This window comes from Rana temporaria, chromosome 2 (genome assembly GCF_905171775.1).
Source record: "Rana temporaria chromosome 2, aRanTem1.1, whole genome shotgun sequence".
NCBI classification, from domain to species: domain Eukaryota; kingdom Metazoa; phylum Chordata; class Amphibia; order Anura; family Ranidae; genus Rana; species Rana temporaria.
The window spans coordinates 30,404,191-30,692,548 of record NC_053490.1 but is presented as its reverse complement, the minus strand read 5'-3'; the positions used below and the strand labels follow the sequence as shown (position 1 = coordinate 30,692,548).

General features: G+C 45.6%; 3 protein-coding genes and 2 long non-coding RNA genes across 17 annotated transcripts; 3 read left to right on the top strand and 2 right to left on the bottom strand.

Annotated features, from left to right (window-relative positions):
* Window positions 1-1,308: 1,308 nt before the first annotated feature.
* On the bottom strand, window positions 1,309-36,711 carry THAP12 (THAP domain containing 12). Its single transcript, XM_040340018.1, has 5 exons — window positions 36,501-36,711; window positions 33,651-33,771; window positions 10,091-10,195; window positions 7,070-7,106; window positions 1,309-3,311 (listed from the first exon to the last, which is right to left on the bottom strand). Exons 1-5 carry the CDS (start codon window positions 36,692-36,694, stop codon window positions 1,399-1,401), a joined length of 2,370 nt encoding a protein of 789 aa, XP_040195952.1. The 5' UTR covers window positions 36,695-36,711; the 3' UTR covers window positions 1,309-1,398.
* Window positions 36,712-55,261: 18,550 nt separating this feature from the next.
* Window positions 55,262-57,385, top strand: LOC120928922 (E3 ubiquitin-protein ligase TRIM11-like). The gene is made up of 2 exons (XM_040340017.1): window positions 55,262-55,562; window positions 55,668-57,385. Exon 2 carries the CDS (start codon window positions 55,674-55,676, stop codon window positions 57,219-57,221), a length of 1,548 nt encoding a protein of 515 aa, XP_040195951.1. The 5' UTR covers window positions 55,262-55,562; window positions 55,668-55,673; the 3' UTR covers window positions 57,222-57,385.
* Window positions 57,386-97,421: 40,036 nt separating this feature from the next.
* EMSY (EMSY transcriptional repressor, BRCA2 interacting) lies at window positions 97,422-207,887 on the top strand. 13 transcript variants are annotated; one of them, XM_040340003.1, is made up of 21 exons: window positions 97,422-97,776; window positions 105,515-105,614; window positions 107,953-108,027; window positions 108,981-109,156; window positions 111,396-111,548; window positions 112,809-113,068; window positions 113,190-113,460; window positions 115,473-115,724; window positions 116,488-116,565; window positions 120,873-121,022; window positions 124,560-124,730; window positions 131,650-131,786; window positions 134,911-135,084; window positions 137,604-137,790; window positions 148,744-148,908; window positions 152,058-152,210; window positions 162,164-162,247; window positions 190,534-190,763; window positions 193,745-194,290; window positions 204,884-205,420; window positions 207,144-207,887. In XM_040340003.1, the coding sequence occupies exons 1-21, from the start codon at window positions 97,707-97,709 to the stop codon at window positions 207,333-207,335; spliced, it is 4,161 nt and encodes a 1,386-aa protein (XP_040195937.1). In that variant the 5' UTR covers window positions 97,422-97,706; the 3' UTR covers window positions 207,336-207,887. The 13 variants fall into 13 exon arrangements, with proteins under 13 accessions (XP_040195937.1, XP_040195936.1, XP_040195944.1 ...); XM_040340002.1 differs by having other exon boundaries at window positions 108,981-109,165; XM_040340010.1 differs by having other exon boundaries at window positions 108,981-109,168; window positions 190,534-190,604.
* Window positions 207,888-246,733: 38,846 nt separating this feature from the next.
* LOC120928515 lies at window positions 246,734-247,468 on the bottom strand. The gene is made up of 3 exons (XR_005747198.1): window positions 247,338-247,468; window positions 247,052-247,191; window positions 246,734-246,887 (listed from the first exon to the last, which is right to left on the bottom strand). It is a non-coding gene; the product is annotated as an uncharacterized LOC120928515 (long non-coding RNA).
* Window positions 247,469-249,110: 1,642 nt separating this feature from the next.
* Window positions 249,111-249,767, top strand: LOC120928513. The gene is made up of 3 exons (XR_005747197.1): window positions 249,111-249,217; window positions 249,374-249,513; window positions 249,677-249,767. It is a non-coding gene; the product is annotated as an uncharacterized LOC120928513 (long non-coding RNA).
* Window positions 249,768-288,358: the final 38,591 nt, after the last annotated feature.

Genomic DNA, 288,358 nt, shown 5'->3' with positions numbered 1-288,358 from the left:
CCTTTAAAATCACTTTAAAAGACAAGGTTCATGGGAGCTGGCATTGTTATATTGCAGTTAAAATGATACTAAAGGTTCCCTTTTTTTTTTTTTTTAAACAACATGTCTCACTTACCCCCACTGTGCAGCTCGTTTTGCAGAGTGGCCCCGAACATCCTCCCTATGGGGTCCCTCAGCGGCTCCTCCCAACATTAGATAATCCCCTTGGAGAAGAGCAAGAGCTCTCCCGAGGGGGTTACCTTGCAGGTGCACTCCTGAGTCATACACTTGGCATCCATAGACGTCAAGTGTATGACTCGGCCCCGCCCCCCACGTCATTGGATTAGATTGACAGCAGTGGGAGCCAATGGCTGCGCTGCCATCAATCTATCTAAGCAAAGCCAGGACTCCGTGGAGACGAATGGGCTCAGGTAAGTAAAACGAGGGGCTGGGGGGACCGGTCACTTGCAGGTGTTTTTTCACCTGAATGCAAAGGATGCATTAAAGCGGAGGTTCACCCTAAAAACATGTACATAACATTACATTCTGCATACTTCCAACATTTACAGTATGCGTTTTTTTTTTTGCTGTACATACCGTATTATTGCTATTTTCCACCCGGCTTCCAGGTACTCACTCCCACGGGAGTAGGCGTTCCTATGCAGAGGCGCAGTGTCGTGTGGGACTTCGCCCAGATGATTGACGTCTTAAGAAAAACTTCCACTCAGCGGATAAGGCGCGTTACGAGTTTCCGAAAGTAGCCGAACTGCGAGTCGGCTCTATACGGCACCTGCGCAGTCAGCTCTATACGGCTCCTAGTCGGTGCGCAGGCGCCGTATAGAGCCGACTCCCAGTTTCCGGGAACTCGTCACGCGCCTAATCTGCCAGGGGGAAGTTTTTCTCAAGACGTCAATCATCTGGGCGAAGTCCCACATGACACTGCGCCTTTGCATAGGAATGCCTACTCCCGCGGGAGTGAGCACCCGGAAGCCGGGTGGAAAGTAGCAATAATACGGTATGTACAGCAAAAAGAAACAACATACTGTAAATGTTGGAAGTATGCAGAATGTATTGTTATATACATGTTTTTAGGGTAAACCTCCGCTTTAAGGTGAAAAAACACAAACCTTTACAACCCCTTTAAGTGTGTGGAGTTAGGGACCGCCATCCTTGTCTCTTGCCTCACCACTCCGTGTTATTACCTGGACCAAAAATGCAGCCAGTGAAATCTGAGTATAACCTCCCATCCTACATGCTTCCAACGAAGACATGAAGAAAGAAACAGAAAACTGCCCTGGAGCCAGCCCCCCTTAAAAAAACACAACTTAACATCAGGTCCCGCATGTTTAACCTCAAAAGTTTCTCTTTAAAAACAGATCAATATTAACAAAGAAAAAGTACGAAAACAGTCTATTGACATCAAACTTCCTCTGCAATATCTGTGTCCTGTGGGATGGAATCAAGTTTGTCTTTACTCTCCACCGCCTTCAAATATGTGTCCACCATTAAATCCAAGTCATGTTTTGTGTCATAGTTTACATTTAGAAATGCCAGGTGGCTCGAACGCTGTTCTCTTGGTGTTTTCTCTATGTAGAAACTCAAGCGTTTCCTGCTTGTATCGCATTTGTTTTCAATTTTGAAGATGGGTAGAGCACTTAAGACTTTTAAAACGGCTTGAACGTTCGGGAAAAACTTGATATCAGGCAGCTGAAGAGACTCAAAGAGGTTGGAAGGAAGTTCAACGTCTTTGCCCCGATGTTTCCATTTGACTCGCCAACAGTGAAGTTCCGCAGAAAGGGTGTCTGGGTTGGGAAGGTCCCTTTTGTATTTATCAGCATTGTGTTCCTCGCTGGTGCTGAATTTCAGTTGGCCCATCACGGCGGGAACCAACGATAGACATTTAAGGGCCTTAAGGTGGTGTTCTGAAAAAAGGTCCTTCAGCCCCTGAATGATGTGCTGGACTGTGGGTATGCTAAGGGCATCTTTGTAAAAGTTTTCAGAAGTCAAGTCATCCTGCATGTTGCATTCCCGGAATTGGCCTGGGAGTCTTACTGGGATATGTAGTTTGCGAGCCAGATCAGTGGCCTCCTCAAACCAGAACTCATGGTAAACTTCAATGTTGTCCATCACCTCATTTAAAGCATGCAACACCGCCGTTAAGCTGTTGGCGGCAGAGAAAACATCCGACGATGAGCCCTGCAAGTTCTTTCCGAAAGCTCGAGTGAAAGAGAGAGCATTTTTCAAAATCACAATGGTAACCACAAAATCAAAATCAGTCATGGCACTTGAGAGGATAAATGCATGGCTGCTGATCCTGGCATCCCACCGACAGCTGTTATCACAAGACACTTTGTCCAAGCAGACAATCAGTGAATGAAGGAGAGTCACTATCATCTCAAAAGCATCATGTCTACTTGCCCAGTCTGATTTTAAGAGCTCTATAAGTTCAGAACCCTTCTCTACATTGTCCTGAAAAAATGAATTGATAGTATTTTTCAGCTCTTCCTGCAGTTGGGCAGAGCTTTGAAAAAATAAAGAAATATCATCTAGGATGCCCAGTACTACAGAAACTCCAGGGACAGGTGTGGATTTTGACAGCCACAAATTCAAGGCACAATTAGAACTAAGAGAATAAGTGGCTTCTGGGTACTTCTGTAGCAACCGAGAAGCCACAACTTTCAATTTAGCAGAATATTTGCGTGAGGAATTGCAAGACATTCCACGACAGAATTCCATATTCAAGCCCCATTTCTCTGTAAGAGTCAAAAGGAAGTTGATAGCCAAGACTTCGGCATCTGCAACGCAAGGGATGAACCCAATAAACTCTTCTCGTAGGCTGTAGGTGTTATCAATATGTCTTATGAATACAGGAATTTGTTCCTCCCCTGCTAAATCAACAGCATCTTCGCACATTATGGAGAAGAACTGGGAGCTCCATACTTCACGGAGAACTTCTTCCCTTATGCAGCTCTCACATACTTCCAAGATCTGCTCCTGTTGGAGCCGAGAACAATATTCCTGGTTTACAGCAAGCATTTCAAATCGCCTTCTGAGTACATCATCCCCAGAATTTATACGGTACTCAAGAAGAGCCTGGAAGTTATCAGGGGTATAAATCCCCTCGGCAACTTTGCAATTGCGACCCTCCAAAGTTACGTTCTGCTTGCCCATAAGCAGCACAGTCTCAAACAATGATCTAATGTAGTCTTTATGCTCCCTTTCCTCCGTCGTTAATGCCATGTTCCCATCAGCCTGGTTTACTTCCACAATTTGTACTTCCATGTCATTGTTGTTTGTTTGATGGTTCTCTCGTTCAGGTACAACTGCATCCACTAGAAATTTGAAAAAATAAAAAAATAAAAAAATCAGCGTTTGAAAGTTTCACTTTTAATTAGTGTACTGTTTGGTCTAATTTAAAAAAAAAAAAAAAAAAAAAAAAAGATTATATTTGCCCCTTATTTATGTTTAAAGTGGAAGGCAAGTCAAAGCAACTAAAGGAAGGCAACTAAGCTTAAACCTGTTCCCACTCCCATTGTAAGCCTATTCTAACTACCATACTCAATACTTACCTCTTCTGAAGTAATTCCGGTTCGATCACGTGATTTCTCCAGCAGCAGCTTCAGTGGGAAGGATTGAATAAGGAATGGATTTTGGACCCCAAACCAAAAACCAGACAAAAAAGGGGGGGGGGTTAGGGTTATCCATCCACACACATGTCCCCCCTGGTTGCCACACAAGACCTCACCTGGTAACTCCTGCTCCCGCGGACTGTGGGGGTCTTAGGTAAGCAGCTCAACCCTTGTCCCCCCTTCCCCATATACTATATCATTATGTCAGGCTTGACTGTATCTCTATGCCTGTCTGTTTATTCATTGACTGTTTGTAAATTCATTGCAGATTGTTCTCCTGACGAAGTGGCAATGGCCGCAAAACTAGTAGAGACTCCCTTAGTGACCCCTATTCCCATTGTTGACCACTGTGGTGATACACATGGATCGTCACTATTTTAATTTATATTCTTGCCTGTATATTTTTTTTGTCTTTGTGTTAATAAAATGTATACTCTCCTTTACACTTGCAATTTTTATAATTGTTTATCGTACCGCAATAGTCCAACTGCCCTAACTCCCCCCCCCCCCTTTTTTGTCTGGTTTTTGGTTTGGGGTCCAAAAACCATTCCTTATTCAATTCTGATTTCTGGATGATGGTACTTTTAATCAACTTTACACTACATGTATATTTTTCTAGTGGCCAATTCTATATCATATTGGATTAGGTGGATAACACACCTGGGCCCCTGCACGGCGATCTGCGGTAACTACCATGGGTGGGAGCTGTGTGGTCCAGCTCCCCAATGGGTCTCCGCACTTTGCCTTGCAACTCTACTACCTCCCCACCTTGATTGGGGAGGAGCCTCTTTCTAGAAAGTTCTTATTTCTATATTTTTTATCCGTCTGATCTACGAGCAATTATACATCTACGGTTGTTGTGGTTATAGCCTAAAGAGGCTCGACGATTAATATATATACTACCTACCTTATTCACCCCTACGGTGTCTAGGCTGATGGCAAGTCTCTGCTCTTACCTGCACTTTGTTATATTCAGACGTAGAAATAATGCTTGTGATCCCAGTGGCATTTAGTATAGATTCATGCCAATACTTATATTACATATTTTTGCATTTCATTTTTATCCGTTTGTATATTATCTTTACCAAATGTTTATCTTCAACTGCACCCATACTGTCGGAATTGCATCAGTATTCGGCCGCTATCAGTGCAGTATTAAACCCCGCTAGCGGCCGAAAAAGGGTTAATACCGCCCGCATTACCACTGTGTCCCATTGTTTTCAATGGGAAGGAGCGGTACACACACCGTTCCTCTCACCGCTCCAAAGATGCTGCTTGCAGGAGATTTTTTTTCTCTCGCCAGCGCATCACCTCGGTGTGAAAGCCCTTGGGCTTTCACATTGAGAATGCTGGGGCAGGAGTATTTCAGGCGTTATTTATGCACTATTTTTAGAGCTAAAACGCCTGTAATACTCTTCAGTGTGAAAGGGGCCTAAAAGCATGGATACCGGAGACCTGAATTAGACCTTTAATCTCTTTGGGACTTGAAAAGCAAGCTTATTCCTTTGTTTAGCCACAGAGAGCCCACTCTACCTGTTTGATTCTCTGAAATACAAAATAAAAATCCACAACAGGCAGATAGATTATTCATCATGGTGGCCAAAGAAAGGGACAATGCTGAAATTCAAGTGCACTTGTTGATGGGAGCCCCGAAAATAGTTTTTAAATGCGTATCCTTTTAAGGTTGCTTTCAGACTGGGGCGTGTGTTGACGGTAAAACCCTGCTAGTTTTAGCAGAGCTATTTAGCCGCTAGTGGGGTGCTTTTAATCCCTGCTAGTGGTCGAATAAAGGGTTAAATGCACCCGTGTATCGCCACTGCTGATGCGCTTTGGCAACGGCGTCCATTAATTTCAATGGGCAGGGGCGGTGTACACACCACTCCTCTACCACCCCAAAGATGTTTTTTTTTTTTTAACGCTATATTTGTCTGGTATGAATATTAAAAGCATAATAACTTTTTTTTTGTTTAAAAAGCTTTTTTTTGTTTTGCTTTTTAAGCTGTTAGTATCCTTTATATGTGTATTGTGTTGTGTGAGTATAGTACAAGTTTCAATTGTATTGGTATAGGACACCAATGAAGTCATGGTTGGAACTGGGTGTAAAAAGGAGAGAGTCAGGCAAGTTGGAATGGATAAAAAAAATTGTAAATTTACACACAGACAGTACACATGTATAATATAAATCTGCAAGCAAGTGCATACTTTCTCCAGCACTTTACAAAAGGAAAAAAATGCAGTTTAAGGCTTCATTTCCACTGACGTTTTTACAGCCACTTTTCTGAGCGTTTACAGCTTAAAAACGCCTGTCCATGTTATTCTATGGCATCATGCCCACATAGGCATTTTTGAGCTGCAAATGGCATAGGCGTTTTTTGAGCTGTAAAAAAAACGCAGGACCAGCGTTCTGAAGCTCCAGAGTAGAGCTGTAAAAACGCCAGACATTAAAAAACGCCCAAAAACGCGCGAAACCGCTCAAAAACGCTGCGTTAGCGGTTTTGCACGTTTTTTTATGTCCAGCTCACAAAAAAAAATATTTTTTTTTTTTTTTTTTACAAAATAAACATGGACAGGCGTTTTTAAGCTGTAAAAAAGGCTAACAAAAGTGGCTGTAAAAACGCCAGTGGAAATGAAGCCTTAGTATAGTGTGACCTTAAAGTGATATTACATTTTTTAACAGGTCCCCTTCCCCACTTCCGGGAGACGGGGCTGTGGCGCCTTCTCTCTGAAGTTCAGTCCCCCCATCTCCGCTGCCGTGCCAATTAGAAAGCATGCGCAGTAGGGAACCGGCTGTGACAGGCCCAAAAAAAAAAAAAAACACAACAACTCAGGACTGCCTGGGAGGTAAAAGAGCCAACTGATGGATCTTACACCTAAAGCTAAAAAGAAGTTGAGGCCGAAACATCCAGGGGGTAGAACCTGGACAATGTGTGAGCAGATAACCAGGCGACAACCTTTCAAATCCGGTTGTTTGATGTTGAAAAGCCCAAGAAGACTTCTAGCATAGAGTGCCTTGATAGGAAAGGGTATAGAACTGCATGTGAATCACACACACTGCGTTCCTATGTGATTTCTAGTGTGAACTGCCCCAATCCTGTAAAAGACAATATAATAGTTGTAACCTTTTCGAGACAGTTTGTGCTATATTACATTTAGATGGAAGTCTAGCTAGACCCATCTTCATTAGACTGATGTCAACTTTGCATTCTAAATGCACAAAAAAAAAAAAATTAACAGTTACCTGGTTTGTTTAATCAAGCAATTAAAGTGAGGTGTAATATACTAACACACTAAAAGTAACCAGTTTTCACTAATGGGTCATTGAAGGAAGAACTGGACGGGCTGATTGGTAGTGTAATTGCATTTTACCATCTTCCTTGGTAAGCAAGTCTTTCTATGCTGCCTCTGGGAGCAAATGTCACTATGATGTCATCAGTTAAATCTATAGGTTTAAGACAACTTACGTTTTCTCTCTTTTATTGCCCTTATTTCGTCTTCACTCTATTAAGAGAAAAAAAATAAAAAACAGTTAAGTGTATGTCAAGGCACAGAGGAAAAAAAAAAAGTAAAACATTAAAAAATAAGTGTCCACACTGTTTAAAATCCAGCAATACACTGTTTCACTCCACTTTGCACATGCTCAGTAGCGCTCCATTTTCTGGCACTGCTGAGTTTGTAGAGGCCGATCTGCTGACAGCCTTTAATTTAACGCCTTTCCAAATCATGTCCGATCAACTGAATTTACCACAGGTGGACTCCAATTAAAGCGGGGTTCCACCCGCAATTATTTTTTTAAAGTCAGCAGCTACAAACACTGTAGCTGCTGACTTTTAATAAAGGACACATACCTGTCCTAGGCGCCCACGATGTCGCCCCCCCCCCCCCCCCCCGAGGCCGATCCCGCAATAGTAGAAGGTCCCGGCGCCACCCTCCATACTATGGGAAACAGGCAATGGAGCCTTGCTTCTTCACTGCCTGTTTCCAACTGCGCATGCGCGAGTCTCTCTGCGCTGTATGAATGGGCGGCTGCTCTTACACACAGTTCCCAGAAGGCAGCACGCCACGTTCCCCAGAAGACAACGCAAGGATGAAGACCAGCCGTGGACTATGAAGAGGCAGAGTAGATAGATCCGCATAGCAACTGGAATTTCTGGCAAGTAAAATTTTTGGTGAAATTTTTTTTTCTCTTTCTTCTAGGGTGGATCTCCACTTTAAGTTGCAGAAACACCCCAAGGATGATCAGTAGAAACAGGATGCACCTGAGCCCAATTTTGAGTGTCATGGCAAAGTCTGTGAATACTTATGTACATGGGATTTTTTATAAAATATTTGCAAAGATTTCACACAAACTTCATTCACGTTGTCATTATGGGGTATTGTTTGTAGAATTTTGAGGAAAATAATGAATTTAATGCATTCTGGATTAAGGCTGTAACATAAAATGTGGAGAAAGCGAAGTGATGTGAATACTTTCCGGATGCACTATACATGACAGCCAAGGCTTTCCCACAACCCAGAGGAATACGAGTATTAAAGGGGTTGTAAAGGTAAAAAAAAAAAAAAAATCCCTATATAGCTTCCTTTACCTTAGTGCAGTCCTCCTCCACTTACCTCATCCTTCGATTTTGCTTTTAAATGTCCTTATTTCTTCTGAGAAATCCTCACTTCCTGTTCTTCTGTCTGTAACTCCACACAGTAATGTGAGGCTTTCTCCCTGGTGTGGAGAAAGCTTCTTGAGGGGGCGAGTGTCAGGACGCCCACTAACACAGCTCCTTTCTCTATCTGCAAAGTAGAGAGTGTCCTGACTCTCCTGCTCGCCCCCTCACCCTTCAAGAGGCTTTCTCCACACCAGGGAGAAAGCCTTGCATTACTGTGTGGAGTTACAGACAGAAGACCAGGAAGTGAGGATTTCTCAGAAGAAATAAGGACACTTAAAAGCAAAATGGAAGGATGAGGTAAGTGAAGGAGGACTGCACTGAGGTAAAGGAAGCTATTTAGGGTAAAAAAATATAAAAAAATTACCTTTACAAACCCTATAACCACTTAAGGACCGGACCAATATGCTGCTAAATGACCCAAGGGTTTTTTACAATTCGGCACCTGGTCGCTTTAACTGACAATTGCGCGCTCGTGCGACGTGGCTCCCAAACAAAATTTGCGTCCTTTTTTCCCCACAAATAGAGCTTTCTTTTGGTGGTATTTGATCACCTCTGCGATTTTTATTTTTTGCGCTATAAACAAAAATAGAGCGACAATTTTGAAAAAAAATCTATATTTTTTACTTTTTGCTATAATAAATATCCCCCAAAAACATATATAAAATGTATTTTTTTCCTCAGTTTAGGCCGCTACGTATTCTTCTACCTATTTTTGGTAAAAAAAATAAAAATAAAAAAAAAAAAAAATCGCAATAAGCGTTTATCGATTGGTTTGCGCAAAATTTATAGCGTAGGGGATATTTTTATTGCATTTTGATAAAAAATTTTTACTACTAATGGCGGCGATCAGCGATTTTTTTCGTGATTGCGACATTATGGCGGACACTTCGGACAATTTTGACACATTTTTGGGACCATTGTCATTTTCACAGCAAAAAATGCATTTAAATTGCATTCTTTATTGTGAAAATGACAGTTGCAGTTTGGGAGTTAACCACAGGGGGCGCTGAACGTTTTAGGCTTCACCTAGTGTGTGTTTACAACAGTAGGGGGGTGTGGCTGTAGGTCTGACGTCATCGATTGTGTCTCCCCTATAAAGGGGATGAAACGATCGATGCGCCGCCACAGTGAAGCACGGGGAAGCCGTGTTTACATACGGCTCTCCCCGTTCTTCAGCTCCGGGGAGCGATCGCGACTATAAACGAATAGCTGCGCCGTCGTCCCGGATCGCTCCCCGAGGAAATCCGCCCTCCGCACGCAGCAGGGGGGGTCCCGATCGGACCCCCGACCCGCGCAAAGGCAAGGACGTATATATACGTCCTTCTGCCTGTCCGTGCCATTGTGCGGACGTAAATAGTCGTGTGGCGGGCGTTAAGGGGTTAAAGCATATTTCTCCACCCCTAGACTTAATGAGCAGTTACCCTTGCAGGACAGGGAGGCCCACTTCAAGAGTATGTTTCAAGAATAAATCCCGGAGTTCAGCTTTAAAGTGCGTTCTGTCAGGATGAACTGGTAGTTTTTGCAATTATCATACACATGACAAAATTATTTTTTAAATTTCAATGGCTTATTTGACAGAGCAAAAAAGGAGAATATAAGAGCATGCCTCTGTCTACATGAGCGGAAGGGCAAGAATGAAAAAAAGAAAAAGGAGTGCAGGTTTGGAATTCAGCTACAGATGAGTTTGGAGGACCCCCCCCCCCAGCTCATCTCTAGCCATTAGTTGCAGATACATACACAGCCTTTCCATTCATACAAACCTTGATTCTGCCACAGTGCACTTCTAAAAATCAAACTTGTAATGGACAATGAAAACAAAATACCCACCAGTTCTTTTATCCTCTTCCTTTGTCTCCCTGGGTTTCCCAGATGACTTGTCAGATCAAAAATCGTTGGGATGGCATTATCTCGCAGTACCGTCCTGTATGGGCTCTGAAGAGAAACATAAATATCAGCACATTGCCCAAAGACAATTACACTTTGTATGCAGCTGTATATGACAAAAAGAGAACAGTTATCACTCTGGATTCATGCAGTTCAAACCCGAGTGCCAAACCGTCTACAACAGATGACCTGAAAGGGATCTGCATTGTAGAAACTGAACCCAAAGATGACAAGCAGAGGATTTACTAAAGCTAGAGAGGGCAAAATTAGTCACAGTTCTGCAGAGAAACCAATCAGATTCTAATCTCAGCTTGTTCAATTAAGCTTTAGCAATAAAACCTGGAATCGGATTGGTTTCTCTACAGAACTGTGATTATTTTTGCCCTCTCTAGCTTTAGTAAATAAACCCTCAAGAGAGAATCATTAGCGCCTGTAGGCTTCTTGCAATAGGTCTTTTCCACTCTCTTCATACTTTGTATGCCTTGTTCCATACGCTTCTCATGTCAGCCGGACAGGTCCACAAAATGAACGAAGCAGAAAAATACTTGTACCGCAGGTCCTCAAGTACAGCTTTCTTTCCAGCAAAGAGAACAGGAAGATACTAGAACAGGGTTTTTGCTTGGAATCTAGGAGCCAGCTAAAAAAGTTAGGAGCCAGAAAACGCGCCCCGACGCGCAGGAGCGAACACATACGCGAGTAGCGCCCGCATATGTAAACGGTATTCAGACCACACGTGAGGTATCGCCGCGATCGTTAGAGTGAGAGCAATCATTCTAGCCCTAGACCTCCTCTTTTAACTCAAAACATGCAACCTGTAGATTTTTTTTAAACGTCGCCTATGGAGGTTTTAAAGGGTAAAAGTTTGTGAGCATTCCACGAGCGGACGCAATTTTGAAGCGTGACATGTTGGGTATCAATTTACTCGGCGTAACATTATCTTTCACAATATAAAAAAAAAAAATTGGGATAACTTTACTGTTATCTTATTTTTTAATAAGACCGCTGCGCTAATACGGCGTGACAGAAAGTATTGCAATGACCGCCATTTTATTCTCTAGGGTTTTAGAATAAAAAATATATATAATGTTTGGGGGTTCTAATTAGAGGGAAGGAGATGGCAGTGAAAATAGTGAATGATTACACATTAGAACAGCTGTTTAACTTGTAATGCCAACGGCCAAAACCAGATGGCTCCAGCTCACAGAAAGAAGAGCTTGGGACTTCACAAGGCCGCAAAGCAGCGGCGGGGGAGGTGGGGGCGCACGGAGACACAGGATCCTGTGCCTCCGTGCGCCCCCAACTCCCCCGCCGCACGATCGCGGCGGCCAGTAATTGAGGCCGCGGCTTTGTAGACCGCGGCCTCAATTACCGGCCGCCAGGTCACAATTTCTTGTCGCAATTACGACCTGGCGCCCGGATTTTGTCGACCCCTGTACTAGAATGACAACACCCAATCTGATGAGACAAGTAGTCCCAGGCAGGAGCGTCTTGGATCTCACACTGAAGGTAGAGAGCTATAAAGGCAACACAATAGGAATGCCTAGGCACAGGAAAGTACACTTTTAGGATGTATTCAAGAACATACTTAGATATTCTCTACAGGACAGCAAGCTTTCACGTTCTGAATTTAGGTCCACTTTAAAAGGGGTTGTAAAGGTAAATTCTATGCATTAAGGTGAAAAAACTTCAGACTATACTGCCCCCCCCACCCCCGTTATACTTACCTGCCCCCTCGAAAGTCCCGCGCAGTTGCCGCTCAGTCTGGCCGTTGATTGGCCAGAGCGGATGGATTGAAAGTAAATCACATCCAATGACGTGGCGCGCCGAGGGGCGGGGCCGAGTGATACAGTGAGCGACTATGGCCGCTCGCTGTATCGCGGGAGAACGCCCGCAAGGACTCCACACAAAGCAAGGGAGCTCGCATGACTGTGTGGAGTTCTTGCAGGGAGGACCAGAGACAGCCGCCTAGGGACCCCAGAAGACGTGGATCGGGGACACTGTGTGCAAAACGATCTGCACAGTGGAGGTAAGTATAACATGTTTGTTATAAAAATAAAACCTTTTTTATTTACAACCCCTTTAAAGCGGAGTTTGATTTAACTTTAAATAGGAGCAAGCTGATCCAAATAATTTCCTTAACATACTGTCTGTATTCTGGGCCATGCACTCGTACGGATGTCAAATTGGGGGCAGCAGCTACATTCGTGCAGCTGCTGTGTCCCAATAAACATCAATGGAACTGCCTACATGGGGATGCACAGGAACATATATGCGTTCCCATGCAAGTAAACAAGACCCTCACATGGGATACGCATTTATACACCCCATGTGAATGACTTCCTTCCTTCATAGGGTTGTAAGAAAAGGCTTAAGCCAGCCATAGACTGTTCGAATCTCGGCCGGTCCCTGCATGTAAAGGCAGGCCGAATATACCCAAGTTAATCAATTGATTATTATAGCCACTAGTAGTAATCACTGTGTTCTCCTGGTGGGAATGCTCCCCCCGCAGGGAGAACACAATGGCTCTGCCGGAGGGATTCCCCCCGTCAACACTGCCTTTGTTTATGGGGGAATTGAGAGATTTTCTTCATAGCAACACAAGAAAACCGGTCCATCTGAGGCCAGCCTTAAAATAAGGGTGGGAGTAAGTTTAGGCTTAGTTAGCATTTGACTGGAAATACACTTTAACCACTTAAGACCCGGACCAAAAGGACCTTGCCCTTTTTTGCGATTCGGCACTGCGTCGTTTTAAACTGACAATTGCGCGGTGGTGCGACGTGGCTCCCAAACAAAATTGGCGTCCTATTTTTCCCACAAATAGAGCTGTCTTTTGGTGGTATTTGATCACCTCTGCGGTTTTTATTTTTGCGCTATAAACAAAAATATAGCGACAATTTAAAAAAAAGTGCAATATTTTTTACTTTTTGCTATAATAAATATCCCCCAAAAATATATATAAAAATGTTTTTCCTCAGTTTAGGCCGATACGTATTCTTCTACGTATTCTTGGTTAAAAAAAAAAAAAAAAAAAAAAAAAAAAAAAAAAAATCGCAATAAGCGTTTATCGGTTGGTTTGCGCAAAATTTATAGCGTTTACAAAATAGGGGATAGTTTTATTGCATTTTTATTATTTTTTTTTTTTTTACTACCAATGGCGGCGATCAGCAATTTTTTTCGTGACTGCGACATTATGGCGGACACTTCGGACAATTTTGACACATTTTTGGGACCATTGTCATTTTCACAGCAAAAAATGCATTTAAATTGCATTGTTTATTGTGAAAATGACAGTTGCAGTTTGGAAGTTAACCACAGGGGGCGCTGTTGGGGTTACGTGTTCCCTGAAGTGTGTTTACAACTGTAGGGGGGTGTGGCTGTAGGAGTGACGTCATCAATTGTGTCCCCCTATAAAAGGGATCACACGATCGATGCGCCGCCACAGTGAAGTACGGGGAAGCTGTGTTTACACACGGCTCTCCCCGTTCTTCAGCTCCGGGGACGAATCGCGGGACTCCAGCGGCAATCGGGTCCGCGGGTCCCGAGACCCACGGCTGGGTACTAGTACAGGACGTACCTGTACGTACATGTGCCCAGCTGTGCCATTCTGCCGACGTAAAATTGCAGGAGGCGGTCCTTAAGTGGTTAAAGCGGAGGTCAAGCTGTGTAAAGTTTTAAAAGTTTTTTTTAAAAGTCACTGTAGCTGCTGACTTATAATAAGCACACTTACCTGTCCAGGGTGCCCACGATGTCGGCCGCCCGAGGCGATATGTCCTTCGGATCGTGTGCCGGCGCCTCCATCCTCACTATGGGAAAAAGGCAGTGGAGCCTTGCGGCTTCACTGCCAATTTCCTACTGCGCATGCGTGAGTCGTGTGGCGTTTTGTGAATGTCCGGCTGTCTTCTGGGATACACACAGGTTCCCGAAAACAGCGCGCTCAAATGTCCCAGAAGTCAACGCGAGGAGGAGAAGATTACCGTGGAATAGGAAGTGGCAGATTAGGACAATCTGCCTAGCAACAGCCATTTCTGGCAAGTATAAATTTTTTTTTTTTTTTTTGAGCCTTTTTATCAATTTTTTTTTTTTAAGCAACATTATGGAAGAAACCTGGCAAAGAGCCTTATGACCAACTCAAAAGGTATATCAGACCCCACAAAAACTGTTCCCATGCCATCGGATAGCACATGCTATGAAAGCGCCTCAGGCTGTAGCGATGTTGGAGGTCAGTTATAGACACCTTTAATAAAACCTCCTGTCTCTGAGGCCCCGTACACACGACAGAGGAACTCGACGTGCTTGGCACGTCGAGTTCCTCGTCTCGTTTTGGGATGAAGCCGCCGAGGAGCTCGGCGGGCCGCCTTCTCCTATAGAACAACGCGGCCAACGAGAAAATAGAGAACATGTTCTCTATTTTCTCGTCGAGCTCCTCGGCGGCTCCATCGAGCCAAAACTGTACAGACGACAGAGATTCTCGGCAGAATCCGGGTTTTGACCGAGTTTCTCGGCGAATTCTGCCGAGAATCTCTGTCGTGTGTACGAGGCCTAAGACTTATTTTCGACCTGAAAACTGATAGCCCTAAAGAGATTATTCTCCCCCCCCCCCCCCCACACCCAATCCTACTTTTGAAGAACAAAGACACCAAATCACTACCATTCTAGAAAGGGAAAAGTTAATTGTCCAACATAGGGGAAATCTAAATAAATGTAATGAATTACGGGACCCACGGCGATCCACACCTGGGCCCTTACTACACAACCGTTCCAATAAAGTCCAACCAAAAACGTGTTATGAGTACGCAACTCCAAGTCTTATTACTGGCAGTAGTTCGGAAGGCTTTTAACCACTTAAGCTCCGGACCAATACGCTGTCTAAAGACCAGAGGTGTTTTTACAATTTGGCAATGCGCTGCTTTAACTGGTAATTGCGCGGTCATGCAATGTTGTACCGAAACGAAACTTGCGTCCTTTTCTTCCCACAAATAGAGCTTTATTTTGATGGTATTTGATCGCCTCTGCGATTTTTATTTTTTGCGATATAAACGCAAAAAGACCGTAAATTTTGAAAAAAAATGATTTTTCTTATAACAAAAAGTAAAAAAAATCGAATAAACTAAATTTTAGTCAAACATTTAGGCCAAAATGTATTCAGCCACATGTCTTTAGTAAAAAAAATCGCAATAAGCGTATATTTATTGGTTTTCGCAAAAGTTATAGCGTCTACAAACTAGGGTACATTTTCTGGAATTTACACAGCTTTTATTTTATGACTGCCTATCTCATTTCTTGAGGTGCTAAAATGGCAAGGCAGTACAAAACCCCCCCAAATGACCCCATTTTGGAAAGTAGACACCCCAAGGAAACTGCTGAGAGGCATGTTGAGTCCATTGAATATTTAATTTTTTTGTCCCAAGTGATTGAATAATGACGAAAAAAAAAAAAAAAAAAAATGTTTACAAAAAGTTGTCACTAAATGATATATTTCTCACACATGCCATGGTTATATGTGGAATTGCACCCCAAAATACATTCTGCTGCTTCTCCTGAGTACGGGGATACCACATGTGTGGGACTTTTTGGGAGCCTAGCCGCATACGGGGCCCCAAAACCCAAGCACCGCCTTCAGCATTTCTAAGGGCACAAATTTTTGATTTCACTCCTCACTACCTATCAAGGTTTCGAAGGCCATAAAATGCCAAAATAGCAAAAAAAAAAACCAAATGACCCCATTTTGGAAAGTAGACACCCTAAGCTATTTGCTGAGAGGCATGTCGAGTCCATGGAATATTTTATATTTTGACACAAGTTGCGGGAATATGACAAACTGATTTTTTTTTGCACAAAGTTGTCACTAAATGATATATTGCTCACACATGCCATAGTTATATGTGGAATTGCACCCCAAAAGACATTCTGCTGCTTCTCCCGAGTACGGGGATACCACATATGTGGGACTTTTTGTGAGCCTAGCCACGTACGGGGCCCCGAAAACAAAGCACCGCCTTCAAGATTTCTAAGGGCATACATTTTTGATTTCACTCCTCACTACCTATCACTACCTATCACAGTTTTGAAGGCCATAAAATGCCAAGATGTCACACAACCCCCCCAAATGACCCCATTTTGGAAAGAAGACACCCCAAGCTATTTGCTGAGAGGCATGTTGAGTCCATGGAATATTTAATTTTATGGCCCCAAGTGATTGAATAATGACCAAAAAAAAAAAAAAAAAAATTTTTTACAAAACGTTGTCACTAAATGATATATTTCTCACATATGCCATGGGCATATGTGGAATTGCACCCCAAAATACATTCTGCTGCTTCTCCTGAGTACGGGGATACCACATGTGTGGGACTTTTTGGGAGCCTAGCCGCGTACGGGACCCCGAAAACCAATCACCGCCTTCAGGATTTCTAAGGGCATAAATTTTTGATTTCACTCCTCACTACCTATCACAGTTTCGAAGGCAATAAAATGCCAAAACAGCACAAAACCCCCCCAAATGACCCCATTTTGGAAAGTAGACACCCCAAGCTATTTGCTGAGAGGCATGTTGAGTCCATGGAATATTTAATTTTTTTGCCCCAAGTCACTGAATAATGACCAAAAAAAAAAAAATACAAAACGTTGTCACTAAATGATATATTTCTCACACATGCCACGGTTATATGTGGAATTGCACCCCAAAATACATTCTGCTGCTTCTCCTGAGTACGGGGATACCACATGTGTGGGACTTTTTGGGAGCCTAGCCGCGTACGGGACCCCGAAAACCAATCACCGCCTTCAGGATTTCTAAGGGCATAAATTTTTGATTTCACTCCTCACTACCTATCACAGTTTCGAAGGCAATAAAATGCCAAAACAGCACAAAACCCCCCCAAATGACCCCATTTTGGAAAGTAGACACCCCAAGCTATTTGCTGAGAGGCATGTTGAGTCCATGGAATATTTAATTTTTTTGCCCCAAGTCACTGAATAATGACCAAAAAAAAAAAAATACAAAACGTTGTCACTAAATGATATATTTCTCACACATGCCACGGTTATATGTGGAATTGCACCCCAAAATACATTCTGCTGCTTCTCCTGAGTACGGGGATACCACATGTGTGGGACTTTTTGGGAGCCTAGCCGCGTACGGGGCCCCGAAAACCAAGCACTGCCTTCAAGATTTGTGTGAGTGAAATCAAAAATTTATGTCCTTAGAAATCTTGAAGGCGGTGCTTGGTTTTCGGGGTCTCATACGCGGCTAGGCTCCCAAAAAGTCCCACACATGTGGTATCCCCGTACTCAGGAGAAGTAGCAGAATGTATTTTGGGGTGCAATTCCACATATAACCATGGCATGTGTGAGAAATATATCATTTAGTGACAATGTTTTGTACATTTTTTTATTTTAATTTTTTTTGGTCATGATTCAATCACTTGGGGCAAAAAAATTAAATATTCCATGGACTCAACATGCCTCTCAGCAAATAGCTTGGGGTGTCTACTTTCCAAAATGGGGTCATTTGGGGGTTTTTTGTGCTATTTTGGCATTTTATGGCCTTCGAAACTGTGATAGGTAGTGAGGAGTGAAATCAAAAATTTGCGCCCTTAGAAATGCTGAAGGCGGTGCTTGGTTTTCGGGGTCCCGTACGCGGCTAGGCTCCCAAAAAGTCCCAAACATGTGGTATCCCCGTACTCAGGAGAAGCAGCAGAATGTATTTTAGGGTGCAACTCCACATATAACCATGGCATGTTTGAGCAATATATCATTTAGTGACAACTTTGCGCAAAAAAAAAAATATATATATATATATATTTATATTTCCCGCAACTTGGGTCAAAATCTAAAATATTCCATGGACTTAAGATGCCTCTCAGCAAATAGCTTGGGGTGTCTACTTTCCAAAATGGGGTCATTTGGGGGGGTTTTCAATTGTCCTGGCATTTTATGCACAACAATTAGAAGCTTATGTCACACATCACCCACTCTTCTAACCACTTGAAGAAAAAGCCCTTTCTGACACTGTTTGTTTACATAAAAACATATTATTTTTTTGCAAGAAAGTAAAGTTGAACCCCCAAACATTATATATTTTTTTAAAGCAAAGGCCCTACAGATTAAAATGGTAGGTGTTGCAAAAAAAATTTCCACACAGTATTTGCGCAGCGTTTTTTCAAACGCATTTTTTGGGGAAAAAATACACTTTTTTTTATTTTAAAGCACTAAAACACACTATATTGCCCAAATTATTGATGAAATAAAAATTATGATCTTAGGCCGAGTACATGGATACCAAACACGACATACTTTAAAATTGCGCACAAACGCGCAGTGGCGACAAACTACATACATTTTTAAAAGCCTTTAAAAGCCTTTACAGGTTACCACATTAGATTTACAGAGTAGGTCTACTGCTAAAATGACTGCCCTCGATCTGCCCTTCGCGGTGATACCTCACATGCATGGTGCAATTGCTGTTTACATATGACTCCAGACCGACGCTTGCGTTCGTCTTTGCGCAAGAGCAGGGGGGGACAGGGATGCTTTTTTTTATTTTTTTATTTTTTTATATATTTATTTCGCTTTTTTTATTTTATTTGTTAACTGTTCCTTCCATTTATTTATTTTTTTACCATTTTTATTGTTATCTCAGGGAATGTAAATATCCCTTATGATAGCAATAGTTAGTGACAGGTACTCTTTTTTTTTTTTAAATGGGGTCTATTAGACCCTAGATCTTTCCTCTGCCCTCAAAGCATCTGACCACACCAAGATCGGTGTGATAAAATGCTTTCCCATATTCTCAATGGCGCCGTTTATATCTGGGGGGGGGGACATTCCCTCCCACTGAATGTAAAAGCAGTCTAGAGGCTAATTAGCCGCTAGGACTGCTTTTACATGAAAGCCGACCGCTGGCTGAAAAGAATGATACCAAGATGATGCCTAAACCCGCAGGCATCATTCTGGTATAACCATTCAAAGTCCTGCAACATACCAGTACGTTGATGGTTCTTGTTGGACATGTATTGTAATCTTTTTTTTTTTCATGCAGTCTGTTGGCTGAACAAAAAAAAGATTGATCGGTGGGTATGCCCACCATTAGAATACCTCCCTTCATCCACCCACTTCTAATGATGGGCATACATGCACCATTTATATATGCCGAAGCATGGGGGCATCCTCCCGCAAAAAAGTTATGCCGCGTACGGTCGGACTTTTCTATGCCGCGTACACACGGTCGGACTTTTCTATGCCGTGTACACATGGTCAGACTTTTCCACAGGAAAGCCTCCGTAGGAATGTCAACCGTATGTACGCGGCATTAGGAGCAAAATCGCTCCTCCGCCCCTAATGCCCCCATGCTCCGGCATATATGCTCTTTTTTGAACTGTAGTGGTGAAATCACCTCCTACAGCATTGGAGTCGCGGCTTTATATATCGTGGGAGCAAACGCTGTTGCTGTCACGCTAAATAAATCCGCACTGCAACTGAATGGCGTACCTGCTAAGCAAATGATGGTTAACATTAAAACAAAGTAACATTCCAGTATAACAGTAAGATCATACCATACCTGCAAAGCAAATACCTATAAAAAAACATAGTAAAAAATAAAACATTTTTTAACGCAACCTGTGCCTAAAATATATATATATGCCAAAGCATGGGGGCATCCTCCCGCAAAAAAGTTATGCCGCGTACGGTCGGACTTTTCTATGCCGCGTACACACGGTCGGACTTTTCTATGCCGTGTACACATGGTCAGACTTTTCCACGGGAAAGCCTCCGTAGGAATGTCAACCGTATGTACGCGGCATTAGGAGCAAAATCGCTCCTCCGCCCCTGCTGCCCGCATGCTTCGGCATATATGCTCTTTTTTTTAACTGTGGTGGTGAAATCACCTCCTACAGCACTGGAGTCGCGGCTTTATATATCGTGGGAGCAAACGCTGTTGCTGTCAAGATAAATAAGTCCGCGCAACAGCTGAATGGCGTACCTGAAAACAGTAAAATAAATTACATACCTGAAAAGCAAGCATGAAAAAACATAACAACAATAAAACTTTGCAGAATAGAATACAGTAAAAAAGAGCAGAACAATAGAGAGAGAATAGAGAGGGAGAGAACAATAAAACGACAACTATTTTTGGTTTTTTTATTTTATATTTTTTTGTGTGTTTTTATTTTTTACTTTTTTTTTTTTTTTTTTTAACACTTTTTTTTGTAACTGTGAACTGTAACTTCAACTTTTCGGTTCCAGGTTTGGGTCTCTCAAAATGCGATGGCATCTTGGGAGACCCTGTGTGAGTGTGCCTAGCCTGTGAAATGTTTCACCCTACACTAATAATTAACGTGTGTGTGGAAGCGTTCAAAACATTCACCAATACAAAGACCAGGATTGCCAGGACATTTGGGACAAAAATAACGGGTGTCACGCCTAAATCCGCGCTTGGTACAGACACGACATTTTCTTTGGGGGGCTCGTTGGGTAGGGGTACTCGGGAGGACATAAGAAAAATGCCTCTCATGCAGTCGGCTTACTGCATTTGGTAGGAGATGGTGAGGTACAATACCGCCTGGATACAGGAGTTCTGTGATGATATCCCTCTGGAATTGAAGGAAGGATTCATTCCGTCCTGAAGCTCTGTATACGACATGAGCATTCAGTAGAGCCAATTGAAATAAATGTAGAGACACTTTTTTGTACCAGCGTCTCGTCTTACGGGCAATATGATACGGCGCCATCAACTGGTCGTTGAGGTCCACCCCTCCCATATTAAGGTTATATTCGTGGACACAGAGGGGTTTCTCCACAACACCAGTCGCCGTACGAATTTGGACTGTCGTGTCTGCGTGAAGGGTGGTAAGAACGAAAACATTCCTATTGTCCCGCCACTTCACAGCGAGCAAATTTTTACATCTGCAGCAGGCTCTCGCCCCCGGCCTAACACGGGCATCTACAAGCCGCTGGGGGAAGCCCCGGCGATTAGGTCGCACGGTGCCACATGCTCCAATCTGTTGATCAAATAAGTGGCTAAAAAGTGGCACGCTGCTGTAAAAATTGTCCACATACAAATGGTACCCCTTTCCGAATAAGGGTGACACCAAGTCCCAAACAATCTTGCCAGCGCTCCCCATGTAATCTGGGCATCCTTCCGGCTCTACCTGACTATCTTTTCCCTCGTAAACCCTAAAGCTCCATGTGTAGCCTGTGGCCCTGTCACAGAGCTTATAGAGCTTGACCCCGTATCTGGCACGCTTGCTGGGAAGGTACTGTTTGAAAGACAAGCGGCCAGCAAATTTAATCAGGGACTCATCAACGCATACAACCTGCTGGGGATTAAACAAGGCTGCAAAACGTTCGTTGAAATGGTTTACGAGGGGCCGAATTTTGTAGAGCCGGTCAAATTCAGGGTCTCCACGTGGACGACAAAGTGCATTGTCACTGAAATGCAGGAACCGCAGGATCGCCTCGTATCGTCTCCTGGCCATGTGAGCAGAGAAAATGTACATATGGTCAATGGGATGTGTGGACCAATACATCCGCAATGACGGAAATTTGTGTATGCCCATGTTGAGGGTAAGGCCCAGAAAGGTCTTAAATTCGGAAACCTCGAGAGGTTTCCATTCTTTGGCAAGGCGAGACTGGGGGTTAGCGGCGATGTAAGTACCAGCATATAAATTGGTCTGGTCCACAATAGATCTATAGAGATCTTCCGTGAAATACAGCGAATAAAAATCAAGTGACATAAAGTTCGCTGTATCCACCTGAATACCGGGTTGGCCAGTGAATGGGGGAAGTACAGGTGCTGTAGAAGTGGTGGGGACCCAATCAGGATAGGCAAATTCTACAGGAAGGGCACTATGGGCACGACGGGCCTGTCTCTGTCTTTTTCTTGGTGGCAGCGGGACACTACTTGTGCTTGCCACATCGCCAGCTTCAACTGCACTTATGGGACTCGCCACGTCACCAAGTGTTACTGCAGTGCTGGATAAACGACCAGGGTGTACTAGGCCGCTGGTGCTTGCCAATTCACCAGAAGGAATAGCGGCGCTAGTACTGGATCTCTGCTCCATACGAGGGTCCTGCGGTTCTTGCTGCTCAACAACATCAGAATGGGATCGGGTACGCCTGGCCTTAGCAGGGACCTCAACTTCGTCGTGCGAGCTATCTGACATGGAGCCGCTGTCGTAAATGGGTTCATATTCTGAGCCAGAATCTGTCAGATGCGTGACCTCCTCCTCTTCACTATCTGACATGCACATGAACTCAAAGGCCTGCTTATCATTGTACCTTCGGTTTGCCATTTTGGACTCTAAATTTAGTGGTACAATGGTAAGGATTCACAGGTAAAAAAAGCACCTGACTATAGAAAAGCAAATGTAGAAAACGCTTCAAAAAAAACTGTAAGCGATCGCAGGGATCAGGCCTGTCTCTGCGAACGCTGCAGTTATGTGTCTTGTGTTTTGTAAGTGACAGTGATCGATCGATACTGCACTTGGGTGGGTTGGGCTGGGCAGAGGGGGAAAACGCAGGTGCTAGCGGGTATCTGGGCTGATTCCGCTAACAATGCGTTTTTGGGTACCCTAAACTGCTGGGTACGCTAGTATAGATCTGATCAGATCAGGTATCGATCCGTTCAGATCCTATACCACTAAGGGGGGTGTATGCTTAGCGAGTGGGTGTAAGCGGTACTGGCTCTAACCTAACGCTGCCTGGGGTGACGCAGACCCTGACTGGCGCTAAAATTAAATTTATATCACCCGCCGGGTGATCAGGGGGTTAAACCTATTGGGTTATATACGGCGGGTGCTCTGATGCTATAAACAGCAAACTAACCAACCAGCGTCAACCGTAACACTTATACGGTGATCACTGGTGAAAGGGTTAACTAGGGGGCAATCAGGGGGTTAAAACCTTTATTCGGTAATATATGGGGGTACCTAACGCTTTCTAAAAACCTGGTGGCGAACCTAAAATAACTAAATAACTAACTGGCTAACCACGTCACCAGTGACACTTATACAGTGATCAGTGGTGAAAGGGTTAACTCTAGGGGCAATCAGGGGTTAAAACCTTTATTTATGGGGGTACCTAACGCTATATAAACCTGGCGGCGAACCTCAAAAAAAACTAACTGCCTAGCGGCAACAGTGACACTAATACAGCGATCAGAAACCGATCGCTTAGTGACACTGGCAATAGGGGTGAAAGGGTTAACTCTAGGGGCAATCAGGGGTTAAAACCTTTATTTATGGGGGTACCTAACGCTATATAAACCTGGCGGCGAACCTCAAAAAAAACTAACTGCCTAGCGGCAACAGTGACACTAATACAGCGATCAGAAACCGATCGCTTAGTGACACTGGCAATAGGGGTGAAAGGGTTAACTCTAGGGGCAATCAGGGGTTAAAACCTTTATTTATGGGGGTACCTAACGCTATATAAACCTGGCGGCGAACCTCAAAAAAAACTAACTGCCTAGCGGCAACAGTGACACTAATGCAGCGATCAGAAACCGATCGCTTAGTGACACTGGCAATAGGGGTGAAAGGGTTAACTTTAGGGGCAATCAGGGGTTAAACCTTTATTGGGGGGGGGGGTAGGGGGCTACCCTGGACCTAAAGGGGCCTAAACCTAACTGCCCTGACACTTTTTTCTGTCACACTGACACTAAAAGCAGTGATCAGAAAATAAATGATCACTGCAATCAGTGACACTGTGACAGGGGGTGATCTGGGGGTGCTGGGGGGGTGATCGGGGGGGGTTATGTGCCTATGTGTGCTGTGTCAGTGTGCTGTTGGTGCAACTCACAGTACTGACGTCTTCTCTCCTCTGGAATCAAACGAAAAGACCGCCAGAGGGGAGAAAACGTCACTTCCTCCCTGCCTGTGTTTACAGTTACACAGGCAGGGAGGGCTCTGCTGCATTCTCATTCGCTGAGGGAGATCGAGAGGGGACGGCTGGAAACCAATAGCCGCCCCCTCCTCCCGGACCTCCCGTACACCGTTCCCGGCCGCCGCATGTACCGGAGGGGGTCCCGATCGGACCCCCGAACCGAGGTAAGGCGGGGACGTACCTATACGCCCATGTGCCTGTACGTGCCATATTGTGGACGTATATGTACATGCGGTGGTCGGGAACTGGTTAAGAAAAATAAGTAAATATACTCGTATGAGGAAAAGCTTATTCTATCGTGAATCTTTAACCACTTAACCCCCGGACCAATATGCAGCTAAATGCCCAGAGGTGTTTTTACAATTTGGCACTGCGCTGCTTTAACTGGTAATTGCGCGGTCATGCAATGTTGTACCGAAACAAAATGTGCGTCCTTTTCTTCCTACAAATAGAGCTTTCTTTTGGTGGTATTTGATCACCTCTGCGGTTTTTATTTTTTTGCGCTATAAACAAAAATAGAGCGACAATTTTGAAAAAAATGCAATATTTTTTACTTTTTTCTATAATAAATATCCCCCAAAAATATATAAAAAAAACATTTTTTTTCCTCAGTTTAGGCCGATACGTATTCTTCTACATATTTTTGGTAAAAAAAAAAAAAAAAAAAATCGCAATGAGCGTTTATCGGTTGGTTTGCGCAAAATTTATAGCGTTTACAAAATATGGGATAGTTTTATTGCATTTTTATCAAAAAAATTTTTTTACTACTAATGGCGGAGATCAGCGATTTTTTTCGTGACTGCGACATTATGGCGGACACTTCGGACAATTTTGACACATTTTTGGGACCATTGTCATTTTCACAGCAAAAAATGCATTTAAATTGCATTGTTTATTGTGAAAATGACAGTTGCAGTTTGGGAGTTAACCACAGGGGGCGCTGTAGGAGTTAGTGTTCACCTAGTGTGTGTTTACAACTGTAGGGGGGTGTGGCTGTAGGTTTGACGTCATCGATCGAGTCTCCCTATAAAAAGGGATCACACGATCGATGCAGCCGCCACAGTGAAGCACGGGGAAGCAGTGTTTACATACGGCTCTCCCTGTTCTTCAGCTCCGGAGAGCGATCGCGAGGGGGCGGCTAGAAACGAATAGCCGTGCCCTCATCCCGGATCGCTACCTGAGGCTTACCGACCGCCGTATGTACTGGGGGGGTCGCGATCGGACCCCCAAACCACATCTAGGCAGCGACGTGCGGGCACGTCGTTCTGCCTGTCTGTGCCATTCTGCCGACGTATATGTACATGCGGCGGTCGTTAAACGGTTAAAGTGATCTCGCGCTAAAGAAATTTTATACAAAAGTGCAAGCTGCAATAAATATAGGGCTACAACTAACGATTATTTTCATAGCCGATTATTGTTTTGATTAATCGGATAAAAGCCTTTTAAAAAAGATTTGGGCCAATTTGTTGTTGGGCAGATTACAAAACACAAATTGCCGCAAAAACACATTACACACTTTTCTGCAGCTTCTCCATTGAAGTATATTGAACCAAATAACACAAAACAGCACCGTTTTGCGTTAAAAGTGCTTGCCCTTTCCAAATACGCAGCAGTCGGAAAAAAAAACATGGATGTGAACGTGTCCCATAGGAAAACATGTAAATGAACTGTATAGTGTGTTTCTGCAAAAAGCACCAAAACACAGAGGTGTGACACAGGCCTGAGATGTTTAGTAACATAATGGGGGTTAAAAAAACAAAAATAAGTTCAAAAAGAGCAAATAATCGCTACTGTAAGGGGTTCATTTTTTTTACTGGGGAACAGTGAAATATTTACAGTAGCGATTTGCTTTTTGTACTATAAAAGGCTAATTTTAGTTTTTTTAACCCCATTATGTTACTGGCTGATTAATCGACTATGAAAATTGTAATCGATTTCATAATCAAATTAGTTGTCGATTAATCGGTTCATTGTTTCGGCCCTAAATAAATATAAAGTGCTTAAAAAAAAGAAAAGAAAAGCCCTGCTATCATACTTTGTATGTTGAATATTGAAGCATACTGTGTATATGGAATATGAAATAATAGAAACTAGAACTCACAGAAGATGCAATAAGCTGCTTTACCTCGCATTGACTACCTCAAAACTATATGATGTGACATTGCACTTAAACAGAAGTTACAATTACAAAGTGTGTGCCGGCCACCCACGCTTGCGACACAGAGAAGGCAGAACGGGAATCTGCCTTGTTTACATAGTTCTGACAGGAAAAATGGAGATCTGCTGTTCCTCGTAATCAGAAACAGCGAATTCTGTGTTGTTCCGGGAAACACACTGAGGGAAACACACTTAACCCTATGATAGCCCCTGTCCTTAACCTAGGGTGACCAGACATCCCCGGTTTCAGGGGACAGTCCCCGGATTGAGGACACTGTCCCCGGACTAAGTCTGTCCCCAGATTGAATTTGAACAGGGGCTGGGCAATTTCAAAGACAGTCAGTGCAGAAAAAAAAAAAAAAAAAATCTGAATTACACACCTCCACTTCGCTGCTCCTACTAGCTTAGGGGAGTGTATTTGTTTCCATTACCTGTGCCCCTTTCTGATGATCATGTGCTGTCGGAGCAGGGGGAATATTTCTTCAGTTTCGGGTGCATGCCCATTCAGCTCCGCTCACATGTTCTTCTGCCTTGGCTCAAGTCCTGGCCAGCCCCCTTCCTGCCTATCTCCTTGCCTTCCCTGGCGAAGTGATCTTCCTCCGCTCCCCACCCAGTAGTAGCCGGGGCCCGGAGAGTAAGACTTGAGAAGCTGTGAAGCGGGCGGAGGTGGTGACGGGCAGAGTCTCTTATTGCCACCATTACTAGTAAAAAAAAAAATATGTCCCCAGATTTCATTTTAAAAATCTGGTCACCTTACCTTAACGCAGTGTTTCTCAATTCCAGTCCTCAGGCCCCCCCAACAGGTCAGGTTTTCAGGATTTCCCTCAGATGAAAAGGCTGTGGTGATTACTAAGGCAGTGAAACTGATCAAATCACCTGTGCAAAATAATGGAAATCCTGAAAACCTGACCTGTTGGGGGGGCCTGAGGACTGGAATTGAGAAACACTGCCTTAACCTCTTCCCTGCCAGTGACATTTATACAGTAATCAGTGCATTTTTTTTTAGCTCTGATCTCTGTATTGGTGTCACTGGTCCCTAAAAAGTGTTACTTGGGGTCAGATTTGTCCGCCGCAATCCAAAAAAAATAAAAAATAAATAGCAGCTCGCAACCATTACTAGAAAAAAATAAAATAAAAATAAAAGTCCATAAATCTATCCCCTATTTTGTAGACATTATACCTTGTGTGCAAACCAATCAATATACCACTTATTGTGATTTTTTTAATGAAAAATATGTGGAAAAATACATATTGGCCTAAATTTTCCAAGGATGAGGGCTGCTCTCCAGGACTTGGACTGGGAGGGACTATTGGCACAGATGAACACAGAACAGAAATGGGAATTCTTCAAAAAGACTGTGTGGAACCTCACTGGAAAGTATATTCCCATGGGCAATAAGTTTAAAAGGCTAAAAATAAAACCTATGTGGCTCACGGTCAAAGTTAAAAAAGCTATAAACAATAAGAAAGTAGCTTTTAAAAAATATAAAAATGAAGGAACACTAGTGTTGTTTAAATGTTACAAAGAATATAACAGGATATGTAAAAAGGAAATCAAGGACGCAAAAATTCAAAATGAACGACAGATTGCAAAAGATAGGACAAACCCCAAACAATTCTTTAAATATATTAATAGTAAAAAGGTGAAGTCCGAGCATGTAGGCCCCTTACAAAATAATCTAGAGTGGGTGACTGGGGACAAAGAGAAGGCAAATTTATTAAATGTTTTCTTCAGCTCTGTGTATACAATGGAGCATGGGGGAGCTCATGTCCAAAATGGGGGTGGGAGTGACACAGCCTCAAATCCACAATGGCTCAAAAGTGATATGGTCCAGAAATATTTAGACAGAATAAAGGTGGATAAAGCACCTGGACCTGATGGCATCCATCCACGGATCCTAGGTGAGTTGAGCTCTGTCATTTCAAAGCCACTGTATCCATATTTAAAAAGGGAACAAAGTCTTTACCAAGTAACTATAGACCCGTTAGTCTAACTTCTATAGTTGGGAAGATACTGGAACGTTTAATAAAAGACCACATGGATGAGTTCTTGCTGGAAAAAAACTATTTAAGCAGCAGACAGCATGGATTCATGAAAGACAGAAGTTGTCAGACAAACCTGATTTCCTTTTATGAAGAGGTAAGTAAAACCCTGGACAGAGGCGTGGCTGTGGACGTGATATATTTGGATTTTGCAAAAGCGTTCGATACAGTTCCGCACACACGGCTCATGTGTAAGGTAAGGTCTACAGGATTGGATATATCAGTTTGTAAATGGATAGAAAACTGGCTGAAAGACAGAATTCAGAGAGTCATGGTTAATGATTCTTACTCTGAATGGTCTAAGGTTATCAGTGGTGTACCCCAAGGTTCAGTGTTGGGACCCTTACTTTTCAATATATTTATAAATGATATTGGGTCTGAGATCAAAAGTAACATTTCTGTCTTTGCAGATGACACCAAGCTATGCAGTGGAATAACGTCCTTGCAGGATGTCTCCAATTTACAAGCCGACCTCAATGCTCTGTCTAATTGGGCGACTAAGTGGCAGATGAGGTTTAATGTTGATAAATGTAAAGTTATGCACTTAGGGACTAAGAATATGCATGCATCATACATACTAGGGGGAGTACAACTGGGGGGATCTGTAGTGGAGAAGGATCTGGGGGTTTTAGTTGATCATAAGCTCAATAATAACATGCAATGCCAAGCTGCGGTTTCCAAAGCGAGCAAAGTCCTTTCTTGTATTGAGAGGTATGGACTCCAGAGACAGAGATATAATTTTGCCCCCCCCCCTGTACAAATCATTAGTAAGACCTCATCTGGAATATGCAGTTCAGTTTTGGGCACCAGTTCTCAAAAAGGATATCGGATAACTGGAGAAAGTGCAGAGAAGGGCAACCAAACTGATAAGAGGCATGGAGGAGCTCAGCTATGAGAAAAGATTAGAAGAACTAGATCTATTCACTCTTGAGAAGAGGAGAATAAGGGGGGATATGATCAACATGTACAAATATATAAGGAGTCCATATAGTGAACTTGGTGTTGAGTTATTCACTTTACGGTCAACACTGAGGACAAGGGGGCGCTCTTTACGTCTAGAGGAAAAGAGATTTCATCTCCAAATACGGAAAGGTTTTTTCACAGCAAGAGCTGTGAAAATGTGGAATAGACTCCCTCCAGAGGTGGTTCTGGCCAGCTCAGTAGATTGCTTTAAGAAAGGCCTGGATACTTTCCTAAATGTACATAAAATAACTGAGTACTAAGATTTGCAGGTAAAGTTGATCCAGGGTAAATCCGGTTGCCTCTCGGGGGGTCAGGAAGGAATTTTTTTCCCCTGCTGTAGCAAATTGGATCATGCTCCGCTGGGGTTTTTTTGCCTTCCTCTGGATCAACTGTGGGTATGAAGTTGGGTGTATGGGATTGTACTGTGTTTTTTATTTTGTTTTTTTTATTTTTTGTGGTTGAACTGGATGGACTTGTGTCTTTTTTCAACCTGACTAACTATGTAACTATGTAAACTGATGAATACATTTTTTTTATATTTTTTGGGAGATTTTATAGCAGAAAGTAAAAAATATATTTTTTTCCCCCAAAATTGCCTTTTTTGTTTATAGCGCAATTAAAAAAAAAAGTGGAGGTGACCAAATACCACCTAATTAAAGCTATATTTGTTTGAAAAAAAAAAAAAAAAAGGACATCAATTTTGTTTGGGTACAACGTCACACGACCACGCAATTGTCAGTTAAAGCAATGCAGCGACGTATAGCAAAAAGTGGCCTGGCCATGAAGGGTAAATTCTTCCGGGGCTGAAGTGGACTGCACTTGGACATCATCCTGGGATCAACACATTCATTTTTCGAGAGAGCATTTTGCACACCTACATTTTTCTTTTTGCTAGACTCAAACAAACTGTACTCTGGCAAGTCTGTTTAAAGAAAGCATAGTGTACTCTGGAATTCTCAATTAATCAAATATAACAATTACTCTGTAATATTAATAAACGGCCACATTTGTCTTTACATGAATCCAACGCCAACATATGGATCTGGAAGCATCCATGCAATATGCTAGGAGACATCTGCTCCAGATCACTGCTGACCTCCCCGATGTGTCAATCAATCAAAGCAGTCAGGGAGGATACATTTGGCCTCAATGATGTTAATTAAAAGTGTCTGCCGATGATCCCTGCAATTATTAATTGAAACAAAGATGTATTATTTTCTTAAATTAAAAGAAGAGGAGCAGATGTCTTGTTCCTCTCATGTTGACTCCCAATGACCTAAATGAAAAATGCCCAATTCGTTGATTCCTTTCAAATCTTCAAAGATGGAATCTGGACAGCCCGGGAGAGAAAACCAGAGGAAGCCTGGCCTCACAATATATAGGGTATTATCTCGGGAAGATGAGACGTTTGAAATGATCTGTTAAATGAGAACATTACATCTCTGAAAAAGTCAATAAGGGAACCTGTCAACAACTTGCAGCGACAGTAATAAACATTAAAGTGAACCTGTACTTCAGCACATACAAGGCAAAGGAACAGGTTTGCTTTAAAGTAGGGTTGTCCCGATACCGATACCTAGCATCGGGACCGATACCTAGCATCGGGACCGATACCTAGCATTTGTGCAAGTACTTGTTTGCGGCGGACCTAGAGGGGCGGGCGTAATAGTGTTACAATTGGCGGTTTTAGGCAACACAGTGTACATATGTATGCAACATATCTGCAGGGACAGCTACTACAGTGACCTCTACAACTTCCAGCACAACTTCCTGTAATAGGGTGACAACAACCACCCTTTTTTTCAAGGTCTGTATGAAGCAGCACCATTTTACAGATATTCACAACATGCCAATGTATAGCATGCCGTCATGTCCAGCCTCAGCCTATTAGAAGAAAGAACTTTTTTAACACCACCGCAATGATTGACAGTAGCTGCTTCTCTCTACTTGCAAGCATATTGTGGTGGATTTATTAATGTTGGTTTATCCTGTACAATTTTACTATACTTTATAACACGACATTAAAACAAAGTATCGGTATTCGGTATCAGCGAGTACATGAAAAAAAGTATCGGTACTTGGTCCTAAAAAAGTGGTATCGGGACAACCCTACTTTAAAGGCTTAGGACATTTTTTGGACCAGGATGAATTTTACATTTATTTTTGGGGTCTATCCAGTACATCTGAATACATTTATACTTATAGTACGCAGGTGGCGGTAGAAGGAATGGAACAATAAAGTCCAGTCCTTGATTTATTCAGATTAGTCCCTAGATTATTTTAAAACTACAACTGTTGACACAGTCCATTAACCACTTGCCATCCTGCGGCTGACTATTTACGGCCGCAAGGTGGCTCTGATCTGCCAGGAGGCCGTAAATATACGGCCTCCGGCCAAGCGCCACTGAGGGGCCGGAGATACTGTTGTGTAATTCTTTTCATTTCAAGAAGGAACTTGCTATCTGTGGAGCAACGTTCGATTTGTGAGAACACTGGTGGAATCGATTATCTCGTGTGGAGATTTATTCAGCTTTTGTACCAAGCATGCGAGTGCAAGGCATATCTTATTGGTAAGCGCAATTCCTGTGGGTGTGGAGTCACTGAGAACTATGGTGTGGTGAAAGGTCACAATCAAGATTTTCTAAGAAGATTTTTTCTTTGGACACTTTAAACGTATTCACTTGGAGTTTAACTACTTATGAACATGTCTTGTTAAAAAAAAAAATTCACTGTATGGACGTTTTATTAGAACACTTTATCAAATGTTTTTTTCTTTTTAGATATATGTGTGTATATATTTTCACTCCTTATATTACTTATAGTTTAAACACGTGTATATTTTGTCACAGATTTATTTGCACATTTATTTCGAATTGTTCAAAATATTTTTTGCACATAGCGCTACTATTTTGTTTATTCAGAATTATATTACCTATTTTTTAAGTAGCTGCCTTTTGGGGTTTGTATATTGATTGGCGCAGTGGGGTGGAAGAAGGTAGAAGGGCGCACATATTGTTCCTTTTTTCGCCATTTGTTATTTCGCCAACTTATTATGCAGTCCTCTCTGTAAGGGTGTGCAGCCCTACCTGCGGGGGAGCAGCGGTTTCTCCGTAGAGGTGCAGCCCTCTCTGCGGGGGAGCAGCGGGTTCCTCCGTAGAGGTACAGCCCTCTCTGCGGGGGAGCAGCGGGTTCTCCGTAGAAGTGCAGCCCTCTCTGCGGGGGAGCAGCGGGTTCCTCCGTAGAGGTGCAGCCCTCTCTGCGGGGGAGCAGCGGGTTCCTCCGTAGAGGTGCAGCCCTCTCTGCGGGGGAGCAGCGGGTTCCTCCGTAGAGGTGCAGCCCTCTCTGCGGGGGAGCAGCGGGTTCCTCCGTAGAGGTGCAGCCCTCTCTGCCGGGGAGCAGCGGGTTCCTCCGTAGAGGTGCAGCCCTCTCTGCCGGGGAGCAGCGGGTTCCTCCGTAGAGGTGCAGCCCTCTCTGCCGGGGAGCAGCGGGTTCCTCCGTAGAGGTGCAGCCCTCTCTGCCGGGAACAGCGGGTTCCTCCGTAGAGGTGCAGCCCTCTCTGCCGGGGAGCAGCGGGTTCCTCCGTAGAGGTGCAGCGGGTTCCTCCGTAGAGGTGCAGCCCTCTCTGCCGGGGAGCAGCGGGTTCCTCCGTAGAGGTGCAGCCCTCTCTGCGGGGGAGCAGCAATTCCTCCGTAGAGGTGAAGCCCTCTCTGCGGGGGAGCAGCGGTTCCTCCATAGAGGTGAAGCCCTCTCTGCGGGGGAGCAGCGGTTCCTCCATAGAGGTGAAGCCCTCTCTGCGGGGGAGCAGCGGGTCCTCCGTAGAGGTGAAGCCCTCTCTGCGGGGGAGCAGCGGTTCCTCTGTAGAGGTGAAGCCCTCTCTGCGGGGGAGCAGTGGGTTCCCCGTAGAGGTGCAGGCCTCTCTGTGGGGGGCCCTCTCTATGGGGTAGCAGTGATATGTTTGTAGAGTCGCAGCATTCTGTGGGGGAACAGTGATTTCTCTGTAGAGGTGCAACACCCCCCCCCACCACCGCTGAGTCAGAGCCTGAGCTCTCCAAAGAAAAGGGATCCTGAGCTTTGCAGAGCTGCTGGCAAGGGACAGGTATAACTACTCAGGCTGTGGCTGATTTTTAAAGAAACCAAAATGTATGACTCTGCACACCTTTTGTTATGATGCCCCTGGAATGTATTTAGCAGATTAAAACTGAAGGTTCAACTGGGCTTTACAATCTGTCTTGAGTGGCAAAGCGAATGTCAATGAACCTGAAGTGCAGCATGCATTTCCCACACACTGATATCCCTGCCTTGGTGGGAACAGATCCTACTGAAAGCAATAGATTTGCTCATGCATTTTATTAGGGGTGGGAAATGGGAGTAGGAATGGATAACAGTGCATATGAGAAGAACAAGCCCTGAGCGATACAGATGATTAGAAGAATTATCATCCTGTCCATGTACTTACACTGCGGCAGATCATGCAGTCTTCAAAGTGCTGAGCACATAGTCTGTAGTGCTTGTTGAGCTGATCGGGGGTTTTATCTTCTAAATCAGACCGGCGGCAGTTCTCAACCCACTTTCGGCACCTAAAGTCACATGGAAGATGGTGACATTAGACTACGAGGAGAAAGTGACGAAACGCGTACAGCACATAGTAAACACAATACATACGTCCAGTGTGGGTTGGGGGGACATCACAGAAGACTCCCCAACAGTCACCCTTACCAGACTTACTACCCACACCGCCTTCATTCAGTACATTCAGGATGCCCGCCAACTCCACTGCCCTGCACAAGGTAGCTACATGTCCTATTGACCTTCATCCCACCAGCCTCCCTTCCATAACCAGGATGCCCACAAGCTGCCATTCAAACGGGACGCCAGCTTCCGTCCCGCATCCAGGACACCCACCAGCCCCCGTCGCCTTGCATCCATGATGCCTGCTGCTTAGTACCCAGAATGCCCGCCAACCTGCACCCCACACCTGGGAAACCTGCCAGCCTCTGCCCCACATCCAGAATGCCCGTCAACTCCATCAGCCTGCATCCAAGATGCCCACCAGCAAGTCCCGTTTACCCTCATCCAGGATACCCACCAGCCTCCATCCAGCACCCTGGACACCTGTGAGCTGCCGTTCAGCAACAGATGTGACCGAGCGGCTACCTCCTGATAGAAAATGTCCACCTAAAACATCGGGCACTCTTCCATGAAAAGGTCTCCACATCCTCCATAAACAACCAGAAAAAAAAAAAAGGGAAAAGGCGAGCGCCACTGGATCAGCTTAAAAATGCATGAATCTTCATTAAACACGGGTGAAAAATAGCCACAAATAGGCCAACGCGTTTCAGTCATCTGTACATAAGGCTGAAACGCGTTGGAGTTTTTGTGGCCATCTTTCACAGCTGCCGTTCAGGATCCTGGTCAAGCAACAGCCTCCATCCTACACCCAGGACATCCACCAACCACACACAAGATGCCCCCCAGCTGCCATTCAGCACTTAGGATGTCCGCCAGCCTCTGTCCCGCACCCAGGACGCCTGCCAGCTCCGTCCGCCTGCACCCAGGACGCCTGCCAGCTCCGTCGGCCTGCAAGTAAACTGCTGTTCAACACACAGGATGTCCACAAGCCTTCGGCCTGCATCAAGAATGCCCACCAGCTGCCATTCAGCACCCTGGATACATTTCCACCTCCACCCCGCACCCAGGTTGTCCCTCAGCTGACGATAAGACACTTGCCAGTTCCATCAGCCTGCACCAAGGATGCCCGCCAGCCCTGTTGAACTGCATCCAGGACACCCACCAGCCTCTATCCAGCATGGAGAATGTCCGCCAGCTTTTGTCCTGCACCCAGGATGCCCATCAACACCATAGTCACGTACCTGCCTCCATCCAGCACCCAAGATGCCAACTGTGCCTGTTGTTCAGCACTTAGGATGTCAGCCAGCCTCCATCCAACAGCGTCCATCCCACACCCAGGATGCTCATCAGCTGCTGTTTAGCACTCAGCATACCCTCCATCCCCTACCCAGGATGCCCACTAGCTGCTGTTCAGCACCCAGGTCACCCACCAGCCTTCATCCAGCACCCAGGTCACCCACCAGCCTCTGCCCACGCCAAGTCACCCACCAGCCTCTGCCCACGCCAAGTCACCCACCAGCCTCTGCCCACCCAAAGTCACCCACCAGCCTCTGCCCACCCAAAGTCACCCACCAGCCTCTGCCCACCCAAAGTCACCCACCAGCCTCTGCCCACCCAAAGTCACCCACCAGCCTCTGCCCACCCAAAGTCACCCACCAGCCTCTGCCCACCCAAAGTCACCCACCAGCCTCTGCCCACCCAAAGTCACCCACCAGCCTCTGCCCACCCAAAGTCACCCACCAGCCTCTGCCCACCCAAAGTCACCCACCAGCCTCTGCCCACGCAAAGTCACCCACCAGCCTCTGCCCACGCAAAGTCACCCACCAGCCTCTGCCCACGCCAGGTCACCCACCAGCCTCTACTCACGCCAGGTCACCCACCAGCCTCTACTCACGCCAGGTCACCCACCAGCCTCTACTCACGCCAGGTCACCCACCAGCCTCTACTCACTCCTAGGGTGCCCGCGTGTCCCGGATTGCCCCGCAATTGACATGTCTGTCCCTGGTCCCGGGCACCTTCATTCCGGGACAATACAATGTCCCGGAATGAAATACAGGACACAGCCACCCCCTACTAACTAATAGCTAAATTTCTGGAACTGGTTGCTAGGGCCGGCGCTGCCTGGCGTCTTGCAACCAGTGACAATTTACTCTCAGACAGTGAGGCCGGGAGCGAGGCCTGCGCCTAGTGCAGCAATGCTGTCCCCACCCACCTCGGCACCTCCTCCTTCTCCGGCACCCAGCGGCAAAAAGGCAGGGACTGGTGTGATCTTTACTCTCCAGATAGTGACGCCGCTCCTTTCCACGTGGCTCGTGCAGAGGGAGTGACAGCAGCACTGCATCTGGTGGCAGGCTATGGGTGGCAAGTGGCACATTCACCTGACAAATAACCCGCCGCCAAATTCCCCATCAACTTTTTTTGGGAAAGATGAGAGAGGTGGGTGTCCCTGAATGGCAGTTTGGAAATGTGGTCACCCTACTCACGCCAGGTCACCCACCAGCCTCTGCCCACCCCAGGTCACCCACCAGTCTCTGCACGAGCTAGGTTACCCACCAGCCTCCATCCAGCACCCACCACCTGTCACTCCACATTCAGGACACTATACACTGGACCATGCATAATGCAGGTTATCCTCATGTGCCCCCATGAGGTGGTGACCTCCCCTCCCCCTCCTCACCTGTCGGGGTCCCGGGGAAAGCGGAAGAAGGCCAGGTCAGACTGCGTGCTCTTGCGGGTGCAGTTGGGGGCGGCGCAGAAATTCGGCATTATGGACCTATATCGGGTCACCCTCCGCCTTCCTCCTGACAGAGCGGCCCACCGGCTCCACAGTGCTGTGCGCGGCCTGGAGGATTCACACACCCTCACCAGCATGCACCGCGCCCGGGCCCCGCCTCCCCACCTAACACTCTATGGTACTGGAATCGCAAGCCGTGCCACGACCATAGAGACGTGCGGGAGTCGGCCAGAGCGGCCCTTCATTGGAGGACCCGAGTGTGCTGTGTGGCCTGGTCTCTCTATAGAATGTCAGTGGGCACGTTGTCAGCACTCAGTGGCTCTAACAATCTGCTAGTAATAAAATGATATAATACTAAAAAATAGTATGAATAATAATATAATAGCCCTGTGATAGTTGTGATAATGCTCACTATAACCACTTGCTGACCCAGGCTTTTTCTGACATTTGTTGTTTACATGTAAATAACAGTATTTTTGCTATAAAAAAAAAACAGACCCCCCCAACATTTTTTATATATATGTTTTTAGCAGAGACCCTAGAAAATAAAAAATGGCGGTTGTTGCCAATTTTCATGTCACACAGTTTTTGTGCAGCAGTTTTTCAAATGCATTTTTTTGTAAAAAATACACTTTAACCACTTCCTGCCCGGCCTATAGCAGAATGACAGCTGGGAAGTGGTTCATTTATCCTTACTTAGCGTCATATGATGTCCAGCAGGATAAAACACGATCGCGCACCTATGGGAGTGTGCAGCGATCATGGTGTGTCAGTCTGACAAACCACATCTCCTATCTAGGTAAAGAGCCTCTGATGGAGGCCGTTTATCAGGTGATCAGCTGTGTCCAATCACAGTTGATCGCAGTGTATCGGCTGTTCCTCTACTCACGCTGACAGACGCGAGTAGAGATGAGACGATCAGGTGCTCTCCTGACAGGGAGGGGGGGGGGTCTGCACTGATTATCAGTGCAGGCTAAGGTTGCCACCTTTTCTTCCGGCCAAACCCGAACACTTTATTTGCCTGGCACACCCTGGGTGCCCCAAGGAGAGTGGTAATGCAGTATGCATAGCGTGCCGCAGCAAACAGTGGGTGCGGCTAAATTGCTCTTGCTGACATCATCTGCCCCCAGATAGTCGTCCAAAGCTCCCGGATGGCAACAAATTTGTGTGTGACTATCTTAATTCAAAACCAGGACTTTCCGGGTCAATCACGGACAGGTGGCAACCCTAAATACTGTATATTGTGCTGTATGCTTCATTCTGTGCAGTCAGTTGCAGTTTTATCAGTTCACCCAAATCTAATAGTAAAGCGTTTGGCATTTCCTGCAGCGTTTAAGTTCATGTTATTTTTTTATCCTTCTCAGGAATTGAAAGTGGTTGTAAACCCTGCTATGTTATTTTTACCTACAGGTAAGCCGATGAGGCTCGGTTCACTTGGGTGCGATGCGGGAACACTGCAAATCCACTGCAGAGTTCCCAACTCGCAAGGCAGTTCACACTGTCATATACGAACTGCTGGGAGTGTCAAGACATTGTTAATGACACCCCATTTCAGTTTGCATATCGCAGTGCGAACGAACAGTTTGGATAGGAATCGGATCAGATCAATACGATTCTGGTGCAGACCAAAAAAAGGGTCCTGTTCGAATTTGGTCCGAATGCAATGCGATTTTAGCCATACTATCTGTATGATAAGGTGACCAGATTTTTTTAATGAAATCCGGGGACATATTTTTTCTTTACTAGTAATGGCAACAATCAGCGACTCTCTGCCCGTCGCCGCCCACCTCACAGCCTCTCAAGTCTTACTCTTCGGGGCGCCGGCTACTACTGGATGGGGAGCGGAGAAAGATCACTCCGCCAGGGAAGGCAAGGAGATCCCCTGAAACTGGGGATGTCTGGTCACCCTACTGTATGACTGAAATCGCATCGCACAGACATCGCATGTGATTTGCGGTGCAAATCACATGCAATCTCGCACAGCGCACTGATGTGAACCTAATGAGGCTTACCTGTAGGTAAAATTAATATCTCCTAAACCTTTAACCCTAAACCCCCTTCCTGCATACACTGCCCCCTTTAACTCTACACCCCCCCTTCCTGTGTACACCTCACCCCTTTAACCCTACACCACCCTTCCTGTATACACACACATTGCCCCCTTTAACCCCACACCCCACTTTCCTATACACAATGCCCCCTTTAAGCTACACCACCCTTCCTTTACACACTGCCCCCCTTTACCCTACAACTTTCAGGCAGTCTGAAAACCAGGCAGATGATTCTGAACCTGGACTGTTCAGATAAATCCTGTACAGGTGGCAACCCTATACACCACCCTTCCTGTATACACTGCCCCCTTTAACCCTACACCACCCTTCCTGTATACACTGCCCCCCTTTAACCCTACACCACCCTTCCTGTATACACTGCCCCCTTTAACGCTACACCACCCTTCCTGTATACACTGCCCCCTTTAACCCTACACCACCCTTCCTGTATACACTGCCCCCCCTTTAACCCTACACCACCTTTCCTGTACACACTGCCCCCCTTCACCCCACCCCCCCTTCCTATAAACACTGCCCCCCTTTAACCCTATACCCCCTTTCCACGCAAACTGCCCCATCTTCCTGCACACACTGCCCTGTATAGACTTTACCCCCTGCCTTGCTCAACACAGCAAGCAGCACATGCTTGGAGTACCTGGTCTGTCAGTCCCGCCACCCAGCTCATTGCTTCCATGGTTCCACCTGACAGCAGCCTTCGGCTCTCATACTGCAGGTCAGTGATGGGAGAGGGGCCTTGCCAGGCACAGTACATCCTCCAGCTGCCTCTCCACTCTGCGCCTGAACTCCTTCATCTCGGCTTGCAGCCCGTACATGGTCCCCCATAGCGTACATTTCCCCTCCTCCTCTGGTACAATCCTGCAGACCAGCCACACCGACATCTCCACCCCAAGCTCCATGCTGGCTGGCGATGACAGGCAGTGATCAGGGCTTTGGGCTGACTTCAACTGCAGCGAGCAGCGATTGCCATCATCCAGCAAATGACCTTGTCCGGTGCCAGGATCTCAGCTCACTTCCGCTGTGTGCAGACGAGAGACGGCAGTAGTGTATTTAGGTTTTGTGCTGCCCTAGGCCTAACTAAACTGACTGCACCTCCTGATTTAACTAAAACCCACCCCTTTTTGTCAAGGCCACACCCCTTTCTAAGACCCGCCCTGTAAATTTCAAGTGGGGACACTAGTTCTGAGGGCCTGGGGTGGGGCAATGGATTACCTAATTTGCATAGATTTCCTCTCACTTCCTGTTTGGCTATGGGGCAGGAAGTGAAGGGAAATCTCTGCAATGGGACAGGGATGGTAAAAAATAAACTGACCGGGGCTAAGTGTTGCCTACGGTTTAACTTTAAGCTCAAATTTCTGATAATTTCATGGAGAGGACTAAGAGGATATAATTATACCAATGGTGCAGCAGAAAACATATAACACAGTGAGGAAGGTTTGTGGTCCAGAATGGTAGGACAGTCAAAATTAGAAACGAGATGGGCACAAGGGACACCTATTGTGATGGAAGTGAAATAAAATTAATATTTTATTCTATGCTATTTTGTGTTAAGCTAATTCTTTTATTAGAACCACTGAAATGTTTTCTCTTCTTATATTCTTTCAATTTCTTTTATATTCTTATATTACAAAAAACAACAAGAAACCGCGCTGGTGTCCCCCCCAACCCTCCAACCCCAGGCAGCAGCCGACGTGCGAAAACACAAGACAAAATGGACAAAAGAAAAGCCGCGCCACAAACAGTCTATTGAGTCACAATCAATAAAGGTGTAGTTTGGTCCGTAGTTGATTAGATGGCACTTGTATGGTCACAGGTTTATTCGGATACAATCCTTGCAATGGCAACTCCTACGTTCCACACCACCCAGTGACACATATGCATGAAGTGACCCTCCACCGGAAAAAGGAAAGCCGCTTACCAGAAGGCAAGCGGTTAGGGCAGATGGCTATAACCCAGCCTAGGCCTTTAATCCTCGGATGTTCCCACCAGGAAGCCCTCCGTCCCCTGAGCGTGATGTAACTCAGCTCCACCGTTTAAATGTAAATAAGAAAAGAGGCGCACATAGCGTGACTCTGTGACATACACTTTTATTTAAAAAAAGGGTAAAATATACTCACAAACGAGCGTTTAAAATCTGCATAACAATAATTTGCCAGCCGGCATACAGGAGCCCTACTCCTTGTCATGGTGACGTCACTGCATGATCCTTCCCAGACGCGTTTCGTCGCTATTGGACGTTGTCAACGTCCAATAGCGACGAAACGCGTCTGGGAAGGATCACGCAGTGACGTCACCACGACAAGGAGTAGGGCTCCTGTATGCCGGCCGGAAAATTATTGTTATGCAGATTTTAAACGCTCGTTTGTGAGTATATTTTACCCTTTTTTTAAATAAAAGTGTATGTCACAGAGTCACGCTATGTGCGCCTCTTTTCTTATTTACATTTAAACGGTGGAGCTGAGTTACATCACGCTCAGGGGACGGAGGGCTTCCTGGTGGGAACATCCGAGGATTAAAGGCCTAGGCTGGGTTATAGCCATCTGCCCTAACTGCTTGCCTTCTGGTAAGCGGCTTTCCTTTTTCCGGTGGAGGGTCACTTCATGCATATGTGTCACTGGGTGGTGTGGAACGTAGGAGTTGCCATTGCAAGCATTGTATCCGAATAAACCTGTGACCATACAAGTGCCATCTAATCAACTACGGACCAAACTACACCTTTATTGATTGTGACTCAATAGACTGTTTGTGGCGCGGCTTTTCTTTTGTCCATATTCTTATATTGTTTTTATATTCATTATCTATATATGCAAGTGTGAAAAATTTATATCACAATAGTGTTTATTTTCCTTGAGAAGTTATGTCAGATATTAAGTTTTAAAAGTTACAACTCAGCATTGGAGAAGAGACAAAGAAGAGCTTGTCCTCGTTTCACTAAAGGAACCATATATGGAGAAACCCTTGCAGAGCTGACCAAGGACCCCTGTACATGGACATTCCACAATGGACTCTCATGACTGTACGACACAAGGCTGTTTGTGCTATGAGAGCCCCCATATCATATATGGACTTCCAAGGAGAATGTGTGCAGTGTGCAAAGATCAGACGTCATAAGGGGCTGAATTATATGAGCTGACCAATGTGAATGCTTATGTTTGTGATGTCATATTGTTAATAAAGGAGCCGCACAGGCTCCACCTCTTCCTCTTGAGGTTGGACACTGGAAAGGTGAAGATGTCGATTTTTTCTCTCTGGTCTGCATGTTCCCTATTATGATTTGGGTCAAACGGCAGAAATGGGTTTCGCCCTGAGAATTGTGTCAGGGGTCTCATCCTTATCAATATCAGCAAATGTATGTAGGCAGAGGACGCACCCCCTGCCACACCCCCTTAAAGTAAAAGTATACAAAAAAAAGATTAGTTAAACCCACCAGTGCTTTTTTTTTTACCACTACTATTCCTTTATATTGGCTTTTGACATTTACAAATGCAGCTAATTAGAAATTGGATGAAAGGTTTTACACTGTGAAACACTGTTGATAAAAAACGTGCATTTTAAGAGGAAAGAGAGACAAAGGGACTTTGTTCCAAATCCGGGACAGTCCCTCCAAATCCGGGACAGTTGGGAGCTATGCTAATGTGTTCTGTCATGTTATTACAGAGGTGATGGGCCATTTTTAATTGTAAAAATAAAATGTAGTTCTATGTGATTGCTGTTTTTTCATATATTTGTATGTAGTGAGTACCCGTCACATACACACAGCGAGTTCAGACGTATAGGGGGCTGTGCCAACATGGTCAGAGCAGGTAGCAGGAATTAGCAAGTTAAAGCGGTTCTCCACCCTAAAGTGGAGTCCCGCTGATCGGAACCCTCCCCCCCTCCGGTGTCACATTTGACACCTTTCAGGGGGGAGGGGGGTGCAGATACCTGTCTAAAGACAGGTATTTGCACCCACTTCCGGCCCGGCATTCACGGGCAAAAGACGGGCATTCCGTCACATCCCGTCACCCCCCCGTTGTGTGCTGGGAACACTCGGCTCCCAGCACACAGCGGGAGCCAATCGGCGGGCGCGGCGCGACTCGCGCATGCGCCGTAGGGAACCGGGCAGTGAAGCCGCAGCGCTTCACTTCCTGGTTCCCTCAGCGTGGATGGCGGGGGGAGCAGCAGAGAGACGAGCGATCGCTCGTCCTCTGCTGCGATCGGCGCTGGACTCCAGGACAGGTAAGTGTCCTAATATTAAAAGTCAGCAGCTGCAGTATTTGTAGCTGCTGGCTTTTAATATTTTTTTCCCATGGCACATCCGCTTTAAGAGCTACTTAACAAACTGTATGCTAGTTAACCTCCTCCCACCCAGTCTATTGTAAAATGATAGCTGGGCAGGAGCTCTGTTGTTCTGGGAGGACCTCATATGACGTCCTCCCAGGATCGCGCCTCCCATGCTCCCCACGGGCCGTACTTAGGATGCCACCTTTTCTTCAAGCCACTGCAAAAAAATTTTTTTAAGGGGGGACGCTGTGGACTCTGGTGTAAAGGGGAACTCTGATGTAAGGGGGGTTCTAAGGAAGGTATTCTGTGGTATCTGGCACCAAGCAGGACTTGTTTTTTTCAGCAGATGCTCCATTGGATTGAGATCTGGAGAATTTGAAGGCCAAGTCAACATCTCAAATTCGTTGTGTTCCTCAAACCGTTCTTGAGCCATTTTTGCAGTGGCGCATTATACTGCTGAAAGAGGCCACTGCCATCGGGGAATACTGTTTCCATGAAGGGGTGTACTTAGTCACCAACAATGTTTAGGTAGGCTGTACATGTCAAAGTAACATCCTCATGAATGGCCGGATCCAAGGTTTCCCAGCAGAACATTGCCCAAATCATCACTCTGCCGGCTTGCCTTCTTCCCATACTGCATCCTGGTGCCATCTCTTCTCCAAGTAAGTGACGCACACGCACCCGTCCATACACATGATGTAAAAGAAAATGCGATTCCTCAGACCAGGCCACGCTCTTCCATTGCTCTGTGGTGCAGTTCTGATGCTAATGTGCCCACTGTAGGTGTTTTGGGCTATGGACACACATGGGCACCCTGACCGGTCTGCTACCACACAGCTCCATACACAACACACTGCGATGCTCTGTTTTGTATTACTAAAACTAGAGAGCGCAAAATCTGGCGCAGCTCTGCATGGTAGTCAATCAGCTTTTAACCACTTGACAACTGGGCACTTAAACACCCTTAATAACCAGACCAATTTTCAGCTTTCGGTGCTCTCACATTTTGAATGACAATAACTCAGTCATACAACACTGTAACCAAATGAAATTTTTGTCCTTTTTTTCCCACAAATAGAGCTTTCTTTTGGTGGTATTTGATCACCTCTGCGGTTTTTATTTTTCCCGCTAATAATGAAAAAAGAACGAAAATTTTGTAAAAAAATTATTTTTTTTTCATTTCTATTATAAAATTTTGCAAAAAATGAATTTTTCTTCATAAATTTGGCCTAAAATGTATACTGCTACATATCTTTGGTAAAAAAAAAAAAAAAAAAATTTGGATATTATTTAGTCTGGGTGAAAGTTATAGGGTCTACAAGCTATGGTACCAATTACTGAAAATTGATCAATTTGATCACACCCGATGTACTGACAGCCTCTCTCATTTCTTGAGACCCTAACATGCCAGAAAAGTACAAATACCCCCCAAATGACCCCTTTTTGGAAAGAAGACATTCCAAGGTATTTAGAAAGAGGCATGGTGAGTTTTTAGAAGTTGTAATTTTTTCCCACAATTCTTTGCAAAATCAAGATTTTTTTTTTTTTTTTCACAAAATGTTCATATTCGCCGGTTATTTCTCACACACAGCATATGCATAACACTAATTACACCCCAAAACACATTCTGCTATTCCTCCCGAGTATGCCGATACCAAATGTGTGAGACTTTTACACAGCGTGGCCACATACAGAGGCCCAACATGCAGGGAGCACCATCAGGCGTTCTGGAGCACCCAGACCAATTCTGACATTTCTCTCCTACATGGAAAAATCATAATTTATTTGCTAGAAAATTGCATAGAACCCCAAAACATTATATATGCTTTTTTAGCAAAAACCCTAGAGAATACAATGGCGGTCGTTGCAACTTTTTATCGCGCACGTTATTTTCGCAGCAATTGTTCGAATGCGTTTTTTTGGAAATAAAACGGTTTTGTGCTTTTAAAAAAAAAAAAACATTAAAGTTAGCCCAATGTTTTTGCATAATATGAAAGATGAAGTTACGCCGAGTCAATAGATACCCAACATGTCACCCTTCAATATTGCACACGCTTGTGGAATGGCGCCAAACTTCGCTACTTAAAAATCCCCATAGGCGACGCTTTAAATATTTTTACTGGTTACATATTTTTAGTTGGAGAAGAGCTCTAGGGCCAAAAGTATTGCTCTTGCTCCAACGTTCGCAGCGATACCTCACATGTGTGGTTTGAACACCGTTTTCATATGTGGGCGGGACTTACGTGTGCGGTCGCTTCTGTATACGAGCACGCAGGAACAGGGGCGCTTTAAAAAAAAAAAATATTTTTATTGTTCATTTCACTTTATTTATTTTAGTTTGATACATTTTTTCCCCAAAAATAAATGTTTTGATCACTTTTATTCCTATTACAAGGAATGTAAACATCCCTTGTAATAGGAATATAGCATGACAGGTCCTCTTTACAGTGAGATGTGGGGTCAATAAGACCCCACATCTCACCTCTAGGCTGGGAAGCCTGAAAAAAATTTAAAAAAAATAAAACGATCCTGGTTTCGATCGTAGCGGTGAGTCAGAAGGGGCACCAGAGGGAGAAGGGAGGGGAGACGTCCCCTTTCGCCTCCCGTAAGAACGATCAAGAGGCGGAACAGCCGACATGATTGTTCTTACGGTGTAGGGAATCGCCGGCTGAAAATAATGATATCTGAATGATGTCTGTAGCTGCAGGCATCATTTAGATATCCCTGCACAAAGTCAAGGACGTCATGACGGCCGGCGGGCGGGAAGTGGTTGAAACGCATTTTTTTCCCAGAGTATTTTCTGGGTACTGCAGAGTATTAGCCGGGGTATTGCAGAGTATTGGTGTTGGGGAATTGCAGAGTATTGGTGTTGGGGTATTGCAGAGTATTGGTGTTGGGGTATTGCAGAGTATTGGTGTTGGGGTATTGCAGAGTATTGGTGTTGGGGAATTGCAGAGTATTGGTGCGGGGGTATTGCCGAGTATTGGTGCGGGGGTATTGCAGAGTATTGGTGCGGGGGTATTGCAGAGTATTGGTGCGGGGGTATTGCAGAGTATTGGTGCGGGGGTATTGCAGAGTATTGGTGCGGGGGTATTGCAGAGTATTGGTGCGGGGGTATTGCAGAGTATTGGTGTTGGGGTATTGCAGAGTATTGGTGCGGGGGTATTGCAGAGTATTGGTGCGGGGGTATTGCAGAGTATTGGTGCGGGGGTATTGCAGAGTATTGGTGCGGGGGTATTGCAGAGTATTGGTGCGGGGGTATTGCAGAGTAATTGCGCAGAGTAATTGTGCAGGGGTATTGCAGAGTATTGCCGGGGAGCAATGCAGAGTATTGCCGGGGAGCAATGCAGAGTATTGCCGGGGAGCAATGCAGAGTATTGCCGGGGAGCAATGCAGAGTATTGCCGGGGAGTAATGCAGAGTATTGTGCAGGGGTATGCAGAGTATTGCGCAGGGGGTATGCAGAGTATTGCGCAGGGGGGTATGCAGAGTATTGCGCAGGGGGGTATGCAGAGTATTGCGCAGGGGGTGGTATGCAGAGTATTTCGCAGGGGGGTATGCAGAGTATTTCGCAGGGGGGTATGCAGAGTATTTCGCAGGGGGGTATGCAGAGTATTTCGCAGGGGGGTATGCAGAGTATTGCGAAGGGGGGTATGCAGAGTATTGCGCAGGGGAGGTATGCAGAGTATTGCGCAGGGGGGGTATGCAGAGTATTTCGCAGGTGGGGGGTATGCAGAGTATTTCGCAGGTGGGGGGTATGCAGAGTATTTCGTAGGGGGGGTATGCAGAGTATTGCGCAGGGGGATATGCAGAGTATTGCGCAGGGGGGGTATGCAGAGTATTGCGCAGGGGGGGTATGCAGAGTATTGCGCAGGGGGGTATGCAGAGTATTGCGCAGGGGGGTATGCAGAGTATTGCGCAGGGGGGTATGCAGAGTATTGCCGGGGGTATGCAGAGTATTGTAGGGGGGGTATTGCAGAGTGTATTGCACAGTATTGCAGAGTATTGTAGGGGGTATGCAGAGTATTGCAGAGTATTGTAGGGGGTATGCAGAGTATTGCAGAGTATTGTAGGGGGTATGCAGAGTATTGCAGAGTATTGTAGGGGGTATGCAGAGTATTGCAGAGTATTGTAGGGGGTATGCAGAGTATTGTAGGGGGTATGCAGAGTATTGTAGGGGGTATGCAGAGTATTGTAAGGGGGGGTATTGCAGGGGGTTTCAGGGATGGCTGAGCAGGGATGGATGGATCTGTGACTGCAATAGTCACAGATCCATCCACAGCGCTGCTGACACCCGCGCTCCCCCCTCTCACACTGTACCGCTCGGTACAGAGAGAGGAGCGAGGAACCCGGCGTCATCAAAAGACGCCGGTTTGTTTACATGTGATCGCTCCGTCATTGGACGGAGCGATCACATGGTAAACGGCCGCTATCAGCGGCCGTTTACCGCGATTCGTGATCGGCCGGGTCCTCTGGACCCGGCGGTCACGGATGTTCCCGTGTGCGCGTCCCAGGGGACGCGCGGGAGACGGACTCTGGGAGGACGTACATTGACGCCCTCCTAGAGTTAACCACCCGCCCTGTAGACGTATATTGTCTATAGGGCGGTTACCAAGTGGTTAACTTCAGCCTTTTCTCAATTAAGTTTTGCCAATAAAACCTGGAAGCTGATTGGTTTCTATGCAGAGCTGCACAGGATTTTGCAGAAAATCAACCCCATTGTGTCCTGACTTCTTCCTATCAGAACCAGCATTAACTTTTTAGCAATTCTAACTCCAGTAGCTCTTCTATTGGATCGTACTAAACAGACCAGCCTTCGCTCCCCATGTACATCAATTAGCCTTGACCACCCATGACCCTGTCACCTATTCACTGTCTTTCCTCCCTTGGACCGCTTTTGGGGGGTCCTGATCACTGCAAACCCGGAATATCCCACAAGAGCTGCAGTTTGGCGCTTTTCAAAGTTGCTCCAATCCTTGCACTCTCCCATTTATTCTTCTTTCAACACATCAACTTCAGGGAGAACACTTGCTGCCTAATATATCCCACCCATTTTCAGATGCCGCTGCAATATTATTCAAACGTACCGAAATGTGTCTGGTTCCTGCTTAAAGGGTTAGTAAAGGTTCCCGTTTTTTTTTTTAACCACTTCCCGCCTGGCCTATAGCCGATTTACGTCCGGGAAGTGGTTATGAAATCCTGACAGGACGTTCCAGAACGTCCTGCAGGATTTCATGCCGCGCGCGCCCTTGGGGGCGCGCATCGCGGCGATCGGTGATGCGAGGTGTCAGTCTGACACCCTGCATCTCCGATCTCGGTAAAGAGCCTCCGGCGGAGACTCTTTACCACGTGATCAGCCGTGTCCAATCACGGCTGATCACGATGTAAACAGGAAGAGCCGTTGATGGCTCTTCCTCACTAGCGTCTGACAGACGCGAGTAGAGGAGAGCCGATCGGCGGCTCTCCTGACAGGGGGGGTTCGCGCTGAACGGCTCTGATGAAGTCACGTGCCGTGACGCAACGCGTAAGGCATTTTAGACGTAACCGGAAGTGACGCGGCATCTCGTTTGAAACATCGCTGCTTGTCACTACATGTTGCTGGATTTTGATTTTCAATTTTCCATGTTTGGACTATCTTTTTATCTATTGTTTGAATATAAATAAATCCCTTTTGGGAAATTCTTCACTATGGGAGCTTTTTTCTGTTGATATCCCTGGCAATTATATGGATACGGCGCGGCCATCTTTGTGAAGCCTAGGAACCTGTATTCAGTGGGAAGGACACGTCTCTGGAGAGAGTGCTTGGACACCGCAGACCATCCATTGGGAGAGGAGATCGAACTGCAGGCTTTCCATTTGAGGATTTCTAAGGCTGATTACCCATTATGGGGGAGGTAAGCGCATTGTGAGCCCACCTGTCGTGTGGATGTTTTCATCATTCTATAAGAGATACAGCACATCGCTTTCATATTTCACATAGGAATCACTGCAATTGTTTTGCCATTTTGGGACATTATATTTATCAAGATTTTCATTATCACTTACTGGACACTGTTCATTATTACCCTTGATTGCACACCCCAGCCACCACTAGTTTAATGGCGTTTGTGTGTTTATGTCAGGCCCTCTACCTAGGAGGATCACATTCACTGTTTAAATTGTCACTTATCATTCACATTTTGATGTGGTATTTGCACCATTTATTTATATTTTTGCGCTCATCATTTCCTTTATTCATTTAACAAACGTGTTATACTTACCTCCACTGTGCAGTTTGTTTTGTACAGAGTGGCCCCGATCCTCGTCTTATGGGGTCTCTCGGCAGCTGTCTCGGATCCTCCCCGCAAGAGCTAACCCCCATTCTGGAAAGCTCTTTCCCAAGGGGCTTAGCTAGCGGGTGCGCTCCCATGATACAATCCACGACCATATCCGCCGTCTGTATCACTCGGCCCTGCCCCCCGGTGCGCCGCGTCGTTGATTTGATTGACAGCAGCGGGAGCAAAAGGCTGTGCTGCTATCAATCATCCAATGAATGAGCTGAGAAGCCCAGCCGAGAAGCCAGTTCACGTCGCGGGACTTCCGGCGGCTCAGGTAAGTAAACTGGGGGGCTGAGGGGCTTGTAAATATCGTATGTTTTTTCACCTTAATGCAGTGGTTCTCAACCTTTTAGTGCCGTGACCCCTTGATAAAATTTCCCAAGTTGTGGGGACCCCTAACAGTAAAATTATTTTCGTAGCGTGGGTTGTCAGCACCCAAGGAAAGACAAGTAATTTGCGCTCCTAACCCACGGAAATTTAGCGCTCCCTGAGTCCCCTCCACTCGTACAGTATTAAAACCTCATATGGTACATTTTAGGATGTACCACTCTCTTTGTTCTCTTTTCCCCCTTATCTCTCGCTATCCTAATTTATTGTTTATTTAGCAGTGACACCTATGCTGAAATCAGCCCCTCCCACCTCACAATCCTCACCAGTCAGCGGACCTCTAGTCTCTGCCCCAACCCATGCCGTGAACTGAATGGGCGGCTGAGAGGAGGCCAAGTGGGCAGCTGTGTGCTCCAGGAACAGCGCAGCTGGGTGGGCACCGGCTCCAGAGACAGCCCTGCTGAGTAGCCACAAGAAGACTGGGAGAGTGGTGCAGGCTTCAGGAACAGCCCAGGATTTGGTGACCCCCTGGAAAATCATCATTTGACCCCCGAGGGGGTCCCGACCCCCAGGTTGAGAACCACTGCCTTAATGCATAGGATGCAATAAGGTGAAAAAACGCAAAGCTTTACAACCCCTTTAACTGGCCAAATTTTGGTACAGCCCCTTTCACTTTTCTTGCAATCTCTGCTCCCCTTTAGGCTCTCTAGGCACATGGGGCTGTCTAGCTCAGTCATTCTCAACCAATGTTCCTCCAGAGGTTGCTCTAGGGATTCCTTGATCTGTGTCTGATCTCCCATTTGATGGTGGGTCAGTGCCATCTACATGACCCCAATGATCTTACCACTGACCACCCACAGGGCTGGACTGGGACAAAAATTTGTCCCTGGACTTCTACCAGACCGGCCCACTTTGACAGGTCTCTCCCATGGCGGCCGGACAAACCAGCCCCCACCCCCCGGCCGGCCAACCCCGATGGCCACCCAAGCCTCCTCCCCCTTCACTAGCCATTCTACTTTATTACATGATGCGCTGGTCCCCCATGCCCATCTATCCCCCAATGATGCTCTGGTCCCCCATGCGCCTCTATCCCCCCCCATGATGCTCTGGTCCCCCATGCGCCTCTATCCCCCCCCCCACGATGCTCTGGTCCCCATGCACCTCTATCCTCCCCCCATGATGCTCTGATCCCCCATGCGCCTCTATTTCCCCCCCCCCCATGATGCTCTGGTCCCCCGCAGCGCTCACCTCCTCTCCCTGGCTAGTTAACTTTAGCGTGACTGAATACAGACATGCTCCTCGGGAGTCGCACTGAGAGGTTCATCATACGATCCGGTAGGACGGCGGCTACACACAGCTGTGACATAAGCTTCCTTGGCACTTGTTATCCTAGTCTTTCCTTTCCCCGCTCTCCAACCTGCCGCGGAGAATCTATATGGAGAGTGGGGGAAGGAAAGACAAGAAGAACGAGTGCCGAGAAAGCTTATGTCACAGCTATGTGTGGCCACTGTCCTTCCGGTTCATGTGATGAACTTATCAGTGCGACTCCCGAGGAGCATGTCTGTATTCAGTCACGCTGAAGTTAACTAGCTGCGGGGAGGGAGAGGAGGTGAGCGCTGCGGGGAGGGAGAGGAGGTGAGCGCTGCGGGGAGGGAGAGGAGGTGCGCGCTGTGGGGAGGGAGAGACAGAGGAGCGGAGGGGGCGGCGGTCCGCTGTCACTGAAGCAGGCCCACTGAGCCATCGGCTCACCAGGAAACTCCCTGTAGTCCCAATGGCCAGTCCATCCCTGACCACCCATGTAAAGGGCTATTTTTCTTACTGACTGGTTTTAGCAGTGGTTCCCCAAGACCCAAAAATTATTTTAGGGTTCTTTTGGGGTACAAAGTTTGAGAAAGGCTGGTCAGAAAACGAACCAAACCTTTTCCATTTCTTTCTTTAGACATGAATGGACTCGGATGTAAGCAGATGGCCCACTCAATCACTTCTACCACTTTCCCCTCCACGTCCTCGCACTAAAATGTCATGTATGGCCGCTTAATTGTAGTCACCTTTCCTTTTCCTAGTCACGTTAGTCAGGCATTAGCACCCAGTGAGACCCTTTCAAGTGAATGGGGCCGAGCTGCAACTTCCCTTGGGGGTGTTCCGTCAGATATGGCGACCCGTCAGAATTGGTAATGGAAGTGACGTTCCGTTGCCACCATTTTGCTACACCTTTTTGGGCCTTGTTTACACTTACAGTCAGGGGGCAGTAAAAACAGATGGTTGAGCCACAGTTTTATTATCCCATAATCTACCTTGGCTGCCAGAAGGAGTTGTACACATGTAAAGCATTTGCAGGTATGGCAAAAATTATACTTTGTGTCCTGTTCTGTCACACCTCAACCACCCTGTTACCAGTGGTGGCTGGTGCGCAACATTTTTTTCGGTGGGGGGGGGGGGGGGCGCAAACAAACTGAAAAATTCTGAAAAAAAAACATCAATTGCAGCCACTGTGCCCATCAATTGCAGCCACTGTGCCCATCAAATGCTGCCACTGTGCCATCAAATGCTGCCACTTTGCCCATCAAATGCCACCACTGTGCCATCAAATGCTGCCACTGTGCCCATCAAGTGCTGCCACTGTGCCCATCGAATGCCGCCACTGTTCCATTGAATGCCACCACTGTGACACCACCCCCTCGCCCGCTCACCGTCTGCCCGGCACTTACCCTGTCTTGGTGGGGCAGTGGGTGATGGCTTTTCTAACACACCTGGGTGGGCTGGGAGTTCACTATGGCTCTAATCAGGTGCTTCAAAAACACACCCGTCGCTGTAATTCAGGTTCAGGTGCTATGCATAAATCTATCCATTGGTCATAGAGGGGGTGGCTGGAATGAATGCACCGCCACTGCCTGCAACCATGTGCAATGCATGAAGTTGTGGCACGATGGGCTAGCTTTACAAGTTTGGCACTTTTTCACCGCAGTGTTACTATTAACCCCGCCTCCTGCACCACTGGGGAAGGGGGGTGCCATTTGGCATCTTCGCACCAGGCACTGGATGTGTCTTAGCACTGGGGGTAATGAAGGTGGACCGTCAATAAATGGGCTTGTTTTATTGCACAGCGCATATGTAGCGCTACCCCCGATGGAGCCACTGATTTGTTGCTGGGATCGGCGTATTAAGTTACCCGGCAATGGCCCAGATTCAGGTACATTTGCGCGATATTTGCGGGGGAGCAGGGCAACGATTTTGCCCTGCACCCCCGCAAATATTTTGCGCTGCCCTCGATTCACGGAGCAGTAGCTCCGTAAATTGTGAGGGCGCGCCGGCAAAATTGCCCGGCGTAAGCGCGGGAATCATTTAAATTAGGCGCGCTCCTGCGCCGAGCGTACAGCGCATGCTCCGAAACTTTCCTGACGTGCATTGCGGCAAATGACGTCGCAAGGACGTCATTTGCTTCAAAGTGAACGTGAATGGCGTCCAGCGCCATTCACAAATCACTTACGCAAACGCCGTGAAATTCAAATTTCACGTCGCGGGAGCAGCGGCTATACTTTAGCATTGGCTGCCCCTACTATTAGAAGCGGCAGCCTTGCGCTAAAGTTGCCATACGGAAACTCCGTACCTGGCTTGCGGGGCCCGCGCAAGTTTGTGAATCAGTTGGTAGTATGCAATTTGCATACTACACGCTGATCACAATGGGAGCGCCCCCTATCGGCACACGCAAGAATGCAGCCTAAAATCTGCGAGGCGTAAGAGCCTTATGCCGCGCAGATTTTAGGCTGCAGTCGGTGTAACGAGGTTCCTGAATCAGGAGCACTCGTTACACAGGAGCAAGTAAGCAATTGCGCCGTGTAACTTATGGTTACACGGGCGCAATTGCTTCTTGAATCTGGGCCAATGTGTCTAAGGGTGATAGCGGTGAGTCAAAACAGTGAGCGAATGTCCAGACAGTGAATAAAGGTTTTTCCAATGCTTTATTTCCAGGCCAACACGGCCAATATCAACAATAGCGGGAAGAACAGGTTGATGAAGGAAAAGAAGAACCTTGCAGTATCAGGCCTGGATATTAGTTGAGCAGCCCTTGCTCAATAGAGTATCAAATTATAACTCTTAGCTGAAGTGGGTAAGTGCCCCCGGACAGACCCCTCTCACAGGCCTGGCAGTCGAAGTGTCACTTAGGACTTTCTGGGAGGAACAGATCTCTCTCACAGACCTGGCTCTAGGGCCTCTGCCACAGGCCAATTACTTTAAATGAACTAATGGATGAGCAGAGCGGATCCTCCCAGTAGATTTTTAAGATAGGTCATCGGGTGACAGCAAAGCATACCTGTCAGCATTCCGGTAACCAGATCCCCGATTGGTTTGTTCAAGCCCTGTTGGACAACCTGCCTCCGGGTTCTCCTCAAGCCGACCCCCCAATCGAACGGCACCCAGCCTGGGATCTTCTCAATAGAACCGGGAAACCAGCGAGTCACTGGGGTCCCCTTTTACCTCCGGATGAGGGTTTGTGTAGTCTGCAATTCTGGCCAGGAGGGCCGCGCTGGCGGGGTCCATGGATGCGCGCACCCTGAAGGTGGATGCCGCACCTGGAACGGGACCCCGCGAAGATTTTAGAACACATGACACCTGTCACAGATATACCCTTCCCCAGCATGCCTTGCAAGGGAAAAACCGCCTATAAATTGGCTGCTGAGGAAAACTTGCTCTGCCAGAACCCCACTGGTGCCAACTGCTGCCCAGGGATGGTAACACATCCCTGGATCACAGACTGACCCAGTGGACCTTTCTGGAATGACAGAAGTCACAATTTAAATAAAATTGTGAATGGGAGCAAAATAACTCTCCCATTCCCCACTAACTTTAGTGTAGTGCCCATACTGAAAGTAAGGGGGCGCTACACATATAAACACAAAACTTCAGTTTGTTTTCCATAAAGAGCTCCATCAGTGTAATGTTCTGTTCTATACATTCCTTCAGCAGGGAGAAGCATTAAACTGGCCGTAGGGCCAGTTCACACCACATGCAGGCAAGTTCGTTTTTTTTCTGTATCAAAAACGCATGAAAAGTAAGTTATATGGTTTCCAATGGCATCGTTTGTACCAGTATTGTCAGTTCCAGGGCTTTCCCATTCCAGAAAAAAAAGTAGAACATGCTGCATTTTTCCTGCACTGGACAGTACTGGAACGCGGGAAAACGCATCAAAAATGCACTGGAACGCATCAAAAACACACCGGACCTCAGTACAGTGAAAAAGAAACAGGAAAAAATAAGGAAAAAGCATCTGGAATGCATCAAAAACGAAGCAGAAGGCACCAAAAACCCTGCAGAAACGCATTCGGAACAATTCTGGAGTTCGTTTCTGTGGTGTCAACCAGTCCGTAAACAGTTTAAATTTCTCTCGCTCAGAATGCAGACCACTCGATAGGCCCTTCCACAATGGGGATAAATCTCCTGCTACCGACTGCAATCACCGCTTAGGCGACTTAATTTTTCTAATAAATATTTCCTTCACATTTCATATTGTCAGTAAAATTTTGTTCAGTCAGTAAATTTTCCACGTATTGTCGGTACAAAAAGTTTCTTTTGTAACTCTGATCTGGATCATATTGGACGTGTGCAAATCTTTGCCTGACGGACATACCTCCTATACAGCAGTTTTATATCACGACAGATATTTACATCCTCTTTTCTTACCGTGTCACTTTATTTCCTAGACGTTGCTCTGTCCCTTTAAGGACCTATGTGGGTGGGGCAGTGGTGAGATGACGAGGAAGTCGAAGTGTTTCTGACTGCAGAGCGGAGGGGAAAGCCGGAACAGAATCTCTGAGAAAAGAGAGAGATCTGAAGAAGACCCCAAAGAGCAGTGAGATCAATATTCAAACTGATGCAAAGGAAGTTATTATTTGGGGTACTTGCAACATTGGAATGTGATAAATCCATCCAGAGCTGCTACGAGGTAGAAAAAATCTGAGATCCCCCAAACTGTGTTTACAATCTTCAAATATCTGAGATCTTGGAGTGTGTGCCTGGACTGGTCTTTGAAAGGTGAGCTGGACAAGTGAATCTCCGGTGACTCTTCCTGTATATTATTTTACACGTCTTGTTTAGCAAAAGTTGAACAAACTTTCACTTTCATTTCTCCTCCTGCAGGCTACAATGGCGTCTGCTGATCTGAGAGACGATCTGAGCTGCTCCATCTGTCTGAACATTTATACAGATCCGGTAACCCTGAGATGTGGACACAACTTCTGCCGGGAATGTATTGACCGTGTGCTGGACACTCAGGAGGTGTCTGGACTTTATACCTGTCCGGAGTGCAGAGAGGAGTTCCAGGAGCGACCTGTATTGTCTAGCGCTAGAGCTCTACGGAACATAGCGGAGAAGTTCCTAATTTCTCAGCCCGATCAGGAAGATACCGGAATCTATTGTACTTACTGTTTAGATTCTCCTGTACCAGCTATAAAATCCTGCCTGAACTGTGAAACTTCTCTATGTGGCAGACATTTGAGTGTCCATGCCAAGTCACCAGAACACGTCTTATATGATCCCACCAACTCCCCGGGGAACAGAAAATGCTCCATCCATAAAAAGATTGTGGAGTATTATTGCACCGAGGAAAGGGTTTGTATCTGTGTTTACTGTATTGCCGAGGGAGAACACAAAGGACACCCGGTGGAGAAACTGGATGAGGCCTCTGAGAAGAAGAAGGAGAAGCTGAGGAAAGATCTGGAGATGATGACCTCAAAGAAAGCATGGGCTGAGAAAGAAGTCCGGAGTCTGGAGGAACGGAGGACAAACGTACAAAAAAAGGCAGCCGGTGTAACAGAGAGAGTCGCTGTCCTGTTCAGAGATGTCAGGAGAGAGCTGGAAGAAGTCGAGAAGAGAGTCCTGAGTGAGGTCTCCATGGAGGAGAAGAAGATCTTACAATCTGTGTCCAATCTAATCCAACAGCTGGAGATACAGAAGGATGAGTTGTCCAGGAAGATGAGTCACATTGAGGAATTGTGTAAAACCTCCGACCCAATGACTGTCCTGAAGGATACGAACTCAGACAGAGAGGAGATCTGTCATACCGAGCAGGAGGACAATATGGAGACAATGATTCCGAGTGAAGGTGATTTTTACGAGGATTCCATCACAGAGAGATTACACAAATTATCCGACTTTATAAAAGATTTTCCCGTCAGTATACAGAAACCAGAAGGAGTTTTACTTGATGAGGAAACGGCCGCTAATAATATAAAGATTTCAGAGGATTTGAAAACTGCGTCCAGGTCAGCAGTGACACTGAATCGTCCAGAAAGTCCCAGAAGATTTAAGACCTCCCAGGTTCTAAGCAGGAGAAGTTTTTCCTCAGGGCTGCATTCCTGGGAGGTGGATACCAGTAATTCTACTAGCTGGAGAGTCGGGTTGTGTTATCCCAGTATGGACAGGAAATCCCATATTGGGGATAATAAGTATTCCTGGTGTTTGCAAAGGGATAATCATGAGTATAATAAGATGCATGAAAATAAATTTATGCCACTTCTTCAAAAGCCTACCAGCCATAAATTTAGAATTTTGCTGGATTATGAGGCCGGGAAGATCTCCTTTTATGAGCTGAGCGACTCCATCAGAGACCTCCACACCTTCACCACCACCTTCACCGAGCCGCTCCATCTTGGGATCGCTGTTTGGCAAGGATCAATGACAATTACCAACTAGGAAAATATATTGTGCTGTTTGGTTCATTCTGTACAATTGCAGTTTTCTCAGTTCACCCAAATCTCATCCGTATTTGGCAGATGATGGATAGTTTAAAGGGTCACTAAAGGAAACATTTTTTTTTGCTGAAATGACTGTTTACAGGGTATAGAGACATAGAAGTTAACTGATTCCTTTTAAAAATGATTAAAAATAGATAAAAACCAATCATATAATGTGCCTCTAGTTTCACTTTCGGTTTTAAACTGGTTTCATGTTTCTGTGAAGTAAAGAGACCCACAGAACAAAAACAAACAAATCCAGGGCAGTGTTTTGTTTTTAAAATGAATCTGATTGGTTCTGAGGAGTTTTAGACACACAGCTTGGACCACAGTGAGAAGCTCCCATGAGTTTTTTCATAAGGGGCCCCATACTCACGACCAAACATGTCTGCTGAAACTGGCCCGCGGACCAGTTTCAGCAGACATGTTTGGTCGTGTGTAGTTACGAGCGTACAGAATTTCACCGTACATTTGCCCGCCGGGCCGTTTTTCAGCAGACATTTATTTGCAAACTTGTTTTAAAACCGTCCGCTCAAATCCTGTCCGAACGGACATGTTTGGTGGTGAGTACACAAAACCAACGTACAAAAACCCCGCGCATGCTCAGACTAAATGAGGCCACGGGAGCGCTCGTTCAGGTAAAACTCACGTTTGTTTGGGATATGGCACATTCGTCAATAGAAAGATTAATTCTAGCAATAGAACACTGAAGCAAACCACACAATAAACAACGTTTGATGCCGTCGTTTTATTCATTCTTCTCTTGCTATAAATAATCAGTTATTTAGCTCATGTTATTTCAACTGAGTTGTTCCATACTGAAAAGTGACATTTGTTAGCTGTGAAGTAGTAAGATTTTAGCAATCTTTTATTGGCCCGACGTATCATATTTTTAGTGGTCCTCCACATGTCTAATTTTTTGCTTTTAATGTTTAATGTTTATCTTTCCCACTTTATTTATGTGTTTATAGTTATGTCACCATTTAGAATATTTTAATAGGAAATAGTTTTGATTTTGCTTTTGTTTGTATATTTAACTGGATTATTTTGAAGGTTGTTTAAATTGTCTACCATGTTGGCACACCAAATGCCCCCCCCCCCCCCCCATGAGTTAGTGAATATTTTAGATTAAACATTTTATTTGTTTGTAATGTTTGATGCCTAAAATAATACCCACAGTATTACAAACAATAGGCACGTTTTTCAAATCAACAAAAAGGCTTTTATTTTAGCAAATGATAAAAAGGAACAAAAACAGAATGGCAGCACTTGAACAGCTAGCAAAATACATGCAAACTTGCATTTCAAACATGGTGAAGGCTAAACTAGCCAACCTCAGGAGGCACACAAACTAAAATCTGAAGCAGCAGCACATAACCAAAGGAACCCAAGCTGTGGTAGTCCAAACAAGATGCCATTTGTGGGGGATCAAATGGAAGGCAGGGCATCAACGTCTCCTCTTCCTTGCAACCTTCCTTCCAGGCTGCCTTACAGCGGGTCTTCCCTGGGCCCTTGCAGGTGGGGATGATGTGGCAGCAGGAGTATGATGTTCAGCAAGCCGGGCCGGGTCACATAGCCCAGTGTCTGGGGTCAGCAGCTCCCTCTGCATCCACCAAAGGGCCTGATTGATGATGCCCTTGGCCAATTGCCTCTGCTCCTCCGTGCCTTTATTGAGATCATGTGCCACGGAGGCACTGTAGGCCTCAGTGGGGTTGAGGGGGGCCCTCATGATGGCACTCGCCTCCCTAATCATTTGGAGGCTGGCTTCCTCCACTGCCCCCAATTTCTTCTTACGGCCTGGTGGCCTAATATAAAGGGGAGGAGCCTGGCTGGTGGTGCTTGTCCTGGGGAGCTGCTCAACGCCACTGGGCCCGGCCTCCTCCTGGCTGCCACTGACCCCTTCGGCCTGGCTGTCAGTGAGGAGAGGATCTGCCACCTCCTGGCTGGTCTCTTCTTCCTGTGTAAAAAAAAGGGACATGTTGTAATATATTTAGGAATATAATCACTCACATTTTCATGCTTGAATCTTATTTTTTGCCTTGAATTTAAACTTGAAAACAGACTCACCCTCTGACCCCTGCAGTTGTCATCCCTGACACCTATTTGTTTGCCCACGACTTTAGATTTGTACTTCCCAGCTTGTATTTTATTAACCAATATCAAGTCAAGAATCAAACAATAATTAATATTATTACATAAATAGTTATGAAACTACTATACCTCATCATCGTAGAGGCGCAGATCTGCCTCTCTGTCAGCCAGGCCCTCTTCATCCGACTCTGCAGGGCTGTGGTGATCTGGGGAAGTCCCGCTGGGAGGTAGCGTGGAGGGAAGGTTGGGATTCAGACTTGACATTGATGGCCTGCCTTCCAGTTGATCCCGCAAAAATGACATCTGGTTGTAATACCACAGCTTTGGTTCCTTTGGTGGTCTTGCTGCTGCTCCAGATCTTAGCTGCTTTTGGTGAGCTTTGTACGCTCTCCTATATGTGCCCCTGAGGTTGGCAAGTTTATCCTTCACCATGTTGGCACTGCATTCTGGCACCCATGTCCTCATGTATGCTGCTAGCTGTTCAAGTGCTGCCGCTCGTACGTCCTTATTGTGGTAGGTGGGCTGCTTTGAATCCCACAGGATGGGCATTTCCCTAAATTTATCCAGCAAGTGCTGGATAATCTCTTGGGTCTGCAGGAGATCCATTGGGAAATTATGATTTACTTTTTTATTCTAGATTGAAAAAATAAAAAGAAACCAAAAACACAATTAAAAAAAGCCTCAGCATTTACATTGATAGAATATGTTGTTTAAAAAGTAGTACCTATATAGAAATACAAACACAGTGTCTCTTGTTTAGAAAATGCTGGCCAGCTCTGCCCCATTGGTTGGTTTTAGCTAACATTTTTTTTATACATGCCGCCCCTTTGGTTACATTGCAGGAAATAATAGAAATCTACAACCATACACAATTATTACAAATGACAGCATTCATCAAGGCACTATTGCATGTGTAGATATCCTGCCCCTCAGCATTGATTACATGAAAGAAACTTCCTAATGACCTCTGTCCAACCAACACAGAACAATACTTGGCCTGATCTGAATACACCCTACATAATTGATAATGAGTCACAGCATTTTTGACCTCTCTATTTTGTGATGTCTACAAAAGCATTTGGGTACGAAAATCACATTCTGGTATCCAAGAGACATAATAGCTTAATAAAACTGTGCAACCAACAGACCAAACCCCCATCCCATGGCTCTACATTTTAGAGCCCGCTGCTGATCCCATGTTAAAATTTCTTACCTGCCTCTCTCAAAATCCTCGTTTGTTACGCTCGCTGAATTAACACGTAACCTACGTAATCACGTCAAGCGCCTTTTATCCACTCCGCGTATGTATGAAACGCCGCCCTCGTCACCTTTGCCATGCCCCTAATCAATTGAAAATGTAAATATGGCGTTAACTGTGTAGGTTCTGGAATTGCGCGAATATTCTCCGCGTAACCTACGTCAATACGTTGTTGGCATTCGCGACACTCCGCATATGCAAGAATCCCCGCCCTCATCTCCGCCCCTGACGGGACATTTCCTCGTTTCCACGCCCCTAATCTCTGTGGGAAGGAAAGATGGCGATGTCACACGAGCGGGCACGGAGCTCTCATGGCGCAAGTGAAGGGACAGAGGCAGGACCGTCCCGATCCAGGCCTAAAAGATATAAAGCCACTAATATGGCGTTCGAAGAAATGGTGGAGTTGGTTTACATCATGAGGAGGAAGGATTATGATGGTGAATGTGGGCCCTACAAAACACCGAACCGTAGAAAGTCACACATAATGGACAAGGTGGCAAGGAGAATGAGGAGAATGTTTGGTGTCACCAGGTCAAAGGAGCAACTCCGGAAGCGTTGGTCCGATTTAAAATTGAGGGAGCCACATCACATGAAGAAGATACTCAAAATTCTGCGTAAAAGTAAGTCCATATTATTTAAGGGGGGGGGGGAATGTCTACAATAATGTGTTGACATGTATTTTTTCACATCTGCCTCCTTGGCCTGCTTGTACTTTTGAACACGTGTAGATACTGTATTGTGTTTATGTCAAATAACAACCCTTACCAAATTTCGTGAAATAGTAAACACGCGTAATATGACATTGTTTTGCAAAAATGCGACGTTACTCCAGGAACAACACTCCTGGACATGGCTGACTGGCCCCAAACTTGGTTTTCCAACATTGTTGAATAGCAAAATCACAGAAATTAAATTGAGTGCATGTGACAGGCAAACAAGATTCATTCTCCAAAATGCAAATAAAGCTGATGTTTTAACATCTGGAAATGCAAAGCACCTGTGTCTCAATAATCAAAGTATATTTATTTGGAGGGTCGACGAGAATTAATGTTTTGGGGGGACATCCATGTGTGTCACTTCTTTGCAAAAAAGGGGCAGGATCAGAGCTTGGCCTAGAACTACGCCAAAAATGAAGGATTGCTGAAAGAATAAACAAACAAAAATCATCATAAATGTATCGTCTATGCAATGTGTGCGATTTATGATATCCAATATCTGTGTGCTGATGAGTATACCTTTTGTTTTTCCTTATTTCTTATAGGGGAAAGAAGACGCCAGCAATTGGAGGAGGCAGAGAGGGCCAGACACCCCCAAAATCAAACACCTCCACATGTTGAGGAGGAGGAGGCTGTGGAAGGAAGAGAGGAGGATGTGGAAGGAGAAGAGGATGTGGAAGGAGAAGAGGATGTGGAAGGAGAAGAGGATGTGGAAGGAGAAGAGGATGTGGAAGGAGAAGAGGAAGGAAGAAAGGAGGAAGGAAGAGAGGAGGAAGAAGTAATTTTGGACTTAGAATTTATAGCAGATGAAGGGCAAGTGGCGGAAGAACAATTTGGCGAATTGAAAGAAGGTGGATTGATGGATGAAGGAGGAGTCGAAGATGATGGGGAGGTGGTGGAAGAAGGAGGAGTGATAGAAGATGATGGGGAGGTGGTGGAAGAAGGAGGAGTGATAGAAGATGAAGAAATTGGGGATGTGGAAATTATCAGGCCATCAGGTCAGTGTCACCCCTATATTAATAGGGCCAAACATATGCAGATAGGCTGGAAACTATTTACATATTTTGAATGCCAATTTGTTTCTTTTTAGGGGATGAAGATGGTGTATCACATTTTTCACGTGCAAGTGCTTCTATAATTGTACAGCAAGTAATGGAGTGCAGCACGGAAATGGACAATATGCGGGAAAGGATGCTAGTCATGGAGCAGAATGTGCGAAATGTCATTTCAGAGTGTAGCACGGAAATGGACAACATGCGCCAAAGGATGCTAGTCATCGAACAGAATTACAAAAATATCATTGACATGATGGGCCGTGTCAAAGACTGAACCACAGAAGCCCATCCCCCGCCCATCCCCCGCCCACAAAACCCTTTTTAATTTTTGTACTTTATAATACGCCAAAATTTCTAAATGCACACACAGTGTGCCAATATGTGCTAGCTGCCATCACAGACTATCTATTGTCTGTGCTTTGTGGGTACAAACCCCTCCTCGATCCTCAAGTAGTTGAGAGGAAGAAGGGTTTGCTCCCACAAAACACAGACATTGATCACCCATGATGTCAGATAGCACATGTGGCCATTTGTCTGTTTAACCAATGACATTTGGCGATTTTTCACTGAATGTGTGCATTTAGAAATTTTGGCGTGTTCCAGTGTGAAAGCACACCATCCATGACTGACTGCTGTTCTTTTTTTAAATTTTTGTTTGGTGTTGATCTTTTTTGGTTTGTAAATGTTTACAGTTTCAGATCACAAAACGAACAAGAAATATCACCTAAAGAAATAAGTTAACGAATTTTCTAAAAAAAATAAAAAATCTTTTTGTTGTGTTAAAATCTTGTTGAAAAAATTATACACAAACAAATACAAAGCCAAAAAATGTTTTGTATAAAAACAATACCCAAACATTTCTAAATGTAAATAAATGTCTTCGAAACAAATACAAAAAAAAAAAAAAAAAAACAGTAAAAAATAACCCAAAATAATTCTACATAAATTATTCTGGGTTATTGAAAACCAAACTAAATAATAACTTTAATTTTGAACCAAAGTCTAAAAAAATTATGTTTAGAAGTGTGTATATATATATATATATATATATATATATATATATATATCTATATCTATCTCTAGAGATAGATATATAGGAGACAAGCCCAAAAATTCTGGCGTATAGTTTCAGTGAAATTATTCTTACATTGTGTTTCGATCAGTATTATTGCTAATCACTGTCAATAAAGACAAAAAACTAAATAATTCAAAGCCAATATTTTGTACCAAAAAATTGCAGGAAATTTTTTCAGCAAAAAAATACACATTTGTTGTTGAAAAATGACTAAAATAAAAAATAATAATTGTGACATCAAAAGCAGAAAAATGAGTGGCTTCTTATTTCTAGACTGAATACCCAGTTAGTAGATGAGTGAATAATGTGCAAATGTGGTTAGTTAATACATCTGAGTAAGTAAATTTGGCACTAGAAGTGCACTATTTTTGGAGAGAACCTGGAAGACAGAAAAATAGAGAAAAAGCAGTAATGACAAACAACTGTATAAAGTCCAATGGTCTAATTATTTATTAGTTGTGAGAATATTCCTTTCTTTGGGGGGCCGAATTAGAAAGAAATATGATCTGGCATAGCAATGGCCCCCCGACCCATGAAGTACTCAACATATTTGTCGCGTACCTCACGAGCAGATTGGGGGGCCAAGCCAGCGCGACCAGTGTCCAGTAGGGGTGTTGAATATAATCGATGCAACGATGCATCGCGATTCGGGGCCCCCCGATTCGGCATCGATGCATGTGACCCCAATAATCGATGTCGGGTGACGTCATCCCGACTTGCCCCGCCCCTCCCGGGAGATCGCTCCGAGCAGGTCTTTTAAAATGTTTTTTTTTTTATAAATGCGGTTTGTAATCCATTAAGTGGCAATCGCTGTGTGTGCTTTTTTTAAAAATGTATGCAGATTCATACCTCGTAGCTCCGTAGTAACTGTACATGCGATCATGTGATCCATGGTCCGGCCCGCCTCTCTCTTCCTCTGTCCTCTCACATCCCTCGTCTCAAAGTCTCTTCTGATCTCAGCCCCGCCTGCCTCTCTTGTGATCTGTTACTTTAGCTATAGACGATGGGCGGGGCTGAGAACGGACATCAGGGGAGATGAGAGGCAGGTCCGAGCATGGAGTCACATGAGGGGAAAGTAATATACACACGGAGACATGAGGTATGATGATTCTGCATATGTTGTAAAAAGCATATTACAGCCCTGGCTATAACAGCATTTGTTATCACAGGTATTTTATCAGCAGTCTGATTCCTACACATGCTCTGCCTGTGCTGACATTTCTCTGACTCTCTGCACATTCCACTGTGTTAACTCCTAGTGTGCTGGAATGTGCAAAGAGTCAGAGAAATTTCAGCAGACAGTGCAGTGCAGTGAAACTCACAGGGCTCTGTCAGTTGTGGAATGTAATCCCTGAGTCCTGCCCCCCAGCAGCCATGTGTATTCCTGTGCACTTTTTAAAGGGGAGTTTCACCCTATTTACACCCTTTAAAAATGCACAGATGACAATGAACCCTCAATAAAAAATGTCAGTACAGCGAGGACTTGGGAATGTGTTAATTTTAATAGAAAATAAATAACACGGTAGTCCTCGCTGTACTGATATTTTCATTGAGGGTTCATTGTCATCTGTGCATTTTTAAAGGGCGTATTGATGACAATGTCAGCACATAAAAACACACTGAAAATGCACAGGCAAAATCATGTATTTTTCCTCATTGTTCCCTCCAATCATCCTGTGTGCGCACTGCGCAGAACAGCATGTAAGTACTGAGGAGGAGGGGGTGCTGTTATCCGGGGACACAGGGGGGGGTACGGGCATGTAGTGGAATCTGATGTGTCACCTGTGATAAGTCATTGTCACTGCAGGGACTGGGCTGTATGGAGGAGAAATATAGACCATCTCCTGTACTATGTCCACAATCTCTGAATCTCTGATCATCTCCTGTACTATGTCCGCAGTCTCTGATCATCTCCTGTACTATGTCCGCAGTCTCTGATCATCTCATGTACTATGTCCGCAGTCTCTGATCATCTCATGTACTATGTCCGCAGTCTCTGATCATCTCCTGTACTATGTCCGCAGTCTTTGATCATCTCCTGTACTATGTCTGCAGTCTCTGATCATCTCCTGTACTATGTCTGCAGTCTCTGATCATCTCCTGTAGCATGTCTGCAGTCTCTGATCATCTCCTGTAGCATGTCTGCAGTCTCTGATCATCTCCTGTAGCATGTCTGCAGTCTCTGATCATCTCCTGTAGCATGTCTGCAGTCTCTGATCATCTCCTGAAGCATGTCTGCAGTCTCTGATCATCTCCTGAAGCATGTCTGCAGTCACTGATCATCTCCTGTAGCATGTCTGCAGTCTCTGATCATCTCCTGTAGCATGTCTGCAGTCTCTGATCATCTCCTGTAGCATGTCTGCAGTCTCTGATCATCTCCTGTAGCATGTCTGCAGTCTCTGATCATCTCCTGAAGCATGTCTGCAGTCTCTGATCATCTCCTGAAGCATGTCTGCAGTCACTGATCATCTCCTGTAGCATGTCTGCAGTCTCTGATCATCTCCTGTAGCATGTCTGCAGTCTCTGATCATCTCCTCTAGCATGTCTGCAGTCTCTGATCATCTCCTCTAGCATGTCTGCAGTCTCTGATCATCTCCTGTAGCATGTCTGCAGTCTCTAATCATCTCCTGTAGCATGTCTGCAGTCTCTGATCATCTCCTTTAGTATTTTGGGGGGAGAGCCATGCGCACTTGCGCTGCAATCGTGATGCATCGTGATGCATCGCCGAATCGAATCGAATCGAATCGTGGACTTGATAATCGTAATCGCATCGAATCGTGAGACCGGTGAAGATGCGCAGCCCTAGTGTCCAGGCCAGGAATGTTCTCTGAGGGTAGTCCTGCCTCAGAGCCCATGGAGGCTAGGTACGTCTGGGAGTGCCTGCGTAGAAAATTGTGCAAAATGCAGCAGGCAAATATAATGGTGTTCAATTTATATTCCGCCAAATGTATCGATGTCAGGAACAGGCGGAACCGGTTGCTGAGGATCCCAAAGGCATTCTCGACTACCCTCCGAGCCCTGGACAACCGAAAATTGAACACCTTCCTCTCTAAGGTGAGGGTCCTCTGGGGAAAAGGCCGCATTAGGTGAGGTCCAAGGCCGAAAGCCTCGTCCGCTAGGAACACAAACGGAAGTCCTTCCACATTATCTTCATCTGGTGGCAATGCCAGACCACCAGTTTGGAGACGATCATAGAAATCAGTCCGTGCGAACACTCCCCCATCTGACATCCGGCCGTTCTTCCCCACGTCCACATATAGAAACTCATACTGTGCCGACACCACCGCCATCAACACAATACTATGATAACCCTTGTAATTATAATAGTAGGACCCCGAGTGGGGTGGGGGCACAATGCGGACGTGTTTCCCATCTATTGCTCCACCGCAGTTAGGAAAATCCCACCGCTCGGCAAATTGGGAAGCCACAGACTGCCATTCCTGTGGTGTGGAGGGTAGCTGTGGGGACAAACAAAAAAAGAGATTTAGTACTTTGGCACATAAACATTGCAAACATAATCCTACAAGCATCCTTGTGCAACTTTACATTTTTTAAATAGCATTTGCAAATTATGAAGGGAGAATTTCGGGGCACAAATATATAGGCCCACTTAATTAATAAGAGACTCCACAGCCCTCTGATGGGGACAAAAACACTTTGAAGGGGGGGTGGGGGGTGTTTAAACTGTTTTTAGAAAACCAAAAAAAAAAAAAAAAAAAAGTGGCAAGGTGGGGGTTGGCCCGAAGATAGCATGCTGGACAGGTTAATATTGGGTTAAATCAAAATATGCAGGTAGGCCAAAATAAAAAGAACATGTAAAAGCTGATATCAACATGCATAGGGAGAAAAGGGAACGTTAGTTAAACACACAGCATATCTGGGAAATAAAATAAAAAGTTAGTTTGCCACATTATTAAAGACACATTGTGAGGTTAAAATGAGGAAACTTACCTTCATATACTCCTCGTGCATAACTTTAATGATGGCAGCACACGTGTCCGGTATGATGACCCCAAGCGCCTGCGGAGAGATGCCTGTCGAGAACTTGAGGTCCTGCAGGCTCCTCCCAGTCGCCAGGTACCGCAACGTGGCAATAAGCCTCTGCTCGGCCGTGATGGCTTGGCGCATCACAGTGTCCTGCCTCGTGATATAGGGGGACAGAAGATCCAGCAGACTGTTGAATACGGGGTCCGTCATGCGGAGAAAATTCCTATAGTCATTAGGATTATTCTCCTGGATTTCCCTAAGCAGAGGCATATGAGAGAACTGGTCACGCTGGCGCAACCAATTCTTGGTCCAGAAACGCCTCCGCCCCCTGTTTCTGGCCAAAGTACTGGAATAATGAACATATCCAGCAGCCATCCCATAAACAGCACCAACTCGCGAAAATTGACGCTGCTGCTCCATCATGGCTTCAAACCGGCCGGCTGGTCAGTCAAGAACACACTCCAACAGAAAGCACAATCAAATCCAGCGGGACCTGCAAAGAACGCACGACACACAGATACGAACGCACAGTACGAATCTGCAAAGCAGAACGAACTGCACGCCTGTACCCGAATGCCAACTACGTACCCACAAGCACACGCACTGAACGAGAAAATACTACCTGCTAAAGCCTGGAGACCGAGAAGCGCGAATCAGCTCTAACCAAACCTTCACTAACACGAGCAAAGCCGTAACTAGCAAAAGCGGAACAGAGGGCGTCGCCATTGACTTTGGCCTTTCCCTTTATAGTGACGTCAAACGTGGATTACGTGCACGCGTTCAGGTCCGCAGGGAAATATGGTCCGCTGGTGTGTACAAGCCAGCGGGCCAAATGAAAAAACAGCCTTGTACGCCGGAAACAGCCCGTCGGACATTTCGAGCGAACATGTTTGGTCGTGAGTACTCGGCCGTCCTCTTTACAGTGAGATATGGGGTCAGTAAAGGCCCGTACACACGGTCGGACTTTTGGCCAACAAACTTCAAAACCAACAAGTTTTCTAATTTGTCCGATCCTGTGTACGCTCCATTGGACCAACTTTTTCGGGTTTCATCGGACAGTGCGGTCTGCAAACGGACAATCTTTACGACAACAAATATCCGATGGTGCCTAGTCCGACCATGTGTACAGCAAGCCATCGGACTTTTGTACAAAGTGCAAATACGCATGCTCAGAACCAATGTTAAAATCAACCAACAATAGCAGAAGTTAACCAAAGGGTGGCGGTAAAGAGCAGAAAAGAGCAAAAAAAACACGTGATGTTGGGAAATTTTTAGAAAAGTTTACAGAAAAGTCCGAACGTGTGTATGCTGTGGGTGTGACCGGACAAATCACTTCGGACGAAAATCCAAGGGAAAGTTTGTCGGATGTCCGACTGTGTGTACGGGCCTTTAGACCCCACATCTCACCTCTAGGCTGGGAAGCCTGAAATAATAATAAAAAAAAAACGATACTGGCTTCCCAGCCAAAGCAGCGCCATTTTTTTGAATGCAGAGGCCGGGGCGTGACGTCATAACATCGCGCCCGGCCTCCGACGATCATAGAGACTCCAGCCACCATTTGGTCCACCAGAAATCTCTATGACAAACATCCGGGGCTGGCAGATCCAGGTTTTTGCTGCCTCGCGTCCTTCTCTTGCTAGGATGGAGGTGGCTTCTAAATGACACCACCTGGTGTTCTTCTGTTGCTAGGACGCAGGTAGCATCTGTTGCTAGGATGCAGGTAGCATCTGTCTAGGTTGCTAGGATACACTAATAATAAATCCTGTATAATAATAATAATAATAATAATAATAAGGCTTACCTGTAAGTACTGTAAATATCTCCTAAACTTGCACTGTTTAGGAGATATTTACTATATACACCGACGTCATCGGTGCATGCGCACTGAAGGAACGGCCGATTGTGCCATTTCTTCAGAGCCCTGTGCCGTGACTGGCGGCATCCGAATGCATGCGTCATTGCGGCCCGTGAACCCGGAAGAAACTCTGGGGAAATTGACAGCCATCTCATCGCTGCAACAGCTTCATTCCAAGGTAAGTATTTAATATTCTGCTAGTATGAGCTAGTATTAAGCCAGTCGTCATAACACAATTGACATCCTAAAATCAAAGCGTGTGTACAGGCCATTAGTATGACATGTTTTTTATTTTTGGGGGAGAAAAAACAAAATTTGCTTAGCATTCTACGCTAGTAGGGTGCCACACACACGAGGGTGGATGGAGAAACCCTGCCCGCTTGAACTCACTGATCAGTGTCTGTAGCCGCTGACTGACAAAAAAATTCCAGCATTCCCGCTCAGCAGAAGTCAATCTAATGTTCGACTTCTGTCAAACGGCATTACCATACATGGATTGAAATTCTGCTGGTCTCTGCCAAAGCAGCTGAATGACGTAAGGTCCCTGAACTAATAAACATTGCAGAAGTAACAGGTTGTCTCTGATGTAGCTGAATGACGATACTCCTCTGTTATAATGTCTAATTAATCCTTTTCTTTTCCACAGCCCTGTTCTTGTAGGTACTGTTACTTTACCGAAAAGTTGTGAACCACGGTGGAATCCCCAAAGACAGCCTTGGGGCTAGATTCAGATAGGTTAGCGGATCTTTAGATCCGCGTAACCTATCTGATTTACGTTACCCCGCCGCAATTTTTTGAGGCAAGTGCTTTATTCAGAAAGCACTTGCCTCTAAAGTTGCGGCGGCGTATCGTAAATCCCACGGCGGAATTCAAATTCCGTGGCTAGGGGGCGTGTACTATTTAAATCAGGCGCGTCCCCGCGCCGATCGAACAGCGCATGAGCAAATTTTCCCAGCGTGCATTGCTCCAAATGACGTCGCAAGGATGTCATTGTTTTCGACGTTAACGTAAATTACGTCCGGCCGTATTCGCGAACGACTTACACAAACGACGTAAAAAATTCAAAATTCGGCGCGGGAACGACGGCCATACTTAACATAGTATACGCCACACTTACCCCTGCTATAGCAGGGGTAACTTTCCGCCGGAAAAAGCCGAACGCAAACAACAGAAAAAAAAAGCGCCGGGCAGTCGTTCGATTCTGAATCGGCGTAAATGCTCATTTGCATATTCGACGCGTAAAAGATATGGAAGCGCCACCTAGCGGCCGGCCTGGAACTGCGGCCTAAGATCCGACGATGTAAGTCACTTACACCTGTCGGATCTTAGGCATATCTATGCGTAACCTGATTCTATGAATCAGGCGCAAAGATACGACGGCCGGACATCAGGAGATACGCCGTCATATCTTCTTTCTGAATCCGGCCCACAGAGTTTATAAAGGCTATTTTTTGTCTGCTTTAGAGCTGGGAGAGTCAAATGATCAGCCTAAATATTTATCCTACCTTAGCCAATCCCTGGAGGGAAGAGTTCAGAGGGCGGCTGGGGAGGTGATAAATAGTTTGGAGCCCTATAGAGATTGTCCTTTGAAAAAATAAAAAATAAAACTAGTTTTGGGCTCTAAACCAAACCCTCACAGAACTAGTTCTCTGTAAATTATACAATAAAATTTGGACCAATGCACCTGTCAGGGAACAGGCCGGAGGAGACTTGTCCAGAGAGCTGGCATGCTGGCCAATACCCAACATGGCTGCACAGAAATGCACATTCGTAATGGAAACAGACGGGTGCATGCTTGTCACGCCACCCACACTAGATTCTGCCACCTTCAAAAGAATGACTGATGCTCACAGACACCGCTGACTGGTCTTCAGTTTTCTGCTACCCTGTGTGCTTATTCTTCCAAACTACCCATTACCGACCCGGCTTGCTTTTGGATACCTCTTGCCTTGCTCCTGGCTCTGACCTCGGCTTCTTCACGGATCTGCATATGACCTTGGCTCGTCTGACCACATCTCTGATCTTCTGTCTAGTGACCACCAGCTCTCTGACCTTTGCTACGATCCCTAAATATGCCTCCTGTCCTGCCCTGTCTGCTGTGATCCACCCTAGGTGCCTACCTGCTGTACCTGCCTGCAGTATTGTGGGCAGTCAGCACAATCACCAGGTCTCCTGGGTCCTGCTGCACCTCTCATCTGGTATCCTCCTGCAGGCAGTTCTCCACACCAACATCCCTCACCTGTGGCACAGCCGGAAAACCCTGCTTCTCTAGGCTTAGTGATCCCTGTTTTCAGGGATACCGAGCACTCAACTACAAGGAGATATAGCCCTCTCAGCATTTCAGCTTCAGGGCCAGGTATGCAGGGCAGCTATCAGATTTTTTGGAGCCCCTTACACAGCTTTAGGCCTGGGCCCCCCAGGCCTGACCACCGACAGTCCCCAGGGCCCAATCCCCTTCACAGCCCCCTTCCTTGCACTCCGGTCATATTTACAGCCCCCCTTCCTTGCACTCTGGTCATTTTTACAGCCCCTCTTCCTTGCACTCCGGTCATATTTACAGCCCCCCTTCCTTGCACCTCCATCTCTTTCACATTCCCCTCTTCTTTGAACCTCTGTCCCCTTCACAGTCCCCCTTTGTTTGCACCTCAGTCCCCTTCCTTGGACCTCCATCCCTTTCACAACCCCCCCCCCCCCTTCCTTGCACCTCAGTCCTCTTCACAGCCGCCCTTCCTTGCACCTCAGTCCCCTTCACAGTCCCCCTTCTTTGCACCTCAGGATAATACAACCCAGGCGGCTAAGTGGTGGAGCTGTGGTCCAAAGAGGACTGTCATTAATGGACCGCGGCCCATCATTCATGGAAGTCGGCAGAAAAAGTAGCAGTGAAGTCCATGAACAGGAGCCTCTCATGCGGCCCCCGAGCAGTGCAGGAATGAGCCTGGGCCCCATGCATGTGTATGGGCTGTCCCCCCCTCCTGATGGCGGCCCTGCAGGTACGTGACAGCATCATAAAAAAATTCAACTTTATTGTACAAATTTCACATAGACTAGCATAAAACCAAACATAACCCCAATAACACTCTGTCCATATTGCACAAATAATATAAAATATTCTCATTCATTCCTATATCTGAGGTCTCAAATGTGGCAGAGCTGAGAGCCTAAAGCAATCTATTTGATGTAAACAGAAGATCGTAATCTGCTTTTTTTTTTTTCCCCCTCACGCTGACAGCGTGAAAAGAGCCGACCTGCCGCAGTATAATGACGGCGGCTGGTCGGCATATGGTTAAAGTAGTGCAGTGCTGAATAGCAAATAATGGCCTGGTCATGAAGGGGGTAAAACCTTCTGGAGATCAAGGCCCAGATTCTCAAAGGAGATACGAAGGCGTATCTCCAGATACGCCATCGTATTTCTGAGTCTGAGCGGTCGTATCTATGCGCCTGATTCTTAGAATCAGTTACGCATAGATTTGTATTAGATCCGACCGGCGTAAGTCTCTTACGCCGTTGGATCTTAACTGCATATTTACGCTGGCCGCTAGGGGCGTGTACCCTGATTTACGCCTAGAAATATGTAAATCAGCTAGATACGCAAATTCACGAACGTACGCCCGGCCGACGCAGTACAGATACGCCGTTTACGTTAGGCTTTTCCCGGCGTAAAGTTACCCCTGCTATATGAGGCGTACATGCGGTGTAACAATGTTAAGTATGGACGTCGTTCCCGCGTCGAATTTTGAAAATTTTACGTCGTTTGCGTAAGCCGTTCGCGAATAGGGCTGGGCGTCAATTACGTTCACGTCGAAAGCATTGGCTTCTTGCGGGTTAATTTGGAGCATGCGCACTTGGATACTTTCACGGACGGCGCATGACCCGGTCGTAAAAAGCATCATTTACGTGGGGTCACATAAAATTAACATAACACACGCCCACATCTACCACATTTGAATTAGGTGGGCTTACGCCGGCCTATTTACGCTACGCCGCCGCAACTTTCGTTTGAGAATACAGCACTTGCCTGTAAAAGTTGCGGAGGCGTAACATAAATAGGATACGTTACGCCCGCACAAAGATATACGCCATTCTACGTGAATTCGGGCCCAAGTAGTTAAGTTGTGTCCTTTATATCTGCCTGGAGTTGGGCCTTAACGTGCAGGGAGATCAGAGTACCTTACTTTGATATTTTTAAGAGAAAGATTGCAATCTGGATTCATTTTAATAAGTTCCCCTTCCAGCACACCTGCACGTCTTTCACCCTCCGCAGCTACGTGATGTTTTTCCTGCTGTTAACAATTCCGGCGCGCGGTTTAAGCTACGGTTTAAACTTTCGCAAAAACGAGCCAAGGGATTTACACTGCCACTCAATTCCTCGCTCCGATCCAGCTTCTCACCAAACCGCGTGTTTCCAGCGACAACTTCAAGATGGTAATTTCCTCCGGTATGTTGGAAAACAATCGCGAGACAGGAGGGCTGTCATCATGGCTGCCGCGTCAGGAAACGGGCCGTCATCTCTGACAGCTGCTTAGTTGCCGGGGTAAGGGGATGAAATTGATAGAGGCGGTTTAGCATCTGGGGCACAGATCAGATATGGAGAGAGAGGGAAGACATTGTGCAGCAAAGGTTATGCAACATTATGCGCCTTTAAAGGTGAACCTGTCATAATGGCAGAAGGCCCCCGAACCTGAGAGTTTGTAAAAAATGTAACTGTGAGCCAGGTCATATGCAGCCCCCTCTACCACAAAGCAACACATCAAGACATGTTTGACTCTCAGCATTGGGAAGCTGATCATGTGGTAAGCATACCCCACCAACTGTCCCTGATTTGGAGCAATGTCCCTCTGTCCCTCATTCCTCCTCATTTTGGTCTGATCTATATAGTTGTATATAAAATGCACTTTTTATCTATCAAAGAGTGTTTTCCAGCGCTAAACCTTTCATCTGGTTTCTAAATTGTGGGTTTAACCAATCATATTTTTAGTACAATTCTCCTTTAAGGGGGCGTGGCAAAAGGTGTGTCCTATGCCTGCATACTTTTGCTGATAGGTGTCCCTCATTCCCATCTCAGAAAGTTAGGTGGTATGGGTAAGGGGCCGGGATTGGCTCCTTACTCTGATCTCTGATCAGCCGAGTCTTATTGACTCAGTGATCACACAGCGAGCGCGCGGCACCCACCCAGCAGGGGGCACGCAGGCAGCTCATGCACGGGAGGTTGTCTATTGACAGACTCCCGGCACTTAAAGCGGAGTTCCACCCAAAAATGTTACTTCCGCTTTTCGGATTCCTCCCCCCTCCGGTGTCACATTTGGCACCTTTCAGGGGGAGGGGGGAGCAGATACCTGTCTAATACAGGTATTTTGCTCCTACCACCCGCGGGTATCTACGCCACTTTCGGTGCCTTTTCCGCCCCCCCCCCCGCTGTCTTCTGGGAGACACACAGGTCCCAAAAGACAGCAGAGACAAGTGGGATAGAGCAGCGCGAGTCGCACAGGGCAGCCATCACAAATTTTGGGGCCCCTCACACAGCTTCAGGCATGGCCCCCCTGGGGCAGAGAGCCGAGGGGGGGGGTGCTGCCGCCAATTGAGAACCGGGGGGTGCTGCCGCCAATTGAGAACCGGGGGGTGCTGCCGCCAATTGAGATCCGGGGTGCTGGCCGCAAAAATTCAGAACTGGGGGGGGGGTCTGTTGGCGAATTGAGAACCGGGGGGGGGGGGAGCTCTGGCATCTCACTCATCTCTTCCTCCGGCCCGCAAACTGGAAGTGAAAGTTTTTTCTCTCCTCTCGCCGCAACATGAGACGGGGAGGGGGGACTACAGAAATTAAAGTTTTCGCCTCTCATCTCAGCCGCGAGCTGAGAAGGGGGGCGGCCAGGCCCCTGGGAACATTCGGGCCCCTTACAGGTATAATGCTTGTACCCCCCTGATGGCAGCCCTGCATGCGCATTAGGGAACCAGGAAGTAAAACCACAAGGCTTCACTTCCTGATTCCCTTACCGAAGATGGCGGCGGCAGCAACCGAGAGCCGAGGGACAGATTCGTTTCGGGTGCCGACATCGCGGGCGCCCTGGACAGGTAAGTGTCATATATTAACCCTCCTGGCGGTATCCCCAAGCGTGACTCGGGGTGGATTTTTTCTGCTATAATCGGTATCCCAGAGTCACGCTCGGGGTAGATATGCAGAGCCTGCAGCGTGCGCTGGCTTACCTTGTCCCTGGATCCAGCGATGCCACCGCGCTGTGTGAGCGAGCGGGACCTCGCTCGATTCACACATCGTCCTCCTGTGCCGCCGATCTCCGTTCCCTGCGACGTTACGACGCACGGGGGCGGAGAACGGCGCCAAATTCAAAAACGTAAACAAACACTATACATACAGTATACTGTAATCCTATAGATTACAGTACTGTACAGTATGTAAAAAATACACACCCCCCTTGTCCCTAGTGGTCTGCCCAGTGTCCTACATGTTCTTTTATATAATAAAAACGGTTCTTTCTTTCTGCAAACTGTAGATTGTCCATAGCAACCAAAAGTGTCCCTTTATGTCAAAAATTGTTTTAGATCAGCTAGAAAACAGCGATAATAAATGATAATCACTTGCAGAAATGTGCGATAGCGATTTGTGGGGAAATTCGTCATAAAAAAAATAAAATAATGACAGCGACAATTTTGCAACTGAGAAAATTTCAGTGATTTTGATTTGATTACATTATTGAATCATTTTTATTATAATTATATTATTATTTGTTATAATTATTTATAATTATTTATTATATTATAATTTATAATTTGGTTTTTAAAAAATTGTCATACCCGGGATGCCTACTAGACTCTTGTTTGGTCAGATTTAAGTGAGTTATTCCTAAGAATTACAGGCCTACAGTATAAAACGCCAAATTTCCTTGCAAATAATTGTACCGCTTTTGGTACGTAATTCCAGACAGAATCATACCGCCAGGGAGGTTTAAAGTCATCAGCTGCAGTGTTTATAGCTGCTTTAAGGTCCGCGCTGTAGCTGTCATTCGGCTATAGCACGGGCGTGAGAGGGTTAATTGAATGGATTGTTTGGGATTGTCCTCATACTGTATTACTTTGATAAATGGAAAGGGGATTTTACAGTGATTGTACAATCAGATTGTATAGTGTGTGATCGGTCTAAGAATGCCACTTTATACATCTGTACCGGTATTCAGACAGAATTACGCCAGCAGTGTGTTACTGCATTTTAGCGGTGCCTACATTACATGGTACTTGGCTGTACCATTATAAAACAGCCGAAAAGGTCCATTTCTCCATTTCCCTTTTGATTTATGACTTCTACCGGGCTGCTGCTGTGAATAGATCTGTGAAATATGAAGCATTTTCCATGGTCTCACCTCTGCACTGCCCTGATCCCACTTTCCCTCAATCCATAAAGCTATAACTCAGATCTCGCTGAGAGGCCGGAGCCCTGTGCCACCAGCTTAAGAGCTTGAAATGCAATAAACACTGTGCAATGTCTTCTATCCCAGCTTGGTCTTTGTCCAGGAATATAAAGCACCCTCTTCCACCATCGCTTATCCCAGCCCTCCCACGCAAGTCTGCGTGTATAGATTGGATTCCCATGTTACCTATAAATCGGTCCACAGTTTTGATTTATTTATTAATATTATTTCCTCTTGTTAATTTATTTGTTATTATTATTTCCTCTTGTTAATTTATTTGTTATTATTATTTCCTCTTGTTAATTTATTTGTTATTATTATTTCCTCTTGTTAATTTATTTGTTATTATTATTTCCTCTTGTTAATTTGTTTATTTTTTTTATAAATTCTTTATTTTTTATAATTTTCATATTCACATTTTTATATTATCTCAATTTACCATTCTAAATATAGTCATCTTCTACGCTCTTATATCCTATTCGGTTCCTTAACCACTTGCTTACTGGGCACATATACCCCCCTCCTGCCCAGGTGAAATTTCAGCTTTCGGCACTGCGTCGCTTTAACTAACAATTGCGCGGTCGTGCGACGTGGCTCCCAAACAAAATTGACGTCCTTTTTTCCCCACAAATAGAGCTTTCTTTTGGTGGTATTTGATTGCCTGTGCGGTTTTTATTTTTTACGCTATAAAAAAAAGAGCGACAATTTTGAAAAAAATACAATATTTTTTACTTGTTGCTATAATAAATATCCCAATTAAAAAAAAAAAAAAAACATTTTTTTTCCTCAGTTTAGGCCGATACGTATTCTTCTACATATTTTTGGTAAAAATAAAAAAAAATCGCAATAAGCGACTGGTTTGCGCAAAAGTTATAGCGCCTACAAAATAGGGGACAGAATTATTATTTTTTATTATTTATATTTTTTACTAGAAATGGCGGCGATCTGCAATTTTTATCGGGACTGCGACATTATGGCGGACACATGGGACACTTTTGACACATTTTTGGAACCATTGGCATTTATACTGTACAACGATCAGTGCTATAAAATTGGAAAAAGAGGAGGTATTCACTGACTCATATCAAACAGTTGTATTGGCCACATTCCTAGGACAATAGACAAAAAAGAGAGAGTATCTCCCCCTGGGTGGGACTTTTAAGGCCAGACTAAGGCCCCTTTCACATTGAGGAGTTTTTCAGGCGGTACAGCGCTAAAAATAGCGCTGCTATCGCGCCTGAAAAACTCCTTCACTGCAGACTCAATGTGAAAGCCCGAGGGCTTTCACACTGAGGCGATGCGCTGGCGGGAGACAAAAAAATCTCCTGTCAGCAGCATCTTTGGAGCGGTGAGAGGAGCGGCATGTATACCGCTCCTTCACCGCTCCTTCCCATTGAAAACAATGGGAAACCGCGGCTATACCGCCCGCAATTAGTGATGTCGCGAACCTAAAATTTTGCGTTCGCGAACGCCTATTGCAAACTTGCGCATATGTTCGCGCATGCGCGAACCGCCATAGACTTCAATGGGCAGGCGAATTTTAAAACGCACAGGGACTCTTTCCGGCCACAATAATGATGGAAAAGTTGTTTCAAGGGGACTAACACCTGGACTGTGGCATGCCGGAGGGGGATCCATGGCAAAACTCCAATGGAAAATTACGTAGTTGTCGCAGAGTCCGTTTTTAATCCATAAGGGGTATAAATCACCTAACATTCATAAATTGTTTGGAATAACGTGCTCTAAAACATCAAGTATGATGTTATATCGATCAGGTAGTGTAAGGGTTAGGGTTAGGGTTAGGATAACAGATAGCGTTAGGGTTACAGATAGGGTTAGGGTTAGGGTAACAGATAGGGTTACAGTTAGGGTTAGGGTTAGAGATAGGGTTAGGGTTACAGATAGCGTTAGGGTTAGGGTTAGGGTAGGGTTAGGGTTACAGATAGGGTTAGGGTTACAGTCTGTAACCCTAACCCTATCTGTAACCCTAACCCTTTCTTTAACCATAACCCTTTCTTTAACCCTAACCCTATCTGTAACCCTAACCCTATCTGTAACCCTAACCCTAATCCTATCTGTAACCCTAACCCTATCTGTAACCCTAACCCTAACCCTATCTGTAACCCTAACCCTATCTGTAACCCTAACCCTAACCCTATCTGTAACCCTAACCCTATCTGTAACCCTATCTTTTTAAATGTTATGTACTGTGCCACCAAGACAGATGGGTGGTGGGTGGCACTGGGCACAGTGTACGCTGTACCCTGACACACGCTGGCAGACAGGCAACTGACTGCAATTAAATTGCAGTAATAATTTTTTATTTTTTTAAAATGTTATCTACTGTGCCACCAAGACAGATGGGTGGTGGGTGGCACTGGGCACAGTGTACGCTGTACTCTGACACGCTGGCAGACAGGCAACTGACTGCAATTATATTGCAGTAATAATTTTTTTTTTTTTTTATGTTATCGACTGTGCCACCAAGACAGATGGGTGGTGGGTGGCACTGGGCACAGTGTACGCTGTACCCTGACACACGCTGGCAGACAGGCAACTGACTGCAATTATATTGCAGTAATAATTTTTTTTTTTTTTAATGTTATCGACTGTGCCACCAAGACAGAAGGGTGGTGGGTGGCACTGGGCACAGTGTACGCTGTACCCTGACACACGCTGGCAGACAGGCAACTGACTGCAATTATATTGCAGTAATAATTTTTTTTTTTTTTTAAATGTTATCTACTGTGCCAAGAAAGATAGATGAGTGGTGTATGGCACTGGGCACAGTTTACGCTGTGATCCTGACACACACAGGCTGCCTTCCTAGCAGGCAACTGCAATGAGTTTACAGGAAAAAAAAAGCCACCAAGATAGATGAGTGGTGGATGGCACTGGGCACAGTTTACGCTGTGATCCTGACACACACAGGCTGCCTTCCTAGCAGGCAACTGCAATGAGATTACAGAGAAAAAAAAGCCACCAAGATAGATGAGTGGTGGATGGCACTGGGCAGTGTACGCTGTGATCCTGACACACACACAGGCTGCCTTCCTAGCAGGCAACTGCAATGAGATTACAGAGAAAAAAAAGCCACCAAGATAGATGAGTGGTGGATGGATGGCACTGGGCAGTGTACGCTGTGATCCTGACACACACACAGGCTGCCTTCCTAGCAGGCAACTGCAATGAGATTACAGAGAAAAAAAAGCCACCAAGATAGATGAGTGGTGGATGGCACTGGGCAGTGTACGCTGTGATCCTGACACACACAGGCTGCCTTCCTAGCAGGCAACTGCAATGAGATTACAGAGAAAAAAAAGCCACCAAGATAGATGAGTGGTGGATGGCACTGGGCACAGTGTACGCTGTGATCCTGACACACACACGCTGCCTTCCTAGCAGGCAACTGCAATGAGATTACAGAGAAAAAAAAGCCACCAAGATAGATGAGTGGTGGATGGCACTGGGCAGTGTACGCTGTGATCCTGACACACACACAGGCTGCCTTCCTAGCAGGCAACTGCAATGAGATAAGATTACAGAGAAAAAAAAGCAGACTGATATACCAGCCCTAAAAAGGGCTTTTTGGGGTTACCAGCCCTAAAAAGGGCTTTTTGGGGTGCTGTCCTTACAGCAGAGATCGGATGAGTCGTTCAGGACACTGAAAACACTACTCTAGCTATTCTTTCCCTATCAATTCAGCAGCAGCAGCACTATCCCTCCTCTCACTAAGAATGCAGGTTCGGAATGAATCTAAAATGGATGCTGCCCTAGAGGTGGGAGGGTCAGGGAGGGAGGGTATGCTGCTGATTGGCTGGAATGTGTCTGCTGACTGTGACATTGAGGGTCAAAGTTTGCTCAATGAAAAATAATAGGAGGCGGATCGAACATCGCATATGTTCGCGCGCATCGGCGAACGCGAACACGCAAAAATCGCCGCGATTTATTCGCCGGCGAACAGTTCTGTACATCTCTACCCGCAATGCGCCTCTATAGAGGCGCATTGCGGGCGGTATTAACTCTTTATCGGCCGCTAGCGGGGGTTAATACCGCACCGCTAGCGGCTGATACCCGTGGCAATTCCGGCGGTATAGCGCCGCTATTTTTAGCGGCGTTATACCGCCACCGCAGCTCCCGCCCCAGTCTGAAAGGGGCCAAAGTGTTGAAGTAAAAAATGGTTTAATAGAAATAGGTACATACAATGGCACTTACTAATAATCGTGGTTCTTTGAGGCACCTGGACACTGGGGGAAACGCCATTCCTTGATCTTCTGATTTTGGATCTGGAGAGCCAGTGGGTCTATTAAGACTCCCACAGGGATTTAGGGCATTTGAATTTGGACTTGGGCAGGACGTGATCTGGTATCAACACACCGGAAGGCCCTGGGCCCACCCATTCCCTATCCCTCTGGGCTCGAGGAACGCTCAGACATAAACCCTATCTTTATATATTCATATAGCCAGGAAGGGTCTATATCCATGAAATAACTTGGTTCGTGTAAAAAAGAACCACGATTGTACTACTCTTCATCCGTGGCCCCTGATGACGGTCTATTTCCAGAAACGCGTCTGGCATTTATGAATCATCAACTAGGAGAGTTTTGTATCTATCTGCCACTTCTTGTGGCATATGTGCTGTTTTATTTTTTTGTATTTGTATATTTGTTTTTTTATATGCACATTGGGTGCTTGCTGCGTGTATCATTAGTAGGTGGCATTGTATGTACCCATTTCTATTAAACCATTTTTTACTTCAACACTTTGGCCCAGATTCACAGAGTGTGGGCGCACATTACGCCGCCATAGCGCAAATGCCGTACGCCACGCCGGCGTAGCGCGGAGAGGCAAGCATTGAATTCAGCAAGCCAGTGCTCCCAACGCTGTGCCAGCGTGGCGTAGGATTCGAAGGCGTAGGTGGAAGTGGGCGTGACCCATGCAAATGAGGCGTGACCCCATGCAAATGATGGGCCGAGCGCCAGACAGATACGTATTATGAACTGCGCATGCGCCGTGACGTGGACGCATCCCCCTGCGCCTGCTCACAACCAGGTCGAAACAACTGCCTAAACTACGCCGGATCACTTCGTACGGCGTGAATGTAACCTACGCCCAGCCAGACACACGTCCAACGTAAAATACGCCGGCTTTTGTTCCCTGGTGCAGACCTTTGCATGTCTGCTGCTGGGTTGCACCTCCTTTATGGGAAAAAACTTTACGCCGACGTACAACTTACGCGCACCTCGCGTAGCCTACGTCGGGCGCACACAGGTTCGTGAATCGCCGTATTTCCCTCATTTGCATGTTTGAATGGCTAATCAATGGGAGCGGCACCATGCACCCAGCCTAAATGTGCGCCCACCCTACGCTGGCGTAAGCAAGATACGTCGGCGGGGTGTAGCCTGGCTTTAGGCGCATATCTGTTTGTGGGTCTGGCGCACAGATACGACGGCGCACATTTGTGCTTACGTCAGCGTAACTTGTTATACGTCGGCGTAAGCGCTTTGTGAATCTGGGCCTTTGTCTGGCCTTAAAAGTCCCACCCAGGGGGAGATACTCTCTTTTTTGTCTAGTGCTATAAAAATGCACTGATTACTGTATAAATGTCACTGGCAGGGAAGGGTTTAACACTAGGGGTGATCAAGGGGTTAAATGTGTTCCCTAATTTGTGTTCTAGCTGTGAGGGGGATAGGACTGACTACTGAAAGAGACTGATCGGTGTTCGTACATTGTATGAACACACGATCAGCCTCCTCGTCCCTGAGAGAACCGGGATGTGTGTGTTTACACACACATCACCGTTCTCGCTCTGTAATGAGCAATCGCGGGTGCCCAGCGATCATCGCGACCGCCAGGCACTCGCATCAAGTCCGGAGGCAAGCTTCGTAGCTGACTTTTCATTTTTTTTTTAATACATTCTGGAACTCTGTTAAAAGTTGCAGCAACTTCAAAGTAGTTCATGCATTACTGTGGTCCGACTTTCATGCAACTTGAAGACCATAGACTGCAATGTTAACCCTCAAAATTTGTATAAAAGTCATACCTGGGTGAAAGTTATGTGAATCTTGTGTGTAAATATTTATAAAAAAACTCCAATGGGACAGATTCTCGTACATCCGCGTAAAACTGTGCGGGCGTAACGTATCTGATTTATGTTACGCCTCCGCAACTTACACGGGCAAGTGCATAGGGGGTTATCCACAAAAGAGGTTCCACCCGCGTATCCCTGTTTCTATCTATGGAACTGATCCACAGAATCAGTTTACCATAGATAGGCAGAAGATCCGACATGTGTAATTGAATTACACTGTCGGATCTTAAGGATGCAATTCTAGGCCGGCCGCTAGGTGGCGAGGCCATTGCGGCCGGCCTAGAATATGCAAATGAACACTTACGGCGATCCACGAACGTTCCGACGGGCCCCGTCGCGCTAAATCTACGGCGTTTACGTCGAGTTACGCCGTGTAAAACTAGGGCTAAGTCCTATTTGACTAAGCCCTAATAAGTATGGCCATCGTTCCCGCGTCGAAATTTAAAACTCTACGTCGTTTGCGTAAGACGTCCGTGAATGGCGCTGGACGCCATTTACGTTAACGTCTAAGCAAATGACGTCGGAGCGACGTCTGTTAGCGCAATGCACGTCGGGTAAGTTACCCGACGGAGCATGCGCAGTACGTCCGGCGCAGGAGCGCGCCTAATTTAAATGGGACTCGCCCCATTAGATTCGGCATGCCTTGCGCCGGACACATTTAAGTTACACCGCCGCAAATTTCAAGGTAAGTGCTTTGTGGATCGGGCACTTAGGTAGAAATTTTGCGGCGGTGTAACTTAAATCGGAAGATTTAAGTTACGCAGGATATTTGTGGATCTGGCCCTATATTCTCAAAGCACTTGCTCCGTAAGTTGCGTGGGCGTAGCGTAAATCGGCCGGCGTAAGCCCGCCTAATTCAAATTTGGATCGGGGGGGCGTGTTTTATGTAAATGTACTGTGACCCGACGTGATTGACGTTTTTCCCGAACGGCGCATGCGCCCTCCGTGGAATTTCCCAGTGTGCATTGCTCCAAAGTACGCCGCAAGGACGTCATTGGTTTCGATGTGAACGTAAATGACGTCCAGCCCCATTCACGGACGACTTACGCAAACGACGTGACTTTCTCAAATTTCGACGCGGGAACGACATCCATACTTAACATTGGTACGCCGCAGTTATGCCTCATATAGCAGGGGCAACATTACGCCGGGAAAAGACTAACGTAAACGGCGTATCTTTACTGCGTCGGCCGCGCGTACATTCGGGAATTCGCGCATCTTGCTGGTTTACATATTTTGACGCGTAAATCAGCTTACACGCCCCTAGCGCCCAGCTTAAAAATGCAGTTAGGCTCCGACGGCGTAAGAGACTTACGCCAGTCGGATGCAATAGAAATCTATGCGTAACTGATTCTAAGAATCAGGCGCATAGATACGACGGCTCGGATTCGGACTTACGAAGGCGTACATGGCGCTACGCCGTCGTAAGTCCTCTGAGAATCCAGGCCAATATGTTTAATTCTGCTTTATATACCATATACAGTTCCTACTAATATATCTTTGTTGAATAACGTTCTTTTTCAGGTGGCAACCAGTGAATGTCAGGAACAGCTGGGCAATTCAGTACCTGCAGACAAGCGGAAAAGTGTTGCATGAAATTTACGACATTCCAGCCTGCCTGGTGACATTGCCGGAACGGTATGATGTTTATGGTCCAGGAAAAAAGATTCTTATTGGATCTTACCGCAAGGGATGGTAAATAATTACCAGACAGATTTCCATCTGGGAGATCCATATTTTATTCTTTGTTTTACGGAGAAAAAGTTTGAAAAAAAGTTAAAAAAAAAATTAGCTTTGGCAGGACACACAATACTAAGGCCCAGATTCTCGTATATGGGCGTAAAACTGTGCGGGCGTAACGTATCTGATTTACGTTACGCCGCCGCAAGTTTTACTGGCAAGTGCTTTATTCACAAAGAACTTGCCTGTAAAGTTGCGGCGGCGTAGCGTAAATCACCCGGCGCAAGCCGCCTAATTCAAATTAGCCGGGTAGGGGGCGTGAAGCATTTAAATTAAGCGCGTTCCCGCGCCGAACGTACTGCGCATGCGCCGTCCGAAAAATATCCCAGGGTGCATTGCTCCAAATGACATCGCAAGGACGTCATTGGTTTCGACGTGAACGTAAATGGCGTCCAGCCCCATTCACGGACGACTTACGCAAATGGCGTAATTTTTAAATTTCGACACGGGAACGACGGCCATACTTAACATTGGTTGCTCCTCATATAGCAGGGGCAACTTTACACCGCGCAAAACTAACGTAAACGTCGTAACTTCACTGCGTCGACCGCGCGTACACTCGGGAATTCACGTATTTAGCTAGTTTGCATACTCGACAGGGAAAACGACGGAGGCGACACCTAGCGGAAAAAAAAAATTGCATTTAAAGCGGAGTTCCACCCAAAAATTGAACTTACGCTTATCCCACTCCTCACCCCCTTACATGCCAAATAATTTTTTTTGGGGGGGAGTGGGGGCTTCAGGAGAAGGGGACTTCCTGTCCCACTTCCTCCTTCCGCCGAGGGGCTGCAAAGGCGATTAAGCTTAATCGCCTTTTGGCAGCCCCTCCCTGTAGGTGATCGCCTAGGACACGTGACAGGTCCTAGGCGATCGCCTGTCCAATCAAACAGCGCAGCGCCAGGCTGCGCCGCGCACGCATGCGCAGTGCCGCTCGTGCATGCACAGTGGGTGCCCGGCCGTGAAGCCGAAAGCTGTCACGGCCGGGTGCCCACAGTGACAATGAAGACGCCGGCCGGAGAGGGGGGGGGAGAGGAGCTGAGCCCCGGCCGGCGCGTCGCTGGAACGCTGGAGCAGGTAAGTGCCTGTTTATTAAAAGCCAGCAGCTACACTTTTTGTAGCTGCTGACTTTTAATAAACATAAATATTGGCTGGAACTCCCCTTTAAGATCCTTACGCCTGTCAGGTCTTATGGATATCTATGCGTAACTGATTCTAAGAATCAGTCGCATAGATACGACGGCCCAGATTAGGACTTACGACGGCGTACATTGCTTTGCGCCGTCGTAAGCCCTTTGAGAATCTGGGCCAAAAAGTTCAGGTCACTTTCTTTTTTATTAATTTAGCACTGCAAAAAAAAAAAAAATGGTTTTGCACTGTGATGCTCACAATTTGGTAATGAATCTGTCAAAATGGATTTTTGAATTTTGGGAAGAAGTTGGCCAATTGGGATTTCACTTTAGTGAAACTCAAGGGTTCAGCCATAATTCTGCATCTGTGGTTTCATTGATACATCCATCATGATGTGTTGCAGTTTATTGATAGTGCATCTTGCACAGGCATCCATGTTACTGCATGTATAAAATCTCTATGAGGTTGATTTACTAAAACTGGAGAGTTCAAAATCTGGTGCAGCTTTGCATGGTAGCCAATCAGCTTCTAACATCAGCTTGTTCAATTAGGCATTGGCAATAAATCCTGGAGCCCAGGCAGGGCCTTCTTTACCACAGGGCAAATGGGGCAGCTGCCCAGGACCCAAACCATATTAAAGACGGCCCTGAGCCCAGGTTCACACTGGGTACGATTTGGTATGATTTGAGATGCCATTTCACATGTCAAATCGCATCTCAAATTGGTGGCAAATTTCGGCAATGGCACTGTCCTAATCGGTGCGACGCCGCATCTGCGGCGCTGCACCGATTTCAAAAAGTAGTTCCTGTACTACTTTTTGCGATTTCAGGCCACGATTTACATTGAACCCTGCACAGATGTCTCTTAAATCGCGGCCGAAATCGTGGCAAAATCGCAGCCGCGAAATCGCGGTAAAATCGCGGTTTTGCCGTGATTTTGAATTCGCAGCAGTGTGAACCTAGCCTGAAGCTGATTGATTTTCATGCAGAGTTGTACCAGATTATGCACTCTCCAGTTTTAGTAAGTAACCCCTATGAGTCTGTTTTATTAGGGATTAAAGTGGTTGTAAAGGCACATGTTTATTTACCCTGAGCCCAGGTTCACACTGGGTACGATCTCCTTCGATTTGAGATGCGATTTCACATGTGAAATCGCATCTCAAATCGGCGGCATTTGCCGGCAATTGTCGGCAATGACACTGTCCTAATCGGTGCGACGCCGCATCTGCGGCGCTGCACCGATTTCAAAAAGTAGTTCCTGTACTACTTTTTTGCGATTTCGGGCGGCGATTTACATAGACATCTGTGCAGAAACCTGCACAGATGTCTCTTAAATCGCTGCCGAAATCGGGACTGCCAGCGGGAGTGAAATCGTGCGAGTTCAGCTGAACTCGCACGGCTTCACTCCCGCAGCCCAGTGTGAACCAGGGCTTATTCATTCTATGCATGAAGATAAAGAACCTCCTGTGTGCAACAGCCACCACAGCCCCCCTAGTACTTACCCGAGCTCCCTCTCCCTTTTTCACTAATTATTGATTTTATTTTCACTAATTAAAGTGGAGGTTCACCCAAAAAAATCTATTTTTAATATTAGATTGAGGCAAATTACAGGAAGCATAATCAGGTGTTTTTTTTAAAATCAATGCAGTACTTACCGTTTTAGAGATAGATGTTCTCCGCATCTTCCGGGTATGGTCTGCGGGACTGGGCGTTCCTATTTGATTGACAGGCTTCCGACCGTCGCATACAGCGCGTCACGAGTTTCCGAAAGTAGCCGAACGTCGGTGCGCAGGCGCCGTATAGAGCCGCACCGACGTTTGGCAACTCGTGACGCGCTGTATGCGACCGTCGGAAGGCTGTCAATCAAATAGGAACGCCCATTCCCGCAGACCATACCCGGAAGCGGCGGAGAAGATCTATCTCTAAAACGGTATGCACCTCTCATTTGACTATGTATAAAACTTGGATTGCTTTCAATAAAGATTCATTCCTGCTTGACCCTCAAAACAGAGGTTTGTCTCGTATTTGGGGGATTATTATTCGTATGGGTTTCTTGTTCGGCTGGTTGGAGTGTTTGGTAGCTGCCTTTGTGTTCGGGAATGGAATGTCCTAAACGACTTTAACCCACTTTCATACTCGTGTCATTACATATATCATAATCAATCAGTTTAGAATTGCATATCATGATGGATACTGCACAGTGGTGGCTGGTGCTCCAAATTTTTTGGGTGGGCGCAAACAAACGAAAAAATAAAAACAAGCAGCCTCACTGTGCCCATAAAACGCAGCTACTGTGCCCATCAAACGCAGCCACTGTGCCCATCAAACGCAGCCACTGTGCCATCAATTGTCGCCATTGTGCCATGCCATCAATTGTCGCCACTGTGCCATCAATTGTCGCCACTGTGCCATGCCATCAATTGTCGCCACTGTGCCATCAATTGTCGCCACTGTGCCATGCCAAATGCAGCCACTGTGCCATGCCATCAAACGCAGCCACTGTGCCATCATTTATCGCCACTGTGCCCATCAATTGTCACCACTGTGCCATGCCATCAAATGCAGCCACTGTGCCATAAATTGTTGCCACTGTGCCCATTAATTGTCACCACTGTGCCATGCCATCAAACGCAGCCACTGTGCCATCAGTTGTTGCCACTGTCCCATCAGTTGTCACCACTGTGCCATCAATTGTCGCCACTGTGCCCATCAATTGTCAACACTGTGCCATGCCAAATGCAGCCACTGTGCCATCAATTGTTACCACTGTCCCATCAATTGTCACCACTGTGCCATCAATTGTTGCCACTGTGCCCATCAATTGTCACCACTGTGCCATGCCAAATGCAGCCACTGTGCCATGCCAAATGCAGCCACTGTGCCATCAATTGTTACCACTGTGCCATCAATTGTCACCACTGTGCCCATCAATTTTTGCCACTGTCTCCTTTAATTTTTGCCACTGTGCCCATCAATTGTCACCACAGTGCCCTGTAAAATGCTGCCAGATTGCCCCCCCCCCCAACCCGGCACTTACCTTTCTGGGGTCAGCCATCCTCCTTCCACAGTCCCTCGATGACACTTCAGCCAATCAGGTTACCGGTAACCAGAACCGGTGAACCTGATTGGCTGAGACGCCTGTCAGTGTTAGTCAGGGAACGCACCCCCCGTGGAAATCGGAAAGCCTATCAGAGCTGCTGGCTCTGATAGGCACTTCCAAAGCCAACCATCTGCCGTTATTCAGATGGCCGGCGCTCATCAGGGGGCCGGTCATCTGAATAGTGGGCGGCAGCAACAATACATAGATTCATGCAATGCATGAATCTATGTATTGTTGATCAGTGGCGGTGCAGGAGAGAGAGGGGGCGGTGCTCCTGCGCCCTCTATGGACACTGATACTGCAGTTCTGGAATGGCAGGAAGGCCCCAGACGATGTTTCTTTGCCCATCTTATTTTTTTTCGGAGTAATACAAATAGGTTAGGTGAAAGTCTGAAGGAAGTTGTGGCTTGAAGATAGTGTCTTATAGCTAGATTCAGAGAGACTTAGGCTGGCGTATCAGTAGATACGCCAGCCTAAGTCAGAATTTCCGTTGGCGCTAATTTAAGCGTATTCTGGTAACCAGATACGCTTAAATTAGGCTCAGATACGAGCGGCGTAAGTGTCTTACACCCTCGTATCCTAAAGTGTAATTTTTAGGCTGACCGCTAGGTGGTGCTTCCATTGCGGTCGGCGTACAATATGTAAATCAGTAGATACGCCTATTCACGAACGTACGCCCGGCCGACGCAGTACAGATACGCTGTTTACGCAACGCATTAGCAGGCCTAAAGTTATTCCATCAAATAGATGGAATAGTAATGTTAAGTATGGCCGCCGTTCCCACGTCGAAATTCGAAAATTTTACGTTGTTTGCGTAAGTCGTTCGTGAATAGGGATTTACGTCGTTTACGTCCACGTCGAAATCAATAGGACCGTGCGGCGGACTTAGCCGCAATGCACACTGGGAAATGTAGGCACACGGCGCATGCGCAGTTCCAAAAAAACGTCAATCACGTCTGGTCAAGCCTAATTATCATAAAACACGCCCCCTCAGCCTAATTTGAATTAGGCGCCCTTACGCCCGCCCGCTTTAGGCTACGCCGCCGTAACTTAGCAGGCAAGTACATTGTGAATCATGTACTTGCCTCGCTAACTTACGGCGGCGTAGCCTAAATGCCATAAGCTATGCCGCCGCAAGTATACGCTCGCCATCCTGAATCTATCTATTAGTACCGAAGTAATATCGTCTTCGTGAAGAAGGTAAAAATTGGATCTGAAAAGAATGCTGGGAGTGAACTAATCCTTTTCTTTTATAATATTCACTGGTCCTGAGGGAGGAGCCAAGGCGGAGCTTGTCATAGGTATGCTGCCATGGATAGGCACCAGGAAAAAGATACTTTTAAGTAGAAAAATAAATAGATAAATAAAAAAAAATGGATTTTAGAAACGGATGAGCTAAGAGGATACAATAGGGAGAAAGTTCAGAAAATGGGTGGAACTCCGCTTTAAAAAAAGTATTTTTAAGCATTATTCCCAGAAAATAAGTCCATGCTTTTCTGACCCAATCAAAATGCTTTTCCCCATGTGGTTTGATGTTGAACATTCTCGGAAATATGCGCAGCGGGGGTAAGATGTCATGGGTTGGGTAGTCTTGCGGTCTGTAAAACATAACCCGTAGATGTCTCATGAAATATAACACAAGTCAGTCTATTAACACGTCATAGTGGAATCCTATTATGCACTGCTAGAACTATTGTTAGACTCGGCTGTATCTATATAAGTTTTATATTGTATACGTTCCCCCTCTTAGAAGAGAAATTCTGCAAACCTTGTCCCCTTTACTGTTAGTCATCACAACTGTTTCCTTTCAAGCCAAGCAGGTGTTTCTGGAGGGGAAACGTACATTTTTGGCAGCGCTCTTTACAGACACAAATGTGATTTGTTCATTTCATTTTGATATCCTGTACGGTTAGATAATGTTTAACAGATGTGGATCCGTTTCTGGTGTTCCGGTTTGATAAGATTATTAGCTGGCAAATCATTGTAATCTGAACCAAGACGGGGCTTTGACTGCAGTATTTTATTTTTTAAATATCATTTAAGATTGAAAGGAAAACTCATAAAATAAATCAGATTAATGTGAATATCCTTATTGGTGTTGGTGGAAGCAGACTTCCAGTCAAAATGATTAAATAATAAATAACCTAAAAAAACAGTAGTAAACTGCAAAAAAAAAAAAAAAAAGCAACACATACTAGCACATTATGGGCCAGATCCACAAAGAACTTACGGCGGCGTATCTATTGATACGCCGCGTAAGTTCTACGATGCGCAGTCGTATGTTTGTTTTGTATCCACAAAACAAGATACGACTGAATGTGGGCTCGATCCGACTGACGTAGGTCTTAGTACGCCGTCGGATCTAAGGTGCATATTTACGCTGGCCGCTAGGTGGCGCTTCCGCGTCGAGTATGCAAATTAGCTAGATACGCCGATCCTCAAACGTACGTCCGCCCGGCGCATATTTTTACGTCGTTTACGTAAGGCTTTTTTCGGCGTAACGTTACCCCTGCCTCTATGAGGCGTACGCAATGTTAAGTATGGACACCGGGACAGCGTCGAATTTCCCGTCGTTTAGGTCTTTTGCGTAAATCGTTCGCGAATAGGGCTTTGCGTAAGTTACATTCACGTCGAAAGCATTGACTATTTGCGAAGTGATTTCGCACATGCGCACTGGGATACCCCACGGACGGCGCATGCGCCGTTCGTTCAAAACGTCAATCACGTCGGGTTCTGAGTCATTAGCATAAAACACGCCCAGCTATTCACAATTTGAATTAGGCGCACTTACGCCGGCACATTTACGCTACGCCGCCGTAACTTAGGACGCAAGTGCTTTGAGAATACAGCTCTTGCCTCTCTAAGTTGCGGTGGCGTAGCGTAAATGAGATGTGCTACGCCCGCCTAGATATGCGCGGAGGTACGTGGATCTGGCTCTATGCTAGACATACCTTAGAACGAGACATGTGCACTGCTGAAAAAAATTGATTGTTTTTGTTTAAAAAAAAAATTCTCTGGTCATCATTTATGATCGCAATTTGTAAATTCGAAAATTCGTAAATTTTAAAATACATAAATAAAAAAATACGTAATTTCGTAAATTAGAAAATTCGTAATTTCGACAATCTGTAAATCTGAAAATAATAAAGAAAATCCTAAAATTTGAAAGAACGAAAATCTGAAAATTCTAAATAATAACAAACTAACTGACAATTACTAAGACATATGCACTGCCGAAAAATGTGTTTGTTTTATTCATTTTTTTTTTTGGGGTCATTCGTTCGCAATTCGTAAATTAAAAAATTTGTAAATTCAAAAATACATAAATTAAATACATAAAAGAAAATCCGAAAATTTGAAAATCCCAAAATTCTAAATAATAACTAACTAACTAATTACTAAGACATGTGCACTGCCCAAAAAATTGTTTGTTTTCGTTTAATTTGTTATGATCACAGGCCCAGATTCTCAAAGGCGTTACGACGGCGCAACACCATTTGCGCCATCGTAAGTCCTAATCTGGCCCCGGGTATCTATGCGACTGATTCTTAGAATCAGTTACGCATAGATACCCATTAGATCTGACAGGCGTAAGGCTCTTACGCTGTCAGATCTTTAATGCAAATTTTTTTCCCGCCGCTAGGTGTCGCCGACGTCGTTTTCCCCATCGCTTATGTAAATTAGCAAATTACGACGATTCCCGAACGTACGTGCGCTCGACGCAGAGAATTTACGACGTTTCCGTAGCCTTTGCGACGCGTAAAGTTGCCCCTGGGTCTATGAGGCGCAGCCAATGTAAGTATGGCCGTCGTTCCCGCGTCGAAATTTAAAAAATCTACGTCGTTTGCGTAAGACGTCCGTGAATGGAGCTGGACGCTATTTACGTTAACGTCTAAGCAAATGACGTCGGTGCGACGTCATTTAGCGCAATGCACGTCGGGTAATTTACCCGACGGAGCATGCGCAGTACGCTCGGCGCGGGAACGCGCCTAATTTAAATGGTGCCCGCCCCATTTGAATTGGGCGGGCTTGCGCCGAGCGCTTTTAAGATACACCGCTGCAAGTTTACAGGTAAGTGTTCTGAGAATCAGACATTAACGCTGTAAACCTGCGGCGGTGTAACGTAAATCACATACGTTACGCTGCCCAGGAGCAACGTAAATGTATGAGAATCTGGGCCACAGCTTGTAAGTTCGAAAATTCGTAAATTAAAAAATGTGTAATTTTGTAAATTTAAAAAACGTAGGGCACTGATCCCAGTATGAGGGTGGAAGGTAGGGTACTGGTCCCAGGATGGGGATGGAAGGTAGGGCACTGATCCCAGTATAGGGATGGAAGGTAGGGCACTGGCCCCAGTATGTGGATGGAAGGTAAGGTACTGGCCCCAGTATGGGGATGGAAGGTAGGGCACTGATCCCAGTATAGGGATGGAAGGTAGGGTACTGGCCCCAGTATGTGGATGGAAGGTAGGGCACTGATTACAGTATAGGGATGGAAGGTAAGGCACTGGCCCCATTATGTGGATGGAAGGTAGGGTACTGGCCCCAGGATGGGGATGGAAGGTAGGGCACTGATTACAGTATAGGGATGGAAGGTAGGTGTACTGGCCCCAGTATAGGGATGGAAGGAAGGGTACTGGCCTCAGTATGGGGATGGAAGGTAGGGCACTGATCCCAGTATAGGGATGGAAGCAGGGCCATCTTTTCCATTGGGCACGCTGGGCAGTTGCCCAGGGGCCCCGCTTGCCTGGGGGGCCCCACCGTCTGCCCAGCAACCCCAGTAAAAAATTGTGGAGGCTGACGGGTTAGAACTGCCCATGCTCAGTTTGCGGAAATCACAGAGAAGATCCGGTCCTCCACGAGTGCGGGAGGTTGCTGATGTAAGGGGGGAGTGAATGAAAAAATGTAAGGGGGCACTGATATAAAGGTTCCCCCTCCTATATTAGTGACCCCCCTTACCTTAGTGTATTTACTCTACGGAAGGTGGTCTCTGGTCACCAGAGTGCCCCCCACATCAGAGTTCCCCTTTACATCAGAGTCTGCAGGATTCCCCCTTACAATGCAAGGGGGAACTCAGTCTGCGGACCCTGATGTAAGTGGGAAAGAGAAAGCAGTGGACTCTGATATAAGGTGGTCTCTGGTCACCAGAGTCCCCCTCCACATCAGAGTTCCCCCCTTAGATCATGATCTGCAGCGTTCCCCTTTACATAAGAGTTCCCTGTCAATGTAAGGGGGAATCCTGCAGACTCTGATGTAAGAGGAAACTCTGTGCTGGCTGGCTTATAGTAACCTGACCTTCATGTCAACGAAGACATTTTTTTTTTTACTTTTGTTTAACTTAAACACATTGCTAATATCACTAGCTATATGTTTATAGTTTAAATACTGACATTTGCATTGTTCGGCACTGAAAACTGTAATTTTAGGTACTTTTTTTGCAGTGGCAGTAAAAAATGTGGTTCTGCCAGTAAATTTTATGATTTTTGTCAGTAAATTCTTGTGCGTGATTGTGTAGACAGGGCCCCAGTGCACTGTATTGCCCGGGGGCCTATAATGCTCTTAAGATGACACTGGATGGAAGGTAGGGTACTGGCCCCAGTATGTAGATGGAAGGTACGGTACTGGCCCCAGTTAGACAATGTGGTTCGTTTCATACGAATCGAAAATTCGTACGAATTTCTGAAAATTCGTACATTCGGAAGCATCTGAAATTCGAATTGCTATGCTTCCAAACTTTACGAAATAAAAAAATTTGTTGACGAATTTCGGATCCGAATTTCTTAAAGAACAGGTCGAATGTTCGTGAACTTTTCGTAACAATTATGGACATTCGTTTTGATGAATAAGCAAACCCAGGAAGCCAGCACAGCACAGGGATGGTGGGAGCCCCTCATAATGAGCACAGCAGGGGTACAGCCCCAGGAGGAAGTCAGCACAGCACAGGGATGGTGGGAGCCCCTCATAATGAGGGGATGACTGCCATATTGAGAAAGGCATTTTTTGCTTTTTAAATTCATCATAACAAATGTTGTACTGGCCCCAGTATGGGGATAGAAGGTAGGGTACTGGTCCCAGTATAGGGATGGAAGTCAGGGCACTGGCCCCAGTATGGGGATGGAAGGTAGGGTACTGGTCCCAGTATAGGGATGGAAGGTAGGGCACTGGCCCCAGTATGAGGATGGAAGGTAGGGTACTGGCCCCATTATGGGGATGGAAGGTTGGGCACTGATTCCAGTATGTGGATGGAAGGTAGGGCACTGGCCCCAGTATGAGGGTGGAAGGTAGGGCACTGGTCCCAGTATAGGGATGGAAGGTAGGGCACTGGTCCCAGTATAGGGATGGAAGGTAGGGCACTGGCCCCAGTATAGGGATGTAAGATAGGGTACTGGCCCCAGTATGGGGATGGAAGGTTGGGCACTGATTCCAGTATGTGGATGGAAGGTAGAGCACTGGCCCCAGTATGAGGGTGGAAGGTAGGGCACTGGTTCCAGTATAGGGTTGGAAGGTAGGGCACTGGTCCCAGTATAGGGATGGAAGGTAGGGCACTGGCCCCAGTATAGGGATGTAAGATAGGGTACTGGCCCCAGTATAGGGATGTAAGATAGGGTACTGGCCCCAGTATAGGGATGGAAGGTAGGGTACTGGCCCCAGTAAAGGAATGGAAGGATGGGCACTGGCTCCAGTATAGGGATGGAAGGAAGGGCACTGGCCCCAGTATAGGGATGGAAGGAAGGGCACTGGCCCCAGTATAGGGATGGAAGGATGGGCACTGGCTCCAGTATAGGGATGGAAGGTAGGGCACTGGCCCCAGTATAGGGATGGAAGGAAGGGCACTGGCCCCAGTATGAGGACTTTGTTTTATTTATAATAGACATGTATTATTGGAATGTATTGGGGTGTATGTGGACAGATCATAGCTGACATCCATCATCGTCACCTCCTACATAACGGACACAGTATACTCAGGTATAAGAAAAAGATATAGTGGAGTACCAAGCTACATGAGATAATAGAAGTCAGATTATACACAGCAGAAACTTACCGCCATGTACCCAATAAAGAAACCATACCTCCCAACCGTCCCGGATATTGAGGGGCTGTCCCTGATTTGGAGCAATGTCCCTCATTTGTCCCTCATTTTGGTCTGATCTATATAGTTTTTATATAAAATGTACTATTTATCTTTCAGAAAGTTTTCCCCTGCACTAAACCTTTCATCAAATTTCTAAATTGTTGCATTTGTAAATTTCAAAAGCCAATACAAAGGAATAGAAGTGGTAAAAAAAAAGACACGTGTGGGTCTATCTAATCTTTATTTTTTTTTTCTTTATAATTCTCCTTTAAAGCGGAGGTTAACCCTCAAACTGAACTTCCTAGCTATGCTATCTGCAGCCTTAATAAAGGCTTGTAGCGTTGTCTTTTTTTAAATCTGTACACTTAGCTGTCTTCAGCCTCACTTCGGGGTCTTCTTCCTTGCGGGAAATGGGCGTGTCGCTCCTTTTCCCCGACGGGGAGCTCTGCGCAATGTCTCCTGGGAGTGAGTGTTGATCCTCCCAGGAGACACGCTGTGCGCGTCATGCCTTCCCAAAATAGACGACGTGAGACTCGGCTGTTTACGGCGCTACAAGGCGCCTGCCGTGTAGAGCTGACTGCGCAGGCGCCGTAAAAAGCCGAGTCCCACTGTGTGTATTTTCGGAAGGCGTGACGCGCTTTAGCAGCACGTCAATCATCTTTGACTTGTCTTAGGAATGCCTACTCCCCGGGGCAGAGAGAACCCGGAAGCCGGGTGAAAACTACGATAATACGGTAAGTACAGCATAAACCCCAGGATACTGCAGATGTCAGCAGTATGCTGGACCTAATGGTATTTATAGATTTTTTAGGGTAAACCCCCGCTTTAAAGTGGATGTCCGGCCCAAAAAAAATATTAAAAGCCAGCAGCTACAAATACTGCAGCTGCTGACTTTTAATATTAGTCACTCTGCTGCCCCCCCGCCATCCACTGTGAGGGAACCAGGAAGTGAAGCGCTCCGGCTTCACTGCCTGGTTCCCTACGGCGAATGCGCGAGTCGCGCTGCGCCCGCCGATTGGCTCCCGCTGTGTGCTGGGAGCCGAGTGTTCCCAGCACACACCGGGGGGGCGACGGGGTGTGATGCAATGCCGTCTTTTGCCCGTGAATGCTGGGCCGGAAGTGGGTGCAAATACCTGTCTTTAGACAGGTATCTGCACCCCCCTCCCCCCTGAAAGGTGTCAAATGTGACACCGGAGGGGGGGGGGGGGGGGGTTCCAATCAGCGCGAGTTCCACTTTAGGGTGGAGCTCCGCTTTAAGGAATTGTGTTCTATGGCTACATGCTTTTGCCAATAGGTGTCCCTCATTCCCATCTCAAAAGTTTGTGAGGTATGAAGGAAGTATAATAATAATTATATTATCATTAATAATTCTAATTGATGAAAGTCTACCTAACTATCCCGTAACGCAACCGCCGAGTCCTCCTGCGTTGCAGTACCACCTAGAGGGCGATATAACGTTCCCTCACAATGTCCCTCGCCGGCCTCCGTCCTTGAGTCTCAACGCTCCGTCCCCGCCCACTTCAGTTCTCTATTTGCCCCAATCAGGTTTAGAGAACGGCTTTTCCGGCGAGACCCGCGCATGCGCAATGTCACCGGCGCGCCATCTTGACAGAGGGAGCCGCAATCAAACCCGCTGGATCTGTGCTGGCAAGAGACTTCTCCCTCAGTGGGGCGGGGAGGCTTTCATCGCTGTCCGCCGCGAGTGTCTCAGCAGGACTCTCCGGGTGTCCCGCCATTGGTCCGCCCCTGTCAGGGCGGGGTGTGGTCTCCCGCTGTCACAAGGGTCCCCCTCAGTACAGTGACAGGGGCTGCTGGGAGTGATGCCTTCCAGGCCTGAGTGACCGCAGAGGACGCCGGGACAGGATGCCTGTGGTGTGGCCCACCCTGCTGGACTTCAGCCGGGATGAGTGTAAGAGGATCCTCCGCAAGCTGGGTAACTATTCCCTCCATTCTTCTCACTTCTATGCCCTACTCACTGCGCGTGCGCGGCCGGTCTGTGTATAAAATGATGGAGGGCACGCCCCCCTTGGAGTGACGTCCGCGCGCTGCCTGGCTGATTGTAAACACTGGAAGTGTGTGCGGGGCTCCGCCGGCAGGTGGCGCTGTGCGCTCTTCTCTTCTGTGAATACAAGTCATTGCAGGGAGGGAATCAAAGAGAACCTGTCAGTGGAGCAATAACCAAGGAGGTCAGTCCTGGAGCAGGAAAGCGAAGGTCTGCTGGGGTCGTACTGCACTTTTATCAATTGAGTAGCACATGGCTTCATTTCTATTTATAGTACACAAAGTCATCGGCTTCATAAATGTGGTTTGTGATTCAGTACACTAAAGCAGTCATTAGAAGTGTGAAAAGTCACAAAGCACCCCGGTCTGTAATGTAAATGATAGAGATTGATGGGAAACCTGAGCCTGGGGCAATGTACACAATCAGCTTAATGACATTACCTTCCCATTAGAGTTCCCCTTTATGTTGGAGGACTCCCCCCCCCCCCCCCTCCCCCTCCCATTACGTCGTAGGATCCCACCCCCTTTTACACCGTAGGATTTGACTTATTTTTACGTTTTTTTTTAATATATATATATATATATATATATATATATATATATATATATATATATATATATATATATATATATATATATATATATATTTCTCTCCTCCTCCTCCCCCCCCCCCCCATCTGCCCTTTGCGGGACTCCCCCTTCAGGTTATGCCACGGGACTCTCCCCCTCCCCCCTTTTCTTACATACACTTTTACCCCTCGTTCTTTTTGCTGCTTTTTCCTTTTACAGTTTTAGGACGCCCCCTCTTTAAAGCGCTGGACACCCTGTCCTTATACATCATGACTCCCCCCTCCCATTGTGCCGTGGAACTCCCAACCCTCCCCTTTATGCCGCTTGACCCTTTGCCACCTTTACCCCCTTCTCTTTTCACCGCTGGACACCCCCCCTCATTTTTACATCGTATGACCCCCCTCCTCCTTTTACGCCACTGGACACTAGGGCTGCACGATTCTGGTCAAAATGAGAATCACGATTCTTTTGCTTAGACAAAAAATCACGATTCTCTCACCATTCTCAAAAATGTAATGCCAGAACCCCCCCCCCCCCCCCCCCCAAAAAAAAAATTAATTAATAAATAAACCTGTGATTTATCTGAAAATATGAATATATAAAAAAAGAGACCAGTGATATGTCTATAATCTTAAAGATCATATAACTGCAATGAAAAAAGCAGAATCAAACTTTGATTCAGATTTTTTTCATAGGAGTTATATGATCTTTAACATTATAGACATATCACTGGTCTCTTTTTTTATACATCCGAAGCAGTACCGCCAGCAACCATTGGGTGGCGCATGGATACACACAGTTGTACAGAACTGTGAGAAGGTTTAATACATCAGGAGCAGTACCGCCGGCAACCGCTGGGTGGCGCATGGATACAAACTACTGTTGTGAGAGAAGCTCGGGCATCTATCCAGCGGCGCAGGCTGCTGACGTCGGTTTCAAAATCGGCGGCATTTGCGTTCCACGCTGGTTACGTGGAACCAGCGGTGAACACAGAAGAATCGCGGGTCATCCCACGGGGAGATCGCAGGCGGGGAGAATCGAGATTGCGATTCTCTCCACGATTAATCGTGCAGCTCTACTGGACACCCCCATCTTTTTACATCATGTCTCCCCCCTCCTCCTTTTACGCTGCTGGACCCCCCCTCTCCTTTCACATACCCCTTCCCCATTTTCATTTTGCTGCTGTACTTTTACGCCATGGGACGACGACTCTTTCTCCCCTGTCTTTATGTTGCTGGACACCCCCTCCTTTTACATTGTGTGACTCCCCCCTCCTATTATGCCACGGTACTTCCACCCCCTCCTTTTATATACTCCACCCCCTCTTTTTTTTTTTTTTGCTGCTGGACTCCCCCACCTTTCATGTGTCTCCCCTCCTCCTTTTACACTGCTGGACTCCTCCCCCCCCCTCCTTTCACATACCCCCTTCCCCCATTTTCTTTTTGCTGCTGTACTTTTACGCCATAGGACGATAACTCCCGCCCCCCCCTCTTTATGTTGCTGCTGGACACCCCTCCCCCCCCCCCCCAGTGGTATGCTTGAGGCCTCCAGTGATATTTAAAAAGGGTTGTAACGGTACAATTTTTTTATTTATTTTTTTCCCTAAATGGCTTCCTTTACCTTGGTGTAGGGCAGGGATCCTCAAACTATGGCCCTCCAGCTGTTGCGGAACTACACATCCCATGAGGCATTGTAACACACTGACATTCACAGACATGACTAGGCATGATGGGAATTGTAGTTCCTGAACAACTGGAGGGCCGTAGTTTGAAGACCCATGGTGTAGGGCATGCAATAGTAGGAGGAGTCTGCGCTGTGTTTACACTAGTGACAAACAATATTATATTTTATGGACGAGGAAATGGTGATAGTGGAGGGAGGGGGGTGAATGATGGAATGAAAGAAATAAACGTGTGTAAATGCAGCAACAATATCTTACACAGGGGTGAGACTCATCCTATTTGGACCAAGTGATAAACCACAAAAGGGGAATAGGTCAGTGCCCCCCTCCCCCAATCAAGGCACCCTGCACTCACAGTACAGACTACATCAATCAGGACTATTCAAAACTGGGAAAAAGCAAAAAAGAACCCATCACTTCATTTGTCCAAACAAAAGAGATTAGTTAAAAAAAAATTTAATAAAAAAAGGGGGGGGGGGACATTAAAGGGGTTGTAAAGATAAAACATTTTTTTCCTAAATAGCTTCCTTTACCTTAGTGCAGTCCTCCTTCACTTACCTCATCCTTCCATTTTGCTTTTAAATGTCCTTATTTCTTCTGAGAAATCCTCACTTCCTGTTCTTCTGTCTGTAACTACACACAGTAATGCGAGGCTTTCTCCCTGGTGTGGAGTGTCGTGCTCACCCCCTCCCTTGGACTACTGGAGAGTCAGAACGCTCTCTACATTGCAGATAAAGGAGCTGTGTGTTAGTGGGCGTTCTAACTCTCCTATAGTCCAAGGGAGGGGGCGAGCACGACACTCCACACCAGGGAGAAAGCCTTGCATTCCTGTGTGTAGTTACAGACAGAAGAACAGGAAGTGAGGATTTCTCAGAAGAAAAAAGGACATTTAAAAGCAAAATGGAAGGATGAGGTAAGTGAAGGAGGACTGCACTAAGGTAAAGGAAGCTATTTAGAAAAAACAATTGTACCTTTACAACCCCTTTATGTGACGGTATCGGTATGATATCCCCGTCAACGTTCCCTTCTTCCCATAACGAAAATCACCCCAATATTCCACGAGGAGGGATATCCCTGGAATCGCCCAGAAAGCCACACATGAGACCAGCTTACTGCTTGAACAACACAGACTTTAATGTTATAACACACAGCTTATATGTCATTTCCAAAACTGTTACAATGACAAATCTCCGCCCCCCTCACACTGGGGCTTCCATACAGATTATAGGTAGACACGACGGGGGCCGATGCTGAAACACATTTTCTTTAGACAATGACATCAATGACGCTGAGCACTAGCTGTACTGAATACATCAACCAGACCGCTCGACCCCGCATATAGAGACATAATTACCACAATGAAGCAATCAGAATAATTAACACAAGCCACTTAAACCCAGCTCTCCTTCACACAACACAATAGATCAATTAACCTTTAGAAATAGTGAGGGGACATTAGCACATCAATAACCTGGCTAGCAGGGAGCAGTAAACTGAGACATATAGGCAAATGTATCACAATGGCCCCCCTTTTGCTCCCTGCTCCGGCAAACCCGGTTGGACCTTCCCTGGTCCAGTAGGGTTGACGGGTTCAGAGCTATTAGTCAGAGGTTAACTCCGTTTGGCATGACTGACCTCCCTTGGCAACTGCTTCAGACTCAGGTATGTCACCGGGTCGTCAGATCACACGCCGGTCAGTCCCCAAGTCTTTGTGCGATCTGCAAAGTCACCAGAAGTCAGTGTGAAGACAGCGAATGGGTCTGTGCGCCGCCGTCTAGGTGTCCCGCTATGGGAGGGGGCAGGTTATGGCTCTGAAGTGACAATCCCAGGAGATTCATAAAAAGAAAAAGTTATATTTGTTGAAATGCTGTAGCACTGGTGCTCAGAGTCCGGGGGGGGGGGGGAGGGGAATCAGAGCCCCATAAGGTCAGCCACCCCCTGCTCCCTCCGCAGCCGCCGGTTCTCCTCTTGGAGCTTCTCCAGCTCCATCTCCAGTTCATGCTGCTGTGACCTCAGGTGGTTGTTCTCCTCCTCCCTGCGGCTTATGCACTCCTCCAGCTCTATGTACTCACGGATCAGCTCCTGCTTGCTCATGTCCTGCAGGCTCTCCACGTGGTCCTTCATCATCAGGAACTGGGTGGTGGTGTAAGGGGCCACCGGTGGGCCCTTGGCGAACATCTCGGCACGCATCTGGGACGCCCGCTGCGACTCCCTCTCCTCCAGTCGCTTCTTCTCCTCCCAGGTCAGCTTGTTATACGGCTTCCAGGACCTCTTCTTCTTGAAGGGTGGCCGGCGGTGCCTCTTTCTGCCCAGCTCCCTCCAGGGCCCCTCCGGCTCAGGGCTGTCGCCCATGACCAGCTGACAATGGTGTTCCCTGTTGTCCGTAATAACAGATTGTACCATGAGGGCTTCGTAAGGGGTGCCCAATGGTTCTTCCTGACCCAGCTCCTTTGGATCCCAAGCCGAGTCTACACAATGGGCTGCTGCTGGTGGGCGGTACCCAGGTTGAGACCAATTTGACCTGGTGTTGTCATTCATGGGGCAATTCTGCTTGAAGTGACCCAGCTGTTTGCACCGGAAGCAGCGTTGTTCGTTGCCCTCCTGGCGATGATAGCGAGGGCTAGATGTCACCGGTCTGTTAGGAGGTTGGTATCTAGCGGTTGGTGGGTGTGAGGGCACCGTTTGTGGTGGAGGTTGTTCCTGTGGTGTGACCTGGTTCGTCTTGCGAGTATCTGCATATTCATCCGCCAACTTCGCGGCATCTGGTAGAGTCATGGGCCTGCGATCTCTCACCCAATCCTTGACGTCCGTCTGGATGTGATTGTAAAATTGCTCCAGGAGCATTAGTTGCAAAATGTCCTCTGCGGTGGTGGCCTGGCTGCTGTTAGCCCAGTTAGAGGCCGACCGGGACAACTGGCATGCCCATTCCGCATAAGAGTCTTTCGTGGTTTTGCGTGAGTCCCTGAACTTCTGTCGGTGGGACTCTGGGGTTACTGCATAACGAGCCAGGAGCACTTCTTTAACCCGGGCGTAGCTATGGATATCCTGATCTGGCACGGTCCGGAAAGCATCAGAAGCTTTGCCTGACAGTTTGCCTGACCATATTGAAACCCAGTCTCCTCTAGCTATTCGGTGCAGGTTACATTGTCGCTCAAAATCCGCCAGGAAGTTATCAATCTCACAGTCCTTTTCATCAAAAGCTTTAAAAGCGCTAAACGGAATCTTCCTTGCGTCTGCTGTGCTGTACTCACTGTTCGTAGAAGGTGCGGCTGCTTGTTGGACTGCTGCCAGTTTTAACTGTAGCTCTGCGTCCCTTATTTCTTTAGCCTCCTGTAGCTCTGCGTCCCTTATTTGTTTATCCTTCTGTAGTTCTGCGTCCCTTATTTCTTTATCCTCCTGTAGCTCTGCGTCTCTTATTTGTTTATCCTTCTGTAGTTCTGCGTTTGCTAACATGTCCATCACTTTCAGTACCACATCTGGCGTTGGGTTCGGGCCGAACCACGCTAGCTTCTCTCTCATTAGCTTGTTGGTTGGTGACTCTTCCTGAATCACTGGTGTCTCCATCTCTTGTACTGCTGGCGTTGCTGCAATCCCGTCCTCCTGGTCTAGCTCCATTGATTCTGCTATGATGACCCGCTTGGTTTTGTTGCTAGCAATCCTTCCACGAACTTCCAGTAGTTCTTCCAGTGTCTGCTTGGAATCCGGGTGTGAAGGGGAATAGAAGGGAAAAATCCCACTGCTACCAACCAATTGTGACGGTATGGGTATGATATCCCCGTCAACGTTCCCTTCTTCCCATAACGAAAATCACCCCAATATTCCACGAGGAGGGATATCCCTGGAATCGCCCAGAAAGCCACACATGAGACCAGCTTACTGCTTGAACAACACAGACTTTAATGTTATAACACACAGCTTATATGTCATTTCCAAAACTGTTACAATGACAAATCTCCGCCCCCCTCACACTGGGGCTTCTATACAGATGAGTAGGTAGACACGACGGGGCCGATGCTGAAACACATTTTCTTTAGACAATGACATCAATGACGCTGAGCACTAGCTGTACTGAATACATCAACCAGACCGCTCGACCCCGCATATAGAGACATAATTACCACAATGAAGCAAATCAGAATAATTAACACAAGCCACTTAAACCCAGCTCTCCTTCACACAACACAATAGATCAATTAACCTTTAGAAATAGTGAGGGGACATTAGCACATCAATAACCTGGCTAGCAGGGAGCAGTAAACTGAGACATATAGGCAAATGTATCACAGGGGGGTTAATTTCGTAAATGAGGTAAGGCTTCTCTTTGCAATGAATGCACAATTGCATGCAAGGAAAATGACAAAATATACAGTTTTGCTTGCGCATGATTGGACGATTTAAAGCGGAGTTCCGGCCACAATTTCACTTTTAAATATAAATACCCCTGTAATGCACAAGCTTAATGTATTCTAGTAAAGTTAGTCTGTAAACTAAGGTCCGTTTTGTTAGGTTGTTACAGCATTTAGACACTTTATAAAATAGAAAATTGACTGGGGGCCATCTTAAGTGTGGGCATCATGAAGCCAGACTGTATGACTTCCTGGATTTCAGCCTTTGCAGATCTCGCACATGCTCAGTGCTGCAACAAGCAGTGTCAGATCAGGTTTCAGCACCTGTGCTGTCCAAGTCACGTGATTCTTTGAGACTGGGGAGTGCACAGACTCCTGGAAAGTTACACCCACTACATTCCCAGGAGTCTGTGCGGTGTAGGGTTAGGAAGCATTAATCACCTAGGTGCAGGAAGTGAAGATAACTATTCTGCCTAGCAACAACACTTTGAAGGCATCTAAAAAAAATGTTTTTTTCTGAAGGACTAATGCCATTTTTTTAAAACTACTGATGTAATGTTATATTTATGGGGGAACTCCACTTTAAATCTGCAGATCTTCTGCTCATTTACTAAGCTCTGGAGCAACTGCCAAATGCTCAGCCTATTTGCCTTTAGTAAATCAACCCCCCTGGGTGTCATTCAGTCCGGTAGACTGAGGGCATCTTGTGGCAAAAAAAAGGTACTGCAGGGGACCGCTCTGCATTAAATGTGAGAATTGCATATATTATAGGGGGCTTTGGATACATTTTAAAAAGAGGAAAAAAAAAAAAGTCTTGCCGTTCGGTTTTATTACAGCTCTGGCAGAGATCCCATGTGAAATTCTATAGTGACACAAACCCAATCATGCTTTTATTGTACTGCCAGCCTAATACTTCCAGGGACGGAGTGGGGGAGGTGTTCAGGAAATTTTCAAAGGGAGGCTGTGAGCGGTGTGATGACAGGGAGGAGGCACAGGAAGCTGCAGGAGAGCACCGTTGAGTATTTTTAATGGGTGTGTGATCTACAACATTGATTTGTGTTTTGTTTTGCCAGAGCTGGAGGCGTATGCGGGCGTTATCAGCGCCCTCCGTGCACAGGGCGATCTAAGCAAAGAGAAGAAGGATCTTCTGGGAGAACTTTCCAAAGTCCTGAGGTAGCTTTCTATGAACTGTTACAGCTGAAGTGTATTATATGCATGTATTGTCTAGAGGTCGACCGATATTCGGCCATTTTGGAGAAATCGGCATAGGCCTATTTATTATCTAAATCAGATATTTGACACTGCCCGAATCTGGGTCAGCAGAGTGTGGAGAAGGAACGTGGGGTTCCTCCTCCCTTCTCCACACTCTGTCTGTAGGGCAGCCGCGGTGTGTGAAACATGGAGAGAGAAGGGAGCTGTCATTAGCGAGGTCTGATGTCAGGGTGGGCGGGACCTGGGGTGGGTGGGATCCAGCTATCCAACATCAGCCAATTGGCTGAGATCTGGGCGGACCGCTACATATATGGCTGGCTAGCTGCTGGGTCCCGTCGACCTCGGGTCCCGTCGACCTCGGGTCCCGTCGACCTCGGGTCCCGTCGACCTCGGGTCCCGTCGACCTCGGGTCCCGTCGACCTCGGGTCCCGTCGACCTCCGACGTCACGCTGAATCTGTGGCTCCCTCTGTGGCTCTCTCTGTCTTTATCTCTCGTTTCAGGGCGCTGCAGAGAGCAGTTTCATTATCGGCTGTAAAGCCTGCCAGTGCCATCTGCCAGTGTCACCCATTAGTGCCACCTGCCAATCAGTGACATCTGCCAGTGTCAATTGGTGCCACCTGCCAATCAGTGCCAACCAGTACCACTTGCCAGTGGCACCTGTTAGTGCCTGCCAGTGCCACCTGCCAATCAGTGCCATCTTCCAGTGCAACCTGCCAGTGCCAATTAGTGCCACCTGCCAATCAGTGACACTTGCCAGTGTCACCTGTAAGTGCCAAGAGCCAGTGCCACCTGCCAAAAGAAAAAAAAAAATCGGCCGCAAAAATCGACATCATATATCGGCCGCCCTGATTTCTAAATATTGCCATTGGCCAGAGAAAAACCCATATCGGTCGGCCTCTAGTATTGTCTTCCCTTGCCCCCCCCGATCAACATGACATTGAAGTGGTTGTAAAGGCAGAAGAATTGTTTATATTAATGCATTCTATACATTAATATAAAAAGCCTTCTGTGTGCAGCAGCCCCCCTCATACTTACCTGAGGTCCCTTTCTGTCCAGCGATGTCTACAAGTGTCTCAGCCATCCGAGATTCTCCCTCCTGATTGGCTGCCGCTGCTGTCAATCAGTCGGCTAGCCAATCGGGAGACAGGGACCGGGTCGGGCTCCGTGCCTGAATGGACACGGGGGGCAGTGACTCGGGTGCCCCATATCAAGCCGCTTGCTGTGGGGGCATTCAATAGGAGGGAGGGCCCAGGAGCAGCGAAGAGGGAACAGAGAAGAGGAAGATCTGGGCTGCTCTGTGCAAATCCACTACACAGAGGAGGCAAGTACAACATATTTGTTGTTTTTATTGAAAAAGAAAACATGACTTTACAATCACTTGCATTTTTTTTAATTGGATCACTGTGTTTTCAAGTGTCTTTTTAAATCAAGTGACATCATTACTGGGTCTGGCTCTGAGTTTGGTGGCAAGGACTGGCAGGCTCCTATAAACTTGCAGCACCCTGCCTCTTTTCTGAAGAGCATTACATGAAAGAACAAATCCTTGGCATCCCTTTTTAGATGTGCATGCTCCTACCTGCTGAGCACGAAGTTCTGCAGACTTTTAGTTGTACGTTCTGCTCATCGGTTGCCTGATTTGTAATTCCCAGTGCACCACCCAGGAAGTCTGCATATGGAAAGGGAGCTGGGAATGTGTTCTCTTTTTTTTTTTTTTTTTTTCTATAATGATTGACAGAAGAGAAAACTGATAGCTTTGAGAGGTGGGCAGTGACAGTACAGATCAGAAGAGGTGAGATGATAGAAGGTATTCTCAGGCTAGATGCTGAAGATTGCGCGGTTGTGCGGCGCTGTACCCAAACAAAATTTACGTCCTTTTTTATTTTTTGTGTGTGTGTGTATATATATATATATATATATATATATATATATATATATATATATATATATATATATATATATATATATATATATATATATATATATATATATATATATATATATATATATATATATATATATATATATACACACAAATGGTGGAAGGGATATGTAAATCTTTTATATTAAAGTAGTACTAAAAGCTGAGACTTTTTTATTTGGTTTACAGCGTCACACGACTGCGCAATTGTCAATTGTGTGTGTGTGTGTGTTTTTTAGCTGGGGTTATTTCATTTAAATGGTTTGTGATGTGTTTTTGTCAGTTGGGGTTTGTTTGCTTTGCCTGATCATGAAGACAATTAAGATGTTCTAGTTCGGCTTATCCTCTTCAAGCTGAGTGTATAATGTTTTTTTATTTAGTATTTCTACAGAGCGACATCGCGCGGAGGTGCGCAGAGCGGTGAACGATGAGCGCCTTACCACCATCGCTCATAAGTAAGACTTGGTTCAAATATCAAAACTCTTGATTTTTATATTTACATTGCTGTTATTTTATGCTTCATTTTTACCGTGAACTGCAATATATAAATCCCCTATCCTCCCCAACAAATCTCCCCATCAGGCTGGAGGTAAAATAAAGGCAACAAAAGAATGGCATTCGCCAGCTGACCACAGAGATCGAGGACCCAGAGGTCCCCATCGTATAGGAAACCAGAAGTGACAGCATTTTCATCGCTTCCGGTTTTCTGGATGTAAACGGCACCATTTTTTAAAATTTGGTGAAGCATCTGATCACACTGATCTTGTAGGTCAGAGGAGACATCTGGGGTCTAATGGACTCCAGATCTCTCTATAAAAGAGTACCTCCCTCTGTCTATTGCTGTCAGGAGGGATGTTTACATTCTTTGTGACAGCAATGAAAGTGATTTAAAATAAAATGTAAACATACTGTGTAAATAAAAAAATAGTTTTTTTTTTTTTTTATATGCACCCCCGTCTCCCTGTACTAATGCACAAAGGCGAATGCATACGTAGACCGCACACACACACGTGCAGTGTTTGCACCACACATGTCAGGTATCGCCACAAAACTTGAAAACATTTCTAACACCCACAATTTTATTCTCTAGGAGTGCCTCTACTTTACCTTTCTTATTTTTTTTTTTTTTATATATATAATATACTATAGTTTATTTTTTTTCGTGTATGTGAGAGGTGTCAGTTGGCACGGTAGGGAAGTGGTTAATTTACACCCAGTGATATCGTCACTAGGTCTCTGTGCAATACTTTTTGTTTTACCAGACAAGAAGCGAGGGAAAAATCTAACATTTAAACGTACAATAATAAAAAGCTGATGGAACTTTTAGCATTACTGTACTTACCTGGACAATAAATGGCTATAGATACAGCTATAGACTTGACTTCCTCTCCTTTTGTGTTTTTTCCAGCATGTTTGGTCCAAACAGTTCTTCTGAATGGTCCATCGAAGGTCGAAGATTGGTACCACTGATGCCGCGTCTGGTTCCACAGACTGCTTTTACAGCCACTGCCAACGCCATAGCCAATGTTGCTGGACAGCACAACGCTTCGCTTCCAGATCCTGCTGAGACCGGGAACAAGGAAGGTGAGGAAGGTGGTATGTCCTTTTTTTTATTCTTTGATATTATTATAATGTTTTTGTATGTGACATTGTTCAGTAGTATTTGTAGTTGGGAAAGAGGTAGAAGAATGAGTGTCAAAATTTACAGTATATTACATTCAGTAATTGTTTACAGTCTTTAAAAAAAAAAAAAAAAAAAAGAAAGTGTAGACACAAATCTCTGTCACGGTGTCTACAGACACTGGGCCAGATCCTCAGACGAATTGCTCCGGCGTATCTATGGATACGCCGCGTAATTTCAAAGTTCCCCCGTCGTATCTCAGTTTTGTATCCACAAAACAAGATACGATGGAATCTGGGCTCGATCCGACAGGCGTATGTCTTGGTACGCCGTCGGATCGTGGGTGCATATTTACGCTGGCCGCTAGGTGGCGTTTCCGTCGAATTCCGCGTCGAGTATGCAAATTAGCTAGATACGGGGAACCACGAACGTACGTCCGGCCGGCGCATTTTTTTACGTCGTTTGCGGTTGGCTTTTTCCGGCGTATAGTTACCCCTGCTATATGAGGCGTATCCTATGTTAAGTATGGCCATCGTTCCCGCGTCGAATTTTGAAAATGTTACGTCGTTTGCGTAAGTCGTTCGCGAATAGGGCTTTACGTAGAATGACGTCACCGTCGTAAGCATTGGCTTGTTCCGGTTTAATTTCGAGCATGCGCACTGGGATACCCCCACGGACGGCGCATGCGCCGCTTAAAAAAAAAAAACGTCATTAACGTTCTGTCCTAACAGGCAGGGCTGTGTCATCAGGTAGAGCTGTGTAAATCTAAAGACAGATAGCCGGATTCAGGTACAGTTACGACCGCGTATCAGTAGATATGCCGTCGTAACTCCGAATCCGTGCCGTCGTAACATTAAGCGTATGCTCAAACTGAGATACGCCTAAATGTTGCTAAGATACGACCGGCGTAAGTCTCCTACGCCGTCGTATCTTAGCTGCCTATTAACGCTGGCCGCTAGGGGCGTGTACGCTGATTTACGCATAGAATATGTAAATCAGCGAGATACGCCTATTCACGAACGTACGCACGCCCGTCGCAGTAAAGATACGCCATTTACGTAAGGCGTTTTCAGGCGTAAAAGATAAACCACCAAAAATATGGCGCAGCCAATGTTAAAGCGGTGGTTCACCCTCCTTAACAGTCTAGCATTAAATTCGGCATAGTAGCGCGAGCTACAGTATGCATGTCTGTATTTTTTTTATCCCCGTACTCACTGTGCAATTGTATATTGAAGATTCCGACTCCCGCGGGGAATGGGCGTGCCTATGGAAAGGGAGGATGATTGACGGCCGGCTCTGGCACGTCACGCTCCCCGAAGACAGCCGGAGTAGGTCTCGGCTCTTCACGGCGCCTGCGCACAGGCTATGCGCAGGCGCCGTGAAGAGCCAAGCCTATTTCGGCTATTTCCGGAGAAGCGTGACGTGCCAGGGCCGGCCGTCAATCACCTTCCCTCTCCATAGGAACGCCCATTCCCCGGAATCTTCAATATACAATTGCACAGTGAGTACGGGGATAAAAAAATAGACAGGCATACTGTAGCTCACGCTACTATGCCGAATTTAATGCTAGAGGGGGAAATTTTTTTTTTTTTTTTTTTTTAATATAGGGTGAACCCCCGCTTTAAGTGTGGACGTCGGAACCACGTCGAATTTTTCAAGTTTTACGTCGTTTGCGTAAGTTGTCCGTGAATGGGGCTAGACGGAATTTACGTTCACGTCGATAGCATGGATTATTTGCGGCGTAATTTTGAGCATGCGCACTGGGATACTTTCACGGACGGCGCATGCGCCGTTCGTTAGAAACGTCAAATACGTGGGGTCACGAGTATTTAGCATAGAACACGCCCCCAACCAGCCTATTTTGAATTGGGTGGGCTTATGCCGGCCCAGTTACACTACGCCGCCGTAAGTTGGAGCGCAACTTTGTGAATACAGGACCTGCCGCTCTAACTTTCGGCGGCGTAGTGTATCTGAGATACGCTATGCCCGCCTATAGATAGGCACATCTCTGTGAATCTAGCTAATTATGTTCAGAAATACAAATCCTTTTGCAGGCAAAACAGCCCCCCTTGTTTGTGATTTTTTTTTTTTTTTTTTTTTTTATTTAGCAGTTTGACTTTTATTGAAAAATGTTTGCGGTGAAAATATCAGTTTTTAGTTGGGAAGACATCAACTAATGCCCAGTGTCTTTCCTCTCTGTAGTGGTTGTGTGTTATTCTTACACAAGTACAACATCCACTCCCACATCCACCCCGGTCCCCAGCGGAAGTGTGGCCACTGTCAAGTCTCCTCGACCTGCGAGTCCAGCCTCCAACGTGGTAGTCCTTCCCAGTGGCAGCACCGTCTATGTGAAAAGTAAGTGAAGGCTTGCAGTACCTGTCGCCCATACTAACTGGAGGGGGCTTCTGACGCAGACATAAACCGCATTGGGGATTAATATCTTCATCTTCTCCATGTTCAGTGCATGTATGCTTAATGACATCTGTGTGTGTTTGTTTTCTTTTTTTTTTGCACCACTGTTGTGAAAAAAAAATCCCACTCTGGGTGATCTATGTACATTGCAAAGATTTTAACGAACTTTGTTGCAGATTCCTACTTATTTTTTATTTCTATTTTTTTTATGAAAATTGGCTGTCTGTCTATGTGCAATGTGTTTGCGAATGGGAGTGACTTGATCATTATTGATCAGCTGCTGCACTTACACAGTTCTAATGTGGGAAGTTGTAGAAAGATACTTGTATTATCTTAAAGAGGATGTCCAGCCTGGGTGAAAACAATTTAAAGTCAGCAGCTACAAATACTGTAGCTGCTGACTTTTAATATTGGGGCACTTACCTGTCCAGGGAGCCCGCGATGTCTGCCCCCCCCAGCTGATCTTTGGATCGACTCCCAGGTGTAAAATTGCCCGGCAGCGGGGGCAGGAGGAAGAGGCCGAACTTCCAGAAGATCGGGCCTTGGCCTGTCTCCAAAAGTGGGGAAGGGGAGGAAGCCTATAAGCAAGAGTTCCACATGCACAAAATCCAGACCAGGGTTGTGGGGAAGAGGCCCTTTTACCCATCAACCCCTCCACCTTTCCTGATCTGCAGGGCTGCATGCTCAGATGACTGAGGTCTGGTATTGATTTTGAGGGGGGGGGGGCCCTCAGACTTTTTTTTTTTTTTTTTGGCATCTGGGTTCCCCTCAAAATCCATACCAGACTCGAAGGGATTGGCGGGGGCTTGACACCACACAGTTTTTTTTTTTTTAATCCATTTTATTTTTTTCTTTTAATGCCAGCAATTTGTTTCTTTTCATTACCCGCTGACAGCTGATTCATCGGTTGTTAAGGACTTGGGGGGGAGGTTGGGCTGCCCACTCCTTACCATTTAAAATCTTACACATTCTTTTAAATACCGCATACCTGGACCGCTACTTAATTGCCGCATTTTAATTATTTCCTTTTGTGAATTGGGTTTAGCGCCTGTTCATGGTATTTACCGAGCGCTTTGTGGTGAATACTGCAAAATTGTGTAAAACGCCTAAATACCGCATTTGAGGTGCTTTTTGTGAATGAAGTCCATTGTCATTTTGGATTCATGAGTTTATATATTAGGAGTTTTAATTTTGCCCCTTCAGGTGTCAACTGTTCAGATGACGACGAGAAGCCTCGCAAGCGGCGTCGCACAAACTCCAGCAGCTCGTCCCCCGTTGTCCTGAAAGATGTCCCCAAGCCAACAACGCCAGTCTCGAAAACCATTACCGTGCCGGTCTCTGGGAGCCCCAAAATGAGCAACATCATGCAGAGCATCGCCAACTCCTTACCGCCACACATGTCACCGGTGAAGATCACTTTTACCAAACCCACCACCCAGACAACAAACACTTCCACCCAGAAGGTAGACCTCTCTAGCCGTGTCTTGCACGGTTTCCAGAGCTGAGATAAATTGCATTGATCAGTCGCTGCTTTACTGTTTTTAACTTTGTTTTTTTTTTTCTGCTTATTTTATTTTCTAACAGGTAATAATTGTAACAACTTCTCCAAGTTCTACATTTGTCCCGAACATTTTATCAAAGTCTCACAACTACGCTGCAGTCACTAAACTGGTTCCCACATCTGTCATAACTTCCACCACTCAGAAGCCGCCAGTGATGGTTAGCTCTGCCCATACCCCTGCCATTAGCAGCACCATCGGCAATGCCCCATCCGCTTCTCTGTCTACAGGGTGCGTTGCTGTCACCGCAGTCGTCTCTTCGACACCATCCTTGGTCATGTCCACAATGGCACAAGGTAAGCAAGTCCTCTGTAGCAGGGGAATTGAATTAAAATTCAAAGAGATCTGGTTACTAAAATGTTCTTCCGGCCGAGGTCCGAATCTCAAGTCTGTGCTATGAAAGATTGTATGCATCTACTTTTCCTTTTTTGCACAAGCCACGCTCTTGTTACGGTTTCCTCCACACACTCTGGTAATACTCTGTAAATGTAAATATCCCCATTAGTGTTCCATCTTACATTTGGGTGCCCCTACCAGAGTAATTAATTACATTGGGCGCTCCCATCAGACTACCCCCATATATCAGTTCCCATCTTCGGAGTACCCCCTTTATATCAGGTGCCCGCTTAAGTAATGGTGTTCCTCATCAGAGGGCCCCCCTTAAGTAATGTGTGCCCTCTTGGCATCAGATTGACTAGGGGGCAAGGGGAAAAAAAAAGCTTAAAACAAGAAAATATGATTAAAAATGTTGATTAGGAGAGAGACTTTCCACTTTTTAATATAACAGTTACGTTGAATAGGTTTGGGGTGTAACCTCGCCTTGCTTTTTTGAAGAATAAGGGGTAGATTCACATAGATTTTGGCCAGCGTAGCGTATCTCAGATACACTACGCCGCTGTAAGTTTGAGCAGCAGGTCCTGTATTCACAAATAACTTGCGCTGTAACTTACGGCGGCGCAGTGTAACTGGGCCGGCGTAAGCCCGCCTAATTCAAAATAGGCTGGTTGGGGGCGTGTTCTATGTAAAATACTAGTGACCCCACATATTTGACGTTTTTAACGAACGGCGCATGCGCCGTCCGTGGACGTATCCCAGTGCGCATGTACCAAATGACGTCGGCAAATCGTCATGCTTTCGACGTGAACGTAAATTATGGCCAGCCCCATGCACGGACGAGTTGCACAAACGACGTAAAATTTGAAAAATTTGACGCGGTTCCGACGTCCATACTTAACATTGGCTGCGCCATGTTTTTGGTGCTTTATCTTTATGCCTGAAAACACCTTACGTAAACGGCGTATCTTTACTGCGAAGGCCGGGCGTACGTTCGTGAATAGGCGTATCTAGCTGATTTACATATTCTAGGCGTAAATCAGCGTACACGCCCCTAGCGGCCAGCGTAAATATGCAGTTAAGATACAACGGCGTAGGAGACTTACGCCGGTCGTATCTTAGCAACATTTAAGCGTATTTCAGTTTGAGCATACGCTTAAAGTTGCGACGGCGGGGATTCGGACTTACGACGCCGTATCTACTGATACGCCTGTCGTAAGTCTTTGTGAATCTACCCCTAAGTGTCCTGTAGTAGTATGGTCATTCTGCTTTTTTCAGACAAGATCTCCCAGGTTACAAAGCTGAGTATGTGGTTTGTGGAGAGAATAAACTCACCCAGTGTACACTGGACTTAAAGCGGAGGTCCGCCAAATTTATATATTTTTTTTTTTTTTTTTTCTTTTAAGTCAGCAGCTACTGACTTTTAAAATAAGGACACTTATTTGTCCAGGGCACCCATGATGTCGGCACCCAAAGCTGATCTGTCCCTCGGCTCTCGTGTGCTGCCTCTGCCATCTTCGTAAGGGAATCAGGAAGTGAGGCCGCAAGGCTTCACTTCCTGGTTTCCTACTGCGCATGCGCGACTCTGCGCATGCGCTATCCCACTGGTCCCTGCTGTCATCTGGGACCTGTGTGTCTCCCAGAAGGCGGTGGCGGGTACAAGGAAGTGGCATAGATGCCCACGGGTGGCTAGGGTATCTATGCCGGGAAGTGGGAGCAAATACCTGTATTACACAGGTATCTGCCCCCCCCCCCAAAAGGTGCCAAATGTGACACCGGAAGGGGGGATTCCGAAAAGCTGAAGTTCCATTTTTGGCTGCTTTAAGCAGACCCATGGAATTCTTTACCCTTTCAGAAAACGTTATTTCTCCTGGTGTGAATGCATAGTGTACAGATTACTCGATGGAATGAGGTAGATGTGAATGCTGTCATGTGTGGTGCGTTTTTTGACATTCGCTTTTATTTTTTTATCCAGGTGCCTCGACGTCAACAGTGAAAGTTGCCTCCAATAGACTTCCTTCTCCCAAGAACCTGATCGGTTCCCCCGGCCAGATCCTGGCACAGTTCCCCAAGCATTACCAGCAGTTGCCAAAACATCAAATCCATCAAATGTCAACACAGGCTCCCCCAATGTCGCAGCCGTCTACTATTACCCAGCCAGCACCAACTCCGCCTCCTCAGGTGCCCCCAGGGATCAAACCCACTATACAGATCAAGCAGGAATCTGGTGAGTACACTTCATGTTGTGGATAAAATGGAAACAGCCCAGAGTTCTTTTTAGAATAACACCTTCATGACCAAGGGTCATTCACACCTAGAAGCTCCAGACACGTTTTACAGCATCAGCATGTGTCAATTAACCACTTTAAGATGGAGAACTATAGATAGATATATGTATATTCTATATTTATTATGGCGGCTTTTAAGTGGTTTATGGGAATTATGGCTGAAGATATCAGCCATAACCCCAATATCTTTTTTTTCTTCAGGAGGGAGTTTCTCATGAAAGCGTATGGAGCCAGAGGCGATCAGAGTAGATTAATCTTTGACTATCTCTATGGTAGAGCTGCACGATTAAAGAATCGAGATCGCGATTTTAACCCCCGCGATCTTATCACAGCATTTCCCTGATTTCAGTGCAGAGAGTTCTCTGCTCAAGCTGACCAGCTGTTAAAGATTAAGCTTTTTTCTGACCCTTGTTTACAAATTAAAAATCTGTATTTTGTGCTAGAAAATTACTTGCAACCCCTAAACATTATATATGTTGTGTGTTTTTTTTTTTTTTTAATGCCGGTTGGTGCAATATTTAATGTCGCACTGTATTTGTGCAGCTGTCTTTCAAACGCAATATTTTTGAAAAAAATACACTTTAATGATTGAAAAAAAAAAATGTAAAGTTAGGCCAATTTTTTTTGTATAATGTGAAAGATGTTACGCCAAGAGAATCGTGATCTTTATTCTAAGCAAAAAAAACGTGAATCTCATTTCAGCCAGAATCGTGCAGCTCTACTCTATGGCCTTCAAGGACCGGAGCAACGCCATGATGTCACTTCCAAGCGAGGCTGGAAGTAAACAACAATTTTTCTTTTCTTTTTTTTTCTTTTATTGTCTTTTGCTTTTATAGGTAGTGGAGAGATTTGGTTTTTCTTCTTTCCTCCCCTTTTTTATTTTTTATTACCTCCAGATCACTATAGACGACCTGTCATCTTTATTCCTATTACAAGGGATGTTTACATTCCTTGTAACAGGAATAAATAAAGGGACAGAGTAAAAATAAAGCGCGCGCAGAAGCGAACGCATACGTAAGTCATACATGCATATGTAAACGGTTTTCGCACCACACGTGAGGTATCACCGCAAACGTTAAAACGAGAGGAATAATTCTCCTGCTAGACCTCGTCTGTAACGCTAAACAGATGACCTGTAAGAATTTTGAAAGCTTCGCCTGTGGAGATTTTTTAAGTGGTTGTTAAGCCATTATCTCATATTTTATAATCCTAAGCATAGGCACTAGGACGCAGCTTTTCATCTGAAAGAGGGGATAATACAGGGGTCGACAATATCCGGGCGCCAGGTCGCATTGGCGACAAATTGTGAACTGGCGCCCGCCGGTAATTGAGGCCGGGCCCGCGCGGCGGGGGAGGTGGGGGCGCACGGAGGCACAGAACCCCCAAACATTATATATATTTTTTATTCTCACACCCTAGAGAATAAAATGCCGATCGTTGCAATACTTTCTGTCACGCTGTATTTGCGCAGCGGTCTTACAAGCACACTTTTTTGGGAAAAAAATACTTTTTTTTTTTTTAAATTAAAAAATAAGACAACAGTAAAGTTATCCCAATTTTTTTTTTTTTATATTGTGAAAGATAATGTTACGCCCAGTAAATTGATACCCAACATGTCACGCTTCAAAATTGCGTCTGCTCGTGGAATGCCGACAAACTTTTTACCCTTTAAAATCTCCATAGGCGACATTTAAAAAAAATCTACAGGTTGCATGTTTTGAGTTACCGAGGAGGTCTAGAGCTAGAATTATTGCTCTCGCTCGAACAATCGCGGGGATACCTCCCGTGTGGTTTGAATACCGTTTACATATGCGGGCGCTACTCATGTATGTGTTCGCTTCTGTGCGCAAGCTCGTCGGGACGGGGCGCATTTTCTGGCTCCTAACTTTTTTAGCTGGCTCCTAGATTCCAAGCAAATTTGTCAAACCCTGGGATAATATAAAGATCAGTTAGTTTTAAAGCCGTGGGGAGAGAAGCAGATCAGCGATGGTGATAGATGGCAGGGAGGGGGGGGGGGGTGGACAGAGGAGACACAGGAGTGCTGCAGATAGCAGCGTATAACGGAGGCACGTACAGTAGGTGACCGTGATATTGTGTTTTAAATGCGGCTCGGCTTCAGTGATATTGTCCCTTCGCAACCCCCGTCGTGGGCGCAAAGCTCTGTCGCTCCTCCCGCTCGCCGTACCCAAGAAATTCCTATGGATACGCTGCATCTCGTGGAGGCGGCGAGCACGAGAAATACAGCCTCGCAGTGCCCGATCGCACTGGAAATACAATCTCGCGGGCACCCACTGTACATTGACTTCGATGTCAGAGCTCTGCAGCCCTGATAGATCGGAGTCAGCAAAGGGTAATGTAGAAACTGGCAGGATCAGCCAGGTCTTTCAGGTGATAGAAGGGGCCAAAATACACAGTACAAGCACTGTGTTTATATAACATGCTTTAAAGGAAAAGGATCTTTTATTTGGGGTTAAACGCTTTAAGTACCACGAGTGTGAAATGTTGGGTATCTATTTACTTGGCTTAACATCTTTCACACACAAATTGGGCAACTCAAACCGCTGCGCAAATACTGTGTGGCATAAAAAGTTGCAACGACCGCCATTCTATTCCCTAGGTTCTCTGCTAAAAAAAATAATATAAATAACGTTTGGGGGTTCCGTGTAGTTTTCTAGCAATAAAATTATGATTTCTACATGAAGGAAGAGGTGTGTCAGGATAGGCCTTGGCTGGAAGTATTTAAAGTGTGACATGTTTGGTATCCAGTGTAACCGCTTTCACATTTGACAAAAATTTGGGTATATGTTTATTTTTTTATTTTTTTTATTCTTCAAAGTGTACTCCTCCCCCAAAAATAAAATTGCATTTGTAAAACATTTGCGCAAATGGTATACCATGTAACATAACATTTTTTTTGCAATGATTGCCATTTTTTTCCCTTAGGACCAGGGGTAGGCTGCCTCGGCCCTCCAGCTGTTTTGAAACTACAAGTCCCATGAGACATTGCAAGACCCTGATAATCACAAGCATGACTCCTAGAGGCAGAGGCGTGATGGGATTTGTAGTTTCTCCACAGCTGGAGGGAGGACGAGATTGCCTACCCCTGCTCTAGGGTCTCTGCTAAACATAATGGGCTAGATTCTTAAAGCCCGCCGTAAGTTTGTACGGGCATAGCATATCTGAGATACGCTACGCCGCCGTAACTTGCTGGGGCTGGATTCACAAAGAACCTGCCCCCTAAGTTGCGGCGTAGCGTAAATCTCTCGGTGTAAGCGCGCCAAATTCAAATTGAGAAGAGGTGGACATGTTTTATTTAAATAAAACATGACCCCACGTAAATTACGTCTCTAACGAACGGCGCATGCGCCGTCCGTGAACGTATCCCAGTGCGCATGCTCCTAATCACGTCGCAAATAATCAATGCTTTTGACGTGAACGCAATTTACGCAAAGCCCTATTCGCGATCGACTTACGTAAACGACGCAAAATTCTACGCTGTCCCGACCTCTATACTTAACATTGGCTATGCCTCATATAGCAGGAGTACCGTTACGCCGGAAAAAGCCTTACGCAGACGACGTAAAAAAATCCGCCGGGCGCACATACGTTTCTGAATCGGCGTATCCAGCTCATTTGCATATTCTACGCTGAAATCGACGGATGCGCCACCTAGCGGCCAGTGTAAATATGCAACTAAGATACGACGGCGTAAGACTTGCGCCAGTCGGATCTTGGCCTAATTTCGGCGTATCTTGCTTCCTGAATACAGAAAGAAGATACGCTGGCGCAGCTTTGAATTTACGCGGCGTATCAATAGATACGCCGGCGTAAATTCTTGCTGAATCTAGCCCAATGTATAATGTTTGGGGGTTATAAGTAACGTTCTTGCAAAAAAAGCAGAACTGCACTGCATCTGAGCACCACAAACCATATTTTTTTTAATATACAGAGCACTCCCCCAAATCCGTGTCTCCATTGGCCAGGATTCAGAGAGCAATTGCGCCTGCGTAACCATAGTTACGCGGCACAATTGCTGACTTGCGCCGGCGTTACGAATGCTCCTGATTCAGGAACATCGTAACGCCGACTGCAGCCTAAAATCTGCGTGGCATAAGGCTCTTATGCCACGCATATTTTAGGCTGCATTCTTGCGATGGCCGCTGGGGGGCGCTCCCATTGTGCTCAGTGTATAGTATGCAAATTGCATACTAACACCGATTCACAATGTTGCGCGTGCCCTGCATACGCAAGTTACGTAGTTTCCGTACGGTGTGTTTAGCGTAAGGCTGCCCCTTCTAATAGTAGGGGCAGCCAATGCTAAAGGATACCCGTCGTTCCGGCGTCGCCAAATTTGAATTTCACGTTGTTTGCGTAAGTGATTCGTGAATGGCGCTGGACGCCATTCACGTTCACTTGGAAGCAAATGACGTCCTTGCGACGTCATTTGCCGCAATGCACGTCGGGAAAGTTTCCCGACGGAGCATGCGCTCTACGCTCGGCGCGGGAGCGTGCCTAATTTAAATGATTCCCGCCCCCTACGGGATCATTTACATTAGGCGCCCTTACGCAGGGCAATTTTAAAGAGCGCACACGCAATTTACGGGGGCGCAGGGCAAAAATGCTGCCCTGTGCCTCCGTAAAAAAGGGGCAAATCTCTTTTAATCCGGGCCATTTGTTTTTTATTTTGCTAAGAAATCACTTTAAAAAATAAACACTCCCTATAGGCATGGCCATCTTCAGTAAGGGCAGACTATTTATGTAGCATTTACTTCCTGAAATAAGTTTGCCCTTAGCTCAGGCATGCAAGTGGGGGGGGGGGGTGTGTTTACCTGAGAAAACCTCTCTTGAAGACTCCTGGGATTGTAGGACATCATTTACCTAGGCCTGGAAATCCAATAAATCACTGAAAAAATATAAAAAGTAGTTTAGAACAAGTAAATATGATTTAATTTCTTATCTGTTTACTAATGGCAACAGCCAAACTTTTATATAAGGCTGCCGAATATCATTTTGAATTTCAATAAAATTTAAATTTTGTGTTCCTTTATTTATTTTTCTTTCCTTTTTTTTTTTTTATTGTCCTGCAGGTGTTAAGATCATCACACAGCAGATGCAGCCTAGTAAAATCCTCCCCAAACCAGTGTCCGCCGCCTTGACGAGCAGCAGTAATGCCCCCATCATGGTTGTGAGCAGCAATGGGGCCATCATGACGACTAAACTGGTCACCACACCAAGCGGTAAGAGTTCAAGCGCAGTTCCAGGCTTTTTCTCCACTTATTAAATGTCAGTCGCTTATTAAAAGTCCGGAGCTACACTTTTTTTGTAGCTGCTGACTTTTAATAAATGGGCACTCGCCTGTCCCACGGTGCGGTCACCCAGTGCCCCGCTCCTCTCCCTCTCCGCGGCGCCTCCATTGAAACTGTGGGCCCCCGGTTGTGACAGCTTGCGTCTTCAAGGCCAGGCGCGCAGCGCTCTCTGAGTGGATAGGTAATGTTCTGGTGTGTGTGTGTGTGTTTGTTTGTTTGTTTGTTTTTTTTTTTTTTTTTAAATAAAAGCAATTTATTTTTGGAGTGCGGCTGTCCAGAACGTTTTCCCTTCATTTTGCATCATTCCATGCATTGCCAGCACCCGTGCCTTTGGCTCAGGTGAGGAGACTTTCTGATTAGTATCCTAGAGCGGTGATTTCTCTTTTTCGTAATTTTCTGGGTGGGACCTGTGACGTGTCCCAGAAGATTGACGAGAGGGAACGGTCACCTAGGGGGAGAGGAGGAGTCGCCTAGGCCAGTGTTCCCCAACCCCCGGTCCGCGGCCCACTACCGGGCCGCGGCACTTCTGCAGCCGGGCCGCGAGCAGGCGGCATGAGAGAGCCCCACATGCGGACCGCGGCACTCTGCCATTCAGACCGCAAGGAGACTTTTCTTCCTCTTGCGTCGCTCATAGAGCCGACAGTGGGAGGCGGAACAATTCTGGGTGGAGGGCGGAGCTGCCCGAGGTTATCAAACAGGCTATTGGCTGCTAGGACTGTCCTTCATCCTAGCAGCCAATCACTTGTTTGTTACCTCGGCCCTCCATCCAGAACTGTCCCGCCTCCTTTCCTGCAATTTTTCTCCTTATACTGTGCCTCCCTCCGATCTGTCCCTAAGTGTGGGGGACGGAACCAGAGGACTGTAATGTGTGGGGGACGGAACCAGAGGACTGTAATGTGTGGGGGACGGAACCGAGGACTGTAATGTGTGGGGGACGGAACCGAGGACTGTAATGTGTGGGGGACGGAACCGAGGACTGTAATGTGTGGGGGACGGAACCGAGGACTGTAATGTGTGGGGGACGGAACCGAGGACTGTAATGTGTGGGGGACGGAACCGAGGACTGTAATGTGTGGGGGACGGAACCGAGGACTGTAATGTGTGGGGGACGGAACCGAGGACTGTAATGTGTGGGGGACGGAACCGAGGACTGTAATGTGTGGGGGACGGAACCGAGGACTGTAATGTGTGGGGGACGGAACCGAGGACTGTAATGTGTGGGGGACGGAACCGAGGACTGTAATGTGTGGGGGACGGAACCGAGGACTGTAATGTGTGGGGGACGGAACCGAGGACTGTAATGTGTGGGGGACGGAACCGAGGACTGTAATGTGTGGGGGACGGAACCGAGGACTCAAATGTGTGGGGGACGGAACCGAGGACTCAAATGTGTGGGGGACGGAACCGAGGACTCAAATGTGTGGGGGACGGAACCGAGGACTCAAATGTGTGGGGGACGGAACCGAGGGCTCAAATGTGTGGGGGACGGAACCGAGGACTCAAATGTGTGGGGGACGGAACCGAGGACTCAAATGTGTGGGGGGGGGGAGGCAGGCTGAGGATTGTAATGTGTGGGGGGGGGGGGGGGGGGGACTGATGACTAATGTTTCTGGGGGGAAGGCTGAGGACTGTAATGTGTGGGGGGGACAGAGGACTGTAATGTTTGGGGGGGAGGCTGGGAACTGTAATGTGTGGGGGGGGAAGGCTGAGGACTGTAATGTGTGGGGGGGGGGACTGAGGACTGTAATGTGGGGTTATGATATAAATAGGGGCAGATGACAGTACTGTTAATGGGGGAGCCCAGAGTATGACAACACTACCCGTGACAGGGTGAGTGTGAGCAGGGCCTAGTGGGGGCACTAGCTTCATCTGTTGGGGCCTTACCACATCTGGTGGCAGGCAGCATGGCAAGTGACAATCCACATCTGGTGGCAGGCAGCATGGCAAGTGACAAGCCACACCTGGTGGCAGGCAGCGTGGCAAGTGACACACTCAAAGCTCCCACTGATTCTGCATTATGGTGGGTTTAACTTTATTTATTACTACAATGTAATAAATAGAAATAATGCCCTGACAAATTGCCCGCGAAAAATCGCTTACCCCCCGCATTCCATCCCCAACCTCCCCCCAACCGGGCCTTGGCAAAATTTTCTTCATGCAGCCGGTCCCCGGTGCCAAAAAGGTTGGGGACCACTGGCCTAGGCGGCCCGTAGTTGGAAGTAGGACGTGGAACGAAGTCTCACTCAAAAAAAAAATCGAGCTTTCTTTTGGTAGTATTTAATTGCCTCTGAGTTTTTTTATTTTTTGCTAAATAAACAAATTTTTACCAAAAATTATGGGTTTTCCTTTTCTGTTATAAAATTTAGCAAATTTTAAGTTTTTAGGCCAAAATTATGCAAAATTTCTTGTTGAAAATTACCCAAATCAGTGTATTATATTTAGTCTGTGTGACCGTTACAGTCCACAAACTATGGTATAAATCTGAAAACTGATCAATCCTGATGTACTGATGGCCATCATTTCTTGAGGCCCGAAAATGTCAGGACAGTACAAATACCCCTCAAATGACTCCGTTTTGGAAAGTAGATTGTCCAAGGTACTTGGTAAGTAAGAGGCATGGTGAGGTTTTTTGAAGTTGTCGTGTGTGTGTGTGTGTGTGTGTGTGTGTGTGTGTGTTTGTTTTGTTTGTTTGTGTTTTTTTTTTTTTTCAGATTTTGATTGCTTATAACCATGAAATTCATTGTTGTAAACAACCATTTTTACTGAATTAAATCCATTAATTGTTTACTGTTGTCATGGTATAGATGGGGTGTGATTGGCCCTGTCTGTATCATGTGATCACTGTGACCAATCGGATCAACACCATGAACGGAAGCCATCCATTGTGTTCAATTGTCATATGTTCTTCTGTGATTGGTCACAGCAATTGCATGGTACCGGAAGTGGACCAGTACACTTATCTGTCATCTGCTTTGTTCGGTGGACACAGCAGATGACAGATCGCAACGCAGCACGGCTGTGGCGCATCCTGGTGAGGACTTCATAGGATGTCCAACCAGAATGAGAAATCCCACCCCGCTGTCATTTGACTATAGGCTGGGCGGGAAGTGGTTAAATCGTTTTTTACACTTTTTTTTTTTATTATTATATTTATAAAAAAAGGTTCTGTGTGTATATATATATAATATATTTTCTCTCTATCTCATATATATTTTTATATTCTCTCTCTCTCTCTCTCTCTCTCTCTCTCTCTCTCTCTCTCTCTCTCTCTCTCTCTCTCTCTCTCTCTCTCTCTCTCTCTCTCTCTCTCTCTCTCTCTCTCTCTCTCTCTCTCTCTCTCTCTCTCTCTCTCTCTCTCTCTCTCAAAAGACCTTTTGGCCCTACTTCTTCTTTTAAAGTTAAAATATTTCATGCATTTGAACTTTTTATGTTTCTATTTGGCTAAAAAATTGCTTTCTTGTTCCTTAGGCACACAAGCCACATATACACGACCGGCTGTCAGCTCAGCACTCAGTGCTCGTATGGCAGCTACTCCCGGTGCTACCTACGTAAAGACAACCAGCGGAAGCATCATCACTGTTGTGCCAAAGTCTCTGGCGACGCTGGGAGGGAAGATCATCAGCAGCAACATTGTGTCTGGTAAGTGTCACATAGGGAAGCAAACTTGGCAGTGACGGGGAGAAGAAACTGTTCGCTTATTATGGGGTCAAACCACTAAGCTTTAAATAACGGCAAATAAAATGCAGTAAAATAATGCATTTGGAATCCGTTGTAAAAGTTCAATTCACTAAGAATTTGGCATTAAATAACGAATGCAGTATTTTTTCGGTTGTTCAGCAACTACCGCATTTTCTCAAGCGGTAATTTATCAGTGGCCAAGGGTTGTTTGAAGGTAATTTCCTTAACATTTTACGTTCTAACATGTTTGTTTTGCAAAAAAATTTTTTTTTAATCAATTTTCTTTTTTTTTTTTTAACAGTAATCTGTATTTGGAGGCATTGAATTTTGAACAACCTTCTAAAATCTATTTGCCAGATTCAGGTAGAGTTACGCTGGCGTATCAGTAGATACGCTGTCGTAACTCCGAATCTGCGTCGTCGTATATTTAAGTGTATTCTCAAATTGAGATGCACTTAAATCTAGCTAAGATACGACCGCCGGCGCCGTCGTATCTTAGCTGTCTATTTCCGCCGGCTGCTAGGGGCGTGTACGCTGATTTACGCCTAGAATACGTAAATCAGCTAGATACGCCTATTCACGAACGTACGCTTGCCCGTCGCAGTAAAGATACGCCATTTACGTACGGCGTTTTCATGCCTAAAGATATTCCACCAAAAAGACGGCGCAGCCAATGTTAAGTATGGACGTCGGAACCGCATCAAATTTTTTTAAAATTTTTACGTCGTTTGCTTAAGTCGTCCGTGAATGGGGCTGGGCGTAATTTACGTTCACGTCGAAACCAATAAGTCTTTGCGACGTAATTTGGAGCATGCACACTGGGATACGTCCACAGACGGCGCATGCGTCATTTACGTGTGGTCATGCTTTATTTACATAAAACACGCCCACCTCTTTACAATTTGAATTGGGCGCGCTGACGCCGGCACGTTTACGCTACGCCGCCGTAACTTAGGACGCAAGTGCTTTGTGAATACAGCACTTACCTCTCTAACTTACGGCGGCGTAGCGTATATGAGGCACTTCATACTGAATCCAGCTATATGTCTCCTGATAATTGGTAATCCATCTTTTTCATGTGGATCTGTTGCCTGAAAATGGCTGTAAAGCAATGTTGTGCTTCTTTACTAAATCCAGCATGCCATACATTCCTAAAAATGTGTGTGTGTGTGTGTGTGTGTGTGTGTGTGTGTGTTTTTTTGGAAATGTATGGCCTACTAGAGTTGTTGAAAGGGGACTCTACTAGATTGTTCTATGCTTTTGGCCCAATTCTGTGTTGCTGCTTATGTTTATATTGTGCAAACTAAAGAAAACTTATATATATATATATATATATATATATATATATATATATATATATATATATATATATATATATATAATATATTTAAAAAAAAAAAAAAAGATAAAGTTCTTGATGTTAACTTTCAGCTGATGTTTGCATATTTATTTTGCACTGCATGGTCATACCTCATCTTTTTTTTTTTTTTTTTTTTTTTTTTTTTGGATTTAATAAAAAAAAGTGCACTTTTTGGCCTATTTTATTTTTTTTATTTTTTAGTTCTTGTTTAGTTTGTGAATTTGACTTAACAGATTACAGCACAATTTTTTTGCGATATTTGCCGACAATTTTTTTATTTATTTTTTCGTTAACAGCAACGTGTGTTTTTTCTCCATGAATTGGACTTTATTTACCGCATGTGATAATTTATGCAAATGAGTAACAAGATACCCTCAGTGCATGTGGTAAAGCTTGGTGAATTGACCCCTATATTTATTGCCTCTCTTTGCTCTTCCACAACAATGTTTGTCTGTAATCCCACAGCACCATCTGCTGGATCATGTGCGTTCTGCACTCATACTCAAAACAGGCCGATTTAAAAAACATGGAGAAAAGAAATCTAGAACAATTAGAGTTGTGGTTACTAAATACATTTTGTCATATTTTCTTGCAATAAAAGATAAGGCCTGGTTGGATGTGATGGGCAACAATTGCATGCTTTCCTTTAACCACTTCAGCCCCGAAAGGACTCCCCCCCCCCCCCCCCCCCCCCCCTATATATATATATATATATATATATATATATATATATATATATATATATATATATATATATATATATATATATATATATATATATATATATATATATTTTTTTTTAAAGTCACCTGTAAGGGAAAAGGCATAATGAGCTAGTATACACCGCATACTAGCTCATTATAAAATACATACCTTAGAACGAGGCATCGGTAACTCACCTTTTCCGGGTATCGCGGCTCCAGCACTGTAAGTGGCTGGAGCTGCAATGTCGTCACTCCCGCACATGTGTGCGGGAGACTTATTTTGAAAATTCATCCACATGTATTCTGCTACATATTTTTAATAAACAAAATCCCAATAAGCGTATATTGATTGGTTTGCGCAAAAGTTATAGCATTTACAAAATGGGGGATAGATTTATGTCCCTTTGTGTTTTTTTTGTGAGATTGCAGTGGACAAATTGGCGATCAAAGGGTTAACGGTATTCCCTCCAGTGTGTTTTCTAACTCTGGGGGGTGGGCTCACTGCGTGGATACTCTGATCCGTGTTCCTGATTAGCACTAAATCGGAGTGTCCAATGAGCTTAAATGGTAACTACACTTTTGTGGGTAAAACAAATGGCAAATAAAGAAAATAATATAGCGTATATAACTGCAAAGTCATATTGTGATTTGAATGTTATTAGAAATGACCTTTCCTCCTTCAATCTGCAGCATTTCTGTAAAATGCATAATGGCCACCAGGGGTGGTCTGTATACAGAACCCACCCTCCCGAACATCTGGGAGATCAGGCAGTGGTCCCATCTGTGACACCGGATGGGGGGGGCATATAAGCGGAAGCCCACTTTTGGGTGGAACTCTGCTTTAAGTCATGGGTGCTCCCAGGGCCGGCCTTAGGCGCCCTGTGCGAGCTAATCCTGTGGCGCCCCCTCCTCGCCCCCTGGTCACCTAAACATACACAAAGAGGAAAAAAATATTTATAACAAATAATAATTGTATTTTACTTCTTCTTTTTTTTTAATTATTTTAAGTCCCTTATATCCTCCTCCCCTTCTGTGTGTAGGCTGGCTATAAAAAGTAAATTTTTTTTTTCCTTTTATCTGAAAAAGTAGATGCATGCAGGGCCAGGGGCTCAGTGTGACTTACCTTTCGGTGGACGGTGCGGCTTTGCATTTAAAAATGGCGCTGCCCGGCGCTTAGACGCCACTGCGCCCTCTGCCCGAGAATAGCCGAGCGTTTTCGGGCTTTCCCGAGCAGCGGCGGCTCATGCGCAGTTTGCCTGTCGGGGCCGGCAGCAGCCATTTTTTCAGGTGCCGATGCGTTGCTCTTCACCCTGTCCCAGGGCAGAGGGACCTGACAGTGCCTGCTGCTGTGATTCATAGGAGTCGGACTCCTGTGATGATCATGTGAGTAACTGACTGCTACTCGCATTCTGCGAGCTGTGATGGCCGCACGGCGCCCCTTTGCCCATGGCGCCCTGTGCGGCCGCACAGCTCGCACACCCCAAAGGCCGGCCCTGGGTGCTCCAACCTATGGCCCTCCAGCTGTTGCGGAACTACACGTCCCATTCATCAAGCCTCTTCCTTGAGGAGTCATGCTTGTAACACTCAGCCGCTTGCAACGCCTTATGGGACTTGAAGTTCCGCAACAGCTGGAGGACCACAGGTTGAGCACCAATGCTTTAAGTCAGACGAGGGCAAAACTCGGCCCTCCAGCTGTTTTGAAACTACAAGTCCCATGAGACATTGCAAGACCCTGACAATCACAGGCATGACGGGATTTGCAGTTTCACCACAGCTGGAGGGCCGAGGTTGCCCACCCCTGCTTTAAGTGGACAAATGCAGTCTGCTTTTTACCATCGGTTTGACTCTTCTGAGACCATTGCAGATACAGGTGACCTGCGTGGGACCAGATCGAGCTGCTTGGACCTGTATGGAAAGAAGATTTTCTGAAGGGAACAAAAGTCCATGGAGTTAAGATCTTATGCAGGTTTTTTTTTTTAGGAAACTGTTTTTAACTGTTCAATGAGCCAAAAAGCAATAGCAAGCAATTAAATGTTCTGTTTTAATGATCTGTACATATTGGATTCTGAATGCTATGGCTTGAAATGCATTTTACCAAATACATTTTGTTTATCCCACCTTCTGGAATGTATTGGTGTCTCCTTCTTTCCTATCTGTAGGGCAGAGGGCGTTTTCTTCTATTTATTTTATTTCAGCTATTTTATAGTGTGAGAGTTCTGGTTACAGCTGCCCTGTGTCTGTCTTACAAGGTGTTGTGATGGGCTGATGTCTCCAGACGGCGCTACATTCATGTGACACCTTGTAACTCTGCTGCTCTGGCCCATTAAACTCTCCACTGTTTATTCAGTGCCCTTTTTATATAGTGCTAGCAGCACGTCTGCCACGGACAGCAGGTAAAAGAAGAAAATCACCCCATGTGATTTTATATATAATATATATATATATATATACCGCAGGGTTTGCTAAATTTGCTTGGAATCTAGGAGCCAGCTAAAAAAAGTTAGGAGCCAGAAAACCCCCCCCCCCCGTCCCGACGAGCTCGCGAGCAGAAGCGAACACATACGCATATGTAAACTGTATTCAAACCACTTGTGAGGTATCGTTGGAGCGAGGGCAATAATTCTAGCTCTAGACCTCCTCTGTAACTCAAAACATGCAACCTGTAGATTTTTTTTAAACGTCACCTATGGAGATGTTAAAGGGTAAAAGTTTGTCGCTATTCCACGAGTGGATGCAATTTTGAAGCGTGACATGTTGGGTATCAATTTACTTGGCGTAACATTATCTTTCACGATAAAAAAAATTGGGCTAACTTTACTGTGGTCTTATTTTTTAATTAACAAAAGTGTATTTTTCCCCCAAAAAAGTGCGATTGTAAGACCGCTGCGCAAATACGACGTGACAGAAAGTATTGCAACGATCACCATTTTATTCTCTAGGGTGTTAGAATAAAAAATATATATAATGTTTGGGGGTTCTACTTGGAGGGAAGGAGATGGCAGTGAAAGATTACACATTAGAACAGTTGTTTAACTTGTAATGCCAACGGCCACCACCAGATGGCGCCAGCTCACAGAAGGTCACAGCTCACAGAAGGAAGAGCTTGGGACTTCACAAAGCCGCAAAGCCGCGGCCACAATTACTGGCGGGCGCCAGGTCACGATTTCTTGTCGCAATTGCGACCTGGCGCCCGGATTTTGTCAACCCTGAATTTATACCGTATTTATCGGCGTATAACACGCACCCTAACTTTAAGAGGGATGTTTCAGGAAAAAAAAGCCCCCTACGTATATCACACAGGCACAGTTTACCCTCTATTTTCAGGGTAAAAAAGTTAGTGTTTATGTGTGTGTGTGTGTGTGTGTGTGTATATATATATATATGTGTGTGTGTGTGTGTGTGTGTGTATATATGTGTGTGTGTGTGTGTGTATGTGTGTGTGTGTGTGTGTGTGTGTGTGTGTGTGTGTATATATATGTGTGTGTGTGTGTGTATATATATGTGTGTGTGTGTATATATATATATATATATATATATATATATATATATATATATATATATATATATATATATATATATATATATATATATATATATATATATATATATATATATATAATTTTTTTTTTCTGTGCGTCTTAAAGCGTATCTAAACGCACAAATGTATTATGCTTACCAGTCTTTAAATGTGATGATTGCATTTATTTATTTCATTTTATTTGGTGATTCTGGTAGTGGCACCCTTCTTGCCCAAGCATGACTAAACGCATTTCACCATATTGTATGAGGTCAGCAGAAACCAGATAGGTATACATAACCCCCTTCCCCCCCCCTCCCCTCCTCATTTTCTACATAATATAGAGGAATGTGGTTCTGTATTCCTCAGCTATATCTGAAAATGGTGTCATTGTTTATCTTGTAGAACACACAGAGCACGGGAAGTTATTAACTCGCATGACTTTTGGCAAGATCAATGGGTATTTTTGGAACTTATTAAACAGAAACAAGTAAAAACAAATACTTTGCATGGTATAATTTTAAAAAGGGAGAACTTTTTTTTTTTTTTTTTTTTTTTTTTTTTTTTTTTTTCTCTTTTGGTCTTAAGTTTAAATAAACTTTTAATATAAGTAAGAGTAAAAGAAAATTGGATAGTTAGAATTGTTTGGTTTGCTTTACTTTGGTGATTCAATACATACATGTGACCTAAAGTGGTTCTAAAAGGTTCAAGGTTCTTTACCTTCATACATTCTATGCATGAAGGTAAAAAACCTTCACTGTGCAGCATCCCCCCCAATACTTGCCTAAAGCCCACCTTGATTGTGCAATGTGTACGAGGGCCTTGGCTCTCGGGCACTCTCACTCCTCATTGGCTAAGGTAGCAGCTGGAACCAATGGCTCCCACTGCTGTCAATCACAGCCAGTGAGCCATTTAGGAGAGAGAGGGGGTGGGCCTGAGCAGCAGCTCTGTGTGTGAATGGACACGCGAAGTAGCAGCTCGGGAGCGATTCTGCTTGGGTGCCCCCATAGTCGGCTGCTTGCTCTGGGGGCACTTGGCATGAGGGAGGGGCCAGGACGCTGGCAGGGACCAGAGAACAGGAGGATCAGGGCTTTTCTGTGCAGAGCAAGTGAGTATGACATGTTTGTTAAACAGAAAAAAAGAATATCACTTAATTTTTTTTTTTTATTACGGTAACTGTTGTAATAATGTACCTGATGGGATATATTTTTTGCTATTGATATTTTTCCATGTATGGCCAGCCACGTTTCTTGGACATAGCTTATTTTAATTATTTTTTTTCTTTCTTTTCTTGTCAAGGAACGACAACAAAAATAACCACCATCCCCATGACTTCTAAACCAAATGTCATTGTGGTGCAGAAAACCACTGGGAAAGGGACGACCATACAGGGAATTCCTGGGAAGAATGTTGTGACAACCTTGCTAAACGCCAGTGTAAGTACACATGGGGCTCATTTGTGCTGCCATCACAATTTTACCCTTCAACCCCCCCCCCCCCCCCCCCTCTCTCACCCAAGAATAATTTGAAGTGTGATTTAAAATGTCCTGTATGAAAAATTTACACCAGTACCAAATCCACATATATTGCAGCCATGTCCCCCCACATATATTGCAGCCATGTCCCCCCACATATATTGCAGCCATGTCCCCCCACGCCTAGTAGATGATGCTGCTACCGCATTAATCAGCGTGCGGGGAACATTACAGGCAACTTTCGTTTTGAATAGCTGTTCATTCCTTGCCGCGGCGTGTATAGACACTCCCCCTTGCTCGGGATTGGACTGATCTGTCCAATCCCGAGCAAGGGGGAGTGTCTATGCGCGGCGGGGAATACAGCTATTCAAACGAAAGCTGCCTGTAATGTTCCCCGCACGCTGATTAACGTGGCGGGGGCGGCATGTATTCTATTCAGGCATCGGGGGCATTTGCGGGACCAGGCCATTTTTTGTGATGCAGTGCTCTACCGATGAAGGTTTTTTCTCCCCCCCCCCCCCCACCCCCCACCCCCCGGCGGATAAGGACCACCCTGTACTGCGCAGGCGCGCCGCTTGCGCAGTACGAACCTCAACAAAGCCGCTGAAAATAGCCAATGTAGATCTGAAAGTTGGTTCTACATGGCGCCTGCGCAATGACTGACGCATGCCGCACGCTCCCGATGCTTGTGCTACTCTGCAAGGGGCGGGGGTGATTTTAGCAATAGAGTACACGTCTTAGCGGGGCGTGTTAAAACAAATGATGGGCGGGTTTTGCAATGGGTTTAAAGGAACACTAAAGGTTCGTTTTTTATTAGATCAATTGATTGCTGTAAGCTAGAGCATTTAAATATCACTTACCTCGTTTTTCCTTTTGACCTCCAAAATACAGTAATCCAGGTTTGAAAATGCCATTTCCTGTCACTCCTCTTCTTGCTTTCCACCAGCATCTGAGCCGTTTTGCATGGTGGAAAGCAGAATGTGCTCACCCCCTCCCTATGACTACAGCCCTGCGTGAAGATGATCTCTTATCCCTCACAGGCATGGAGTCTAAGCCTAATGGGAACTGTAGTTCCCATTAGGCCGTGATGTAGCAAGAATGAATGCGCACCGCAAACCAGGAAGTCAGTGAGAATAATGATTCAGGAGTGACGGAGGTGAATAAAACAGCTCGATTTCAACAGGTATCAAACTAGTTATAATGCAAAACATTACTTTTTACTTTATCAGCTACTGTCAGACTTTATTTTAAGAGGAAAATATTTTTGTCTCTACAACCCCTTTAAGTCATAAGCATAATAAAAAACCGTGGCAAGTATTTAAATCGGCCATCAACCTTGAACTACCCGCCCTTATCTCTGTCCATTATTTTAAAATACTGCTTCTTTTGTGAGTTAAATAGTTCGTGCAAAACCCGCCCATCAACATTGCAAAACCCGCCCATCAACATTGGAAATCCTCCCTCCTCCGTTTTTGTTTCTCTCGGAATCGGCTGTTGAAAGTTGTGTACGCACTATACGAAAATTCTTTGCACGAAAATGTTTGCCCCATTTTTGCCTATAGTGTCCTTGTATTTTAGGCAGGATAAAAATACAAAAATGTGCATCGTTGTTTCTGGGCTGTACCACAGGTGCACACAACAACTAACGTACACATGTGTGGGATCACTGCAATTTTCAGGAGCAGGAGAATTTAATTTGGATTATTTGGTAGCAAGAAATATACATATGGGGGGGGGAATATAAAAAGTTAAAGCAGGGGTTCACCCCTACCATGCCATCCAGCATACTAGCGCGAGCTACAGTATACCTTTATTTTATTTTTTTGCGCCGTACTCAGTTTAATCCCGTAGTTAAGTTTCAGACTCCCCGCGGGGAGTAGGCGTTCCTATGCAGAGGGGAACATGATTGACGGCCGGCTATGGCGCGTCACGCTTCCCGAAAATAGCCGAAATAGGACTTGGCTCTTCACGGCGCCTGGGCAGTCAGCTCCTAGTCTGTGCGCAGGCGCCGTGAAGAACCGAGTTCTACTCCGGCTATTTTCGGGAAGCGTGACGCGCCATAGCCGGCCGTCAATCATGTTCCCCTCTGCATAGGAACGCCCATTCCCCGCGGGGAGTCTGAAACTTAACTACGGGATTAAACTGAGTACGGCGCAAAATAAATAAATAAAGGCATACTGTAGCTCACGCTAGTATGCTGGATTTCATGGTAGAAACTTGTTTTTTAGGGTGAACCTCTGCTTTAAGTGTATTTTGGGACAGTTTTCCTTTTAAAAATAAAAATAAGGAGATATGCATTACAATTTTGGCACCAAATGAGAGCCTGATTTGTACTAACAAAATTAATTAAAAATGGTATAATCCAATTAGATGCAAAAAGTAGTTGTGATGTGTACAGTTTTACTAACACATGCTAAAGTTTCGCATTTTTACCCTTAGGCCCCTCTCACACTGGGGCGGGAGGTGCAATGGTGTTAAAGCGCCGCTATTTTTAGCGGCACTTTACAGCTAATTTTGCGGCGCTATTCGGCCGCTAGTGGGGTAGTTTAACCCCACCCCCCCGCTAGCGGTTAAAAACCACTGCAAATCGCCTCTGGGTATAGCTGTGGTGTCCCATTGCTTTCAATGGGCAGGAGCGGTAAACACACCGCTCCTTCACCCGCTCCAAAGATGCGGCCAGCAGGACTTTATTTTTTCCGTCCTGCCAGTGCACTGCTCCAGTGTGAATGCCCTCAGGCTTTCACACTGGAGAAACAGCAGCCGCTGTTTCAGGTTGGTTTGCAGGTGCAATTTTTAGCGCAATAGCGCCTGCAAACCGCCCCAGCATGAAAGGGGTCTTGGATATGAAGGGGTTAAAGTCAGTATTCCTCCTTTGAACTCTAGCTTTTTGATGCATCCATCCACTTTGTCACATCTCCCAGGAAACTGTACTTGTTGGGTGTATATACAAATGATCTGCATATTTGGAATATTTTTCTTATAGACTGTCTGAAAGGGGACCAGCAACGCTTCCTTTTGTGGATGTGAGCGCTACACAATTCAGCTTGCCTAAGTGACATTTTTCTGCACATTTTTTTTTTCTTAGGGTGATAAAGCTCTGCAAGCTGTACCTGCGGGTGCAAAGCCAGCTATCATTACAGCCTCCCGACCAATCACCAAGATGATTGTCACACAACCCAAGGGCATCGGTTCAACTGTCCAACCGGCTACCAAGATTATTCCCACCAAGATAGTGTATGGCCAGCAGGGGAAGACCCAGGTGCGTAGGTAGTGCTTTTTTCTCACCTTGGGGGATATCCCCCCCTTACTTCAACCTCATGGAACATTGCTTGAGAACTGGCCCTTGCACTAAGCCCAACGCTCTTCACTTCCAGCAGTCAAATGGAGGGGTGGGGGAGCAAGTAAAATGTAAGTATCAGGGCCTGTTCACGCTATTGCTCTGTTATGGCATGCACGATATAGTGCCTTGTGTTAACCACTTCCCGACCGCCGCATGTACATATACGTCGGCAGAATGGCACGGACGGGCACATTGGCGTACCTGTACGTCCCTGCCTGGTCGGGGGTCCGATCAAGACCCCCCCCCCCCCTGCGGCGGTCGGATTCCCTCGGGGAACGATCCGGGACGATGGCGCGGCTCCGTCGCGATCGCTCCCCGGAGCTGAAGAACGGGGAGAGCCGTATGTAAACACGGCTTCCCCGTGCTTCACTATGGCGCTGCATCGATCGAGTGATCCCTTTTATAGGGAGACTAGATCGATGATGTCAGTCCTACAGCCACACCCCCCTACAGTTGTAAACACACACTAAGTGAACCCTAACTCCTACAGCGCCCCCTGTGGTTAACTGCCAAACTGCAACTGTCATTTTCACAATAAACAATGCAATTTAAATGCATTTTTTGCTGTGAAAATGACAATGGTCCCAAAAATGTGTCAAAATTGTCTGAAGTGTCCGCCATAATGTCGCAGTCACGAAAAAAATCGCTGATCGCCGCCATTAGTAGTAAAAAAAAAAAAAAAAAAATAATAAAAATGCAATAAAACTATCCCCTATTTTGTAAACGCTATAAATTTTGCACAAACCAATCGATAAACGATTATTGCGATATTTTTTTTTTAACCAAAAATAGGTAGAAGAATACGTATCGGCCTAAACTGAGGATTTTTTTTTTTATATATGTTTTTGGGGGATATTTATTATAGCGAAAAGTAAAAAATATTGAATTTTTTTTCAAAATTGTCGCTCTATTTTTGTTTATAGCGCAAAAAATAAAAACCGCAGAGGTGATCAAATACCACCAAAAGAAAGCTCTATTTGTGGGGGAAAAAAGGACGCCAATTTTGTTTGGGAGACGCGTCGAAAAAACGCGAAATTGTCTGTTAAAGCGACGCAGTGCCGAATTGTAAAAACCCCTTGGGTCATGTAGCAGCATATTGGTCCGGTCCTTAAGTGGTTAAGGCAGCCCATTCATTTGAATGGACTGCCCAAAGCATAAAAAATTCACCCTAAAAAAGGTGCATGTAGCACTGAAGCATGTGAGTGTGTGAGGCTTTCTCCCTGGTGTGGAGTGTCGTGCTCGCTTCCTCCCTTGGACTACAGGAGAGTCAGGCAGCTACCTACGTTGCAGATAAAGGAGCTGTGTGTTAGAGAGCGTCCTGACTCTCCTGTAGTCCAAGGGAGGGGGCGAGCACAACACTCCACACCAGGGAGAAAGCCTCGCATTACTGTGTGGATTTACAGACAGAAGAACAGGAAGTCAGGATTTCTCAGAAGAAATAAGGACATTTAAAGGCAAAATGGAAGGATGAGGTAAGTGAAGGAGGACTGCACTAAGGCAAAGGAAGCTATTTAGGAAAAAATAAATTGTACCTTTACAACCTCTTTTTAAAGCGGAGGTCTGCCTTTTTTTTTTTTTTTTTTTTCAGCAGCTGCTAATACTTTTAAAAAAAGGACACTTGCCTGTCCAGGGCACCCGCATAGTCAGCACCTAAAGCCGATCTATCACTTGGCTCTCGGGTGCTGCCGCCGCCATCTTCGGTAAGGGAATCGGGAAGCAAAGCCTTGCGGCTTCACGACCAGGTTCCCTACTGCGCATGCGCAACTCGCGCTGCGCTATCCCACGGGTCCCTGCTGTCTTCTAGGACAATCAGACAATTAAAGCGGAGGTTCACCCTAAAAGAATTATGTACCATCCCATCCAGCATACTTGCGTTTTTTTTTTTTTTTTTTGAGCTGTATTTACCGTTTAATCGTTTAGTTTCTTTTCAGAATCCCGCGGGAAATAGGCGTTCCTATGAAGAGGGGAACATGATTGACGTCCGGCTATGGCGCGTCACGCGTTCCGAAAATAGCCGAAATAAGACTCTGCTGTATACGGCGCCTGCGCAGTCAGCGCCTAGTCTGTGCGCAGGCACCGTATAGCGCCGTGAAGAGCCAAGACCTAGTCCGGCTATTTTGGGAACGCGTGACGTGCCATAGCTGGACGTCAATCATGTTACCCTCTTCATAGGAACGCCTATTTCCCGCGGGATTCTGAAAAGAAATAAGGACATTTCTGAAAAGAAACGATTAAACGGTAAATACAGCGCAAAAAAAAAAAGCATACTGTAGCTGACGCAAGTATGCTGGATGGGATGGTACATAGATGTTTTTTTAGGGTGAACCTCCGCTTTAAGCACAATATCTATCTGCCCTAGACCCCTCCATGATTGTGACATTTTGGTAGTACTGTTAGAAATGAATCCTAAGCTACTAGTGTTTTTTTGTTGTTCTCAGGTCCTAATAAAGCCAAAGCCGGTGACGTTTCAGGCCACAGTCATGAGCGAACAAACCAGACAGCTGGTGACAGAAACGCTTCAGCAGGCTTCGCGTGTGGTGGAGACGACCAGTGCCACCATCCAGGAAGTGAAAGAAGACACGGAGAGCAGCTCCTCCTCTACCGAGTCCTCCCAGAGCTCCCAAGGTGACCCATTGCATTTTAGGTCTTTTTATTTAGAAGTAGTATATATCGTACAGTATAGGAAGTACTATTCATGTGTTTCTGGTGTTCCAAGAGCTGCTGAATGTGTTTAAATGTATACAGATCAGCCATAACATGACCACCCACCTAATATTGAGTAGGTCCCCCTTTTGCTACTAACAGCCCTGACCTGTTGAGGCATGGAATCCACTAGACCTCTGAAGTTGCGCTGTTTTATCTGGCATCAAGCTGTCGGTAGAAGACCCTTTAAAGAGTAACTCCACTTTCATGGGGGAAAAAAAGCAAAAAAAAGCAAATAACTAAAAAACGATATAGTGTCATATTGCATTACAAGTCATATTGTAATTGAATGTTAACCACTTCAAGACCGGCCACCGCATATATACTGCGGCAGGTCGGCTCTGTTGCGTGAAACAACGTACCTGTACGTTGTTTTGTGCACTAGATGCTGTGCCCGCTGCACGGAGGGGGAGCCAGTCCGCGGGTCCGGCAGACCCGATGTTCGACAGCCACCCGCGATCGCTCCACAGAGGGGCAGAATCCCTGTTCTGGCGGGGAAGTACACACAGAGATCTTCTCCCCCACACAATTGGAAAACTAGCAGGGAATACATTTAGCCCTTTGATTGCCCCTGATGTTAACCCCTTCCCTGCCAGTGACGGTTCATTTTCTCTTCCGTTCATGGACGGACACAGCAGCAATTGACTTTAGGGTTATCTACCTTCCTTTTAGGAGATGACTAGGCTGAAAAAACAGCACTTCAAGTGTTAAAAACACTTCTCTCAGTATAGCACCTCCCAGGGGGCGGGTCCCCCGGGTACATCCCTCTCTCTGCATCATGCAGCCCCAGTTTTTTTTTCTGCCTAGCGTAAGGAGAAGACATGGCTCCTCTGGGCCCATGTGCTCTGGAGAATTTTTGCGATTATTATTTTTTTTTTTTTTCCTGCATTTTTGAATCCTGGGATCTACAATCAACTGCCGACTGGGTGACAGGCTGGATCCTCGATCTTTGTAGTCCCCCATGTTCGGCCATCGAGCATGTGCCGGCCTTTCGCTACGTGCTGGGCCGTCCACGACATGCCCCGTTGCTCCAGGGGTGGCCGGTGAGCTATACGCTCCAGGGCACACATATGACCGGTCTCTCTATAATTTTCTGTTTGTGTGATTGGTTTACCGATTTTTATTTTCCCAGAAGTCTGCACTAAGATACTAGTCGGATATCAGGCATCCCCTGGAGCAAAATTTTTATTTTTGGTGCGATACTTCCAATAGGAACACATCTAAGGGATGCAGGCCCAGCAGATTTCCTCATTAGAGCTCTACAGGTGCTGCAGCTGGTTAACTATGAAACCACACCCATTAGACTCACTTGGCACAGAGGGATTTCTTCAGAATAACAAAAGATAGGAATCTGCAACAAAGTGATTAGATATATATATATATATATATATATATATATATATATATATATATATATATATATATATATATATATATATATATATATATATATATATATATATATTCTCTATCTTGTAATGTACACAGATAATCCAGAGGAGTATTTTTTTTTTTTTTTTTCCTCAACAAAAGTGGAGTTACGCTTTAAGTCCTGTAAGTTGTGAGGTGGGGCCTCAATGGATTTAACTTATTTTTCCAGCACATCCCACAGTAGCTTGATTGGATTGAGATCTGAAAAATTTGGAGGTCAAATCAACACCACCGTCCATTGCTCCGAGGTCCAGTTTTATCTTGCATGCCCATTGTAGGTGATTTTTGGCTATGGACACTGCTCAGCATGGGCACCCTGGCCGGTCTGTGGCTACGCAGCCCCATATACAACAAGTTGCGATGCTCTGTGTGTTCTGATACTTCCTACCAGAACCAAAATTAACTTTTTTGGCAATTTGAGTAACCTTCGCATCAGAGTACACGGGCCAGCCTGCGCTTCCCATGTGCATCCGTGAACCTTGGCCGCCTAAGATCTTGTCACTGGGCTACTTTTCGTAGGTCCTGATCACTGCAGACCAGGAACACTCCACAAGAGCTGCAGGTTTGGAGTTGCTGTAACCCAGTCATCTTGCTATTACTATTTGGCCCTTGTCAAAGCCATACAAATCCTCACGCTTGCTTATTTTTTTCCTGCTTTGAACACAACACATGTTCACTTGCTGCCTAATGTATCCCACCCACTTTTACATGCCATTAGAACGATATAACCAATGTTATTCACTTTACCTGTCAGTGGTCATAATGTTATGGCTGATCGGTGTATACACATAAGCACACATCTACATCTATACAGGATTCTTAAAGATAGCTAGTTATCATAAGGCCCCTTTCACACTGGGGCCGTGGCTGTGTTGGCGCCGCTCGTTTTAGCACTGCTTAAGCTAGGGGTGTCCAACCTTTTTGAAGAGCGAGGGCCACTTAAGCGACTTGGTAACCATTCGCGGGCCACAATGAGCAGATGACAGGTCTTCGGTCACTCTGCGTATGCAATGTGGACTCGGACACGTCCCACTCTATTGGCCCTCTCGCCTGATCAGATGGAAGTGGACGGAACCACTTCTGTTTTTTTTAGCAGATCGGATTGGAAGTAGGCAGGTGTAAAAAGTCTGTTTACATCTGCCGCTCCATAGAGGTGAATGGAGGGTCAGATTGGGTGAGACAGATCATGTTAAAGGGGCCTAAGGCTACTTTTACACTGGTCTGTGTTCTACCCACACCGTGGATGCAGCTGTGCCTTTCTTGAAGGTTATCTGTACTTTGCCATAGAATTCTATCATATCCTACAGGTGTGGTGCACGTTCTGAACGTGCACCAAACCCACAGGTAAAACCAGAAGTCTATGGCTCAGTGCAGGTAAGCCACAGGAGCACTGCACTACACCTGCGGATTTGTTTGAAAGCAGCCCAGTAACCACTGCACAACAGATATGTCCCTATATACACTGGGCCGGATTCAGATACGACGGCGTATCTCCAGATACGCCGTCGTATCTATTTAGTGCGGGCAGTCGTATCTATGCGCCTGATTCAGAGAATCGGTTATGCATAGATTTCCCTAAGATCCGACCGGCGTAAGTGTCTTACACCGTCGTATCTTAGGCTGCATATTTACGCTGTCCGCTAGGTGGCGCTTCCGTATAGTTACACGAGGAATATGCTAATTGGGTATTTACGCCGATTCAGAAACGTACGTCCCGCTGGCGCATTTTTTTACGCCGTTTACGTTAGGCTTTTTCCGGCGTTTAGTTACCCCTGCTATATGAGGCGTAGCTAATGTTAAGTATGGACGTCGTTCCCGCGCCGAGTTTTGAAAATTTTACGTTGTTTGCGTAAGTCGTTCGCGAATAGGGCTGGAAGTCATTTACGTTCACGTCGAAACCAATACGTCCTTGCGGCGTACTTTGGAGCAATGCACACTGGGAAATTCCACGGACGGCGCATGTGCCGTTCGTGAAAAACGTCAAATACATGGGGTCACAGTGCATTTACATAAAACACGCCCACATCATCCCCATTTGAATTAGGCGGGCTTACGCCGCCACACATACGTTGCGCCGCTGTAACTAAGGCCGCAAGTTGTTTCTGCATACGGAACTTGCGCCCTAAGTTATGGCGGCGTACCGAATGTGAGCTATGTTACGCCACGCCGGCAGATACTGCAATTTATCTGAATCCGGCCCTGTGATTTTAGTAATAAACTTGGTGTCCCAGGCAGAGTGCATTTGGTATCACTCCACCTATGACAGGAGCCGGTGCTATACAGGAAGCATTGGCTTATGTGGCTCTGTTCTGCAGCTGCTTGCTTTCTCTACCGCTGGCTTCATTCAGAACACTGATGCTCTGGTATGGCAGGTAGGCAACCTGCAATCTGGGCTTGCCTACCTGCCACCCCAGAGAAGGAGGTCGCGGGCCACATCTGGCCCCCAGGCCACTGGTTTGGCACCCCTGGTTTAAGCAGTGCTTTTCGGCCCCTAGCGGGGTGCTTTTTAGCCCCAAAGAGGGGATTAAAAACGCCTGTGTTGCAGCGCTTCTGAAGCGCTGCCCATTCATTCCAATAGGCAGGGGCGTTTTGGGAGCGCCAAATACAGCCGTCCCAACCCGCCCCCAAAGATGCTGCTTGCAGGGCTTTTCGGAACGTCCCACAAGCGCACCACCCCAGTGTGAACAGTCGCACTGGAATGAATGAGAGGCAGTTTTCAGATGCTTAGCAGGGCTATTTTCAGCGCTAACACGCCTGAAAGCCGCCCCATTGTGAAAGGGTTCTTAAGCTTACACAAAAATTGAACTACTATATCTTAAAGCCCAAATGAACTTTCTGGTTAAAGGTAAAACTTATTCCAGATGCATTAAAATAAGTTTTGTTTTTCCTGTAAAAATTATCCACGTCCTGAGTTAAAGTCTGTACCCCTGCCAGCAGGTTCAGAGAAGTCCCCCTGCTATCTGTGGGGAAGCAGTGGTCTCTCTACCCAGGTCCAATATGCCCCTTACTTAGATGCAGCCACAGCTTTCCAATCAGTAGAGAGCATGACATTTGCCAATTGCAGAGCTATAGGTCTGACTCAAGGGGGCACCTTGGACCCTATTGAGTCATAATGTTGAATTAATTTACAGGCTACCTGTCGGGATTGAATTATAGGAGCGGCCACTGCTGAATTGATCGGCAGTGCATATTTTGCGCTTGTCTTTCTTATCCTCTCTGCATGATATGCACATGCTTGTTCCAGGTCAGTGACTCCTAAATTAAGGACGAGGTTCCTGGAATTTGCTATTTAAAGTGTTTGTAAACCTTATACATGAAATATGAACAAAGCATATCCCTTTTTATAGTGTGAAATTGTCTATATCCAGATTACTAAGTGTCATTTCTGTCTGCTGCCTCCTTCCTCTGCTATCAGCATGAGTCACTTCTGACAAGTCTTCCTGACACCAAGAGAAAAACGGTGACGCAGGAGGGACCTCCAGCTGATTGTTAGGCCCCTTTCACATTGAGGCGTTTTTCATGCGGTACAGCGCTAAAAATAGCGCTGCTATAACGCATGAAAAAACCTGCCCTGTAGTGTTCAATGTGAAAGCCCGAAGGCTTTCACACTGAAGCGGTGCGCTAGCAGGAGCGCTCCAAAAATCCTGCTAGCCGCATCTTTACTGCGGTATAGGAGCGTTCACCGCTCCTATACCGCGCCTTCCCATTGAAATCAATGGGAAAGCGCGGTATTAACCCTTTTTCGGCCGCTAGCGGGGGTTAAAACCTCACCGCTAGCGCCCGAATATTGCGGTAAATACGACGGTATAGCCGCGCTACAAATAGCGTGGCTATACCGTCACTGCAGCTCCACGTCTCAATGTGAAAGAGGTCTTGGTCTCTGCTCTCTTCCTGTGTGATGGGGGGGGGGGTGTCTTTCCTTCAATCAGCTCTCACACTGCAGAGCTCGGTGAGGAGAGCTCTAACTTCAGCTCTCTGCCCCCTTTCTTCTGAACTGTCAGGCAAGCTTTATAAATTCAGCACTTTGAATGGATGTAGAGGAGAGAAGGCTGCAGGTGAACATGTACAACTTATGTAGTAGGGTTTGTTTCATATTTGTATAACCTGAGACCAGTCACTTCAATGGGTATATGTACAGTGAGGGGGGGAAAAAAGTATTTGATCCCCTGCTGATTTTGTACGTTTGCCCACTGACAAAGAAATGATCAGTCTATAATTTTAATGGCCGGTTTATTTTAACAGTGAGAGACAGAATAACAACAAAAATATCCCGAAAAACGCATTTCAAAAAAGTTATTAATGGATTTTCATTTTAATGAGTGAAATAAGTATTTGACCCTACCGCAAAACAGGACTTAGTACTTGGCGGCAAAACCCTTGTTGGCAATCAGAGGTCAGACGTTTCTTGTAGTTGTCCATCAGGTTTGCCCACATCTCAGGAGGGATTTTGTCCCCACTCCTCTTTGCAGATCCTCTTCAAGTCATTAAGGTTTCGAGGCTGACATTAGTAACTTGAACCTTCAGCTCCCTCCGCATATTTTACATGGGATTAAGGTCTGGAGACTGACTAGGCCACTCCAGGACCTTAACCACTTAAGGACCGCCTCCTGCACATATACGTCGGCAGAATGGCACGGCTAGGCACATGTACGTCCTGTACTAGTACCCAGCCGTGGGTCGCGGGTGCGCACCCGCGACCCGGTCCGAAGCTGCGGGACCCGATCGCCGCTGGAGTCCCGCGATCGGTCCCCGGAGCTGAAGAACGGGGAGAGCCGTGTGTAAACATGGCTTCCCCGTTCTTCACTGTGGCGGCTGCATCGATCGTGTCATCCCTTTTATAGGGGGACACAATCGATGATGTCACTCCTACAGCCACACCCCCCTACAGTTGTAAGCACACTTCAGGGAACACACAACCCCAACGGCGCCCCCTGTGGTTAACTCCCAAACTGCAACTGTCATTTTCACAATAAACAATGCAATTTAAATGCATTTTTTGCTGTGAAAATGACAATGGTCCCAAAAATGTGTCAAAATTGTCCGATGTGTCCGCCATAATGTCGCAGTCACGAAAAAAATCGCTGATCGCCGCCATTAGTAGTAAAAAAATAAAATAATTAATAAAAATGCAATAAAACTATCCCCTATTTTGTAAACGCTATAAATTTGGCAACAACCAACCGATAACCGCTTATTGCGATTTTTTTTTTTTTTTTTTTTTTTTTTTTTTTTTTTTTTTTTACCAAAAATAGGTAGAATACGTATCGGCCTAAACTAAGGAATTTTTTTTTTTAATATCTTTTTGGGGGATATTTTATTATAGCAAAAAGTAAAAAATATAGCATTTTTTTCAAAATTGTCGCTCTATTTTTGTTTATAGCGCAAAAAATAAAAACCGCAGAGGTGATCAAATGCCACCAAAAAGCTCTATTTGTGGGGAAAAAAGAACGCCAATTTTGTTTGGCAGCCACGTCGCACGACCACGCAATTGTCAGTTAAAGCGACGCAGTGACGAATCGCAAAAAGGGGCAAGGTCCTTTAGCTGCATTTTGGTCCGGGTCTTAAGTGGTTAATGTGCCTCTTCTTGAGCCACTCCTTTGTTGCCTTGGCCATGTGTTTTGAGTCATGCTGGAAGACCCATCCACGACCCATTTTCAGTGCCCTGGCAGAGGGAAGGAAGTTCTCACCCAAGATTTGAGGGTGCATGGCCCCGTCCATCGTCCCTTTGATGCGTGAAGTTTGTCCTGTCACCTTAGCAGAAAAACTCCCCCAAAGCATAATTTTTCCCCCTCCATGTATGACGGTGGGGATGATGTTCTTGGGGTCATAGGCAGCATTTCTCCTCCTCCTTGAGCTTTTGCCAAAGAGCTTGATTTTGGTCTCATCTGACCACAACACTTTCACCCAGTTCTCCTCTGAATCATTCAGATGTTCATTAGCAAACTTCAGACATTATATGTGCTTTCTTGAGCAGGGGGACATGTGGGCTCTGCAGGATTTTAGTCCTTCACGGTGTTGTGTGTTACCAATTGTTTTCTTGGTGACTATGGTCCCATCTGCCTTGAGATCATTGACAAGATTCTCCCGTGTAGTTCTGGGCTGATTCCTCACCGTTCTCATGATCAGTGAAACTCCACGAGATGAGATCTTCCATGGAGCCCCAGACTGAGGGAGAGTGACCGTTATTTTGTTTCTTCCATTTGCAAATAATCGCACCAACGGTTGTCACCCTCTCATCAAGCTGCTTGGCGATGGTCTTGTAGCCCATTCCAGCCTTGTGTAGGTCTACAATCTTGTCCCCGACATCCTTAGACAGCTCTTTGGTCTTGGCCATGGTGGAGAGATTGGAATCCGATTGATTGCTTCTGTAGACGGGTGTCTTTTTATATAGGTAACAAGCTGAGATTAGGAGCACTCTGTTAAAGGAAGTGCTCCTAATCTCGGCTCGTTACCTGTATAGACACTTGGGAGCCAGAAATCTTGCTGATAGGGGATCAAATATTTATTTCACTCATTAAAATGCAATCAATTTATAACTTTTTTTTTTTAAAATGCATTTTTCTGGATATTTTTGTTATTTTGTCTCGCTGTTAAAATCAACCTACTATTAAAATTATAGGCCCAGATTCACAAAGTAAGTCCGAATGGCCGCTGTCGTATCTATGCGCCTGATTCTTAGAAATAGATTTGGCCAAGATACGAGTGGCGTAATTCTCCTACGCCGTCGTATCTTGGGGTGCATATTTACGCTGGCCACTAGGTGGCACGTCCATTGATTTCCGCGTTGAATATGTAAATGAGCAAGATACGCCGATTCACGAACGTACGTACGCCCGTCACAATTAGTTACGCCGTTTACGTAAGACATACGCTGGCGTAAAGATAAAGCTGGTCTCTAGGTGGCGCAGCCCATGCAAGGTATGGACGTCGGAACAGGCGTATCTTTTTACGTTGTTTACGTAAGTCGTACGCGAATAGGGCTGTGCGTAAGTTACGTTCACGTCGTAGGCAGTGTTCGACGTATCTTAGGCTTTCTATCCGACGCATGCGCACTGGGATACGTCCACGGACGGCGCATGCGCCGTTCGTTCAAAACGTCAATCACGTCGGGTCACGGTTCATTAGCGCAACGCACGCCCACCTCTTCACAATTTGAATTACGAGCGCTTACGCCGGCACATTTACGCTACGCCGCCGTAACTTAGGACCTAAGTGCTTTGTGAATACAGCACTTGCCTCTCTAAGTTGCGGCGGTGTATCGTAAATACGATGCGCTACGGCCGCCCACACTTGCGCTGCTCTATGTGAATCTAGGCCATAGACTGATCATTTCTTTGTCAGTGGCAAACGTTCAAAATCTACAGGGGATCAAATACTTTTTCCTTCACTGTAAGACCCCTTTCACACTGGAGGCGTTTTTCAGGAGCTTTAGCTCCTGTAAAGCACCTGAAAAATGCCTCATCTGCAAGCCGCATCATTGGGGGCGCTTTAATCACCCCTGCCCATTGAAATCAATGCAAACAGAAAAAATTCTCCTGCGCTCTGGTATTTCCTGCTATAGGGTAACGTGGTCCAATTACAGGGTATATTCAACGGTCTTGAAGCCCTCCTTCAGAATCATGGGAATTCATAAGGCTAAAAAAGAGAAAAGAAAGGAGGGCGCACCGACCTATTGTGATACCGTATAAAAGGGTTTTATTACATATAATAAAACAATGGTTATACTCACAAAATTTGTTGTAAACAGCGCTTTGACAACCAGTACAACTGGTACACAGCGACGCCAGAAGAACACGGTGACGACACGGATCAAGTGGTATCTGACTGGTGGTATGGCTGACGCGTTTCAGGTGCGTACCCCTTTCCTCTGAGCCTTGGTGGTCTGTAGTTGCTCTGAGCAAAGGGGTACGCCCCTGGAACGCGTCAGCCATACCACCAGTCAGATACCACTTGATCCGTGTCGTCACTGTGTTCTTCTGGCGTTGCTGTGTACCAGTTGTACTGGTTGTCAAAGCGCTGTTTACAACTCATTTTGTGAGTATAACCATTGTTTTAATATATTGTGACAGGAAGTCGGGTAACTCTGTGGGTGTTGTCAGACGGGACATACATTTCTGCCTTGTTTAGACAATACACCAATTGTTAGACGTCGGTTGTGAGAAGTAGCCAGGAAAGGTCTAAGGGCGTTGGAAAACGTCAGCTGTTCAGAATGAGGCAGTTAAGGCCTCTATAAGTAGTCCAGAGGATTACCACTGAATTGCTGCATCCTGAGAGCCGGTTCACACTGGGGCGACTTGCAATCTGACTTCATGTCGCCTCAAGTCGTCCCAAGTCGCGCTGTAGAGAAAAACAATAGAAGTGAATGGGAGCGGTGTTAATACACACGACTCAAGGCGATCCGACTTCAGAAAAGGTTCCTGTACTACTTCAATCTGACTTGTAGGCGATTTGTACCCATTGATTTCAATGGAAGTCGCCTCAGAAGTCGGATCACTGTCTTAACTGAAGCTACTTTAAAGGAAAATAACATACATTTCTCAGGCAAATCTCTCCTGCCCCCCTCCCTCCCCCAGAGCTGATTGTTTTATTGGCCACTGGAAAGTCTCCTGTCCTGGAGACGACTTCAAGTCGTGTTGTAAATCGCCCCAGATCGCCCTGTGGTTCATGTTCAAGTCGTGTCGTAGTCGCCTCTGAAAGTCGCGCTGGAAGTCGTGTCGCCCTAGTGTGAACCGACTCTCAGGCTTTGTGAGTAAGGAGAGCAGTGTACTGAAAGTCCTCTGAGGAGGTGAGGAGGTGATTGATTTTTCTGTGTGATAAAAATCAAAAGACTATGGTTTTTCTGCTGTATGACCAGTAGTGTCTGCCCAGCACTAGGCTGTGCCAGACTCCATAGATAGGTTCCTGTGTGGTGAAGGTAGACGCCCCAAGTGGCCAGGGTTTATTTTACGTTTGATTTTGTTTATGCTGTTTGGATGCTTGCACTTGTTTCCAGCAAGATGGAAGAATAAACCAAAATCTTTGTTTTTCAACCGTCTTCGACTGCCTGTCTGTATAAATTCAGTGTGTAGTGAACCCACCCAAGGGGGTCACACACCCCGCTACCGAGCGCACCCCTTACAATATGTAATAAAACCCTTTTATACGGTATCACACTAGGTCGGTGCGCCCTCCTTTCTTTTCTCATTGAAATCAATGGGCAGCGCTGCCGAAGCGGGTGCTTTTTAACCCTTTATTCGGCCACTAACAGAGGTTAAAAGCGCTCCGCTAGCATCTGAAAAGCACCCCAGCTGTCAGTGGGAAAGGGCTCTAAGGGTTTACAACCACTTTAACAATACGTTGGCAATATCAGCTTCCCTGTTTTTACCAGGAAAAGTGAACTTTTTATATTTCAAACACCTTTTTTTAAAAGTGTAAAAATAAAAAATAAAATCTTTGTTTCACAAGATTCCCAGCCTGTAGTCCACGTCATCGCATCTCGTGGTCAGGAGTGGTCGGAGCATGAAATAGCGATGGACACCACTCCTACAATAATCTACCAAGATATCGCAGGAGAGTCCCAGTCTGCCACTTCCACCATCAAGGCCCTGATGGAGCTGCAGCAGACCAGCAGTGAGTACCCTAACACCATAACACAAGAGGTGTCGTCTGATTATTATGAGCTTTCTTTCATCCAAGTGATGAAGTGATAACATCCGAGACCCATTCCTCATCTCCCTGTGTGTCTCGTTTCCTATAATCCACGTTTCACTGCATCACTTACCCACCCCATCTTGTTTCTGTAAGGGATAGGAACACATTACATAGTTGTTGGTGTCACCCCATTTATGTTTGTGTTCACAAATCCAACTCATCACAAGTAAATGGAATGCCAGTAGATTTATCCTGAAATTTAAAAACATGTAAAATGTAATCTAATACATGGTAATGTCCAGGCATGTGTAAAACGCATATCATTTCTGGCCCCTTCAAATTCTCATATAACTTTCAGACACCCCCCATCATTGGCATCATCTCCGAGTAGTAACCATGGTCAGCTGATACAAATGGATAGAGTAGGGAAGAGTAGAAAAAGATCAACTCATATATGGCGGCATGTAGTTGCCATCATCCCATAATTATTGAAACATTTGAAAAAAACGCAAAGAATGGGATTATATAGGCAACACACATAGAGCTTCAAAATATATAAAAAATATATCCATTTATTACAAATATATTTCTATATATTTGTAATAAATTGATAGAGCTTCAAAATATATAAAAAATATATCAATTTATTACAAATATATAGAAATATATTTGTAATAAATTGATAGAGCTTCAAAATATACAAAAAATATATCAATTTATTACAAATATATTTCTATATATTTGTAATAAATTGATAGAGCTTCAAAATATATAAAAAATATATCAATTTATTACAAATATATAGAAATATATTTGTAATAAATTGATAGAGCTTCAAAATATATAAAAAATATATCAATTTATTACAAATATATAGAAATATATTTGTAATAAATTGATATATTTTTTGTATATTTTGAAGCTCTGTGTGTTGCCTATATAATCCCATTCTTTGAGTTTTTTTCAAATGTTTCAAGAGTAGGGAAGAGTTGGAACCTTTGAAGTTTTTATTGCTCTGTGTGTCCCTGCTGAGGAGATTTCCACAAACTTCCTCACCTGGGAACACAACAGGAAGTGAGTGGAAATTTTCAGCCAAGTAAGGGGGGGGAGGGAACCCTGCTGGGTTCAGATGACCACTTTGGAAGACTTCTGTACAGGTCCTGTCCCAGTGACAACCAATTGTTTTTTTTTTTTTTTTTAGTTGCTTTCTATTGCTTTCTCCTGCTGTTACCAGGATTGGAAGTGATGGGTAAGGTCTATGTTGGGGATACAGCCGGCAGGAAAAAAACGACAGAGGTTCCCTTCACGCCATTTGCAACTAGAGAATACGTTTTTGTGTATGTTCCACTTAAAGGGATGCTAGAGTCCTTGTTTAACAAACATGTTATACTTGCCTGCTCCTATGAAGTGGTTTTGCACTGAGCAGCCCAGATCCTCCTTCTCTGGTCCCTCGCTCCTCCCTCCTGTCAAGTGACCCCCGCACAGCAAGAAGCTTGCTATGGGGGCACTTGAGCCAAGCCGCTGCTCTGTGTCCATTCAGACACGGAGCCGTGGTGTCTCTCCCTCTCCCTCCCCCGCTTCTGTCAGCCATTGAGCCCTCTTCACTGCCACATTTGAATTTTTTTTGGGGGGGAAGGGTTCCGAAAGCGGGTACTTGGCTTTGACAGGTACCAGCTTGCTTCTCACACTTTCTCTCCCCCCTCCCTCTCTCTCCCTCTCCCCTCTCCCGCTTCTGTCAGCCATTGAGGGAGTGTCCCGCCATGGTCTCCCTCTCCCTCTTCTGTCAGCCATTGAGGGAGTGTCCCGGATAGCCGAGACTTTCATGCAACATCGCTGGATTGAGATGGGGCTCAGTTAGGTGGGCTAAAGGGGGGTTGCTGCACAGAAGTGTGGTGTGTGTGTTTTTTTTTTTAATATCTTGATGCATAGAATGCATTAAAATTAAAAAAAACTACCTTTAGAACCATTTTAAAGGAGAAAATTGGGGTGGCTGCAGCATCTGTCCCACATCGGCTCTGTGCGATCGCATGACCACTGACTACTCGGTTCTCGGTCTGCTCCAGGCAGAAAGCATTGACCGTCAGTCACCGCTCTCTGCCCCTCCAGCACTCACTGGAGCACTGGCAGGGATCAGGAGTGGCTACCTCCCAGCTCTCGTCCCTGTGCTAAAAGGTGGGAGCTAGCTGCCAATGAATCGGGCAGAGGGTTGTATCGTGACAATATCGTCGGGATACTTTTTAAGCATTAACCTTCTCTGCCCTTCAGTTTATTGCCCTCTAGAAGCTAAATCTGGTCCACAGAACAAGAAGTACCGTATTTATCGGGGTATTGCGCGCTCCGGCGTATAGCGCGCACCCCCAAAGTGGACCCGCATTCCTGTAAAAAAAAAAAAGATTTTAGTACTTACAGTTTTAGTGTCTTGCGCTGCGTCCATCGGCGGCCTCGTCGGGTCCGTCTGCGGCTTCGGTGGTGTCCTCGTCGGGTCCGGCGTCCTTCTGCGGTGTCCTCCCCGCTTCCCGCGCTGAGTTTGAACTACTGCGCCGGCATATACCGAGCGCAGTACACTCGTGTATAGTCGGGCAGGCTCCGCGAGAGGAGCCGTCACGTCCTGTACGTCCAGGACGTGACTGCGAGAGGAGCCGAGCCTGCCCGACTATACACGAGTGTACTGCGCTCGGTATATGCCGGCGTAGTCGTTCAAACTCGGCGCGGGTATCGGCGTATATCGCGCACCCACGATTTTGCCCTGAATTTTAAAAAAAAGTGCGCGGTATACGCCGATCAATGCGGTAATTGTGCTCCTCTGATCCAAGTCTTCTGTGAAACCAAAGTCAAGGTTATCCATTATAGGTATGTACCAAATGTTAAACTTCCTGCAACAGTCGGCCTTGTAGAAGGGAAATGTGGCCAATAAAAAGCTACGGCTATACTTCTTCCCTTTTTAAATTCTTCTTTGTGATTGATCAGCCAGGGGGGTGTCCTACATAGACCACATACTGCCCTTAAACATGCAATTTGTTTCCCAGTTACGACCTTAATTGGCCAGATCGGCTGATAAGTCGGTGGGCACATTTAGTATCCCCGGTCAGCCAATGGCATCTGTTTATAATTGCCCTTTTGTTCTCCAGTGAAAGAGAAAGTGGACACTAAGCCCCGGCAGCTGACCATTGACCTCAGTCAGATGGCTGTTCCTCTCCAGAAGGCCCCTGATAAACGTCAGCCTGAAAGCCCTTCCTTTTCCGTGGTGGAGTCAGAGTTGGTTGCAGAATACTTATCTACAGGTAGGGGCAATATAATTAGTAAGCTGTACAAGAGTGGAAGGGGTGGGAGTTAGTTGGCCATTACTGTGACTGTAAAATTGTATAAGGGGGAAAAAAAAGTGGTTTAATGCTGAACACGAAGCAAGCAGCTGCATTAAATGCCATGGAATATCTACAGTGGAACCTTGGATTACGAGCCTAATCCGTTCCAGGAGAATGCTCGTGATCCAAAGCACTTGCATATCAAAGCAAGTTTCCCCATATCCCCGAGAAGTTCAGCCGAGCTGTCCCGAGCCTTTCTGGGGCTCTCTGGCGCCCCCATACCTCTGGCCACATGCAGTATTGCATGCCACAGAAGTAAATGGAAACGGAAAGAATTAGTTCTGCATTGACTTCTGTGGCATGCAATACCGCATGTGGCCAGAGGTGTGTGTGTGTGGGGGGGGGGCGCCAGAGAGCCTCAGAAAGGCTCGGGGACAGCTCGGCTGAACTTGAAAAATCTCGGGAATGGAGTATTTCTGAACAGCTTCCATCGGCACTGGTGCCCCCGCAGCATCTCTGGCCAAATGTAGTACTGCACACCGCTGTGGCTTGAATCCTGATTGTTTTGCGAGACAACACTTGCAAACCGAGTCAGGATTTTCAAAAAAGAAAATGCTTGTATTGGGAAACGCTCGTTAATTGCGTTTCTCATCACTCTACTCCTTCTCCCCCATTCTACACGGTCACTTTTTGCACTGAGAACTGAGCCTTGTTGGCTACTAGAGTTGGCCCTCCCTCTTGATCGTCACGGCCACCCGAACGGAATTTCGGACAACGACCTTCCCCCGCAGCTTTCTGGGACACTTGGGAGGTCCCGGAAGACTGCAGGACCATTCACAAAGCACCCAAAAGGGGAAGTTCCACTTGGTTCCCCTTCATCGCACATCCCAGAAGACTACGGGACCATTCACAAGGTGCAGCGGGCTCACGCAATGCCGCAAGGTATGTTCGCTTTCAGTTTCCCTTACTAGAGATGCCGGCGCATCGCTGGGTCCCTGGACAGGCAAGTGTCCTTGCATTTAAAAGTCAGCAGCTGCAGTATTTGTAACTGCTAACTTTAAACATTTTGGTGGGTAGACTGGAGATCCCCATTAAGATGCCGATGCCGGGACCCAACGCCGATTGATGTATCTGCTTGGGGGAGGACAGCGCTGGTTCCCTGGACAGGTAAGTATGCTTCCATTATACATATTTGGGGGGGGGGGCAGGAGCTCTTTAGGTTTTCTGCTTGGAATTTAGATTTGGGCTTCATTCACAGATTGCGCTGCCAGAAGGTGCATGTTTGCGCAATGTTTAAGAGTGATTGAATGGGCGGCCCTAACGCAACATACATTAACATGCAAAGTAATGTGCGTCAAAGGTGAAATTAGCCTTTGGAGCAGGTTGCATGTTCCACCTGGTTGACACATGTAATCTTACAGTATCTGCAGCTCCTCCTGCCTCACCCCTCCTCCCTGAGACGGCAATCTTTTTCCTACTGTCACAATTTGAAAACGGTGCTACCATGCGGGGCTCTGCCCACACGGGCGCATCGTTTATTCCGTTTCCTGTAAATTAATAGACTACAGGTACAACCATTGCAGCCGACGGCTTTTCTCAATGAACTATGAGAGTGCCGGTGAGCATCCCCTGTAGTTTATTGATCTTCCAGGTCTCAAGTAACTGCCTGCCTGTATGGGAAATGCAGGCTGACGGCTATCCTGAGAGTCTGCAGGAGCTTGACGTTGCACCCGCGATCTGCTGATCGAGGGTGCAATGCTCTGCAGACTCCTTAGATTTTTTTTCTTTTTTTCTTTTTTAATAAATGCACTTTTTTTTTCTTTTTTTTTTTCTGCAAAAAAAAAAGTGTATTGATTTTTATTCAAAAGGTGAACGTAGCCTTTAATAGGCTTTGTATAATCTAAGGCCCCTTTCACACTGAGGCGTATTTCAGGCGTTTTAGCGCTAAAAGTAGTGCATAAATAACGCCTGAAATAAACCTGCCCCAGCATTCTCAATGCACTGGCGGCAATGCACTGGCGGGAGGAAAAAAAAAACTGTAAGCAGCATCTTTGGAGCGGGGTGTTTACCGCTCCTTCCCATTGAAATCAATGGGAAACCGCAGTATTAGCCCTTTTTCGGCCGCTAGCGGGGGTTAAAACCACTCCGCTAGCGGGCGAATATCGCAATAAATATGACTGTATAGCGGCGCTAAAAATCGCGTCATTTTATCGCCACCGCACCTCACATGCCCGGTGTGAAAGAGGCCTTGGCCTACAGGTAGCCCTTGTCCTGAGAGGTGGGGGTTGCCATTACTTCTAAAAATGAAAATTGCATTGCCGTTTTGCTGACCATCTTAAGTCAATATTTTGAGTCGCTTACCACTATAAATATCCTGAAAAATGTAATTTATACTTGTTCCAGGTCACTGACTCAAATTATTGAAGGCAGAGGTTGGGCTTCACAGCGTAAATTTTATGAAAATAGTTTGGCAATGGTGGCCTCCATGTTTTTTTATATATTTATTTATTTATTTTTTGACTGTTTTTTTATTAAAATTTTCAGTACCAAACCAGCTCAAAAAGAGAAGTTTTCAGTGGAGCGATTAATTTATCCAGCTTGGTATATAAAAAAAATCCCATTTTTTTTTTTTTTAAAACATAAATACCTTATTTATCGCGGTATACCGCGCACCCCTAAAGTGCCCCCGAAATTCCTGTAAAAAAAAAAAAAATGTTCTATGATTGCATTACTTAGTTTTGGTGTCTTCCCAGCGTCCATCGTCCGGTCCGGCGTCCGTCTGCGGCCTCGATGGTGTCCTCCAGGCTTCTCCAGCGCGCGCCTCACGTCGAGTCCCCGCTTCCCGCGCTCAGTTTGAACGCCTCCGCCGACATATACTGAGTGCAGTACACTCGGGTACATTCGGCAAGGCTCGGCGTTGCTTGCGCTCACACTGTGACGTTTATGCGTGAGCACGAGCGAAGCCGAGCCTGGCCGAATGTACCGGAGTGTACTGCACTCGGTATATGTTGGCGCAGGATTTCAAACTGAGCGCGGGAAGTGGCTATCGGCGTATATCGCGCACCCACGATTTCCCCCTTATTTTAAGGGGAAAATAGTGCGCGATATACGCCGATAAATACGGTAAATGCACTTTATTTTTTTTTATTCATTTTAAATTTTTTTAGCAGGAAAAAAACAAACAAAAAAACACCCCACAACAAATGCAAATGCATAAGCATTTGTTTTGGGGTGCTTTTTTTTTTTTTTGCTAGGAGCCTATAAAGCATCGCACCCAGCATTATCAGATCACGGGTGCAGTTCTCAATGGCAGGCAGTTACACAATGACAGGGAGACTCGATGAACTACTCGGAGAGCTCAACAGCCTCCCGATAGTTAATTGGGAACTATAAGCCGTCAGCCGCAAAGGAAGGTCTGTGTTTTGTAGTTCAGAACTCTGAATGAATGACACGGCCGTGTGTGCGGAGCCCTGCATTGTTGCCTTCCTCCTGCTGTCACAGGGTGGTGGTGGCGGGGGTTGAGTAAGCAACAACATGTTCCCAAAAGGGAACTTTTCTTTTAAAGCTTAGTTTGAATAGAGTAGGGAAGGGTTGGACTCTCTGCCAGGTTTTTATTGCTGTCTGTGTTCCCACTGGGACAGTTGATTTTTTTTTTTGTGTTTTTGCTGGGGACCTTCATCGCTGAGAAAGGAGATCCTACCTTTTTAGAATTTTCACCAGGACAGCTTTCATATCAGCAGACCAATCGGATCCACCTGTCTGTTTTTTAGACCACCCATTGTTCTCTATGGGGTGGCAGATGTTAACGGACATGTGTCCGCTGGCATCAGATCGGATAAAATTGGCTAAAAACCGACGGATGGGTTATACGTTCACCAACCGTCTGGCAGATCAGCTGACCATCAGATGAAACGGACATACAATCCGTTTCCATCCAACCACCCCATAGAGGAGAGTGGTCAGTATCTGTGCCTGCTCTGCATAACCGATTAGACATGGACCCGTCGTCCGCTTGCTCAGCGGGGAGATCCCACTGAGCAGGCGATCTGTGTCTTCTCTGTATCATGTATCTTCTCCTTGTGAAAGGGGCCTGATGCCCCGTACACACGGCAGACTTTTTACAGCCGGGAAACCCGAGAACCGGCTTGGCAGCTTTTTCCCCCTACACACGGCTGGTTTTCCTGGCAGGAAAACTGCCATGAGAGCTTTGGCCGGGAATCCTGGCCGTGTGTATGCTCCATTGCAGTGTTTCCCATAGGAAAACTGGTGGGGGGAAAAAGACCGCCGGGAATCGCGGCAGAAAAAAGAGAACATGTGTTTTCTTTTTTTCCCACTGGGATTCGCAGCGGTTTTCCTATCGGGAAAACTGCCATGGAGCATACACACGGCAGTTTTCCCGGGCCAAACGCGGCCTTGGCAGTTTTCCCGGGCCAAACGCGGCCTTGGCAGTTTTCCCGGGCCAAACGCGGCCTTGGCAGTTTTCCCGGGCCAAACGCGGCCTTGGCAGTTTTCCCGGGCCAAACGCGGCCTTGGCAGTTTTCCCGGGCCAAACGCGGCCTTGGCAGTTTTCCCGGGCCAAACGCGGCCTTGGCAGTTTTCCCGGGCCAAACGCGGCCTTGGCAGTTTTCCCGGGCCAAACGCGGCCATGGCCAGTTTTCCAGACGGGAAAACTGGTTGTGTGTAATAAGATGGGGATTCCCCTCACTGTTGGAGATGTTCTCTCATTTCTTGTTCCTTCTCCAGGACAGGAACTGAATGGACATTTCTTCAGCAGGACTGACCATTAAAACCTGATGGGGGGGGGTTTATAACCAATTCCTTCTCTATTTAAAACTTAAAGACGTTTTGGCCGTGCAGAAATGTTTAATATTCATTCTTGTAATGGGTGTGTATTTTCTGTGTTACTAATACCATGCAAGACTTTATTTAAAAAAAGAAAAAGATATTTCGGGAACAGGACAAGTCATTTGTCTCTAATGATTCTCCAATGCTCGGATGGCTTGCTGTACAAATCCTATATTCATTCATGCTGGATATTACTTCAACGGAGAGTTGCTCCTCTCATACAATGACGACTCTTGTTTACGTTCGCTTTCCCTTGTCCATTAACAAGAAGCCTTGTACAGTATTGTTTACACTGAGTGCAAGCCATTTTGTGAATGAGCAAGTGCAGAAGCGAGGCAGGTAAACAGGATCTCCCCTTATCCATTCATAGAACACCCAACATTCAGTGAAAAGAATACAAAACTTTTTGTGAATAACGGAAATGGGGAGACAACAGGATCTTTTAGACCCCTTTCACATCGGGGGAGGTTTTCAGGCTCTTTAGCGCTGGAAATGGCCTCTGCTAAGCGCCTGTAGATATGAAGTATGAAATGATCCAATGATTTTTTTATTTTTTATAATCTTTTTTACATGTGTGTCAACATGCATCAATAATATTACTTTTTTTGTTGTGACCCTAGTTAGTTGGCACCTACAAAAAATCCCAGCTCTTGCTGAGAGCATTTTTATTGTATCCTATCCAATATTGATTGGGATGCGGTGCCTTATGAGATCTCCTCTGATCAGTTTATACTGTGCAATCCCTTTTGGACATCCCTTTGGACATCATTAACAATAATAATATACAGGATTTATGTAGAGAAAACAAAGAGAAACCCCGCCCTCTAGTTGATCAGTGCTTGGGGAACATAACGGCTTTCATTTGAATAGCTGTGTTTTCCCCGCCACACGTTGTCATATATAGCCCCTCCCCCTTGTCCAGGCACTTTGATAGACAGATCACCCGTCCCAGGATTGGATGGGTGATCTGTCTATCAAAGTGCCTGGACAAGAGGGAGGGACTATATACGACGACACACGGCGGTGAACACACAGCTATTCAAATGAAAGCTGTTATGTTCTCCATGTGCTGATCAACTAGACGCCGAGGGGGGGGGGGGGTTCTTGGCTTTCTCTTTGGGGACACATGACTGCATTTGGGGACACATGGACACATTAAAAAAAAAAAAGTATCGGTAATCAGTATCGGCGAGTACATGAAAAAAAGAATCGGTACTTGTACTCGGTCCTAAAAAAGTGGTATCAGGACAATCCTACTGCATGAGGTATCCTTTTTAAAGCGAAGCTGAAGCAAAGTAAAAGCAAGTGTAAACAGGACTGTAAGCTAACCATTTTATTTAGTGACAGGGGCTTTGACTGGCGTTCAGAGAGCTTTAACAAAGAGTATCCGAAGCCTTGTTTTAAAGCAAATGTAAACCAGCCCTTAGGCTTAATGTACATGGGACGTTGTAAGACCTCCCCTGAGCGATTTAACTTGACAGATGGTAAACAACGGTTAAAACTGTCAGATTTGCCACGTTTACATGCCGAGTTTAGCCGTGTTTGCTGTTTAGGAGTGTTTTTTTTTTGTATAGTAAAAAATGTATCTCCGTTAAAAACGCCTGTAAACGAAATGTGGCTAAATGCGAGTTACTGCGTTTAAACGCTTTTACATTTCAAATGCCTCTGAACATCCATCCCAAACGCATTTTTTTATTTTTTTGCTTTTCAAAAATTGCTTCTAAACTCAACTGCCTGGTAACGACTATAAATGACCCTGTGTACATGTACTAATAACGCACAGGAGAGTTCAGGGGCAGCTGAAAGAAACGCCCAACTGCTCTTAACCACTTAAAGCGGTCCTCCACCCTAAAGTGGAGTCCCGCTGATCGGAACCCTCCCCCCCTCCGGTGTCACATTTGACACCTTTCAGGGGGGAGGGGGGTGCAGACACCTGTCTAAAGACAGGTATTTGCACCCACTTCCGGCCACACGCTACGGGCGAAAGACGGGCATTCCGTCACATCCCGTCTGTCGCCCGTTGTGTGCTGGGAACACTCGGCTCCCAGCACACAGCGTGTGAGCCAATCGGCGGGCGCAGCGCGACTCGCGCATGCGCCGTAGGGAACCGGGCAGTGAAGCCGCAGCGCTTCACTTCCTGGTTCCCTCACCGTGGATGGAGGGGGGAGCAGCAGGGTGACGAGCGATCGGCTCATCCTCTGCTGCGATCACCGCTGGACTCCAGGACAGGTAAGTGTCCTTATATTAAAAGTCAGCAGCTGCAGTATTTGTAGCTGCTAGCTTTTAATATATTGTTTTAGTGGCACATCCGCTTTAAGGACCACCTCCTGCACATATACGTCGTCATAATGGCACGGCTGGGCACAAGCGCGTACCTGTACGTCCTCTTTAAGTGCCCAGTCGCGGGCACGCGCCCGTGACCCGTTCCGAACCTCCGTGACCGCGGACCCGATCGCCGCTGGAGTCCCGCGATCGGTCCCCGGAGCTGAAGAATGGGGAGAGCTGTGTGTAAACACGGCTTCCCCGTTCTTCACTGTGGCGCTGTCATTGATCGTGTGTTCCCTGTTCTAGGGAAACTCTATCAATGAAGTCACATGTCCAGCCCTGCCCCCCTACAGTTAGAAACACAGATGAGGTCACGCTTAACCCGTTCAGCGCCCCCTAGTGGTTAACTCAAACTGCAATTGTCATTTTCACAGTAAACAATGCATTTTTAATTCATTTTCACAGCAAAAAATGCCAATGGTCCCAAAAATGTGTAAAAATTGTCCAATGTGTCCGCCATAATGTCGCAGTCACAAAAAAAATCGCGGATCGCCTCCATTAGTAGTAAAAAAATAAATAAAAATGCAATAAAACTATCCCCTATTTTGTAAACACTATAAATTTTACGCAAACCAATAGATATATTTTTTTTTCCCCAAAAATAGGTAGAAGAATACGTATCGGCCTAAACTGAGGAAAACATTTTTTTAATATATATTTTTGGGGGATATTTATTATAGCAAAAAGTAAAAAATATTGCATTTTTCTCCAAAATTGTTGCTCTATTTTTTGTTTATAGCGCAAAAAATAAACGCAGAGGTGATGAAATACCACCAAAAGAAAGCTCTATTTGTGGGAAATAAAGGACGCCAGTTCTGTTTGGGAGCTACTTCGCACGACCGCGCAATTGTCAGTTAAAGCGACGCAGTGCCGAATCGCAAAAACTGTCCGGGTCCTTTACCTGCCTAAAGGTCCGGGTCTTGAGTGGTTAAACGTCTGTTTACCAGCAGCAGTGTACATGAGGCCTAAGTGTATGGGAGACAAAACGCTCGCTCAGTGCCACAAGAAGAGCAATGTCCGGTATGAATGAAGAGCGGATTGGATTGGTACAGCAAACAGCAGCCATCCAAGTGAAGGATAATTGCTAGAGGTAAGGTAAATGACTTGTGCTGTTCCCAAAATATTTTTTTCCTGGAGTTCTGCTTTTAACTGGACAGCTCCAGAAAGCTATTGCTGGCTGCAAATGTAAAGTTTGTCTATGGGGGGGAAAAAAAGAAATGTAAAAAATGAAAGCCTTATAATTGGCCTATTAAAAATATAAAACGGAACCATAGAAGTTGGAACATTAAAGCGGAGTTCCACCTAAAAATGGAACTTCGCTTAACCCACTCCTCGCCCCCTTGCATGCCACATTTGGCATGTAATTTTTTTTGGGGGGGAGTGGGGGCTTCAGGAGAAGGGGACTTCCTGTCCCACTTCCTCCTTCCGCTGAGGGGCTGGAAAGGCGATTAGCTTAATCGCCTTTTCACAGCCCCTCCCTGTAGGCGAGCGCCTGTCCAATCGGACGGCGCCGCTCGCGCATGCGCAGTGGGTGCCCGGTCGTGAAGCCGAAAGCTGTCACTGCCGGGTGCCCACACTAAGAATGAAGACGCCGGTGAGGGGGGGCGAGGAACGGAGCCCCGGCCGGCGCATTGCTGGAGCCGTGGAGCAGGTAAGTGTCTGTTTATTAAAAGCCAGCAGCTACACTTTTTGTAGCTGCTGACTTTTAATAAACTTAAAAAAAAAAAAGGTGGAAAACCCCTTTAACCAGCTTGTTGTAGCTCAGAGTCCAAGAGAATAGGGCTGACCTATGGTGGGAAGAAGTCCAACACACATGTACTTTTCATGTTGCCATTTTATTCATCTCATATTCATGTGTACCGTATACTACTACACCTGTTTTATTCATTCATTCTTTCTTTCGTTCATTCATTCCCTGTGCCATGGGTCGTTGCTTGTAACTTTGTTTTCATTTTAAGTTCCAACTCAAGCAAATACGATCTCATCCTCTGCAGTCGGGCTGTGCACGCGCTACAAGGGTTAATAGCCTGTTTTGTATCTAGGGGAGAGGAGAAACCTTTTTATTTACCAGATACTCCGCTCCCCCGGCAGCCAATCCGGCGGTGGGACTGTCCCTCGACATCCTCACGTCCAGTGTGGTGCTATGGACCCTGCTCTGGTCTTGATGACGTCGGGACCCTATACCGCTGGCATGTAGGGATGCAGACACTGCAGGGAGGAGCGAAGGGTCAGGTAAGTAAATCTCCTTTTTATTTTTCCCCTTAGACCTAAAGGAGTCATTAACCCTTGCAATGTGGGCACAGGGTTAATTTTTTTTTTCATTTGCATGGCGTTGGGCTAAGAGGGACTATATACACTGGCAGATATCCTGCGGGAATGACATGTAGTGAGACATCTCTTGGAATGTCATGTGCCTCTATGCCCTTCCGCGATCTTCCAGCCAATTAGATGCATATGGCACACAGTTGGTGAAAGAATCCTTTCCTTTCAAAAGAGAGCGGTCATCCATCAGTTGCTATAAAGATCTCCACTCACAGAAATCCCTTGTTTCTACATTCCTTTTTTTTTTCTTTTTTTCTTTTTTGGCCTTATTGCATATGATCTAGTAAAGGGTTGCTTTTTATTTTACTTTGTGCACTTTTAAACTGGTAAAAAAAAAATGTACAATTTTTTTTTTTTGTTTTTAAACATTTTCAGAAAAAGAATCTAGAATTTCAGGCTGTTAATTGGTGCTTTTTTCCCTTTCTCGACACTTCTTTCAGCAAGTGCACCTGTATTAAACCAAGGCAGGAAACGAGCAGGGTCTAACATTGAGCACCGCATTATGTTACCAGTTGTATTACACGGTAGGTCGCATCAGGAAGGACGAGGCACGAACGTAATAGAACAGAGAAATGACAAGATATTGACCTTTTAGGCCATACTCGTTGCTGACAGCAAGAGCAGCTGTTTCCTATAGAAGGATAAGTGATTGTAAAGTGTCTTGTTTGTTTCTATATATAAAAAAAAAAATGTTATACTTGCCTGCTCTGTGCAGTGGATTTGCACAGAGCAGCACGGATCCTCCTCTTCTCGGGTCCCTGTTCTGTTCTCCTGGCCCCTCCCTCCTGTTCAGTGCCCACCACAGCAAGCAGCTTGCTATGGAGGCATCCGAGCCACAGCTCTGTGTGTCTATTCAGACATGGAGCCGTGACCGGCCCCGCCCCTTTCTCTCCTCATTGGCTGGCTGACTTTGACAGCAACGGGAGCCAGTAGCGCCGCTGCTGTGTCTTAGCCAATCAGGAGGGAGCGTCCCAGGATGGCCGTCATTGCTAGATAGAGATGGGGCTCAGGTAAGTATGAGGGAGGCTGGCGGGGGGGCGCGGGGGCACTACACACGAATGCATAGAATGCTTGAAGACAAAAAACCTTTTGACTTTACAACCCCTTTAAGTAGGGCTGCAACGGATCACAGGTGATCCGTGATCCAAACGGGTCACCCCCTTCGGATCGGCACACACTGTGATCCGCGGATTGCCGCGGCTCCGGAGCTAGGCCGAAGCCGCGGCCTTTCCTAATGTTATGTCCGCGGCTCCGGAGCTAGGCCGAAGCTGCGGCCTTTCCTGAACGTTATGGCCACGGCTTCGGCCTACCTCCGGAGCCATGGCTGTAACGTTAGGAAAGCCCGCGGCTTCGGCCTAGCTCCAGAGCCGCGGCTATAACATTAGGAAAGGCCGCGGCTTCGGCCTAGCTCCGAAGCCGCGGCCATCTTGGTACACCCGGCAGCAGCCCTCCTCCTCTGTTTACACCCACAGAGGAGGAGGAGCCCGCATTCCGACACACCGCCTGGAAGTGACTCTGTCTTGCCTGAGGGGGGGGGGGGGGCTGTCTTGCCTGAGGGGGGGGCTGTCTTGCCTGAGGGTATGTGGATATTACAGTGGGGGGGGATGTGGATATTACAGTGGGGGGGGGGGGATGTGGATATTACAGTGGGGGGGGGGATGTGGATATTACAGTGGGGGGGGGATGTGGATATTACAGTGGGGGGGGGATGTGTGCATATTACAGGGGGGGGGATGTGTGCATATTACAGTGGAGGGGGGATGTGGATATTACAGTGGGGGAGCTTTTTTTTTGCCGATCCGAAAAATGATCCGATCCGTGACTCCTGATCCGAGGAACGATCCGAACCGTGAGTTTTTTGATCTGTTGCACCCCTACCTTTAAGGCTCGGTTCACACTTCTGCAACCAGAAAGTCACGCGACTTACAGTGCTACGTTGCCAGGCGACTTCAGCAAGACTTTGAAGCGACTTCAGGGAATGGCTGTGTAATCTTCCTGTAATGTCGGTTCCAAATCGCATCATATAAGATGAGGATCCGACTTGGAGGTGACTTCCATTAAAGTCTATGGGCCCAAGTTGGATAGAAGTCGCCTTGAAGTACAGGAACCTTTTTCTAAAGTCGGAGCAACTTCAGTAGTGCTAATTAAGACAGGTCTCATTGGCTAACATGGGATTTCACATGTCACACGGCTCACAAATTAGATCCCAAGTTGCGGCAGTGAGGACTGGGCCTTCTGGCCAAAGGTCATAAAGGACATATGGCCAAAGGGACACCTGACCATCCAACATGTAATATTGACATTCCATTATAAATCCATAGGCATTAGTATAGAGTTACTCTTTGTGGCTTAAGTCCTTGTTCACACCAGTACAACTTGTCATGCGTTTTGACAGGTCAAATCACACCCTAATTTAAAAGAAGTCGCCCGATTTCAACGTCGGTGTGAATCAGGGCTTAAAGTGTAAGTTCACCTTCTCAGAAAAAATGAAAAGGTGAACCTACACCCTTCCCCTATCAAAGCTGGTGGAGCGGTCCAGGGATCCAGGGATTTGTCGAGTTTTCTGGCTTCCAGGACAGATCAGCGTGATTTTTGATTGGTTAGCGCCGCCACGTGACTGCTTTGACCAGTCTAAATTGCACAGATGCATCCTGAAAGCCCTACAGAAAATTAGTGGAGATTTCAGATCCCTGGACCACTCCACCAGCTGTGTGGGCACTGAGAGCTTTGATGGGGGGAGTGCAGGCCAGGAGTGCAGGCTAGTTCGGCACCTGGACTCGTCTACTACAAAGCCATGCGGTTGTCATAGATGTATGCAGTTTAGCATTGTCCTGCTAAAATATACAAGGTCTTTCCTGGAAAAAATAAGTCATCTGGATGGGAGCATATGCTGTTCTATAACCTGGATATATCTTTTGGCACTGATGGTGCCTTTCCAGATATGGAAGCTACTCATTTCATATGCATTAATGTTACCCCCCCTCAATACAATCAGAAATGCAGGCTTTTGAACTGAGCGCTGATTACAAGCTGGATGGTCCATCCTTTCCTTAGTCTGGAGAAGTCAACACCCATGGTTGCCAAAAAGAATGGAAAATGTTGTTTTGTCTGTCCATAGAACAGGTTTCAACTTTGCAACAGACCATTTTTAAATGAGCTTTGACCCAGAGAAAACAGCAGTGTTTCTGGATCATGTTCAGATATGGCTGCTTTGCATGATGGAGCTTGATGCACCTTGCATTTTTGGATGGCCCATGCAATTATGTCCATCAAAGAATCATGCCTGTTCTTAATGCAGGGCCACCTGAGGACCAGAAAATTGCCAGCATCCAACATTGCATTTCAGCCTTGTCCCTTGCACACAGATTTCTTCAGATTCTCAGTCTCTTGACTATTATGTGCCATAGCTCATCACCCACAGAGTTGTATATGGTGGTGGTGGTGGTGGGGGGGGTGTGTAGCGTGTTGGGGCACCTTCTTCTTTTCTTCTTTCGTTCTTTTAAAGTGAACAAACCCTTAAGTCTCCTTTCTTCTGGGAAGACATTCCACACGATTTTGGAGTGTGACTGGGAATTGGTGAGGTCCAGGTACTGATGTTTGACAAGACCTGGCTCCAGTTCACCCCAAAGATGTTCAGTGGAAATGAGGCAAGGAAAGGTTATGGACTGCTGCACTCTTTATTGTAAAAAAAAATCTAAAATACAAGTCACAGCAGAAAATTGGACAAACAAGCTGACATGTTTCACAATTAAAGTGGGGGTTCACCCAAAAAATAAATTTTTAACATTACATTCAGCCGAGTTGTTCTAATGACAATCGGCTGTGGTGTTTTTTTTTTTTCCCCGTACATACCGTATTTTCATCGCCGCTTCCGGGTATGTCTTCTGCGGGACTGAGCGTTCTCAATTGATTGACAGGCTTCCGACCGTCGCATACTGCGCGCCACAAGTTGCCGAAAGAAGCCGAACGTCGGTGCGCAGGCGCCGTATAGAGCCGCACCGACGTTTGGCTTCTTTCGGCAACTCGTGCCGTGCTGTATGCGACGGTCGGAAGCCTGTCAATCAATTAGGAACGCCCAGTCCCGCAGAAGACATACCCGGAAGCAGCGGTGAAAATATGGTATGTACGAAAAAAAAACAGCCGATTTGTCATTAGAACAACTCGGCTGAATGTAATGTTAAAAATTAATTTTTGGGTGAACCCCCGCTTTAACAGTGCTTATTCATAGCTTATCACCTTGATCACATGAAAATTGTATGGTGCAAAACACCATGCGATTTCCTTGCAGTTGCATTTTTCTTCAAATATTTTATTGAGAGAACAGGTACAATGAATACTGTCACAGGATACATTTTTCAAAAATAAAGGAGGATGCACAATTTTGCATCGAAGCAACAGGGGCGCAGCCCCAGAGGTGAAAGTAGGTAGTGACGAAGCTAGTCGGTATACAATATAACCAAAACATATCTTAGCAAGGTCAATTACTGATGCCCAATAGTCAGATGGTTACAAGCCGTAAGTACGCAGGACTTGATTATTATCCGTATGTCACGAGAGCCATGAGTTATGCGGTGGTGTGAAAGGGGGACAATTGCAAGGCAAGGTTAGTACGAGAAAAGTAAGTGGTAGGCCCCCTTCTACACGTTGAGTTCTCAGATATTGGGACGGAAGGTGTGGCTGACGTTACCTTGGTTGCCCGCTCCCCTGAATATTAACTAAAGATTGGGGGAGCCTGTAGGTGTAAAGAGCGAGGAAGGGGGTTGGGGGGGGGGGGGAGTCGTGGAACTAAGGAGGAGAAAAGGCTAGGAAAGAAGTCATAGAAGAGCAATGACAATGCCCTGGGGGAGGAGTAGACGAGGAGACCCAGCGGGAAGCATCTAAGACACGTGCCAGGTGTAAGTCGAGGGGACTGCAATGTTTCGTCAGCTGATATTGGTCCACTGAGGAGGAGAAAAAGCTAGGAAAGACGTCGTAGGAGAGCAATGACAAGGCCCTCTGGAGAGGAGTAAACAAGGAGGACTAGCGGGAAGCTTCTAAGACATGCGCCGGGTGTAAGTCAAGGAGACTGCAACGTTTCGCCGAAGTCAGCTGATGGTGGTCCACCCATTGTTTCCACAGTTGCTAGTACTTACTCACCCTATCCAACAGGACTGCCATAACCTTGGCATGCATCTTGGCCTGGTAATGCTGTTTTTTTGTTTCTGTGACATTGAGATGGGTTTGAAGCTGAATTTTTTTTTTTTTTTTTCAAATAATTTTTATTTTGGAAAGCTCAGTAAAAACAAAATGGCAGTACAAATATATAGAAAGGTACAAAAATATCGGTACGCACTCGTGCCTGTCCAAAGTATGCCCAGTGCAGGAGAGGGGAGGGACATGCACCCCCAGTCTCCAGCGCCGTGCCCTCCACTAAAAGTGGAGTCGTATCAAAAGTCATGTGGCACAGAACAGGACAACATTGGCATCACAGTAAACTGTACACTCAAAACATCCAAAAGTAAATGAGAATCGGAGGGAAAGAAGGGAAAGAGGGGGGAGAGAAAAGAAGGCAGACTAGATGGGGTAGAATAGCATGGTACCTCAATGGCTGTGCCGTCGGCTCACGGTGGATCCTCCCGAGAGTGCCACCTCTCCCAGACAAAGTCGTGGTCATCTAGTTTGTCCCGGATCCTGGCCGTAATTTTTTCTCTTATCGTCCATGGACGGACACAGCTCCTTAAGTCTTGACAAGTGGATTATGTTCCCTTTTTACAGGAGAGGACTAGGCAGAAACATGATAAATGGTTAAATACATGTTACATTAACAGAGTTGAACAGCCCCGCCCAGGGGGCGGGCCCTCCAGACATAACCCTCCTCACTGCAGCATGCAGCCTCAGTTTCGTTCTGCCTAGCAAAGGAGATGGACGTATGGCTCCCTTTGGGCCCAGCGCCTTGAGGAGAAATTTTCTTTTCTTTTCTTTTAATTTTTTCTTAAAGAATCTTCTTTCAACTGTCGGCTGAGAGACAGGCTGGATATTATAGATCCTTGTAGTCTTCTCAGTCCGACCAGCATGCGTGGACACACCTTTGCAAAGAGGTCAGATCAGTGTGATTTTTGATTGGTTAGCGCCGCCACGTGACTCCTTTGACCAGTCTGAATTGCACAGATGCATCCTGAAAGCCCTACAGAAAATTAGTGGAGATTTCAGATCCCTGGACCACTCCACCAGCTGTGTGGGCACTGAGAGCTTTGATTTGGGGGGGGGGGGGGGTGCAGGCCAGTTTGGCGCCTGGACTCTTCTACTACAAAGCCATGCTGTTGTCATAGATGTATGCAGTTTACCATTGTCCTGCTAAAATATACAAGGTCTTTCCTGAAAAAAATAAGTCATCTGGCTGGGAGCATATGCTGTTCTATAACCCAGATATATCTTTCAGCACTGATGGTGCCTTTCCAGATGTGGAAGCTACTCATTTCATATGCATTAATGTAAACCCCCCCCCCCCCCCCCCCCCCAATACAATCAGAAATGCAGGCTTTTGAACTGAGCGCTGATTACAAGCTGGATGGTCCAACCTTTCCTTAGTCTGGAGAAGTCAACACCCATGGTTGCCAAAAAGAATGGAACATGTTGTTTTGTCTGTCCATAGAACAGTTTTCAACTTTGCAACAGACCATTTTTAAATGAGCTTTGACCCAGAGAAGACAGCAGTGTTTCTGGATCATGTTCAGATATGGCCGCTTTGCATGATGGAGCTTGATGCACCTTGCATTTTTGGATGGCCCATGCAATGATGTCCATCAAAGAATCATGCCTTTACTTAATGCAGGGCCACCTGAGGACCAGAAAATTGCCAGCATCCAATATTGCATTTCAGCCTTGTCCCTTTCACACAGATTTCTTCAGATTCTCAGTCTCTTGACTATTATGTGCCATAGCTCATCACCCACAGAGTTATATGTGGTGGGGGGGGGGGGGGGTGTAGCCTGTTGGTGCACCTTCTTCTTTCTTTTCTTTTTTCTTTTCTTCTTTTCTCTTTTCTCTTTTTCTTCTTTCTCTTTTTCTTCTTTCTTCTTTTTCTTTTTCTTTCTTCTCTTTTCTTCCTTTTTAAAGTGAACAAACCCTTAAAAAGTCTCCCTTTCTTCTGGGGAGACATGCCACAAGATTTTGGAGTGTGACTGACTGGGGATTGGTGAGGTCCAGGTACTGATGTTTGACAAGACCTGGCTCCAGTTCACCCCAAAGATGTTCAGTGGAAATGAGGCAAGGAAAGGTTATGGACTGCTGCACTCTTTATTGTAAAAAATCTAAAATACAAGCCACAGCAGAAAATGGGACAAACAAGCTGACGTGTTTCACACTTAACAGTGCTTATTCATAGCTGATCACCTTTTGATCACATGAAAATTGTATGGTGCAAAACACCATGCGATTTCCTTGCCGTTGCATTTTTTTTTTTTCTTCAAATATTTTATTGAGAGAACAGGTACAATGAATACGGTCACAGGATACATTTTTCAAAAATAAAGGAGGATGCACAATTGTGCATCAAAGCAACAGGGGCGCAGCCCCAGAGGTGAAAGTAGGTAGTGATGAAGCCAGTCGGTATACAATACAACCAAAACCTGTCTTGAATTAGCAAGGTCAATTAATAATGCCCAATAGTCAGATGGTTACAAGCCGTAAGTACGCAGGACCTGATTATTATCCGTATGTCACGAGAGCCATGAGTTATGCGGTGGTGTGAAAGGGGGACAATTACAAGGCAAGGTTAGTACGAGAAAAGTAAGTGGTAGGCCCCCTTCTACACGTTGAGTTTTCAGATATTGGGACGGAAGGTGTGGCTGACGTTACCTTGGTTGCCCGCTCCCCTGAATATTACACCTACAGGCTTCCCCAATCTTTGGTTAAGGCCCCTTTCAGACATCCGCTCCGCTCGTCCGTCCATTACAAGTCCATTTACGGACTTGTAATGGTTCACTATGGGATCGCGTCCGTTAGCAGATGGAGCATCCGCTAACGTCCGCGACCATCCGCGTCCGTCGGGATCCGCTTTTGCGAACGGAAGAAAACCAATTTTTCTTCCGTCCGGCGGAACGGATAGGATGCAGACGGACAGACGGTCCGTCTGCATCCGATTCCCTATAGGGGAGAGCGGAGCAGAGACAGGGCGGTCTCTGCACAGTGTGCGGGGACCGCCCTATCCGCCGACAGCTCAGCGGGGATGACGGATGATCCCCGCTGAGCTTTTGCGGACACACGGAGCAGACACAGAAACGGTCCGCTCCGTGTGAAAGGACCCTAAAGAGCCTGGAAAGGGGGGGGGGGGAGAAGTCGTGGAACTAAGGAGAAGAAAAGGCTAGGAAAGAAGTCGTAGGAGAGCAATGACAATGCCCTGGGGGAGGAGTAGACGAGGAGGCCCAGCGGGAAGCGTCTAAGACACGTGCCAGGTGTAAGTCGAGGGGACTGCAATGTTTCGTCAGCTGATAGTGGTACACTGAGGAGGAGAAAAAGCTAGGAAAGAAGTCGTAGGAGAGCAATGACAAGGCCCTCTGGGGAGGAGTAAACAAGGAGGACTAGCGGGAAGCTTCTAAGTCATGCGCCGGGTGTAAGTCAAGGCAACTGCAATGTTTCGTCAAAGTCAGCTGATAGTGGTCCACCCATTGTTTCCACAGTTGCCAGTACTTACTCACCCTACCTAACAGGACTGCCATAACCTTTGCATGTATCGTGGCCCTGGTAATACTGTTTTTTGGTTTCTGTGACATTGAGATGGGTTTGAAGCTGAATTTTTTTTTTTTTTTTTTTATCAAATAACAATTTTTATTTTGGAAAGCTCAGTAAAAACAAAATGGCAGTAGAAATATATAGAAAGGTACACAAATATCGGTACGCACTTGTGCCTGTCCAAAGTATGCCCAGTGCAGGAGAGGGGAGGGACATGCACCCCCAGTCTCCAGCGCCGTGCCCTCCACTAAAAGTGGAGTCATAGTTACATAGTTAGTTACATAGTTAGTCAGGTTGAAAAAAGACACAAGTCCATCCAGTTCAACCACAAAAAACAAAATAAAAAAACACAGTAAAATCCTATACACCCAACTTCATACCCACAGTTGATCCAGAGGAAGGCAAAAAACCCCAGCGGAGCATGATCCAATTTGCTACAGCAGGGGAAAAAATTCCTTCCTGATCCCCCGAGAGGCAATCGGATTTACCCTGGATCAACTTTACCTACAAATCTTAGTACTCAGTTATATTCTGTACATTTAGGAAAGAATCCAGACCTTTCTTAAAGCAATCTACTGATCTGGCCAGAACCACCTCTGGAGGGAGTCTGTTCCACATTTTCACAGCTCTTACTGTGAAAAAACCTTTCCGTATTTGGAGGTGAAATCTCTTTTCCTCTAGACGTAAAGAGTGCCCCCTTGTCCTCAGTGATGACCGTAAAGTGAATAACTCAACACCAAGTTCACTGTATGGACCTCTTATATATTTGTACATGTTGATCATATCCCCCCTAATTCTCCTCTTCTCAAGAGTGAATAGATTTAGTTCTTCTAATCTTTCCTCATAGCTGAGCTCCTCCATGCCTCTTATCAGTTTGGTTGCTCTTCTCTGCACTTTCTCCAGTTCTCCTATATCCTTTTTGAGAACTGGTGCCCAAAACTGAACTGCATATTCCAGATGAGGTCTTACTAATGATTTGTACAGGGGCAAAATTATATCTCTGTCTCTGGAGTCCATACCTCTCTTAATACAAGAAAGGACTTTGCTCGCTTTGGAAACCGCAGCTTGGCATTGCATGCCATTATTGAGCTTATGATCAACTAAAACCCCCAGATCTTTCTCCACTACAGACCCCCCCAGTTGTACTCCCCCTAGTATGTATGATGCATGCATATTCTTAGCCCCCAAGTGCATAACTTTACATTTATCTACATTAAACCTCATCTGCCACTTAGTCGCCCAATCAGACAGAGCATTGAGGTCGGCTTGTAAATTGGAGACATCCTGTAAGGACGTTATTCCACTGCATAGCTTGGTGTCATCTGCAAAGACAGAAATGTTACTTTTGATCTCAGACCCAATATCATTTATAAATATATTGAAAAGTAAGGGTCCCAGCACTGAACCTTGGGGTACACCACTGATAACATTGGACCATTCAGAGTAAGAATCATTAACCACGACTCTCTGAATTCTGGCTTTCAGCCAGTTTTCTATCCATTTACAAACTGATATATCCAATCCTGTAGACCTTACCTTACACATGAGCTGTGTGTGCGGAACTGTATCGAACGCTTTTGCAAAATCCAAATATATCACGTCCACAGCCACGCCTCTGTCCAGGGTTTTACTTACCTCTTCATAAAAGGAAATCAGGTTTGTCTGACAACTTCTGTCTTTCATGAATCCATGTTGTCTGCTGCTTAAATAGTTTTTTTCCAGCAAGAACTCATCCATGTGGTCTTTTATTAAACGTTCCAGTATCTTCCCAACTATAGAAGTTAAACTAACAGGTCTATAGTTACTTGGTAAAGACTTTGTTCCCTTTTTAAATATGGGCACCACATTGGCCCTGCGCCAATCCAGTGGTACTATTCCTGTCTTTAATGAGTCCCTAAATATTAGATACAGTGGCTTTGAAATGACAGAGCTCAACTCACCTAGGATCCGTGGGTGGATGCCATCAGGTCCAGGTGCTTTATCCACCTTTATTCTGTCTAAATATTTCTGGACCATATCACTTTTGAGCCATTGTGGATTTGGGGCTGTGTCACTCCCACCCCCATTTTGGACATGAGCTCCCCCATGCTCCATTGTATACACAGAGCTGAAGAAAACATTTAATAAATTTGCCTTCTCTTTGTCCCCAGTCACCCACTCTAGATTATTTTGTAAGGGACCTACATGCTCAGACTTCACCTTTTTACTATTAATATATTTAAAGAATTTTTTGGGGTTTGTCCTACTATCTTTTGCAATCTGTCGTTCGTTTTGAATTTTTGCATCCTTGATTTCCTTTTTGCATATCCTGTTATATTCTTTGTAACATTTAAACAACACTAGTGTTCCTTCATTTTTATATTTTTTAAAAGCTACTTTCTTATTGTTTATAGCTTTTTTAACTTTGACCGTGAGCCACATAGGTTTTATTTTTAGCCTTTTAAACTTCTTGCCCATGGGAACATACTTTGCAGTGAGGTTCCACACAGTCTTTTTGAAGAATTCCCATTTCTGTTCTGTGTTCATATGTGCCAATAGTCCCTCCCAGTCCAAGTCCTGGAGAGCAGCCCTCATCCTTGGAAAATTTGCTCTCTTAAAATGTAGTGTTTTAATATTTCCTGTATGTATTTCTTGCTTATAGTTAACATTAAATGAAATCATGTTATGATCACTGCTACCCAGGTGTTCCTTTATCTGAACATTAGTAATAAGCTCTGCATGGTTTGAGATTATCAGGTCCAACAGAGCATCATTCCTAGTTGGGGCCTCAATAAACTGCACCATAAAATTGTCCTGCAATAGGTTTTTAAATTTTTGTCCTTTAACTGTCCCAGAAGTGCCATTAATCCAGTCAATTTCTGGGTAGTTAAAATCCCCCATTATTATCACCGTCCCAGACCTTGCAGCCCTTTCCATCTGTGCAAGGAGCTGAGTCTCCACCTCCTCATTAACATTGGGTGGTTTATAACAAACTCCAATGATTAATTTTGAACTACGCACATCTGTATGCAGTTCCACCCATAATGCTTCAGCCTCATCACACTCTCCATCAACCAGGTTCTCTTTCACGCTTGCTTTGAGGTCACTTCTCACATAGAGACAGACCCCTCCACCTTTCCTTTTTACCCTGTCTTTCCGAAAGAGAGCATAGCCAGGAATATTAATAGCCCAGTCATGTGAGGATTGAAGCCAAGTTTCAGCAATACCGATTACATCATAGCTCTCCTCATGCATCAGAGCTTCCAGCTCACCTGTTTTGCTTGGCAGACTTCTGGCATTGGTGAACAAACACTTAAATGTATTGTTACATTTTTCTCTGGTGTTTTTCATATAATTTATAGTAGTACAAATGGCACTATTATTTCCAATGGCTGTTTGCAACATGGGAACTTTCTTGTCACCTGCCATAACCCTCCCCCCATCTATCCCCATTCCACTCTCCATTAATGTCTGACCACTAACTGACCTGTCTGCTCGATGTAATTCTTTTTTTTTTTTTTTTTTTTTTTTTTTTTAGAAAACTTCAGACTCCACCTCATAGAGTGTGCATTTACATGCTCATGTTCTGCGTACCAGCCCATTGCATCTCTATTTCGGTTTTGCATCATTAGTGTCTCTGTTTTTTATGCTAGTTGTTTTTGTTTTGTTTTCCACTTTTATGTTTTTTTTTTTATTTTTTTTTTTTTTTTTTTTTTTTTAATTATATATATATTATATTATTTTCTTGAGTCCATTTTTGACTTCTTTTGCTGGACATATACAAAAGTTTTCCCTTAATACTTCACCTCCCCTTACCCGTCCCTCCCCCCCCTATCTCACCAAAACAATCTCCTTATACCTCTACTTCTCTCTGATTTTTCTATAATGGCCTTAAGTGTCTTCTCTTAATTTTTCCGCGTAACTCCACGATTTCTTAAAAGTTCTCCAATTTTCCCATTTCATATTTTGTAATATGTTATTACCCTCCATGTCCTCCTGAAGTTCCTCCATCCTATACGTTTCTTCAACCGCATCGATCCATTCCCAGATCGATGGGCATTCCACCTCTTGCCAGCCCCTTGGAATTAATCTTTTGGCAGCATTCAATAGGTGTGGTACTAGCGATTTTTTTATAACTTTTAATGCCTTCTTCCCCCCCGTGGAACAGGACAACCCAAGGGTCCATCTTTATCTTTTTCTTTGTAATCTCTTCGACGCAGGTCAATATTTTTTCCCAGTACCTCCTTACCTTAGGGCATCCCCACCACAGGTGCGCCATATTTCCTGGTAAACCGCATCCCCTCCAGCACTCTCCAGTCTGTCCCTCTTTAAACTTTTTTAATTTGTCTGGTGTCATGTACCATCCAGCTATGCATTTAAAACACATCTCTGCCGTGCGGCTATCCACCGCGGAGGAGTGTGTCAGGGTCAGCATTTTCTCTATTGTGGTCCTATCCTGATGTGTCCCTAGTTCCCCTTCCCATTTTTTAATGAATGGGGGTATGTTCTGCTCTTCCATCTTCAGTAACATCTTATATAGTCCCGAGATAGTTCCTCTGGCATTTTTTGTAGAGCATATTTTTTCCAATTCCAATAACTGATCTCCCGACCTCAGTGGGTGTGGGAGGTCTTGGGTAAAATGGTTTAGTTGCCTATATCTCCATTCATTAATTTCCAGGAAAGAGTTTTTTAATTTCAACTCCTGTAGTGTTAAAATGTGCCCTTCCTTCATTATGTCCCTTAATTGTAAAGTGTCCATTTTAATCCAATTTCCCCCCACTTGTGTTTTACCTGGTGCAAAATAATCATTATTCTTCAGTGATATAAGGGGTGAATTGTACTCTTTCACGATTTTTTTATAGACCGTGTCCCAAACTTTAAGTGCATTTTTAGTTATCTCGTGTGCATTTTTATCTATTATCCTAAATTGTGGAGGGTTCCAAATTATCTTATCTAACCTTGCCTGTGACAATTTATTTTCTACACTAACCCACCTTTTTTCTTTGCTAGCCCTGGCCCACTCCACCACTCTTGTTAATATCACCGCCTCATAGTATCTTTTGACATCGGGGACCGCTAATCCACCCTTTTTTTTTGGTTGTTTTAGGGTCTGAAGTGCTATCCTATGCTTCTTATTTCTCCATATATAATTCATTATTAATTTTCTAAGGGCCGAGAACAATGTCCTGGGGAGGGCAATGGGGATCATCTGGAACTTATATAAAATTTTTGGCAGAATGACCATTTTGCAGTAATTAATTCGTCCTATCCATGATATTGCCCTGTTTTCTACCCTTTTTGTTTCTGTCTTAATTTCATTTAATAAGGGGATAAAATTTATTGTATACATCTCCCTAGTAGATTTTGCTAGCAGTATTCCTAGGTATTTGAGTTCTTTAACCCAAGCAAATTTGTACTTCATTTTAAGGAGTTGTTCTTCTATCTTGCTTATGTTTATACTCATAATCTCCGTTTTTGTGATGTTTAATTTAAAGTTTGAGATTTCTCCGTATTCGCTACAAAGGTTTAGAAGGTTTGGGATTGATGTTTTGGGTTCCATTAAATAGAAGAGGACATCGTCTGCAAAAGCTGCAAGTTTATGTTCTTCCTCTCCTATTTTAACCCCTTTTATTTTTTGAGAGTTTCTGATCCTAGCCAGCAGGGGTTCCAGTGCGAGCACGAACAGTAATGGCGATAGAGGGCACCCTTGCCTTGTACCGTTTCTCATTAAGAAGGTTTGAGAGAGACTTCCATTTATTTTTATTTTGGCCGTGGGGGACCTGTAGAGAGTGCCAATCCACTCCATCATCCTCTGTCCAAACCCCATTTCCTTCAGAGTGAGCAACATGAGTCCCCAGTCTACCCTGTCGAACGCTTTTTCTGCGTCTATCGACAGAAGTAGACCTGGGGACCCCGCCGCCTTCATTTTCCGGAGGATTAACAGTGTTCTAACCCCATTGTCTCTCCCCTCTCTTCCCTGGACAAATCCCGTCTGATCCGGGTACACCAATCTCGCCATTTCCTGTTTAACTCTCCCGGCCAATACCTTTGCAAACAGTTTTAAATCTGTATTGAGCAGAGATATCGGCCGGTATCCTGAACAGTTTCCGATGTCCTTCCCTTCCTTAGGGATAACGGTGATAGTTGCCTCCGATGCCTCTTTGCTTAGTTCGTACTCCTTTCCAAGCCCATTATAATACTGGCATAGCCTTGGCAGAAGTATCTCCTTAAATTTTTTGTAATACATTACTGTAAAGCCATCTGGCCCCGGACTTTTACCTGAGGCAGAGCTTGATAATGCTGCTCTAATTTCGTTTTCCGTTATTTGCCTGTCCATCTCCTCTGCGTCTATTTGACTGACTTTTGATAACCTTGCTTCTTCTAAGAATGCTGAGATTTTTTTTTCCTTCTCCCCTTTTTGCCAACTTTTTTGTTCTACTGAGTATAATTTTTCATAATATAATCTAAATGTTTCAGCAATATCTTTTGTTGTGTGCAAGACCTCTCCTTTTTCGTTTTTAATTTTATCTATATAATTCCTTGATTTCTTTTTTTGTACCATCCGGGCCAGATGTTTGCTTGTTTTATTTCCCCACCTATATCTCTCCCTTGCCACCAAGTTAAATTCCCTTCTTGTTTCCCGATCAATGAGTTCTTTAAGTTCGTTCCGCTTATTAACTAAGTCCAGATAAATATCTCGTTGTTTACCATTTTTCTTATGTGTTAGTTCCAAATTGAAGATCTCATCTACTAATTTTTCCTTCTTACTGTTCATTTCTTTTTTCCTCCTTGCCCCTTCGGAGATTAACACCCCTCTAATCACCGCCTTATGGGCATCCCATAATGTTGCTGCCGAAATTTCATCTGTCTTGTTTATCTTAAAATATTCCTCTAATTCTTTTTTAACCCTCATTAAACTTTTCTCTTCTATTAGTAGTTTCTCATTTAGTCTCCAATTTGGATAGGTCCTTTGATTGCCTATGATATTTATGGATATACTAATTGGAGCATGATCGGAAATCGTCATGGTCTCTATTTTTGTCTCGACCACCGCATCTAACATTCTATGCTCAATGAAAATGTGATCGATCCGGGAGTAACTTCCATGTACGTGAGAATAAAATGTATAATCTCGTTTGCTTGGGTTAAAGATCCTCCATGTGTCTACTAATTGGCTTCTATGTAGACTACCTTTTACCTTTCTTAATTGCCTTTCTTGAGTCTCTAATGTTTGGTGTGTTTTGTCGGCCTTTGTGTCCATACAGAAATTTAAATCTCCTCCCAGTATTATCTTTCCCCTCCTGAAATCTTTTAATTTCCCCAGGATTCCCTGGAGGTATTTCATCGGGGAGGTATTCGGTGCATATATGTTTACAAGAGTATATTCCTCCTCCTCTAGTTTTCCCCTTAAAAAGAGGAATCTCCCTTCTGGGTCTGTCAATCGGTCCGTTAACACAAACCTAATCCCCTTAGCTATCCCAATTGCTACCCCTCTGGCCCTTTTAGAAATGGTGTCACCATAGTACCATATTGGGAAGTCAGGGGAATATAGCTTTATGTTTGATCCTAATGTAAGATGGGTTTCCTGCAGGAGGACAACATCTGACCTATACCTCTTTAGTTCCTTTAGTACCTTATGTCTCTTTGATGGACTATTGAGGCCTTTTACGTTATAAGATAGGCATTTAATTACCGGCATCTTGGTTGTTGGTTACAGCTTCTTCCGATTGTCTTGGTGAGATAGAATCTCGATGTAATTCTAATTCACCCTCCCCCCTCAATCCTAGTTTAAATACTCCTCCAGCATTCCCATAAACCTCTCCCCCAGCACAGCAGACCCCCTTCCATTCAAGTGCAAACCGTCTTTAGCATATAGGCTGCACCCCAATGAAAAGTCAGCCCAGTGCTCTAGAAACCCAAATCCCTCCTTCCTACACCAGGTCTTTAGCCATGCATTCAGCTCTCTAATCTCCCCCTGCCTTTCCTGTGTTGCGCATGGCACAGGCAATATTTCAGAGAATATCACCTTGGAGGTCCTTCCCTTCATCTTGCAGCCTAGTTCTTTAAATTGATTCTTAAGGAGCCTCCACCTTCCATGTATACTGTCATTGGTTCCAACGTGGACCAAGACAGCTGGGTCATGCCCAGCCCCTCCCAGTAATTTATCCACCCGGTCCACCACATGCCGAACCCTGGCACCAGGGAGACAGCAAACCATTCGGTTGAAGCGATCCTGGCGACAAATTATTCTATCAGTCCTTCTGATTATAGAATCCCCTATTACCACCAACTGTCTAGGCCTACCTGCACTCCCCTCCCCACCTCTACTAGATGGGTTGCTCTCCCGGCTGTTAGGGGTAGCAGTAACATCTAGGGCTGCCACCTCTGTGTTTGCCACAGTCGTATCAAGTCATGTGGCACAGAACGGGACAACATTGGCATCACAGTAAACTGTACACTCAAAACATCCAAAAATAAATGAGAATCTGAGGGAAAGAGGGGGGAGAGAAAAGAAGGCAGACTAGATAGGGTAGAATAGCACGGTACCTCAATGGCTGTGCCGTCGGCTCGCGGTGGATCCTCCCGAGAGTGCCACCTCTCCCAGACAATGTCGTGGTCATCTAGTTTGTCCCGGATCCTGGCCGTTATTTTTTCCATGAGCTCTACGTCCTTGACCCTGCCATAAAGCGCCTCCTGGGATGGGGGCAATGGTTTCTTCCAGTGGAGGCCTATCAAGCACCTCGCTGCTGTAAGGACATGTCTAAGTAGCTTTTTATAGGGTTTGGCTATTTTCGGTTGAGGAGGAAAAGTTTCGGGGAGAGGGGTATGGGCGTCTCAAAGAGGTGGGACAAGAGCACCTGCATCAATGTCCAGAACGGGACAATCAAAGGACAGGTCCAGTATATATGGAATAGAGTGCCACGGGCTTGTTGGCAGCGGTCAGAGGTAGAGGGATAAACCCTGTCGAATTTTTTTTAATGCAGCAAACACAGGCACAGTAACCTATTCAAATGAATGGGCTGCCATGCTCACACAAACGCGGCACGGAGAGAGCCGCACATATGTGAACCTAGTCTTTGAATGATGTAGCATTAGCAGTACCCTTCATTGAACATAACACGTGGAGCAGTGTCCACAAACTTTTGCCTATACAGTATAGTGTTATTGGAGGATTTCTGAACTTGGAGTGATCAAATTGTCCAAAAATGACAGGTTCTCTTTGTAAATTACAGTGGTGTGTGGCCTTGTTGTTGTTTTCACATTTTAATATTTAGGCTGATTACACCAGTCTACCCTCCCCCATATGTTCTGCATAATTCCAGTAACTCATCTCGGTGAGGTTGGTGTCCCCTCACAGGTTCCATTCCTGCGGTCTCTTCTCCCCCATAGTTATGTTTCCAATTACTGTTGTGGGATCTGTGGTCACATAAAAATGGAGGATTCCACTCAAATCACACATTTAATTAAATTTTAGAGCGATGAATAATTCCCAAGCTGGTGGGTTACCAGTAAACACTCTCCAATATGTAAAGAGTAGCAATTGTGTCTGGGAAACATATTTTAAGTAGCTGCACTTAAATTGTTTAAAGCAAACCTGTCATTACAAGAGCAAGATTAACCCCTTCACATTCTTAACCACTTGTCCACCGGGCCTATTCTGGCACTTCTCTCCTAATGTAAAAAATAATTTTTTTTTTTTGCTAGAAAATTAATCAGAACTCCCAAACATTATAATAAAAAACATTTTTTAGCAGACACCCTAGGGAATAAAATGGCAGTCATTGTAACTTTTTTTTCCTCGCACGGTATTTGCGCAATCATTTTTTCAAACGCCTTTTTTGGGATGAAAAAAAAAAATATTTCATGAATTAAATAGCAAAACAGTAAAGGTAGCCCAATTTGTTTTGTATATTGTGAAAAATGATGTTATGCTAAGTAAATAGATACCCAACATGTCACACTTTAAAATTGCGCACACTCATGGAATGGCGCCAAACTTTGGTACTTAAAAATCTCCATAGGCGACGCTTTAAAAAAAAAAAATTCAGGTTACTATTTTCGAGTTACAAAGGAGGGCTAGAATTGTTGCACAAGCTCTAACGCATGCGGCGAAACCTCATGTGTGGTTTGAACGGCGTTTACATATGTGGGCGGGACTTGCATGCATGTTCGCTTCTGTGCGTGAGCTACTGGGGACAGGGGCGTTTTAATTATTTTATTTGACTTAATTTTTTTTTTATCACTTTTATGCCTATTACAAGGAATGTAAACATCCCTTGTAATAGGAATCACTGTGACAGGTCCTCTTTATGGAGAGATGTGGGGTCAATAAGACCCCGCATCTCTCCTCCAGGCTTGAAAGCAAAAAAAAAAATTAAAAAAATCATGATCTCATGCCGACACCCGCTTGCGGCTTTGTTTACTTCTGTGTACCTGGGCGTGATGTCACAACGTCGCGCCCGGGCCTCCGACGGCCATAGAGATGACTGGTGACCATCTGGTCACCGGAAATCTCTATCGTCGTGAGCCGGCACCGGCCGATTCGTTCTCCAGGCCCCCAATGGCACAGGAGAGCCCAGAGAAGCACCAGTCCCCTCCCGCTGCCTATAAGAACGATCAAGCGGCGGCCGCTATGATCATTCTTATCGTTCGTATCGTGCAGAAATGCCGGCAGAAGACGGTGATATCTGAATGATGCCTCTGTGCGGTGATATCTGAATGATGCCTCTAGCTGCAGGCATCATTCAGATATCACCGCACAAAGTCGAGGACGTCATAAGACGTCCTCGGGGAGCAAGTGGTTAAAGGTACAATTATTTTATTTTTTTCCCTAAATGGCTTCCTTTACCTTAGTGCAGTCCTTCTTCACTTACCTCATCCTTCCATTTTGCTTTTAAATGTCTTTTTTACCTTCATGCAGGTAATGCACTGTTTGCTATAGATGCAGTTTTTTGCGTGCCATCTACTTTTTATTTTATTTTTCGTTAGTAACCCCCAGCTCTGCTAATCCAACCGCTCATTAGTAACCCCCAGCTCTGCTGATCCAACCGCTCATTAGTAACCCCCAGCTCTGCTGATCCAACCGCTCATTAGTAACCCCCAGCTCTGCTGATCCAACCGCTCATAGTAACCCCCATCTCTGTTGATCCCTCGCTCAATAGTAACCCCCCTCTGCCAATCCTCTTTTTGCTCATCCTCCTCTCTCTGGTCCCCGCTCACCTCCTGCTATAAAGCTCCCACACTTCTCACCACGTGTGATATCTGCTAGTTTTTCCTGCGCCGGTCCCCCAGCTCTGCTGTTCCTCTACTGCTCAGTTCCCCCCCCCCCCCCCCCCCCACTCACTGTTTGCTATAGTGTTCCCATGTTGCATACCATGTGCGCCATCTGCTAGTTTCTCTGCTTCAGTCTGGACCCCGCCTATTGCTTCCTGCTGCTCCACCCTACACGCCAGATGTGACGTCTGCAGCAGAAACTTCCAGAATATATACACTCTGCTGATGACGTCTTTCTGGGTCGCTTTTCCCAGTGCATCCTGGAATATCCTATGCCTCCAATACCACCAAAACAAAGAGAAGCATAAGCTGACTAAAAGCCCTTCAAAAGCTTCAGGTACTTTAACCACTTAAGGACCGCGTCCTGCACCTATACATCGGCAAAATGGCACGGCTGGGCACAAGCATGTACATGTACGTCCTCTTTAAGTGTAAACACAGTTTCCCCGTTCTTCACTGTGGCACCGTCATTGATCGTGTGTTCCCGGATATAGGGAAACATGATCAATGATCTCACACGTTAAGCCCCGCCCCCTACAGTTAGAAACACATGAGGTCACACTTAACCCCTTCAGCGCCCCCTAGTGGTTAACTCCCAAACTGCAATTGTCATTTTGACAGTAAACAATGCATTTTTATAGCATTTTTTGCGGTGAAAATTACAATGGTCCCAAAAATGTGTCAAAATTGTCCGATGTGTCCGCCATAATGTCAGTCACGGAAAAAAAATCGCTTTTCGCCGCCATTAGTAGTAAAAAAAAAAAAATATTAATAAAAATGCAATAAAACTATCCCCACGTCGCACGACCCCGCAATTGTCAGTTAAAGCGACACAGTGCCGAATCGCAAAAACTGGCCGGGTCCTTTACCTGCATTTTGGTCCGGGTCTTAAGTGGTTAAGTGAGCTTTGCCTTGGAGATGCTTTGAAGCACCAAGAAAGCGCCATGGGGTTTCATTTTTTTAATTTTTTTTAAAGCAAACATCACGTGTGAACAAGAACTGTAAGGTAACCCTTTTTTAGTGACAGGGGCTTTGATTGGCATTCAGATTGCTTTGAAAAAGCATGTCCAATACCAATTTTAGAAAAATGCGTAAACAAGCCCCAACAAAACCTCCATTTTAATATAACATTTTATTGTGTACTTTTAGAATTATGATAAATACTGAAGTCCGTGTCTCATTTGTTAAACACATTCTGTACCAAGGCGCACAGGTCTGCATTGCACCATTGAAAACAACAGTGCACAATTCTGGATTTAGGCTTCTGTCCCGACGCAGGAGAGTACCCGAAAAATGAAGCCTAGCAGTAGAGACTTATGGCTCCTCGTTCTGGAGATAATGCTGTATCCCCTTGTTTTATTTATTTTTTAATCATTTTGAGGTTTGCAGCACTCGGACACCCAGTTACTCTCCTTGTCCCACAGCACTTCACACATCGTAATCATAAATATATAATGTTCTCCAACACTGTGTCTTGCACAGTGCAGTCTATTGTATGTGAAATACATGGTATCTTTTTCACTCTAAATTCCAATTAAAGGGATCCCCGCAAGCCAATACTATCATGATCCCTAAATTGGACACGCTGTCTGATTTGACCATGCTATTGAAGCCCACCTACAGGTTTAAAAAAAAAAAATACCCTTAAAGAGTTCCTGCGACTTATCTCCCGCAATGTTGGCACCCCAGCCGATGTTCGGTTCCCTGCTGAGTTTTTATTTTTTTCAACTGGACCAGCTGCCGAGAAAGGGGGGGGCCAAACAGAGGGACATCACCGCCCCCCCCCGAAAAGTGCCAAATGTGGAACCGTGGGGGTGTTCAGATGAGCACAGCTTCTAGTTTTGGGTGTTACGCCACTTTAAAGGGATACTAAAGGTTCACATTTAATAAAAAATAACAAACCTGTTATACTTGCCTCCACTGTGCAGCTCGTTTTGCATCGAGTGGCCCCGATCCTCGTCTTCTGGGGTCCCTCGGCAGCGCTCGCGACTTCTCCCGACATCAGATAACCCCCTAGGAGAAGCCCTTAGCCGCTGAATGCAGGACTTGGCACCACCCTCGGCTCCTGCATCATTTGATGGCAGAGGGAGCCAATGGCTGAGCTGCTATAAATCTATCCAATCAAGAGCCAAGAACCCGGGCAGAGAGACTTTCGCGTCCTCGGCGTGGGACATTCCAGAGCTCTGGTCAGTAAAACACGGGGGCTGGTAACTGACAGTTATTTAACATAATGCATAGGATGCATTAAGGTGAAAAAACAGGAGGATTTACAACCCCTTTAAGTAGGGGCCACCTAATACCACATATGTTAATGCTCATTAAGTCAAGGGGGTTGTGGAAGATGCTGTTGTGATAAGATTTTGCCTATCTTCACGCTCCAGCGGGCTTCTTCGACCTTGGCAAGCGTTTGTCAAGCGTTGAAGATAATTGCCAGAAGAGATTTTTCTTTTCCACAAAGTTTTTTTGTTTATTGAGGAATATCAAGTGCAATGAATGCGAGGAAAGAAAAGGGGCCCAAAGCGTCGTAACATACAATAGTAACGGTAATTAAAGCGGAATTCCACCCAAAATTGGAACTTCCGCATAATCCACTCCTCGCCCCCCTTACATGCCACATTTGACATGTCATTTTTTTTGGGGGGGGGAGGAGTGGGTGCTTCAGGAGAAGGGGACTTCCTGTCCCACTCCTCCTTCCGCCGAGGGGCTGCAAAGGCGAATACTCTAATTGCCTTTTGGCAGCCCTTCCCTGTAGGCGATCGCCTGGGACACGTGACAGGTCCCAGGCGATCGCCTGTCCAATCAAATGGCGCATGCGCAGTACGTGATACGTATCTGTCTGTCGCTCGGACCATCATTTGCATGGGGTCACGCCCACTTCCACCTACGCCTTCGAATCCCACGCCATGCTGGCGCAGCGTTGGGAGCACTGGCTTGCTGAATTCATTGCTTGCCTCTCTCCACTGTATTGGCGTAGCGTACATTGGTTACTCTACGGCGGCGTAATGTGCGCCCGCTCTCTGTGAATCTGGGCCTATTTGTACAACCATATATTGGCCATTCCTCAAATACGGGGAACATTATCTTTTACCACTTTATAGTTTCGACGTGTCTCACCAGTTAAACTTCTTCAAGGAAAATAATGATGGACTTACTGCTGAATAAACACAAATTAAATCGGGGCCAATCGTTGTACAGTATATACATATTTTTTACACACTCCTTAACCACTTAAAGACCTCAGGTGTTTTTCAGATTTGGTGTTTGCAAGACTAAAACAGTTTTTTCTGCTAGAAAATTACTTAAAACCCCCAAACATTATATATTTTTTTTTTCTAACACCCTAGAGAATAAAATGGCGGTCATCGCAATACTTTTTGTCACACCGTATTTGCGCAGCAGTCTTACAAGCGCACTTTTTTTGGAAAAAATTCACTTTTTTGAATTAAAAAATAAGACAACAATAAATTTGGCCCAATTTTTTTATATATTGTGAAAGATAATGTTACGCCGAGTAAAATGATACCCAACATGTCACGCTTTAAAATTGCGCCCGCTCGTGGCATGGCGTCAAACTTTTACCCTTAAAAATCTAGATAGGCGACGTTTAAAAAATTCTATAAGTTGCATTTTTTGAGCTACAGAGTAGCTCTAGGGCTATAATTATTGCTCTCGCTCTAACGATCGCGGCGATACCTCACTTGTGTGATTTGGACACCGTTTTTATATGCGGGCAATACTCGCGTATACGTTCGCTTCTGCGCGCGAGCTCGTCAGGACGGGGCGCTTTAAAAAAATTTTTTTTTGTTTTCTTATTTAATTTTATTGATTTTATTATTTTTTACACTAAAATATAAAAAAAAAAAAAAATGATCACTTTTATTCCTATTACAAGGAATGTAAACATCCCTTGTAATAGAAAAAAGCATGACAGGTCCTCTTAAATATGAGATCTGGGGTCAAAAAGACCTCAGATCTCATATTTAGGCTTAAATGCAAAAAAAAAAAGGAAAATTTGTCATTTAAAAAAATGACAGAAAAAAAATTGTCTCTTTAAGAGGCTGGGCGGGACTGACGTTTTGACGTCACTTCCGCCCAGCAGAGCTATGAGGACGGGTGGGGGCCATCTTGCCCTCACTCAAGTCCTCACTCTCCAGGCGGCAGCATCGGATCTCCTCCGCCGCTACCGACGGCTCCGGTAATCGGCGGAGGGCGCGGAAAAGCGGCGGGAGGGGGGGGGCCCCTCTCCCGCCACCGATAACGGCGATCTCGCGGAGACCGCCGTTATCGTTTACACGGCCGCCCGCTGAAAACATGGATATCTCAGTTGTGGCAGCAGCTGCTGCCGTTACTAAGATATCCATGTTTAAAAAGAGGACGTATATATACAGTGGAGGGTCCTTAAGTGGTTAACATATACAGTGGATATAAAGTCTACACACCCTCCTGTTAAAATGTCAGGTTTCTGTGATGTAAAAAAATTAGACCAAGATCAATCATTTCAGAACTTTTTTTTCACCTTTAATGTGACCTATAAACTGTACAACTCATTTGAAGAATAAATTGAAATCTTTTAGGTGGAGGGAAGTAAAAATAAAAGAAAATAAAAAATAATCTTGTTGCATAAGTGTGCACACCCTTACACTAAGGCCTTTTACACACGATAGGTTAACCAGAGGACAACGGTCTGATGGACCGTTGTCATCAGTCCAAACTGATCGTGTGTGGGCCCCATAGGTTATTTAACCATAGGTTAAAAAAAAGCCAACTTGCTTTAAATTTAACCTATGGATTCCTAACCGATGGGAAAAAAAACGATCGTTAGTAGGCACATTCATCGGTTAAAAATCCACGCATGCTCAGAATCAAGTCGACACATGCTTGGAAGCATTTTTTTCAGCACGTCGTTGTGTTTTACGTCACCGCGTTCTGACACGATCGTTTTTTTTTTAAACGATGGTGTGTACGCACGACGGACCATCAGTCAGCTTCATCGGTTAACCTATGACAACGGTCCTTCAGACCGTTCTCATCGGATGGACTGATCGTGTGTACGAGGCTTTATACTTTGTTGAAGCACCATTTGATTTTATTACAGCACTCAGTCTTCTTGGGTATGAGTCTATTGGCATGGCACATCCTGACTTGGCAATATTTGCCCACTCTTCTTCTTTGCAAAAACACTCCAAATCTGTCAGATTGTGAGGGCATCTCCTGTGCACAGCTCTCTTAAGATCACCCCAAAGATTTTCAATGGGATTCAGGTCTGGGCTCTGGCTGGGCCATTCCAAAACTTGAATCTTCTGGTGAAGCCACTCCTTGGTTGATTTGGATGTATGCTTTGTGTCGTTGTCATGCTGAAAGATGAAGTTCCTCTTCATGTTCAGCTTTCTAGCAGAAACCTTGAAGGTTTTGTGCCAATATTGACTGGTATTTGGAACTGTTCATAATTCCCTCTACCTTGACTAGGGCCCCTGTTCCAGCTAAAGCAAAACGACCCCAACGCATGATGCTGCCACCACCATGCTTCATGGTGGGTATGGTGTTTTTTGGTGATGTGCGGTGATGTTTTTGCATCAAACCTCTTTTGGAATTGTCGCCAAAAAGTTCAACCTTGGTTTCATCAGACCAGAACACATTTTCCCACATGCTTTTGGGAGACTTTATTTTATCCGGGCTTGGATGTTTTTCTTAAGAAAATGCTTCTATCTTGCCACTCTGCCCCATAGCCCAGACATATTAAGAATTCGGGAGATTGTCATGTACCACACAGCCAGTACTTGCCAGATATTCCTGCAGTTCCTTCAATGTTTCTGTAGGCCTCTTGGTGGCCTCCCTGACCAGTTTTCTTCTCGTCTTCATCAATTTTGGAGGGACGTCCAGTTCTTGGTAATGTCACTGATGTGCCATATTTTCTTCACTGTGTTCCATGGTCTATCTAATGCCTTGGAAATTCTTTTGTACCCTTCTCCTGACTGGTAAAAGGTATCATTGAGATCCCTCTGATTTGGAAGCTCTCTGCGGACCATGGCTTTTGCTGTAGGATGCGACTAAGAAAATGTCAGGAAAGACCACCTAGAACAGCTCAACTTTTATTTGGGGTTAATCTGAGGCACTTTAAATGATGGCAGGTGTGTACTAACTCCTATTTAACATGAGTTTGAATGTGACTGCTTAATTCTGAACACAGCTACATCCCCAGTTTGTAGAGGGTGTTCACACTTATGCAACCACATTATTTTATTTTTATTTTTACTTCCTGCCCCCCCTTTAAAAGATTTCAGGTTTTTTTAATTGAGTTGTACAATTTATAGGTCACATTAAGGCCCCTTTCACACAGGGCGGATCAGTAATGATCCGCCTCCGTGTGCTCCGTAAGCTCAGCAGGGATCGCTCCGTTGATCCCCGCTGAGCCGTCGGATGACAGGGTGGTCTCCGCACACTGCTCAGGGACCGCCCTGTCTTTTCTCCGCTCTCCCCTATGGGGGGATCGTATGAACACGGACCGTGTGTCCGTGTTCATCCGTTCCGCAGACGGAAGGGAAAATAGGGTTTTCTTCCATCTGCAAAATCGAATCTTTGCGGAGGCGGACGATAAACATCCGCTGACACCCGCAATCGCAAAGGGACCAATGTATGTCCCTTTTTAATCCGCAAACGGATGGATGAAAAAGCGGACATACGGTCCGCACATGTGAAAGGGGCCTAAAGGTGGAAAAAGTTCTGAAATTATTTATTTGTCTGATTTTATTTACATCACAGAAACCTGAGATTATAACAGGGGTGTTCAGACTTTTTATATCCACTGTACCGGAAATAAGAGCAATACTGCACCCATCGAGCACGCAATAGTTCCTATACATATGACTTCATACCTTCAAGTTGTACAAGGCAGTGAGACAAACACTGGAGTACTGAAGATGTGTCGGTCCACGGACAGATTTGTGTTATTCAATTAAGCACCTAAAAAGTCAAGTATCCTCTCTCATGTTGCAAATTTTAGAAAATTTGGGATCTCAGTGCTATTAGTATTGTTTGACCTGGTCATGTCCACAAAACCAAATTTTATTTATATATACTGTAACGGTCAGGGGTTAACGCCGTTACGATATTCCATTCCACCAACCCAAGACAGCTTCCGACACCCCACAATCCAGCAGACAGGACCCATAAGAATTCCCCAGTCAAACGAGACACACAGCTCTGTTCTCTGGTTCCAAACGAATAGTTTTAATGGTAAAACTCAGGCTTTTTATACAGTTAGCAACCAAAAAGCATGCTGCAGTAATCAAAGGGACAATGACACACTCCACCTACAACATCATACAATGGGTACTAACTAGTCCCCCTCAATCCACATGTTAGACAGACATTCTGACTCCGCGATAAGCTATTCTTACCTGCTACACAATACACATTCCTTTAGTAAACATAAGTCAGACGTCTCACCTTTTAGAGTGTGCTAACTCACAACTCATATTATCATCAATAGTACTTTTACACAATACAGTGTTAATTAGCATCACACAATGAAATCTCTAAGGAGCCAGACTTAATTAACACCTTAACAGTATGTGTCCTCACAGTGAATGAATCGCTCTATTATTGACCTGTTGGGTTCAGAATTAACCACCTGTAATATTTCAAGATATCCTGAAATACATTGTGAATTATCATTGCTGCCCATCTCATGTAATTCAAGATATCATTTCTCAGTCATCCTATGCCCCTAGTGGACATGGGATGACTCTAGACACAAGAGTCATGGGTGAAGCTGAACCAGGAGTACCCTGCATCCATTAAGAGCCTCTGGGTCCCACGGGCCATACCGTTACATATGCCATTTATCCCAAAAGTAATAAAAAAAAGTGTTAGCTGGAGTTTGGATTTAATTCTATCTAAATCTTCTAGTACATCTAACGCTCAGAATAACAAGGGGGGCCCACGTTGGTCCTCAATCCAGAGTGGAGGCACTTTAAAACAGAAGGTGTTACTGGCCAGATCACCGGGTGAAAACTGAAATAAGCGTAACAAAGAAAAATGCAGTCACCACATCTGATTGCTAAGCTGCAATATATTACATTTTTTATTTGCGTCTAATCGGTGGAATTTGGACTGAAGATATCATCTGATTTTATTTTGCATATAGTAGGTTGTTCTGTGTGAAAGGAATATGTATTTGATATAATTTTATACGTTTTTGTAGGATGTGAAAGAAAGTGGAGCCTCAGATTTATGTATTTATATTAAGTTGGGTTTGTTTTCTGCCTATCAAATAACTGGCAGCTAAAGGTATAGGGCAGTGATGGGGAACCTTGGCACCCCAGATGTTTTTGGAACTACATTTCCCATGATGCTCAACTACACTGCAGAGTGCATGAGCATCATGGGAAATGTAGGTCTGGGGTGCCGAAGTTCACCATGCCTGGTATAGGAGTTTGGGTCTATGGAGATTGGAAGGTATTCGTAGTGTTTCTGATTTCTTTATGTATAGCAGCTAAGTGGTTGGCACTTCCTCCTGGCAGCACTAGGGTCATCAGTTCGAATCCCAACCACTGCACTATCTGCCTGGAGTTTAAATGTTCTCCCTCTGTGGGTTGCCTCCGGGTACTCCCAGTTTCCTCCCACGCTCCAAAGACATGCTGGTAGGTTAATTGGTTCCTGTCTAAATTGGCCCGAGTATATGAATGTGAGTCGGAGACCTTAGATTGTAAGCTCTTTGAAGCGTTGTGTAAATTGACCGTGCTATTGAACTACCAGTTATTATAAATAAATATGTAATATAGCCTGGTTTTATTCTATTTCTCTGTGTTCTCTGATTTGTTGCCTCTTTTTCAATTCTCGCTTGCAGGTAAAACTAGGCCCATGGCTTCCACCACCACAGTGAGCTCCAGGGATGTCCCACTCAGCTCTATCCTTCAGGTCAGTCACCCGTCTCAGCACCACCAGCTTCAGAGCTCGCAGTCCTCACGTACTGTGCTGCAGCACGTCACCCAGTCCCAGAGTGCAGCACAGGCGTCTGTTGTGGTAAAATCCATCCCCACATCCTCCAGCGGGGCCATCACTCACCTCATGCAGCAGGTATGTACTCGCACAACAGGGCGGATCATACTGGTGCCTTTTTTCTTCTTCTTCTTTTTAAAGTGAAATCCTTGAGAGAACCCCCCCCTCCCCTCCCTTTCAGGTGATCTGTACATATTGGTTGGGTTTTTTTTCTGATTTATTGCCAATCCTTACCGGATTCCTACCTGTAGATGGTTGTAGATCAGGGGTGTCAAACTCAATTTCATCGTGGGCCGCATCAGCATTATGATTGCCCTCAAAAGGGCCGGTTGTATCTGTAAGATTAGATGTCCAGCGCATCCCCTCCCCTTTACATTAGATGTCAAAAAGTTGAGTCCCCCACTCTCCCTTACATCACAGTGCACCCCCTTTCCTTATGATGCAGCTGGGAAGAAGCTGGATGTATTGCTTGAAAGCAGAAAGTAGGGGTCTGGAGGAGCAACAGAGGAGGGCTGGAGCTCTCCTGCAGCTGCAGGAGAGGTGCGCGGACCACATGAAATGGTCTGGAGGGCCGGATTCGGCCCGCGGGCCTTGTGTTTGACACCTGTGTTGTAGATGGCTCTGTAGGCCTCTTTATTAAATTGACTACTAAGTTGCAGGGCCTGTTTTTCAATATAATTACCTGATCAGGCTCTGTTTTCTTATAAATAGCTGCAGATCCCATTTTAGCAAAGTGGCTTAGTGATCCCTGGTTCGAATCCCAGTAAGGACACCATCTGCATGGCATTTGCATGTTCTTCCTGCATTTGATTGGTTTGCTTCTTGTACCCCAAAGACATGCTGGTGTGTAATCAGCTTCTGTCTAAATTAGTTCCATTATTTGTGTGAGATGTAAATCCTGGATTGTAAGCTCCTTTATCACTTCACCCCCGGAAGTTCATGTTTTTTCACCTTAATGCATCCTATGATGGGGGGGGGGGGGGGGGGCGAGTCCTGTACTCTGTGGCTAGGGACGCCATATACAGGACTCAAGCGCGCCCACAAGGTAACCCCCTTGGGAGGGCGCTTCCCAGAGGGGCTTATCAAAAGCAGGGAGGAGCCGAGACAGCCGCCGTGGGACCCCAGAAAACGCAGTTCGGGGCCACTCTGTGCAAAACAAGCTGCACAATGGAGGCAAGTATGGCATGTTTGTTATTTAAAAAAAATAAAAAAATATTCAAACCTTTACAGCCCCTTTACTGACCAGGCCATTTTTTGTGATGCTGCACTGCGTCACTTTAACTGGCAATTGCGCGGTTGTGCGACGTTGATCCCAAACAAAATTTGCCTTTTTTTTCCCCTAGAAACAAATATAGAGCGACAATTTAAAAAAAAAAAAAAACTATATATATATATATATATATATATATATATATATATATATATATATATATATATATATATATGTATATAATCTCCTCTATCTATCTATCCTTAGTTTAGGCCGATACATATTTTTGGTAAAAAAAAATTGCAATAAGCGTTTGATTGGTTTGCGCAAAAGTTATAGCGTCTAAAAAAAATAGGGAATAGATTTATAGCATTTTTATTTTTTACTACTAATGGCAGCGATCAGTGATTTTTATCAATGCAGCGGACAGATCAGCCTCCCATTGACACTTTTTTGGGACCACTGACTTTTTATACAGCGATCAGTGCTATAAACATGCACTGATAACTGTATAAATGTCATTGGCAAGGAAGGGGTTTACACTAGGGGGTGATCAAGGGGTTAAGTGTTCCCTAGGGAGGTGTTTCTAACTGTGAAGGGATGTGACTGACTAGAGGAGGCGCCAGATTGCTGTTCCAACTTACTAGGAACAAACGATCTGTCTCCTCTCCCTTGACAGAACAGGGATTTGTATGTTTACACACACAAATCCCTGTTCTGGATCTCGTGCAGCGCCTGCTATGGCTCTTAAAGGAGTGGCTGTACATATACGGCGATTCGCGCAGGAGACCCAACTTCGGGAAGTGGTTCTAAAGGCAGAAGGTTGTTTACCTTAAAGTGGGGGTTCACCCAAAAAAAAATGTTTTTAACATGACATTCAGCCGAGTTGTCAGAATGACAATCGGCTGTTTTTTTTGTTTTTTTTTTCAGTGCAGCACATACCGTATTTTCACTGCCGCTTCCGGGTATGTAATCTGCAGGACTGGGCGTTTTCTAAGTAATTGACATCTTTCCGACCGGCGCATACAGCGCGTCACTAGTTGCCGAAAGTCGGTGAGCAGGCGCCGTATAGAGCCGACTCGCAGTCCGGCTTCTTTCGGCAACTCGTGACGCGCTGTATGCGCCGGTCGGAAGGATGTCAATCACTTAGAAACGCCCAGTCCCGCAGATTACATACCCGGAAGCGGCGGTGAAAATACGGTATGTGCTGCACTGAAAAAAAAACAGCCGATTGTCATTCTGACAACTCGGCTGAATGTCATGTTAAAAAATATATTTTGGGTAAACCCCCGCTTTAATGCATTCTCTGTATTAAAGCGGAACTTCACCCAAAAGAGGAAGTTCCACTTGTTTGCATCACCCCCCTCTCCACTGCCACATTTGGAATTTTTTGGGGGGAAGGGTTCCTGAAGCGGGTACTTGGCTTGCTTCTCACTCTTTCTCTCTTTCTCTTTCGCTCTTGCTCTCTGTAACAGCCAGTCGAAGTGGTCACACGTTTGGCTGATCTTTCCTGCTCCCTGGCATCTGAACCTTTTTTAAAGCGACACCAGGGCTAGAAGGAGGGTAACTAATCAGTTGTCCATAGCTGGCAGTAACCAGACTTGTAAAATGAAGAACATTTGCTATAGGGGAATCCCTTTTTTTTTTTTTCATATATTATTTACAGAGAGGATTCTTTGCTACTCTATTTTTTTTTCTTGTGTTCTTTAGTCTGTTGTACAAGCCCATGATGATATTTGTAGACAGTGCTAGTTTTAGCTATGCATACTTTCAGTATTGGAGTGAAGGCTGGTCTAGTTCTTGGTCTGGGCATGCGTTCCAACAACTCTTTTATTCCTATGTCCTACAGGCGTTAAGCAGCCACGCGGCTTTCAAAAGAATAGAGGAGACTGTGACTGAGGAGGGTGAAGTGGAAGAGATGGACACCTTAGACCCGCAGACCGGCCTCTTCTATAGATCCGCCTTGGCCCAAAAGCACCATAAACAGATTCACCTGCACCAGGAGGGGGCGCACCTCCAGGTGAAGACTGTTCAGTCCCTGCAGACCAAGCAGAAGCAGATCATTCAGCTACAGTCAGAGGCTTTCCAGCACAAAATCCAGCAAACGGCCCAGCTGTCCTTCAGGCAGAGATTGACGCCCGCCCAACAGGAACAGGTCCAGCAGCATGCACAGCGCCACATGCTGGTCAAGGAAAGGCACATCCCTTCGCTGGTGTCTCAGCCGCAACAGACGGTGGTGCAGGTCCTGGCTGTGAAAACCACCCAGCAGCTGCCAAAGCTCCAGCAGGTCCCGGGCCAGCAGAAGATCTACATGCAGTCTCCGCTGTCCCAGACTCCAGTGCAGCTGCCTGTCGCATCTGAAAAACAGATGAGCAGTCAGGTAACATTCTGCCGTGTACGTCCAGGGTGTTCATATTTTAATCTTCTACATGTCTTTGAATAATACTTTGCTTTTTTTTCTATGCATCACTTGTTTTAAACAATCTTTGGACGTAAATGTCATATTCTGCAATAACAGAATTGTTTGCTGATCGTGAAAGTTCTTTTCGGAGCTTTGCCCCTCCAATCTTGAGCAATCAATCCTGAAAGCCTTACCTGTACACTGCGTGCATTCCAGTGCTTCTTGTTGAGGAGACCAGTCACCCCGGGCCTAATTGGGGGGGCTTGTTCATATTACAATTTCAGCGTTTTTGCATATGCCTACACAATCAATGCGTCCCAGTCTGTCTTTTCTTTTTTTTTTTTTTTTTTTTTACACTTAAAACATCTTAATTTTCATTAGGACAATGTGCAGAATGCACATTGTCCTAATGAAAATAAAGATTTTTCAAGTGTTAAAAAAAAAAAAAGAAGAAAAGACAGACTGGGACGCATTGAATGTGTAGGCACGATTCTAGATAAAATTAGAACAATTTATTTTTTGCTTAGAATAACGATCACAAACTTTTTTTTTTTTTTAAGGATTTACAACCCATGAACATTAACCACTAAAGCCCCGGACCTTTAGGCAGCTAAATGCCCAGGCCAGGTTTTGCGATTCGGCACTGCGTCGCTTTAACAGACAATTGCGCGGTCGTGCGACGTGGCTCCCAAACAAAATTGGCGTCCTTTTTTCCCCACAAATAGAGCTTTCTTTTGGTGGTATTTGATCACCTCTGCGGTTTTATTTTTTGCGCTCTAAACAAAAATAGAGTGACAATTTTGAAAAAAATGCAATATTTACTTTTTTGCTATAATAAATATCCCCCAAAAACATATATACAATTTTTTTTTTTCCTCAGTTTAGGCCGATACGTATTCTTCTACCTATTTTGGTAAAAAAAAACGCAATAAGCGTTTATCGTTTGGTTTGCGCAAAATTTATAGCGTTTACAAAATAGGGGATAGTTTTATTGCATTTTTTTTTTTATTTATTTTTTTACTACTATTGGCGGCGATCAGCGATTTTTTTTCGTGACTGCGACATTATGACGGACACTTCGGACAATTTTGACACATTTTTGGGACCATTGTCATTTTCACAGCAAAAAATGCATTTAAATTGCATTCTTTATTGTGAAAATGACAGTTGCCGTTTGGGAGTTAACCACAGGGGGCGCTGTAGGAGTTAGGGTTCACCTAGTGTGTGTTTACAACTGTAGGGGGGTGTGGCTGTAGGAGTGACGTCATCGATCGAGTCTCCCTTATAAAAAAGATCACTCGATCGATGCAGCCGCCACAGTGAAGCACGGGGAAGCCGTGTTTACATACGGCTCTCCCCGTTCTTCAGCTCCGGGGAGCAGCTATAAACGAATATCCGCACCGTCGCCCCGGATCGCTCCCCGAGGGAATCCGCCGGCCGCACACAGTGGAGGGGGTCCCGATCGGACCCCCCAACCCGCTAGAAGGCAGGGACGTATATATACGCCCATCTGCCTGTCCGTGCCATTTTGCGGGTTGTAAATAGTTGTGCGGCGGGCGTTAAGGGGTTAAGTTATCAATCAAGTTGGCAATAAAATAAAACACAAAACTCTTTGCTTGAATTAAATTTAAAGAAATGAAATGTAATGAAAACTAATGTAATGTGTAAAGATAATAAATAAAAAAATAAAAAAAATACCATTTAAAGTGTAAGTTCACCTTTTACAGAAAAACCTAAGGTGAACTTACACAGGACCCTCGCCTCACCCGGCCAATCCCCCCCCAGTCCCGCTCTGACCTGCAACACAGCGATCGCCGCCTCACCGGATCAGGGCTTAGAAATCCCCTCTGCGATCTCTCTACTTCTTCCCCGCCGACAGGATGGGCTACGGGGGATCTGATTGGTCGGTGCTGCCCATGTGACGGCGTCGACCAATTGGAATGCTCAAACATACCTCCTGATGGGGGACATTTTGGAGATTAAGCCGAGGGGGATTTCTAAGCTCTGGTCCAGTGAGGAGGCTATAGCAGGGCTCAGAACGGGAGATCGGGTCAGCAGGATGAGGAGGGGGTCCTGTTTAAGTTCACATTACAAATTTTTCTGCAAAGGTGAACTTGCCCTTTTTAAGTTCTATTTTATTAGTACTTACCAATACCTACCGCAACTTTTTTGTTTACACTGTCAGCAATGGTACAAAGCATGAGCACACTTGATGTTTTTACAGCTGCTGTTTTTGGCTGTAGACGTGTTTTTTTTTTTTTTTTTCTACAGTTATTAAACTCTCCATGTTATCCTATTTGTCCATTCACATATAGGCTGTTGTCAGAAGTTTTGGGCAGTGGTGTTTTTAAACAATAAAAAAAAGAAAAAACTAGTGGGTTCTGAGAGATGTTTTTCAGCTGTAAAAATGCTCTAACGTTGATAAATGCTCAAAAAGTCACTCACCAGCATTTTTTTTACGTTTTTGATCCATTGAGAGAATTTTATTTATTTATTTTTCAAAAAAGAGAAAAGCTATTATAAAAACGTTGAAAAACTCACTGCAAAGCTACTGACAGCACCTGTCGCTTCGGCCAATCAGGTGATGGGGAACAGACCTGGTGCACCTGAGAGGCGTTCAATATTAGGAAATCGAATTCCTTCGCTTTCCTAACATACAGCTGAGTGACAAGCAAACGCACAGCGTTGCGCCCGTTTCTCAAATTTTTGGGCGCTTATTAGAGCTTATGGCTCTAATTGGGTGCATCCAAAAAACACCCCCACCGCTGTAATTCAGGTGCCCGAAAAGGGGCCAGACACATGAATAAGGGGGTGTCAGCAGTGACCATAGATGGATGAATCTATCTATGGTAATTATAGAATGACTGGCGCTCCTGAGCCCTTTATGGTCGCACCGCCGCTGATATCCAGTATATACAAGTTGTTGATTTCCCAACCTTATTCCAGGACTAGGCCGAAGCTGCGATCTCACCTAAAAACTCCTGCCCGCAGTGCCTCAGGACCGGCGCAATGTCCATAAAAAAAAACTTGTTATGGCTTTTAAAGAGCCAGCGTACAGCTATGACCATTGGTGGGAACGAGCCGACCTGCCTCGGTATAATGACGGCAGCTGGTCGGCTAGTGGTTAATCAATGATTCATTAAAGTGGAGTTCCACCCTGATTTTTTTTTTTTTTCCCCAATTACCAAAAATTGAAAATAAATATAGAAATCATTTTTTTTATATTCACCAGAAAGGGCTGTTGCAATGCGGAAGTAGCTCTTCTGCCTCTTCCTCCACCGCGGTCCTCTTCTTCCTCGTCCTCCGTCGCGGTGTCTTCTGGTGAATGGGGCGCACTACCTTCTGGGAACTGTGTGTATCCCAGGAGGCTGCCGCCCATTGACAAAGCGCTGTGCGAGTCGCACATGCGCAGTAGGAAACGGGCAGTGAAGCCGTAAGGCCTGTTTCTCTTAGTCAGGATGGAGGCGCCAAGACCGAGCGATCGCCGTCGGGGGGGCCCATCATCGTGGGCGCCTAGGACAGGTAAATGTCCTTATTAAAAGTCAGCAGCTACAGTGTTGGTAGCTGCTGACTTTTAAAAAAAAAAAATTTGCGGTTGGAATCTCGCTTTGATAAATCATTCTGAGTTTTTAGGTATTCATGGTTTTGTATGGTCAATAAAGAGGGTGTGTATTTTGTTTGTAGTGAGTTTATCGGTTGGATAAGATTGAGGGAATGGGTATTTTTGATAGGTTCTCAGTGCCAATGGTTTCCCCTTTTCACATTTAGGTAATATTCTTTTCATTTTTCTCCTCCCCTTTTACTTTTTTTTTTTGGATGGAGGGAAATGTGCATCAAGGGATATTCCAAATGTTTTGTAGTGTGTACTCTGTAGGAATGTTATATTTTATATATGATTTTTGAATGTTGTGTCTTGCAATGTCTTTACTAATTTTCCTTTATTAAAAAAAAATCTGCTAGTACATCTAACACTCCCCTCCCCCAAGACTGACAATGCTGCTGTCCACAGGTGCCCCCTGTGCTCCTTTATCCAGAGTGGGGACATGCTAATACAGGAGTCTTGTTACTGGCCAGATCACCAAGCGAATACGGAGGTGGGGGAAGCCTATAAAAAGGGATGGGGGAGAGACTTAATACAACCATTACGTCTAATGATTGTGCTGCGAATAGTATATTTTAGGTTTGGGGGCAAATTCCACTTTAACCCTTTAAAGACTGCACTATCGCGCTTTAATTTCACGGCGGTCCCATAGACCTGCATTAGTCAACAACACCCGCCGAAACTGACACACAATTTTTCTTTATCGTACATCACGGGACACAGAGCGGCATTCATTACTATATGGGTTATATGGAGTACCTTCAGGTGTAGACACTGGCAATCTCAAACAGGAAATGCCCCTCCCTATATAACCCCCTCCCATAGGAGGAGTACCTCAGTTTTTCCGCCAGTGTCTTAGGTGTTAGTCATGGTTTAGCTTGCCTCCACATCCTTGGGATTAGGTGAGCTAACCGGTTCTGTCCAAAAAAGCCTCAGCGCTAAAGTGGTCAGTAACCGGACCCCAAACCCTTGGGGTATAGCCCATAATGCTTTTCTTTTTAGAGAGCTGGACCCTGGGCCCAGAACTTAGAAACCTTTGGGTGCCTAATGTTTCTGTTGCCAGAGTGCTATATGGGCCCAGGACAGTGGATCCTTCATAGGAACCCAGGGCCTGAAGGTCTAGACATCCCCACCGAGATGGGGGAAGATTGGGCCTCTTGCTTGGCAAAGTCCTGCGGCATGGAGCAGGTAAGTGAGGGGAAAACTTGCGGAACTTGGTTCTTAGCAGGTTTTTTCTGGGGGGTCACAGGGGACATGCCTAAAGTTATGCACTGCATCTGGCAAACTAGTCACATATCATAAAGATAGGATGGCTCTATATGTATTATTCCCCATAAGATGTGACCTCCCTTGTAGTGTTGGAAAAGCATTGAGTGGGGCCTGTGTGATATAAAAGTATATGTGTGTGTCAGAGAGCTGTGCTTACCTGCAAGCCTCCAGGCGATGCTCCATTCAGTCTTCCTCCTCACGGCCTGCAAAGCAGGCAAAACGCTGACCTCCTCATGGTTCCAGGCTGCAGGCTGCAGTTTGCTGGAGCAGAGAGGTCCCTTCCTCCCAACCCCACCCCCCCCCCTGTCGGGAGGGGCATTTCCTGTTTGAGATTGCTGGGGGGGAAGGGCGGGTCAGTGGCTTAAGGAAGGGGCGGCCCTTCCTTGTTTGTTCCATATAGCTCATTCAATACTTTGGAACTGAGGAGGAAAGACCAGAACGGCAAGCACGGGGCGCCGAGGACACACAGTGGCCAGAAAGAATATTGCAGTCTTCAGAAAGACTGTTTTCAAGCCTAGGAATAGGCTGTTTCTTTTCCATCTCATAGTTTTTCTTGCAATACTACTCAGGGGGACAGAATGTTTTTTCTTTCCTAGATTTGAAAAAAAAAAGATTTTTTTTTGAAAAAAAAAAAAAAAGTGTCATCTAGGGGAGAGGAAGCATTTTTTTATCCCCCAAACAGGTGTTTGGGCATTTAACTATTTATAAGTCCCAGGTACCAATAAGTAGCAGGTGTACCTCGGTATTGTACCATGGCATCAAAAAACAAGGGTACAAGAGGTGGGGATTCCCCCAGAGAGTCTGAGGACTCGGACAAAGCTATGCCGCTGCTTTCCCCACAGGGAGCCTTGGGGCCATCGGGATCTGGGGCTGGAGCTGACGCGGGTCAGTCCAACCCTAAGATGGTCACGGAGGAGGTATTACTCGCCTCTTTAAAAGAGATGCAGAAAAGCATGGGTAAAATGATAGCCGCAGCTATGCGGGGCAGTAAGCGGAATAGATCTCCGTCGCCCGAGCGCGGACCCTCAGAAGAGGAGGTCCTTTCCTCAGGGGAATTGGACGACCTCTTGGACAAGGACCAAGTAGGTTCAGGGATCGAGGATCCGGATACAGAGGAGTCTGGGGCAGTCTCCCTGAGGGAGAGCTGGTGGATTCAAGGATTGTCGGACTTGGTCCATAGGGCATTCAACTTGCCAGTACCAGATCTCCAGGTATCGACGGTTTCAGCTTTGGGCTCACTGAGGGCGCCTCAAAGCAATGCTGTGTTTCCGATCCATCCTCTATTAGAGGGAGTTTTGTTCCAAGATTGGAACAAGCCAGATAAGATCTTCTTACCACCTAAGAAGTTCTCTGTCCTATATCCTATGGAAGAAAAATTTTCCAAAAGATGGGCTACTCCTGCAGTGGACGCAGCCATCTCATGTGTTAACAAATCGTTAACATGCCCTGTAGAAAACATACAGGTGTTCAAGGATCCAGTTGATAAGCGCTTGGAAGCACTACTTAAGAACTCCTTCACTACTGCAGGGGCAGTAGTACAGCCAGCTGTGGCTGCGATTGGGGTCGCTCAAGCATTATCGGATCAATTTAAGCAGATGCTTAAACTTATTCCTGCCCAGCAGGCAGAAGAATTTTCGGATGTCCCTAAGGCCATATGTTTTACGGTAGACGCAATCAAGGATTCTATCCAGCAAGCGTCACGTTTATCGTTATCCCTTATCCATATGAGAAGACTCTTATGGTTAAAAAGCTGGGAGGCTGAGCCCCCATGCAAGAAGCTCCTGGTAGGGTTCCCCTTCCATGGAGGACGACTCTTCGGAGAAGACCTAGATAAATACATTCAGACCATTTCAAACGGCAAGAGTACTCTCTTGCCAACTAAGAAGAAGGTTCAGGGGCCTGCGTTTAAACGACAGTATTCCCCTGTGCAGGGGCCCTCTAATGCCAAGCAGTATCGACGGCCTCCTGCAAAAGCAAACTTCGGCTTCAACAGCAAATCACAAGGACAGGCTGTTAGAGGCAAAAGGCAGTGGTTTCGCAAACCAGCAAAACCAGCCCCCAAGCCAACCTTATGAAGGGGCGCCCCCACCCACGAAGGTGGGGGGAAGGCTGCGACTCTTTTCAGAGATTTGGGAAGCCAGCATTCCCGACGAGTGGGTACGGTCTTCCGTGGCCACAGGCTACAAATTAGATTTCCTAAGGTTTCCTCCTCCTCATTTCCAGAAGTCGAGGATTCCAAACGATCCGGAAAAGGGAGCCGCATTAAGATCGGCATTAGATCATCTACTTTCCCAGGAAGTAATAGTAGAGGTACCAGTCCTGGAACAGGGGCTGGGTTTCTACTCCAACCTATTCATCATCCCAAAATCCAATGGAGATGTCAGGCCAATTTTGGACCTAAAGATGGTAAATGCATATCTAAAGATCCGCTCATTTCGGATGGAATCCGTGCGGTCAGCAGCTGCCACACTCCAGAAGGACGACTTCATGGCGTCCATAGACATAAAGGATGCCTACCTTCATGTTCCAATTTATCAGCCACATCAAAGATATCTACGCTTCATGGTGGCTTCGCGTCACTTCCAATTCGTGGCGCTTCCCTTCGGGTTGGCTACGGCCCCCCGGGTGTTCACGAAGGTCCTAGCTCCGATCCTAGCCAAGCTAAGGATCCAAGGGGTCACGATCCTAGCATACCTGGACGACCTCCTAGTCATAGACCACTCGTCTCCCGGCTTGGAGCGAGCAGTGGCCCTCACGGTCCAATACCTCGAGAGGTTCGGCTGGGTCCTAAATCGAGAAAAGTCAGCTTTCCAGCCCACAAGGCAGTTGGAATATCTCGGCATGAGATTAGACACAGAACAACAAGGAGTGTTCCTACCTCTGAGGAAGGTAAAAGCCATCAAGGAATTAATCCTACTGGTTCTAAGCACTCGCATCCTACAGGCAGCCATCCTGTCAGCATGGAGCAGAAGGCCACAGGCCTTGGATATCCCGTTGCCGCTCTTATCAAGAGTCCGACAAAGTCTGTGTTGGTGGTTAGACCCTCAGAATCTACTGAAGGGGAAGTCTTTCAGCCCAGTGGCTTGGAAGATAGTGACCACAGATGCCAGCCTGACGGGCTGGGGAGCAATTTTGGATGGTTGCACTCGCCAAGGTACTTGGGCAAAGCCAGAGAAGCAGTTGCCCATCAACATCTTGGAGCTCAGAGCTGCTCGACTAGCCCTCAGGGCTTGGACGTCAAAATTGCAGGGGTTCCCGGTGAGAATTCAATCAGACAATGCCACGGCCGTGGCATACATAAATCACCAAGGGGGAACCAGGAGTCAAGCCGCTCAGAGAGAGGTGAGCTTGATTCTCCTATGGGCAGAGGCGCATGTGCCCTGCATATCGGCAATATTCATTCCAGGAGTGGACAACTTTCAGGCGGACTTCTTAAGCCGCCAGACTCTATGGCCGGGGGAATGGTCTCTGCATCCACAAGTCTTTCAAGCACTCTGCCAAAGATGGGGAGTGCCGGACGTGGATATCATGGCATCGAGACTCAACAAGAAACTAGACAGGTTCATATCCCGCTCAAGGGATCCGATGGCCTGCGGAACCGATGCGTTGGTTTGCCCTTGGCATCAGTTCAAACTTCTTTATGCGTTTCCCCCGCTCCAGTTACTACCCCGCCTGCTGCGCAGGATCCGGGTGGAACACATACCAGTCATCCTGGTAGCTCCAGCATGGCCCAGAAGGGCATGGTACTCACTCATCCTAAAGATGGTAGTGGGAGACCCTTGGACTCTTCCTCTACGGCCAGACCTGCTATCGCAAGGTCCGATCCTCCACCCTGCCTTACGGCATCTAAATTTGACGGCCTGGAAGCTGAATCCCTGATTCTCAGGGGTAGAGGTCTGTCTCAGAAAGTAGTCTCTACCCTAATCAGAGCCAGGAAACCGGTCTCTAGGGTGATTTATTACAGGGTCTGGAAGGCCTATGTAGGCTGGTGTGAGTCCAAGCGATGGCTTTCTCGCAAATTTACCATCGATAGAGTATTAAGTTTTCTCCAGCTAGGAGTGGATAAAGGATTGGCATTAAGCACAATCAAAGGACAGATTTCTGCTCTGTCAGTGTGGTTTCAGCGGCCGCTGGCCACCCACTCGCTGGTTAAGACCTTCCTTCAAGGGGTCTTACGTATTAGACCTCCAGTTAAATCCCCGCTTTGTCCGTGGGATTTAAATCTTGTTCTGTCAAGTTTACAGAAACAACCGTTTGAGCCGTTGGCTGAAATTCCTTTGGTTCTACTGACAAGGAAGTTAGTATTTTTGGTTGCCATAGTTTCCGCAAGAAGAGTTTCGGAGCTAGCGGCCTTATCCTGTAAGGAACCATATCTTGTTTTTCATAAGGACAGGGTCGTTCTCCGCCCTCATCCTTCCTACCGAAGGTCATATCCAGTTTTCATTTGAACCAGGATTTGGTATTACCATCCTTCTTCCCTAAACCTACTTCCAGAAAGGAAGGGTTGCTGCATACCTTGGATATTGTCAGGGCCATGAAGGCCTATCTTAAAGCTACAAAGAAGATCCGGAAAACAGATGTGCTGTTCATTCTACCGGATGGGCCCAAGAAGGGGCAGGCAGCTGCAAAGTCCACCATTTCTAGGTGGATTAAGCAATTAATCACTCAGGCCTACGGCTTGAAAGGGTTGCCTCCTCCAGTATCATTAAAGGCTCATTCTACTAGAGCCATGGGCGCCTCCTGGACAGCACACCACCAGATCTCTATGGCTCAAGTTTGCAAGGCGGCAACCTGGTCTTCTGTCCACACGTTTACAAAATTCTACAAGTTGGACGTAAGAAGGAATACTGATACAGCCTTTGGGCAGGCAGTGCTGCAGGCTGCAGTTTGAGACCCTCGGATTCCGGGGGCTCCTCTTTTTTGAGTTAAATTTAAAATTTAAAATTATTTTTCTCAACTAAGTTGGATTTATTATGATTTGAGTATATCTCTAAATTAAATCCTTTTGTCTTGGAGATGTTCTCCCTCCCCTCATTGTAAGCATTGCTTTGGGACATCCCATATAGTAATGAATGCCGCTCTGTGTCCCGTGATGTACGATAAAGAAAAAGAGATTTTTAATACAGCTTACCTGTAAAATCTTTTTCTTGGAGTACATCACGGGACACAGAGCTCCCACCCCTCTTTTTTGAGGACCATTTTGGGAGGCATACTGCTTGCTACAAAACTGAGGTACTCCTCCTATGGGAGGGGGTTATATAGGGAGGGGCATTTCCTGTTTGAGATTGCCAGTGTCTACACCTGAAGGTACTCCATATAACCCATATAGTAATGAATGCCGCTCTGTGTCCCGTGATGTACTCCAAGAAAAAGATTTTACAGGTAAGCTGTATTAAAAATCTCTTTTTTTTTTGCCGTGGCTTGTGTACATCTGTGATCTATATGCCACTCTTCAGGCAGGCAGTGGGGGCAGTAAAACCGTTGCTCAATCATGTGGTGTTACTAAGCCCACCCCCGGCCGCATGTATCAAAACAAGCTCTGTAAGGCACTATGCAAAGCAGAACTCTGGAGGCTACACTGAATTTTTATATATATATATATATATATATATATATATATATATATATATATATATATATATATATATATATATAGTGTATAAATTTAAATCTACAGTATTTTTTTCTTTTACTATATTTTTATATCTCTCTTGCAGGTGACCCAGCCAGTGGTATCTCAGGGATCTGCGGTCACGAAAATCACTTTTGAAGGACATCAGCCCCCCACTGTATCCAAGGCAACTGTCAGCGAATGCCTGCCTAAACTTACACCAGCAATGGCCAGTCTCCTTCCTGCTTTGCCGCTGTCGGAGAAGGCTTCTGTAGCCGACATTCTGAAGATGTCGATGATGGAAGCAGAGATAGAGACCAACGTAGAACCTATGATCGTGGACACCCCAAGCAAAGCGGCCCCAATTATTAAACCCATGCCAGTGTTAACCGAGGCGGTTATACCGCCCCAGGTGCAAAGACTGTCTGCCCCAAGCACAGTGACTTCTACAGTACCTCCCCTGCCTAAATGTTTCCCCGCCCCAATAATTACAGCAACCACTTCTACTGCACTTCCTGTTCCCCTGCCGCCGCCACCCCCGCTGACGAGGAAAGTGGATGTTCCTGTGGCCAGCCAGATAATACAGATCCAGAATGTGCCACCAAAAAGGACGGAAGAAATTCCTTCTGAAATCATCATTCAGGTGAACCAACTTAGTTCATTCTTGTAGCAAAAAAAAAAAGAAACTGCACAGATTTAATAACGCAAACAATTCCTTTTTAAAGGATCAGTAAAGTAAAAAAAAAAAAACTGTTCTACTTACCTCCACTGTGCAGCTTGTTTTGCACAGAGTGGCCCCGAACCTGGTCTTCTGGGGTCCCCCGGCGGCTGTCTCTGCTCCCCCTGCAAGGACTCAACACCTTCATGCGAGGGAGCTCGCATGGTGTTGAGTTCTTGCAGGCGCGTTCCCGTGATACAGCATGTATCACTCTGCCCCGCCCCCCCCGGATGTGATTGACAGCAGCGCCAGTTAATGGCTGCGCTGCTTTCAATCAAACAATGAATGGACCTGGAAGACGGCCGAGAAGCCTGCGTGTTCATGGCGCGGGGCTTTCGAGGGGTCAGGTAAGTAAAGGGGGGGTTCGGGGGCCTCTAATCCACAGATGTTTTTTCACCTGAATGCATTAAGGTGAAAAAACGTTTACCTTTACAACCCCTTTAACCACTTAAGTACCTTCTCACGCAGATATACGTCCTTTTTTTTTAAAGATGGATATCTCGGTAACGGCAGCAGCTGCTGCCACAACCGAGATATCCATCTTTAGCGTAAACGATAACGGTGGTCTCCGCGGCGGATTCGCCGTGAGATCACTGTTATCGGCGGCGGGAGAGGGGCCCCCCTCTCCCTCGCCCTCCGCCGCTTACCGGAGCCGTCGGTAGCGGCGGAGGCAATCGGGTCCTTTCACATGCTGTGCGGGGATGTGAGTGAGGGCAAGATGGCCCCCACCCGTCCCCATAGCATAGCAGGGCGGAAGTGGCGTCAAAACGTCAGTCCCGCCCATGCTTCTTAAAGCAACATTTTTTAAATGTCATTTTTTCAAATGACAAGATTTTCCTTTTTTTTTATTTTTTTTGCATTTTAAGTCTAAATATGAGATCTGAGGTCTTTTTGACCCCCCAGATCTCATATTTAAGCTTTTCTCTATTACAAGGGATGTTTACATTCCTTGTAATATGAATAAAAGTGATAATTTTTTTTTTTTTTTTCAGTGTAAAAAATAAAAATAAATAAGAAAACACAGAAGCGAACGCATACGTGAGTAGCACCCGCATATAAAAATGGTGTTCAAACCACACAAGTGAGGTATCGTTGGAGTGAGAGCAATAATTCTAGTCCTAGATCTCCTCTGTAGCTCAAAAAATGCAACCTGTAGAATTTTTTAAACGTCGCCTATCGAGATTTTTAAGGGTAAAAGTTTGACGCCATTCCACGAGCGGGCGCAATTTTTAAGCGTGACATGTTGGGTATCATTTTACTCGGCGTAACATTATCGTTCACAATATATAAAAATATTGGGCCAAATTTGTTGCCTTATTTTTTAATTTAAAAAAAAGTGCACTTGTAATTTTGTTTGGGAGTCACGTCGCACGACCGCGAAATTGTCCGTTAAAGCAACACAGTGCCAAATCGCAAAAAGTGCTCTGGTCTTTGACCAGCAATATGGTCCGGGGCTGAAGTGGTTAAGTGATACCAGAGCGCGGGGTGGAGTCTTGACGCCTTGGGCTCACAGGAAGTGGGTTGAATGATGGATCTGATCAATACATATGAATATTTTGGCATGCCTCAAGTCTTTAGCTTGAAAATAAAATGGCTGTGTGCTGAATATATGAAATCCTATTCTTATTTTTTCTCTTCCTATTTCCAGACCATCCCTCAGTATCCCATCGCCTGTCACTCCAGCTCCAACGTGGTGGTGGAACCCAGTGGACTTCTAGAGCTGAATAATTTCACCAGCCAGCAGCTGGGAGACGATGACGCTGTCATTATTAACGACAGTGACATCACCAGCGATGACAGGACACAGTGTAAGACTTCAATAAATTTAGAACATGCATAGCGGTCCTGAGAACTCGGAATGATCCTTGGCCACCAGGATTATTATTATTTTTTTTCAGATGGGAACTTATTGTGGAATTTTAGATATTGCTTCTCAAAAAAAAAAAAAATACCATGGATTTTCAGAATTTCTCTCGCTCTCCAGTGTCCTGTAATTTTATAGATTACAATCATCCATTTCCTTTATGAGCACAGTATTCGTAATTTAAGTCGCAAGAGCATTGTCAATGGTGTTGACCTTTTTATGCAAGGTTCTTCATGGACATGGAGTCTTCAAATCTTGGAACTATTTTCATTTTTTTTTTTTTCAATGAAGTCCTGTTTTCTTTTTTTCTTAAAGGAAATTAAACATTGAGAGTCTAGGAGCCGGAAGTTTCTTGGATGGAATTCTGAAGTCATTCCTTAGACATTCGAAAAGATGCATTTTATTGTAAATTTTGTAATTTAATTTTTTACTTTTTTTTTTTTTTATTATTGTTGGAAGCAGAAAAGGAAGTTCTGCATTCAGCTTTCACATGCACATAATGATTAAGATTTGGTTATTTGAAGTGAACTTTTATCATTTTTAATTCTATATTTTTTTGTTTTTGAAGAGCACCTGTTACTTGGACATGGGAGGAAAAGAAACGTATGGGTCATACCATCACTAGGGGAAAACGCAGCCTATTGATTCTAACGGAACGGGTGATCTAGAAAGGGTGCTCTGCACTTTGGCATGGTCGCTCGTTTCTGAAGACGTTTTATGTGTTGACTATAATCTAGGCTAGAGCTGCACGATTAATCATCAAGAATCGTTATCGTTTTCCCATTGCGATTCTTGACACAGGGTTTCACGATCTTTGACATGAAAAGATTTTTCTCTCTGCACTTTGGTATGCAAAGAATTTCCTCTCTGGTCTCAGCCAAAAGTCAAAGTCTGGGTGACTTGTCCTTAAAGCAGATGTTCCACCCCAAAAAAATATTAAAAGCCAGCAGCTACAAGTACTGCAGCTGCTGACTTTTAATATAAGGACACTTACCTGTCCTGGAGTCCAGCGCCGTCCGCAGCAAAGCACGAGCGATCGCTCGTCACCCTGCTGCTCCCCCCGCCATCCACACTGAGGGAACCAGGAACTGAAGCGCTGCGGCTTCACTGCCCGGTTCCCTACGGCGCATGCGCGAGTCGCACCGCGCCCGCCGATTGGCTCCCGCTGTGTGCTGGGAGCCGAGTGTTCCCAGCACACAACGGGGGGGGGGGGGGGGGCGACGGGATGTGACGGATGCCCGTCTTTTGCCCGTGAATGCCGGGCCGGAAGTGGGTGCAAATACCTGTCTTTAGACAGACAGGTATCTGCACCCCCCTCCCCCTGAAAGGTGACAAATGTGACACCGGAGGGTTCCGATCAGTGGGACTTCACTTAATGGTGGAGAACCGCTTTAAGGTTCCCCTAACGTGAAAGTTCCTTCAAGGACTGCGCATGTGCAAACTTGCCGACGGAAATCTCCGAACCTCGCTCGGCATCCAGGCTCATTCTTTAACATCCCCGTGGATTGGAGGATGTTAAAGAGCCAGGAGGCCGAGCGAGCGCTCCAAGCGAAGCGAGGACGTGAGGCCGACTGGCCACTTTCCTCGAAATCCACGTCGCCCTGGATGCCGGCCGAGGTTCGGAGATTTCCGTCGGCAACTTTGCGCCTGCGCAGTCCTTAAAGGAAATTTCTCGTTAGCCGGAACCATATCGGCAGATCAGGCTGCGCCTGCGCAGGAACTTTCACGTTAGCCGGAACCAGCTTGGCAGATCATGGGCAATCTGCCAAGTCTGGGCAGCCTGCCAAGTTTTGAAACATTCTTTATCAGTGGAAAGTAAGGTCTAAACATTGTATCACATTGACTTCTGTATGTAAATTAGGAACGTTTAACCACTTAAACACCAAATTTTTTTCGGACAGCTTTTTTCAAGTTAAAAGCATTATTTTTTTTTTTTTGCTAGAAAATTACTTGGAACCCCCAAACATTATATATTTTTTTTAGTAGAGACCCTAGAGAATAAAATGGTGGTGGTTGCAATATTTTATGTTGCACTGTATTTGCGCAGCAGTCTTTTTGAATGCAATTTTTTGGGAAAAAATTACTTTAATGAATTAAAAAAAAAAAAACTAGCCAGTAAAGTTAGCCCATTTTTTTTGTATAAATGTAAAAGATTTTACGCCGTGAGAGAATCGTGATCTTCATTCTAAGCAAAAAAAAAAAATCGTGATTCTCATTTTGGCCAGAATCGTGCAGCTCTAATCTAGGCTACAAGACGTCGGCCAATACATATAGATCTTGGGAGTGGAATTCACAAAACAATGTAAATTTATACTTATTGCAAAAAAAAAAAAAATTGCCAATGCTGATCCAAATTTTTGGAGACAAAAACAACAAAATTGCTCATGGGGGTTTTGTTAGGCAGTTGAGTTTTAATACATTTTAAATCCGTCTACAGTTAGGTAGCCATACCTGGACAGCTAATCAAGTGTCCGCATATACAGCAGGACTGGGTGCTCATTTTGACGCGTCAAAAAATTTGAGCGCCCATTAACGTACCTAATGCGTTAAGACGTGTTAATGGAGCGTTTTTTTGATGATCTTTAAAAATTCTGCTTGCCAGAAGCCACCTCTGTGTTGGCTTTTTATTGTATGAATTTTTGTATTCTCTAGGCTACTAACGCTTTCTAAACTCATCTCGGACACGTTGTAAACGCCATAGCGGTGTTTGTAGCACGTTTGCAGTTCATTGTTTACATTGACATCTATGGAAGTGTTTGGGGAGCGGCAAAGCCTGACAAATTACTCCATGTATGCGACGCGAATGCATATGTGTGAACAACTATGGGCGCTGCAATGAAAACGTACATGGAACATCTGCTTTTGATGTTTTTGTAAACTTAGCCTTTAGTATTTGTCAGCGCAAAAGCACATATGAAGCATTTCCTACATTGCATGAGGTACAGTGAATGAAGCTTAAGGCAAAGATGTGCGCATCAGCATTAGGGCTGGTGACTTGTCCTTAAGGTTCCCCTAACGGTTAAGTTCCTTCAAGGACTGCGCAGACGCAAACTTGCCGACGGAAATCTCCGAACCTTGCCCGGCATCCAGGCTCATTCTGTAACATCCCCGTGGATTGGAGGATGTAAAAAAAAAAAAAAAAGAGCCAGGAGGCGGAGCGAGGACGTGAGGCCGACTGGCCACTTTCCTCTAAATCCACGTCGTCCTGGATGCCGGCCGAGGTTCGGAGATTTCCGTGGCAAGTTTTCGCCTGCGCAGTCCTTGAAGGAACTTTCCCGTTAGCCGGAACCATATTGGCAGATCACTTTGCGCAGGAACTTTCACGATAGCCGGAACCTGCTCGGCAGATCACCGGTTGCATCTGTAAAACTAGCTGTCCAGATCATCCTACCTCCCTTGCATTAGAATGTTGAGACCCCCCCCCCCATATCAGATTTCAAGAATTCCCCACCCTCCCTTACATCACAGTACACCCCCTTACTTTGTGCTGCATGACGGGATGAAGCTGGGGTTGGAGATAGGTAGTAGAAAGTGCAGGGTCTGGAGGAGGACTGGAGTCTGCTGATTGTTGAGACTAGGGGGAGGGGGGTGCTGCGACTTTACAGAGAGGAGCGTGATCTGTAGGAAGAGTTCTGTCCAATGCTGAGATGGGGGGGGGAAGGGGGACATCGACCAGCTTCTCCCTCTGTGCTCCTCTGCTGGGACAAGGTGGGTGGATGCTGAAACTGCAGGAGAGGCGCGAGGGCCACATAAATGGCCTGATGGGCCTTGTGTTTGATGCATGAGGACTAAGCTGAAAAAAAAGCTGCCCCCCCCCCCCCCAAATAAATTAATATCCTAGTTTTTGGTGATCACAGCCCCTACCCCAGGGGTATGCAACAGCTGGAGGTCCGCTAATTGCATACCCCTGTCCTAAACGGTGCATGTTTAGAAGACACTTGCATTACCTATAGGTAAGCCTTATTATAGGTTTACCTATAGTTAGAAGTCCAGTAAAGGAAGTTTACTTCCTCTTTCAGTCTCTGCACATTTCAACATATTTTGTCTATCTTTAAAGTGGATGTAAACCCAATTTTTGTTTTTTTTTGTTTTTTTGATGTCACAATGTAGAGAATAAGATTTCCTATCATCTGTGCCCAGTCTTGCCACACAGAGTTAATCCAGCTCTGAGCAATACTCTTTTTATTGTTCAGTGAAATAAAACAGACTTCCAGATAAAGACCAAAGTCCTTGCTTGAGTGACAGGTTATTTACATATCTTGTGCACTAGCTTGCAGACATTCACAGCTTCTGTAAAGTGCACGATTCACATCCCCCTCCCCTCCACTCCAGCTCTCCTGTGATTGGCTGTCTTTCCTGTGTTTTGATTAAATGTTTTCAAAATATGGGGTCATCCACAGTTCAGTGTGAACAGCCATCAGAATATACATAGACAAGAAGCTAGTGCATGTCTGCAAGCTAGTGCACGAGATATGTAAATAACCTGTCACTCAAGCAAGGACTTTGGTCTTTATCTGGAAGTCTGTTTTATGTCACTGAACAATAAAAAGAGGATTGCTCAGCGCTGGATTAACTCTGTGTGGCAAGACTGGGCACAGATGATAGGAAATCCTTTTTCTCTACATCAATGGTCTCCAAACTGCGGCCCGAGGGCCGGATGTGGCCCTTTGCTTGCCTTTATCTGGCCCTTGGACTACTATCCCTCCCAATGATATGAGACACTATTCTGCCATCTGACAACGACAATGGAGCACCCATTTCTCCCACTGACACCACTAATGCGGCACTATTCCTCCCTATGATACCAGCAGTGGGGCACTATTCCTCCCCCTAATACCAGATGTTTACTCCCACTGATGCCAGGAAAATTTTTACTCCCATTGGCCAAAGTCCGGCCCTCCAAGAGTCTGAAGGACAATAAACCGGCCCTTTGTTTAGAATGTTTGCAGACCCCTGCTCTACATCGTGAAATCAAAAAAAAAAAAAAAAATGGGTTTACATCCACTTTAAGAAATAAGTGCAAAAAAAAAAAAATATACTCTTGAATCATGCCAGAAGTCTGACCACACTGCCCCTGCTGCACTGAAATCCCAAGCAGGGTTGTCACACACCCCCCATGTTATGGAGATAGGAAAAGGAATGGGTGCTCTGTATCCTCTCTAGTACATTGTTTGGAAATGTTCTGCTCAAGAGCTACAGGTAGAAGGAACTATACAAATATTCCCCAGCACCCAACTCAAAATGAACAAGCTGTCTGTAGCATAACCCATAAGAATTGAAGTCCCCCCCCCCTACATATCCAATTTCACTCCACAGACAACCATGCCTGTTACTTTTCCCCTTTTCATCCCTTGCTTACAAACAGGATGGGAGCTTAATAACAACGTGAAACACCTCTTGTGTCCTAACAAACAAAAAGTCCTAAAATATTCAAAAGTATTTCTATGTTTTCTAAGAAATACATTGTAGAGGTTTAGTTCCCCTTTGCAAAAAATAAATTAAAAAAAATCCTCGCTTCCACCGTCACAAGAGCGCACTCTGTCAGATTCGGACCCTACGCATGTGCGCTCGCTCTCTCATGGTTGCAGTAGATCTGAGCTCAGGAATGGGACAGCTGGGTAGTTGGCACGCTGCATATGCACAGTGTTTGAACCCAAGAGAGCGCGCGCTCTTGCGCCAGTGAAGGTGACCAACACCTGGCGCATCAGCCGCAAAGCGGTATAGCAAAAACAGGAACGCTAGCTATGCCAGTTTTCTGGAGGGGTGAACATGACCTACAGTAAAAGCAGCTGTATTGTTCATAGCAGCGTTTTTTTTTGCTAAGCTTCCACTTCAAGGGCTCATGCACACTGGGTTAAAAAAAAAAAAAAACACATTTACAGGCGTTTGGCTTTTTTTTATATTTTTATTAGCCTGTTAACACTTCTTTGTAAGCACATGTGTCCATGCGTTTACAGGCATATTAAAAGAGAAGCGTTTACAGCAGGGATATGCAATTAGCGGACCTCCAGCTGTTGCCAAACTACAAGTCCCATGAGGCATAGCACAGGTTGAAAAAAGAAAACCCCCAAAGGCATGTTCAGGAGAAGAGCAAAACAAATGTTTTAAATTGTAGGTGCGTCTAGCGTTTGGGCATCAATGCATTCCAATGGCCGGAATACATTTTAACATTCTGGCCAATAGAAAGCATTAACACTCAAATGCCTAAACAAGTGTGCAATATGTGGATTGAAATTTTAACTAAACTAAACCCACAACAGTAAAATCAGTCTGTATGTGCGGTAAAGCATGCTCGTCATACTCGTTGTGGATCCTAAGGGGTTAAACCTCTGCATTGTGTTTGATCCTGTCTTCTCTGATTCTCCCCTTCTTCCACAGTCTCCAATCCATCTCCTGATGGAACAGAGCCTTGGGGGACAAGCTGCACATGCTCAGTTTGGTGTCTTTTGCTAGAGAGTTATTTTTTTTTTGTTCTTGGGAGGGTGTGGTTAGCACAGATCCAATCGGCACTGTCCAGCCTCATGGGACTGTCGGAGGAGAATGAAATCTCCTACAACAGGAATATGCAATTAGCGGACCTCCAGCTGTTGCCAAACTACAAGTCCCATCATGCCTCTGCTTCTGGGTGTCATGCTTGATGCTGTCAGTCTCTCGCTATGCCTCATGGGACTTGTAGTTTGGCAACAGCTGGAGGTCCGCTAATTGCATATCCCTGTTGTAGGAATTAGCGGACCTCCAGCTGTTGCCAAACTACAAGTCCCATGAGGCATAGCGAGACTCTTGACAGCATCGAGCATGACACCCAGAAGCAGAGGCATGATGGGACTTGTAGTTTGGCAACAGCTGGAGGTCCGCTAATTGCTTATCCCTGTTGTAGGAATTAGCGGACCTCCAGCTGTTGCCAAACTACAAGTCCCATGAGGCATAGCGAGACTCTGACAGCATCGAGCATGACACCCAGAAGCAGAGGCATGATGGGACTTGTAGTTTGGCAACAGCTGGAGGTCCGCTAATTGCTTATCCCTGTCCTACAAGGTTTACCCAGACACTGATAGAAGTCACAAGACTGTTATATACTGCTGACAATAAAAGGTATTTAGCAGTTTATATTGACTAAAACTACTCGCAAAAGAAAATAAACTGGCAGATGCCCTGATCAGCAGTTTGGTATTGCCCTCCACCTGGCTATTTGTGATAATTAGTCAAGTCAACAGGATCTGCTGCTCTCTATGGATCCTCTGGGTGGCAGGAACACATCTAGACAAAACACAAAAGAGAGTGCAAAGCCGCCCTAGTGTAACTCGGCTTTATTATGGTAAAGTTAAAAACACAACAATGGTCAAACTCGCATTGTGTGAAGAATCGATGCAGCATAAAGATTCCACGGTGGCCGCACTCCTATAACCACCTCAAGATCCCGACAGGGGAAGGGGGAGCCGTGGACGTTCAACCTAGCTGCCCGCATCCTAATGGCACATCCGAGGCGATCCACCACACACAGTTGTCATGACAAAGCGTTTCGGTGGCATGCCCTCCTTCCTCATGCCATGCCCACTAACTCGCTTGTAACACCCCAATTTTATAGGGGGAAGAGAGACCTGCTCATGGGAATGCCTTCCCTGTCTCTGATCTTGAAGGGACACAGGGACAGGGTAGGGAAGGTAAAAAAAAAAAAAAAAAAATACTTGTAGGCATTGGTTACAGTGGTGGGAACTATAGCAACTTACCGTGTTTCCCCCAAAATAAGACCTACCCTGAAAATGAGACCTAGCATTATTTTCCAGCAGAGCTGCAATATAAGCCCTACCCCGAAAATAAGCCCTAGTTTAAAATGCTTGTATAATCCACAATATTGCAGTAATGTGTACATATATACTACTGTAATAGAGTGGATTATAGGATTGTGTGTTTCTGTGATATAATTGCAGGGAAGAGCGCTCTGGCGGGTCACAGAAGCGCAGAGTGGTGCGCTATAACGTAGGTATTTGGCACAATTTGATTACAGAAATGCATACATTGTACATTATATACTACTGTAATAGAGTGGAATATAGGATTTTACAAGCATTTTAACTCTGGGGATTCCTGTCAGGCAGGAAGAGAGAGAAGACAGCACATTACATGGTAAGACCTACCCCGAAAATAAGCCCTACTGTGTCTTTTGTTGCCAAAATTAATATAAGACCCGGGCTTATTTTCAGTAATCGATATAGTCCCACCATTGTAACCAATGCCTATAACAAATTTGTGTCTTCCCTACCTTCTGTCCCTTCAAGATCAGAGACAGGGAAGGCATCTCTCTCCCCCTATAAATTGGCAAGATACCTGTGAGTTGAGTGGGCATGACCTGAGAAAGTAGGCCATGCCTCGAGAAAGTAGGCCATGCCTCCGAAATGCTTTGTCATGGCAACTGTGACAGTCTCGCTCTCTTCCACCCCCCCCCCCGTATCCTGCTTATGTGTCCTCAAAGTGAAGCGCTGGCTGGGCCCGACGCATGCGCATTAGGATCTGCACGTCGAGCGTGGTGGTGGATCGCCTCGAGCGTGCTGTTGGGATCCGGGCAGCTAGGTTGAACGTCCATGGCTCCCCCTTCCCCTGTCAGGATCTTAAGGTGGTTATAGGAGTGAGGCCACCGTGGAATCTTTATGCTGTATGGATCTTCACACAATGTGAGTTTTGACCATTGTAGTGTTTTTAACTTTACCATCAAAAAGCCGAGTTACACTAGGGGGAGCTTTGCGCTCTCTTCTTTTGTCTGTTTACAAAAATAATTGCATTTCCATTTTTGTGTGTGCTGAGAGATCAGATCTGGTGAATGCAGGGCCTTGGGTTTAGTAAGCTGCTTTATTTTTATTTATTTTTTACATCCGAGATTTTAAGCGTTCAGAGGGGTGTGTGCATGTCGCCTAAATACTAAAATTGCAGAAACCCGCTTTCACTTGTAGGGTGGCCAATGCTTCTTGTGTTCAGATGATGTACTGATTTTTTTCTGGATGATAGAAGTTGGTGCTGAAGCGTGAATCCTTTGCAAATAGAAGTATGAGATCCATTTCCTTTACTATGTCAGTTGCACATTTCAAGGACCTTTTAAAGACTTTTACTGACTACCAAAAGGAAGCAGAGATATATATATATAGATATATATTGTAGCAGGTGTTGTATTTAATTCCGTTTTTAATATGTGTGAGTGTGTGTATATAGAAATGCCTTTTTTTTTTTTTTTCAATTGTTTTGTACAGAATGTATAAAGAACGGTTTCATGACAAATCACTGAGCTTTGTGTCATACATGCTTCATATACTTGTGTTGCTGCATTTATAACTATCCACAAATTGTTTTATTTTTTTATTTTTTGGGTTGGGTGACAACCACCCTCCCCCCGCCCCCTAGCGTGGCCGGCAGCACCCTCCATGCTCGCTGTCTACTGGTCGATCCGGCACTCACTTACCCCCATCTAGGTGGTGGGCAGTGGCTCCTGTGTCCTCTTCTCCATCATGGTGGTTTCCGCCATGCATCTCCTCGCCTCCTTCTAGGTGTCCAATAGGATCGCCTGTCCCTTCAGCCGATCTGGTGACGGTTCTCGAGACCTGCTTCCTGATTGGCCGGGAGGAGGATTGGTTTTTACAATAGCGCATATTTATTTGCTATTGTTACACACCTGCGTGGGCTCGGTTTGCAGTGCTCTGCGCCCCGAGCCCATCCTATTTTTAAGCCTCAGGCTCTAATCATGTGCTTCAAAAACCAAAATCCCCCCCCCCAATTGGAATACATACATGTATGGGGGGGGGGGTGGTGCTCGTCCACTCTTAAAGCGGAGGTTCACCCTAAAACATGTATATACCATTTCATCCAGCATACTGCCGACATGTACAGTATGCTGTTTTTTATTAATTTTTTTCGCTGTACATACCCTTGTATAGCTATTTCCCCCCTGCTTCCGGGTAGTACCTCCCGCGGGAGTGGGCGTTCCTATTCAGAGACTAAGTGATTGACGTGATGACAAAAGCTTTCCCACGGCGCATAATGACGTTCGGCTTCTTTCAGAAACTGGTGATGCGCATTATGCGCCGGGGGGAAGCTTTGGTCATCACGTCAATCACTTAGTCTCTGAATAGGAACACCAACTCCCGCGGGAGCCACCACCCGGAAGCCGGGGGGGGGGGAAATAGCTATACGGAGATATGTACAGCGAAAAAAAAACAGCATACTGTACATGTCGGCAGTATGCTGGATGGAATGGTATATACAGGCATACCCCACTTTTAAGTACACAATGGGACCAGAGCATGTATGTAAAACTAAAATGTACTTAAAGTGAAACAATACCCCTTTTCACTTCTAGGGTGTAGTGGGGGTTCAGGGGCTGTAGTAAGGGTGTCAGGAGCTGTAGTTGAGGTCTCAGGGGCTGTAGTAAGGGTGTCAGGAGCTGTAGTTGAGGTCTCAGGGGCTGTAATGGGGGTGTCAGGGGCTGTAGTGGGGGTGTCAGGGGCTGTAGTGGGGGTGTCAGGGGCTGTAGTGGGGGTGTCAGGGGCTGTAGTGGAGGAGTCAGGGGCTGTAATGGAGGAGTCAGGGGCACACTGGAACAGGGCGGGCTATGCTCTCGAAGCTTCAGCTCCTTCTACTGTGGCTGAAAAATGTCTGTACAGTACTTGTCAGGCACTTTACATACACTCAGGGGTATGTCCTTACTCGCGAGTGTATGTAAAGTGAGTGTACTTAAAGCGGGGTATGCCTGTACATGTTTTTTTAGGGTGAACCTCCACTTTAATGGACGAGCTGCCCCTGGTGAGTGAGTAACTTGTATAGCGCTGACCAATTCGAACTGATTCGCCTCCAGGTGCTTTTTGTCCAATTTCATCCAAGGTCCTTCAGAAGAGGTGGGTCTTATGTTTTTTCTTGAAGGCCCGATGGTTTTCTTCCCTGCAGATGTCCGTTGGTAGAGTGTTCCATAGCCGTGGTCCTTAGATTGAGAATCTTCATTCTTCTTTTAGATTTGTAGCGGGACTTGGGGGTTGGTTTAGTTTGTTGCTCTTTCTCTCGCCATCATTGTCTTCAAACATGCCGCTGGACGACAAATACTCAGAACACCTCAGTAAGATCAGACCAAAGAGGTATACAGGTACAATGAAAAGCATAAGAATACATCTCAGCAATCCATCTATTATGTAGTGTTCTACATTAGAATTTGAGTTTATCAGTATTATAAAGAAAGAACATGCTGAAACATGACTTAGGCCCCATACACACGAGAGGATTTGCGCGGATTTCCATGCGATGGAGTGTACTCACCATCGAATCGAAATCCGCGCTGAAATCCTCTGGCGATGACGTGTCGCGCCGTCGCCGCGATTATGACGCGGCGACATGCGCGACGCTGTCATATAAGGAATACCACGCATGCGTCGAATCATTACGACGCATGCGGGGGATCCCTTCGGACGGATGGATCCGGTGAGTCTGTACAGACCAGCGGATCCATCCGTTGGGAAGGATTCCAGCGGATAGATTTGATAGCATGTCATCGAATATTTATCCGCTGGGAATCCATCCCAGGGGATAAATATCCGCGGAAACAGATCCGCTGGAGTGTACACACCATAGGATCTATCCGCTGAAACCCATTCGCTGGGATTTTTCAGCAGATGGATTCTATCGTGTGTGTATGGGGCCTTAGTCACCCAAATCTGTCACATTATTAAAGAACAGTAAGCAAAACAGAGTAAAACCTCGTACACACGATCGGATTTTGCAACGGTAATTGTGTGACAGCCTGTTGGTGGAAAATCCGACCGTTTGTACGCTCCTTCGTACAATTGTCGGATTTTCCACGGACAAATGTTGGATGGCAGGCTTTAAAATTTTCTGTGGAATATGGAATCTTCCACAGTACAGAGCACTAGACGACAACACTCGCGTATTGACACGGAATTCACTTAAATATGGGACACGATGTATAAACAAACCGGGATTATATTTCACCATGTATAGTAGAGCTGCACGATTCTGGTCAAAATGAGAATCATGATTTTTTTTGCTTAGACTAAAGATCACGATTTTCAAAAACTGAATGCCAGAACCCCCCTCCAAATAAATAAATAAACCTGTGATTTATCTGAAAATATGAATATATAAAAAACAGACCAGTGATATGTCTATAATGTTAAAGACCATATAACTCCTATGAATAAAGCAGAATCAATCTTTGATTCTGCTTTTTTCATAGGAGTTATATGGTCTTTAACATTATAGACATATAACTGGTCTCTTTTTATACATCAGAAGCAGTACCGCCAGCAACCATTGGGTGGCGCATGGATACACACTACAGTTGTACAGAACTGTGAGAGAAGCCCAGGCATCCATCGGCGCAGGCTGCTGACGTCGGTTCCGATATCGGTACCATTTGCGTTCCACGCTGGTTACGTAGAACCAGCGGTGACACAGAAGAATCGCGGGCGGGAAGAATCAAGATCGCGATTCTCTTCGCGATTTAATCGTGCAGCTCTATTGTATAGCACTGAAAGAAAATGATTATTTTGCACTTACCTAAACCCTGGAAAGTCGCGCTCGATCGTTGCCCGGGCTTCTCGGCTCTTTATTGGATAGATTGATAACAGCGCAGCCATTGGCTAGCGCTGCTGTCAATCAAATCCAATGACGCAACGTGTTGGGGGGCGGGCCGAGTCCATACACTCTGCGGCTATGGCCGCCGACTGTATCGCACGGGAGCATGCCCGCAAGGTAACCTTCTCGGGAGAGAGCTTCCCAGAGGGGGTTAGCTCTTGTGGGGAGGAGCCTCGAGAGCTGCCGTGGGACCTTAGACGAGCGAAAGTTTGAGTATAGCCTCACATAAAGTGATATAGTAAACCATAATATAGTTCCATCATCCAAATTGATCGCGGGGATAAGCAATTAGCAGACCTCCAGCTGTTGCCAAACTACAAGTCCCATCATGCCTCTGCCTCTGGGTGTCATGCTTGATGCTGTCAGAGTCTCGCTATGCCTCATGGGACTTGTAGTTTGGCAACATCTGGAGGTCCGCTAATTGCTTATCCCTGAGAAACGAGGGTGGGATGGGAATGTGAGGACAATTGCTGAAGCTGGCCAGACACCCACCCCGGATATTTGTAATGGACTATCTCGGTACTAATACAACACACTTTTTTTTAAAGTATAAAAATGTGTTTAATACACAAAAAAGTAACATAGAAAAGCAAACAAATATTCAATAAAATAATCACTGTTGATGTGGAGATAGACAGACAGATCTTTCCTCAACTAGTTTCGAGGGATGGAAGCGCTTCTTCAGGAGGAGTTGTCTATGAAACCAATATTACAGTAAGATACATGGTATATACAGTGTGGTACAATTCATATAAACATAACACAGCACATACTATACTATGAAGATCCGCTCACCCAAACGGTCAAAACAACCCCAGAAGAGGACGATTGGGGCCACTCTGTACTAAACGATCTGCACAGTGGAGGTAAGTATGACATGTTTGTTATTTTTATTTTTTTAACCACTTCCCGCCCAAGGACGTCATATGACGTCCTGGACTTTCAGTGAGGATATCTGAAAGATGCCTGCAGCTACAGGCATCCATCTCTTCAGCCGGCGATCCTGTGCACCATAAGAACAATCATAGCGGCGTTTCCACCGCTTGATCGTTCTTATAGGCGGCGGGAGGGGACGTCCCCCCCTGTCCCGCCGCCATCCAGTGCTTCTCCGGGCTCTCCCGTGCCATCAGAGACCAGGAGAAACGATCTGCCGGCACCGGATGGGAGGCATAGAGATGACTGGTGACCAGTTATCTCTATGAACGTCGGAGGCCCGGGCGTGATGTTATGACGTTTACCGGAATGTAAACAAAGCTGCAATCTCGGCTGAAAGCATGAGATCCTTGAATTTTTTTTCACAATCTCATGCTTTCCAGCCTGGAGGAGAGATGTGCGGTCTTATTGACCCCGCATCTCTCCATAAAGAGTACCTGTCACAAACCGTTCCTATTACAAGGGATGTTTACATTCCTTGTAATAGGAATAAAAGTGATCAGAAAAAAAAAAAGTGTAAAAATAAAATAAATTAAGTAAAATAAAACTAAAAATGTTTTTTTTTATTATTTTATAACGCCCGTCCCCAGTAGCTCGCGCTCAGAAGCGAACACACACGTAAGTCCCGCCCCCACATATGTAAACGCCGTTTAAACCACATATGTGAGGTATCGCCGCGTGCATTAGAGCGCCAGCAACAATTCAAGCACTAGACCTCCTCTGTAACTCTAAACTGGTAACCTGGGCTAACTTTACTGTTTTGGTATTTTTTTTAATTCACAAAAAATTATTGCGCAAATACCGTGCGAGATAAAAAGTTGCTATGACCGCCATTTTATTTCCTAGGGTGTCTGCTAAAAAAAAAACATATATAGTGTTTGGGGGTTCTGAGTAATTTTCTAGCAAAAAAATGATGATTTTTGCATGTTGGAGAGAAGTGCCAAAATAGGCCCGGTATGGATGTGGTTAAACCACAAAGCTTTAGTAACACTTTAATCTTTTTAACATGGGATGCAAATCTGACCGATCCAACACAGGACACTGGGCTCCAAATAAATCCTTTGTCTTCGGCCTTGGTGGCATGACAGGAAGAGTCGTTGTCACGTTGTCAGGCCATCTGGTCACCATAATAGTAGATCCAGGCACTTAAAGGGAAACTATGGAATATATACACTCCGGGCCAGATCCACAGAAGAATTACGCCGGCGTATCTATTGATACGCCGCGTAATTTCAAAGTTCCCGCGTCGTATCTCTGTTTTGTATCCACAAAACAAGATACGACGGAATCTGGGCTCGATCCGACGGGCGTACGCCTTAGTACGCCGTCGGATCTCAGGTGCATTTTTCCGCTGGCCGCTAGGTGGCGTTTCCGTCGAATTCCGCATTGAGTATGCAAATTAGCTAGATACGGCGATCCACGAACGTACGTCCGGCCGGCGCATTTTTTTTACGTTGCTTGCGTTCGGCTTTTTCCGGCGTATAGTTACCCCTGCTATATGAGGCGTATTTAATGTTAAGTATGGCCGTCGTTCCCGCGTCGAATTTTGCATTTTTTACGTTACATTTACATCGGGTCACAACGTATTTACATAAAACACGCCCCCATCACATAGATTTGAATTGCGCGCCCTTACGCCGCCAAAATTACACTACGCCGCCGTAACTTGCGGCGCAACTTCTTTGAGGATAAGGAAAATACGCTGTAAGTTACGGCGGCGTAGTGTATCAGAGATACGCAATGCCGGCCACAACAATGCGCAGCGCTACGAGGATCTGGCCCTCCCTGGCCACTTTATCAGGTACACCTTGCTAGAACCAGGTTGGAACACTTTTTGCCTTCAGAACTGCCTTTATTCTTCATGGCATGGATTCACCAAGGTGTTGGAAACATTCCTCAGAGATTTTGCTCCATAGTGACATGATATCATCACACATTTGCTGCAGATTTGTCGGCTGCACATCCACGATGCGAATATCCCGTGCCACCACATCCCAAAGGTGCTCTATTGGATGAGATGTGGTGACTGTGGAGGCCATTGGAGTGCAGTGACCTCATTGTCCAGTGGTGAGATGATTGGATCTTTGTGACATGGTGACATTATCCTGCTGGAAGAAGCCATCAGAAGATGGAGACACTGGAGTCATAAAGGGATGGACATGGTCAGCAACAATACTCAGGTAGGCCGTGGAGTTTAAACGACACTCAAGTGGTACTAAGGGGCCCAAAGTGTGGCAAGAAAATATCCCCCACACCATCACACCACCACCAGCCTGAACCATTGATACAAGGCAGGACGGATCCATGCTTTCATGTTTACTCCAAATTCTGACCCGACCATCTGAATGTCGTAGGTGAAATTGAGACTTATCAAACCAGGCAACGTTTTTCCAATCTTCTATTGTCCAATTTCGGTGATCCTGTGCGAATTGTAGCCTCAGTTTCCTGTTCTTAGCTGACAGGAGTGGCACCCAGTGTAGTCTTCTGCTGCTGTAGCCCATCTGCCTCAAGGTTCGATGTGATGTGCATTCAGAGATGGTATTCTGCATACCTTGGGTGCAGGGCCAGATTAAGAACATCATGGGCCTGGTGCTGAGGATTTTGGTGGGGCCTTTTAGGCTGCATTCACACCTCCGCGACAAGTAACGCTGCGTACGCGGCGTATTTTGCCGTGAATAGTGTAACTTTTTTTTTACAAATCCTTCCTATTGCTTTGTATGGCCGAACGCCAATGCCGCCTGAAAAAAAGGGTCCGGGACTTTTTTTCATGCCGCAGGTGTACGGCGTCTATGAGATGTGAACCATCTCATAGACAGCAATGAGAATTCTCCCCTCCAGCGGCACGAGCGGCCGGCGTCGGGCGTTTTGTCACGGAAGTGTGAATGGGGTGTAATAAATAATAAATAAATGCGTGGGAATGACATGAACGCAGCCCAGCCAAGGCAAGTGACCAAAGGCACAGAACCCAGAAGGAAGACCGGGTGAAGATGGAAGTGTCCAGGCCCCGCACTGGAGGGCTCAGTCTGAAAATTGAAGTATACACTAATGTGCTAATATGCTGTGCATACTTGTACATTGTGGCATAACCTACCCCAGGGCCTCTAAAAAGTAGTAATGTCAGGAAAGTTTACTACCGCTTTATTATCACAGGATCCCAGGAGCCTCTCATGGGGCCCCCTACTGACCCGGTGGACGGTGGCCCTTGGGCAGTGCCTAAGTGCACAGTTGCCAACATTTAAAAAATATTTTCAGGGACACTTTTTTATATAAGTGCTATATTTAGAGTAACTGAGATACCCGATGTTTCTCTATACATCATAGTAGTAATCACAAAATTAAATGAGTACTAATAATGGGGCAGAACAAATATGAGAACTGATATTTCCTTTAGTTGAACTAACAAAAGTGTGTCCATTCTATAGCTGGTAACATTGAGGATATTCAGTATAATTTTAAAGAACTGTTTTTGTGGGTAAGCGACATAGGGGAGGAGTATGGACGGTATATAAGTGGGAAGTATGTGCAGGTGAGGGAGAGGAATGTGGAGGGTCTAACAGTGGGCACTATGTACAGGAGAGGAGTACAAAGGGTACGGAAAAAAGCACTATGTACAGGAGAGGAGTGTGAAGGGTATGACAATGGGCAGTATGTACAGGAAGAGTGAGGGGGTATGACAGAGGGTAGTACGTACCAGAGAGAAGTGTGGAGGGTATGATGGGGCAGTATGTACAGGAGAGGAGTGTGGAGGGTATGACAGTGGGCAGTATGTACAGGAGAGGAATGTAGACAGTATGATAGTGGGCTCTATGTATAGGAGAGGAGTGTGGAGGGTATGACAGTGAACACTATGTATAGGAGAGGAGTGTGGAGGGTATGACAGTGGGCACTATGTATAGGAGAGGAGTGTGGAGGGTATGACAGTGAGCAGTATGTACAGGAGAGGAGTGTGGAGGGTGCGACAGTGGGCACTAAGTACAGGAGAGAAGTGTATGACAGCAGGCACTATGTACAGGAGAGGAGTGTGAAGGGTATGACAGTGGGCGCTATGTATAGGAGAGGAGTGTGGAGGGTATGACAGTGAGCACTATGTACAGGAGAGGAGTGTGTAGGGTATGACAGTGGGTACTATGTATAGGAGAGAAGTGTGTAGAGTATGACAGTGGGCACTATGTACAGGAGAGGAGTGTGGAGAGTATGACAGTGAGCACTATGTACAGGAGTGGAAGGATATTTAGGGACTGAGTAGTGGTTAAGCGGGTCATACATGGATTGAAATTACGCCAATTATGCAGAGACCAGCCATAGTCAATCTATGTATGGGCTAGCTGGTTTTACACAAGTCAATCTATTAATCAACTTGAGTACAACCAGCCTGTTTTTTTTTCTTAAAACAATCAGTGCTGCCAGCTATAGTTAGCAACACTGATCATTGTACGCACTGGCAGAACACAATAACACTGCAGGAGTGATTCCCCCATCCACAGGTCAGCAGGTGAGAGGGTGTGTGGGGACAGGCTGGGGAGAGATACTAGTCAGTGGCTGGGTAGGCACTGGTAGTATCAGTTTCGGACCATTCTCTGTGAACCTGAAAGATGGTTGTGTGTGAAAATCCCAGTAGATCAGCAGTTTTTGAAATACTCAGACCAGTCCGTCTGGCAACCATGCCACGTTCAAAGTTACTTACAGTGCCTTGCAAAAGTATTCACCCCCCTTGGCATTTTTCGTGTTTTGTTGCCTCACAACCTGGAATTAACATGGATTGTTTGAGGATTTGCATCATTTAATTTACAGAACATGCCCACAACTTTGAAGATATTTATTGTGAAGCAAACAACAAATAGGACAAAATAACAGAAAAAGTCAAAAACTATTCTCTCCCCAAAAGTCAATACTTTGTAGAACCACCTTTTGCGGCTATCTCAGCTCCAAGTTGCTTTGGATAAGTCTCTATGAGCTTGTCACATCTTACCACTGGGATTTTTGCCCATTCCTCCCCCTTGCAAAACTGCTCCAGCTCCTTCAACTTGGATGGTTTGCACTTGTGAACAGCAATCTTTAAGTCTGACCACAGATTTTCTATTGGATTGAGGTCTGGGCTTTGACTAAGCCATTCCAACACATTTACATGTTTCCCCCTTAACCACTTAAGACCCGGACCAAAATTCAGCTAAAGGACCTTGCCCCTAAACAAACAAAATTGGCGTCTCCCCACAAATAGAGTTTTCTTTTGGTGGTATTTGATCACCTCTGCGGTTTTTATTTTTTGCGCTATAAACAAAAATAGAGTGCCAATTTTGAAAAAAATTCAATATTTTTAACTCTTTGCTATAATAAATATCCCCCAAAAATATATATATAAAAAAATTTTTTTTTTACTCAGTTTAGGCCGATACGTATTCTTCTACCTATTTTTGGTAAAAAATCGCAATAAGCGTTTATTTGTTGGTTTGCGCAAAATGTATAGCGTTTACAAAATAGGGGATAGTTTTATTGCATTTTTATAAATTTTTTTTTTTTTACTACTAATCAGCGATTTTTTTCGTGACTGCGACATTATGGCGGACACTTCGGACAATTTTGACACATTTTTGGGACCATTGTCATTTTCACAGCAAAAAATGCATTTCAAATGCATTGTTTATTGTGAAAATGACAGTTGCAGTTTGGGAGTTAACCACAAGGGGGAGCTGATGGGGTTATGTGTTCCCTGAAGTGTGTTTACAACTGTAGGAGGGTGTGGCTGTAGGTGTGACATCATCGATTGTGTATCCCTATAAAAGGGAATACACGATCAATGCAGCCGCCACAGTGAAGAACTGGGAAGCTGTGTTTACACACGACTCTCCCCGTTCTTCAGCTCCGGGGACCGATCGCGGGACTCCAGTGGCGATCGGGTCCGCGGTCACGGAGCTTCGGACCAGGTAGCAGGCGCGCGCCCGCGACCCACGGCTGAGCACTTAAAGAGGACATACCTGTACGTGCATGTGCCCAGCCGTGCCATTCTGCCGATTGCGGGTCTCCAGCGGTGATCGGGTCCGCTGGTTCCGCGGTCCCGGAGCTTCGGACCGGGTCGCGGGCGCGCGCCCGCGACCTATGGCTGGGTACTAGTACAGGACGTACATGTGCCCAGCCGTGCCATTCTGCCAACGTATATGTGCAGGAGGCGGTCCTTAAGTGGTTAAACCACTCAAGTGTTGCTTTAGCAGTGTGTTTGGGGGTCATTGTCCTGCTGGAAGGTGAACCTTCGTCCTAGCCTCAAATCACACACAGAGTGCTACAGGTTTTGCTCAAGAATATCCCTGTATTTGGCTCCATCTTTCCCTCAACTCTGACCAGTTTCCCAGTACAGACTGCTGAAAAACATCCCCATAGCATGATGCTGCCACCACCATATTTCACGGTGGGGATGGTGTTCTTTGGGTGATTTGTTGGGTTTGCACCAGACATAGCGTTTCCTTTGATGGCCAAAAAGGTACATTTTAGTCTCATCAGACCAGAGCACCTTCCTCCATACATTTTGTGAGTCTCCCACATGCCTTTTCGCAAACTCAAAACATGCCATTTTGTTTTTTGCTGAAAGTAATGGCTTTCTTCTGGCCACTCTGCCATAAAGCCCAACTCTATGGAGCGTATGGCTTATTGTCGCCCTATGTACAGATACTCCAGTCTCTGCTGTGAACTCTGCAGCTCCTCCAGGGTTACCTTAGGTCTCTGTGCTGCCTCTCTGATTAATGCCCTCCTTGCCCGGTCCATGAGCTTTGGTGTGCGGCCGTCTCTTGGCAGGTTTGCTGTTGTGCCATGTTCTTTCCATTTGGTTATGATAGATTTGATGGGGCTCCTAGGGATCATCAAAGATTTGGATATTTTGTTATAACCTAACCCTGACTTGGACTTCTCAACAACATTGTCCCTTACTTGTTTGGAGAGTTCCTTGGCATTCATGGCAGTGTTTGGTTAGTGGTGCCTCTTGCTTAGGTGTTGCAGCCTCTGGGGCCTTTCAAAAAAGTGTGTATATGTAATGACAGATCATGTGACACTTAGATTGCACACAGGTGGACATCATTTCACTAATTATGTGACTTCTGAAGGTAATTGCTTGCACCGGAGCTTTTTATGGGCTTCATAACAAAGGGAGTGAATACATATGCACATGCCAATTATCAGTTTTTTATTTCTGAAAAATAATTTTAAGTATATATTTTTCAAATTTTACTTCACCGACTATTGTGTTCTGATCCATCACATATAATTCAGATTAAAAAAACATGGAACTAAAAGCTGTAATGTAACAAAATAGGTAAAAAGCCAAGGGGGTGAATACTTTTGCAAGGCACTGTAATATGCGGGTGCGACTTATGTATGCGTTCACCATATTGAAACACTGATGCATTTCGACCTGTACAGTCATGGTCTTCTTCAGAGATATAATTAAGTGATTTCTATTGGCTAAACCAAAACCTCTGAAGCTATAAAATGTGTTTGTAATATGCTTCTAAAAATGCAAAAAATAAAATAAAAAAAAACCTCTCAAATAAAAATGCCAGTAAATTGCTACGCTCAGATGTGAATGCAGCCTAAACGTTTTGTTATCATTTAACCACTTAAGACCCAGACCTTTAGGCAGCTAAAGGACCCGGACAGTTTTTGAGATTCGGCACTGCGTCGCTTTAACTGACAATTACGCGGTCGTGCGACGTGGCTCCCAAACAAAATTGGCGTCCTTTTTTTCCCACAAATAGAGCTTTCTTTTGGTGGTATTTGATCACATCTGCAGTTTTTATTTTTTGCGCTATAAACCAAAAATAGAGCGACAATTTTGAAAAAAAAAACAATATTTTTTACTTTTTTCTATAAAAAATATCCACCAAAAATATATAAAACATTATTTTTTTCCTCAGTTTAGGCCAATACGTATTCTTCTACCTATTTTTGGTAAAAAAAAAATCGCAATAAGCGTTTATCGATTGGTTTGCGCAAAATTTATAGCGTTTACAAAAAAGGGGATAGTTTTATTGCATTTTTATGATTTTTTTACTACTAATTGCGGCGATCAGCGATTTTTTTTCGTGACTGCGACATTATGGCGGACACTTCGGACAATTTTGACACATTTTTGGGACCATTGTCATTTTCACAGCAAAAAATGCATTAGAAATGCATTGTTTACTATGAAAATGACAATTGCAGTTTGGGAGTTAACCACAAGGGGGCGCTGAAGGGGTTATGTGTGATCTCATCTGTGTTTCTAACTGTAGGGGGGTGTGGCTGTAGGTGTGACGTCATCGATTGTGTTTCCCTATAAAAGGGAACACACGATCGATGGCGGCGCCACAGTGAAGAACGGGGAAGCTGTGTTTACATTATTATGCATGGCGATAATTTATGATGCAGTGGGGATCATTTACTAAACCTGGAGAGTGAAGAATCTGGTGTAGCTGTGCATGGGAGCCAATCGGCTTCTACCTTCAGCTTCATCAATGAAGCTTTGATGATAAAACCTGGAAGCTGATTTTGCACCCTCCAGTTTTAGTAAATGACCCCCCCCCTCCCCGTTTTAGAAAAATAAAGGTCACCCACTTAAAGCATAGCTCCACCCTAAAGTGAAACTTCCGCTCATCGGATTCCCCCCCCCCGTGACGCAGCAGTGACGTCACCGGGGGGCTCATTCCTCCCTCCCCCGGCCGGCGGGCTAATAGGAGAGAGGAGCGGGGCCTCGCGCATTCTCAGTAGGGTTCCCGGCGTGAAGTTGAAAGCCTACACTGCCGGGTTCCCTTACTCGCAATGGCAGCGGCAGTGTAGCCTTTCAGCTTCACGCTGGGAACCCTACTGCCTACATCGAGAGACAGCAGGACAGGTAAGTGTCCATTTATTAAAATCCAGCAGCTGCAGTATGTGTAGCTGCTGGCTTTTATTATTTTTTATTTTTATTTCCCCCGGACCTCCTTTTTAAGATTTACACGTGCAATCTCTATTTAAACCACAAGATGGCGCTGTTGGAATTGCACAGAACCCAGATAGCACTGTAGCTAGAAATAGTGGATGGAGGGCTCATCCCTCGCACACACACAATCCTTTGGTACACTAAAAAGGCTTAGTTGCCATTTTCCTGGATTTACAAGGACAGTTTCCAGTTTTAAAGATTTATTCCTGGTTATTCCCCTGTTGTCAGAACTGTAAAAAAAATAAAAAAATGATAGGTTTTAATTTTTACACTTTATTCCCTCTATTAATATTTTTATGGCTTTTTATGTTCATGATTCAAAAGTACTTAAAATAAAATGATATTTCAGGTTTATAGAAGTGTCCTAGGTGGGTATTTATTGGGACAGGACTAAGCTGGAAAAGTTGATTCCACCAGCTCAGCAGCAAAGTGTCCCTAGGTAGTAATAAACATTCTGGCAGTGAGACATTATTGGGCACCATAGTGACCCCTAATATTACAGTGTGATCATCATAATGTCTTCATCCAATCACTGACAAGTTGTGGATATCTGTGAAGCACTAACTTTATTTTTAATCTGCTCCATTCATTTCACCTCTTAAATTTCTAGATTTGTCACCACACAGAACAAACTCATGTACACCGTCGGCGCTCTTTATCATTGAGAACGTCGGCTTTACACGGCTTTCCCAATGATTACAAAAGTCTGGAGTCACTTACAGTGCAGTCTAGCAAAAATAAAATAAAACTTTTAGTGAAATTTTAATTTTCAGCAGATATGATGGGTATTACATTTTAAAAACTCTTGAACTTCCAGTTTAAAGCTTCTTTCTGGGCAGAGTTTTTTTTTTTTTTTTAACACTTAAGCACCTTTAAACGCTTCAGCCCCGGAAGATTTTACCCCCTTCCTGACCAGAGCACTTTTTGAAATTTGGCACTGCGTTGCTTTAACCACTTAAGACCCGGACCTTTAGGCAGGTAAAGGACCCGGCCAGTTTTTGCGATTCGGCACTGCGTCACTTTAACAGACAATTGCGCGTGTGTCGTGTGACGTGGCTCCCAAACAAAATTGGCGTCCTTTTTTCCCCACAAAGAGAGCTTTCTTTTGGTGGTATTTGATCATCTATGCGTTTTTTTTTTTTTGCGCTATAAATAAAAAAAAAAACAGAAAATGAAAGAAAAAAATAATATTTTTTACTTTTTGTTATAATAATATCCCAATTTAAAAAAAAAAAAAAAAATGTTTTCCTCAGTTTAGGCCGATATGTATTCTTCTACATATTTTTGTTAAAAAAAAATCGCAATAAGCGTATATTGATTGGTTTGGGCAAAAGTTATAGCGCCTACAAAATAGGGGATAGAATTATGATTTCTTTTTTATTTTTTACTAGTAATGGCGGTGATCTGCGATTTTTTTTTGTCAGGCCTGCGATATTGCGGCGGACATATCGGACACTTTTGACACAATTTTGGGACCATTCACATTTATACAGCGATCAGTGCTATAAAATGCACTAATTACTGTATAAATGTGACTGGCATGGAAGGGGTTAACACTAGGGGGTGAGGAAGGGGTTAAATGTATTCCCTGGGTGTGTTCTAACTGTGTGTGGAGGGGGTCTGACTGGGGGAGGTGACCGATGCTGTGTCCCTATGTACAAGAGACACAGATCGATCTCCTCTCTCCCTGACAGGACGTGGAGCTCTGTGTTTACACACAGAGCTCCACGTCCCTGCTGTCACCGCCGATCGCGGGTACCTGGCGGCCACACGCATCGGCTTCCCAGCGATGCGCCGGGCACATAAAAGGACGTTCAGGGACGTCCACCCGGCAGTTGAGAGCCGCGATGTGGACGTCTTTCATCTATAGCGCGGCTCTCAAGTGGTTAAAGCTTCTCTCTGGGCAGAGTTTTTTTTTTTTTAAACACTTAAGCACCTTTAACCGCTTCAGCCCTGGAAGATTTTACCCCCTTCCTGACCAGAGCACTTTTTGAAATTTGGCACTTCATTGCTTTAACTGACAATTGCGCAGACGTGCGATGCTGTACCCAAACGAAATTTGCGTCCTTTTTTCCCCACAAAAAGAGCTTTCTTCTGGTGGTATTTGATCACCTCTACGGCTTTTATCTTCTGCGCTATAAACAAAAGAACATAGAAAAGTTAGAAGAAAAAAAACACAATGTCTTTTTTTGTTTATAGCGCAAAAAATAAAGCTCTATTTGTGGGGGAAAAAAGGACATACATTTTATTTGGGTACAACGTCCCACAACATGAGGGAAGACAGTACAGTCACAATACAATTCAATACAGGAGGGATCAGAGGGCCCTGCTCGTTAGAGCTTACAATCTAGAAGGGAGGGTCAAGTGGAACAATGGGTAGTAGATGTGGGGGGTGATCAGATGGACAAAATGAAAATACAGTTGTTAGGTGTGGGTAGGATAGGCTTCTCTGAAGAGGAGGGTTTTCAGGGATCCTCTAAAAGCTAATAGAGAAGGCGATAGATGGACAGATTGGGGTAAGGAGTTCCATAGGTTTGGAGAGGCTCTGGAAAAGTCCTGGAGACGAGCATGGGAGCAGGTGATGAGAGAGCTAGAGAGCAGGAGGTCTTGAGTAGAACGAAGAGAACGATTAGGTTGGTAATCAGAGACTAGGTCAGTGATGTAGCTGGGGGCAGAGTTGTGGATGGCATTGTAGGTAATTGTTAGTATTTTAAATTTAATTTGTTGGGTGAGCAGAAGCCAGTGGAGGGATTGACAGAGAGGAGTAGCAGACAGAGCAGTTGGTAAGGTGGATGAGTCTGGTAGCAACATTCATGATGGACTGAAGGGGGGATATGATGGGCAGCAATAAAGGGCACTGATAGGTGGCACTAATGGGCTGCTCTGATAGGTGGCACTGAGACGGAGGCACTGACTGGCATTACTAATGGGCACTGATTGGCATCCTTTATAGGCACTGATTAGCATAAAATGTGGGTACAGGTGGGCATAACTGGTGGGGCACTGATGGGCATCACTGGTGGGCATTGCTAATGGGTTTGCACTGATAATCAATGCGCTGATTATCAGTGCAGACCCCCCCCTGTTAGGACAGCTGCTCATCCCCTCTTCTCTGCCCGAGCCTTGTCAGCGCAAATGAAGGAAAGTTGATTAACGGCACTTCCTGGTTACCAGGTGATCAGCTGTGATTGAAAACAGCTGATCACATGGTAAAGAGCCTACGTAAGGGGCTTTATACCTAGATCGGAAATGCGGTGTGTCGGATCGACACACCGCACCACCGATCACCATGCTTCACGCCCCCAGAGGCGCGCATGAGCGGCTTATCCTTCTGGATGTCATATAACACCCATCCAGGATAACAGAACCACCCCAGGGCCATCATTCCACACATGGTGGACGAAAAATGGTTAAAGAGTATGTAAACCCAACATTTCATATTCCTGTGTCTGCTGTAACATGTACTTTGTATGAGAAAGTCTCCTGTTCTTTGTATTGCTTTCCTTGTGTGAAATCCCTGGTGATCCTGTTAGTCTCTCTGCTTTCCTATAAAAAAAAACCTGACCAAACTAGCATGAGAGCACAGTGTGGTCAGTTCTCTAGCTAGGAGAATTCACCCTGCACACATCCAATGATCAGACGTGTCCTGACACTCCCTCCCTGCACAGCCTTCCACTGGGATGTTCAGTGTGCTGTTGCTTTTCCTCCCCCACCTCTTATGCAGGACAGAGGGAATGTGATCACTTCTTAAAAAAAAAGGGGGGGGCTTGTATTTTTATTGTTTTTTAATTATAACTATACACACATTTTCTGCCTTTCATTTCTGTTTTAAACTGAATGTGTTGTTTTAGAAGGAGATAGTTTACAATTATTTTAAATCTCACAGACATACAGCTATGAGGTTGTATGCACAGGAGCGCCTAGGCACCCACACATTCCAGGAATTGTGCTGCCATATTTCAGGAGGAATTTCAAACAAATGATAGATCTTTCAGAGTACTGCTTAGGCCCAATTAACATTTCTAAAGGTTCCTTAAAACATAGGAAATCTTCACTCTTTAGCCTCGTACACGCGACCGGTTTTCCCGGCAGGAAAACTGCCAGGAGAGCTTTTGGCTGGGAAAACCGGATGTGTGCATGCTTCCTCAAAGTTTTCCCGTCAGGAAAACAGCCGGGAATCCCGTCGGGGAAAATAGAGAACCTGCTCTTTATTTTTTTATCGGGATTCCCAGTGTTTTTTTTTCCGCCAGGTCTACTACTTACCTATGGGAAATACTGCAAGACAGGGATTCCCGGCCAAAGCTTAATGGCAGTTTTCCTGCCGGGTTCTCAGCTTTCCCCTCGGTTTTCTCGGCTGACTTTTTACTACCGAGAAAACCGAGCGTGTGTACAGGGCTTTTGATTTCAGGTCCACTTTAAGTGCTCCTAACAAGGAGACTGTCTGAGTTTAAAAAGGGTGAAACCAGAACATAGTTGGGAGGTATCGCCAAGGTTGTTAACAGGGGTAAACAGAGAGAAATGTCAAAACGAGAACAAGGGACTAGTGATGGACGAACATCTGACGGGGCGGTTCGCGAACGCTAACCGCAAACTTTCTCAAATGTTCGCGAACCGCAAGTTCGTGGCGGGCCCCATTGACTTTAATGGCAGGCGAACATTAAAAACCTGCAGGTCATATTTGCAGCCACAAAATACTTACTAGCTGTGCACAAATAGTCCCACAACATGGACACTGACATACCAGAAGTATTAAGTGAAAAACCGGATACAGAAGTAAGTGTCGGCCAGTACAGGACCCAAAAATTAGCCCACAGACGTTCACCTGATTCTATATTACATAGTTACATAGTTACATAGTTAGTCAGGTTGAAAAAAGACACAAGTCCATCCAGTTCAACCACAAAAAATAAAAAAACAAAATAAAAAACACAGTAAAATCCTATACACCCAACTCCATACCCACAGTTGATCCAGAGGAAGGCAAAAAACCCCAGCAGAGCATGATCCAATTTGCTACAGCAGGGGAAAAAATTCCCTCCTGATCCCCCAAGAGGCAATCGGATTTACCCCGGATCAACTTTACCTACAAATCTTAGTACTCAGTTATATTCTGTACATTTAGGAAAGAATCCAGGCCCTTCTTAAAGCAATCTACTGAGCTGGCCAGAACCACCTCTGGAGGGAGTCTGTTCCACATTTTCACAGCTCTTACTGTGAAAAAACCTTTCCGCATTTGGAGGTGAAATCTCTTTTCCTCTAGACGTAAAGAGTGCCCCCTTGTCCTCAGTGCGTAAAGTGAATAACTCAACACCAATTTCACTGTATGGACCTCTTATATATTTGTACATGTTGATCATATCCCCCCTTATTCTCCTCTTCTCAAGAGTGAATAGATTTAGTTCTTCTAATCTTTCCTCATAGCTGAGCTCCTCCATGCCTCTTATCAGTTTGGTTGCCCTTCTCTGCACTTTCTCCAGTTCTCCGATGTCCTTTTTGAGAACTGGTGCCCAAAACTGAGCTGTATATTCCAGATGAGGTCTTACTAATGATTTGAACAGGGGCAAAATTATATCTCTGTCTCTGGAGTCCATACCTCTCTTAATACAAGAAAGGACTTTGCTCGCTTTGGAAACCGCAGCTTGGCATTGCATGCCATTATTGAGCTTATGATCAACTAAAACCCCCCGATCCTTCTCCACTACAGATCCCCCCAGTTGTACTCCCCCTAGTATGTATGATGCATGCATATTCTTAGCCCCCAAGTGCATAACTTTACATTTATCTACATTAAACCTCATCTGCCACTTAGTTGCCCAATTAGACAGAGCATTGAGGTCGGCTTGTAAATTGGAGACATCCTGCAAGGACGTTATTCCACTGCATAGCTTGGTGTCATCTGCAAAGACAGAAATTGGGCAACTACTGAGAGCGGATAGAATCTACTGAGAGTGGAGAATCTCCAAACAACCCCATCTGTGGGAGTTTGCATGTTCTCTCTGTGCTTGTGTGGGTTTTCTTCCAAAAAACATGCCATTAGGTTAATTGACTGCTGCCCAAATTGGCCATAGTATGTGTGTGCAGTTCTGAAAATCTCTATTATGGACCCTGGTATCACCCCGTGGAGTGGCTAATGCACCTCAGGTATACGTTTTTAGACATTGGAGATACAGAAGAAAGTAAGGATTTAAAGTAGGAATGCACCCAAGATAATAATGTGGTCATGGTAGTGTGGATGGGGAAATGCAGGAACCAAAGTTCTGGGTTTTGGTAAGTGGCAGCCCATAATGCAGGGCGCACGGGTGCTGCCCCCTATCCATGTGTCCTGCCCCCTTATCTTCATGCAGGGTTCCGGACGCATGGATTCTAATAGGTTTTTTATTTTTTGAAGCACGTGATTAGAACCAGAGGCTCTAATAGGCTTCAAAAAAGGGTGGGCCCTGAGCCCAGAGCACTGCGCCCTGAGTCCATCCAGTTGTGTGAGAATAGCGAATTAATATTCAAGTAATTGTCTTCCTGATTCCCCCCCCCCCCCCGCCAATCAGGAAGTGGGTCCTAAGACCTGTCACCCGATTGTCCGAGAGGAGAAGCGATCCTATTGGCTGTCGAGGAGGAGGAGGGAGAAGACGCAGGGGAAGCTGCTGTGAAGCACCAGGAGGAGACCGCGCCCGCCGCCTGAAGGATGCGCTGCCCATAATCTAGATGGAGTAAGTGCGTGGCTTGGGACCGACCGACTGACCGGCAGGGGTTGGTTCCCTTTGACTGACCGACTGTCCGACCGGGAGGTGGGGGAGAGCAAGTGGATTGTTTTCTGCCCACCAAAAAATATACCACCAGCCGCCACTAGTTTTGGTTGCAAGGTCATGCATGAATCATGATGAAGACAATAATAATAACAGAATACACCCTCCTGGATGCATGAACAGGTGTTCTCACACAGGAGTGGTGTAGCTCCTGGGAAGGAAATAAGCGAGAGGCATGCCTGACATTGAAGTCCTCTACCTTCTGGGTTTTCATTTACATTTTGGATAAAACAACTGGAGGGGTCACAACGTCTCCAAGACATAAAAGAAGCCAGAGGCGGTTTTGGGTGGACTGAACCTAGACTGTGTGGTCTTCCTTAAGCACTAGTAGGGCAATTTGGACTCCGTGATGCCTGTGAATCACATGACCACACAGAATGAACATGTGACCAGGGAAACCTATATTATTGCCATACAGGGTCAGTACTGTTTTTGTGCACTGGGAATCATACAACTCTATTTTAATATTCATCCTTTTTTAACAGAATACAACCAGGGCCGATCCTAGGCAGGGTGCACGGGGTGCCGCAGAGGTGGGGGCGCCGAAGCTCCAAAGTGCTCTCCTCCCTCCTCCTTGTCTGTGTCCAGAGGCGGAGCGCATGTAGCGGGTGCTGTGGTTCCCCATCCTGCTTGCTCTCTCCGCTGGCAACTGACAAGAGCGCAAACCTCCCGCTGTGCCCGGAATCCAGGCTGGGTACCACAGTGGAGCCTATTACCGGAGCACGTTCCGGCACTAGGCTCCACTAATTAATTCTGTCCGGTGTGCATGGAGCAGTCTCCTGTCTGCCCCGCCTCCTCTGCGTGTGTCGGCTCTTCTCCCATAGGCGGTGTGATGAGAGGCTTCTGGATTGGCCGGAGTTGCTGCCAATCATCCGTGCACTCCCAGAAATGCTCTCCGAATACCACCCTCCAAGTAACCAAAGATGCCACGTATGCCCCGCCCCCTGTAATGTGCTTCTGCTCCCAGCGCGCCCGAGCTACAGGGATCTATTGGACAAGTACTGATCTATAGGGACACCTGATGTGGGGGGCTCTGATGGAGACACCTGATGTGGGGGCTCTGATGGGGGACACCTGCTGTGGGGGCTCTGATGGGGGGCAACTGCTGGGGGGGCACTGATGGGGGACACCTGCTGGGGGGGCACTGATGGGGGACACCTGCTGGGAGGCTCTGATGGGGGACAGCTGCTGTGGGGGGGCTCTGATGGGGGACACCTGCTGGGAGGCTCTGATGGGGGACTGCTGCTGTGGGGGGGCTCTGATGGGGGACACCTGCTGGGAGGCTCTGATGGGGGACAGCTGCTGTGGGGGGGGCTCTGATGGGGGACACCTGCTGGGAGGCTCTGATGGGGGACAGCTGCTGTGGGGGGGGGCTCTGATGGGGGACACTAATGAAGACTTCTTGAGTCGTAGCCATAGAAACATGTGTAAAGGGGAGGAGTTAGTAAGATGACCACGCCCATGTGGGGGCGCCAGAAATATTTCTGCACCCAGGCGTCTGTGACCCTAGGATCGGCCCTGAATACAACTGATCATGAAATACAGACCACAGTTATCTGACCTTCGCCTCATTCTAATTTTGTTTTCCTCTCTATCAAGGACTAGGCCTTCTCCCATCTCCTCTGAATAAGATCATATGGAAGCAGTTATGTTAATTTGCACAGCATCCTGACTCCTCATCTGATTTACCAGTTTCCTACAGCGACTCGGATCCTACAAGAAGTTATTCACATTTCTATGAAGGTTTTTGATTTGACTTTGTGAATTGTTCCCTGATGCCGCGTACACACGATCATTTTTCGACATGTAAAAAACAACGTTTTTCAGCATGTAGAAAAAAACGATTTTTTTTCCAACTTTATCATTAAAACGAGGTTGCCCACACACGGTCGTTTAAAAAAAATGCTCTAGCAAAGCGCGGTGATGTACAACACGTACGACGGCACTATAAAGGGGAAGTTCCATTCGGATGGCGCCACCCTTTAGCTGATTTCGTGTTAGTAAAAGACGGTTTGCGCTTTTCTGTCTGTTGCAGCGTGATGAATGTGCTTACTCCATTACGAACGCTAGTTTTACCAGAATGAGTGCTCCCGTCGCTGGAGTCCCGCGATCGGTCCCCGGAGCTGAAGAACGGGGAGAGGTGTGTGTAAACACAGCTTCCCCGTTATTCACTGTGGCGCCGTCATCGATTGTGTGTTCCCTAATATAGGGAACCATAATCAATGACGTCACACCTACAGCCACACCCCCCTAGAGTTAGAAACACAGATGAGGTCACACTTAACCCCTTCAGCGCCCCCTTGTGGTTAACTCCCAAACTGCAATTGTCATTTTTACAGTAAACAATGCATTTTTAATGCATTTTTTGCTGTGAAAATGACAATGGTCCCAAAAATGTGTCAAAATTGTCCGCCATAATGTCGCAGTCATGAAAAAAATCACTGATCGCCGCCATTAGTAGTAAAAAAATTTTTTTTTGATAAAAATGCAATAAAACTATACCCTATTTTGTAAACGCTATAAATTTTGCGCAAACCAAGCAATAAACGCTTATTGTGATTTTTTTTTACCAAAAATAGGTAGAAGAATACGTATCAGCCTAAACTGAGGGAAACAATTTTTTTTATATGTTTTTGGGGGATATTTATTATAGCAACAAGTAATAAATATTGCATTTTTTTCAAAATTGTCGCTCTATTTTTGATTATAGTGCAAAAAATAAAAACCGCAGAGGTGATCAAATACCACCAAAAGAAACCTCTATTTGTGGGAAAAAAAGGACGCCAATTTTGTTTGGGAGCCACGTCGCACGACCGTGCAATTGTCAGTTAAAGCGACGCAGTGCCGAATCGCAAAAACTGGCCAGGTCCTTTACCTGCTTAAAGGTCCGGGTCTTACGTGGTTAAATGACATTTTTTAAAAACGTTGTTTTTTACATGCCGAAAAATTATCGTGTGTACGTGGCATCAGAGTTCAAGAACTGTCAACTGTCTGCCATTTGGACCCATATTGGCTCAGTAAAGAAGTTGCTCATGCTGGAAATCTTGGGCTACATCAGGGTTTCTCAACCACGGTTCGTCCAGAGGTTGTTAGGAGTTCCTAAAGAAATAAGCATTTTTACCTCTCAGATAAGTTCCCACTGACACCATTGATCTTTTTATCTATTTGTAGGGGGGCAATTCTTCCCAGTGTCTACAAGTGTAAGGAGCATTCTTCCCACTGACCATTACACTAATGTATCATGAGTTGTAGATATAGTCATTTTTAGCAGAGGTTCCCTGAGAGACCAGAAAGTTATATCAAGGGTTCCTCTGTGTTGAAAAGGTCGAGAAATCCTAAAACTGCACTATTTGCAGACCAGCTGGATGAACCCCCTAGACATCTTCGAACTCTCATTTTTTTTATTTTTTTCAGCAGCAAAAATTGTAATAGCACGAGCATGTCCCGCCCATTTATGTAAACGTCGTTCACACCACACATGTGAGGTGTCGCCGCGTGCGTTAGAGCGTGTGCAACAATTCTAGCACTAGATCTCCTCTGTAACTCTAAACTGGTAACCTGTAAAAATGTTAAAGCGTCGCCTATGGAGATTTTTAAGTAACAAAGTTTGGCGCCATTCCATGAGTGCGCGCAATTTTAAAGCATGACATGTTAGGTATCTATTTACTTGGCGTAACATCATCTTTCATATTTTACAAAAAAATTGGGCTAACTTTACTGTTTTGTTATTTTTTAATTCATGAAACCGTCTTTTTTACAAAAAAAAGGCGTTTGAAAAATGATTGCGCAAATACCGTGCAAGATAAAAAGTTGCAATGACCGCCATTTTATTCCCTAGGGTGTCTGCTAAAAAAACATATATAATGTTTGGGGGTTCTGAGTAATTTTCTAGCGAAAGAATGATGATTTGTACATGTAGGAGAGAAGTGCCAGAATAGGCCCGGTATAGAGGTGGGTTTTAAAGCCCGGTATTGAAGGGGTTAAAGATAAACAGACCAAATTTGACAAAGTACATAAAACATAAAATAACATAAAACTCAATAAGAACCATAATCTAACTTGGTGTTGGTCTCAGCAGGGACTCAATACCCCTAGAGGGGAAAAACCATAATGCACTGACGGTACTTAACAGTGTATGATAGGCCTCTTGCCGCAAAACTGGCCCGGAGACAGCCACAGACCGCAGTGCCCCATTATCACTTCCCAACTAACCTCCGTTAGCTGGAAACCATTATCGGGACCCATAGCAACGATGGGTCCCCAAAACCCCTTTCCTGCCAAGACCAACACCCGCCACAGCACCCAAGGGGAACCCCGTACCCTTGGGCGCCCCTCCAAACTCGAAGGGCTCTCTGCACTCCATCTTCCAACCCCAACACCCACATATCAATTCCCACATCACTCAGGTGGACCCCATCACTCCTCAGATATCTCCACGTGTCCTGTTCCAATTCCCGGTGTCTGATCGCCAGACCCCCCTTTTCCACCATGAATTTACTGATCACATCATTGATCTTCTTTCTAGCCCTGTTAATTCCCTCCACGGACCTAGCCATTCTCCAAGTCGTCCTCGCCACGATGTCCGACCAGACTATGACCGTATCCGGGAACTCAAACATCAGTCGTTCAACATCAACTTTGATGTCACGTATGATGTGCATCATTGACCTGATACCCAAATCGTTACCGCCAACGTGTAACACCAAAACTTCGGGCGGCCTTTCCCTCTGTGCAAAACGCTGCACCTCAGGAAACATCCTTCCCCACAACATACCCGGGACCCCCAACCATCGCACATAGGCCTCCTGTCTGGACAAACCCAACTGCCTACCCCCAGGTCTGGCATCACCTCTCCGAGCCCCCCAGCACACATATGAGTGGCCCAAGATCCAGACCAGTCCCGGCACATCACCTGAAAAACAAAAGGAAAAACAGGAAAAAATGGGCACCGAGACAACACATCACCCAATGCAAAAAAACGACATGCACCCCCTTACCAGAGTACATCCCCCCCCCACTACTCATAAACCCACTACTAAGTGAGGACGCACATATAACAAAAATCTTCTGGATTCCCACCGCCCAATACGTCTTACCACCTCTTCACCCATACCCGCCCTAGCGGCCTCAGTTGCCGCCCCTATACGGAAAGAGTGCGAGGAAAATTCCATACCAATCAACCCCAAACCCCCCAGGCATTTTCTAAAAACCGCCACAAATTGAAAACGTGACAAGGGGGAACCGTCCGAATGCATCAAAAATTACCCCATTGAGTTCGGCCGCAACCGCAAATAAACACCAACCGCCCGAACAGGGCACAACTCAGAACCCGGGACAGAAAAACCTGCACTGACCGCCCCCTACCTGCTTGATCCGTCTTAGACCTGCTCCAAAACAACCGCAAATCATCATCACCACACACCACCTCCTGGAAACCAATGCCCCCTTGAACCTTCCTGGAAGGGCTGACCAACTCCCCAATGCGCAAAGCCCCAAAGAATGCCAATAAAAACGCCGCCTTAAACAAGGCGACCTCATATGCTGAAGAGCAAACCACAAGCAGCCTTTCAACAATACCCCCCAGAATCTCAAACGTCACCGGTCTCCTAGTGTCCCTGCGTACCACTGCCTTCCTATATCCCTTCATTGCCTGGCGAACTAAAAAATCTTTGGTGAAGTCAGTCTGCCCCTGCATTTTAAACAAAAATCCCAAACCAGCCAAAGTTATTGACCTTCGCCACCGATATACCACCCTTGATCAACTTAGCGATATAACATAATAAGAGCCAACGCACCTGACCGCCCACCGGCTCCTCACCCGACTCTCGTAGGAAATCCTGCCATGCTTGCCATACCTTAGCATAGGATGACCACGTGCCCGAGCTCACCGACTTCTGAATCCATCCCTCTAAGAGGTGAACGCCACCTCCCACAACCATTCTGGGCACGGTACCCCTTGTTCCTCCGCCGTCGGTGCCAGCTCCCGAAACCTGTCCCACTGGAAGCGAGACAAAGCGTCAGCCACCACATTATCAACCCCCGGTATGTGCACCGCGTACAGAAAAATATTAAGTTGTAAACAACGCAAAACCAAATGCTGCAAAAGCTTGATAACCGGAGGAGAAGACGCTGAAAACGTGTTAATCACCTGTACTACACCCATGTTGTCCCCGTGGTAACGCACTTTCAGATCCCTGAAAGACGCCCCCCACAATTTCACCGCTAGGACTACTGGGAAAAGTTCCAGCAGCACCAGGTTCTTCGTGAAACCTGCCTCCACCCACGAACTCGGCCACGGGCCCGCACTCCAACGGCCCTGAAAAAATGCCCCAAAACCGAAAGATCCTGCAGCATCCGTAAATAACTCAAGATCGAAATTACTCACCGAGCCCGCCATCCACAGCGCTCGACCATTGAAGGATCCTAGAAAGGTGTGCCATACCTTCAAATCGTCCCTGTGCTCCTTGGACAAACTAACAAAATGCCTCGGGGACTTAACACCAGCCGTAAGCCTGCGACTGAAAATCCTCCCCATTGGCAAAATGCGGCACGCAAAATTCAGCTTGCCCAGCAAAGACTGCAGTACTCGCAGCTGAACCTTGCGCAGACCCATAAGTTCCGCCACCCCCTTCTTCAAATCCAAAAGTTTGTCTTCCGGTAACCTGCACTCCATAGCCTCGGAGTCCAGGACAATGCCCAAAAACTTGATGACCGCACACGGTCCCTTAGTTTTTTCAGGAGCCAACGGAATACCAAACCTCTCTGTGATGTGCTCCAGAGTAGCCAGGAGAACCCCACAGATTCTGGATGAAGCAGGCCCAATGCAGAGGAAATCGTCCAGGTAGTGAATCACGGAATTCACCCCGGAGACATCCCGCACCACCCATTCCACAAATGAACTAAAAAGCTCAAATAAGGCACAGGACACCGAGCAACCCATCGGCAAACATTTGTCGACGTAAAATTCACCCTCCCAGCAACATCCCAGCCACCGGAAGCTATCCGGGTGCACCGGGAGCAGCCGAAAAGCCGATTCCACATCCACTTTTGCCATCAAGGCACCCTTACCATAACGCCGCACCCAACCCACCGCGGCATCAAAAGACGTATACGTCACCGAACACATCGATTGATCAATTGCATCATTAACCGACCCGCCCTTGGGAAAGGAAAGGTGGTGAATGAGGCGAAACTTATTGGGTTCCTTCTTGGGCACGACCCCCAACGGGGAAACGTCCAAGCCCGAAAGCGGCGCAGCAGAAAAAGGACCACCCATGCGCCCAAACGCAACCTCCTTTTTTAGTTTCTCAGAAACCACCTCAGGATGTTGCATAGCCGAACGGAGGTTAGGACCCACCGGAGGAACCACCTCCAAAGTGCATGGGATCGTGAAACCCACCGTGAAACCCTGCTCCAGAACCCGGGCAGCCGCCCTATCGGGATACCTACCTAGGAACGGCAACATCCTTTACACCCTCACCGGGGTCTTCCCTCTTGTTTCCAGAATCGCCGGCCTTACCCTTGCCTTGCTTAAAACACCGGGAGCCTGGGTGAGCACCCCCGCATCCGGAGCACTCATGCTTGTATCTGCACAAACTGCCAAACTTGCAGGTACCAGAGTTGAACTGCCAACATACCCCTTTTTTGTTTCCGGCCGACTGACCCTGGGCAGCAGATCCACCGCCCCCCCCCCCCCCCCCCCGTGAAAAGACTGATTCGGACCCCGCGGAGCCGTCATAAGCCGCATCCACACCGTAATGTCCTTGTGGTCCCAGCGCAGGTCAGGCCGTACGGCCCTACGCTGCCGGAACTGCTCATCATACCGGAGCCAACCAGTGCCCCCATACACCCTGTACGCTTCCGCGATCGACCCTTGATAGCAAAAGAGCGCCGAGCACCACTCCGGATGTTTTTCCCCGAGCACGCTAGCCAATATCCCGAACGCCTGCAGCCAATTTGCAAACGTCCTAGGAATCAGCCGGTACCTCCGCTTCTCCTCATCCTCCTTTTTGGAATCGTCAGGCTTCACCCTATCCAAATTAAACTGTTCCAGGAGCAGTAGTGAGAAGATGTCCACATACTCCCCCTTCGACAACTTCTCCCGGACCTCCGGCTTCAAATGCGACCCTAAAGGCCCCTCGTAGCACAAATAAACCTTGCACTTCGCCGCGTCAGCCAATCTGTCCTGCCTACTGGTCGACTCCCCTGGCGTCGCCTTGGCCGGCACCTGCTAAGCCACCGGTGGAGGGGAATCCCCCACCGGCACCACAACTGCCGCTGCCACCGCAGGAACCGGGACCCCCCCAACTGGCGGGACCCATGCAGCCGCCGGACCCATCCGCGATTTCTCAACCGTCTCAAACCTCTGTACCAACATTTTAATACCCTCCAAAAAGGCCAGCATCCCCACATTATCCCCAGCAGCCCCCCCACCATCAGAGCTATTACCCCCGCCGGGCCCCCTTGCCCTGCAATACCAGCCACATTACTCATAGGAATAGGTAAAATGGACTCACCGGACTGCGCAGGTGCTGACCCGCCAGCCGACCGTCTGCTCTCCACCGACGCCACCCTCCTGGGTAGGGGCTCGACCTCCTCCTCGGACTCCCCCAGTTCGCCGACCGACAGCGGACCATCCGACAACTCCCCCTCCGACAAAGGCCCGCTCGGCACATCCGCCTCAGCTGCCTCAGCTGCCGCACGATCACCGGACATCCGAGCACTCCTCCGCGCAGCATACCCGCTCGCCGACTTCTGGACAGCCTTGCCCGGGCCAGTGTGTGAGGCCTCAGCCCGGCCGGCTTCCGCACTGCTCCCCGCGCCATCCGCCCCCGATCCACTTCTTCTGTCCCCTGCCGAGGCGATTGGATGCCCGGGGACCCTTGCTTCTCTCCTAGCAGGCCCAGGCCTGCTCTCGATTGCCGACGCTGCGGGGGCGGGGGGACCCGCGCCGCGACCACGTGACCTACTAGGCCGCAGCGCTGCACCCGAGCCCTCACCCCGCTCCACAGAAACCGTGCCTCGTTGGCCAGGGATCCGCATGGGACTCCCCGCCACTCCCACCGCCGATCGCTTGGCCGGGGGACCCGATCGAGCGCCCGATCCGCTCCCCCCCGCTTCGTGGAGGCCCCGGAGCGCTCTGGTGAAAAGCGCTCCGGAGGCCTGGACCTCCAGGCCCTGCTGGGAGTGGGAACCGCAGCCTGGATCTCCCCCTCCGGTTGTAGCAGGACGGGTACGAGTACCCCTTGCAGCCAATCCTCCCCCCGAACCTGGGCCTGATCCCTGAGCTGAGCCAGGAGCTGCTCCATGCCAGACATGCTGTCCTACCTCAAAAATTTCCCCCGGGATGTGCTTGCCAGGATAGGGAGGGGCCAAGTTTTATATGCCTCTCAACCCCTCCCCCCTAACTTCCTTACAGAAACTCCTACAACTTTCTACTTCCCCTGTTAACCCCGTCATGTCCGCCCTGCGCATATGCCATTGCATTCTAATGCTCCGGGCTTTTCTGAAACTGTGCTCTCCTTGATACTTTTTTTTTTGCACTAACACTATTCTTCAGGACAAGTTTTCGGGGGATGCCCCCTTCATCAATGTCTATGCAGTAATAATGCAACAAGTGTTAGAAGAGTGTTAATACGACAATGGGGGTTATTTTACGAAAGGCAATACCACTTTGCATTACAAGTGCAGAGTGCACTTGACATTGCACTGAAAGTAGGGTAACCAGACATCCCCGGTTTCCGGGGACAGTCCCTGGATTGAAGACACTGTCCCCGGACCAAGTCTGTCCCCAGTTTTGTCCCTGGATTGGATTTCAATAGGGGATGGGGCAATTTTAAAGACAGTCAATGCAGAATAATAAAAAAATTATCTGAATTACACACCCCTGCTCTATCTTGGGGGGGATATTTTTTTCATTATCTGTGCCCCTTTCTGATGATCATGGAAAAAACATGAAATACCCCCTCAAGGGTGGGACTTTATAAGTGACACAAACACGTGAATGAGTAGAAAAATATATAGCAAATTTATTTAAATAATTCAAGTCAGGACATCGTACAGTGTCCTAACAAGGATAAAAGACCACATGCAAGTGGTATACAGATCCTATTTGTAAAGCAATAAAACAGACATGAGACAAAAATTGGTCCAACCCGACAGCCGCTTCGGTATCTGTGATCCTTCTTCAAGGGGTATTACAGACGATCATTGTGTCAGAGAAATACATGTCTATTAGAAAAGAGATATATACACATATTACATAGAAAAAAATTCAACTTAAACAATATTTACAACTCAAGTGACCGAAATTGTTAAAAAAATGGGGAAGGGGAGACAAGAAAAGGACAGCCATACAACTATGTCATTTATCAAAACAGATATAAGCTACTTACAGTCAATAAGATCTGTAGATAGAATCCTGTCTCAGTGTGAAAGTACGCCAAAAACAAGGGGAGAATGCTGTATATGGAGATCAATGTCTCTATATTCACGGGGAGGATATACAATCATAGCCTACCAAAAAGGTCCACGCCTAGGGAAGGAAGGGAAAGAAAAAAAAAAAAAAAATATGTATGTATCATTATTTGTTGCATTCAAAGAACTAACTGCAGACACACATTTATAGCAAGGAAGAGTAACCCCATAGAGCTGGTAATCCAAAAATGGAGAGTAACTTACCAGATATGGAAATCCATATAGGAGAGGGTATGCATGTGCCAGAGAACAAAAGTTCAGCCACAAGGAGACAAACTACCCAGATTATCCTATGATTCAGGAAGGGTGGATTGCTGGGTGATCGCAAGCAGAGATCACTGGAAAAAGGAATTTAAGAGTATATATAAATAATATGTGTGGCTTGTCTGGTGAAGTGTGCATAAAGACACAGCACCAAAAACAAACAATAAGCCAAACATCAACAACCAGTGGTCCTACCTGCATGTGAGAAGTCTCCATAAGTCCAGCAGACGCCATGACAGTCAGAGACAACAGCGTCTGCAATGGGCTTAAATAGAGTCCATTGGTGGCTATGGCGCATGCGCGCGCGCACGTGCTGCGTAGTGACGCAATTGCGTCTTGAAAAAAAAAAAAACGGGATGGACTTGAATAGAGTACATTAGCGGCTTATGCGCTGCGTAATGACGCAATTGCGGAAATGACGCAATTGCGATGAAGCCCGCAAGTGGACACCAGCACATTGATAGCAGTGCGGTGACTACACTCGAACATTAATGCCTACACAGTCCAAATAAATTTAACAGATGCCATAATAGTCAAAAATATGGACGTCCACAAAGGGCCCAAGTAGAGCATGGATAGTCAGAGGTCAAACAAAATGGAGAGGAGGGGGGGATGGATGTGGATCCATCCCCCCCTCCTCTCCATTTTGTTTGACCTCTGACTATCCATGCTCTACTATGTACGACCATTTTTTGTACACTTATTTGCTGTATAATGCTTCGCGGGTGAGGGTATCTGTTTGGCCTCCACCTGACGCACGTGGGGGGCATCTCATGCGCACCTACGGTTCACCACCTGGGTTTTGTTATGTCTGCCCCCCATATTTGCAGTCATTTCTGCTTTCATGCGTCAGCGCACACTCCATGCCGGCTGCTTCCCAATTTTTGGGCGATATCCGGCATGCCCTGTGCGAAAGGCCCTCTCCATCCCCCTTCCTTCCTTCCCACTTTTTTTTTTTTTTTGTCCCGTATTGATGGCATTGTCATCCTAATTCGGGTTATATACTTGTGTAAGGGTGGATTTGCACTGGCAATATCACTTATTTAAGTGATATCTCCTCCCTTTATTGGTTTAAATTTTTTTTTTTTTTTGATCAATGTCATATATGGAATCACTATATTGACATTGATATAATTGCGTCCACTTGCGGACTTTATGCCCGTCTGCCGCGATTGCGTCATCATGCCAACGCTACTATATGTGTCATTGCAGCAATGGTGTTACCATGCTGATCGACACATGCGTACTACACTTGTGCCATCAATGGGCTCTACTTGGGCCCTTTGTGGACGTCCATATTTTTGACTATTATGGCGTCTGTTAAATTTATTTGGACTGTGTAGGCATTAATGTTCGAGTGTAGTCACCGCACTGATATCAATGTGCTGGTGTCCACTTGCGGGCTTCATCGCAATTGCGTCATTTCCGCAATTGCGTCATTACGCAGCGCGTGCGCGCGCGCATGCGCATAAGCCACTAATGGACTCTATTTAAGCCCATTGCAGACGCTGTTGTCTCTGACTGTCATGGCGTCTGCTGGACTTATGGAGACTTCTCACATGCAGGTAGGACCACTGGTTGTTGATGTTTGGCTTATTGTTTGTTTTTGGTGCTGTGTCTTTATGCACACTTCACCAGACAAGCCACACATATTATTTATATATACTCTTAAATTCCTTTTTCCAATGATCTCTGCTTGCGATCACCCAGCAATCCACCCTTCCTGAATCATAGGATAATCTGGGTAGTTTGTCTCCTTGTGGCTGAACTTTTGTTCTCTGGCACATGCATACCCTCTCCTATATGGATTTCCATATCTGGTAAGTTACTCTCCATTTTTGGATTACCAGCTCTATGGGGTTACTCTTCCTTGCTATAAATGTGTGTCTGCATTTAGTTCTTTGAATGCAACAAATAATGATACATACATATTTTATTTTATTTTTTCTTTTTTTTTCTTTCCCTTCCTTCCCTAGGCGTGGACCTTTTTGGTAGGCTATGATTGTATATCCTCCCCGTGAATATAGAGACATTGATCTCCATATACAGCATTCTCCCCTTGTTTTTGGCGTACTTTCACACTGAGACAGGATTCTATCTACAGATCTTATTGACTGTAAGTAGCTTATATCTGTTTTGATAAATGACATAGTTGTATGGCTGTCCTTTTCTTGTCTCCCCTTCCCCATTTTTTTAACAATTTCGGTCACTTGAGTTGTAAATATTGTTTAAGTTGAATTTTTTCTATGTAATATGTGTATATATATCTTTTCTAATAGACATGTATTTCTCTGACACAATGATCGTCTGTAATACCCCTTGAAGAAGGATCACAGATACCGAAGCGGCTGTCGGGTTGGACCAATTTTTGTCTCATGTCTGTTTTATTGCTTTACAAATAGGATCTGTATACCACTTGCATGTGGTCTTTTATCCTTGTTAGGACACTGTACGATGTCCTGACTTGAATTATTTAAATAAATTTGCTATATATTTTTCTACTCATTCACGTGTTTGTGTCACTTATAAAGTCCCACCCTTGAGGGGGTATTTCATGTTTTTTCCATAACTCTAGGGATGTGGTGACTTAAAAACACTGACATTCTCCTGATTGTGGGGTCCCTCTTTTTCTTTCTGATGATCATGTGCTGGTCGAAGCGGAGAGAATATTTTTTCAGTTTCGGGTGCATGCCCATTCAGCCAGCCACCTGCCTGCCTATCTCCTTGCCTTCCCTGGCGGAGTGATCTTCCTCCGCTCCCCACCCAGTAGTAGCCGGGGCCCGGAGAGTGAGACTTGACAGGCTGTGAGGCGGGCGGCAACGGGTAAAGCCGCGCACACACGATCAGTCCAACCGATGAAGCTGACTGATGGTCCATCGCGCCTACACACCATCGGTTAAAAAAACGATCGTGTCAGAACGCGGTGACGTAAAACACAATGACGTGCTGAAAAAAATTAAGTTCAATGCTTCCAAGCATGCGTCGACTTGATTCTGAGCATGCGTGGATTTTTAACCGATGGTCGTGCCTACTAACGATCGGTTTTGACCTATCGGTTAGGAATCCATCGGTTAAATTTAAAGCAAGTTGGCTTTTTTTTAACCGAAGGTTAAATAACCTATGGGGCCCACACACGATCGGTTTTGACCGATGAAAACGGTCCATCAGACCGTTGTCCTCTGTTTAACCTATCGTGTGTACGAGGCCTAAGAAAGCCGCTGATTGCCACCATTGCTAGTAAAAAAAAAATATGTCCCCGGATTTCAATTGAAAAATCTGGTCACCTTAACTGAAAGTGCACTTGGAAGTGCAGTCGCTGTTAATCTGAGGGGAAGATCTGAAATGAGGGGAAGCTCTGCTGATTTTATCATCCAATCATGTGCAAGCTAAAATGCTGTTATTTATCTTCCTTGCATGTCCCCCTCGGATCTACAGCAACTGCACTTTCAAGTGCACTTGTAGTGCAAAGTCGTTTTGCCTTTCATAAATAACCCCCAATCTCTAAGGCCCCTTTCACATTGGACCGGGAGCCGCGGTGGCGGTATATCGCTGCTAAAAATAGCGGCACTATACCGCCTGGGATTGCCGCGGGAATCGGCCGCTAGCAGTATTAACCCCCGCTAGTGGCCGATAAAGGGGTAATACCGCCTGCAATGCGCCTATTGCCGCGGTTTCCCATTGTTTTAAATGGGAAGGAGCGGTATACACGCCGCTCCTCTCACCGCTCCAAAGATGCTGCTGACAGAAGATTTTTTTGTCTCCCGCCAGCGCATCGCCTCAGTGTGAAAGCCCTCGGGCTTTCACATTGAGGTAGCTGGGCAGGAGTTTTTCAGGCGGTATAGCAGCGCTATTTTTAGCGATGTACCGCCTGAAAAACTCCTCAGTGTGAAAGGGGTCTAAGAAGAACAAAACACACACAAACAGGCAGGAAAGGTAATTAATCTTGGATAGCTGGTGAGACAAATCAGGAAGGGGGCTATGGAATTGGAGGGGGAGGGGGAGTGACCGAGGTTAAAAAGTTGAATAGTGATTTAGGAAGTTGAGGTCTACATTTAGACCATTATTTTTTGTGTCAAATTGAATTAATATTCTTAGTTCAAAAGTTTTCCTTTCATAGAGTAGTTTTAAAGTTCCCTTTATGAACCAAAACATTCAGGTCACCCATAGTACACACGACCAGAAAATCACATGAAAAATACCGCTTTGGAAGCGATCACACGATAATCTGATCGTTAGTACAAAGTTTTCAAGAGCCAATCACAACGATTCATCTGAAATTATCCGAAAGGACAAACATGAAAATGTTTCTTGTAGTATACCAGATCGTATGATTTTTGTTTAATCAGTACAGTTAATGTCCTAAAATACAATACAAATTCACTGTAATACATTACATTACACTTCTACATTTTTATTCTGTGGTTTTTGAGAATTTTTGTAACTTTAACTACTTGCCGACCTGCCGCCGTCGTTTTACGGCGGCAGGTTGGCTCCCCGGCGCGAGAGCCCGTAGCTCTACGTCGGCTCTCTCGCAGGATACTAGGGGCGCGCGCACCCCGCTCGCCCCCGAGTCCCGTGTGCGTGCCCGGCGGGCGCGATCGCCGCCGGGCACCCGCGATTGCTCGTTACAGAGCGGGGACCGGGAGTAGGGTGACCACATTTCCAAACTACCATTCAGGGGCACCTCCCTTCCCAAAAACCGGCTTGTGTTGTAATAAATCACAGCACAGTGATTGGACACAAGAGGTGGGATTTATGATTTCTCCAATCACAAGCTGGGGGCGGGGATTGTGCTCCTCCAGACATTCCCGGCCAGGACAAGTACTGTCAGTGAGTAAAGCAGTGATGTGGCAGCCTTTTTTGGGGGCATCAGATTGGCTCGGGGGTGGCTGTGTCAGTTTCATTCCGGGACACTGTAGTGTCCTGGAATGAAGGTGCCCGGGACAGACCTGCAAAATGCGGGACTGTCCCGGGCAATCCGGGACACGTGGTCAGCCTTACCGGGAGCTGTGTGTGTAAACACACAGCTTCCAGGCCTGTCAGGGGGGGAAATGCTGATGTTCTGTTCATACAACGTATGAACAGAAGATCAGCAATTTCCCCTAGTGAGGCCACCCCCCTACAGTTAGAACACACCCAGGGAACATACTTAACCCCTTCCCCGCCCCCTAGTGTTAACCCCTTCCCTGCCAGTGGCATTTTTATAGTAATCAATGCATTTTTACAGCACTGATCGCTATAAAAATGCCAATGGTCCCAAAAATGTGTCAAAAGTGTCCGAAGTGTCCGCCATAATGTCGCAGTACCGAAAAAAAATCGCTGATCGCCGCCATTACTAGTAAAAAAAAAATATTAATAAAAATGCCATAAAACTACCCCCTATTTTGTAAACGCTATAACTTTTGCGCAAACCAATCAATAAACGCTTATTGCGATTTTTTTTTTAATGAAAAATATGTAGAAGAATACGTATCGGCCTAAACTGAGGAAAAAAATATTTTTTTTATATATTTTTGGGGATATTTATTACAGCAAAAAGTAAAAAATATTATTTTTTTTCAAAATTGTCGCTCTATTTTTGTTTATAGCGCAAAAACTAAAAACCGCAGAGGTGATCAAATACCACCAAAAGAAAGCTCTATTTGTGGGAAAAAAAGGACGCCAATTTTGTTTGGGAGCCACGTCGCACGACCGCGCAATTGTCAGTTAAAGCAGCGCAGTCACGAATCGCAAAAAGTCCTCTGGTCTTTGGGCAGCAATATGGTCCGGGGGGTAAGTGGTTAAATACCTTGGCGCATATTTTTTCGAATTTGAAGTGAACACAGCTTAATGGGCTAAATAAACTTTCTACATCTTCAATAACTCATCCCCCTTGGCTGCAGTCACCTTTACTCTCACATACTCCTGATAACAATTACTAAGCGTTTGGATCTGTCCAGCATACCTTGTTCGGATGAATGATTTCAAATTCCAGAGCATGAAATTCAAGAATATTGAAAACTATATTTCATAATTTAGTGCCTTCTCTGCCAAGTCTCAGGAAAAGAAAGAATCCAGAATATTCCTTTTATATCTTTATAGATTATTGCAGCATGACCTGCCTCTTCTCCGGTGTCTTCAGTGGGGTCTTTAAAGATGTAGCACCCTGGGGATTAGTCAAGGATGATCCTCACAGATTTCCTTCTCAGGAGTAGCAGCTACCTTAGTCAATTGTTAGAGATCCATTGATTGCTCCCTAGTCTCAGGACTAAAATGGTGTTTTAGTCCCATTTTAGTCTTCTGGAATTGTTTTAGTTTTATTCGTATTTAGTCGACTAAATCTCCAGTACATTTTAGTCGACTAAAATCATTAGTCCTGACTCTCCTGTAGTCCAAGGGAGGAGGCAAGCATGACACTCCACACCAGGGAGAAAGCCTCGCATTACTGTGTGGAGTTACAGACAGAAGAACAGGAAGTGAGGATTTCTCAGAAGAAATAAGGACATTTAACCACTTAAGGACCGCCGTACGACGATATATGTCGGCAAAATGGCACGGCTGGGCACATGGACGTATATATACGTCCCCTTTAAGAGCCCAGCCGTGGGTCGCGAGCACGCCGCCCGCGGCGCGCTCGCGACTCGGTCCGAAGCTCCTTGACCGCGCCCGTGGGACCCGATTGCCATGAGTGTCCCACGATCGGGTCACAGGAGCTGAAGAACGGGGAGAGGTTAGTGTAAACAAACTTTTTGTTTGGGAGCCACGTCGCACAATTGTCAGTTAGAGCGACGCAGTGCCGAATCGCAAAAAGGGGCAAGGTCCTTAAAGCGGAGTTCCGGCCACAATTTCACTTTTTAAATATAAATACCCCTGTAATACACAAGCTTAATGTATTCTAGTAAAGTTAGTCTGTAAACTAAGGTCCGTTTTGTTAGGTTGTTGCAGCATTTAGATACTTTATAAAATAGAAATTGACTGGGGCCATCTTAAGTGTGGGCATCATGAAGCCAGACTGTATGCAGAGCCATCTTAATAGCATCATGGGCCCCTGGGCAAAGTAATGCTCTGGGGCCCCTACAATGAAGACAGTGCAGGTAAACAGAAATCAAGTAGGTAGGAGGTAGGGGATATCTAGGGTTAAGAAGGGTGAGAGTGCTGGAGGGACATCTGGGATGTAGAGGGGCAGCCCGGGCTCAAGGACAAGCTGCTTTGGGGAAAGGGCAGGGGCCCCCCATGCAGCTGGGGCCCATGGGCAGTGCCCAGGTGTGCCCTCTCATTAAGACAGCCCTGACTGTATGACTTCCTGGATTTCAGCCTTGCATATCTCGCACATGCTCAGTGCTGCACAAGCAGTGTAATAGGTTTCAGATCAGGTTTCAGCACCTGTACTGTCCAAGTCACATGATTCTTCGAGACTGGGGAATGCACAGACTCCTGGAAAGTTACACCCACTACATTCCCAGGAGTCTGTGCGGTGTAGGTTAGGAAGCATTAAGCACCTAGGTGCAGGAAGATGGAAGATTAACTATTCTGCCTAGCAACAACACTTTGAAGGCATCTAAAAAAAAAAAAAATGTTTCTTAAAGGACTAATGACATTTTTTTAAAACTACTGATGTAATGTTATATTTATGGGTGGAACTCCACTTTAACCTGCATATTGGTCCGGGTCTTAACCGGTTAAAAGCAAAATCGAAGGATGAGGTAAGTAAAGGAAGCTATTTAGGAAAATAGGAAAAAAAAATTACATTTACAACCCCTTTAGGCATTTCTGTACAATTTTCAAACTCATTATATACTGCTGGAGTGAAAAATCGAATAAGTTATTATTTATGTTATTGAGGTATGAACATGCACTACAGACCAGTGTTGAATTTTGACGTCAAATTTCAATTTAGTTTTAGTCTCATGCCGCGTACACACGATCATTTTTCATCATGACAAAAATGTTGTTTTTCAGCATGTCCAAAAAACAAAGTTTTCCCAACTTCATCATTAAAACGATGTTGCCTACACACCATCGTTTTTAAAAAATGATCTAGCAAAGCGCGGTGACGTACAACACGTACGACGGAACTATAAAGAGGAAGTTCCATTCGCCTTTGGGCTGCTTTAGCTGATTCCGTGTTAGTAAAAGACGATTCGCGCTTTCCTGTCTGTTACAGTGTGATGAATGTCCTTACTCCATTATGAACGGTAGTTTTACCCGAACGAGCGCTCCCGTCTCATAGCTTCTGAGCATGCGCTGGTTTTTTACGTCATTTTAGCCCACACACGATCATTTTTTACAACCCGAAAAACGTCATTGTTTAAAACGACGTTAAAAAATGCAGCATGTTCGAAAAACATTTTGGTCGTTTTTTCAGAAGCCAAAAAACGATGTGAAGCCCACACACGATTAATTTAAATGACGTTTTTGAAAAACAATGTTTTTTTCATGCTGAAAAATTATCGTGTGTACGCGGCATCAGTCTTTTGACTAAAATGGCATTTTAGTTTTAGTCGTATATTAGTTATCTCAATTGTTTTAGTTTTAGACTGTATTTTAGTAGACTAAAATGGTATTGTGCATATTTGATCATTTAGGAGGTTCTCTTATATTAGTGACCTATTTGTAATTTTTAAATAATAACATTTTATTATTGGAATATTTTATGATGCCGTACAATGCACTTTAATCAGTCATGTTGTAACACTATGAACCATGGAGATGCATTGTTCTTGAGTCAGATAATGGGGTAGATTCAGGTAGGGGCGCGCACTGATACGGGCGGCGCAGCGTATCGTCTTTACGCTACGCCGCCGTAAATTACAGGAGCAAGCGCTGTATTCACGAAGCACTTGCTCCGTAATTTGCGGCGGCGTAGCGTAAAAGGGGCCGGCGTAAGCGCGTAATTCAAATGATCCGGTAGGGGGCGTGGATCATTTAAATTAGGCGCGTTCCTGCGCCAAACGTACTGCGGATGCGCCGTCCCTAAAATTTCCCGACGTGCATTGCGCTAAATGACGTCGCAAGGACGTCATTGGTTTCGATGTGAACGTAAATGGCGTCCAGTGCCATTCACGGACGACTTACGCAAACAACGTAAAATTTTCAAATCGCGAGGCGGGAACGACGTCCATACTTAACATTGGCTGCGCCTCCTAATAGCAGGAGCAACGTTACGACGAAAACGAGTTACGCAAACAACGTAAAAAAATACCGCCGGGCGCACGTACGTTTGTGAATCGGCGTAAGTATGTAATTTGCATACTCTACGCTGACAACTACGGAAGCGCCACCTAGCGGCCAGCGTGAGAATGCACCCTAAGATACGACGGCGTAAGAGACCTATGCCAGTCGTATCTTAGGCTAATGTCGGCGTATCTAGCTTTCTGAATACAGAAAATAGATACGCCGGCGTAGCTTTGAATTTACGCGGCGTATCTATGGATACACCGGCGTAAATCGTTCGTGAATCTACCCCAATGTTTCTGTCTAAAACACTTGCATATAGAATATCAGCACGTTGCGGTCATGGGGACATGATGTGTGCGCAGGGGCTGGATCAGGTCCTGTGTAATAGGCATAGGGGTGGGTATAAAGAGAGGGAGTGGTGGAACAGGCAGTCAATCCCATGAATAAGTCTAAGTGACGAAACGTCGGGGGGCGTGGCTGCATGACAGGAATCTACACTGACGTGAGACACCGCAGCTAAGCACCGGATACGATCAGCATGGTCTGGGATCCAGGAGGGGGTGAGAGACCTTGATTGAGCGCATATCTCGGGTCCGCTGCAGAGCCATCATATACACATGTTTGCTGTGATTTTTTCAAGGCTGTTTTTTAAAGTTTGTCATGTGAGTGCAATGATTGAAGTGTTTGTGTAGATTTTAATAAATTGTTCGTTATTATTTTACACTATTGGAGCAAGTTTTCTTGTTTACATGTGTGGTTAAACCCTGAGTTGAAACAGAGTTGTATATTGGATGGTCGCTTTGTCCTGAGTTGAAACACACAGTGGATGGTCGTTTAACCCTTTGGAGTTCTAATTAACAAGCTCTTGAGCCGAACACGAGAGTGGGAGGCAAGTTTAGCTGGTGAGTGCGATTCCAGAGGGGTGGTGTCACAAGCACGGCGGTGTGGTGGAAGATTTTAAGAAGATTGCATTTTGTTTGAATATCACTTTATGGACTATTAATTAATTAATTTATTAATTAGTCACGTGGGACTATTTATATATACAGTGGGGCAGATCCACAAAGAGAGTACGCCGGTGTATCTACTGATACACCGGCGTACTTTAAAATTTCCCGCGTCGTATCTTTGTTTTGAATCCTCAAAACAAGATACGACGGTATCTGGGTTAGATCCGACAGGCGTACGTCTTTGTACGCCTTCGGATCTTAGATGCAATTCTTCGGCGTCCGCTGGGTGGCGTTCCCGTCATTTTCCGCGTCGAGTATGCACGTACGAGCAGCTGTCGCAATCTTTTATGACGTCTCTAGTCGGCTTTTTTCGGCGTATAGTTAAAGCTGCTATTTGGTGGCGTACGCAATGTTAAGTATGGCCGTCATTCCCGCGTATAATTTTAAAATTTGTATTTAGTTTGCGTAAGTCGTCCGTGAATCGGGCTGGACGTAATTTACGTCCACGTCAAAACAATGACGTCCTTGCGATGTCATTTAGCGCAATGCACGGCGGGAAATTTTAGGGACGGCGCATGCGCAGTTCGTTCGGCGCGGGGACGCGCTTCATTTAAATGAAACACGCCCCCTACTCGCCGATTTGAATTACGCGCCATTACGCCGCGAGAGATAGACTACGCCGCCGTAACTTACGGCGCAAATTCTTTCTGGATTCGAACCTAAGAAAAGTAAGTTACGGCGGCGTAGCGTATCTCAGATACGCTGCGCCGGGGCAGATCTTTGTGGATCTGCCCCAGTATATATCACTAGTGATTTGTTTACAGTTATTTAGTGATTGGTACTTGGGTACTGATCTCATGATACATTTTTGTCCTATTTTCACAGTTTGATTTATAGGTTGAAATTCAGTTTATCATTATTAAAATGGTAATAAAGGGGTTGTAAAGGTAAAAAAAATTCCTTTACCTTAGTGCAGTCCTCCTTCACTTACCTCATCCTTCCATTTTGCTTTTAAATGTCCCTATTTCTTCAGATAAATCCTCACTTCCTGTTCTTCTGTCTATAAACCCAACACAGTAATGCGGGAACGGTGTAATGCAGGATCACTTTAACTATAGTTAAATGCTAGTTACTTAATATAATGGTGTGGTCACTTTAACTATAATTAAATGGCAGTTAGTATAATGGCAGGGTCACTTTAATCTGTTGGCACCAGGCGCACGCAAATATGCAGCCTCCTAGCGGGTGAGCCTTTGGCAATGAGCGCCCGCATATTTGCGTGAATTGGTAGGATATATCCGCTAACAGGAAGCTCACGATTGGGAGCTTTCAAATCATGTGAGCGCCGTGACAGCCAATCACAGCGGTCACATGATCATAAACCCCACCTCGATTCCCGGTGTCCTAAACCCCTTAAAGGGCCAGGAGGCACCGGCTCCAAGGGGTTAACTGTAGAAAAATGACAGTTAGTATTATGACAGGGTCACTTTAACTATAGTTAAATGGAAGTTAGTATAATGGAAAGGTCACTTTAACTATAGTTAAATGGCAGTTAGTTAGTGGAATGGCAGGGACACTTTATTTATAGCTAAATTGCAGTTAATTAGTATAATGGCAGGGTCCCTTTAACTATAGTTAAATGGCAGTTCGTATAATGGCAGGGTTGCTTTAACTATTTTTAAATTGCAGTTAGTTAGTAGAATCGCAGGGTTGCTTTAACTATAGGTAAATGGCAGTTAGTAGAATGGCAGGATTGCTTTAACTTTAGTTAAATGGCAGTTAGAAAGTATAATGGCAGGGCTACATTAACTTTAGCTGAATGGACCGGTAATTAGTATAATGGCAGGGTCACTTTAACTATAGTTAAATTGCAGTTAGTATAAATGCAAGGTAGCCTTAACTATAGTTAAATGGCAGTTACTTTGTAAAATGGCGGGGACATTATAACTATAGTTAAATGGCAGTTAGTTAATAGAATAGCAGGGTTGCTGTAACTATAGTTAAATGGCAGTTAGTAGAATGACAGGGTTGTTTTAATCATAGTAAAATGGCAGTTAGAAAGAAAAATGACAGGGTTGCTTTAACTACAGTTAAATGGCAGTTAGAAAGTATAATGACAGGGTTAATTTAACTATTGTTAAATGGCAGTTAATTAGTGTAATGGCAAATTCACTTTAACTATAGTGCAATGGCAATTAGTAAAATGCCAGGGTCTTTTAAACTATAGGTAAATGGCAGTTAGTTGGTATAATGGCAGGGTTGCTTTAACTATAATGAAAAATACAAGCCATAGGCTCAGGGAAACGTGCGTATATCAGCATCCTCTGCACAGGACAGGAAGACATGTCTGTCCTTGTTTTAGCCCATGGGCACTGGGTCAGCTCCTTTCATTTTCCCTTGTGTCCAATCTACTAGAAAGTTTTGCAAGCCTATGATGTTCATGATGGATGACAGAGGAAGTCCATTATTCTACTGGCAAACAAAAATAGCATGTTCTAAAAAAAAAAAAAAAATAGCATCAACAAAGAGGAAAAAGACTTTCATTTGACAACTAAAAACATTCTGAGCGCCCGTTCAGTTTTTCCATGACTCAGCTCAGTCTTCTGCTTGTTTATCAGATGTGCTCATAGTAATTTATCTCCTGGCAGGGGACAGTCTAGCTGAATAGACAGGGAAAGCAAATTCTGTTATATGGCGGTTTAATGCTGTAAACAGTGAGCGGTCGGGTCCTGAGCATCTGGAATCCATGATCATAAAGTTTATTTTGGTGAAGGGATTCCTGGTGGGTGTACAAGGTAACTGCTCCAATAAACAATTCAATGTTAAAAAAAAAATAAAAAAAAATAATAAGGTTTATATTGCTAAATTTTTGTCTTTTACAATGCAGCACTCTAGACTTTGGATACAGCCAGGGAGCGTTAAGCCCTGTACACACTATCAGTGCATCCGACGAGAACGGTCCGAAGGACCATTGTCATCATTTAACCGATGAAGCTGACTGATGGTCTGATGTGCCTACACACCATCAGTTAAAAAACCGATCAAGTCCAACGCGGTGACGTAAAACACAACGACGTGCAGAGAAAAATGAAGTTCAATGCTTCCGAGCATGCGTCGACTTGATTCTGAGCATGCGCAGGTTTTTAACCGATACTTTTGCGTACTGACCATTGGTTTTGACCTATCGGTTAGGCGCCCATCGGTTCAATTTTAAAGCAAGTTCTACATTTTTGGACCGAAGGATAACTGACCGATGGGGCCCACACATGGTCGGTTTGGACCGATGAAAAGGTCCTTCAGTCAGTTTCCATCGGTTTTGACCGACCGTGTGTACGCGGCCTCACACCTCTTCTAGACGTCTCATTGTTGGGGAGCATTTCCCTCACTTCCTGTCCTAAAGCCAGAAGTGCTTTGGGGTCCAGACCCCAAAGCATCCTCCCCATGTTGAGGGCAAGTGGCCTGGTACAGTTCAGGATGGGGACTCTCTCTCGCCGCACCTTCTTTTCCTGCGGCAAATGGAAAAAGAAAATATGGACAGCCGCACTCCAAAAAACCCTGATGGTTGTCTTTATTTAAAAAAGGAAAAATGCACTACAAGTCACAGCACACAACACGGGAGTAAAACAGCTGACGCGTTTCACACTATAAATTAGAGCTTAACCACTTAAGTTTCGGACCAAAATGCAGGTAAAGGACCAGACCCCTTTTTGCGATTCTGCATTGCGTCGATTTAACTGACAATTGCGCGGTCGTGCGACGTGGCTTCCAAACAAAATTGGCGTCCTTTTTTTCCCACAAATAGAGCTTTCTTTTGGTTGTATTTGATCACCTCTGTGGTTTTTATTTTTTGCGCTATAAACAAAAATAGAGCGACAATTTTGAAAAAAATTCAATATTTTTTACTTGTTGCTATAATAAACATCCCCAAAAAAGATATAAAAACATTTTTTTTTCCTCAGTTTAGGCCGATACGTATTGTTCTACCTATTTTTGGTAAATCGCAATAAGCGGTTATTGATTGGTTTGCGCACAATTTGTAGCGTTTACAACATAGGGAATAGTTTTATTGTATTTTTATTAATTATTTTTACCACTAATGGCGGCGATCAGCGATTTTTTTTGTGACTGCGGCATTATGGCGGACACATCGGACAATTTTGACACATTTTTGGCACCATTGTCATTTTCACAGCAAAAAATGCTTTAAAAATGCATTGTTTACTGTGAAAATGACAATTGCAGTTTGGGAGTTAACCCCTAGGGGGCGCTGTAGGGTTATGTGTGACCTCATTTGTGTTTCGAACTGTAGGGGGGTGTGGCTGTAGGTCTGACGTCATTGATTGTGATTCCCTATATTAGGGAACACACGATCGATGACGGCGCCACAGTGAAGAACGGGGAAGCTGTGTTTACACACGGCTCTCCCCGTTCTTCAGCTCCGGGGACCGATCGCGGGACTCCAGCGGCGATCGGGTCCGCGAGTCCCGCGGCCGCGGTCACGGTGCTTCGGACCGGGACCCACGGCTGGGCATTTAACAATCACGTACAGGTACGTGATTGTGCCCAGCCGTGCCATTCTGCCGACGTATATCGGCGTTAGGCAGTCCTTAAGTGGTTAATCATAGCTAATCATAAGCTATGATTAAGCACTAATTTATAGTGTGAAACGCGTCAGATGTTTTACTCCCGTGTTGTGTGCTGTGACTTGTAGTGCATTTTCCTTTTTTTAAATCAAGGCAACCATCAAGGTTTTTTGGAGTGCGGCTGTCCATATTTTCTTTTTCCATTTGCTGCCTTGTGCATTGCCAGCACCCTTGATCTTCTGAGACCATACTGATCATCCTAACACAATCCACCTGAAGCGCTAACTTTCTTTCTTTTCCTGCGGCCTGCCAGGTTGCATGCTCAGATAAGGGTCTGGTATGAACTTTTGGGGGGGACGCCTACACCATTCTTTTTTTAATTTTGGTGCCGGGTTCACCTTAAAATCCATACCAGACCTGAAGGCACTTTAAGCATTATTAACCACTTGATCACTGGGCACGTAAACCCACTTCATAACCAGACCAATTTTCAGCTTTCGGTGCTCTCACAATTTGAATGACAATTACTCAGTCATACAACATTGTACCCAAATGACATTTTCGTCCTTTTTTTCACACAAATAGAGCTTTCTTTTGGTGGTATTTATTCACCGTTGGGTTTTTTATTTTTTGCGCTAAAAGAGAAAAAAGACTGAAAATTCTGTAAAAAAAATGAATTTTTCTTTGTTTCTGTTATAAAATTTAGCAAATTTTGTATTTTTTCTTCATTCTTTTGCATAAATGTGAAAGATGAAGTTAAGCCGAGTAAATAGATACCCAACATGTCACCCTTCAAAATTGCACACGCTCGTGGAATGGCGCCAAACTTCGCTACATAAAAATCCCCATAGGCGACGTTGCAGAGTATTGTGGGGTATTGCAGAGTATTGTGGGGTATTGCAGAGTATTGTGGGGTATTGCAGAGTATTGTGGGGTATTGCAGAGTATTTTGGGGTATTGCAGAGTATGGGGGTATTGCAGAGTATGGGGGTATTGCAGAGTATAGGGGTATTGCAGAGTATAGGGGTATTGCAGAGTATGGAGGGTATTGCAGAGTATTTATGTTATTGCAGAGTATGGGGGGGGGGTATTGCAGAGTATGGGGGGGTATTGCAGAGTATGGAGGGTATTGCAGAGTATTTATGTTATTGCAGAGTATTGCACAGGGAGGGATGGATGGCTGGATCTGTGACTGCATTTGTCACAGATCCAGCCCACAGCAGCTGCTGCTGCTTCCGCTCTCCCCCCTCTCCTCTCTCTCACTGTACCGTTCGGTACAGAGAGGAGAGGGAGGAACCGGCATCATCACATGATGCCGGTTTGTTTACAAGTGATCGCTCCGTCATTGGACGGAGCGATCACGTGGTAAACCGCCGCTATCACCATGGACGTCCTCCCAGAGTTAAGCAACCGCCTTGTAGACGTATTTCGTCTATAGGACGGTTGTTAACTGGTTAAAATCACTGCTCCCGAAAAACATCAGTTTTTAAAACTTTTTGTATTGATACATGTCCCATGTCCCAGGTCCCCAAACACTTTTTATGACAATAAATTGCATATAAGCCTTTAAAATGAGCACTTTTGGTTTTTCATGTTAGTGTCCCATGGACTGTAACGGGGTTCCGCGGCTTTCGAATTTTCCCCGAACTCAGCATATTGTTCGGTGTTCACCAGAACATCCGAACAACCGAAGTTCGGGCCAAACTGTTCGCCCCCCATCCCTAGTTGTAACATGACAAAATGTAGAAAATTTCTAGGGGTATGAATACTTTTTCAAGGCACTGTAAATGGCAGTGTGAAGGAGGCCTAATTGTTTATTTTCTTTTGTAAAACATTATTCTGTACATTTTTCTGTTTACACCGCTTTACCTTTTTATCTTACAAAAATATATTTTTAAATCATTAAACTTATCTCCAATGCTCTAAGCCAAAACTTAAAGAATCCCTGTCTCATTGAACAGATATTGTAAATGAATTATTCCTGTCTGTCATGGCAGTGTGTATTACACAGTAAAGCATACTGTTAGACAAGGTAATTTGGTCGGTTGCAGGCTGGTCGGTAAGTTGAGCTGGGAATTTTTTTTTTTTTTTTTGCATGCATTGCCCTTCCATGTGCTTTTTTCTGCAAAGCCCGGTTATAGGTGGCCATTTGTTTGTACTGTTGAACTATTGGGGAGGGGACACACTGGACACCTTTGCTGCTATAGTGCTATGTGCTGGGAGACGTGGGCTCCCTACGCGCTCACCTGTAGGCAGGCCCGGATTTCCCACAAGGCCACTGAGGCCAGGCCTTGGGGCGGGAGGGCGCCAAGGGGCGGCAGTGGCATGGATTCATACAATTAAGGGGGTTAGTTATGGGGGAATCCGCTCACCGAAATCACTTGTAAAATGTGTTCTCCCATCCGTCGTCCCCTCCCCCCCGAACCCCACATACCTCTCTCTGCTGGCTCTGTCTTCGGACTCCGTCCTCTCCCCCGGCCACCAAGTCTGTCTCCTGTCCCTGCTGCCGATGTACACAGTGAGCGGGGAGAGCTGTGCTTATCCCATCTCAACTGTGACAGGAGTTCTAGCACAGTGTTAGGATTCCTGTTTTAGAGGTGACAGGGTCAATAAAGAGAACCTGTCACCTCCAATTGCTATCACACAGGGAATTGTTTTCTCCTGTATGATAGCAAAAAAGTTAAGTGAAATTTTTTTTATAAAAATAATAATGCCGGGTACACACGAGAGGATTTATCCGCGGAAACGGTCCGGATTTTGATCTCCTGGTTGTACTAACCAGGAGATCAAAATCCCAGCGGAATTCCATCCGTGGTGACGCGTCGCGCCGTCGCCGCGATGATGACGCGGCGACGTACGCGACGCTGTGATATAAGGACTTCCACGCATGCGTCGAAACATTATGACGCATGCGGGGGATGGATTCGGACGGATTGATCCGGTGAGTCTGTACAGACCAGCGGATCAATCCGTTGGAATGGATTCCAGCGGATAGATTTCTTAGCATGTCAAGAAATTTGTATCCGCTGGAAATCCATCCCCGGGGACAAAAATCCGCGTAAACAGATCCGCTGGATTGTACACACCAGGGGATCTATCCGCTGAAACCGGTCAGCGGATCAATTTCAGCGGATCGATCCTCTCGTGTGTACGGGGCCTAAGGCCCCGTACTCACGACCAAACATGTCTGCTGAAACTGGTCCGCGGACCAGTTTCAGCAGACATGTTTGGCCGTGTGTAGGCCCGAGCGGACCATTTTCGGGCGGATCAGACAGGTTTCCAGCGGACAACTGTTTCCTGGACTTGCTTTAAAACAGTCCGCTGGAAACCTGTCCGCCCGGACATGTACGGTCGTCTGTACAGACCTACCGTACATGTCCTGCCGCCCGCCATCCCTCGCATGCGTCGAATGACTTCGACGCATGCGTGGAAGCATTTTAAAGGCAGGCCGCCCACGTCGCCGCATCATTGTCGCGGTGACACCGCGTCATCGACGTGGCGACACCGCGGACACGCCCCGCGTATTGTTTACGCGCGGACCTCTGTTCGATGGTGTGTACAGCCATCGAACAGAAGTCCCCGGGCAGACATGTCCGATGAAAACGGTCCGCGGACCGGTTTCATCGGACATGTCTGCTCGTGAGTACTCGGCCTAAGAAATAACAATTAAATTAATAAAATAAAAAAGTAATTAAAAAGTAAAGAATAAGAAAAATAATAAGAAAACTATACAAAAAAAAGTAAGCGACAAGCTACAAATAAATAAAAATAAAAAAAGTGATAAAAAAGTAAAAAAATATTTGAGCTAACCGGTGCCGCCCCTGCCATCCGGTTGCCATTCTTCGTTGATTTGGGGGGGTAGTTCGGTTGGCAGGGAGGGGGTGCATTGCGGAACCTGGCCTTGGGGCGGCAGGGAGAGCAAATCCGGCCCTGCATGTAGGGTGACCACATTTCCAAACTACAATTCAGGGACACCCCCTTTCCCAAAAACAGCTTGTGGTGTAACGAATCACAGCACAGTGATTGGACACGAGAAGGGATTTATGATTTCTCCAATCACAAGCAGGGGGCGGGGACTGTGCTCCTTTAGGCATTCCCGGCCAGGACAAGTACTGTCAGTGAGTAAAGCGGTGATGTGGCGGCCTTTTTTGGGGGCATTAGTTTGGCTTGGGGGGGTGGCTGTGTCAGTTTCATTCCGGGACACTTTATTGTCCTGGAATGAAGGTGCCCGGGACAGACCTGCAAAATGCGGGACACGTGGTCACCCTACTCACCCTACTCACCTGCCCTCTCCCTATCCATTATAATGCATGTGCTTCCACTGTGGAAGATCTCAGTTAGGACTATAAAAAAATACTGGGGCGCCTTGACGGAGCTCTGTAGCTTACGCATGTATTTGCAAATGTGTAAAAACGAAACCCCTGTTTTTATGCATACTGTTAGACAGGATAATTCAGTTGGTTGCAGACTGGTCGGTAAGTTGAGCTGGGAATTTCTTTGGTTTTGTTTTGGCCGCAAAGTGAGCTGGGAAATCGTTTGTTTGTTTGTGGTGTGCATTGCCCTTTCATGTGAACCTTACTGCACTGACTAGTTATAGATTGGGGTGGTTGCCACTTTTTTTTTGTACAGTGGGCTGCAAAATGCACTGGAATGTGGTAAAAGTAGTGCAAGCACTACTTTTTTCAGAATGTACTGCACCAAACCACATGGTATTTGAGAGAGGTGTTTGGGGTTCTGTTAACAAGTCATTGGCACCTGCATGCTTTCAATAGGGGCTGTGGGTTCACCTGCAGTGTGGGAAATATGCATAGAACATGCCTTTCCGGCACTGCGTTTTGGTGTGGACCGGTGTTCTGTCAAAATCTCCAACCACGTCACTTCCCGGTTTCTTCAAACCATCAGTAATTGGACATTTTGACGAATTGCTGTTTGGACACCGGCAAATGAATACAGTCCAGTACAGGAAGAGTTAGCTGTTTTGACGAGGATAGAGTTGTCGCCGACTCGGAGGCGGCCATTTTGTTGGCTAGTATAGGAGCGGAGTAACAATCTCCGCTCATAATATTGTGCACCGGACTCTATTCAGTTGACGGTGTTGTGTCGAAACAGCAATTAGTCAAAATCTCCAATTACTGATGGTTTAAAGAAACCAGAAGTTAAATACAGTAGTTGGAGTTTCTGACGAGTTGGCTATTTTGACAGAACACTGGCACTAAAACTTCACCATGTTACATATCGCTTTCTGCTACTTATATCTGACACTGTCAGGTTCATCAGATACCCAATACCTTGGCTATGCAGAAATCCAGCCCGGATTGTAGCTCCTACACCTGTCGTCATCACTATATAAAGTCTGTGAGATAATGCCCAGTGTTCCTTCCCCCAAAGCCAGCCCTGGTCCTTGGTAGACTTACTGGATAATATTAGCTATTCAGTTATTTTACCCATTGCCTGGATATTCCTATACTAGTTTATCCCATACACTGTGGGCCAGATCCACAAAGCAGATGCGCTGACTTAACTCGAGATACGCGGCGTAATTAAAATTTACGCAGCGCGTATCTTTGCGCCTGATCCTCAAAACGAGATACGCCTTAAAATCAGGTTTTTCCGTCCTACCTAAAATAATTACACCGGCTCATTTTCGTGCGCAAATTACGCTAGACACGCCGCTGTTTTGATAGGCAAAGATGCAAATGAGGGAAATAGGGCGATCCACAAAATTAAGTGTGTGCGCCGTAGATTACGCCCTGTAGGCTTCTGTTAGTTTCAATGTGTAAAGTTACACTTTATAAAAGCAGCCCTAATTTTACACATGCCGTGTAAAGGTCAGCTAAAGCAACACCATTAAGGAAGAGCTGAGCACACACACTTGCAGGACAACAATCTGTCTGCCAACATGCCAGGGTCATCCATGCGCATAGCTAGACTAGTGACTTTAGTAACCCAGGGTACCCCCTCTTCTGAGGGAACAGCAGTCAGGAGACGCCTCGCAGAATGCATCTTTGCACAGTAAACACACACATTAATCATGTCACAATGAGAATGCATGAATGCACACCACTGTGGTCCCTAGCACAGACATATCACATGCACATCTAATTGGATTAGATCCAAGTACCCCCCCCGGTACTTTGGAGCAGTAACGCCCCGCCACGGCTCCAATTCTGTTACTGTGCATTCATACACCATTCAGGGACCTGGGATCACTTCTCCCTGGTCCTGGGGATCCCTACTCCACCAAAACTGAGGGTGACACCCTTATTTAATCAGGAATGCCACCCCCCGCCCACATTCACACATCATTCACACACATAAACCAAATCATAAGTACAGTATAATAAACAAAATCATAAAAATATAAAAAAAAATCATAAAAATAAAAAAACAAAAGTACCCCTGCAAATTAATTGCGGCGGCGATTGCTACGCCTGGGCCGCCCACGGGCACGGACACGGGCACGGCCACCCGGAGTATCTTCATGGGGGGGGTGTGAGCATGGGAGGGAGTATCTTCATGGGGGGTGTGTGAGCAGGGGAGGGAGTATCTTCATGGGGGGGGTGTGAGCATGGGAGGGAGTATCTTCATGGGGGGGTGGGTGAGCACGGGAAGGAGGAGCCTCCCCTGGTGTCTGTCCTCCTACTGGCCTGCCCTCCAAGGCCACTGCTATCCTTGTGAGACAGACAGTGACGGCAGCCGTATTGGCCTGGCCAGCCCGGGTATTGTCCTGCACAGCCCTGGTATTGTCCTGCACAGCCCGGGTCAGGGCAGTCACCTCCTGGGCCACGCCTGTTGTGGCGGTCTTCAGGTCCCACAAACATGTGATGACCGCCAATGAGTTTTTGGCCCCATCACCGAGTGACTCCTTCATTGCACCCAGGCTGTGCTCCATCTGGGTCAGAGTCTCTTTTATCTGACCCAGATGGCGGGTCTGCCGGGCATTTTCCTTCTGCAGACTGGCCGGCAGACGCTCGGCCACCCCCCTGGTCTCCTGGGTCGCCATCCTGCCTGCCCCTGAGGCTTGTGGCCTTGGAGGAGGGGGAGAGTGAATCTTGTGGGTTGCGGCCTGTTGGGGGAGGAGTGGGAGGGGCCACCCCTGATGGTGGCCTGACTGCTGCCAGCCTCAGGGGTAGCCTCAGGGGTAGCCTCAAGGGTAGCCTCAAGGGTAGCCTCAAGGGTAATCATATCTGAGGCCAAAAGGACTTCTCTGCCAATTTGAAGATCTTCCTCCACCCCCTCATCCTCCTCCCCCTCAACCTCCTCATGAGGGGAGGTTTGGCCACTCCCCTCCCCTGGGGAATCCTGCCCTTCTTGGGACTCATCAGCAGCATCTTGTCCTTGGGGTGGTGCAGCAGCCTGGCCTGATGGGCCAGCAACCTCCTGGCCTGATGGGCCTGCAATCTCCTGGTCATCTGTGGAGGACACAAAACAATCACAGGTTTGAGGATCCACACACTTGGCACATCTTCCCTTCCCCCACCCACACATGCTAATCACCAGATAGAAAAACAAAAAACTTACCTGGCCTCACAGGAACACCTGACTGATATCCACGCAGGCCCACCACCTGCTCTGGCTGGAAACACCGGGCCACTGCCCATTCCTCCTCACTGAGCCGGATGGGGCAGGCTGGGCCTCCTCCAGTGCCCGTGGTATGGGCATTGATCTTTGCCACCTTGTTGCGGACCACGCTCTTTAGATTGTTGATCTTTTTTTGGATGCCAGCGGGGGTCCTCGTCTCCCCCCCCCCCGCCGCATTGATCTGATCCGTAATCTTTTTTAAAATCGCCTTCCTTTGGGCCGGGGAGGTGTTCCGGCTATCAGGGCCATGCAAATATCGCCCATATAGGACGATGGCCCGAGCAAGGATTTGCTTCTCAACCTGATTAAAATTGAGCTTCCTGCGCTTGGGTGCCATCACAGACACCACTCAGCAACAAGAAGAAACTCACAGGACAAACAAACAAAAATACACACACAACAAACAAACAAAAAAACTCACAGAAGAAACACACAAAAAGCAAAACACACAAGCAGACAGCTACTACAAATTCAAAAACAAACACGCAAAAAACAAACACAAAATACAATCAGCAAAAAACAAACACAAAATACACTCAGAAAAAAAAAAAATTATTCAGACAAAAACAAACAGAAAATACACTTAGCAGAAACAAACACCAACTACTATCTAATACTCCTCCAAAACTTCTCTATAACACACAACTCACCAACAAACACTGACAAACGTTCAGAGCAGAAGCAACTTGCTCTAGGAAGGGTAACACAGGGAAATACTTTTGCAAGGGAAGTGTGTTTGTCTGGGGCTATTTATACACAGGGCGATCCTCAAACTAAGTACGCTTGGCCTTTTACCTATCTCACTGATTGCGCCGAGCAAAGTTCTGCACATGCCCAGTGAGCAGCAGATTCGTGCGCGCATGCGCAGTACGGCCGGGCCTTCATTTGCATGGGGTCACGGCTCATTACAATGAAGCACGCCCACTTCCTTCCCACTTGCAATAACCCCGCCTTACGCCTCGGGATTTAAGTTACGCTTGCGCAATTTTGTGCGCAAATGCGCTGTGGATACGGCACTTACGACACCAAATTAGGGCGCCGTAACTTAAATTACATAAGTTTTGAGTAACTTAATTTGCGGCGTCGTGCAACGTGGCTCCCAAGCAAAATTGGCGTCATTTTTTTCCCACATATAGAGCTTTCTTTTGGTGGTATTTGATCACCTCTGCGGTTTTTATTTTTTGCGCTATAAACAAAAATAGAGTGAAATTTTGAAAAAAATGCAATATTTTTTACTTTTTGCTATAATAAATATCCCCCAAAAATATATATATATAAAAAAAAATTTTTCCCTCAGTTTAGGCCGATACGTATTCTTGGTAAAAAAAAATCGCAATAAGCGTTTATCGATTAGTCTGCGCAAAATTTGTAGCGTTTACAAAATAGGGGATAGTTTTATTGCATTTTTATTAAAAAATGTTTTACTACTAATGGCGGCGATCAGCGATTTTTTTATCCAGTTGAGCACCCCCACATCGATAAAAAACTTCTTATAATTATCTTCTTTCTATGTGAGTTTGGTCTGGTGATGGTCAGTTCCTCTTCACCTTTTTCCTTCTCTAGCAATGGGTGGATCCTTAATGCTGTAGAGCAGGGGTCTTTGAACTTTATAAGCAAAGGGCCAGTATACTGTCCTTCAGGCTTTAGGATGGTCAGACTGTGGCCAGCCGGGGTAGAAAATGCTCCAACATCAGTGTCCCGTCATTGGTTTTAATGGGGGAAATAGTGCCCCATTTTTCGAATCAATAGGAAGAATAGTGCCCAATTGATGGTGTCAGTAGGGGGAATGGTTCCTCATCACTGGTGTCAGTTGGTGAACTAGTGCCCCAAGGGCCAGATAAAAGCAAGCAAAGGGCCATATCTGGCCCTCGGGCCGCAGTTTGGAAACCATCGCTGTAGAGCAATGACATGGTAACTCTCTTTGCAACATTATCCAGTGAGTCCTAGCTAGGGAGTAGAATCTCGACAGCCTGAGCTCACAGAAAGTAGGTTGGTAATGGGCGTCATTCAACCAGGAAGAGGAACGGCGCTCAAATCCTAAGTGAGTGAGTCTGCGGGGGACAGCGTCCAGAAAGGAGATTGTGTAGTAGCTGGAACAGCCTTTTTTGTTGTTGTTTTAACAGCTGCTGGGGGGATCCATTTTTATTTGTTTTCCTGAAGCTGAAATTGAGCTTTAACCCCTTAACGCCCGCTGCACGACTATTTATGTCGGCAGAATGGCACGGACAGGCAGAAGGACGTATATATACGTCCTTGCCTTCTAGCGGGTGGGGGGTCCGATCGGGACCCCCACCGCTGCATGCGGCGGGTTCCCTCTGGGAGCGATCCGGGACGACGGCGCGGCTATTCGTTTATAGCCGCTCCGTCGCGATCGCTCCCCGGAGCTGAAGCACGGGGAGAACTGTATGTAAACACGGCTTCCCCGTGCTTCACTGTGGCGGCGTATCGATCGAGTGATCCCTTTTATAAGGGAGACTCGATCGATGACGTCAGACCTACAGCCACACCCCCCTACAGTTGTAAACACACACTAGGTGAACCCTAACCCCTACAGCGCCCCCTGTGGTTAACTCCCAAACTGCAACTGTCATTTTCACAATAAACAATGCAATTTAAATGCATTTTTTGCTGTGAAAATGACAATGGTCCCAAAAATGTGTCAAAATTGTCCGCCATAATGTCGCAGCCACGAAAAAAAAAATCGCTGATCGCCGCCATAAGTAGTAAAAAAACAAAACAAAAAAAAAAACTATCCCCTATTTTGTAAACGCTATAAATTTTGCGCAAACCAATCGATAAACACTTATTGTGATTTTTTTTTTTACCAAAAATAGGTAGAAGAATACGTATCGGCCTAAACTGAGGAAAAAAAATGTTTTATATATGTTTTTGGGGGATATTTATTATAGCAAAAAGTAAAAAATATTGAATTTTTTTCAAAATTGTCGCTCTATTTTTGTTTATCGCGCAAAAAATAAAAACCGCAGAGGTGATCAAATACCACCAAAATAAAGCTCTATTTGTGGGGAAAAAAGGATGCCAATTTTGTTTGGGGGCCACGTCGCACGACCGCGCAATTGTCTGTTAAATCGACGCAGTGCCGAATCGCAAAACCTGGCCTGGGCATTTAGCTGCAAAATGGTCTGGGGCTTAAGTGGTTAAATACTTACCCAATGAAAAATTATCAAACCATTTCCACACCTACTGTATGTCATGACAAGTTTGCAAATTGGATGTTTTCGTAGGAAATTATCATCAGACAAATTAAGGAATGCAGTAACAGTAACTCATGCATTTAAGTGAATTGACCCCGTTGTCCTTTAGAAGCACAGTTATGCAGCGCTGTTTCTAAATCTTCTCCTGTTTCCACGTAAAGAAGAATTATAGACTCCCCACTGCTCTGCTGCCCCTAGTCTTATGATACAGGACAGCTGTATTTAAACAAGTCCATGTTTGTGTTTTACTCATGTCCTCCATTGCAAAGCACCTGGCATCCACATTGTGTCTCCATGTTGTTTCTGTATCTTATGAACACAAGTACCCAACAAGAAGAAGATACAAAGACATCGGGAAACAGCAGAAGTGAAACCCCAGAAATGGATATGGCCTGTGCAACCATTCTAGAGCAAAATGGTACCTTGCAAGAAATGAGGATTATATTATCTTAACCACTAGAGGGCCGCGCTATAGACGAAAGACATCCACAGCGCGGCTCTCAAGTGCCGAGTGGACGTCTTTAGACGTCCTATTGTTGTCATGCCCTGTGCGCGCCGCTGGGGGCGCGCAGCGGGGAAACAACGTGCCCGGCGCATCGCTCGGGAGCCCATGCGAGTGCCTGGCGGGCGTGATGTCCGCCAGACACCCGCGATCGTCGGTGACAGCAGGGACGTGGAGCTCTGTGTGTAAAGGAGCTCCACGTGCGGTCAGAGAGAGAGGAGACCGATCTGTGTCCCTTTACATAGGGACACAGCATCGGTCACCTCCCCCAGTCACCCCCCTCCCCCCACACAGTAAGAACACAATGAGGGAATACATTTAACCCCTTCCTCACCCCCTAGTGTTAACCCCTTCACTGCCAGTCACATTTATACAGTAATTAGTGCATTTTTATAGCACTGATCGCTGTATAAATGTGAATGGTCCCAAAATTGTGTCAAAAGTGTCCGATACGTCCGCCGCAATATCGCAGGCCTGACAAAAAAATCACAAATCGCAGCCATTACTAGTAAAAAAAAAAAAAAAAAAAAAACATAAATCTATCCCCTATTTTGTAGGCGCTATAACTTTTGCGCAAACCAATCAATATACGCTTATTGCGATTTTTTTTAACAAAAATATGTAGAAGAATACGTATCGGCCTAAACCGAGGGAAATTTTTTTTGTTTTTTTTTAAATTGGGATATTATTATAACAAAAAGTAAAAAATATTGTGTTTTTTTTCAAAATTTTCTGTTTTTTATGTTTATAGTGCAAAAAATAAAAATCGCAGAGGTGATCAAATACCACCAAAAGAAAGCACTATTTGTGGGAAAAAAATGATAAAAATATAATTTGGGTACAGTGTTGTATGACCGCGCAATTGTCATTCAAAATGCGTCAGCGCTGAAAGCTGAAAATTGGTCTGGGCACAAAGGGGGTTTAAGTGCCCAGTAATGAAATGGTTAATTGGGGTCCTGCGGGCCACATTCAGCCCCTACAGAATTGTATCTGGACCACCGCTGATGTGTACAGGCTGAGGATTCAGATCAGCTGGTCCCTACTGATGGCTTTCCTGATATAAGGGGGACTCTGATGGGAACCCAGATGTAAGGGCGAATTCTGATGGGCACCCTGATCTAAAGGGGGACTCTGTTGTAAGCAGGGACTGTGATGGTGAACCTATTGTAAGGGGGGGGGGGGGTTCTGATGAGGACACTGATGTAAAAGGGAACTTTGATGAGGATACTGATATAAGGGTGGAACCCTGAGGTAGACACTTATGTAATTAGAGCTCTGATGGGGACCCTAACCTAAGGCCCCGTACACACGACCAAACATGTATGCTGAAACTGGTCCGCGGGCCAGTTTCAGCATACATGTTCGGTCGTGTGTAGGTGCGAGCGGGCCGAATTCCAGAAAACATTTGCCCGCCGGGCCTTTTCCCAGCAGACAAATATTCCTGGACGTGTTTTAAAACCGTCAGCTGGAATCCTGGCCGCTCGGACATGTACGGTCGTCAGTACAGACCTACCGTACATGTCCGAGCGCCCGCCGTCCCTCGCATGTGTCGAATGACTTCAACGCATGCGTGGAAGCCTTTAAATGGCAGGCCTGCCCACGTCGCCGCGTCATCGCCGCGGCGACGACGCGGACACGCCCCGCGTAGTGTTTACGCGCGGACTTCTGTACGATGGTTAGTACAGCCATCGTACAGAAGCCCTCTGGCAGGCATGTACGGTGAAAACGGTCCGCCGGCGTAATTTCAAAATTCCCGCGTCGTATCTTTGTTTTGAATCCTCAAAACAAGATACGACGGCATCTCGGCTAGATCCGACAGGCGTACGTCTTCGTACGCCGTCGGTAGGGTTGCCACCTCATCCCTTTAAAACAGAACACATCTGAATTACACAGATTCTGAGGCTAACTTAATGCAGATAAGGCACCAAGTGAGTTTAATTACCTCCTTAATCAGCCACAGAACCTGTGTAATTCAGATGTGTTCCTTTTTAAAGGGATGAGGTGGCAACCCTACCGTCGGATCTAAGATGCAATTTTTCGGCGTCCGCTAGGTGCCGTTCTCGTCGTAATCTGCGTTGAGTATGCAAATGAGCTATTTCCGACGATCCACGAACGTACAACCGGCCGTCGCATTTTTTTACGTCGTTTCCGTTCGGCTTTTTCCAGCGTATAGTTAAAGCTGCTATATGGTGGCGTACTCAATGTTAAGTATGACCGTCGTTCCCGTGTATAATTTTGAAAATTTTACGCCGTTTGCATAAGTCGTCCAAGAATGGGGCTGGACGCCATTTACGTTTACGTCAAAACCAATGACGTCCTTGCGACGTCATTTGGAGCAATGCACCCTGGGAGTTTTTACGGACGGCGCATGTGCTGTTTGTTCAACGTGGCGACGTGCTTCATTTAAATGAAACACGCCCCCTACCCGCCGAATTTGAATTCCGCGCCCTTACGCCGCGAGAGATACGCTACGCCGCTGTAATTTTTGGCACGGATTCGTTGAGGATTCAAACCAACTAAAAGTAAGTTACAGCGGCGTAGCGTATCTTAGACACACTGCGCCCAGCGCAGATGTATGTGGATCTGCCCCTGTTCCTCTTTTGGTAATATCCACATTAATAGACACCCATAGATCCCAACTGTCCCTCATTTGGTAATATCTACCCTGATAGACATCCATTGCCCCCAACTGTCCCTCATTCGGAAGGACTGTCCCTCTTTTTGTAATATCAACATTAATATAAGGTGACCAGATTTTTTTAATTAAATCTGGGGACATATTTTTTCTTTACTAGTAATGCCAACAATCAGCGACTCTCTGCCCGTCGCCGCCTGCCTCACAGCCTCTCAAGTCTTACTCTTCGGACCCCCGGCTACTACTGGATGGGGAGCGGAGGAAGATCACTCCGCCAGGGAAGGCAAGGAGATAGGCAGGTGGCTGGCCAGGGTTTGAGCCAAGGCAGAAGAACATGCGAGCGAAGCTGAATGGGCATGCGCCCGAAACTGAAGAAATATTCCCTCCGCTCCGACCAGCACATGATCATCAGAAAGGGGCACAGATAATGGGAAAAATACAACCCCCCTATGCTAGTAGGCACGGCGGAGCGGGGGGGGTGTAATTCAAATTTTTTTATTTTAATTCTGCACTGACTGTCTTTGAAATTGCCCCTGCCCCCTATTAAATCCAATCTGGGGACAAAACCAGGGACAGACTTGGTCCGGGGACAGTGTCCTCAATCAGGGGACTGTCCCCTGAAATTGGGGATGTCTGGTAACCCTACATTAATAGGTATCCATAGTTCCCAACTGTCCATCATTTGAAGGGTCTGTCTCTCTTTTGGTATTATCCACACTGATAGAAATCCATAGCTCTCAACTGTGTTTTATTTGGAGGGTCTGTCTCTCTTTTGATAATATCCACATTAATAGACATCCATAGCTCCCAACTGTCCCTCATTTGGAGAGATTTTTTTTCGATCTGATGTATAGACCTCCATAAAAGGATATACTACACGTATTTATATTGGAAGTAAACTTCCATCTCTACATTTTACCTATAGATAAGCCTATAATAAGGCTTATCTATAGGTAGTGTAAATATCTCCTAAACATGGTGGCCCGGATTCAGGTAGATTTGCCCTTTTTTTACAGAGGCGCATGGCAACGTTTTTGCCCTGCGCCCCCGCAAATTTTTTGCGCTGCCTTCGATTCACGGAGCAAAAGCTCCGTAAATTGCGTGGGCGCTCGGGCAAAATGCGCGGCGTAAGCGCGCGCAATTTAAATGATCCCGTAGGGGGCGGGAATCATTTAAATTAGGCGCGTTCCCGCGCCGAGGGCACAGCGCATGCTCCGTCGGGAAACTTTCCCGACGTGCATTGCGGCAAATGACGTCGCAAGGACGTCATTAGCTTCAAAGTGAACGTGAATGGCGTCCAGCGCCATTCACGAATCACTTACGCAAACGACGTACATTTCAAATTTTGCGACGCGGGAACGACGGGTATACGTAACATTGGCTGCCCCTAATAGCAGGGGCAGCCTTACGCGAAAACCGCCGTACGGAAACGACGTAAACTGCGTACGCAGGGCTCACACAACGTTGCGAATCGGCGTTAGTATGCAATTTGCATACTATACGCTGAGCACAACGGGAACGCCACCTAGCGGCCATCGCAAGAATGCAGCCTAAGATATGCGGGCATAAGAGCCTTATGCCACGCATATCTTAGGCTGCAGTCGGCGTAACAAGGTTCCTGAATCAGGAGCACTCGTTACGCCGGGGCAAGTAAGCAATTGCGCTGTGTAACCTATGGTTACACAGGCGCAATTGCTTCTTGAATCCACCCCAGTGCCGTTTAGGAGATATTGAAGGTACATGCAGCCAGTCATCACTGGCGCATGCACTCTGAAGGAGCGGCCACACGTGCCGTTCCTGCAGAGAACATGCAGTTCCTTAAGCTCTGTGCTGTGAATGGCGGCTCCCACGTACATGTGCCGCCATTCACATCACAGGGCTCTGAAGAAACGGCACGTCATCGCGGCTCCGGCCAGTCACAGAGCCAGAGTCCGCGAATCCAGAAGCAAGACAGATGAAGATGGAAGCAGCCTCCAGCGATGACATCGCATCGCTGGAAAGGCTTCGTTTTCAGGTGAGTTTCACGTAATGTGCTAGTATTTTCTTACCTGCAAGGTAATGTCATAATGTGCTAGTATGCATCACATACTAGATAAGATAAGATAGATAAGATTTATTGGCATTGTAAAAAACAAATTCACAATGAAATTACATTTCTACTCCACACATTATTCATACATCACATATATCAATGTATGAATAATGTGTGGAGTAGAAATGTAATTTCATTGTGAATTTGTTTTTAGAATGACAATAAATCTTATCTATCTTATCTTATCTAGTATGTGATGCATACTAGCACATTATGACATTACCTTGCAGGTAAGAAAAAAAAAATCCAGCAGTTTGCACCCGCTTCAACAACCAAACGTGATATTCTGCATTAAACATTTCATCCAACCTCTAATTTGTTATTTTGACAAGCCCATAAATGAAAAGTAATGCAGAAGAAAAGCCTTGTGGGTTAATAATTTTTTGTGTATGAATTTTTTGGGATGTGCCTTGGGGAGTGGCAGGGGTGTGTCCATACTGCCCAACTTTTTGAGATTGGAATGAGGGACACCTATCAGCAAAAGTATGCAGGCATAGGACACGCCCCACTGTCACACCCCCTTAAAGGAGAATTGTACAAAAAAACAAGATTGGTCGTTTTTTTTTTACGTCGTTTGCGTTCGGCTTTTTCCGGCGGATAGTTACCCCTGCTATATGCGGCGTATCCTATGTTAAGTATGGCCGTCATTCCCGCGCCGAGTTTTGAATTTTTACGTCGTTTGCGTAAGTCGGTCGCGAATACGGATGGACGTAATTTACGTTCACGACGAAACCAATGACGTCCTAGCGACGTCATTGGGAGCAATGCACGCCGGGACAATTCGCGGACAGCGCATGCGCAGTTAAATCGGCGTGGGGACGCGCCTGATTTAAATACTACGCTCCCCCTAGCCGCGGAATTTGAATTCCGCCGGGGGATTTACAAAACGCCGCCGCAAGTTTTGAGGTAAGTGCTTTCTGAATACAGCACTAGCCTCTCAAACTTGCGCCGGCGGATCGTAAATCAGATAGATTACGCGGATCTAAAGATCCGCTAATCTATCTGAATCTACCCCACAGTAATCACACCTCCTTGATTAGTGACCACAGAGAGAAAGCTCCCAGTACTGTGGTTATCAGGAAACAGACAACCAGGAAGTGTGGAGATCAGAGAAGAATTACAGCAACTTGAGAGCAAAAACGAACGATGAGGACATTAAAACAGCACTGCATTAAGGTAAAGGAAGCTATTAAGATAAAAAAAATTCCTTTACAAACCCTTTAAGTGTGTCCTAGGGAGTGATTCTAACTTTGTGGGGGCTGGGCTACAAGTGACACGACAGTGATCACTGCTCCTGATGACAGGGAGCAGTCGATCAGTGTCCTGTCACTAGGCAGAACAGGGAGATGCCTTGTTTACACAGGCATCCCCCCTGTGACACGATTGCAGGACACCGGCAGACATCGAGTCCGCGGGTCCCGCGGGCACGGTCACAGAGCTCACGGCAGGAGCGGTTAATGGACTGATTCGTGGATCTATATGTGGAGCATGGGTGAACTGCATCTTATGCCTCAGTGCCCGGATACCAGGACTACTGGGAGAGCATAGCAGCACTTTCCTTTCATCTTTTGATAAGAGTATCTATTGATAAGGAAAAAAAAAATGCGTGCACAGGAAATTAAGACATTACAAGATTTGTAGCAGGATCATCGGTTGTTTTTCTTTTTACATTTTTCAAACAAACATATTAAAACACTTGCAATGGTATATTTATCAGACCAGAAAGGAGCAAATAAGAAAAGTTCATTGTTAAGGTTTTGAATAAAATGTGAGAGTAACATGAAAACATAAGAACAGAGACATGTTATAGGACCTGAGTGATGTACAGCAGAATGGGGAGAGACGTATCTCTGTGTTGGTAAGTTGGGAAATAAGAGATGTAACCTAGCAATAAGTTACATGTGTAATGCTGGAGACATTGCACATTGTGCGCATACCTTACAGTCTTGAACACCGAGTGCTTTCTATCAGTAGAAGTCTACTATGAAGCTGGCCCCTGCACAAGAATGCCGTGGGAGTCCCTACATCTTATACTTAATTACCTGCAAATCTTTTAAATTTGCCAGAACAGTGTTGCTGACCTGAAAGCACTTAAGGAGTCCTAGAAAAAAAAAAACTATGCTAAGCGTGTCCAAGGAAACAGTATTACACACAGTGGCGGCTGGTGCTCAAAATTTTTTGGGGGGGCGCAAACGGAAAAAAAAATTGTGCCCATCAAATGCAGCCACTGTGCCATCAATTGTCACCAATGTGCCATGTTATCAAATGCAGCCACTGTGCCATCAATTGTCACCACTGTCCCATGCCATCAAACGCAGCCACTGTGCCATCAATTGTCACCACTGTTCCATGCCATCAAACACAGCCACTTTGCCATCAATTGTCACCACTGTTCCATGCCATCAAACGCAGCCACTGTGCCATCAATTCGCACCACTGTGCCATGCCATCAAATGCAGTCACTATGCCATGCTATCAAACGCAGTCACTGTGCCATCAATTCGCACCACTGTGCCATGCCATTAAACACAGCCACTGTGCCATGCCATCAAACGCAGCCACTGTGCCATCAATTGTCACCACTGTGCCATGCCATCAAAGCAGCCACTGTGCCATCAATTGTCGTCACTGTGCCCTTTAATTGTCGCCACTGTGCCCATTGTCGCCACTGTGCCCATTGATGTCACTGTGCCCTTTAATTGTCACCACTGTGCCCATTCATGCCCCTGTGCCAATTGTCCCCACTGTTCCCATTGTCCCCACTGTGCCTATTGTCGCCACTGTGCCCATTGATGTCACTGTGCCCTCTAATTGTAGCCACTGTGTCCATTAATGCTGCTGTGCCAATTGTCCCCATTGTCCCCACTGTGCCTATTGTCACCACTGTGCCCATTGATGTCACTGTGCCCTTCTTCGCCGCGGTGCCCTGTAAAATGCCCCTTCCCCCCCCTCCCGACACTTACCTTTACTGGAGTCAGCCATCCACGTCCTCGACCTTTGATGTCTTCTCCCGCCCTCGATGACGCTTCAGCCAATCAGGTTACCGGTAGCCAGAACTGGCCAACCTGATTGGCTGAGACGCCTGTCAGTCTTATCCAAGGAACGCACCCCCCGTGCGTTCCGAGGATAAGCTTACAGGGACCCGAGGGCTGTACTCGGAAAGCCTATCAGAGCCGCTGGCTCTGATAGGCACTTCCGTACAGCCAACCAGCTGCCGTTATTCAGCTGGCTGGCGCTCAACATCCGGCCAGCTGAATAGTGGGCGGCAGCAGCGACAATAACATAGATTCGTGCAATGCATGAATCTATGTTGTTAGACTCAGTGGCGGTGAGAGCCAGAGGGGGCAGCGCTCCAGCGCCCTCTATGGACGAACCGCCACTGATTACACAAGTGGCACAACGGAACCTTCAACTCTTCTAAATGCCTTTATTCGACCATAAGCAGCATGTCAGATGTCCCCACCCAGAGACAACATCTCCATGATGGGTTTCACTGTGTAGCACTACCCCCGAAGGAGCTGCTGAATATTTTCGGGCGGCATGTTACCTCTTTCTCCTCACCGTCCAGGGTAATAGATGAGAGTTTAAAAAATTTCCACACTTTACACTTCTTTCCTAAGATTTATTTTGAAGAACTTGGTAATAAAGAAGAAGAAGTGAATGAAGAGGTTGAAGGGTAAACAGGTAGGTAGGTTCAGGTGCGTAATTTCAATCAGGAAACACTCCTGCTTCCAGCAACACAGTTCTCGTCGCCACTCTAGCCAGAGTGGGTTTTGCGCACCAGGATAGGTCCCTCTCACTGGCCTAGCAGCCGGAGTGGCGCACGAAACAAAGTACAGTCTCTGCCACAGACCTTACTTTGAATGGAGACACTTTCGGTCCAGAATCCCCTGACACAGGGTTCAACACCCCGATCTCTCCAGATTAACTTCTGTAGAACTCAAGTCTGATAGGCGATCACCATCAAGCCTCTCAGTATATGGTGCATCCTTTGATGAAGATACCAGCCTCTTGCTTGGTCTTCTCCAAGATAGGTCCTTCATCGAGTGGCTTCCTCCCTCCAGGACGGACAATACAGGATCACCTTGAAAGCGCAGACCCAGTCTGACTACTGGGCCCACTTGAACAGATCACAATCCTGGACCAACGTGGTCCCGGAGCCAGGATTGCAGGAACACGCACCCCCGGCCAGGAGGGACACGAGGTGGTGGGATGACAGACCAATGACCGACGACCCCGTTCCTTAAGTACCCCTCCCCAGCATGCACAGCGGGACCATCAACCTCCACTGATTGGCTGCCGAGGGGGACACCCAATATCACCCTGATTGAGCTGCTGCCACCCTTTGGCCTGGGGCGGTAACAACACCCTCAGGTGAACAACGGTGGATACTCTCAGCACAGCCACGGCTAAAACAGAGGCCAAATTTAGCCAAAATTATATGTGTCTGAGTCAACTAACACTCAGACTCCCCTCTGAATTTAAAGCAGCGCCTGCCCAACAGGAGCAGTCCGCTACAACTGTAATAGGGATATCCTAATGATTATGCCTATTATGCTGAAATGCGTCAAGCAGGGGCGGTCCCTGGGCGGGGACATTTCACATGCTATCATGTTGCTTGTGGTTAAATAAAGGCATTATGGGGTGTTGATGGTTTCGGTGTGCAACTTGTGTAATATTGTATCTTTGGGATCATGAATGTGGATAAAGCCGGTCTGCAGTGGAGAAAAGGCTGTGGTACGGATTGGTGCGGTTTGACTCCACGAAGTGCTTTATCTATCTTTACCAGCCACATAATCTCATTATCATTTTTAACCACTTAAGGACCCCTTCACACCGATATACGTCGGCAGAATGGCACGGCTGGGCACATCTACGTGCATGTACGTGGCTCTTTAAGCCCAGCCATGGGGGTCGCGTGCACGCGACTCGGTCCGAAGCTCCATGGCCGCGGGACTCGCGGATCCGATTGCTGCTGGAGTCCCGCGATCGGTCCCCGGAGCTGAAGATCGGGGAGAGCTGTGTGTAAACACAGATTCCCCGTTCTTCACTGTGGCGCTGTCATCGATCGTGTGTTCCCTTTTATAGGGAAACACAATCGATGACATCACACCTACAGCCACACCCCCCTACAGTTAGAAACACAAATGAGGTCACACATAACCCCTTCAGCGCCCCCTTGTGGTTAACTCCCAAACTGCAATTGTCATTTTCACAGTAAACAATGCATTTTTAATGCATTTTTTGCTGTGAAAATGACAATGGTCCCAAAAATGTGTCAAAATTGTCCGAAGTGTCCGCCATAATGTCGCAGTCACGAAAAAAATCGCTGACCGCCGCCATTAGTAGTAAAAGAAAAATAATTAATAAAAATGCAATAAAACTATCCCCTTTTTTGTAAACGCTATAAATTTTGCGCAAACCAATCGATAAGCGTTTAATGCGATTTTTTTTCTCAAAAATAGGTAGAAGAATACGTATCGGCCTAAACTGAAGAAAAAAAATAATGTTTTATATATTTTTGGGGGATATTTATTATAGAAAAAAGTAAAAAATATTGAATTTTTTTCAAAATTGTCGCTCTATTTTTGTTTATAGCGCAAAAAATAAAAACCGCAGAGGTGATCAATTACCACCAAAAGAAAGCTCTATTTGTGGGAAAAAAAGGACGCCAATTTTGTTTGGGAGCCACGTCGCACGACCGCGCAATTGTCAGTTAAATCGGTGCAGTGCCGAATCGCAAAAACTGGCCAGGTCCTTTAGCTGCCTAAAGGTCCGGGTCTTAAGTGGTTAAAGAACCTTTTTTTTTTTTACTATAAGGTGTTTACCTATTTTCTGGGCTAATATAGACATAATGGACCCTTTAGCAACTTACTTTCATGCTCAGAGAACCTACAGAGAGGATCACTGAGCTAGTAGGTGTTTGGTGACTGACGTAACACATTGGTGTGACTGAAAAGTGCTTTGCTAATCATATGAACACATACAGAATCTCACAAAAGTGAGTACACCCCTCACATTTTGATAAATATTTTATTATATCTTTTCATGTGACAACACTGAAGAAATGAGGAAAAGAGGCTTTATGACCACAGGCAAACCAACTTAATATTAGCACCACATCCCTTGAATAATTAAATACAAGAGGAAGAATTGGGATTTTTAAGGTGCAAAAATAAAGTGAAATAGTGTCAACTATAGTATATAAGAAATATTTTATTATAACAATTGGCAACACGTTTCGCCCGGCCTCTGCATTCAAACAAAAGGCCCCGCCTCGGCTGGGAAGCCAAGATTTTTTTTTTTTTCAGGCTTCCTAGCCTAGAGGTGAGATGTGAGGTCTTATTGACCCCATATGTCACTGTAAAGAGGTCCTGTCATGCCATATTCCTATTACAAGGGATGTTTACATTCCTTGTAATAGGAATAAAAGTGATCAAAAAATATTTTCTTTTTTATAAAGTGTTAAACTAAAAAAAGAAAAGTAAAATTAACAATAAATTTTTTTTTTTAAGGTGCCCCTGTCCCCGTATGTTCGCACGCAGAAGCGAACACATACGTAAGTCCCGTCCACATATGGAAATAGTGTTGAAACTATACATGTGAGGTGTCGCCGTGAACGTTAGAGAGCAAGAGCAATCATTCTAGCCCTAGACCTCCTCTGTAACTCAAAACATGTAACCAGTAAAACAATGTAAAGTGTCGCCTATGAGAGTTTTTGAGTACCGAAGTTTGGCGCCATTCCATGAGTGTGTGCAATTTTGAAGCGTGACATGTTAGGTATCTATTTACTTGGCGTAACTTCATCTTTCACATTATGCAAACAAATTGGGATAACTTTAATATTTTTTTTTTTTTTTAAGCATGTGTACGAAAAATTGCTGTGCAAATACCGTGCAACATAAAAGGTTGTAACGACCGTCATTGTATTCTCTAGGGTCTCTGCTAAAAAAAAAACATACATAATGTTTGGGGGTTCTGTGTAATGTTCTTGCAAAAAAAAATATGATTTTTACATGTAGGAGTGAAGTGCCAGAATTGGCCCAGATGGGAGGTGGTTAAAAACTGAGCACGCTAGGCACGAGAGCACAGAGTAGTCAGTTATCTGGCTGTGTTGGGAACTCAGGCCCGGATTCTCGTATGAGTTACGCCGGCGTATCTCCATATACCGAGCCGTCGTATCTTGGTGCCTGATTTAAAGAATCAGATACGTCAAAATGTCACTAAGATACGACCAGCGTAAGTCTCTTACGCCATCGTATCTTAACTGCATATTTACGCTGGCCGCTAGGGGCGTGTATGCTGATTCACACCTAGAAATATGTAAATCAGCTAGAGATGCCAATTCACGAACGTACGCCCGGCCGACGCAGTACAGTTACGGCGTTTACGTGAGGCGTACCAATGTTAAGTATGGACGTCGAAACAGCGTAAAATTTTTCACGTTTTACGTCGTTTGCGTAAGTCGTTCGCGAATAAGGCTGTGCGTCATTTACGTTCACGTCGAAAGCATTGGCTTCTTGCGGGTTAATTTGGAGCATGCACACTGGGATACTTTCCCGGACGGCGCATGCGCCGTTTGTAAAAAGCGTCATTTACGTGGGGTCACATAAAATTTACATAACACACGCCCACATCTTCCACATTTGAATTAGGCGGGCTTACGCCGGCCTATTTACGCTACGCCACCGCAAATTTGGTTTGAGAATACGGCACTTGCCTGTCAAAGTTGCGGAGGCGTAACGTAAATAGGATACATTACGCCCGCACAAAGATGCGCGCTTCTACGTGAATCCGGGCCTCAGTCTGCTCTCCTCTAACGATCAGACTTGTCCTGACACAGTGCAGCCTCATCAGTGCCCATCAGTAAAGGAGAAAACTTACTTCTTTAGAAAGTTTTGTAACAGAAACAAAGAAAAACGTTATTTTTCTCTAAATTTTCAGTTTTTTTATTTGTAGCGCAAAAAAAAAAAAAAAAAACAATGGTGATCAAATACCACCAAAAGAAAGCTCTATTTGTTGGAAAATAATGATAAAAATTGCGATTGGATACAGTGTTGCATGACCGCGCAATTGTAATTCAAAATGCAACAGCACTGAAAGCTGAATATTGGTCTGTGCAGGAAGGGGGGGAAAGTGCCCGGTATCGAAGTGGTTAAATGACCCAGAAAAGTTGTGCTTGCCTTTGCTGGCTCACATTGGTTTGTCCGGGTGATGGACGTCTGGATGGAGACCTGTGTGGAGGATGAAGGTTAAGGAGTCCCTATCAGTATGTTTGGGAGGAAAGGCTGCAGGGAAACCTTTGAAGCTTCAAAACAGCTTGTTGTGGTGTTTCTTTGAAGTTTGGAATGTAATAAATCAAGCAGCTTGAGCACATTTGCTGACCAAAGGATATGATTTCCTTGCTGCAATGAGAAGACAGAGGGGGCTGCTATCCGATGTGGCCTAACAAGATTACAGTGTGTCTTGGCTGTTATATCACCAGTCTAACATCATATAATTACAGCTTTACATCTCTTATAAAATAGCTAAAAGTCATCTCCTCTTAGGCCCCTTTCAGATGTGCGGACCCTATGTCCGCTTTTTCATCCATCCATTTGCGGATGAAAAAGGGACATATATTGGTCCCTATGTGATTGCGGATGTCAGCGGATAAACATCCGCTGACACCCGTAATCACCCGCCCCTGCAAAGCACCGATTTTTCGGACGGAAGAAAACCCTATTTTTTCTTCCGTCTGGCGGATCGGATCGGATGAACACAGACATACGGTCCGTGTTCATCCGATCCCCCCATAGGGGAGAGCGGAGAAAAGACAGGGCGGTCCCTGCACAGTGTGCGGGGGCCGCCCTGTCAGCCGCCGGCTCAGCGGGGATATACAGAGCGATCCCCACTGAGCTTACGGACACACGGAGGCGGATCATTACTGATCTGCCCCGTGTGAAAGGGCCCTAAAGGGTGAATGGACACTTCCTAATAATTTGACACTTTTTTGCTGGGCTCCTGCCATTGAGCATTTGATGTCAATCCCTCTAAACTTTCTGGGAAAAGAAAGAGGGACATCTTTTATTACAATGCGTGCAAAGAGAGGACACACCCATAGCTCCCAACTGTCCCTGATTTCAAGGGACTGTCCCTGATTTGGAGCAATGTCCCCCTGTCCCTCATTCCCCCTCATGTGTCCCTCATTTTGGTCTATTCTGTATAAATGTATATAAAATGCACTATTTATCTATCAAAACGTGTTTTCTAGGGCTGTTACTGATCAAAAATGTTGTGATCGATTAATCGACTAATTTCGATTAATTATAACACACATACAGATCCAACTACTTTTAGCTGATCTCCTTGCAGGCTGATTCCCAGTGCAGCTACCAACCACTGGAAAAATGGATAACAGGATACAAAAAACACACAAAAGCAGCGCTCGATGGGAATAGCATTAAAACTTTTATAGTCTTCAAGTAGGTAACAACGGTCGTGTGTAGGCTTTAACGACGGGAAAAAAAAACGTGCATGCTCAGAAGCAAGCTATGAGAAGGGACATTTGCATAATGAGCCCAAAGGGTGGCGCCATTCGAATGGAACTTCCCCTTTATAGTGCCGTAGTACGTGTTGTACGTCACCGCGCTTTGCTAGAGCATTTTTTTGTTCACAATCGTGTGTATGCGAGGCAGGCTTGACAAGAATCACGTCGAGAAAAACGTTGCTTTTTCCATGACATTAAAAACGGTCGTGTGTACGCGGCATTAGAAGGGAAATCTAAGGAAAAAGGTAAGTGAACCAACAATGCTTAAAGGAACCTATTTAGAAAATAAAAAAACAAACCTTTACAACCCCTTTAAGTTTTTATTATTGTCCACATAAGTCAACGTGTTTAGTATTGTCTAGAATTTAATAGATTGTCTCGGAGAATACTCCCACTCGGTCTGCTGGCTTGCGCAGATACAGCATGTGCGTAGCAGACTCCCTGACCTCTTGTAGACACTACAAATAAATTGATAAAAGAAAGACTTTGAAAGAAAATAAATGGCTGTGCCACCTCCAGTGCTGTCTGAACGATGGAGGATCTCCACAATAACCAGATACAGATGGAGAAGTCAGGAGAGAGCGGTCATTGTACTCTGACTGTCTCTAGTGTGCAAACACCTCCGCTAAGACCATCTACAGCACAATGTCTGCAAATACTGACCCAGATTCACAAAAGAGATACGACGGCGCATCTCCAGATACGCCGTCGTATCTCT

Bases quoted from the DNA above. Each gene is read 5' to 3' on its own strand.
- THAP12 (XM_040340018.1), bottom strand. From the start codon at position 36,694: ATGCTGGTGAGGGTGTGTGAATCCTCCAGGCCGCGCACAGCACTGTGG. The intron at 7,107-10,090 runs GTGGGTATTTTG...TTCTCTTAATAG, and splicing joins GGAAGAGGATAAAAGAACTG to AGTGAAGACGAAATAAGGGC. The intron at 3,312-7,069 runs GTAAGTTGTCTT...TCAAATTTCTAG, and splicing joins GGCAATAAAAGAGAGAAAAC to TGGATGCAGTTGTACCTGAA.
- LOC120928922 (XM_040340017.1), top strand. From the start codon at position 55,674: ATGGCGTCTGCTGATCTGAGAGACGATCTGAGCTGCTCCATCTGTCTG.
- EMSY (XM_040340001.1), top strand. From the start codon at position 97,707: ATGCCTGTGGTGTGGCCCACCCTGCTGGACTTCAGCCGGGATGAGTGT. The intron at 108,028-108,980 runs GTAAGACTTGGT...TGTTTTTTCCAG, and splicing joins CTTACCACCATCGCTCATAA to CATGTTTGGTCCAAACAGTT. The intron at 205,421-207,143 runs GTGAACCAACTT...TCCTATTTCCAG, and splicing joins CTTCTGAAATCATCATTCAG to ACCATCCCTCAGTATCCCAT.